Here is a 203,816-nt window from a genome sequence, read left to right on the forward strand (position 1 = left end):
TTCTGTTGGGAATAAGAACTGTCATTCCCTCTAAATACCGAACTGTCTTCATGGACTACTTGCATGAATCTCACAATGGCATGGTCAGAATGAAGTCTGAGGCTCGGGGTCATGTGTGGTGGCCAGGTATGGATGCTCTAATTGAACAGACGTGTCACCGTTACCGGGAATGTAACTTGTTTGAAAAAAAAACAAGTAAAACGCATCTAGCCAACTGGCCTAAAGAAAGTGAACCTTGGAGTCGAATACATTTAGATTTTGCTGGACCATTTTACGGACAAATGTTTCTTTTAGTGATTGACGCTTTCTCGAAATGGCCAGAAATAGTACATATATCCTCTATTACAACAGAAAAGACAGAAGAAGCGCTCAAGAATTTGTTGTGTAAATATGAAATACCTAGAACAATTGTCTAAGACAACGGAACTTCATTTACTTCGCAAGGTTTTAAAGATTTCTGTCTGCGTAATAATATCAAACATATTACGACTCCAGTAGCTCACCCAAGTTCAAATGGACAAGTGGAAAAAAGTTAGATACCTTCAAAAGAGCTATAACAAATTACAGTACAATAAAAAGCCTAGCTTGTTCACAGACAACTTGAGGACATTTTTATTTCGCTATCAAGCTACACCTCACACTGCAACTGGACAAACACCTGGATATTTGTTCTTAGGGCGTAATCTGCGAACTAAATTAGATTTTATCAAACCTTCACAAGACATAAACTCAAGAGATAAACCTTCTGAAGTGCTGCGATATAATAGAACCAGAGTATTTTCTATTGGGAGTAAAGTGTAAGTGTACATTAGTACTTTTGTTGAAGGGAAAGTAAAATGGAAAATAGGAACAATACTTAGACAGTTCGGTAGGGACACATGGATAATTGATTCTAATGGACACACTAAAAGACATACAAGTCAAATTCGGAAATGCTACCAAGACAATGAATCGGAAGAGGAAGACGACCCCTGCATTAAACGATTACCGCAGCTACTGTCTTCGTCGGATTTCCAAGTACGAAATCCAGAAGTACATGTTCGGAGTTCAGAAAACCATGGATCACCAGCTGCATTTCCTAGCCCTAGAACATTCCCTGCAGTAGCTTCACAACATCCAAATATCCCTCCTCAGCTCCGACCTAATTCGTTATATTGAAATAATACATTAATTCCAGTTAGAAGCAAATTAGAAAACTTTATTTAGACAGAAAGAGATTGATCTTTGAAACCATAAAAATTCGACTATCGTACTTTGGGCACTTTATAATTTTATCCATTCCTACGACTGTATATCTCACCAATACGCTATAAGAATAACTGTGGTGAGTTTACAATCAAATAATAGTAGTTAAAAACCTATAGTTTCAAAAATTCCTAAGGAGGACATATATGGGGCAGAACATTATATCTTAAATTAAAGTCAACATTCGTACCTTTGTCGGATCTGGATCTGATTATCGCAAAAACGTCATCTATAAGTTCTCAGACGAATTCGCCCCCCAAATCTCTCCATCGGAGATATTATGACTGCCCGGGCGGCCGGACGGACGGCGTTCTGGCTGTAGTGCTGTAGTGGTCTTTGCCTTTTTGGGAGAGGTCGGTGGGCTGGCGGCGGCTCAGTGGCTCAGTGGCTCAGTCTCAGTTGAGTCGCGGCGCGGGAGAGACGTCGAGAGCGTCGTGTGGAGTGTAGTGCCTAGTCTCCCTCGGGATAACCTGCTCATCTCCTTGAATACACTGTGAGTAACAATGTCTTCAGTAGCAGTACAAGAGTACATGTCCTTCAATCCTTAACTTGCATTACCTGTCTTGTCCACTTGTAGGTTACCAATTCAATCGAAAAATTGCTTTGGACGGTATTATATAGTTAATTTATTTTAACACATAGTTCGAATATGAATTGGCAATACATCACGCTTTTAAACATATTTCTCAGGATTTAAAAATGGCCTAAAAAAATGTTTTAAAATATTTTTGTAATGTACTAGTGTTATAGAGCTCTTTTAAACAAACAAGGTGGATATGCAATGTTATAAAATTTACTTGGCAAACCAGAAAATGTCGCCTTGAGAGGCGAGTAAACAAAACTTAGTGCCTTATAATAATAATTTAAAAAGTTTCTAGGCTAAAATATCATTTGTTTCAAAATTACAGTAGTTAAAATAACATTACGTGATGACAGATACTGCATCTCGGTACTTACGTATTAAACGGAGGCCACATTTTGTCAGCACGCTGCGGCGGTTATGTTAGGTTGGGTTATCGTAAATATTATGTGTGTAAGACTTTCCTCGCTTCGTTATGAATCGAACGATACCAGACGAGTTATACTTTCTATTATGATAACCCAACTTAACATAACCGCCGCAGCGCGCTGACAAAATGTGGCCTCCGTTTAATACGTAAGTACCTGCATCTCCTTTGAGGTACAAAGTAGGCTATATTCCATGCAAAATCGCAAAATAAAAAAATACAATTTCAAAGGGATTATAATGAACAAATCTACTCGTGTAAAGGTAAAGGGTTAAAATATTAACTAAATTCAGATTTTAAAATAGAGCCGATAGATTTGGTGACAGAACTACATGCTTTATAATGATAATACAGATAATACAGTCTGAACGAGAAACGAAAGAGCGAGACTCAATAAAGAAGTATAATCAAATAAATGGATACATTACATATATAACAGCAGCAGGTTTGCAGGAATACTAAATGTGTCTGAAGCAGTTATGCACGCAGTTATGACTTAAATAATTTAAGTAAGCTTAAATTAAGTAAGCTACAAAATCATCGTAGCCTAACTGTTTATTCTTGTGATCAACTCGACTATTATAAAACAGTATTTTAATTTTAAATGCCAGAAATTCTTTTACATTGGAATATTATGCCAAAGACTTTATAGGAAGCGGATTCACTTAGCTGCAATATGGGTCTGGGAAAGTGGTCTAACCATCATGTCTGTTGTTACTTCAGTACAACCTGACGTCAAAGTCTCTCAGTTTAAACTGTCATCAATCAGCTGTCTGACGGAAGTCTTTGCTATATTTTAGAAACCATTGATAATTTACGTTTTTCTAACAGGCTAGAAACATTTAATAATACCTTGTACCTTTTTTACAGAACACAATTAATTGGTCTTATCTTCTAATAAAAAAAACAAACTACTGTGTATGGGGTACGTACAAGGGATTTTGACAGTTTATTTTTTATTTTTATTGTTAGGTTAGTTTGTTATCATGACAAAAAAAAACTTTATCAGCCCAAACAAAAATAAAACAGCCATACTCATCCAGGAAACACATATTTTCCGGAATAGTAAAATATTACATCACTCAATGAGTTAATACTAACTTAAATGTTGACATGGTTACAGTAGATCTTTGTATGTAGCCGGTCGAATTCCTTGTATTTACTAGTTACGGCATTGCAGATATCCACTGAATAGAGAAACAATTTAAAAACAAAATAACGTTAATAATAATCGTCGTATACCTAAAAAATAGTATATAATCTTAATTATTTTGTTTTAATCAAATACATTTTCACGATATAGTTGACTTAATAAATGGTTTTGGATGGTTGCATTGAAACTTAGTTTGATGTCAAACACATTGATTCGTTACCACATAGTATAGAACCGGGCTTGAAATGGGTTGTCTATTAAACCAGGGTTTCTATCTCGTAATTAAGTTTTACGTTATCATTATGCAGTAATAACAGCAATCTCTGCGGCGTGTGCAGCATACGGTAGTCATGCTGGTGACGCCGCCGCGCCGCCGTTGCATTCCCTGCTACAACCCTACAGTCTACAGTTGTACAATCTACAATATAAAGCTCGTAGAATATACCCATACCTTATGCGTACATTGTGGTTGTATCATCTTCAGACAACTCGTTTGAAACGTTTGCAATCCAAGTTCTTCTTTGGCTGCGAATACGCGTTAATTAACTGACTCGTTGAACTATTTTAGTCCGGAGAGGATGAGATTTTCTGAAACATACATGAATGTAAAACATAGCGAATTATATTATAATGTTGCAGGGATTTATTAATATCAGCAGATGGATTATATTGATATCAATAGATATCTACAAAAGAGAAATATAGGACTAGTTGTGGGTTTGCCTCCATAAGGATAGCACTGGAGACTACCGTTTGTATCCAGCACTCTTGAGTCTGTATTCATCAGTCACTGTGATCTAGGCGGAGATGTTAAAAATTGTTTGAAAATTAATGTATTGGGAAAAGTAAAACAGATTTTGGACAACAAGAGTTAGATGCCTTTTACCTTAGTCTTCTTCGCAGTAGTCTTGGATAGTACTGAATCGTCGTCTTTTTTCCCTCTGTAGTGTTTAGTGTGTAAATAAGTATCTGTATATTGTGTTACAAGCCCATTTTGGGGAATGTCTTTATGGTGAGCAGCGATTTCATTGAATAATTAATTTATATTTTAATGAGGTTTATGTGTGACATACTCTCTGAATTTATTTCATAATTTTTACTACCTTAGCCAGTGTTACTGTTTTAATCTTCTGATTTTGTATCACGATATCACTTGGCAGTAGTCACGTTAAAATGCTTAAAAGATCAAGCTTACTTTCGGCTGAGTCCGGAATTATAATATTTGCTAACGGTTTTCAGCACTAATACAAAGCCTACACTGTGCTACCTAATTATAAATTCCAATGTATCAGCAATGTTCACTTACCGTCTGATCGTCACGTAAATCACACAGCGTGTACATGTAACGGTCTGTACTATAACTCACACCTACGTCACATAATGCAACCCAACCAGCTGTCCACTAGGCTCGCGGCGATAACTAGGCAATCACAGACATTACATACGTCCAGCCACGAATACTAGAAAAATAAAGGATTCGTGCAACCAGCCAATGATAATTACACATCGGTAGGTAGCCAAACAAGATCAGAAATATTGTTTTTATTTGTACTTACAAAATAGAAAATGGTACATGTAATAGATCAGTCACAGGATTGTTAATATCAATGTTGGTTTGGTCATCATTTCACATAACCTTTCTATAGTGTGTTTTGTAACTTTTACATTTGTAGACTTTTACTGGTAAATATTGACTACATTGGTTGATAATTGGAAAGTGATAAAAATGGCCTAAACATAATAAAATATATTGTAATAATCGCACCCAAATATTAGAGCAGATAAACTGCTTTATTACATTTTTATTTCCCGATTAATGTGTTTTAAAGCAGGACAAAAGCAGTGTCTGGATCTTGAGTTTGCCAAAGATGCAAGTGGTTCAAAGTACATAAAATAGAAAACGTGCAAATTTGTTTATCATCTGATAGCGAACTGTTAAACTTCCCATCGCACATTTGTCCATGCAGTTTCCTCTTTCAGAATGAAATATCTACAAAAGGCCGCGATCTTACTAGTTTATACCAGCGGTTTTGCTACGTATCATTCAATATCGTATGCTTCTGGGCCAGTAAGTACGACCGATGGCTATGGCGCTGCTAGAGATAGCACCATGACAGATGTATGTGTGTGGCCTCTGGAATTATCACCTCGCTGTACAAGCTTTCACTGACTTAACGTCAAGACCTGATATGTAACTGGTTACAGTTAGTCAACAGCTTACGTTTACGTGTCAAAGGTAAGGATAATACAGCACAATCCACACTATCAAACGACATTAGCATATACACCATATCGGTTTATTATGACGATAAAAAGATATCAATTGATTGTTTTATGTGCTCCAACAGTTAGTAAAATATAGGACGAACATATTAAAAGAGTTTATTTAATTTTCAACAATAGTTAGTCTCTCTATACAAATTTATTTAGCCTATTTCAAAAGCTGATGACTTAAGTAAACTCTGGAAAAAAAGCTATCCAGATTAACTTCTGGTACAGTAGTTGATACGGCTAAATCTTATGACATTATCAATAGTTTTGGGACAAAACTAATGTACAGTTTTAATAAACGGTACAATTTTGGAAATTATTATCCTGCTAGCACAAGAATGATAAGTTTAGAACATCTTGACTGCGCTTTAACGTTGGGCTTATGTTAGGTCGAGTGTAGATACTGTATAGAGTTGTAGGAAGATAAACGTAGATATTAACCTCTTACCCATTATTCCAACGTTGTGGTACGGGGGACTAATGCGAGTCCATTCCCATTCTTTGACCTACTGAAGACGTTTTAACGCATCACCCGATGACTCGCTGTCGTCTTTGGATGAAACTGAGTTCAATGTTGAGAAAGTCTAAGCTTCGTCATCTTCATCATCCACATCCAGTCAGACAACATCTAGGGATCGAGGCCGCGTCCAATCATAACATGCTGCATCAGCGTAGAGGACCATTGTAACGTGCAATTGTTGTGAGTCAAGTAGATATTTTACATGGTCTAGTCTGTGTATGTGTACCCCTCACGATGGTAATGTAGTATTAACTAGTTTTTAGAACGCATTTATATAATAATGCGTTACGTTTATTCAATTGTTTCAATTTTCCAGTGTGATTTCAATTCTGTTCGTAATGATTGAGTGGCACTGTTTCGCATCTTTTTTCTTCGGTTCGAGTAAAAATTCACAATTATCATTTTAATGACAAGTCATAAGAATAAAAAAAAATACTTTGATATCAAATTAAATAGTTTTGCAGCTAAGTAATATATCTTATATTACTTAATTTATGCCACAATTCCAAAGTTGTATTTTTATATAAAATGGAAATTTACTATATTTTAGGTAGCATGGACTACAATGAAGTTTCCCAGTAAACCGACTAAAATACACTTAAAAGACAAATGAATTATCATTTTAACTCATATACCTTAAGTTCTTACATATTTACTTGGATTATTTCAATCTTTAGTATCCTATTCACATCTCCTCTGTACTGAAGGCATTACACACGCCAATAATCTTATGTACTTTATATAGTATAATAATCAACAGCATTGTTGTGATTGAGATGGCCGTGATGTCAATGCGCACGCGCAGGTCACCGACCCTGTGACCAATCCGCCTCGCTCCACCTCCGGCTTGTCAAATACTGTACTGCTGCAAATCTATTGTAATTAGTACTATCGTACAACTCAAACCGAAGGCCAAGTCGAAAATAGTTATTTGTGTAACTCACTTTTGCTGCACACGAGAGAAATGTTAACGCAAGAGTGGAAGAGTCGTAGGCGAGTGTGGAAAGTTTCTCGAGTGCAGCAAAGGCAGTTTGCACACGCAATACACAATATATTTTTTCTACAGTTACTATAATGCATATAAATAATTATTCTTTTAAACACTGTACAACACGTGTTTAAGTTAGGTTAAATCCAAACATTAAACGAAATGGCAAACGGTGCATCAGCTCGTAGTCGCAATATCTTTAAGTGTTGTTGCCAACTTATTTTCAAGAGTAAAATTCACAAATCTTCATGTGAATTTGTATGTTGTATCACGATAAATAGGGAAATGAATTCCTAATCACGCATAACAACAGCGTATACTAAACAGCATCACCGATTTAACCAGTGTGACGAGTTCTGAATGCAACATTTAGCCCTGCCATTACTCCAAGGCCTACAAATGTAACGCTGTGCCTAGTGCCGACCTCCAGCCCCAGTCCATGACATCTATACGACAACTGCATCCACTCGCGACCTTCACGCTTTGTATTGGCGTCATCAATCAATTACTGCTCAGTGTTCAGGGCACGCCGGAGTTCCGGGGGCGAAGAGCACAACTCTTTCTGGAGGCTGTACTGTTGGTGGCAGTGGTAGACCTTGCACAGAATATTTTACTGGGATGGACAGTTTACACAAGATTTGGATACATTTTCCATTTTGTTTGGTTTAATGATTCACGAATAGATCCTCAATTTTCATTTCAAATCTTATTCATGAAAGGTAAATATATACTCAGACTCACTACATCATAGGATCGTGCGTTTCTGTTTATTAATGGACTCGCCCTGAGAAAATTGTCATACGATAGCTAAAGAGCAGTCCAACTCGTTTTGCCTTTTTAATTTATGCAAACTTTGTAGCCTTAGTTAATGGTATACTCAGTAAAAGTTTATTTTATTTTCAAGACCTATAATGTAGAGGAATTCCGTGAATTTGAGATGAGTGGGTGGAAAAGTAAGGCAAATATAAGGCTCCAGCCAGACTGACGGTATAAAGTCGCGACTGTTTCTGTAGTTTACGTCTGGGATAGAGCGACCTTGAACTTTGCATCGGTCGAGGACTCCGACACCACCTTCAGGAGAAACCCAACTGGCGACTGCTTTCTCGATGAAAGCTGCTGAAGACACAAAACTGAACTTCCTGCTACTCGACGTCGCGGATCACGGGACATATCGCCAATAACAAGCGTTGTGCGAAGCGAAAGCGGAAATGAGCAAGCCATGGTGAATCTGGCGGGTAAATCACTTTCTTCATAGAGTCGAGATGTGAAGACATCGGTGACACTTTCACCTGGGGATGAAGTGTGACGGTGATGTCAGAAACGGGAAGTAGAATGCAGAATGTCAAGCGATGCTAAGTCACCGTTCCTCTGTTGCAATCGGTTATATTACGGTTGTTTTATTAAACAATCTTAAAATATTCCGGTTCACATGAAACTAATCGTCTCTTGTTGTTACAAGTTTCTCGCATTCGATTAGTTTTTCATCGGATTCCCCTGTGTCAACACTTCTGTCTGAACAAATAATTAGGATTAGGGACAAACATATTAGGTGTTAAATGGTATCATACCAAACATTGTAGATAAATCAAGTGAAAATGCATCATCTACCACTCTGATAACATAAGGGACGCTTAATCTCAAGATGAAAACCATTATTTATAGCAGCGTATAACAGGTTTACTACCTGTACTGCAATAGTAAATGTACAATAAAACTAAATGTTTCTTTTCTTTTCAGATCTCCATAACAAATTCTACAATTTCGTATAATTAGTTGTCGTTTACGTACAGAACATATCTTACTCCAATAAAAATCGCTCCTTTTTAAATTGTTTTAAGCCTCAACAACACTACAAATTATATGCTTCCTCTCTAAACAATTGACTGAGAAACTTCGTTTTGTACAAATTTAATAACTTCTTTTTTCTCAAAAGTTTTTCTTTAACCTGTCATCCAAACACAAAACAGCTGTTGTGTAGATCGAGAGAGAGAATTACAACTGTGTAACAGCTATCGAGTCATCTCTCATGCCTAATGACACCTTTACACTTGTAAATGTTATCGACACACTTAGAGGCTTTGATTGCCTACTTTCAAACCCTTTAAACCGGTCGCCTAATCGTAAAACTCGTTTAAGACGGTTACGGTTGGATAGAGGTCGAACAAAAAGTCGAGCCTTCAGAAGTTGTGCGATCGAGCGATGTGTAATTGGGCATTTAATGCGATAACAGAGGGAACAGAAGGGACAGCCGTAGTCGCAATGGGTCTGTGTTGAATAACACTGATCATTACTGTCACAAACCGTCCTTTCGGGGCGAACAATTCGACCGTCTCTTTTACAGACTGTTTTCGTAACACTCGAGGCACACTGTGATATAACGCCCCTTTCAGAGTCCATAGAAGGTGATTGCTGTTGTAGGAAACGACGGCTGTTCGTTCAGTTCTGCACTGGTTAGTAGTGTTTGGTAGGAGGATCACGAGATAGACAAAGAATAACACAGGGATTATTTCCATGCTCGTGGATGATGATGCTGAGTATTGTCGAATGTGGTTACAGTTGTCGACCTACTGTAATAAGCAAACGGGCATTTAGAATGAAATGAGCATACAACCAAGCTCCATGCTTAGTGTAGTAATAGTAGTGTTTCAATTGAAGTCAGTTTTCGGTACAGTCGTAAATGAATACCCACAAAATTTCACTAGAAATGAGAGCTAATCAACACATTCCATATTTAACATTGTAGTGGACTCAAACAATATTTTGCTTAATCTTTGTCCGTTCGAACCGGGTTGAGCGAAGCTGAGCTGAGATCAATAGACAAGAAGCAGAGGCATTGTAAGTACGTGACGAGTATACACGACAGTGGCACGGAGACGTTGTTGATGCTGACCATGACACACGGAGACGTTGTCACAACGGTAAACTGTAAACTGTGACTGTGAGCGACAAACAACTCTTGACGGAACTGCCATTACACTTGTGGTCTTTGACGAATCCCCATTGTTCGAGGCTTCCCGGTTCACTCCAGGAAGATTGTATTATGCGTAATTGAAATTAATCACTTTTTAGCATTTTACTTTTACATTATTCACACACCACGCCATTGGGCATAGAGATGACAAGAGACTAATTTACTTCATCTCTGTTGTATAAATATCCCGATTAATGTCCCTGCATACATAACAGGGGCGAGCATAAAAGAACAATAGTAGGCTATGTTAAACACACGAATCTTGTATAATGAATCAGTGGAACAATGTAAATGCAAGAGTTCCGGACTTGGACTCGGAGACGCAGGATGTGGACGGCTCGCTCTCAATCCCAGCAATTGGCATCTGGGTGATTTAGAGGCCGTACTCTGATGACAGGCGATAAGAGTCCAGGTGTGACTGTGAAATGGACCGAAAACTGCTGCAGATTGCACTCATCCGGCCAACCACCTCCAACTGGTGTAGGACATTCGACAACCATTGTTGTGCAGAATTAAAGCACAGTATGTTAGAAAAAAGTCGTGTTCTCGTCTTAAAGTCAGTTAAACTATCTGCTGCTTTGTCCATGAGATTTGATAAAGACAAAATATAAAGAGCTATTTAACACACACTTTAAAATATGTCATATTGTGTAACAAATCTGTATTCCACTTGAATAATATTATGTCGTTAGATAGTATAATATTGAAGTTTATTATATTTAGCACCTTGGTTTACCTCACTTTCATCGAGTCGAGGTCCATAATGTCCGGAGCCGGGCGTGGTGCCAGAACAAACGGCAAGGAAGACTTTGTCTCGACGCAGACCGTAAATAGTAGTTGTGAAATCAAGACATTGTTATTGAAATTTCTCCAGTAACTCAAAGCGGGAGCTTGTTTCTGTAACTAATGACGTGACCGGGATGTTCAAAGGAGAAGGAGAAGAACAAAGCGTTGAGTCGATCCTTCATCGCCCAAACTCTAGTAGGCCACAAGGACTAAGTAGGACACGTATTTTTTACTAATTATTTTACTTTTTAAACCACAGACTTATGTGGTTTTCATTAGAGACAGATAATTTGTAATTTTATAATGCCGTAAAGTAATATGTGTAAACGGGTCAATAATTAAATCTTGTTAAAAAAATTTAAAAAAACTTTCTGCTTTAGAGACAGTTCTACAAAATAACTAATAAAACAATTATACATCAATATTTGTTTTACATGAAGAATTAAGTTATCTGCCTAATCTACCCCAAAAATCATAAAATTGGGTTGATATTTTATGGGTCTGTATAATCGACTCATAGTACATTCGAATTATGAATTTAATATTTGCTTAGCAGAAATTAAGTTTTGCTATAAATTAAACAGCTTGTATGAGCGCTACGCTTATGCTACAAATTAAAACTTTATACTCCCTGATCCTTAAACCCCTCGTGGTAATGACTTCTCTCAGTATATTAGTTTGAGACGAGAGACGAGATGTTAGCAGACTAGAGCGGAAGTGGATGTATCCAACATCATCTAGATTTGCGTTATGCTCTGGTTTACCGAATAAGTAGAACCTTTATGCTAAGCTAGTCACTATGGTATTCCAACTAAATATGATTATACAACTTCTTTCATTCTAGTCGACTTTGCATTTTATTTCCTTTAAAACATTTGTTACAGATTTTGTTGTGTGAACTCCAAACAGTCCAAGCCAAACACGTAGATAACTAGTCTCTTATTTCAAGTAATTTTCTTAGGTGAAGTGAAGCAAGGGAAGAACAGTTAATGTTTCTATAAGGTTTTAGCAAATATACTGTCATTGTAATAGTTTTGAAACCGAAGATGATAAAATTTGTGTTTGTTGTTTGATCATTTTAAACATGAACATGTATACAACATACAATAACATGACAATAACATGGCGGAAATGTACAAACTAGGAAATACAAGACTACAAGCAATTTATTATCATTATTCTATACGTGTAATGAGCTGCAATGTTACAATTAGTTGAATAACAGGTTGTACATACATAATTATAAGGCGGATAGCCGCATTTCAATAATTAGTAGGCAAAGTGCATCCTATCCACACCTAGATAGGTGGTAAAGCGACCTTGAATTGGACATTAATAGATGTTAAGTTGGACGTGATTCGCGTATAAATGCGACATCGATAACAATTTTAAAGATAATTTTTTTTTGTAATGTATATCTTATAAGGGACTCAATGTTTTATTTTCCCTAATCCGCTACTTCCCCGAACACAGGAACCATTGCGGGTCCGTCATATCTGCAACATCAGCATTCGTTTAGCTAAAACACCTTGATGTTACAACTTGTAGAAAAATCCCGTATTGGTCTCAATTGAAGTTCCAATAAAATGTTCTGCGTATTGATGAAAATATTATTTTTAAGGTCAATATTGATTATATGTGATGGTCCATAGCACGCGGCCTTTAACGTGTATGAACAAGCAACAATCGAGCCCAAAACATGATGAGGGCGGACAAAGTTGGCAAAGTTTCAGAGTGAATGCTGTGTTGTTTATAGGCGAAAGCTCCCCAAGGTGTTTAAGTCAGGGCTAAGTCTATTGTCTGCATAGAACAAGAAGTAACTTTATCTTTAAACAATATTGTATACATGTCCTTTTAATGTTTATTGCTAAGATTCATCACTTTCTAGCACCCACAAATTAGTTTTAAACATTTATCAGACTACTTACTTGAAAATACCACAATTTAAAAAGTTGGAAAGGCTTCAGCAGTATAAAATAAATAATGAAATCTTAGTTACTTCAATATTTCACACTGATAATCAAATTTTATCACGTCTAAAACAATATTACTGTATTGCATCACGGAAGACAGTTAGTTTTCTATACTGCTCAATGAAATAATCTTAAGTATACCTTCCGGCTTAGATTATAATCGGTTATAGTTTACTAATATTTCCCTTTTTCACATAACAGTTTTTCGATCAAACTTGAGGTTTATTTTAACAAATTACGTCATATTAAAGTTAGAAAAGTAAACTCAAGAAGTTAAAATGGAACTACTATTTACTCAACAAGCTATTTTCCAAGCACAGCAGCGTGGGCTTTCGTTGAGTCTTTGCCAGAAAAATTATCAACATTATTCTATTGTGAGTTCTAATAGTAGCTTATGACAATTTAATGATAGCTACTTTTCTAGTACTAATACAGCCTTTGATTGTCAGGTGCAGTGTGTAATGCATATTATTTTGATAAACTACAGCCTTTTAAACAGTAGTACACAAGTAGAACAGTGTTATACCATAGAATAAATACACTTCATCTATGGTTATACTATAAACAGGTAAACTATATGATTGGCTCACGCTTCTTGATCACTAGTTATAACAGTAATACAAAAGTAATAATTTATACGTAGTTCAAAGTTCATGTCGAAATAAAGTATAGCGCAACACTGTTAAATTGTCTCATATATTTATCTATTCTGTGTGAAACGGAAATGTACAAATAAGGATTTCATTTGTGCAGGAAGATCTGCCAAAAACTTGCAGGTTGTCGATCGAAGTCACTGCTCGGGGCTTAGTGGGTTGATACAACAATAGCACGTTTACTGCGTACAATACCAATGGAAACATGCGATCTGACGGAGGAAAAAGTAAGCTCCACTTGTAGCTTCTTAATCAACCTTCATATTATCCACGAACAATGTTATTTTTACATAGCACATTTATAAAAACAAAGTCGTAACTACACACATTTTGGTTACGCAATGTTAGCTATTTTTTTACACCCGCAGTTAATTCGCTACTGCGGCTATTGTATACACTGGAATGGAAAAAACCAAGACATCCAACAATAAGGCCTTTAACGAAGATGTATATGTCTTGCTTGTATCAGTCTAATCGTAAATATCGGTAGTTCATTACTTGACTTGACTTATCGGCCACGACTAGGCCGGCATCGATTAGCAAGTCTGATCTGGTTCTAATGAACATGTCGATCAATGTCTAATCTATTCACCTGTCAATCTTCTCAGCCTCCGTAAGTCACAGGTATTTACACACATTTGCAAACCCACGTAATACTGGTTTATTAGTAGATACGTCCGTTGAATCCTAACAATTTGTAAATGTACTACAGTATTTGTTCATAAGTAATGGTATATTGATGTACTATGTTAAACTCAATTGACAGACAGTATTTTATCTTGAATTATTCTCCCAAGTGGAGGTGTTTAGGGATAATCTAAGTAAAACTACGACGAAAAACGAATTTAAACTATAAAATAATCAAATGTATTTCTCATTAATGTTTTCATGACAAGGAACAATATTGGACACAAAACAGACAGCTGATAGTAAATAAACATTCACATCATCTGTAGTATGACTATTACAAATAACAAAAGGCAGGCATTTTCAACACTTTCCCTTATTTGCATAGTCACTCCGAGAGTACAAGATTTTCTTGCAGGACTTGAAGTCTTGGTTGAGGTATAGGGTTCGTTTCATTTCAGTCTGACTAGTCGCTGTGACTAATCCGTCATCAACATAGAGTGCAACAATGATTTTTCCAGCAGGGGTAGGACAAATGTAGACGCAGGGATCTTCACAGCTCTGTCGAAATCCTAAGCCTTTCATGAAGTCGTCAAACCGTTTATTCCAGCATCGAGGTGCCTGTTTCAGGCCGTATAAGCTGCGTTTGAGACAACAAACACGATTTGTCCCATCTGAATATCCTTCAGGCTGCTTCATAAAAATCTCTTCTTCAACGTCTCCGTACAAGAACGCAGTTGAGACGTCAAACTGCCGTAGAACCATCTTCTCAACAGCTGCGATGGACAATATTGATCGAACGACCTCCAGACGAGCAACCGGGCTGAAGGTTTCGGCATAATCAATACCAGGTCTTTGCGCACATCCTTTGATGACCAATCTCGCTCGATATTTGTCAACACTTCCATCAGGATTGCGCTTTATTCGGTAGACCCACTTGTTGTTGATAGTCTTCTTTCCCGGAGGGAGTTCGGTCAATTCCCATGCACCGTGTTTATGCATGGACGCCATTTCTTTGTCCATTGCTGTTTTCCATTCAGCACTATCTTCTGAACTGATGGCTTCAGTGTAAGACTTAGGTTCATCGTCAACAAGAAGAACTTCGGCAAAGTTTGACGAGATGTAATCGTTTAGCCACTCGGGTTGCCTTCTTTCCCGAGTCGAGTGCCGAGTTGCAGGATCGTTGGATAACTCTCCATCTTCACTATCACTGCTACTTGACGGGTCCTCAGTCGGTATAGGCGCATTATTACCCTTCACTGGAGAACTAGGCTCGTCAATAGTCTCTTCAACTTCTTGCCAATCTTCTTCGATGTCATTGGTTTCATCAATCTTGATAGGCCACTCAACATTCTTGTCACAGTCTCCGACGATTTCGTGAAAAACGACGTCACGAGAGACTACGATATCTCTTCTCTCTGGGACGTAGATTCGATATCGTTCATCGCCATCGTATCCAACCAGGTAACCAACCACAGCTTTCTTGTCCATTTTCCGCCTCTTCTGCACAGGAACATGGACGTAGCACGCTGGTAGCAGCTGACCACTCGCAGATGTTTGATTCTCGGCTTTTGACCAAACCAGAGCTCAAAGGGTGATTTGTTGGCAACTGCTGACTTTCCCACTCGGTTCAAAACGTAGCCAGCAGTGATGACAAGTTCCGCCCAGATCGCTGCAGGAAATGTTACATTTGGATTGGCGTACTTGAAGGTCCGGGCCATTTCGACGATTGTTCTGTTCTCTCTCTCCACAGCACCATTTTGTTCGGGTGTATACGGTGCTGTCAGACGTTGGTTAACACCATATTCTCTGAGAATTTGACGAACTTCAGTGTTGTCAAACTCACCACCGTTGTCGCTGATAAACTCTTTGACGTGATGACCAGTTGTGCGTGCTTTAGACAACACTTCACGCAACGCTTCCTTCACCGCAGATTTTTCCCTTGCGACAAAACAGTATCGGCACCTTGAAAAGTGGTCTTTTATGACGATCAACATTAATGAGAAATACATTTGATTATTTTATAGTTTAAATTCGTTTTTCGTCGTAGTTTTACTTAGATTATCCCTAAACACCTCCACTTGGGAGAATAATTCAAGAGGTTATGGGCCCAGCATCGTTTTAAGTACATAACAGTGTTGGGAAATCTAGTCTACTACGTACACGGTAAGAACAATTTATACTGGCGTATTTTTCTGTCTCAAAAGTATTATTTATTTGGTATATCTTTCGATCGAGTTCGTCCAGCTCTACAAATGGAGTACGTGAAAGGTATAAAACCATTGAAAGGAGCAGAAGATTGGCCGACGTGGAAAGATCGAGTGTTGGACGTTCTAGAGTTGTTCGACGCGGTTGATATCGTCGAGGGAAAGAGAGAAAAGCCTACCCTCTCTGAGCCTCCGACTAAAGCCGAAAAGGAAGAACTTGAGAAATTCAAAAAATCCACGACTCAGGCAAAAATAGTCATTTCTCAGTGCGTTAGTGATGATCTACATCAACGTATTTCCGGAAGATTATCAGCTAAGGAAGCGTGGGACATTTTGATCGAGCAGTTCGATAACAAGGCAGAAGATCAGTTGTTTCGTCAGTGTTTGGATTTCTTCAGTATGGAATGGGATGATACCGAGGATGCCCCGACCGTGCTTTCAAGATTGAAGAATCAAAACCGCGAATTTGCAGCTGGCCTCAAAACGCGTAACATCCAAACAGTCGAAGATTTTCTTGAGCTCCTGTTTGTGTCAAAAGTGTTACACATTTTGCCGAAGCGTTTTGAATCGTTCAAGTCTAGCTACTTACTTATGAAGGCAAACGAGAGCAAGAAACTTGAAGATGTTTCATCTGCATTGATCCTTCATGAGCGTAATGTTGCTCATACGTCAAAAGCTGGTGACATTCTTAGTGCCACAAACAGCGGTGGTCAGAAGAACAAGAAACCAAAAGGTGACACTTCGTGCAAATACTGTTCGGGGAAAGGTCATTGGATTCGCCAGTGTTCTAAATGGAAAGCTGACGGCAAGCCTGCGTATCCAGCTCGAGCTAACGGCATTAGCACTAGTTCAAAAACTAGTGACACTGATAAGAAGAGAACGAAGTGCTCGCAAGTTAACGTGACCGACAACCGAAGTGCGCTGATTTCCATCAGCAGTGACATGAATATCGTGAACACCAACGACCAGTGGTGGATCGACAATGGCGCTACGCGGCACATTACGTCAAATCTGAGTTGGTTCACGGAGTACAAACCTTTTCCTGCAAACTCGAACGCAACAGTAAAGGCGGCGGGAAAGGAAGTTATAAAAGCTCTTGGCAGTGGAGTCGTTGAAGTAGCGAACTATGAAAATGGAAAACTGGAAACGTTCACACTCAATGATGTCTGGTATGTTCCTGACGTTTCTCGGAACTTAGTTTCCATTCTCGCAGCTCATGATCGAAATCCTAATCGCAGGTTTGAATCGACTAATACCGAGTGTCGATTCACTATTAACGAACAAACTGTATTCAAAGGTACTCGAAACTGTGGTGGAACTTTGTATCGTGCCTCATTGCACACAGTTCAACCATCTGAGGTTTGCGCTAATGCAGCAGAAGACAATCGAATTCTGCAATTATATCATGAGCGCTGGGGTCACATGGATAAACGCTAAGTCCGATCGAAGCTCGAATCCGAAATGGGTATCAAAGTGCCAGCCAACTACGAGATCTGCGAACCGTGTCAGTTCGGAAAGGCACACCGTCTACCGTTTGGAACACGAGAACGCCCCTCAGCCCCCGGTGAGTTGTTATCCGGTGATGTTTGCGGCCCGTTTGACCCATCCTTCGGAGGTCGCCGATACTTGATCGTCATAAAAGACCACTTTTCAAGGTACCGATACTGTTTTGTCGCAAGGGAAAAATCTGCGGTGAAGGAAGCGTTGCGTGAAGTGTTGTCTAAAGCACGCACAACTGGTCATCACGTCAAAGAGTTTATCAGCGACAACGGTGGTGAGTTTGACAACACTGAAGTTCGTCAAATTCTCAGAGAATATGGTGTTAACCAACGTCTGACAGCACCGGCAGGCATTTTCAACATTTTAAAGTAAACAAAACAAGTAGCAGATTATTATCAGTGTTACCCACACTATGATAGTGCATTACAATTTTCATATACAGTATAGCAAAAAATACCATATCAAACTCATGCTAGCATTGTCGGTGGGTTTTAGATTAGTGGTTAGTGTCTTGGACTTGGAGTTGAATTCGACCCCTGGCATATTTAAGACGATACTAAGGTATGGACCACATTGCATTGAAATCTATTTCAACAAAAGGCTTTTCGTGAGAACATCAAAAACATAAAAGCTATTATGATACAGATTAGTTTTATAAAATAAAATAAAATACACCGTATCGAAATGCAATCTTGATTCATATTGACTGATGTAAACCTATCTTAGTCATGATTAATCAGCATCAAATCCATTAGATCGGGTCCACCATAGAGCAAAAATCTCTCATTTACATGTGACTCCACCTCTCTCCCGGGAAACGACACTTGACTGGGTGACGTCACATTACGTCATCAGCATCAGCTGGCAAGGGGCGGTGCCCACGCGGGTAAACAATGTAGCAGTGACGTCACACCGTACTACCACTTTCTATGGAAGAAATGCTTAAATTTTTAGAGGTTTTTTTAATTTTCCAACTACAAAACTTATCACTTTTCTTCATTTTTCAGCATAAATCTTTACTGTGTTCTTCAATATATTTTTCTTAAATACCTTTATAATCACCATCATAAACTTACCATTTACACAATACAACTCTGTTTTGCACATCCAACTACAGTATTTCAGAAGAGAAATACTCTTGATTTGATTCGCTTAAACACAAAATCCTTTGCAAAAATTGAATTTATTAAATAAATCCACAAAATAAGAGCTAATACTATTTTTATATAGCAGTAGTTCATAAATGTAGTGCTTAAACTATTTGCAGTTTTCCTGAAGAACTGTAATATGAAAAAATATCCCGGGCTAGAGTTTAGCGTCTCAAGATCAAGATGTGAAGGTAGGCATAAGAATACTATTCGCAGTCCCTTGTATCGAGGTACAAAAGTAATGTTGATTGAACTCTTTCTTGTGCAATTACAAGGGTGTAAATAAATAGAACGTTATCCCACGCTGTCAGAGGTTGTACAGCGTAGGACCGCTCCCATGACGTGGCAGGACCAAGGCTGTAACAGATGGATGATCCTTACCGTCACCGTCACTGTCTGAGGACCGAGGACAAACTCTGGCAAGGCGATCAGCGAGATCCTTGAGATCCTCCAAAACATCGATCTGGCAAAACAATGAATTAAAGTCTGACTGAAATTTTCACAAATCCAAAATTCAAGAGGAAAACACGAGGGTTGTAATCACAAACCTCAATCCTCCATTCAATCGAAAGGACGAGTTAATAAACAAAATATTCACTTTTATCTTTAACAGTACAAATGGTTTGGTAATCGGTGGTAAAATATATTGCGTTGAGTATATAATTTTAGCATTAAAATGTTATTAACGTTTACTCAATTCTAATATCTAAAGGTAATCGATTCATATTTTATCGTCCTACATTAGCCTACTGATTGGATTGTTTGAATCCAACAGTTATGTTCCAGCTGCTCGGAAGTGAGCTAACGTTCGTCATCACCTTCACACTTTCTAATTCTATTCTTCTGAAGCAGCTTTAGTCGCTAAAATCTTTGTCGTTTCGAAACAATTTTTCTGGAACGATCGCTTGACAGCTCTTTCGTCTTGCGTTTTCTGATTCGTCGTCAATAAACGTGCTGAGTACATCTGTAACGCACTTGAAACTATTTAGTTTTTTTAGACAAAATTATTGAACGTCGTTATAATACATGGACATCAAAAAACGCCAAGATAAATTTGTAAAATAACAACACTTGCTATTAACGACATTAGTACACTACCATCACAAGCTGATTACAGGTCTGAGGCAGCTTCAGAGATCTGTTGTCTTTCTTTGTCATACGTCGAGAGTACAATTTACGGCCTACAAAAATCAACAGAAGTTCTAAATCTTGAGTCAGTAATATTTATAGGGCTACATGAGTTTTTGTCTGGTTTGGATAACCAATTTTAAACGTGTAGCTACGGTATAAAGTATAATTTGCTAATATTGTGCCTTAAGCAAAAGCCAAGCCTAGCGCAAGTGAGAACTAGTATGTTCAAAGTTGTATGCGTTTTATTACTTACTTACTTACTGCCATGGCCACTTGTACCCAAGCTGGTACTTGCCCTCGCCAACACGTTGTCGCCAGTTCTCTCGGTCCTCCGAGAATGTGGTTTATTAGTATACAAAATTTGAGATAAAAGGTAATCTAATAATAGGGGTATACAACCCGAATGTCGGAATGTGTACAATCAAACTTAAATGTCTTTCACGAGAAGCATAAGTTTTCGATGATATCATCAGGCAATTAAACCCCTATTCCAAACCGCTGGCATACGAACACGTATTGTTGAATAGAATTACCACCTACTTGGCAAAGGTTCTGAAATCGGTTAATCCTGGTGCTTACAGTAGGTGTTTTAATAAGGTTGTTTACACTTTAAATCCTTGTGTTGAATCGAGGCTAGTTTAAAACCAGTAGTCTATAAATATTTAAATTCCCAAACGGGTATAACAGCGGTACCTTGAGGAACACCTGCCTCCTGATATGGGGGACTGAGCAGTGAGCGTGACAGCATGAGGCAACAACACTATAGCAATACCGGACAACAATGCTGTGCTAGGCCTAAAATGACATAGTGTCAGCCCATACTGAGGTAAGCTACGAGGGCTTAAATGGCTTAAAACAAAGCTTATTGAAAAGTAGGTTGGGTCCGCCCCCCGCTGCCCACGACGCCGACTCGCCATATGCTGCTAGGTTTCGTCACTTCGGGCCTCTTTCTCCTAAATATTCCGTCACGATCTCGTTCCGTTTTTGCTGGATTTTTTACTCTGCCAAATTAATCCGTTTTACATATCTTTATTGGATAATTTGCTTCAATTAGTAAAACATTCAGCAGCAGCCATGGGCTATTAATTCTAGGTGTATATTGATTGTTATTGTTTGCATTTAAACTGTTAAATTATATTAACAATAGCACATAATGATTCAGTTTATGTGTTCTTACACTAATTCATGGCTGTTAGTGAGTATCTTTATTTTTGACAGCATTTGTTGCCAATCGCGCAATAATGTTCATATAATTCCTTATAAAATGTTAGTATAATATTGTAATTCATGGTGATAAATACAATATTAGGAAATAAACAACGGATCTTAATATTTAATTCAATTTTATTGTTACGACCTTTTGCTCTCCAGAATATTGTCATATACTGTAAACCTATCACAAACTTGCCACCAATAAAGTTTGTCACACAAGGTCAAACAGTAGACCAAGGAAAGATAGTTATCCTAGAGCAGATCTTAAACCCGCTGATTGCTAAATATTTACATAAAGCAATCTACAAAGGTCATCTACTCCTGACATAGCCTTATTTAGCTACCAGAACCACTTTAGCAGAAATAAATGTGGTTTGAAACACTGCATTTAAATCATACCGAATCCCTTAAGTGGTGATTGACTTCTGGAGGGATTCCAAATTTCGCTACAAGATTCCTAATCAGGATCCTTGCCAGAGGCTTGGGTTCTTGGGCCTATGGAGATAATGAGGGAACTATGTCTGTGGAAAATCGATCTTTAAAATCAGATATCCAAAAGATCGAGCTTACTGCGCTGCTTGTTTTTCATACGTAATACAAATCGTTTTTCATAGGAAACAAATGACAATGTTGTGTATCCAATTGCAACCGTTCAGAGTGATGACGTCGTGATAAACATGTTTATTCCATTTTTTGGTTCAACGTTAAAGTTCAAGTCTAAAAAACTTCAGGCAGAAACAATATTTGTGATATTAGTTTGTTTTTATAAATTTTTACATCCAACCTTCACATGCTAGATATTAGGATGTAGCCCGGAACTGTTTGATTACTTCAGGCCAGACTTAGAGGGTCACGGCATTATCTTATCGATATTGTCGATATTATCTATTGGTGATTGGCGGGATTTTCAACCCGGTACCTCGGGCTCTGACGCCCCGAGCGCTATACCAACTGGCTCCCCGATTTATTTCCATAGGAGAAGAATGTTGTTTAAATGAAGTTTTAGCTGCAACGAATACTTTTCTTGGTGTGCTGATCAAGTCGCCAAAATCTACATTCTCGATGTTCTTGTTTGGTTGGAGACCTTGTTAGAGTCGAACCTAGCCCGCCAGTGGTGCCAACCTTCAGTTGTAACTGGTCGGCAGTGTTGAGTATTGCCAATTCCATGTTTGGTGTGAACCACTGCAATGACCGGTGACCGGTGCACCATTATGCAACCTCTGACCGAATATCGGCCTAGTAACTTGGGAGACGATTATAGGTAATCGTAATCAGGCAACCAGGTAGTCTTCTCGTCAAACAGTGAGTATGCTTTGCACAGTGGGGTGTCTAAAGAATGGCTTAGAGGTAGTTTTAAGCTAAAAATACTCCACGTTTACCATTTTAAGTTATTATAAGACAACAGGTTATAAAAATGTTGAATTAGATGTAGCTTATAAGAGGCTTTATACTTACATTATAATAGTGAATATAAATTAATTAATATTCGTATGATTCACAGTAGCTCTAGGACTAGCTACAAACAACAATTATTGTTCTATTTTCATGAATACTTTTTCGTCATACTGCAGCTTTGGTATTGTTGTATCAGGTGACATGTTAGGGCACATTATGTGAACGTTTTTTCGAGGACGAATTTCCATTGTATTTCGAAGGCTTATACCAGATATCTTGTTGTTCTATATTAAACACAGCAGCACAGTCACACCTTCTCAGCATTAAATTTACACATTTTCAGCATAACCTTTGCACCTCCTCAGCATCCCATATACACCATTTCTGCAATAGGCTTACACTTTCTCAGCATCATTTTTGTACCATCAGCATCACAATTGCCACCTCAGCAATTAGCTTACACTTTCTAAACATCATTTTTGTACCATCAGCATCACAATTGCACCACCTCAGCAATTAGCTTACACTTTCTCAGCATCATTTTTGTACCATCAACATCACATTTACACCACCTCAGCAATAAGCTTACATTTTCTCAGCATCATTTTTGTACCATCAGCATCACAATTGCACCACCTCAGCAATTAGCTTACATTTTCTCAGCATCATTTTTGTACCATCAGCATCACATTTGCACCACCTCAGCATTAAGTTTACACTTTTTCAGCATTAAGTTTGCATCTTTTCAGCAACAACCTATCAAAATATATATGATTAGATGAATACATTAATACCAATCATTTCAGTTGATCAATTAATGAGGTACACAACAATTAAGCTTATTAATTGAATATTCTCAGTATAACAACGAAAAAATATTTGATGCTTCGATTATTATTTCTATAAATATATGACACTAGGCTTGGAGGCTAAATCATATGCGGACATTGAGAGTTGGTGGTGATACTGAATGTATTTATAACTCTGAATGTGTTGACACATAATGTGTCATGAATATGTAATATGTTATCTGAATTATTGTCTACAGTATAAGATATAAGATCAATTTATTTCCTTTAGAACTTACAATCCAGTCCAGTACAATATAGTCCAGTACGCGTGTCTATGAACAAATGGTTTGATACATCGCATATTATAGTCCTTATGAGTACTAAAAGAAATCATGACTAACGTGTTATTTTAGGTTTGTTCTAAAATAATGCTTAGGAGAGACCTACAATTTTGTATTACCTCATCAACGTTTTATTAGCTGTTAGTTTGATTAGTAATATGACAATAATTTCAGCAGGTTATAAATAGGAAATATTAACAGATTTCAGCATGTAATAAAGCACTAAACAAGTTATATTTATAAATAATGATTTCCCAAATACAGTACTGTGCCTTGTTTAACAAGACTTCAGAGCTACTCTACCGTTAAAGTTTCCAACTTGTATTTAGTTTATAAAATTAGCAACAGTAGAGAGCATTAACTCTAGTTTACAAAGAAGATTAAATGAGCCCATTGAGATCAGTGGGTCAGTATAGTGTATGTTGCTACAATGTCATATACAATGTATTGGACATGGTTTTATCAACGTGTCGATTGTTTAAAATGTACTAATCTGTGTATTATTTCCACTGAGTTCAAAGCTAACAAGCATTGGTTTGTCTGCACTGTTATTGGATTAATACTGAACGATGCTGTTCAAAAGTGTTATCTAATAAATTAACTGACAATTACTTCACACGCAGCTTACATACTTTAACTGTCGTATCGATAACTTTTGATTTTCACTCTTAAGGTGTGAATTGATCGCGCATTTAAAACCTTAATAACCTTAACTAATGTATAAATACCAAAACTCCAAAAATAAATGCTCCGGATTAGTGATGATTTACTTTGTCTGGAGATAATTGACTTAGCGTGATGACTTCATTAGCTTTGAACTCATTGTTGGCGAATGTGAAAGAAAATTAAATACTGTGGAAAGCGGGTTGAGGTTGGGAAACTCAAGGGCAACATTGTTATCACACGTCCTTATCACTTCCAGCCATTGTTATCATCAGTCTTTGCCTCCTCCCGAGTAATTTTTAGATATTTGTCTACGAGGAGAAAGAATATTTCAATTTTGACTCACAATGTGTAACCGCACACTTCGTTTGATAACACGTGTTAGCTGTTTGGATATAATTGTTGTGCATTTTTTCACTGTTTATATTTTTTGCATTCAACATTTTCAAACTAGGTATTTCAAGCTCAATATTTCATGAACATATTTCTTGAAATGAATTATATTGTTGCTTTCTTTCCATTCAGTAGTTATGTCTACTGAAAACATAAATCAAACAATTTATTAGTTTAAGATGAACTAACAAACAACCTTATCTCAAGCTTCAATTTCGTTGCTCTACCGTATCTGTTACACGGTGCAAATAAAAACTTTCCAAAGATTTTGAGTCTACAAGTGACTTACTAGACATTAGACAATCTTATATAGCCTACTAAAAAAGTTTGCAAAACTTATGACAGCTAGCCTGACCATACTACTGCACCAAATTACACGCTGTTGGTACCAAATGAAAGATATTTTCCTGTAGATTTGCAGAATTCCTTTATAAACTAATATAGGCTCAAACTTAAGCACAAAAAATATTTTAAATTAAAAAAAATTCACATGGACCTTATGGATTGCCATGTTGGTGACGAAATAACAAAAAAATATAAACAGGAAATCAAAACAAATTGAAGACATTTTACAGCGTGGGGTGAAAATAGAGAAGTTTGCAAAATACATACTTTTGGTCGAGTTTTCTACCACGGGGCGAGCTCTCGTACACTAATAAAATTGTGTATGTATAGTTTGTATAAATTGTTTAATTTCGTATTATAATCTGTAAAATACACTATCATATAATTAAGAGTAATACAACTGCGGCGTTTAAATTTGCATATAATCGCAAGGGATCGCTAAAATAGTAAATTTAATGCAGCACCCTTGCATTCATACCCATTTGTAGTGAGGAAATGTCGTTTGTATTGTGTAAAGACTATGAAATTACAGTAAAGACCGTTCACAACGACATAAAGTGATTGTGGCTGGTTTGACCTTTCCGTTTGTCACGACGCGAGATGGCGGGGAATCTTCCCGCTATCGTCACAGATCCGTTAGCATAAGGTATACTGTACCGGGGAATGCGGGATCAGCCGTCAGTCTGTGGCATATGGTGGCTTACAGTGGTGATTTGCGAGTGTTGAACAGGGATTATACCTCCTACCTACATATAGAGTTGACTGTAGCGAAAAACTTACTATTAAATAAAATTCGGCGGATGGTACAGCTAATTATCAGGTTGGGTAATACGGGACTTCAGAAATGTAAGAAGAAGAGATATCAATGTGTTTGAGTTACAAGAGAAGTTTAGTTATGTCACTGGTACCAAAGGTGCCAGATTGTTAATTTAAATACATGTACACAATCTGTAACTTATTGCAAGTTAATTTCCATAATATAGACTTGTTTTAACTCTCAAGCCTAGTGTAGTACTTAAATATCAGATAAATTGATCCGTCACTAGGGAACGTAGGTGTTTTAGTAGGCATATATTTATATTGTTCATTTAATACCGAAGCTATTTTGGTTATAATTTAGACTAATGGATAGACCATGTTAAGTTGAATATGTCCAGCCATAGTTTACTTTGCAAATTGGGGCTTAAACTGTTAAAATCCTAACTGCAATTTATTTAACTACTTGACTGTGAAATTTGTTTTCATTGTTTAAGCTCTTTATAAAAAAAATTGTGTTTTCTAATGACTAACTTGATTTTTTTCTTTGGAAGCATAGATGACATCCAGAAGAACCCTCCGCAGAGTTTTCTCGCCGTAGGCGCGATGATCTTCATGCTCTGCCTACTTGTTGTAGCTTCTTTCCGACAGTCCTTCTTTTAGATTCAAGGTGTCTGTCTCTTCTTTTCCACACATGAACACTAACACTTCCTCAATAGCGTCCTCCCTCTGGGTTTCTTAGAGTTATTCACAACCATTGCAGCTTTATTGATGCTGTATCTCTCCAGAGTTGTTCGTTAGGGACACAGAGAGGCGTTATATTCTAATGCAAGTGCTAAATTGTTCTACGAATGCTATCTATCACGATGTGCAAGGCGTTGGTATGATACACACCGACAACCACACGGTGTTTTCGCAGTATCACAATCGCTAGTCTCAGTAGCTATCAGATATCTCTACCAGATAAGCATCAGGCTCCAATTACCATTGTGGCAGATGACTAACGCATCACAAGTGTTGTGGGCGATCCTAACTGCTACTGTCCTGACACTACTAGTAGATAGGCACCGCAGCCGCAGCCGATAATCATAGCTGCAGGAAGGTATAAACTAGCAGATAGACATTACAAGCCTAAGATCTAGATAAACAGATGTTTAATAATAGACTATGCATATTGATGACTTTCTGAGGCTTGTAACTGCTGATATGTGACACTATAAAAGTTTAAATGCCACCTGATCTTCCTCAGACGATCACTAACATAAATTGACTAATTAATTGCTTTTATTAACCAAACAAGTTTATAACTTTGCTACTATTGGGGTTACCTTGTAAACGTAAATGTATCTTAAGAGGTTTTTTGATCGAGGATCTAGTTTAAACATGTATTTTATGTTTACAAATTTATAAGCATATATTTATGTTTATAAGTCTAATTTGGCAAAGATGCATAGTAATCTTGAGCAAAACATTTATCAAACCTTTGAGTACATCATAATATAAATAATGATACCCAAATATTTTAATATAATTATTTCATAAATAAGACATCACAGAATTCAACCAGTTGTCACTTAAAGACTCATTTCTTGAATATTGTTTTGATAAAGAAAAAATATAAAATTAGACCAATTATTTTTATAAGGTAATCATGTAGAATATTAACATAAATTTGCATATAAAACTCCATAAACGTGATCCTATAGACACGTCTGTGCATAACTTAGTGGTTGAAAAAATGACTAATTAAATATCTCAAAATCTTTTAATGGAATCAATTCTCTCTTTAAAGAGTCTTAAATTGTCATTACTCAGAACGTGCATTTAACACTCTAAGTAGGTTCTAACACCAAGTCTATTAGAGAGCAGCGAAAGTGCCTACCTTGAGGCTACTTCGGCCATGTAGCCTACAATTTTAGCAGGAAATGGATGAAAGCACTTTGGAAGCACTCAAGAGATTATCTAAACTCGCTTGTTGGGACTCTCACTTTTAGATAAACCAAAAACCCTAACTTTTCATTGTTTGTTTTGAAGGAAACCCTCCTAGCCTGTTTAGCGTAAATGTAACACTTTAACTACTACTGTATATGATTTTATAAGCTATTATTATAAATACATGATGTCTAGAGATAGTTTAGGGTGTTTTTCATTTGCATGTAAATGGTGTAATAATTGGTTCCAAATGAAATTGCACTTTTCTAGTTCACATTTCCCTCCAAACCAAGGTGGAAGGACAAAGGCGAAGCTAGTGTAGCCTTGATATCACCAACAACGGTAACACAAGTAAAGTAAAGTAGGCTATATTTATGTCTATTAGCATGTTATCTGCACCTGGACTGCGCTGTAGCTGTATATTGTCTTTGTCACTGAGTATTGTTTATCTTCTAGTAATCCCACACTCTGAGTGACTTGGCGGCAACGTTTATCTTTTAAATCTGATCTACTTGTATCATTACTCGAACTCTTAACTGGTTATAGACAAAGGTAGCGAAATTGATTATAATCAACAGTTAGTATTTATTGGTATTTTTGTATCAGGTGACATGTTAGGGCACATTATGTGAACGTTTTTCTGACGATGAATTTCCATTGTATTTCGAAGGCTTATACCTGATCTCTTGTTGTTCTATACTAAACAGCACATTCACACCATCTCAGCATTAAATTTACATATTTCCAGCATTACCTTTGCACCTCCTCAGCATCCCGTTTACACCACCTCTGCAATAGGCTTATACTTTCTCCAACATCATGTTTGTACCATCTCAGCATCACATTTGCACCACCTCAGCAATAAGCTTACAATTTCTCAGCATAATGTTTGTACCCTTTTACACCACCTCTGCAATAGGCTTATACTTTCTCCAACATCATGTTTGTACCATCTCAGCATCACATTTGCACCACCTCAGTAATAAGCTAACACTTTCTCAGCATCACATTTACACCACCGTAGACATAAGCTTACACTCTCTACATCAAATTTGTACCATCTCAGCATCACGGTTGCACCACCTTCATATTAAGTTTACACTTTCTCAGCATCATGTTTGTACGATCTCAGCATCACATTTGCACCACCTCAGAAATAAGTTTACACTTTCTCAGCATCATGTTTGTACGATCTCAGCATCACATTTACACCACCTCAGCAATAAACTTACACTTTCTCAACATCATATTTGTAGGCTAACATTTCAGCATCACATTTTCACCACCTCAGCATTAAGTTTACACTTTTTCAGCATTAAGTTTGCATCTTTTCAGCATCACCCTATCAAAATTGTTTTTGTACTTTTCCAAAATAATTTCCCACATCTACAGCACTACCATTGCATCTCGACTGCCTTACTTTAGCAGTTCCCCCATCATCACGTTTGCATCTGTCTCCGCATACACGTTGTTCGTGTAGTCGCCGGTTTGTCATTATATTGCGACAACCACTCTCACATGACTGAATTACCCTGAAACATTAAGTTAAATGTCGACCTTTCCAAATGGAGACTGCAGACGTGCGCAGGCATTACGTGAAAGTGGCGTGAGGCTTTAAGCTTTTAAATATTGAGCGGCGTATGAGAGGGTATTGTTCGTAGCCTCGCACGCTGTTTAGGGGCAATTTGCATCTAGAGAGCCTAGCATCGGAGCTTCACGCGAACATTCGTAAATTGTATAACCTTTTTAACTTTGAGCTCTTAAATAGTGATAAAATCATAGTGTAAAAACTACTACACTACAAATTGCTTTCAATTAATTTGAACTTTTATATTTCACACAGGTTAATAAACGTTTGGAACTTGCTAGAAAGTATTTTTTTCACCATATTGATCATGGTGTGTAAAAACACGTAAAACACGTTTTATTTCAAGAAATGCTGTCCATGAGTGCTAATGCTGTGACTTTGTTTCAGGTGAGTCCATACTGCCTCTGATTTTCCGATACAAAGGGAAAGGTATTTTTTAGTTTACCTATTTACGTTAAAACATCTAATTTCTACAGTGACATACACTCTTGCCAGTGATTGTCAACAGTTTACATAGATAATCTGTTCAAGTCAGGAAATTCCGTAAGAGATGTCACTCACGACAGTGGCAAATATCTTCTTAACTATAGAGCGTGATCTCTTGGTCTTGCAGGGTAAAGAGGATGCAACTTACTTGGATGTAACCATGCAAATTATATCAGTCAAGACAAGTTTTAAACCTGAATTCTAAACCAGCTCACGGTTATATATTTTTATCAGTCGTTGTTGTAGAACATTGGTGAGATAAGTTAATAATAAATCTTGAATAGGTTCAAACAAGGGTAACTTCGATTATATGACTACGGAATAACATTCACATTAGGCCCTGCCACGGTCATCGAGAGTTTGTTTTTTCAGATAAGAGAGTTGATTTTTAAATTAGGAACTTTGGAAATGAGTTAGTGGATATTTTTACGATAGGTTGTCCAATAATTAAATGTATTAAAGGATAGCCTACACACTTGGTTACTAATGAAATGTATTTGAGCAACAATTTCCTTGGCTACATTGTAGTGTTATCCAAATTAAAAGTAGGATTATCGGAATATTGATGCTGGGATCCAATAGTAGTAAAATGATTGACCGGACTTTAAGAGGTGAGGTTATCGACACTCTCCCCACGCCAGCGTCCTACTGTCGTGCCTTCACGGAGCATAGAGTATGGTAGGAAGGGACAAGAGAAAAGCTGATAATTGGTCACGAACTCGCTTACTCTGTGTCGTGTAGACGCCTCTTCTGCTTCAGGTTGGGGGCGAGGTGATAGGAGCCTTCCTGGGCCCAGCAGTTGTAATTGACGGCTACGATGTCATTAAAAGCTAGCGATAGAGTTGCCGTGTATACTCATAACTGCCATAGATGTTAATATGAAGCTAAAACTGACTAATTATTTATTCAATACAATATTTTTGGTTTGGAGTTCCTTATGAAATAGGAACAATCGTTTTTGAAGTCTGTGAGAGACTTAAGTGCGGTGCCTATCTCACAAATCCATACACAGTTCGGTTTAAGGTTTTTTTCTTTAATACATGAACTGAATGCGGAAAGGATATGCAAACTTTAACTAATTGAAATTCACAGTTTCCAAATTAAGAAGTTCATATATTCACACCATTCAAACAGTCTCAAGCATATTTTACATCAAATGTAAATTTTACAGTCGCAGGACCAGACAGGCCTCCTACGCGACGTGTGATGGGTACAGCGACTGGACAGGGACACGGCGCCGTGTGTAATAAATGTAAACACATGTAGAACGCTAAACTGCCTCATGTAATGGGACGGTTGACTAATCAGGTTGGCTTGGGAGTATAACATATAACGTGGCTCTTTGTGCTCAATGTCTACAAGTAAAACACTATGATTCATGTTACAATTCTAAATATGAAGCACTGTCTCAACCAACTTGCTTTAAATATTTTTCTACGGTTTTTTTTCTTTATTAAAAAAAAAGAAGAACTATACACGAGAAATGAAGAGTCATAGTTGGACAATATGATATGCATAGAACACACAGGCTAGAAGGAAAAATAAGCTTGGGGTAACCAATGGTAGCGCCCTTCTGTGCTTTTATCGAAAGTCTCGACATCTGTTAAAGATGTAAAGTGTAAATGTGGAGACCAATAGGGTTCTGTGATATTGAGCTGTAAAACCTAACACTCTGCTAGTTTTTCTACCTTATATGCTTGCAGCATGCTTGTAGCACCATGGTATCACTTTCAATAATGAAGGTAGAGAAATAGTTGTTTGTGTAACTAGTGAGCAAAGTGGCACTTTGCTGCACACGAGAGCAACGTTTACGCACGGAATGATCTAAAGTGCAGCAAAGGCCTTTTGCACTCGTGTTACACATTATATTTTTCCTACAGTCACTATAAAGCATATAATTGTTTCTTCATAATATTGCCAAACGGCTTAATCATTTTCAAAATAAACTTATCACACACTCTTATAGAAATTTCTATATTTCGGCATTAGCCTTCTTCAGGAACAAACACAATAACAAATAGAAGTGTTTACCACTCTGAATCATATGGTTTTAGCAAAAATCCAAAATACATATAATTTATGAAGAAGTAAAAAAGAAAATGTTTTGATAGAAAGAAAGAAAAAATTTTTTATATATATATGTATATATATATATATATATAAAGCATATAAATCATTCGTCTTTCAAACACTATACAACACGTTTTTAGGTTCAGCTGGCAACACAAATATGTGCCCTAGAGAAAGTAGTCCCCGGTCCGTATCACTCCGCAATTTTTTCCTCGGCAAGCAATGTGCTCCGCGACTTGAGAAAATAGTTCCGTATATTTTTGTAATTTACAGTGGTTTCCGCGCCAAAAAATACTTTAAAGGTATTTTCTTGTTTATTAAGATCGTAGCAATGTTTTAAAAACGTTTAAAAGAAAAGTCTAGAAAGTTCAGAAATACCAAAAAGAGAACATGAACTATAAACACGAAATGACAGGTTAAATCGTAGTTATAATAGTAAATCAGCTGTTCATAGTATTATTATCTTTAAGTGTTGCCAACCTATTTCCAAGCGTACACGGATTACGTGCATAATAGAACCACGCTGTTTTGTGTTCTTTCGTTGGAATCCTGATGTGCGCCAAAGTATAAACCGTACGACAAAGTATAAACCGTACGACAAAGTATAAATATGCAGCAATTAGCAGCTTTCTGTACTATAAACAGTACAAGGAAGCCAACTTTGTCGGGTGACTGTAGGAAAAAGTAATCGTTCATCGTCACACTGTGTCCTTCACGACAAGTATAAGAGAGTTGCCATGTGGCATTGCATAATAAAGGATACGATTTTTCCTGAAGAAATATTAAAATTTTAGTTGAAGTGGTCGGTATGAATTGAGAAAATTCCGAAGTAGGTCGATTCCGAGACGACCTGATTAGATGAGGTGGTCCTGGATCGGATAGCTGGATCTCCGAGTCGCTTGACTCATCCATCGTGATGCATATTCTGAGTTCCTGGTCCTTGCCCGTGGACGTCACAAACCCACGTTAACACTCCACACGCCACAGCTTGGACTTGAGCCAGACGACATTCAACCTACAACACCGTGGCACTTCCGCGGCATGGGTTTGTCATAGGAAAATCTCTGACAATTTGTGATTCAGCCTGTTAATTTTGTGAAATGTAATACTTCATGAGAGACGAGCTGTGTAGTGAGTTTGCGATACTGCACATCGTGTTGTTTGTAAGTGAAGTTATTGCTTGTGGTTAGTTCTGTGAGTACTTGAACATTAACTTTTATATGGATCGCCACTCCTGCAGAGATTCTGTTTGAATTTCCTTTTCAATCTGTAATTATATCCAAAAGGTGTACGAGCTAGTATTGTTTTGTGAGTTTGCTACATGTTTTTGTACTAATGATTGTTTTCATTTTGATTTTTCCACGCGGAATCATTCGTTGTAGGTTGAGTAAGCAAATATGATGATTTAATGAATGAGGTGGGTAAGACACAGGGTATAACCTCGAGTTTTGTCTTGAGAAATTCTGTTTTACTGACACTAATTCTACATACACAGAGTGAGCTTTAGGCAGAAGTGAAAAATATCAACTTTTAGTATAATCTCCTGGATGAACCTTTGCGGCGCCGATCCTGTCAGTTGTCTAGCCTAGCCTGCGGCTGATAGCAGATCCGGTATCTCCCGTTGCTCAGCCGCAGCCGTCCAGCACGCGAGAGGAAGGAAGTTTACAGTTACCCGTTGTTGGCAAAACAGGAAACTAAATCGATTGAAGCGGAATGATGACCAGGTCGAGATGACGCCCTGTGCCTCCCGTTGAGGCTACATTGCTACATCGCCAGGACGAGACCGGCTCGAGGCTATACTGTCGCACAAGAATCTGGGACACTCTTACAGAAGCAGAACACATAACGTACTATTTTTGTAGACTAACAGGAGTAATTACGGTGAGATATATAATATTCAAGACTGTCTTTTCTGTTGCAATTTTGGAGCTGTTTTATTGTTCTAAATCATCATTATTTAAAACAATCTAAGATCGATATAATGAACCATTTACATGTCAGTAATGAAGTAAAAAAAAAACTAGGATGATAGGTAATGAAAATAGCCTTTATTAGTCTTTATAATGATACAAGTTGTTATTGTTTAATGTTCGAATAAAAATGCCATGAACGTTCAGACTTTCCCTTCAGTACCAAAACCTCTTTATCTCTTATTGGTGTCCAGACCACTATATCATCCATGGAAGGAAGACCATTAATCTCATTTATTAAAGGTCGTTACGTTTACCATAGAGAGACCTTTACTTTCACGGAGAAGATAAACCTATGGCTCTTGGCGACATCACCTTCGTCGATAGAGATTCAATACCAATTCTGGAGTATCCTATTATCAGCTAGTAAAAGTATGACAATTTGCCATTAATTATCATCGTTGTGAATTGTTTGTTCTACGTTACCTGGAAAATTTTCACTATTCAGCTGTAAGGAATGAAAACTTTAACTATCCGTAATTGGAATAGCAATTGATGTTTTTTATTGACGCTGCTCAAGATGACAACAAATTTGATTATTACACAAAACTAGTTGCTAGCCCGTCAATAATGACGGTAGTTCATCAGTCAAAATAAAGACATAAACTGTAAGCACAAATAATGTACAAAAATGTTATTTTCTGATTATTTAATTTGCATAAAGGAAATATTATAGTTACATTAAACACAACTTCCAGAGTTGAATAATCATTTAAAAAACTTGAATAAGACACTTAAAAAAAACTAATAATAATACGTTAATCCAAATCATTAGTTAACTAAATCATCCTAAATGAAAACCCACGTTACAAATAGTTTGATTAAAAATAACGTATGTACAATTACAGTACTTCTTTACTACTTCTACAGTATTTCTTTGAATACAATGTTTAAGGTCCTATTGGATTTTGGACGTATATCTACTTTAATGTCATTAAAAGATTTTGCACGTGATAGTGCCACATATAACTGCCCGTGGCTGAATACAGGTTGAGGCAGATACAGTCCAACACGGTCTAGTGTTTGACCCTGAGCCTTGTTAATGGTTATACGAAAGGCCAGACGTATAGGGAACTGTCGTCTTCGAAACAAACATGGAATTGATAAATCAGAAGGTGACAGGTCAATCCTCGGTAGCAAAACACTCTGTCCAGCATTTTTTCCAGTTATTATCTCCAAATGTAAAAAATGTTCAAACATATTTTTAATAATAAGTCTTGTACCGTTTAGTAAGCCAATTGAAGTATTTAAATTTCGAAGTAGGATAACAACTGCACCACGTTTAAGAGTTAATCTATGCGGGGGTAGGCCACTTAAATCCAAGCTGTCTAAAAACTCTGACGGGAATTGCATTATATCACTTGTGTCCTCGTTCACCAAACTATTGACACTTGTGTATTCCTTGCACTCTCCAGGAATCAAATTTAGTACTCGAGAATTTATTTCATTGCAGTGTTCATTTTTTGGTGCCAAAATTGCAATCTTTGATAAATCTGAAGAACATTCATCAATAGCTAACGACTTTCCGTAAATATCAGAGACAATGTCTGTTTCGGTAATGATATTTGTTGGTAGTTCAATGACGTCTGAAGATTCTCCTGGTATTGAATGTTCCCCATTTCCAACTTCTAATAGAAATTTTGCAAAATGTTGTTCTTCTTTTTTTGCCCTCAGATTTTTTGTGAGTTTGAAAATTTTGAAGGATGTCCAAACAGGGGAACATTTAATGCTGTGTTGTACTATAGTATGCCTGGATGCATGGGGAACTACAGGCAATACTTGCCTAAAATCTCCCCCAAGAACTATAACTTTTCCTCCGAAAGGAGTGTTGTTTCTCATTATGTCTTGGAGTAATCTATTTACTGCCATTAATGCATAGTTGCTGGCCATAGATGCTTCATCCCAAACAATCAGTCTCGCTTCTTTGATTGAATCAGCTTCTTTGCTATTCATATTTAGTGAAGATACAGATGTTTCGTTTAACTGTAAAGGTAGTTTGAAACAACTGTGTACTGTACGACCATGAGGTAGTAGCATTGCTGCTATTCCAGTCCATGCTACAGGAATCACAGAAAGTTTATTGCTTTCACAGTACTGGATTAAGCAATGGTATATAAACGTTTTACCCGTTCCACCAGGCCCTTCAATAAAAAATGCATTGCTTTTATAACTTGCATTTTCATTCACTGCTTTGGTTATTTCTTTTATTATACACAATTGGTCGTCACTTGCTTTTTTGATTATATCAGAATCTAAACTTCTTGAGACATAGTTCAAGTGGTCAGGATGGGCAAATCTTGTCTTTACAGCCGGCAAATTAAGTTGTGTTGGTGAAAGGCCATGCAGTTTCAAAGTGTTTGCAATATCTAATAAAGCAAACTGTTCTGCTTCATCCTCTTTGAATTTCATGAGGTAATCTTCACAAAGAGAACATTTGAAGTCATTCCACAAACTGAGAGGATTTTTTGGTGCTTGGAAAATGCATATGAATGCGAACAACTGTCTTAACTGTTTCGGCATTTGGAGAGAAGAAGCTTCGTTCAGACAACGTTGCCACTCACTATCATCCAACAGCAAACCACGTTGTATAGCCGCTTCTTTAAATGTAGGATATGTAACACCCATGTATGTTCTAACCTCTTCAAAACTTGAAACTCCAACAACATGATTTAATAACAGTCGAAGATGGTACCTTTCAGAATCCGAAGGTGAGACGTTATACATTCTTCCTATAACGTTAGCATTGTATTTACGTTTCACCCAACTGCTGTTATTCTTATTCCACACGTAGTATAGGGGGGTTTCTGGATAAGTATAAGGACTTCTAGTATTTTGTTCTAAATTCAATTTGAACCATGCGACTAACATAGTATCCTTTTGTTTTGACAAAGCATCAGAAGCATTTTCATGAGTGAAATAAACATTTTGCTGATCTGGTAAATGCACGGGCAATCTGATAATTGTATGTGATTGTTCGTGCATAGGATATGCAAATATCCTGTATGCAGCTTCGCTCGGACCAACATATCTTGTATTCAAAAATGTTGTAACTTCATCATGGTGAAGCAAATTATCCTCAGAACTTACTTCTACACTCGCACAGTCATGCCCTTTGTATACATATTTATGTATATACTTGATGCTGTGAACACTTGCACAAATCTCAACATTGATGTGTGCTTGAAAATACAATAAAAGAAACTGATTGTAGGGGACAACGAAACGATTATCGATTTCCAAGTTATTCCCTTTGACACACTTAATTACACATCTTCCATTATTTCTTCTCCTATATAAGGGATATCCATTTACATTTTCTTTCGTTTCTGCAACAAACTCTTTTGGGTAATTTTTCCTACAAATTCCATTTTCCATACACACAGAACTTTGATTCAAAACACCACACGGGCCATGTATCATATGCATCTTTACTAAATCATAAAGTGCCTTGTCACTGGGATCTGGAATTTCTGCTGATACCACTTTGTCAATGTCCTCCGTCTCCCTGAGTTTACAATTGTCAATCAGGCTTACCAGTAGGTGAATGTGTGGCAACCCTATTTTTTGAAACTCTACCGTGTAAAGAAAGGTTTTTATATCTCCGAATATTTTCTTCTTTGTTATTAGACATATTAGTTCCTTAACCTTCGCATGAAAGACACGAACGACAATGTCTGGTCTGTTATTTGGGGTTTCATAAGGTTGAATGCTGTTAGTAATTTCTGTCCATGATCCATTACATGTGAAAGTTATAAATATATCAGGTTTTCCAAATTTTCTAACCATGGCCATCGCATCCTGATAATTCTGAATCATATTTCTTGGGCTGCCTGTAAAAGTAGAAGGAAGAATCACAATACGTCCTGCTTTTAAGGCATCCCGGTCTGCCCTGACATTTAAAGCATCAGCTAATCCGGCGTATGTATCTACCCGAAGCTGTTTTTGGCTGTTACGAATAAACTTTAATCTGTCTCCTTCAATCCTGCAATAGTAATCAACCAACAGCTGTTGTGTCAGCTTCCCAGCATTTATGACGGGATTGAAGTTACCTGTCGGTGGATCTCCCCTGACTGACATTCTGTATGAAATATACCCTCGCATGGTACAATGTTCACGTATCTTGGTTTTTCTAAATCCTCCTGTTTGCATAGAGATGTGCCAACCAGTTTCACCTCGGGGCCATAATGAAACGTAGCACATGGGGTCACAATGCATACTGTCATAATCAATTTTCTTAAGGCCTCCTTCCTTTGGATATACCGTGATACAACGATGAGATGGTGGGGCTCCATCGACAGATTCAAATACGGCAGCTACCTCTGCAACGGTCGGCTCATTAAAGCGGCGTTGATCTCGATGTGGTTCATGATAAAACCTCATAGCCAAATCCTTGTACGGACGGTTTTCAATTAAGGCCTGCTGCTTTTCTTCTTCGATTTTTTCGTGCATGCTTTTATATAGGTTTATGTACGGATTACATTTATAGAGCTCAGTAGTTATGATTTTGAGCACATCTTCCCTGATATTTGAGTTTGAAGGGTGCTGTAATCTCACATTATTAGCTTCGTCAAAGTCTAATATATATAACTGTCCGAATGAACTTTCATTTTTGTGGTTTGCATAAAGAGGTGAAATTAAATGGTGAACAGTCCCAAGAATTTTAAAACAATATGGTCCGTTACCAGGAGGTAATGCAACGTTGGCCCCAAAAGATACAAAACAGGTAGCATTGTTGTACTGTCGAATGTTAGATCTAAAGTTTCTTGACATTTCATCGTTCCCAATAAATAGTTTCCTTAGTTCTACTGGCATATGCGATTCAAGTAGTTTAATTTTGCCACTACTACAACATAAAACAAAACGTCCCTGCTGATTTTTTTCACAATCAAAGTGCAAGGCAGAGCAATATTCACATACATTGCACATTTCACCAATGTTATAAGAACCAATATTAGGAACCCGATCTGAGACAGCGCAACGATAGCCAATTTTGAAATGATTGTTTGTAGGTTTTTTGTATTTATCTTTTCTTGATGTTCTTTTCTTCTTATTAGTAAATTTTGTCTTTTTATTTGGAACATACTGATTGACAACTAATGATGGTGAATTTTCTGGTTCAAAATTTAAAACGTCATAGTGTCCTCCGTCTACATTACCTGAAAAACGAAGGTGACGAATTATGGGACCTTCTCCAACGTTTAATGTGTTGTTATTACTCACCACATGGACTTTGAACGTATAATTAGGATACAACTTGCTCAAACAAAAAAGTTCATTGTAACCGGCATATTCGTGATCCCTTGAGATTAAATTAATATAGTCCTCTTTTGATTTAATTTGCACTCGGTAGCTTTCGTCACCAATAATGAAGTCTTTGTGGCTGTCCCAGTTTTTAGAAATGAAATCCACAACACGTTGTCTCAGTTCATTGTGTTTGCATTGAGAGTTGAACACACAGTAAGAAATTGCTCTAAACAAACAGTTCCCATCCCCATCAATTTGAATAACATCTTCGGACATTCTTAAAAACGCTATAATTATTACCACCAAAATTAAATTACTCATACTATACACACTCGTGCTTAAGCCTAATTTTAAAAAACTCTGTAACATAAAAAGAAAACATGTACTATGATAAATATTAATTCACATTCCACATAATACAATACCGTATAGTTGCTAAATAAATAAGTAAACAAAGAAAAGTAAAAACAATAACAGATAGTTAGTTTTTAAACAGATGTTTTGGTTCAAATTGTATTCATTTGAAAAATGTAAACATAAATTGTCAACAAAAAACTGTCTAGATGAATTAAACATGTAAACATGGTAATTGTCCTATTCTTTCTTTAACTTAAAAGTGTAACAGTAAAATAATTTGCATACTTTTCTTTGAAGACTCGGGCGCGGAGCCTCGATTTGTAATGTACAGCAATGGTTATAGAATCTTACTTGTTTCCAATAATCAATGGCTAAATGACAGAGTACAAAATTAACCTCGTGGTTCTATAGACAATTTTTATATTCAACCAGCTGTGGGTTACAACAAATTATATTCCACTAAAACAAACTTAAGATTTTAAAGATTGATTTAAAAAATAATTTTTAACGTCTAGTATTTTACTATGTATATTCAAATAATCTGCCAAGTAAATAAATATATCAATCATTATAGCATTACACATAGTATAAATAAATCAACCCTAAGTATGTCTTTACATTTTTATCCAAATGCTGAATTTGTGACACAAAAGCTGAATGTTTACAGCTGTTATGTTAAGCAAATTATTTTATGCCAAAAGCTAGTTTAGAATCTTAGCGTCGGCTGCTAGACTTTTTAAAAATTAAAACTTAATTTCTAAAAAACTGGGACCCTAAACTAAAATTATGGCTTCGACATTCCCTAGTTTTCATAATTATCTTTCTTTCAACAAAAAATCGTGAAAATCCGTCGAGTGGTTGATTCAGAATCGTGAACGAAAAAAACACACTTTCGTTTTAATATTATAGATAAACTAATCACACATTTTTTAAAAAAGGTGATAAACAAAAACCTTTGGCTGTTCATGCAAGGGAGCATTCTTAAAATGTTCAACAATGTTATTCATTAAAAGGAATAAGAAAATTAGAAAAAGACGCATCAGACTTAAAATTAAGACAGCTTGAGCAAGCTCATCAATTAATACTTACATACAGGGTTAGGCAAAAGTCTGGAAGCACCCCCCCCCCCCATAACTTTTTAACGCGTTGCAGTAGAAAAACCAAACTCGGCACATATTTACAACATAAGAAATTGCAAATTTTCATCAAAGTTACAACTTTGCCCCAACCCCCAAAATGGGGTATGTTGGGAGCAGCCCCAAATTTTCAAATGTAAACACCTATCATGTGACTCCTCATTTTAAAGGGTTTATCAAGAGAAATTGAATGGCGCAAACCAGAGGTCAATATCGCACCCTTAATCAAAATGGCAGCCATTTTAATTATTTAAGATGAACAAGCAAGATAAAGTCTGGACACCATCAGTTAACTTTAAAAATTAAATATTTTAATCCTGACCAAAAGGTGAATTTTCTTTTTTTTTATAAAGGTATGCTGAGTTAAGTTTTCCTTCTATAACCTGTTAAAAGCAAAAGTTTAACGTGATACGTTTTATAGAGGAGAAAGTTAGTGTAATTCGATTCCTAAACCATGATATCGACCCACGTGGTTTCAAAATTAGCGTTTTGTGGTTTCCACATCTGACCTGTAGGATTGGGAAGTTTCAAACACATCAGTCATTCTTCGGTTTCAATCAATGTTACCTTTCTTTGTACGTAAATAAATATTCCTTCCCGTCCAACGTTGACCTTTTCAAGTAGAAAACACCCAGCCTTATCGAGCAAAGACATGACGAGATAATAAGCCTACGATACTATGGCAAAGTGTTGCTGCGTTCCTGTGATACAGAGATCAAGGCCGCCTAGATAAGACAACAATGCCACAGCTGATTGCTGGCTCACGACATCAGCTGTTTATGTTAGGTCAACTTCCAACAGCTGATTGGGCTCGTCAGCTTATTGCTTAATTATGGTAACCTTTATAGGTGTTGTAATATGTTTATATCGTGGGGAACAGTTTCGGGTTAATGAGAAGAGACTAGTTGGTGTCAAGGGCGGGTTTAGTGCAAGGTTACTGGGGCTTCGTTACGCAAGGCGAATACACCGAATACACAATGCAGATAGTTCAGAGTGCTTTGGATTTGGTGGGATGGTATACATAAAATGCTTTAAATTAAAATCCATTAAGTATTTTAAAAAATTAAAACATGTATGAAAAATTGCAAAATACACTATGACAAATTTGGCTTGTTAGAGGTTAATTCATTTGTAAATTCATGCCAATTTCGACGAGTATTAATATTTATTGCAACGCGGCCTAGGTAAAAAGTTGTTACATTCAAGAGTATTGACCATAGAGGCACATGATTATTAAGACACGTGTGTAGCTTAAGGAAAAAAAATGTATCAATAATTAAATTTACAATACCCATGGATATTTGAATACAGTTAGGTAGGTCAACAAGTATATATTGGACACGTCTTTATAAGTTATGTAATTTGAAAGTAGGACTCACAATGATTCGCATCCAGTGTCCAAGTCTTAAATTAGATCCGTAGTCGGTTACCTTCAAAGTTCAGTAAGTAATGTTCAATCACGTGGCCTACCTCAGTGTTGCATACAGTAACATCTGTTGTGCCAGGAGACGGCCTTATGTTGCATCACTGTAGTAGTGTTGTGCCTGCAACCCACCAACACATGAGGCTTTTAATATTCTCTGTGTATAGAAGTCTTGAGGTACCACGATGCTGATGTTGTGACACGTACAGATAATCCACAATAATCGTTCCAGGATGTGACACTTTTACCGGTGTATCTTATTTAACATAATTAATTAACAAAATAGTTTGTTGGTATTTTCTAAAATTTTAAAAATGTTATCAATTGAATTATGTATTATAAATAAAATTATTATAAATAAAAATTATATATAAGTCAAGTTTATTATTATTATTATTGAATATGAATTGCAATTAAACTTACATGAAAATCACTATCAAACTCATAAAAGCATATTTGCACTTTTTAATTGGCACATTTAGGTTTTAATCGCTAAACCAGGGCCTCACAGGAATAGAGAACAGGTTCCAAAACTGCGGTACTGAACCGAGAATCCGGAAACTAGTTCAGCGTGAAACTAAAATTTCGCGAACGTTGGATCAGGTTAGAAAGTGACTTCGATAAACGCGAACTTAACTCAACTTCAGATGTGTCGGGGAAATTGAACATTTAATTACTTGATGCAATGTTACGAAGAATTACAAACCAATATATAGCCTACTCTTAATTACGTCACAAATAAATTAATTGCCTTGATGGATGACTTCATGATTGTTAGAGCTTCGAGATAGCGAATTTCCAAAAGAAAAAATATATTTTTTTATCGTGTAGTAAAATGGTATCGTGTTATTTCGATTTTAACGTAATTTGTAATACAAAATAGGATTTGTATCCTCATGAATACAATTAATATTCTCCATTACTGAATTGTAAGGTACTGTATTGACGTTTCTTTGGATGGTCTGTTGAAATAGTACAGCTGTGTCTGATTGCTTATGCGAGTAGGCCTAGCCTCATAATTATTCCAAATGCACATATTTACAAAATGAATAATTAAGTGTACCCAAAAATAACTAATCAAAAGATTATTCGGAGTAACTTGTTATTCAGTGGAATCAGTAGGCAATTGAAGGTATTTAGAAGGTAGTTCGTTTAGATTAATCTTAATTGACGATATGTATTATTTGCCCATGAATCCACATAAAAAAATTCGTTTGACTACGTAGGCTATTATCTAAAATTGTCAATCAACATATATCGATACTAAACACGTTTATGTTCGTGGAATGTTATACAGATATTGTCACCCACTTCGATCTGTCATCAGTCCATTCAATGATCGGCTTACTAAAATAAATCGGTTTGAAATTCCTTACCTATTTCCGCAATCTTTACTACAATTAACCATATTCATGTGCTTAAATATGACGGGTTCTCTAGCATTTGCCTAGTGTGCCCAGTGTGAATGTACAACTAACATTTATCTAACAAGCTGCGTAGCCTCGACCTCGGGTTCTAGTCCTGGACTGTTTAGGAAACTTGTTGATCGATCGAATCCTAGACAATGTTCGTTCATTAGTTGGTTCAGTGTGTTGTATATTTTTTAGATAATTCGTGGTCCGCCAGATACAATCTCTGTTAGGATAGCAAAAACATGTGACGTCGCTATTCAATACAATGTTGTCCTTGGAATAGTATATGTATGGTAAATGTGTAAAAATCAGGCAAACCAAAGTCTCAAACCCATCAGTCGATCAGTCATTCATGTTTGTGCTAGTGTATACATTACCTTAGTTTAGATATAACTATTGTTTTTTTTTTTTTAGTGTTACCTTAATCTTGACCACTAAAAGCAAATCGGTAATAAATTGAATACTTATAGGGGACGAAGAAAATGTTTTGAATAAATACGATACGGGGAGTATTTAAATCCACTTAAACCGTCTTAAAACGTGATAACAAATCTTGAAATTGTGTTAAGTTGTCTTCTAAACAATAATTTATAGAGAAATTATATTATTAATATTATTACTGCCACACATTTAATACACTTTTATCTAGAAAATAGCCATATATGCATAGCCTACATACTGAAATTCAATATAATAACCAACTAGCATCATGTGTTCTAGTAATAGGTCGTGGTTACTCTATGGCATGGTCAAAAGTTAAAACTGTTATCTTCAACTGTATACAATATATTTAATTAAAGTAAATTATGTAAAATGTCTAAGTACCGTATACATTTATGAAAACTGATTATGAAAATTTCCAATTTGTTAAAACACTCCCGAAAAAATCCGTATCTTAATTTTATTGGTTAAGCCATACAATGTTATAAAAAATATCTATTAAGGGTAATTTTTTTAAATAATCAAATTTAACAAAAATCATCAGACACAGTATACTTTGCCAGAGCTTTGAGGTCTATATAGGCTTATACTACACGATAAAGCCAATTGCAATCAGGATAAACTTTTTACACAAATCGATCGCCAACTCAAATCAATTCCTGGCCACAATCGCTTGCGTCGACAAATGACCTGATCTGACCGTGTTAATGACCTGAGAACTTGCGACATCTTGCGGCGCAATCAACAAACGCAACCAACAAAGCGATTGCGACAATGATGACTTACAGCTGCGGCTGATCAGCTGATCACAACACTGCCATCATGGTGTACTTTTTACTGATAACAAACCAAAGGCGAATAGTTATGATAAAAAGCACGATGATATTCCTTTCGCTATATTATGGTTTTTAGATTATTAGAAAGGAAATGTATACGGTACTACTTTTGTCAATAAGTTTCAAATCAAAATTTAAATGTAAACTTTCCAGTATCCTAGATTAAAGGAGTAGGCACAATCTATGCAAGGTTATGCAAATATTTTTAATGTGGCTAACTTCAGTCATAACAATGCAGCAAATGTATAATTTACTGGCGATGAATACACATATTATATAGTCACCACTGACAGGTGTATATGCTTTTAGTATTTAACCTTTAAGCACTATAGCCTTGTGCTGTTAATAGTCAATGCGTATACGCCTTGGTTAATAGTAGCATTATACTATTGCTGTAGAACATTGAATCAGTAATGTGATTGTTGTTATAAAGTTCACCTGATTCAAGGCAGTTAATTGATATATTTTTCCGGTTTCATATGTCAAATTGTTCACATTGAGGTACCTTTACACTAAATCGTAATGCATTTTACTTAGATTATGAAAGTCTTGTTTCATTTTTTAGTTTAACGTTTCCCGTTCACTGCTATCACCAAAATATACCTCGTCAAATTAAATCTTGCAAATACTGTCCCAATTAGTTAAATCAAAAATTAATTTTTGTTATTATATCCGGGTTGTGTATCTCAATTTTCCGTATGGGATTTATTATTTTGTATAAGCTAGTACTGGCAAGTGGCACAAAGTATATGGATTGGATTATTACACAAAATTAAATATCTAACCACTTCTACGACTCATAAAAAAATTGATTTCGTCAGGTAGAATATATAAAACATGAAATGTTTCCAGATTACAGTATTGATTTTGTTTTCAGATTTTATTTTAATTAAACATTTTCACATTTGAGTTTGCAATTTTAAGAAACTAAAATTGATAGCAATAATACTACATTGTGTCAATTTTCACTGCCATTCATGACTGCACTTTGTCGTTATATTAAATAGAAACAAACTAAAATGCATATAAAAATAAAGATTGTTAAAGTATTCAAAAAGCTTTCTAAACTGGTTAATGGTCTGTTTGTTTTGATCCACCGACCACTATGAAGGAGCCAGTTAAAATTGGTGCTTAGCTTTTACACTTAATATACTTAACTGGATTCCCTGCATTACTTCAGCTTTCTCTTCAGCAATAAACACGCTGGTTTTGGGATGACTATAAAATGGTTCAACAGTTCTACGAGCATTCTGGTTGGACGCAAGGCCACTTAAACCTACACATTTCAATCTCTCTTGGGTTTCTCATGCATTTCCTGTTCATATAAACACAAACTAATAAATCGACAACAACTATAAAACAGAATTTTCCCTTCTTTCTTGTCCGTTGAGTGCTGTGTATATTTATGTATTGTTAATGTGCAACTCTGTCTTATTAAATTGCTTATTGAATCAGCTTTCTACGAAGAGGTTTGTGCTTTTGATCGTCCAATAGTTAGTCTTTACTAGATACTCAGAAGGGTGGTCGTAAATTATTGGACACATTATAGTATTACATAAACAAATGACCAAGCAACTTAGAAACATGGGAATTGTTTGCAAATTTAAAAAGGTTTTATACAGTAACTACTAAACAATAATTATATAAATTTCAGTAATTATAAAAGTGGTTATAAAAAGTGTGCAAAAATTACTCAAACAGTGAGTGTAAGTTATGTTTTCCCTTAATGACTTGTGTTGTGACATAGTCAGCTTGGATGTCGTGGCATACTAGTAGTTAGCATGGCAACCCCAACAATGGACCTTTCTAAACCAGCTGTGTATGACATTTGGTGAATCAAATCTTCAACCGACTTAAGTAACTAATTAAGTAACTAAATTACTAAACTACTATGCAATAAAAAGCAAAATCTTTGGTTTCATGAAAGCAAATCTGTAATACCGGTAACTGTTCGATGAAGGGTTCGTTTAGAGTATGGCCGTAATTTTCCATGTAATAATTCTATAAAATGGTGGTACAGACATTTCGAATGACTGGGAAGTGACCAACATATAGTCTAAAAGGTCCTCACCTCAGAATAACATAACTTAAAATAACAGTTTAGGTGATTTTTACAGTCTTATTCTTATTATAACTACATTCATAATAGCTGATATTTCTTTAAATTCGTGTTTTTGCAGTTAATGTATAAAACTGTTTCAAATTTGCTATTTTATTAAATAATTCCTACGTTTCTATGTCGCTAAGTTATTTATTTATTTTATCTTAAAATGTGTACAATAATTTATGACCACCCTAATCCACCCTAATGTATATTGTGTACATTTCTATCGCATACGCTAATGCCTAAGGTATCGGGATACCATATTACCTCCATTTTATTACTATTCCATAGTAAAAACTTTCAAATTATAACGCAATATTCGACGGGCGTTGAAGGATTGAAAATGAACAATACATTTTGAATGTAAAAAGTGTGTTTTAAAATAATATCTACACACTTGATCGCGCATCTTCGTTTTGCACAATATATAACAAGAATAACACATCTATATAGGATAAGAAAAACACTTTTACAACAAAAATGCCAACTTTTATGTCGTCAAACGTAATTATTATTATTTGGTAATGCATGTAATACTAGTTTGCCCTTCAAAAAAGCAAATATCCCAGATAAACAAGTAATGTTATCAGCCCAAATCTAGTATATCAATGGTCAATTCTATAACTCATAGGATTTAAAAAACATATTATATTTACATTTACAGATGGTGTTTTGTATTTTAAGTATTCTTGTAATGCCGTCATCATCTTCCTAACATGTCTCGACAGCCTCCAAAACACACCACATTAATCAAAACCCGCCGACATCTCGACCATGTTGTCGGCGAATGAATGAAAAATGTTTTCAGCCAAAAAACAAAACCAAAAGAAGCTTTGACTTGGCGTCCGTCCAAGTAGGAATACCTCGTCTTCAAATATTAATGACTTGCCAGAGGATCGTGTTGTACCCCTTTGGAAGCCGCCAAGACGCCGATGAAGAATGGCGATATATCCTTCAGGAGATATTGTTTGCTATTCACTCATCCGTCATGACGGGCGATTTTGCTACACGTCTTAATTAATACGCAGCCTTTCTATGGAATCTGGTTTTGTTTATTCTTTTGTTACATTTGGGAGTAACGACGTTGGCCATTCGTAAACAGTTTTAGGTTGGACGATTTATAAGAGAAAGCTCTGTTATAAATGACATCGATTAATGGTCTAAACTAATACAAATGATCTTATACCTTCATGGGTGGCATGACATATTCCCTCTCAGGGTTTTAAAATTATGGCGAATAAAATTTTATGATATTATATTAGTTAAGATTGATGTGTGACAATCGTGCTGGAATCAGTAAGATGGATTCAAAGAAATTAGCCAATAAAGACTAGGCTATTATGAATATTTTATGTTATCATAGGTTTCACGGGTGCAAATTTGAAGCTGTATTTGATTGAGACATGAGTATAGAATGGGGTGAGAGGATAATTTATTATTGATCAAGGATAACTTGGGTTTTTCACTATCTGAGTTAAAGTATAATCCTGGATATGAAACCACCAGCGTTGGCCAATAGGACGTAGAGCCGACAGTAGTTAAGTTGCATATTCGGAAGCAAGCATGACTCTGAGGCGTGACAAGGAGAGCACGAGCATGAGCGTGAACGTGAGCATAGCAACACCACGAAACTGCAATTATGTAACACAGTCTTGTTAATTAATTGTGTCATAAATAACACAACCAGGCGTGCGTGTTGAAACTTGCGTGAGATCGACAGAGGAAGAAGAAACGTCGCTGAATGATGATATACTTCCGGAGAACTTCACAAAACCTGGACCATCGGGTTCACGATGCGAATAAATAGAAACCACTACATATACAGGGTGTCACAAAAAAGTGTGATGGGCTATACAGGACCTAATTCTACATGCAAAAATAAGTCAAAAATGAAGAATAATTTTTTTTGGATTTCGGCTTAGTTTAGCCGTAATCCGCCATTTTGTTTTTTGAGGAAAATATTTATTATTTCAAAATCCCTTTGAGATATTTTTACGAAACTTGGCAAAATTGTTTACACTATAGTAAGTAACATTTATAAAAAAAATTATTCATATGGTGTAAACAATTTTGCCAAGTTTCGTAAAAATATATCAAAGAGCTACAGTATTCTTCATAATATTCTGTATTAATCAGAAGTATCAAGTTTGTCGATCCTAGATGTCGAAACAACACTCAACCGGTGGTCATACAATCACCCATCCAATAACTTTCCAAATTTCAAAATGGCGGCCGTTTGAATTTTTAATGCCAAATTTCATGAAAACCGGTACCTAAATCAACATTTTGTAAGAGACAAAAGTTTTAGTATTTATTATGACAAATCCAACAAAACAAAAATGAATAAAATCGGTTTATAAATAAAGAAGCTGTGTTTATTTTAGTAATTTAGACTGAAATTATTAATATTAAAATGTATTTAATGTAATGTAATAATTTATGTAACGTATTAAGTAATTTCTGTCTAAATTACTAAAATAAACACAGCTTCTTTATTTATGAACCGATTTTATTCATTTTTGTTTTGTTGGATTTGTCATAATAAATACTAAAACTTTTGTCTCCTACAAAATGTTGATTTAGGTACCGGTTTTCATGAAATTTGGCATTATAAAATTCAAACGGCTGCCATTTTGAAATTTGGAAAGTTAAAATAATATTTTTTTTTTTGTAAATGTTACTTACTATAGTGTAAACAATTTTGCCAAGTTTCGTAAAAATATATCAAAGAGCTACAGTATTCTTCATAATATGCTGTATTAATCAGAAGTATCAAGTTTGTCGATCCTAGATGTCGAAACAACACTCAACCGGTGGTCATACAATCACCCATCCAACTTTATCTCCCTTAAGTCGTAACAGTTGTTTGTGAGGACAATATTGTTCGATTCCATCAATCAAAATAATGATTGTGCTACTTTTTTTGAAAAAAGTGACATGTCTAAAAGACCTGACCTAAGAGTCATTTGTCGATTTATCGTAATTTGAACAAAGAAAATTCAATGTTCATATTTCAGTCACCACGAACCACATGATCTCCATATATTTGCTGATTCATGTCTGATGTAAAGCTCTAGTCTTCAGACAAAAATCGGATTGATTTATCGGGAAGGCTCACTTCTGACATTACACGTTTAAGATTACTAATCTCAGGTCAAGGCCTCGCGGAAGAGGGCAGAGATGTTATCAGTATCTAATTGATAATCGGTTCGCACCAAGTAGGGTCTACATACGTCCTGTATGTCAAGGATACGTATGAACCACCATTGGTAATGACTGACTTCCTCAATTGAAAAAAATACTTACCAAGCAATTACACACGTTTGGTTGTACTTGGGCCCCTGCTTAAGTATTTCAAGGTCTTTACCGTTTTAATCATTCGTATAAGCAATGATGTTAAATACTGCTATAGACGCCAGTCCTTTGTGTTTAGGACACTGATGTCCTTTGTTATATATTATCATAGACAAAAAGAAATGTTTGTCTATGGTATTATGTACTAGTCTATATTAAAATCATATACTAGTTTACTACTAGTACAAATCCTATGTGAAATTGTTTTAAGTGTCACAATAAAAAAGAGGGAATCAAGAATTCATCTTTCTCCAAAATCAATTTGTTACCCAGATTTTTTTTATATTTTACATACACATTTTTATCTTTGGATTGTTCCAAACGATCTTTATGAAACTTGGTATGTATGTTAAAATACAAAAGATCTGTGTTAAAATATTAACTTGGGCTAATTAAACATTTTAAAACGGTGGACATTTAGATTTTCCTAATTTTAATTACTATAGAATAACAGATTTATGAAATATGCCTAAAACACTTTTATTTATTGTTATACATGTCCTATCAATCGACACCAGGTTCAAAAAGAACAAATAACAAAAAGCTGAAACATAATAGTTCTTAGTTGAAGGTAGAAAAGGCTAATCAACACCCATGTTTTTATTTATTTGGCCAAATACACACTTCACAATCACACAGACGAAACGCTTATATCTTATGATGTTTTTGCTTACATCTATTAATTTATTTTTATTTATTTATTAAAGTTACTTTACATCGTAGTTATTTAGTTATTTTACATCGTATATTAAAGTATTCCAAAACTTTGTACGTGTTACGCCCTGTACACAATTCTATAATGGTATACTATTGTACCAGTATCGTGGTATATTTACGAGTAATATAGTTTAAACAAGCACTTTGGATGCACACACGCAGAGAAACATAAAATTCAAAAAACGCTTAACATTTAAATCGGGCTGCTAAAGTATAAAATTAAGCAAACTAATCTACATCTTGTTGTGTTTTACGCGTCTTATTTACTTATCTTTATGCAACAGTAAAATTAAATTGTACAAGTATTTAAATCTTCGAACAAGATTTCGTGGCTTCTCTGGTGATGATTTACAAACAAAGGCGCAAAGTCATGAACGAAGCAATTAACCTTTATTAGTTGAAAACTTCATGACATGAGATTAAATTTTCCTTATGCAAATTTATAACCCATATTTTCTACCGGAAACGTTTTTAAGTTTGATTTAGAAAAACTCCAATTTTGCTCAGAAGTTACACAAGTTGTTACGAAAGAACACACACGCGACAAGTGAAAGTAAAATGGCGTGTTTTTGTCTTTAAAAAACTGAATGCTTATTTGATAAGTTGATCATATACGTTTTTTTTTACCTTTTAAAGAGTCAATCTCTTTCCATGATTGTTTTTACATTTCAAAACAAACGTGAACAGTCAGTCATTGATATGTCACGTGGAATTTGTACGTAATGATCTGTATGTGGACATATGAGCGAATTTAATATAATATATATTTTATATTTTACGAATTTCAAGCGTTGGACATAACTGGTTTAGCTGAATATGCACCAAGTGCATGTTTGGATTTGTCTTCACAATGATTTCATCCTCAATACAACACCTCAAAGGTTAACCGAATATTATATGTCGAGTTGCATGATTAGTAGTGTAAAGAGCCCTTTGTTCCTTTCTGAATTGGGGACAAGTAGTTTGTTGACTTGTTACATCCCTGTGTTTATTGATCTTCTCGTGGACATTCTCAGTTCAGCCATCATATAACAGATTGTCAGCCTTGACAGGTCAAGCAGCTGGCTGGAGGGTTCTTCTGTTAATTTTACAGTTGGCAGTGAGTTAATCAACATTGTATACATACAAGCTTACAAGCAGCAATTATGTGTGCAATGGCTGATATTACAGTGGTAGACAGTAGACACCACGCCGAGACGATATGATTTAATCGTCAACAATCCACGGCCATTCAAATCTCAGTCAAGGCCTGCTTACAACACCCCCTCATCTACCACCAGCTGACCGCTACTCACTACTCCACCCATACTGACTGACTGGTCAAGTATCTGGGTATTCTTACAACACCCCCTCATCTACCACCAGCTGACCGCTACTCACTACTCCACCCATACTGACTGACTGGTCAAGTATCTGGGTATTCTTACAACACCCCCTCATCTACCACCAGCTGACCGCTACTCACTACTCCACCCATACTGACTGACTGGTCAAGTATCTGGGTATTCTTACAACACCCCCTCATCTACCACCAGCTGACCGCTACTCACTACTCCACCCATACTGACTGACTGGTCAAGTATCTGGGTATTCTTACAACACCCCCTCATCTACCACCAGCTGACCGCTACTCGCTACTCCACCCATACTGACTGACTGGTCAAGTATCTGGGTATTCTTACAACACCCCCTTATCTACCACCAGCTGACCGCTACTCGCTACTCCACCCATACTGACTGCCTGGTCAAGTATCTGGGTATTCTTACAACACCCCCATATATACTGCCAGATGCCCGCTTCTCGCTACTCCACCCATACTGACTGACTGGTCAAGTATCTGGGTATTCTTACAACACCCCCTCATCTACCACCAGCTGACCGCTACTCGCTACTCCACCCATACTGACTGCCTGGTCAAGTATCTGGGTATTCTTACAACACCCCCACATATACTGCCAGATGCCCGCTTCTCGCTACTACACCCATACTGACTGACTGGTCAAGTATCTGGGTATTCTTACAACACCCCCACATATACCACCAGCTGCCCGCTACTCACTACTCCACCAATGCTGACTATTCCAGTATCTTGGTATATTTACAACAATATGCAATTTGATTTTTTCCTCACGTGGAACAGTACTTAGAACACAAAATAATTTGTACATAATTCAGCGTAAACTGTGAAAATACAGTAACTGAATAATCTCAAGAACCACAAAATACTATGTGTTTGACTCCCACTAATAGTGATCAAGAGCTTACAACAAGACTACAAATCTACTTTATATCTTAACCAAACTTGTAACATTAATGAAACATGATATTTTAACATTAGATAAACGTAAAACAAGAATGTAAATGTATATATTTTTACCTCGTCCACAATTGCATAATGTTTGGTTAAATATCGTTATTCCTATTCCTTACTTGAAAATATTTAAAATGGCGTCCTTCACATTCGGTCATTGGAATGTAAATAGCAACACATTTATATAATATATACATTTTATCAATTATTTAACATGGGGACGCCAGTATGTGCGTATTTTAACCCAAATATGAGTGAAGGATGAGTGTAGGATGAGTGGCGCGATCTTGTAGTCTTGTAGTGACTAAGGCCGATATGTTCCTTAGACACGGCTGTTAATACACAGACCCTTACAGCCAATGGCAACTAAGGGACCTTCAGTTTATAGTAGAATCCGAACCACATTTTTCCTTGTAATTAACGAATTGGTCTAATTATCAGGATAGTACTGCGGATAGACGTAGTACTTTCTAGTGCGGACGTTAATCCACACCAGGGAGCATCGCATCCACAGTGCATGTCTATAAATTTCCACAATTCGTGACCTCCTAGTAGCTGGATCACAGGACGACGCCACTGTCCCAGTTAGAGTATTAGAATATTCTTATAAGGCAGTTTGTGTTTACATAATTGGTACATGAAATGACAGTTGAGTAAAAACTTAGTAGTTTAGTCAAGCAATGTCAACACTAATGGCAGTAATAGCCTTGTCCTCTGTTGTTAAACGCTGCCGCATTCTGTGTATTGAATTATTTAGTACGAAGAAAAACTATACATTGTAATGGTACTGTAATTACTCTTTCATATACAAGATTCAAATGTGAATCAGGTCTAAACTTTGATTAATTACTTGAATAATTAGAATATCAACTTCACGCCTTTTATATAATAAAGTCATTTAGTAGGGGGTTTACACAGATTTTATAACTGCGATATAAGTTAAGATCTTTGTTTTCCGCGCGTTATATTACTACACAGCTCTTAAATACTATACGTTTGAACAATAAAACCTACGGATACATAATGCATAACGTAAACTGGCAGAATCCAGGTTTTGAAGCGTCAACCTACACTGGGAATCGGGGACACAGGTTTCACCGTGATCACTGAATTTGAATTATGGAAAAACACGACATTAAATCAGGATAGCAGTGCCAGTATGGAAGTAGTGGGTTCTCTTCAAGGGAGGGCAATGAATTTCAAATCAAGAACATGACAAAAACCTCGACTAACCACCAAAGCGGCAACTACGCAAGTTGTTGCATCATTCCAACTTAAACCGCATTGTTGCACAATAAATATAAAACATGGACTCACTATCAAGATTTTGTTGTACTTGTCAACACCGGCACTTGTTTTGCTGTGCTTCTGTTTTGTATCATGTGGCGAAGATGATTAACTAAATGAGCATTGGTATTTTTTTCTTCGAAATAACCTCAATCGGCTTAGACTTAGTTAATAACAAGTTAATAGTCCTAAAAACTTAAAAAAGGTTTCGAATTATAAACAAGTATTTCAGATTTGATATGAATAATATAGCTGTCACTTTCTTTAACTGTTTTTTCTCTATTTCAAGTTTTACGATTGAACATGCACTGTTCTTCTCGAGTTCCCAATGTAAATGAATTTCAACCTGAACCATGCAGAACCTCGTAAAACTAAATCTCATACAGGGTGTCACGGAACTCTCTACCAATATTTTAGGGCATTATTCCTGAGTTAGAAAACATATCTAAATATCACATTTAAATTGTCTGGAATCCCTTAGTTACTCACACAGCCGACATTTTGATTTTCCCTTTTTTTTCTTTCTAAAAAGTGGTTAAAGATACGAAATTGAAACTTTGCAAAAACATTTGCAAACATTTCAAACGATAAACAGTTGCGCAATATGTTTACAACTTAGTTTTATGATGCTTCAAAAATTCCGGAGTACTTTGAGCCTGGAGGCGTTAGTAGACTTAACTTAAGAATATATTTTAATTTTTTCTTAATTATTTTATATGTTGTACACACAAGTATATATTGTTAACGTATATATTTTTAAGTTATATATTTTAACGTAACTCAACACAAAACTAAAAAAATATATGAAAATCTTTCAAATTAAAAAAAAATAGCTGCCATTTAAAACTCTTGAAAAATCAAAGTTGTTTGAGTTATTTTAAGAAAAAAAATGTTATCGGCATATATTTATCTACTGTATTACTCTACCAAAAAACATAAATTTTATTTATTTTCAAATTCTAACTTCAGTTCAATATGTATTTCACCAGTTTCATATAATTAAATAATCCTTTATATTTTGGTCTAAGAAACAGTGAAATGCCGGTTTTTAAAAGATATTACTTATTCAAATCTCACGAGATTCAAGCAAACGCAAGGTAAAAATCCAAAATCAATAAAAAATATAAATTATTTTTATAAGGTTTGTCTATGATTAAAAATGGATAGCTTCAGTATTGTTTATGTTTTTTCTTATGTTTGGACTCAAAATAATCAGTAAATTATAGGCTTTAATTTGAGCTATTGGTCGTTTGAATCAGTTAGGTTCAAGATACTGTATTACTCAATCAAAAATCATAAATTTGATTATTTCGGATATGATATTTATTTCTACGCTGCAGAGCAGCATGGTTCCTTTAGTATACAGTTTAAATGTCGACAAATTTTTACAATGATTAAATTGATAGTGTAAAATTTTTCATACTTAAGAACCTAAGGGCATTTAATACTATTTTAAACATCCATTCAAAATATAACCATACTTTTTTTAATCATGTTTTACTGTATGTAATAATCTATTGCTAACAAAGATCATGACCGATTAAAATTAATGACTAATTGTCACCAATTTATAACGTTGAATGACATAACACACCTAATTTCTACAAAAACATTTTTGTCTTGAAACCCTTTGCGCTTGTAAGACTAAAGACCATCATTATATTTTGGAGCCAAACAATTTGCTGAAACCCTAGGTTGTGAAAGACGTCTTTACCGTGTTTATCCTCCACGACAGCACGTATCAAACTACTGTATGCACTACTGTATGTACTGTGTTACTGTATGAAGGTAACAATTAACAATGAGTCGTGTAGACTACCGCCACCACGCGGGTGTCAGTGTCATTGTAGTAGACAATAGACATTTTGCACTCCCTTTCCTCGCTGCAGGCCCTCATATCATATCGCGGCCTTACTCGAGCAAGTAGACCTATAAATTACTTGTCTCTGTCTATAGTTAACAAAATCCTTCTCCGTGTAATTGTAGGTTTGTATTTCGGTTCGGCAAATATATGTCTTAATGTCTAATTAATTGTACCGATACCATCTCGTTCAGCCTTCCTTCTTTGTTCGTAGGAAGTAAAGGTCGTATTAAGCATTTGTTTTGTTGTAATAAATTGTGTGTTATTCAGACGTGGGAGTATTTATATAGTTAGACAGGTTATGATTTGGTTGTGGTCACGAATAACATTGTTTTTATTTTCAGGTGAGTGATTCCTATGTGTTTGACGCTGAGGCTATAGGGTAAGGATAACTTTTGTTGAGTAGCTAGGATAAAAACTGTCTCTAGGGGAAAATATCCTCACAATTTAAGTTTATGTTGGTTATACAGGCCTAAAATTGACTGTTACAATATTTCCTAAACCAATTAAATCATTCGCTAATAGTTCACAAAATGTAGGTGGTTTGAGGGAAATTCCCTTCTCTACTTTTTGTTTAGTTGCAGCTGATTGACGTTTTACCATACCTCAGCAGCTGTGGAGCTTTTTGTATTAACAACCCTTATACTGTACTCTCATTTTAAGGGCCTATGCCCTATGCCCTAGGTTTAATTTTTTATGCGGGTCATTAAGCCTAACTGTATTTTAACTTCCAATTACACTAATAATAAAAATTAAAAAAAATATGTAAAAACAAATTCTTTGAATTTTTTAAATTTTTGTTTAAGCCAACATATTATACGATTGCGAAACGACCGGTAAGGGTTAATGGTAGGATCAAGTGAAGGGGATAGATTTCTTCCTCTAAAACCACCTAGATAGATGTTGTGCATGTGAACGGAGTATAAAATTCTTGTTTCCCACTTAGTAAATTAACAAATGTCTGATAATGCATTGTTGGTCACTGCAAAGATAACCATGATAGATTGTACAACCGTTATGTCGAAGGCACAATACTGTTTTAAACCATCAGATGTGAGTGAGTCTCTTCTGTACTATTAACTCTTTGCAGAAAGTGAATACATAAATATGTAAATTGCAATTACAAGTAGTTATGAACAACAAAACTACTTTAAATTCTGTAAAAAGGTCGTCGAGACCTGGTGGGGCCAATGTTTCAGCCAATGTTGTACTCCAGACATTCATCATACAAGCGTGCTCTAATGAACTGTCTGATGCAGTTACGTCACGATAGCCAATTTACGCTGATGTCGATGTTGATGGGAGGCTCGTGGCCAACATTGCGAGAGTCAATGTAAACAAACAAAGGCGAGTTAATGACGGTCCGACAGTAACTCACTGTTTCGTCATTACTGCAGAGTCAGATAAATAGTAGGGGGGTTCCGGCAGCTCGTCAAAGCAGGGAGGTTTCATAATTGACGCTAGCCGGTATCTGAACATAGCCAACAATAGCGTCAGTCCCGTTCTTATGTCCCCAAGTGCTATAGATATATTAAGTACTGACGTATACATTATCTACAATTTTAGGAGGAAGCCTAACATAAAATGACACATAAATGCCTCTTACGTCAAAATCTGAAAAACGAAGGGTTCGTACATCGAACATTGCGTTACACCACTGACTTTTAAATAATGAAGTATGTACATCGTCTGTAAGGACTGTCACCATAAAAAGAACATGGTTTAATGAGCCAGCCATAGAGTACGCTAACGCTAGTGTATGAAATTAAATTTTATACCTTATTTATTGTCACTGGGATGGTAGATGTGACATTAAAGATGCTATAACTAAAAGTTGCCCGTTAATATTCGACGAAAAGCAGTAATTAAGCGTGCAATCTGTCGGTGGCTTCATTTAAACTACGTTCATTTTGACTCAATAACTAGTGATAATTTTGACATGAAGGCAAAATGTTCAATTCGGTCAGAGTGAAAGGTTATATCATGCGTTTAGTGCAGCTTACTCTAGGCAGGTTACAAGGCTACTGTACAATTGCAGGACACCCATTACCGTATCCAATGTCACTCAACTAACTGTCGCCACTACAGGAACTGTTGTCCCGCAACCTTGAACATAATCTCCCTTAACGACATAATGGATGTGAGTGGCTTATGAAAAATGTCACTACAAACCCGGCTCGAGCAGCGGGCCAACGCAGGGAACTGATAGTAGACAATATCGCGGCCTGATATGCGGTTATATAATTCTTGGTATGTAATACTGTTAAAACCGGAACAAAGTTAACTTACATAAAATAAATTAAAACTACACAAAATGTTTAATATTCATCAGAATAAAGAGTAGCCAATTTATTGATTGTAATTACAATTTTTTTTCCATTTATTCGAATTTATTCTTTACTCTTTATTCTGTGATAGTCCATATTGTTCATTTTTTAGCTGAAATGTTTAAGTGTTATCACAGGCAATGGATATCCGTACAAATTAGGACACGTTGACGTTCAAAACACGATTTTCAAACAATAACATTTTAGAAATTTCACATTTAAAAAATGTATTTTCACTAGTAAAATAAGGAAAAATATAAGTACATGCAAATTAAAATAATCTAATCCTACTGACTAGGATGACTCAAGGGAGTGTGCGAGGTTGAGGTGGTTGTGTGTGTTTTTGAGCCATTAACACTCGAAAATAAATATGCCGAAATATGATTTAAACTGTGCTCAGCCAATACTGAAAAATCGCAAAATATTTTAAAAACAAATGGTTGTTTTTACTTCCAGATATACTTAATTTCTGAGTGAAGAGGAAAGACTGTAATTACTTACAAGTCATACAGGTATCATCGCAATGTCATAATGACATACCCTTCTATAATACTTATATAGTTATATAGTTAGGACCAGGTCAGTTACTGTTGCACCAACAGCAACAGACTCCCGTTGCGGCATTCAGCGAGTTGTTATGGAACACTCCTCACCACGCCAAGGGAAAACTGTGGTATGGTATGTGGAACTTCGCAACCTGGTTCTCAGGGATCTTCTATAGCTATTTTAATAAAACGTTAAAAAATGTTGCAATCGAAAAAAATTATTATTAATATTGTTTCGAGTTCTGTGTAAAAGGGAAAGAACAAATTTAAAAAAAAAACGCCGTTACTGTAAAATTTAAAATATTGATTTTTCCCAGATAATTGGACGGTTTTAATATTACAATTAACTAGTGGTCGTATTCAACCGGCGTTGAAGCGCCAATTAATTAAAAAACGGGAGGTTATTGACGAAATGGGTGATATGCCTTGAGTAAGGTTTTTGGAAGGCAAAGATTGAACAAGAAAGGTCTTTTTTTGGCGAGTGGCACATTTTACGTATAAGTATGTGGCTTTTGTAGGTCACTCGCTAACTGAATCAGAAACAATCAAGACAGCAACGTGTTTATTTATTTACTTCCAACTGATAAATGTGTTATGTGTTGGTGGTAAAATCAACCTTCACCTAGTGTGTAGCACTAGCATTCACTATCCTCTCGCTAACTGGATTGTATACAGTCATTGCGGCACTGTGTTGATGGGAGACTAAACATTAACGACAAGACCATTCAACGGTGGCTTGCCAACTAACCAAGAGACGGACAGCATTGTGTTGATGGTAGCCTGCTAACCATTCAACGATGGCTTGCCAACTAACCAAGAGACCCACAGCATTGTGTTGATGATAGCCTGCTAACCATTCAACGATGACTTGCCAACTAACCAAGAGACGAACAGCATTGTGTTGATGGTAGCCTGCTAACCATTCAACGGTGACTTGCCAACTAACCAAGAGACGAACAGCATTGTGTTGATGGTAGCCTGCTAACCATTCAACGATGACTTGCCAACTAACCAAGAGACGAACAGCATTGTGTTGATGGTAGCCTGCTAACCATTCAACGGTGGCTTGCCAACTGGCCAAGAGACGGACAGCATTGTGTTGATGGTAGCCTGCTAACCATTCAACGGAGGGCTGCCAACTGACCAAGAGACGGACAGCATTGTGTTGATGGTAGCCTGCTAACCATTCAACGGTGGCCTGCCAACTAACCAAGAGACAGACAGCATTGTGTTGATGGTACCCTGCTAACCATTCAATGGTGGCCTGCCAACTAACCGAGAGATGGACAGCATTGTGATGATGGTAGCCTCCTAACCATTCAACAGTGGCCTGCCAACTAACCAAGAGACGGACAGCATTGTGTTGATGGTAGCCTGCTAACCATTCAACGGTGGCTTGCCAACTGGCCAAGAGACGGACAGTATTGTTTGATGGTAGCCTCCTAACCATTCCACGGTGGCCTGCCAACTAACCAAGAGACGGACAGCATTGTGTTGATGGTAGCCTCCTAACCATTCAATGGTGGCCTGCCAACTAACCAAGAGACGGACAGCATTGTGCTGATGGTAGCCTGCTAACCATTCAACGGTGGCTTGCCAACTGGCCAAGAGACTGAGAGCATTGTGTTGATGGTAGCCTGCTAACCATTCAACGGTGGCCTGCCAACTAACCAAGAGACGGACAGCATTGTGCGGGCGGCTCCTGAACATTCCGCGTTTAAATGTAGCAGTCACCGGTGAGTCATGAAGGTCGTTGTCTAGCGGACACTCTCTTCTCTATACAGTAGACTTTTTGCTTCTGTACAAAGTAACTAATAAGAGATTTCAATGTAATGATTTTCAAACAGTATAACATGTTTCCAACCATTTATTGCTTAGTGTTGTGGAATAATTTATTTGCTTAGAAATATCAACACTCGACTATTTCTGTTAGTTTAATGTAAAAAAGGATTTAAGTATTTTTCTTAAGTTTTTTCTGTAAGATATGAAAATAACATTTTACTTGACTGTTTGACCGTTCAGTAGCTCTGGTCCGCCTCCTCTCTGCCCGGTCGTTCAAGTCCCTAATACCTAATGCCCTGTGCCTGTACAAGTACCAAGTTACGGAGTGCTCTATCCACAACGTAAGAGGTCGGCGAGAATGTATCTTAGCTAATATGATTTCACGTTCCTATATTACCCCCAGTTATGTTGTCAGTGATTGTGTGTGATATCGCCAGCTCGCGTGGTGTGTTATGTAGTTAGGGTGTTGGTGTTGACTCACAGTCGTTCACGCATGACGAGTACACACCTGCTCAGCTGCAGCTAGTAATTATGTTCCTACTTTACTGGTTTGCGTTAGTGAGACTATTGCAGCCCCCACACTCTAGTGAGCTATTGTACACACTCTAATACATAGACATATTTGAATAGACAAGGATGGCAGTGGTTTTTGTATTCCACTTTTAAATTTAGTTTTATAATTTACTTTGAATGTTAAAGGTCAACCTTTTTGACGATATGATTTCAGCAACATTCGGTTATTAACTCGCATTGTTTAACCCTATATATTATACAACTTTGCATTAGAAAAAGTTGCAACATTAAAGATTTTGCAGTTTTAGATGGGTACTGATCACAAAGAAGAACTGAGAGCAGGGCACTGATCATAAAGACGAACTGAGAGCAGGGTACTGATCACAAAGAAGAACTGAGAGCAGGGCACTGATCATAAAGACGAACTGAGAGCAGGGCACTGATCACAAAGAGGAACTGAGAGCAGGGTACTGATCACAAAGAAGAACTGAGAGCAGGGCACTGATCACAAAGAGGAACTGAGAGCAGGACACTGATCACAAAGAGGAACTGAGAGCAGGGTACTGATCACAAAGAAGAACTGAGAGCAGGGCACTGATCATAAAGATGAACTGAGAGCAGGGCACTGATCACAAAGAGGAACTGAGAGCAGGGTACTGATCACAAAGAAGAACTGAGAGCAGGGCACTGATCACAAAGAGGAACTGAGAGCAGGACACTGATCACAAAGAGGAACTGAGAGCAGGGTACTGATGATAAAGAAGAACTGAGAGCAGGGCACTGATAGTAGTATGTTTTCTGTGGCACTGATCACAAAGAGGAACTGAGAGCAGGGCACTGATCACAAACAAGAACTGAGAGCAGGGTACTGCTTGATAAAAATGCCTTTATTTATCAAGCGTTTCTGAGTACAACTCCTTTTCAGAGCAACTTTCGTCAATACCAATAATTAAACTGAGAAACAAATAAGTAGAACAATGACAAAACAGGTACTGGAATCAACTGCTGTCCTGTTAGGATAGTATATCCTAATACGCATAGTATTGTTGCGGGCTTAGCAGGTTCTTTACAAATAAAACTTGGCGATTTTATAATAACTATTTATTTACACTAATTATTCTATATTTACAGATATTACAATTTCCTAACACCTAACTAATCCTATCTAAACCTAGCTAAAGCCTACTCTAATTTACAATGATTCTACTTACAGCTAACCTTTACAGGATTTATCACCACTTCTGTTACAGCACTGTCACTACACTGTCACTAGTGTCACTACACTGTCTCTACACCGTCACTACACTGTCACTGCCACTAGCACTAGCACTGGTCACTAACACCGACACGCGCTTGCTGCGACGATTCTCGGAAGGCTCAACACAACTCAACTGCCGTGTGCCGGAAGACGGTCCCTTATATAAGTTTGCCGTGGAACATTCTGGAGACCCCTGGTAGCCTAGACAAAGGTGTTTACGCCGTAGAAGTGTAGAAGGTTCTAGGGCCCCTATTGAGGTAGTCCGTTGACATGGGCCTTTTGTCTATCAGTGGTGCGCTAGGAAAAACCCGTGTAAACAAACAACCCTTTTGAGACGGCGCCTGGCTATTGTTGCGCGGGGCTCCTGACTTGTAACACTACCCCCTCCTTAAGACTGTTCTGTCCCAGAACAGATTTCCCCTGAAGCTTGCGATCTTCTGGTCCATTGGAGGTTCCCCATGGGTTGTATACGCAGACCACAATTTCGATGCCAGTGTCCTTAAAAAGTTCCTGCACCATATTTCTCACAATCCTCCATTCCAGTCCGTCATAACCACATCCCAGCCTGGGAATAGCAAGCTTTTTGATTCCAATCCGAAGAAGCTTGTCTCGCAGGTCTTGTAGGCTTTTCTTCAACGATTCGTAGGAGGGCTTCTTACTTGACGTTTCCTTCGTAACGAGGTAGAACAAATGCTGGCCGTTGCGCTTCAGGTGAAGAGTCGTGCCAATGGTGGGGCTCTGCCGCTCAAGATCTTCGGTCCCTCCAAACTTTTTCCTGAAGACTGTGGCTATACCTCGCGACGCTCTCAGGTCTTCTGCTACGCAGTGTGCCAAGGCATATTCCACTGGCAAGGTGAAGAGGTCCTTGTATAACGGCCTCGGTTCTTCATTTCCACGTTTCTCAGGCACGGCGTCTTTTGGCTCGGTCGACAGGTTACGAACTTGTTGTTCCTCTCTTTGGCCATGATCTCCTTTGTAGCGTGCAAGCCTGTTGAAATGGACTATCTTTGGTTTGCCGTTTGGTTGCCTCTTAATCCGGTAGATGACGTCATTTAAACGGGCAATAACTTCATAAGGCCCTTCCCACGAGTTCTGGAGTTTTGGCGAATATCCACGACGCCTTTGGGGATTGTGTAGCCACACGAGGTCTCCAGGTGTGAACCCTCCTTTCTCGGCCTTCACGTCGTACCTCTCCTTCATCCTGTCACTTGCTCCAGATATGTTGCGACGGACTTTCTCGTGTATCTCGTCCATCCTCTTCCGCAGATTGGATACGTAGTCCTCGCCAACCACACATTCATCTGGCTTCAAACCATACTGCAGGTCGCATGGAAGACGGAGCTCTCGGCCTAACACTACGTTGGCTGGAGTCTGGCCGGTGGTTTCGTTGACCGAACTCCTATACGCAAGTAGGAACAGGTGCAGGTATTGGTCCCAGTCCCGCTGATGATCGGAGACAACTTTTGACAGGTATCTTCCCATCGTCCTGTTCATGCGTTCTACCATGCCATCTGACTGTGGATGAAGAGGTGTTGTTCGAGTTTTCCGGATACCAAGAACTTCACACATTCTGGAGAATACCGCTGACTCAAAATTTCTTCCTTGGTCAGAATGAAGTTCGAGCGGGACGCCAAATCTGCTCACCATTTCCTTGATTAATATATCTGCAACTGTTACCGCTTCCTGGTTAGGCAATGCATAGGCCTCTACCCATTTGCTGAAGTAATCCATTGCAACCAAAATAAATCTATTTCCAGAATCAGACATGGGGAACGGTCCTGCTACGTCAATGGCGATGCGCTCAAACGGGGCACCTACGTTGTATTTCCTCATTGGGGCTTTTCGTTTGTTGACAGGGCCATTTGATGCTGCGCAGGTCGCACACCTTCTGCACCAGTCTATGACGTCGTCTTTCTGATTAGCCCAGTAGAAGCGCTCCCTTACTTTCACCAGTGTACGATGTACCCCTAGATGGCCTCCAGAGATTCCATCGTGCACTTCCCTTAGCACTTCAGGAACCCTCTTCCTTGGAATTATTAGTTGGAGTTTTCGGTGCTCCCCTTCCTCCGATTCGACGACTCGCTTCAAAACTCCTTCTTCCATTAAAATCGAGTTCCACTGTGCCCAGTAGGTCTTGACGTTCTTAGACAATGGAGCAATATCCTGCCACGACGGTCTTCCTTTGTTGTCCATCTTCCACTGCATGACGTGTCTTAGGTCTGGGTCTTCCTTCTGGTCCTCAGACAGTTTCTTACTGTCCCATTCGTCGTCAACGGCGGTCACGCGATGAACTGATGCACTTTTGTCTTCCTTGCGTGTGCAGTGCACGCAGTTGTCCCCACACGGTCTTCTAGATAGTGCATCTGCATTCCTGTGGCTCGGTCCCGCACGATGGATTGATTCGAAGTCATATTCTTGTAACCTTTCTAACCATCTTGCAACCTGTCCTTCTGGAGACTTAAATCTTAGCAACCACATGAGTGCGGCATGGTCCGTTCTCAAGAGAAACCTCCTTCCATACAGGTACTTATGAAAGTGTTCTATAGACTTAACCACTGCGAGAAGCTCCCTCCTGGTGACACAGTAATTACGCTCAGGCGCTGACAGGACCTTACTGAAGTATCCGATCACATGTTCTTCTCCATCTTGAAGCTGAGAAAGGACTCCTCCAATGGCTGTATTGCTGGCGTCCGTGTCTAGTATGAACTTTCCGTCTGATCGTGGGTAGCTCAAAATGGGTGCGCTGCATAGTTTAGTCTTCAGTTCTTCGAAAGCTTTCTCGCAGTCGTTATCCCAAACAAAGGTCCTCTTGTCTTCGGTCAACTTGGTTAGTGGTTTTGCAATATTAGCAAATCCCTTAACAAATTTCCTGTAGTAAGCGCACAGCCCAAGAAAGCTTCTAACCTGGTGTTTATCCTGAGGTATTGGCCACTCGGTGATAGCTCTGATCTTCTCCGGATCCACAGACACTCCTTTGTCTGATACGACATGGCCGAGGTAATTGACCTGTTTGCGGAACAAGTTGCACTTCTTTGGGTTTAACTTCAGATTAGCCATCCGCAGTCGCATGAAGACATTCTCTAGGTTCTTCAGGTGGTCTTCGAAGGATTTGCCTACGACGATAATGTCATCCAAGTAAACCAGGCATGTCTCCCATGACAATCCCCTGAGGACGTTCTCCATAAGCCTTTCAAAAGTAGCAGGGGCATTACAAAGTCCAAAAGGCAGCACAGTGAATTGCCAAAGTCCTGTCCCAATAGAGAACGCTGTCTTCTCCTTATCCTCAGGAGCGAGCCCGACCTGCCAGTAGCCACTTCTGAGGTCTAAAGTTGAGAATATTCTACATCCTCCCAGAGTGTCGAGTGTGTCATCAATCCTAGGGAGAGGGTAGCTGTCTTTCTTGGTGACATTGTTGAGAAGGCGGTAGTCTACGCAAAATCTCGTTGAGCCATCCTTCTTTTTCACCAGTACTACAGGTGACACCCAAGGGCTGCTAGAAGGCTCGATGACACCATCCGCTTCCATCTCCTTTATGATCCTCTCGGCTTCGTCACGTTTTGCCAGTGGGAGTCGTCTAGGGGCCTGACGTATAGGTTTTGCATCTCCGGTGTCTATCTTGTGCTGTACTATATTTGTTCTTCCTCTAGGGCCGCTTCCGTACTCGAAGACATCTTGCCATCTGGTAATAAAGTCCCTTATTTTCGCACTTTGTTGATGCGTTAGATCCTGACAGGTGCTCTCCACGAAACTTTCCAGCTCCTTCGGCAATTCATTTGGGGATGGCGGACATGATTTTAGTTGACGTACCACTGAGTTAACAGCCACGCACGTTCCGATCTTTACTCCTCTTTTTATCGCCACAGGGAAACCATTCAAGTTCATCAGTCGCACCGGATTTTCGTGTCCCAAGTTAAATAAGGATCTGGCGACAAAGACACCACGACCAAGCTGGGATTCACTGTCACTTGCTGGCTCCAGCAGAACGCTTTGCCCATTAGTCCAATCTCCTTCGACAGCAGCTTTAACGATGACCTGGCTGCGCGCTGGTAGTGTTGTGTCTTCCAGTAGAAGTACGCGTGCAGCGATATCCTTCCCACGCCGAAGTATGACATCTTCGTCTCCGAGAGTCACTAGTCCTCTTGACATGTCCAACTTCAGTCCGTACTTCACCATTATGTCAGTTCCTAAAATCACGTCCTCGTCTATGTCGGCAACTAGTGCGCAATGTTTAAATACGCAGCCGCCGATGTGGAAGGTAGCAACTGTCTGCCCATAGACCTGAGCCAGCTGACCTGTAGCTGTACGTAGAGACCATGATGTTGGTGAAATATCTTCAGTCGACACAGTGTTGGGATTCAGGATGGTCATAGTCGCCCCGGTGTCCAGAAGACAGCTTTGGAGACGCCCGTTCACCTTTCCATCTATGTAGAAACTGCTTGACTGACTTCCAAGTGAAGCAACTTTAACACTTTTCCTCGGGGCTTTCAAATCGCGGGCTGACGGTTGCCCCTTTCCATCAACCCTCCTTAGTTTTCCTGTTCCGGTTCTGATGTGGTTGAAGGACACTTACTCCTGGGATGTCCCATCTGTCCACAGCTCCAACAGCGTATCTGCCGGCGACGAGTTTTTAGTGCCTCCAGCACTCTTTTTACTAGCTCCTCGATGTCCAGTGGAGTTGTAGGTTCTGCGTCTGCCACGCGGACTCGAGCCTGGCCCCTCACCGACTGTCGCACAGCCTCGAACTCCAGTGCCTGTGTCAGTGCGTCACTCAGGGTCTTTGGTCTGGCGAGTTTCACTGCCTGTTGAGTCTCACGTTCACGTAGACCGTCTAGGAATTTATCCACTGCCAAACTCTCGTAGACATCATCCGTGACCGATGGATAGTCGTTTCTCACCAGGCGAGCAATGTCGGCTTCGAACTCCTGGAGTGACTCGCTGGGCTTCTGGATCCGATTCCGCAGCTGTGATCGGTAGAGCTGGTCCATATGTCGATGTCCAAAGCGCATGTCCAATTTTCTTACTAATTCTTCGAAATTCTTCCGCTCCGCCATTGGCATAGCATGCAGAACTGCTAACGCATCACAACCGGCAAGACACAGCGTCGAAGCCTTTGTTTCCTCGGTCCACCCATGGACCATAGCCGCTGTCTCGAAGAGAAGCATGTAGTCCTCCCAGGGGGTTTTGCCATCGAAGTGAGGAACGATGTTCTGAGGGGCAACGGCAGCAATGGTGGGCGCTGGCTTGGAGATCGTATCTAGGGCGTTATCCTGCTGAAGTTCGCCAGTGATAGCCGATGACGCAGGTGTGAAACTCCCCGATGCAGCCAATTCCTGCCTAAGCTTAACTAACTTATCTTCTAGATTTTTTTCTATACAATTAAATTTCTCATCCATTTCATTCATCCTACTTTCTAAATCATCAACTTTGCTAGAATACTCATCTAACTTGTTCAGCATTTTTGATTCTACATTTGACATTTTTGTCTCAATATTAGTTTCAAGGTTTTCTAACGCTTTACTAGTTTCTGATATTTTTGACTCAATGCTAGCTTCTAAGTTTTTGTTATTTTCTGACATTTTTGACTCTAATGATTTGCTGTTTTCTAACATTTTCGACTCAATATTTGCTTCTAGGTTTGACATTTTTGACTCTAATGTTTTGCTATTTTCTGACATTGACTCTAATGTTTTGCTATTTTCTGACATTTTTGACTCTAAGTTTCTAAGCATTTTATTGAAATCAGATGTTTCAAATAAAACGTTATCTGGGTCTTCACCTGCATCAATTAAAGCTTGCTTAAGGCGTGCCTGAAGGGCTGATTTAGTTCCACTAGTATCTAGATCTCGTTCTTCTAATTCTCTCCTAAGATCAGCTACTTTTAACTCATCAAGTTTGACACCTTTAAAAGCCATTTTTATGCCAAACAATTAAAATAATTTTACAATAAATGATTTTTTTTCTTTGTAAACAAATTTACGACACAAATTACTACTATGTAACGAAGACCCTGAATCTTACTAAAATATCTAATACAACTAAAATTAAACTCAATATTTTACAATTAAAATCGCCAAAATAATGCCGCTTTCTGACACCAATTGTTGCGGGCTTAGCAGGTTCTTTACAAATAAAACTTGGCGATTTTATAATAACTATTTATTTACACTAATTATTCTATATTTACAGATATTACAATTTCCTAACACCTAACTAATCCTATCTAAACCTAGCTAAAGCCTACTCTAATTTACAATGATTCTACTTACAGCTAACCTTTACAGGATTTATCACCACTTCTGTTACAGCACTGTCACTACACTGTCACTAGTGTCACTACACTGTCTCTACACCGTCACTACACTGTCACTGCCACTAGCACTAGCACTGGTCACTAACACCGACACGCGCTTGCTGCGACGATTCTCGGAAGGCTCAACACAACTCAACTGCCGTGTGCCGGAAGACGGTCCCTTATATAAGTTTGCCGTGGAACATTCTGGAGACCCCTGGTAGCCTAGACAAAGGTGTTTACGCCGTAGAAGTGTAGAAGGTTCTAGGGCCCCTATTGAGGTAGTCCGTTGACATGGGCCTTTTGTCTATCAGTGGTGCGCTAGGAAAAACCCGTGTAAACAAACAACCCTTTTGAGACGGCGCCTGGCTATTGTTGCGCGGGGCTCCTGACTTGTAACACTACCCCCTCCTTAAGACTGTTCTGTCCCAGAACAGATTTCCCCTGAAGCTTGCGATCTTCTGGTCCATTGGAGGTTCCCCATGGGTTGTATACGCAGACCACAATTTCGATGCCAGTGTCCTTAAAAAGTTCCTGCACCATATTTCTCACAATCCTCCATTCCAGTCCGTCATAACCACATCCCAGCCTGGGAATAGCAAGCTTTTTGATTCCAATCCGAAGAAGCTTGTCTCGCAGGTCTTGTAGGCTTTTCTTCAACGATTCGTAGGAGGGCTTCTTACTTGACGTTTCCTTCGTAACGAGGTAGAACAAATGCTGGCCGTTGCGCTTCAGGTGAAGAGTCGTGCCAATGGTGGGGCTCTGCCGCTCAAGATCTTCGGTCCCTCCAAACTTTTTCCTGAAGACTGTGGCTATACCTCGCGACGCTCTCAGGTCTTCTGCTACGCAGTGTGCCAAGGCATATTCCACTGGCAAGGTGAAGAGGTCCTTGTATAACGGCCTCGGTTCTTCATTTCCACGTTTCTCAGGCACGGCGTCTTTTGGCTCGGTCGACAGGTTACGAACTTGTTGTTCCTCTCTTTGGCCATGATCTCCTTTGTAGCGTGCAAGCCTGTTGAAATGGACTATCTTTGGTTTGCCGTTTGGTTGCCTCTTAATCCGGTAGATGACGTCATTTAAACGGGCAATAACTTCATAAGGCCCTTCCCACGAGTTCTGGAGTTTTGGCGAATATCCACGACGCCTTTGGGGATTGTGTAGCCACACGAGGTCTCCAGGTGTGAACCCTCCTTTCTCGGCCTTCACGTCGTACCTCTCCTTCATCCTGTCACTTGCTCCAGATATGTTGCGACGGACTTTCTCGTGTATCTCGTCCATCCTCTTCCGCAGATTGGATACGTAGTCCTCGCCAACCACACATTCATCTGGCTTCAAACCATACTGCAGGTCGCATGGAAGACGGAGCTCTCGGCCTAACACTACGTTGGCTGGAGTCTGGCCGGTGGTTTCGTTGACCGAACTCCTATACGCAAGTAGGAACAGGTGCAGGTATTGGTCCCAGTCCCGCTGATGATCGGAGACAACTTTTGACAGGTATCTTCCCATCGTCCTGTTCATGCGTTCTACCATGCCATCTGACTGTGGATGAAGAGGTGTTGTTCGAGTTTTCCGGATACCAAGAACTTCACACATTCTGGAGAATACCGCTGACTCAAAATTTCTTCCTTGGTCAGAATGAAGTTCGAGCGGGACGCCAAATCTGCTCACCATTTCCTTGATTAATATATCTGCAACTGTTACCGCTTCCTGGTTAGGCAATGCATAGGCCTCTACCCATTTGCTGAAGTAATCCATTGCAACCAAAATAAATCTATTTCCAGAATCAGACATGGGGAACGGTCCTGCTACGTCAATGGCGATGCGCTCAAACGGGGCACCTACGTTGTATTTCCTCATTGGGGCTTTTCGTTTGTTGACAGGGCCATTTGATGCTGCGCAGGTCGCACACCTTCTGCACCAGTCTATGACGTCGTCTTTCTGATTAGCCCAGTAGAAGCGCTCCCTTACTTTCACCAGTGTACGATGTACCCCTAGATGGCCTCCAGAGATTCCATCGTGCACTTCCCTTAGCACTTCAGGAACCCTCTTCCTTGGAATTATTAGTTGGAGTTTTCGGTGCTCCCCTTCCTCCGATTCGACGACTCGCTTCAAAACTCCTTCTTCCATTAAAATCGAGTTCCACTGTGCCCAGTAGGTCTTGACGTTCTTAGACAATGGAGCAATATCCTGCCACGACGGTCTTCCTTTGTTGTCCATCTTCCACTGCATGACGTGTCTTAGGTCTGGGTCTTCCTTCTGGTCCTCAGACAGTTTCTTACTGTCCCATTCGTCGTCAACGGCGGTCACGCGATGAACTGATGCACTTTTGTCTTCCTTGCGTGTGCAGTGCACGCAGTTGTCCCCACACGGTCTTCTAGATAGTGCATCTGCATTCCTGTGGCTCGGTCCCGCACGATGGATTGATTCGAAGTCATATTCTTGTAACCTTTCTAACCATCTTGCAGCCTGTCCTTCTGGAGACTTAAATCTTAGCAACCACATGAGTGCGGCATGGTCCGTTCTCAAGAGAAACCTCCTTCCATACAGGTACTTATGAAAGTGTTCTATAGACTTAACCACTGCGAGAAGCTCCCTCCTGGTGACACAGTAATTACGCTCAGGCGCTGACAGGACCTTACTGAAGTATCCGATCACATGTTCTTCTCCATCTTGAAGCTGAGAAAGGACTCCTCCAATGGCTGTATTGCTGGCGTCCGTGTCTAGTATGAACTTTCCGTCTGATCGTGGGTAGCTCAAAATGGGTGCGCTGCATAGTTTAGTCTTCAGTTCTTCGAAAGCTTTCTCGCAGTCGTTATCCCAAACAAAGGTCCTCTTGTCTTCGGTCAACTTGGTTAGTGGTTTTGCAATATTAGCAAATCCCTTAACAAATTTCCTGTAGTAAGCGCACAGCCCAAGAAAGCTTCTAACCTGGTGTTTATCCTGAGGTATTGGCCACTCGGTGATAGCTCTGATCTTCTCCGGATCCACAGACACTCCTTTGTCTGATACGACATGGCCGAGGTAATTGACCTGTTTGCGGAACAAGTTGCACTTCTTTGGGTTTAACTTCAGATTAGCCATCCGCAGTCGCATGAAGACATTCTCTAGGTTCTTCAGGTGGTCTTCGAAGGATTTGCCTACGACGATAATGTCATCCAAGTAAACCAGGCATGTCTCCCATGACAATCCCCTGAGGACGTTCTCCATAAGCCTTTCAAAAGTAGCAGGGGCATTACAAAGTCCAAAAGGCAGCACAGTGAATTGCCAAAGTCCTGTCCCAATAGAGAACGCTGTCTTCTCCTTATCCTCAGGAGCGAGCCCGACCTGCCAGTAGCCACTTCTGAGGTCTAAAGTTGAGAATATTCTACATCCTCCCAGAGTGTCGAGTGTGTCATCAATCCTAGGGAGAGGGTAGCTGTCTTTCTTGGTGACATTGTTGAGAAGGCGGTAGTCTACGCAAAATCTCGTTGAGCCATCCTTCTTTTTCACCAGTACTACAGGTGACACCCAAGGGCTGCTAGAAGGCTCGATGACACCATCCGCTTCCATCTCCTTTATGATCCTCTCGGCTTCGTCACGTTTTGCCAGTGGGAGTCGTCTAGGGGCCTGACGTATAGGTTTTGCATCTCCGGTGTCTATCTTGTGCTGTACTATATTTGTTCTTCCTCTAGGGCCGCTTCCGTACTCGAAGACATCTTGCCATCTGGTAATAAAGTCCCTTATTTTCGCACTTTGTTGATGCGTTAGATCCTGACAGGTGCTCTCCACGAAACTTTCCAGCTCCTTCGGCAATTCATTTGGGGATGGCGGACATGATTTTAGTTGACGTACCACTGAGTTAACAGCCACGCACGTTCCGATCTTTACTCCTCTTTTTATCGCCACAGGGAAACCATTCAAGTTCATCAGTCGCACCGGATTTTCGTGTCCCAAGTTAAATAAGGATCTGGCGACAAAGACACCACGACCAAGCTGGGATTCACTGTCACTTGCTGGCTCCAGCAGAACGCTTTGCCCATTAGTCCAATCTCCTTCGACAGCAGCTTTAACGATGACCTGGCTGCGCGCTGGTAGTGTTGTGTCTTCCAGTAGAAGTACGCGTGCAGCGATATCCTTCCCACGCCGAAGTATGACATCTTCGTCTCCGAGAGTCACTAGTCCTCTTGACATGTCCAACTTCAGTCCGTACTTCACCATTATGTCAGTTCCTAAAATCACGTCCTCGTCTATGTCGGCAACTAGTGCGCAATGTTTAAATACGCAGCCGCCGATGTGGAAGGTAGCAACTGTCTGCCCATAGACCTGAGCCAGCTGACCTGTAGCTGTACGTAGAGACCATGATGTTGGTGAAATATCTTCAGTCGACACAGTGTTGGGATTCAGGATGGTCATAGTCGCCCCGGTGTCCAGAAGACAGCTTTGGAGACGCCCGTTCACCTTTCCATCTATGTAGAAACTGCTTGACTGACTTCCAAGTGAAGCAACTTTAACACTTTTCCTCGGGGCTTTCAAATCGCGGGCTGACGGTTGCCCCTTTCCATCAACCCTCCTTAGTTTTCCTGTTCCGGTTCTGATGTGGTTGAAGGACACTTACTCCTGGGATGTCCCATCTGTCCACAGCTCCAACAGCGTATCTGCCGGCGACGAGTTTTTAGTGCCTCCAGCACTCTTTTTACTAGCTCCTCGATGTCCAGTGGAGTTGTAGGTTCTGCGTCTGCCACGCGGACTCGAGCCTGGCCCCTCACCGACTGTCGCACAGCCTCGAACTCCAGTGCCTGTGTCAGTGCGTCACTCAGGGTCTTTGGTCTGGCGAGTTTCACTGCCTGTTGAGTCTCAGGTTCACGTAGACCGTCTAGGAATTTATCCACTGCCAAACTCTCGTAGACATCATCCGTGACCGATGGATAGGCGTTTCTCACCAGGCGAGCAATGTCGGCTTCGAACTCCTGGAGTGACTCGCTGGGCTTCTGGATCCGATTCCGCAGCTGTGATCGGTAGAGCTGGTCCATATGTCGATGTCCAAAGCGCATGTCCAATTTTCTTACTAATTCTTCGAAATTCTTCCGCTCCGCCATTGGCATAGCATGCAGAACTGCTAACGCATCACAACCGGCAAGACACAGCGTCGAAGCCTTTGTTTCCTCGGTCCACCCATGGACCATAGCCGCTGTCTCGAAGAGAAGCATGTAGTCCTCCCAGGGGGTTTTGCCATCGAAGTGAGGAACGATGTTCTGAGGGGCAACGGCAGCAATGGTGGGCGCTGGCTTGGAGATCGTATCTAGGGCGTTATCCTGCTGAAGTTCGCCAGTGATAGCCGATGACGCAGGTGTGAAACTCCCCGATGCAGCCAATTCCTGCCTAAGCTTAACTAACTTATCTTCTAGATTTTTTTCTATACAATTAAATTTCTCATCCATTTCATTCATCCTACTTTCTAAATCATCAACTTTGCTAGAATACTCATCTAACTTGTTCAGCATTTTTGATTCTACATTTGACATTTTTGTCTCAATATTAGTTTCAAGGTTTTCTAACGCTTTACTAGTTTCTGATATTTTTGACTCAATGCTAGCTTCTAAGTTTTTGTTATTTTCTGACATTTTTGACTCTAATGATTTGCTGTTTTCTAACATTTTCGACTCAATATTTGCTTCTAGGTTTGACATTTTTGACTCTAATGTTTTGCTATTTTCTGACATTGACTCTAATGTTTTGCTATTTTCTGACATTTTTGACTCTAAGTTTCTAAGCATTTTATTGAAATCAGATGTTTCAAATAAAACGTTATCTGGGTCTTCACCTGCATCAATTAAAGCTTGCTTAAGGCGTGCCTGAAGGGCTGATTTAGTTCCACTAGTATCTAGATCTCGTTCTTCTAATTCTCTCCTAAGATCAGCTACTTTTAACTCATCAAGTTTGACACCTTTAAAAGCCATTTTTATGCCAAACAATTAAAATAATTTTACAATAAATGATTTTTTTTCTTTGTAAACAAATTTACGACACAAATTACTACTATGTAACGAAGACCCTGAATCTTACTAAAATATCTAATACAACTAAAATTAAACTCAATATTTTACAATTAAAATCGCCAAAATAATGCCGCTTTCTGACACCAATTGTTGCGGGCTTAGCAGGTTCTTTACAAATAAAACTTGGCGATTTTATAATAACTATTTATTTACACTAATTATTCTATATTTACAGATATTACAATTTCCTAACACCTAACTAATCCTATCTAAACCTAGCTAAAGCCTACTCTAATTTACAATGATTCTACTTACAGCTAACCTTTACAGGATTTATCACCACTTCTGTTACAGCACTGTCACTACACTGTCACTAGTGTCACTACACTGTCACTAGTGTCACTACACTGTCTCTACACCGTCACTACACTGTCACTGCCACTAGCACTAGCACTGGTCACTAACACCGACACGCGCTTGCTGCGACGATTCTCGGAAGGCTCAACACAACTCAACTGCCGTGTGCCGGAAGACGGTCCCTTATATAAGTTTGCCGTGGAACATTCTGGAGACCCCTGGTAGCCTAGACAAAGGTGTTTACGCCGTAGAAGTGTAGAAGGTTCTAGGGCCCCTATTGAGGTAGTCCGTTGACATGGGCCTTTTGTCTATCAGTGGTGCGCTAGGAAAAACCCGTGTAAACAAACAACCCTTTTGAGACGGCGCCTGGCTATTGTTGCGCGGGGCTCCTGACTTGTAACAGTATGAACAATGAACATTTAACATAAAATAAAATATGTGATTGTAGGACTGAGAAATCTCTAAGCTAAATTGTACTGTCCAAAGTCTTGATAAAAGTACTACATTTTACGTACATTACGTAAAATTACGTAGGAATCGTGATCTGGAGAACTTCTAAGGGTAAATGATTAGTGAAATTCTAAGTCTATAAAATGAAAGAGTCTGAACATTTACAATTTTCCACATTGGTGAATTTAGACCAACTTGTCTAAAAGGAAATTAAATATTTACATACTGGTTTGTACTCGTATTAACCGGACCCGTCCCACGGCGGATTTTTTACTGCCTGATCGAATGTTCTTTCCAGATTGCTGCAATAAAATAAAACTAGATCACATTTACAGCCGGGTTTACACCTGGCTTAGAAAACCGGTGGCGATAAAAGTAAGAGAAACGACTGTGAAGTGACTATTATACTAATTAGCTTATCTTAGTGATTTTCTTTTTCTTTAGTATGCATAACACTGTAGTGATGTATGATTACAGGTTTTGGTGAACATTTCTGATTCTGTTTAGCTCCAAAGTTCTTTTTTGTAGCGTTATACGCGACGGCCCAATACAATGTTCTGTGAATTTATTATGTATTCAGTGGTCCAATGATGTTTTAATCACGCTATGATTGATTTGATATTGAAGTGAACAATTGTTATGTACTGAGACGTTAATTAATTCGTTGTTTATTTTTTTACTGTTTTTGGCTTGTTTTTAAAGTTAAGTTTAAATGTTTTGTTTGTGAATGCGGATGGATTTAAATTTCGTTAAATTTACCATTTGATTCGTTAAATTTACCATTTGATGATTGGGGTGTATGTCTATGGGAATAACATCAAATTGTTAAAGACGTGAGGGGTAATCGTTATTAACTTTTCTTTCAATGCACCTTCAACCGTAAATACGATTTTTTTATTAAATAAAAATATATACCAAACGTACGATTTCACTTTATAATTAAGATATAAGTAAATACGTTTAAGTATGGCAAGTAATTTGAAATGGCGATAACTGTGTCTAATCGTATCTGCATCTAAACGACAAGCCGGTGACAGAGTGGTATTGTTAAAGTCTTGTTCTAAGTGGATCCACATTTATCAAGTGTAACCTTACACCACATTTTACAAGCGATGTATCAAATGTTCTTCCCTCTGATGCCAAACGACGACAATTTGGCTCTGACCGCCTGATGAAGATACCGGCACCTCCGGCCGAAAGGTCACCCATCATAAATCACAACATCAGTCACCTCAACTTGACAATAAACTTTTACCTTGAACCTCCGCAGCCTAAAGGTCTGGTCTGAAAGAAGGAATTCCGCTCCTCTAAATTACGCCAAGGACGAGTAACAAGCAAGTGGCCAGTTTCATAACATCTTTCCATATTTGGCGACTATTAATATTTCAGAGGCTAATTTGTGCTGCAAAAATAGCATCGTGTCTGTAAATATTAATGAACCAGGTGTGTAAGTGCCTTCCTATCGAAGCTGAAAGTGTTTTGCTTCTTGGCGGTAGATTTCCTTAGCAAGGTTTCATGTTTTGAAAATTATTTTGTTCATGCAATTCCAATAAAGACCATAAGCTTAGATCGATAGGTGTTTAAGAATATTTTATTTTCGTTGAGTTATTAAAAATTTTCTCTAAAAGCTGATAGTTCATGCCTTGTTTAATGATTCAGAATACCTCTGTTATTTATCATTGTATTGGCTCGTTCCCGTGTCTGAAGTTCATTAACATAAGATTTTTACCACGAAAAGTATGGGGTATCTTTCTTTTTTGAACTTATTCAATCTTAACGTCTTACTTTCACTTTGATTTCTTTACTGAAAAAGTAATCAATCCTGTCTTACAACGTAGCTTGAACTGTTGGTAAACAGTAAAGAGTTGAATCAATATCAACCATACAACTATACTTGAGTGTACAACGTCAGTCAGTACTCCGCCCCGCCCACAGCATCGCCTGCTCAGCAGCACTGTGACACTAACGAGGACCCAGCGGGACACCCATTGTTGCTGCAGTTGTTACATTTCGGAGCCTTGTCCATTGTTAACCTACTTTTCCCACCATAAAGGTTTATTGGCGATGGTAATCTCTCGGCTACCGAACGTTGCCGCCCACCCCAGTAGCACCTCTGGTCGTTCGTGTCCAACAACCGTTAGGAACCGGCCGTTGCCTAATATCATGTTAGTTTTAAATGACCTCTGGAAGTATCAGTGGCAAACCACTGAACCAGATGTGCAAATGCCTGTGCAAAACCTCAAAGGCGAGTCACTCTTAAAAAGTAAAGCTCCCTAAACTACAACACAAATTTGCTGTCAGATTACTTATAGAAGTGAAATTATAAGGCTACATTATGCATAACCACTTACCTATCATTTATCAATCTCAATAACCTCTGTCTATTGACACTCAAGTGCTCGTCAGTGAGGTTAGCAAATACAATGTACTGTACTGTATCATCCGCATGTGCTTTAAAATCAGACTAGCTTAGTTACGTCACATGCTCACACACTACACTCTACACAGCAAAACCAGAGTAGCACTTGGATATGTATGTTAAAAGTATACTCTCTTATAGTACCAATACTCCTCATATTTTATCACTGGAATACTAAACCTAAAACAACTAACATATGATGAATATAGTTTACATATTCCTTCGAAAAGTCTGTACGATTGCAATATAGTTACAACCCTTTATTTAGTAAAGTCAACTTGTTTCCCCGGGTCTGGGATAACGATCAGGCTGTTACGTCAAACAAACACAAGCGACGCGAAGTAAACAAAGTACCAAGAGTGACACAGTAATAAATATTTGTTTAGAAACAGCTACCTCATGACCTCCGTGGGCCACTTAGGTATTATAACATAGAGCATTGCGTCGCTGGATGTAATTTAGGTCTCAGCAACGCTCTGGTTCCACGCCCCCGCACGACAAACGCGAGCACACACACACGCACACACACGCGCAGGTCTCCTTGGACAGTCTTGACGTGCACTTTGACCCCGACAGGCGTGGCTCGCGGCGGACCTTGGAAGCGGGTCTCCTGATTGCATTAGGAAGCCGACCGAGGACGTAGAGACGCAGGTCGTCAGCTGGAAGTGGAATCCGTTGATTTCTATCGTACTTTCACGTTACGATAAAAACACAGCCAAAGGAACTTGTCTGTAAAAAAAAAAAAACATAGCGAGTAATATCGGACAACTTTACTCACTGTCATTATATCTGTTGGTTACGAGGAGTTCAGTTGTAGAAGATGGGACTTGGCAGGGCTCAAGCTGTCAGTAATCAAACCTCTGACATGTCAAATAATTAACTATGAACTACCACATTATGCTATGACTATTGGTTGAGATGGCTGCTATCTGGATTCTGCATTCCTCAAATCTCTTGTTCAGTCGATATTGGTAACGTTTATAGCTCGTTTGGTCATTTAAAACTTCACAGTTACTAGCATACTCTTAAATAAGATTAGAACTCCTTTCAAAGTGTCTCTTTTTGGAAGAATTTAATTTAACGTGAACTGTGTCAAGATAAACCTTGAGATGTGAATGGTTATTTGACAAAGTAAATAAATAGTTCTACAAGCAAGTACTAGTTTTGTAATTACACTTACACTTTCCTCTAAAGGTCAAAGACTCCGCGTGGTTTACCGGTCCCCTTACAAGGTAGAAGATATGTAGGCGAGCGTCTTGCACTCTAAATAACAATTCCGCCATAAAATTTATCTTCGCGAGACATTATTCGCTCAATAGTGCCTTCTCCGAAGCATTTTATAGCCCTCCAACTCGTAGCCGTAAATTCTGGCGAGGCATAGCGCAAGGAAGTGTATTGGCGCCGTTACTATTTCTTGACATGTGGTTTTGTTAGACCAAATATAAAATCGATGCCAGTTGTAGTATTAAAATTACCTTTATATTATTACACCTAATCACAGGTTTGGCTTTTCTAAAATTTTTGATAGCCCAAAACATGGAAACTAAAGTTAGAGATAAAAATTCCATTCAACCAATACTAATTTAACTCAGCTACCAGTATCCATGCGTTTTAGATACCCTAGCCACTTACTTTCTTTCTATCTAGGGAGCACGATTGAGATCTGATAAATTAGGCCTACTTAACATTTACTTAAACTTGTTATGGTTCATATTTTAACTTCTTATACATATATTGATGTTTTTACTTCCTTGCGTTCCAATTTATTGTAGTTTGTGACACGTTTCATCACGACAGTGGCATCATCAGGAATACGCTTAAGCATCGCCATGAACAATGTCTTGACGAAACGCGTCGCAAACTACAGTAAATTGGAACGCCAGGAGGTAAATCCATCAATATTCATTACTATTTGAAGTTCCAGGAGTTGGAAATGAATTCTTATTTCTAGATTTGAATTTTCCAAAGCTAAAAATTAACTTGACTTTCTGTTGTGAGTTTAAATAAAACTATGCGTATGAAATTAATGCTAAGAAAGGTAGTTAGTAGGTAGGTAGTTAGATTAGGTGCATTTTAACCTTAGTTCACAATACATTTTGAGTAAAAATAGTTATTACATTAAACCTAAGCCATCCCTATCTAAATTTAAGATTTTAAAAATATGTATGCGAAGAAAACAGTAGGTATTTCACCAACTACACTGCTATACGATGGCTAGGACGTATTTGCCTCTAGTCATAAGACAAAGGTTCACACGTATTCAGCAGCTTGGTAATATCATCTCTCTTCACGTAGACTTATTTCATTCATTTAATATAACTGAAATATTTAAACTTAATCGTATTGAACATCACAAGAGTTAACGATTTGTTTTAAGTTAATGCCAATTACTTGTCTATTTTTAACATTTTTAGAATAGATTGAATACTGCAAACACATTCAGAACTACACTGTAAGGTGTGTGTGAGGTTAAATTACTTCTGTGGTGATACTATTAATAAGACGTTGCTTGTGTATTAATACAGATATCTTTATTGTTTACAACTAATTACACATCTTTCTAAAAATAAACACAAGTAAATGCCAAGTAGTAGGAAGAGGAAACATTTGGGGACATAACACCTGACTAAAGTCAAGGTTTATGAAGTGAGCGAATACGATTATTTAAAGTCGGTAGTAAAATTTATAGATGTGCCTCTGTGGCCAAAAAGGCGAGATGACGGATACAATAAGAGGCGTGAAACCAAGGACGAGAGTAAAACTCCTCTGACAAGAGACAAAAACCGCAAACGGTAAAACGTCAAAACTGTCAAACTGACTAATCTTTCGCTCCGACAGAATAATTAAACAGTTGTTATACAATGTTAACTTTGTATAAGCAGATTTTTGAATTTTTGTGTGTGTTATTGTGTAGGAATAACGTTAAATAATTTAACTTTTAAACCTAAAAGCTTCTTACATACCAATCAATAAAATACAGAAAGGTTACGACTATTTACTTTTATCTAGGTAGATTGCATTTACAATTAATGTCATTGCTTCTGTTTTGAGCTAGAAACTCGTTGTATAAACAACACCAAAGCTTAGTTTGGTTTTAAGGTGGCATACAATATTAATATGTATTTACGATACCTATATTTAGGCTACCCTTTTATGTTTTAATCCTTGACAATAAAATGGTTTAGATTATGCATTGCATAGTCAGGAGCAGACCAATTTATTTTAAAAATCCATTCTGTTTTCAGGTAAGTACCCTGAGAATGCTTTTTAATGCATTGTGGACAGAAACGTAAGTATCAATGTTTTTTATGGTAATTTTGAAATGCTATACAGCAGCCACTATTTGAACATATCTTGGGGCAGCTGACTCATTTTGAAACAAACAATCCGTTTCCAAGGTCTCCCCATAATGGGAATGGGCACGTTAGGTTTAACTGAAACTTATTGCAGTCGTGAACTGTGATTTTATGTATGAAAACCATTTAAAAGAAAATCCCGGTGGTGTTAGAATTTCATTAAAACCACTTCCAAATTAGGAACATCATTTACATAAAATGTACCGAGATCAGCCAGAGGAGCGTGACGACGACTTTGAGGCGTGACAGCGAGTTTGGCCCTCGAGCGCGGAAGGTTGTCACTCAAGGTCCTTGGTAATTCAGAAGTCCTATTTCGCAAAGCATTTTAAGTGGCGTGGTAATAAAAGCTCACTAATTATGTCAAAATATTCTTTACTTGATAGAAAAACATAACATAACCTTGTAAAATATTTTAGGGAAAGTCCAATCGATGTTCGATAGTTTCAAGTTTCATTGGCGTGTTTCTAGAGGTTTTTCGTAAATCTGACAGTTAATGCCAATTACACCAAATCACAGTTTTGGCTTTTCTAAAATGTTTGATAGCCCAAAACATGGAAACTAAAATTAGAGATAAAAATTCCATTCAACCAATACTAATTTAACTCAGCTACCAGTATCCATGCGTTTTCATCATTCTTAGATGCCCTAGCCACTTACTTTCTAGCCAGCATGATTGAGAGCGAATAAATTTGGCCTACTAAACATTTACTTAAACTTATTATGGTTCATATTTTAACTTCTAATACCTTTAAATTCCAATAAATAAACAACAACAATAAATAAAATGGTGATTTGTTTATGTTCTTTTTTTGGCCTAAAAAGATTAATAATTAGCTTTTATGATTTTAAGATAAGCGTTCTATATCTTATTGTCATAGAAGTTACTCTTAACGTGCGTAAAGAACTCTCTAGAAATTAAATGTTTATAATACAATCCATCGGTTTATAAAAGAAAGTGTTCCAATTAATTTTTTATTAGTTATACAGGGTGTTGAAAATGTCTGGAACCAACATTATATCTGGTGAGTGGTAAAGAAAAACAAATGATATTTTGTGTACGGATATACTATAGTTTTACCTATCTTTTAGTGCCTTATGAAAATTTTTACCACTTATAGGGAACGTCCTGTGGAGGATGCAGTAAAAAGTTTTAATGGAAGCCTATGGTAAATGATACATCATTTTAAAGGCCATTTTTTTCTGAGTAAGGAGCCACAAGTTTCATCTCAAAAGGACCACCCTAGCAAAAATGGCGACTGTTTGAAATTTAAAAAACCGCTTATAGGGAACGGAATTTTTAAATTTCAAACAGTCGCCATTTTCGCTAGGGTGGTCCTTTTGAGATGAAACTTGTGGCTCCTTACTCAGAAAAAATGACCTTTAAAATGATGTATCATTTACCATAGGCTTCAATAAAAAACTTTTTACTGCATCCTCCATAGAACGTTCCCTATAAGTGGTTATTTAAATTTCAAACAGTCGTCATTTTTGCTAGGGTGGTCCTTTTGAGATGAAACTTGTGGCTCCTTACTCAGAAAAAAAATGGCCTTTAAAATGATGTATCATTTACCATAGGCTTCGATTTAAACTTATTACTGCATCCTCCACAGGACGTCCCCTATAAGTGGTAAAAATTTTCATAAGGTACCAAAAGATAGGTAAAACCATAGTATATCCGTACACAAAATATCATTTGTTTTTCTTTAACCACTCACCAGATATAATGTTGGTTCCAGACATTTTCAACACCCTGTATTTTCCCCAAGTTTAAAAAAACAGAAATATTCAAGCTATAAGTAATATTAAAAGTTGAATTGATAAAAACTAAACACACACTTGAAACATGTCTAATAGCTTATCTAATATCTTTTAAACGCCAGGAACTAAAGCTATGCAACATACAGCTTTAATCCTCTTAATGAATATTATCAGATTATATCTTTCGCAACCTTGAAACCCAGTTTCCAACACCTCGGTGGTCCAACAGTCCAACACATATCCAGGACTATCTGGGATCTTAACGTGGCCGGCGCCGCAGCCGCCGCGAGGACCTTGGGCAGAAAGTTCTGTCGGAAGAAAGTACCTTAGTAATTGCCAAGACACGAGTAGCTGTTCGACCTTAACCCTGCGAGCTCATAACTGCTACAGCAAACCTTGTACTGTAGGTATAACTGGACTGGGATGTACCTATCTGAAATGTGACTAAAGGAACGTTGAGTTTGTTCTTGCAAGCTATCTTTCAACATTGCTGAGAGAAATAGGCTTTCATCAAACTTAATGATAACCGTTTGATGGCTTGAATTCAGGATTACTGTATTCATTGAGCGGAGCGAAGTGAAGCGAGCGAAGCTCTTATACTACACTCCTGATTTGGTTTTACAAATACTCCTTCTGAACGGCTGAAGCGATTTGCACGAAATTTGCACGAGTCATAATAACCAACCATGGGAAGGTATAACTCTGAATTGGTACAAATCGGACCACAGGGCTTTTCCCTACGTGAATTTAAACTTTTAGAAATTTAACATGGGTCTTATGGGTTAATTGGTTGTCATGACATTATTTGCGATATGACAATAAAAAGGTAAACTAGAGTCGCAACACATGTTAGTCAAAGAATCATCTAAAATAGCACATTACAAATACCGTACAGAGAAAAGGGAAGAACAATTGGATTAATATCATTGAGCATAATTTACTACAAAATGAATTATCCAATAATAATTAGATAGGCGTACTGCAAATGGACATTCCGTTTATCTGAACCAAATATACCACTGACATCGGATACTGCAAGTGTATATATCATTTACGAGAAACAGATGTAGCATTGACTTTAGAAAAGTATTGGATTAATATGCTAGCCTCGCTCAATATATTGCAAACAAACAACTGCATTGTACACCGTTAATCAGTTAGATTTCAATATAAAAAATACAGGGATTCCTTCAGGTACACTTTGACGTCAAACGTTAAACGTTAAAAGAAAAACAATCTTTTCCCCCATCATGAATACGCCTATAGAATTATTATTTATGTAAGTAGAGAATGGGGACGTGCGACCCAGAGCGAATGGCTGCGAATCTTACCACGAGATGCATAGACTATACTAAATAAGTAAACTGAGTCAAAGTTCAAGTGAGACTTAATAGACAGGCTGGTGTGTGTTTACAATTACCATCATTACTGTAAACAAAGCTATTAGATTTTATGCCAGTAAGGGCTCCAAGGACATACCCTGCATCAATTGTACCTCAATATTTGTTTAAATATAACGTTTGTTCTCCCTGTTATTATGATCAAGTAGATAAAATATTATATTATAGTGTTAATAGGGCGTGACGTCATACTATCCGTATCAAATATGTACAACAGCCTTATATCATACGGATGGTTTTGGAACAGTTTTTCATTGCGAATGCATTTCATTGCATACAGAAAACTATTACATTGAACTAACCAACGCTCGAAAAAAGATTACTCGTTAAATGACATGTCCCAAGATATTGATTAACATATTAAGTAATACCATATTAAGTCCAACATATTAAGTAATATGTCCAAACTACAAAAGTGCAATACAAAACCAGATATTAAGTTAAAGAAAAGTGTGAGGTGACCTTATTCATAAATGATCAAGTGGTGAATGAGCTCAATGTAGATGATCACAGACCAATGAGTTACATCATCACTGTTACACGGTGTACAGATGCTGGGCTACCTGTAGAGCAAACTCGGCTCATTTGGACCTGACTAAGTTGAGAAGAAAGTGACAAGACAAGCATCTAGCAATTCGAAGCAATTTCTTCCAGTGAGATTACAAGGAAGAGAAATCGACTATTGTGATCCGGTTGCGTCTGTGAAACGCACCGAGCAGAAGTAACTCATCTGTAACGACTTCCTCTGATTATAAAGCTCGACTGGAAAAGTAAACTTTGTGATTGATCCAAGACAACATAACTAATATAATAAAATTGATGAAGCAGTGGCCATTTTAGAAATGTGCAAAAGAAGATTGACTAAATACAATAGGTAAAGGATGGGCATTTCTGGAATTAAAGAGTAATTTGAATTAAAGCCTTTAATTCAACCATGCACGAGGTTCGATCACACATTAAAAGGAGTTAAAAGGAATTATTTTGTGAAGTATTTCCAAAGACTTTGATATGGCAAATAAATTTCAATAATTAGGTAATTATTAGTTTAAATAAAATTAATTTTGTTCTGCATATTGATCAGACTAGTGAGATCTTTGATCGTTTTATATAAATTCATACTACTGCAGAATACTGTAGTGTGAAATCTGTGGTCTGTATGTTACCGAGTACCTATTCTATTTTATAACCACTTCTATGATATTTGTTCTAAAACAAGATGTCTGTGAACATTGTTTGTAACAGTGAAAACGTGTGTTTTCTATTTGTGTACACAAACATAAAACGACGAATCGAACTTAGAAAATATCATTTAAGAGTTTAAATCTTACCCAAGATACCCATCGTAGCAAAGGTACATAGCCTAGATTAACATAATAATCAACTTATGTTGAGAAAAACAACTAAAAATATATTCGAAAATTTAATCCATCACTCAACAGCAAACAAGAGAACATAAATCAAGATCCCGGCCATAAACACGTGGATTGTATACGCCAGCCAACAACTTACCAAAGGTGTCGACCAACATGCCAAATACGTCCTGTCCTTGGCTAGCCACAATGTATCACTAGGGATTAAATTGAAAAGAATAATAAACAAATCACTCGCCATCAATCACGGATGGATAATATGCATGGTGATGGTGACTGGCTGGTGTCTACCGACAAACGAGAAAATTGCATAGGAAGCTATTTACCTGCGGTTGGTTTCCTTCAGCCCGATATGGGCAGTAGCTAGCCGCAACTTCGTAGTCATTGATTAAGTTGTTACTTCTGACAGTCAAGGATGTGTACGACAGTGTATAGAACGCGTCAGTATGGTTGTTGTTAATAGTTATCCGATCCCGCGTATGGAAGGCTAAGGTGTTATTATGCCTTTCTAAGCCATTGGTGTTATTAATGGATTACGGCAGTTGATTAATTCATGTAACAAAAGAATGTTTAAATCTGTGTATAACTCTTACTAGTTACCTTTGAGGAATTGTAAACTAACAGTTAAGTTGTACAATATAGTAAATTTTTAAATAAATTCTATCTTATAACATATTTAAACATTTGTGGGTTTGTGAATGTTAAGAGTTGAGATGTATGTATTCAAAGGCAATATAAAGTCAGCTCTAAGATTAGGATTTCGGTAGTGTAATAATATTTTACGTAACAATTAAAAGATGTACAAACTAACCGTTTCAATATCAACAGATTTAATGACACTTAAATTTATGATTTAATGAATATGTTGGAGCGTTGAGTTGAGTCAACGTTTACAATAACCAATCAATTAAACCCCCCCAAAAAAATATGTTAGCAACAATTGATGAAAATGATATGCATTTTTACAGGTAATACACAAATAAATACGATAGTTCGACCGCTTAGAAAGCGACCTCCTCCAGCATTGGTTTAGCATTAGCGCGCAAGTCGTTTTCTAAGCGGCCGAACTATAGAAGTTTTACTTTATTTTGTTAAAACTTAATACAGTAGCATTAGAGTGAACTGTTGTACCTCAATTACTTGACAAACTATTTGCATATCTGTTAAATTTGCTCTTTGTATAGAATGTGACCCAAGTGCTGATGTGAGACCCTACTTGCAGATGGATTATGGCTGTTAGTATTTGTGTGTGTTGAACTATTGGTTTATGCTGATTTAAAAATATCAATAAGTCAACATAGTCTTGTCCTCCAACTACTCTCGTACATTGGTATTTATTCATATAACAGTATTTGCGGAACATTAGAATGTGAAACATATTTTCTCCGATACGTTAAACATAACGTTTAGAAAGTAATCCAAAATCGTTTAACCTGAACTCGAATTGACTAAAAAATATAATGAAACATTCAGAGACTCATTTATAGAGCGAGTAAAATGTGCATACAGTATAATATGCAGTATGTCGAATTTGAAGAATCTTTTTTTTATATTACTAAGCATAGTAACAGCAATTTGTGTATTGGTATTATAAAGAAATATTGCCATTGTGTAATTTAAACCCATGGTAACACATATTAGGACAAAACGTGTCTTAATATCCTGTATAAAATTAATTTTAGATTTACAAAATGTTTATGCAGGTTAACTTAAGGACCAATTTTTCTTATAATGTTTTCTCCAACACGTTCAAAAATTTAATTTTTTTCAAACATAGGTTAATACGTAGTTACTAATACGTTTTCTGTAAAACCACTCGTTGATATCTCTTTTGGGCATTTTGGATTATACTTGATAATGCATCAGGAATTACATGAAAATAAGTTGGTAATGTATTGAAATTAAAACGGATTATCGCATGCAAATAGACAATCAACTTAAAAATTAAATTGACATTGACCACATTTAGTCTCGACTGAAGGACCCAGCCTATACGGTTGCCAATCACTGAAGATCATTGAAGACAACATAAGTAGTTTATACACAATGTTCTGCAAAGTCAAGTTCCAAACTTACATGTAATAATAACTTTCGGGTGCATTGCATTAGTTGTAGTTCTGATGGATGCTGAGGATTTAATGAGCTTCACAAAGCAATATTTTATATCTGGGATGACTCTTGGTTCACTACTATGGATGTCGATACGGCAACAGAACTACCTCGTTGTTCCCCTCAATGTCCAATGTGGCGCAGATTGCGGGTACCGTAGACCGTAGACCTGTATCACGTGGTCAGTTGAGGGCATCGGCGCGGACCATTGGCCTTACTGTCTTGTGTTCTACTCCGCTGCCGCTACGAGCGCTGGCCGCTGCCGCTGGTGTCGCGTTACTGGCTACTCTGGGGGCAAAACAGGTGTACAACAATCAAGTACGATGTTTGGTCACAGTGAGAAGTTATAGATTATGTTATGTTAAAGGAGATTCTATTTGTTTAAAAAACATTGGATTGTATCTCACAGTTTGATTATTTTATACTTCATGAAAACCATTTACCGAATAAAATTAGAAGAGGTTAATTGAAGAAGTTGTGAAAGGAAGTATTCAATAGATAAAATTCAGACAACAAGACACAAGACAACGCCTTGGTATACAAAAACACAAAAATATAATTCAGCACAATTGTCATTCTGCCAGAACTATAAAATCAGTTATAACAAGCACTTTTAGAAAGTATTTTTGTAACATTGTAATGTTTACTTTGCTGGTCCACCAAAATAATATTATTATTGTATATCTCAATTCGTACAAGTATTAGTTGTATTATAGTATTAAAGTGCTGCATTTGTCTCTTATTAACGTTAGACCAAAAGGCCTTAAACTGCTGATTGTCTTTTAACCTGCTTACAAACTTGTTCTACATAACAGCTTTACTGTAATCGCAATGTTAACTACAATTACTCGTGGAAATGGCTATAACGGCTGCCATAACACCAAGATAGAGTTATAAGCGACCAGACAGCACACGTAACTCTAGACTGACCAGTTCTCCACATCACTGAGATGACATCTGCTCGCTGGTCGCTGGTTGCTGAATGTAACTTTCTCGCCAGTGTCAGTTCAGTTGTCTGGTTGCATGCCCTTGTATCGCTATTTCCATGTCTGTTTTCTACACTCTACACTTAACAGTCCAGTTCGGTTCACGAACCAGTTCTGCAGCTTGTTGTGATAAGCGACATTGTCTATGACGTTGCAAATCCCATGTTAATCCAGATCAGACCACGTCTGTTTATTTACTCTTGGCCTGATTTGACATGTGCTGTTTATGTTATATATATGCGGGTTCAAAACGTATGGACACAGAGCGAGATAAATTATACTCCTAATTTATAGACTGTATTTTTTAAATTTCAAAAATATTTTGAGGAAGAAAATCTCTTTAAAACCCACATATTAACCGCAGGAACAATATATATATATATAATATATCATTAGACAGTAAACCAATACAAATTATAAAGAAAATGAAAATATATACGATTGTAACTGAGTGGATGCGTAGGCGTCGTTATAGTGTTCACCTGAAAAACGAAGGGTCGCTGGTCCGAATATGAGAAATGTCTGTAGTTTTTTAAAATCTAAAACTAGGTTCAGCTATTAATGAACAACGCACGTTTTATTACTCGTCTGGGCTGATGAAGTGGCTGATAGAGTTGGTAACAAAGCGATACAAATCTTCTCACTCTACTCCAGATATTCTTGCATTCACGTTCAGCCCCTTGAAAGGCGTTGGGGACTCAACAGTAGCGGTAACGATAATGATGTTTGGATATGCAGTTCATAGATTTTTGTACGAATTTGCACAGTTAAATAAGTAAAATCCCCTTTCTTCACAATAAATTGGAAATATCTAGTAAAATTAACACCAAGAACGATTATAACATAGAGAACATAGAAAACGCGGAGTTTTACCTCTATAAAGTCTTGTAGAGTTGTAATACCAGATGTTTTTGGCGGAACACAGATTTAGCGAAACAAAGACAAAGAGTAATTTTAAAGTCAATTAAGTAATTAAATCCGACTTAATGAGACGTGATCAAAGAAACGGAGTGCCGACCTCGACGCGCCTTATATGGCACAGGAACACACGAGGACGAGACGAGGTGGGGATTGTATAAAACACGGAATGTCTCATCTTTCAAATCTGATTGGTGGTCAAATTTCCAAATTAAAATGACCATAAAAACCGATTAACTAAGGGCACAAAGTTGTTTATTGCTCGTCATTTTGCATTATGTGACAGGTAAACCGCGTTCATAGTTTGAGTTCTATAACCACAACGCTTCGCGAAACTCCGTACATAGAGTGGGGTGGAGAATAATAACATACAAGAAGTATCAGTGCATGTAACCTTTGACTATTTGATAATTGAAAAAATCAGTATCCAATAGTATATGATGTAACTTACTCCCAAATAAACATTACATCGTCCTTGAATAGTTTTGTTAAAGACTATTTTCCCAACCCCCTCCCCTATGGGACAATCAATAACAAGACATAAGCAATGTGAGCATCGATTTTCACACAGAGTAAATAGTTTGTATGGTGCTAATGGAATTGTGAGAAATTGTATCGTTGTCTTATATAAATAAATGAATAGCTGCTGTCGTCAGTATGGACTGACTGTTAAGGCACATTCAAATAGACAATCATCGTAAATTTGACTAGATTTGTATTGTTGTGTTCTAAAATATGAAGCGGACAAACAACAGGCTTTCTAACGATACAAGAACATCTCAAGTTACCAATTACGAAACACAAACTACTGTAGAAACTCATCCGCCTTGTAGTTAAGAGCAATTTGGTTCGCATGGGACACACAAATGGGCCCTCAGGGGTTATTGGAGAAAGAAAGTCCTTTAGAAAGCACAAGATGTCAATGGTGGCGAAAGCAATGTAGATCCTAGCCCAGCACGCCATCTTACGAATGTATGTTACCTACAATGTATATATATGTTCAGGCATTCTACACATTGCCTAAATGAACCAGTCAAAGTCTGAAATAAAGCTCATTACATACTTTGCCTATTCATTATATTGAATTTACATTGGCTGTACACGTTATACACTGTTGTAGAAATCTTTTATATTTTTGTATCATTATTTAGCATTCTAATCTTTATTTTTATCTTTTAGATTCTAATCCAATCTAGAATAAAGTAACCTAACCTAACCATAAAAATGTGTCATTAATGTATATGACTTTTTTAGACTCTCGATCCCTCTTTGGTACTAGCCAATCTTATCTAAAATAGACTAACCTTAACTAACATAACCTAACCATACAGAAAATATTTCAAAATTGTCAACTAATTAGTTTGTTAATACAGTAACCATCTTTACTTTATACTTTGCCTGACACACCAGTGGGTATTCTATTCTATAAAATGGCAAGGCATTAAACATATAGACCTAGACAAAGTGTATGAAATTCATTCATTCGTTTTCATACTTTGCCTGAAGGTTTCAGGCAATTCTTTGAATGTCTGCATCGGGTTAAATAATTTGCCAGTAACAAAACGGACTGTTCGTAAATAACGAATGTTTTAAAAAAACAATCAGTATCTACACAAATTACACTATTACTTTATTAATACAGCTAAATTACACAAAACTGTATGTTGATTTCAATTGAGAAAAGTTATGCATTTCAAATGACCTCCACCGATATTTATTCAAGCGTCCAATCTTTTTTTATTGTCAAACTCACGACGATTCATAGACATTGGTATTGCAGAGATTTCATCGACATTGCTGCTCTTTGAATCATGGTTTGAGATTTTCTTGGCAGTCTCACAGCCAGAAGTCACATGCAGTTCGCGGTCGTGGCCAAGTGACATCGCTGTGTCGGGAAATAACGTTAACGTTGCCTGGGAAGAGTATGCGACATTCATCTCATGTCTGTCGTGTGCGCATCAGCTTCAATCCTCTCTGTTGCAGTTGGGGGACTAAATAGTCCTTAATCATTGATCTGTAACGTTCTGAAGATCAATCGTGGTCATTGTTTCCCATTCTGGTTTTCAAAAAAGTAAGGTCCTATCATTCTAAAACCTACTACACCACACCAGACAGACCCTTTTTCAATGTGTAAAGGTTTTTAGAAGACTCCTTCACACGACAAATCTGTGTTTTACACTATATTAGACGCCCAATAAGGTTATCAAATTTAATTACCTGCAAGAGTCTTTGGCTAATCATCATATCGGGGGTCACCTTGATTGAGCTCCTGTGCAACGACTTATTTATACGGGTTGGTAACAGATAATGCTTTTAAAAGGTATCCATTAATCTTTTAAAGAAATAACACTCTCAACCCTCGATTTTTTTTAGAACTGCACTCTGAAAAACGTATACTGATATGGATCGTTTTCATATACAGTTTTAAATCGCATCAACTCGTGAACCCCGATTTTTTAATGACGCAGATAATAACTAATTATTACATAGATGAACAATTCTTTACACTTTACACCTAACATTGATTGTGCGCAGCAACAATGGCATTGTGTATAACAATCAAACTCTCATTGTGGTTTTATGACGGTCGTCAATTGAAAACCAGATGTGCAACAAAGACTGTAATGAACTGGAAAATACGTGGGAAGGGCTTATGTTATGTTACAATGGAAGTGAGTAAATGAAGTAATCGTAAAAAGTACTCAGTATCGAAAATGTATTTACAATGGGGGAACAGTTCTAAAACTCGAATTAATTTCATTTATGTTTTTCCCGCGCTCTTGACATTTTAAAAATGATAAGCAAACTTAAAATGTGTTTTAAAAATTGCATTTACTTTCATAAGACGCATAGCGTGTTAACACAAATAAGGAAGGAAATCCTTGAAAATCAATATGTTCCTAAATGATTAGATTATGTTTTGCCTGCGTCGAGTGTGTAATGCAGAGGTGTAGATATCAAGCCAACAAGTGCTGGTAACTCAATCACCATAAGACTGATAAAGTTGCCACGCCTATTATCAGTAACTTTATCACTTACAAGTGGCGACGTAACACCATTAATCAGCTACGCCTACCTCACTGTTAGTCAATATCTACCTGATTTTCCAACTGCTGCTATCATAACTTATATTTGATACGTGCTCTGCACAGAAACCAGCAAATGACAGTAGACATCTAGAGATGTTAACATTTTTTAAATTTTAAACGTATACATTTTTTGCCTAAATTTTAATTATCTTTGCTCGAAACGGATTCTATGAAAAATATTAATTCACATGTGTGTAATACAGACACAAAAAGAGATGCAAATAAAATTGAATGATCATATTCATAACTATAGAATACTCGGTATGTATGGTACGCACATTTACAGGTCAATGTTAACAAGATACGCACATTTACAGGGCAATGTCAACAAGATACGCACATTTACAGGTCAATGTTAACAAGATACGCACATTTACAGGGCAATGTCAACAAGATTCACACATTTACAGGGCAAAGGAAGGTTGGTGGTAGTAGACGTAGTTTCACCGATAGTTGATTGTTAGTAGAATACAAAAAAAACTTGTTTTTATTTGGAGATATAGCCTCTGGATCGTTATTGAACATAATTAAATCTAAGGCTTACCTTACGAATTAATTAAGAAGTTAACGAAGAAGTTTAGCTAACCTATGAGACAAAGGACTGACGATAACGTTTCGACGTAGAAACCTAGGTCTCCACTATATAAAAAATTGGATCGTAAGGTAAGCCTTAGATTTAATTATTACAAAAAAACTGTTCTATTCTTTAAATGATGAAAAGTTTGTAGGAGTTCGCTTACAAAGTCAATGTAAACGTGAATTGTAGATGGGTGTTTTTTTACTTTGTTTACATGAGTATTTTTACTATTTTGTGATCCTATTGATTGCGGATTAGGTTTAAAGATTTATCAAAGCCCACAATTTGCACTTAAGTCTACCCAGCATGACCCAGCACGTGATAGATATAATCTTAGCAAGTCATTTTTAAGCCCAATTTATTTGTATCTATTTGCCTAATGTTGTGACTCAATCTATAGTGTTAATTGACAGAATAATATATAGATAATAGTATTGAAAGTTCATACTCTTTTGATTATCTCCAATATTTACACGTCAAGACCTTTGCTGGAGATATTCCTACATCGACTATCACTGTAGATAATCTCCCGCGATCCTAACTTGGTAAACTCCGTTATCTCGTTAACATTAACTAACCTGGCAGGATCATACATAAAGGAGGAGTTGGGTGGCATTACTTGTACATGCATAATGCATCATGCAACATGCAATATCCATGTGACAATGAAAGTAACTCTCGTGTGGCAAGAGTTGAGCATCTGCCCTTGCATAGCACATATAGCTCTTACTCATACACATGATAAATGCTATACGACTTGAGCTGTTATTAACGTTTCCAGGTAGTGTTTTCTTACGCAATATTCCAACCATCAATATGAGTTGGGATATTTTATAAGTGAATTCTAGTATCAAACCTCCTAGAGAGACTTCCCTAGGGTAATAAAACTACTTATCAGTTAATGTGGTTTGAGCATCACAGTTTGTGGTACTGTATTGAGATTGTATTTTGTGTAGGGCGTATAGCAATTAATTGTTGTAATTAATTATTCTTGTAAGCTTTCCATAGAGAAAGCAGTGTAAGGGTAATCCGACACAACGAGCCAGTAAATTTGTGTTTTGAGAATAGTTTCCTGTTTTATAGGTTCAGTTGAACTATTATGGCTTAATTAGAAACTGTTTTTAATGTCATAGTATGATCACAAAGGAATCTGTTACTTTAACATTCCACTATAACTAGGTTATGTGAAAATTTGATTAGTTCTACTTCACTTTTCTTTCCTCACAAAAGGGTAGCATTGAAAATAATTGTTTTCATTTCATTAGGTCATGCATTATATTTTTACGTAACTCTTCCTGTACGTCTAACATTTGTTCCGCAAACAAACAGCGCCTTGTTCATTGTTATTTGCACCTTGCAGCAAGGATACGGAACCGATACACTTTGTCAATTCCAATCACATTCTATGAAAGACCATTTCCTCATTCTAGAGCCGCGCCACAAAGAATGCCGGATCGCGACTTCATTGAGTCCTGTGGCTGAACCTCTTCCTCACAAGGACCTCAGGGTCGCAGGACAATCATCCAGATTGAAACCGGAGAAAAGAAAAGAAACAATAGAAGTAATTATCGAGTCCTTGCTTGTGGCCATGGCCAAAGTCAAAGCGCACCCCCCTATATGGGGCATAATGGGTCTGTCAAGGCCACTGAGTACATCGGTCTGTTGGCTGTGGTCTGCGACGTCCGGCAACTGATGACGATGGCTAATGGTTCCGCAATTACGATCTCATTATCAATTAAACCCACGAAATGATACTACGAATACGGCTAGTGATGCGGTCGCTCAAGGTGATCTGGGAGGGATTTGGATACGAATATCAATCGGGCAATGTTAATATGTCGAGTTTGTAAAGTTGAATTGCCGGTAGCTCATACCTAAATGATACATACGGATATGGTCTGTGAAATAAATCTGCCATCAATCATTGTAAGAGTTTAGTAAGATCGTTGTAAGAATTGGCCAAATCTCAATTCGATTACGTGTTCATAGAACTTAAAAGCCTAGGGCCTATTTATTGTTTAGCTATAGAGCTTTTTCTAGGTATCAGAAATAAAAAATCTCTGTTTGCCAAACTCCGAAGTATTTTGATACAATTTATAAGCATTTTTACAGTTCTTTGATTAACTTTTTCACCACGCCGATTCTTTAATTCTAAAGATACTCAGATTTTACTAAAGTGATGGTAACTAAGGTTTCAATTTACCTTCTTACTGTTGGTTTGTATATTTAACCAAATCCCCACCATAACTGTCCAGTCTGATGACAATTTTCAGCAGTCAACCCGACTCGACATCTACTATGCAGTCTGCACGGGCAAGACATCATACGTACTCTGCGACAATACATACTCGCGCATGCACAATCACACATGCATATGTATGAGGCGCGGTCATAGAGTAATGTATGCGGCATCTCTGAGGACTCACAATCTAGCGGCACTTTGTATGTACGCGGGAGTAGGCATTTCGGAGAAAACCCTTTAACCAAACACGAAAGTGAAACCGTCGTTGCTTTCTAGTGGTAGTGTTTATCATTTCATTACAACCACCCCACACAATGCTAATATGTGTTAACAATTTTTCGCCCAAAAACCGACTAGATCCTAGGCGGCGCTAGTCTCGAAACCGACTAAGCGCGGTTGCCATGTCGTGCAACAGTCGGTCGACCGGCCAACTCAGCCGGCTGGGAGAGATTCCCTCGCCTCGCACCCGTCACAGGCTATACGCTACAGTATACAGTGCACGAACACTTCACTCTGCGTCCTAGAGCTTAAATGAAATGAGTTTTCTCTGCATAGCTAAATAATTTATAAAAATTTAGCCATTGTGTGATAATCATGAGATTATTAAGGGAATTATTTTACGCTTACAATAATTAATTTAACATTGTAGCCTATATGCTTTAGAAAATATGCAGAATAATTACTTTATATAACAAGTTATAGGAAATGTTTTAAATTTATGAACTGGAATGTCCTGTGGAAATCAAAATTAGCATCTACTCAAATTATGTAAATTTACCGTTAAATTTACAGTATAGTTAAAGCTATATACCAAATTACATTAAGGGTGGTAATTTGTGTTATAGCTGACATTACTAGTGCACATGCCAAATAGAATTTGGTAAAAATACTGAAAAACAAACATTGCTAACTTCCTAAAAATGTATTAGGATTTTCTTGGTAGAAACGAGTGTTTATCGCCACAGTCTTGCCGACAAGCTCCAACTCTACCCTTAGACAAAAAATGTTTATTGGCACGACCACCGCCGCGCTGCTGTACACTTTCTTCGTCAGTTTAATTCAGTTAACGTCGACATGGAGAGAACGACTACGACAGTTTGTAGTTACAGAAAGTGCAAGAATTCGTATAAGAAGAAAAAGGACTTGCGAATGTTCAGATTTCCTAAACACCTCTCTCAAGAGTGGGTAAGAAGTTGCGGTAAGTAAATTATTTTAGCCAAATAAATAATTAAGCAAATCATAGTTTGGATATAGTTTACGAACTCAAAGCATAATTATTGGGTATCAATTTTCTTTGTCCTACATGTTCTTTTCTTTTTGATACCTTCTGTATTTGGTTTTATGTTTTAATTAAATAGTTTGCAAGGCTATTTCGTAATATCAATAGTTTTGTATTTAAAATACTTCTATTGATATTATCCGTAAACATGTTTGAGTGAATGTAATAAGGGATTTATCTACTTTCAATTAAGATAGTATAGTTTGTATATAGGTAATTAATGTTATTTTCATCACTGCGAAAACACTCACCGCAATAAGTGACTTTCAAGACTAGTAATGAAAACCACTATTGTTATATATCCAACAGCTTAACCTAATATTACATGTTGGGTGTTATAATATTGTATGTTTAGTTTAATATATGCATTTTGCTTTCAAACGTAAACTGCTCTGTGTTTGTCATCCATCCCTACCCTCCAAGTAGGGTCATAACACTCCTAACCTGGTGATAGAGCTATTGCAGTTGTTAATTATCTTTGGTATGAATGAAGACGCATGAAGGGACACCCTTATGTAGGTGGGCATGAATGATGAAAGCGAAAGCATAATAGTATAGTGGTGAGGCTAGTGACTCAAGGTCAGGTGAAATGACAGTACAATTAATCTATTTTATTTAGCAAAGTACAGTAGTCGCAGCCAGCCTGGGCGCGCGGCCACGCTATGGCGGGGGGTGTAGAGGGGTGTTTATTGCTCATTTCCAAAAAACATCTGGCCCACACGGCTCTCTGGGGTTGTTCAGCGCCTCAGCGCTGTCTCATGGCTTTGGCGTTAAGGGACGGTTTAGTACACAAGGGTCAGCGCGCCCAGACTAACTGCGACAACTGTATATCAGTCCCTGGACACCCGGTCAGTCACCCCCTTCACGCACACTTACCCTTATGAGCTGAGAGGTGCGAGAACGAGACCGCCGTTGGAAAATGTCCAATAGTAGTTCTTCATCGGTTCTTTTATATACCAACTATAATCAAACTATAATTTTCAAATTTGTAATTTTTATCCATACGGTTCATAAATCTAAATTGTACTTAAAATTACATAAAAAAAACTAGACCAAACCACGCACGATTTCTTTAAGCAAGTTTTCAATAAACATTTGTGTACCTTTGGTTGTTAGCATTATTTTTTAAATTATTTTATTGCAACTCTTGTCTATAAATATTAAATATTAACAAATTTATCTTTTTACAATACCTATGGTACATTCTATCACTTTTCTATTGTTCCCACGTGAATATTTGTTGTATTTATTGTTTTTTATATCAATGTTGACTCTACTTTAAAAGCGTGACTGTTGTTGTCTATATAAAAATATATGTTGTTGTTCTGATGAAACAATCGAATGTTGGCGAACGGATGAATGGTTTGGCAACACATAAAGGAGAGACTTGCATACATTTATTTATAGGTGAAAAAGGTAAACAAGTTCACAATAACAGGAGAAAGTGTATAAACTAAAATAGTTTTATTCTAAAAAAATCGCCAACAAATTTAGATTGCTTATTACAGTGTAACAATAAATATAATCAGTAAATAAACAATAATACAATAATAACTTTCATATTTAATTTACACTCTGGATGTTAGCGCGTCTTGGTGGTCATATATATTGTACAAATATTGTATTTATTTTCAGGAAATATAAATCTTATCGGACTGTCACCTTCTAGATTGTATAAAAACAAAAAAATATGTGAGGAACATTTTCGAAAAGAAGACATTTTGCCTAGTGGTAGATTAGTGAGAAACGCAATTCCATTGCAGTACTCTGCTTCAGAATGCTCAACGCCATCATGTGCAAGCACAAGAGAAAACACTGGTGACAGTGTCCAAGAACCAAATGAATCAGTCAATCGATTAGTACACAGAGGGAGAATGCAGACGTATGAGAATCGGAGGGCAATCGAGCCACGTGCTTCACCTGATGTTAGCACATCGGGTCGCCGGAATGGTCGCCCCCGGAAACATCACCCCCCAGGCTAAACGTGACGTCACGAAACCAGACAACCAGCTGGTATAAAATCTATGTCCGCGACCGGAATCATACCCCCCCAAGGGCTTGACAAGTAATTTATCAAAGTCTAGTTGATACGAACTAATTTTGTTATTAATTTTAATTCAAACAAGTAGAAACGGAAAGGTCCCCCCCGGCAAGACATCCCCTATGTACACCCCGGAATCGTCCCCCCCTGAAACGCTACCCCTAGTAGGGCTGGGCTGCTCGGCAGCCTACCTGCTGCCCGTCCTCCCCAGTCCATTGTTCTGAGGCCGAGGGTCGGCCGCTCGTTTATTATTATTGTCGCTTGGACAACAGCTTTTCCACAGAAGAAAATTGCAGACCCTGTAGTGGAATATCAATCAGTAGATTTAGATGTGTATGAACTTCTAAGACAACTATATTTAGTTGTCTTAGAAGTCGGACTTAGTTGAACTTCTAAGACAAAACTATATTTAGTTGTCTTAGAAGTTCATACATTTTTACATTTTTAAAGTCAATCTTTGCTCGTATTGTTATACGAGCAAAGATTGACTTTAAAAATGATTCTTTTAGACTTAATTCATAAAAAAAACTACCAACGATACGGTAATGCGTAAAGTATACATTTTTTCTGTTGCATTAAAAAGTAGTTATACTTATCAACATCAGTAAACTTACCTTACACCCTATGGTAATTGTTAAGCAACACATTTGTTAAAAATAGAATAATTGCTAAATGTACAGTATTAAAAATGAATCGCATTGCTTTAGGTTTGGCCCCGATTTAATTAATAATTTGAAAATTAGAAACATATTACTAAATAAGAATAAACATAATAATATCTTTTAGGGGTTTAATCCCTTAAATTTAACGAAATAATTAATTGTTAGTAATTACAAATATGTAAATGATACTATTCTAAAGGTTATGCCAAAAAGTACCTTAATTCAGAAACAGCCTAGGCTAGATTCATATCACTGGAATAGAGAAATATAATCAAAGTATAATAAAAATATCAGAATAACTTTAAATCGAGAAGATTGCTTGCAATCAGTGTTGAAATACCAATAAATTAGTTTTGTTATAAGATGTATATGTTTAGAAAACCTTTTTACTACTGAAGTTTGCAAAATTATGTTTCATAATTACTAAGGGGAATATATACGTGAGTTCAAATTTTTAATATGTAATCAAAATTTGAAGTGTTGAGCTTTAAACTTGTATTACATTGCTTAAACGATAGTAACATTCGTATATACTCCAATTAATGTATCACAAAGTGCCAATTATAATTAAAAATACCCCCTCCGGCCACCACAGCAAACCTGCAAACTAAGCGAATAACCATTTGCCTGATTGGATTTATGCTAAAATGTCTCTGTAAATATCACATTTATTCCCTATTTAAATAACATTAGTTCAATATATATCAATATCAATTGATATGGGGACGCCACCTAGGTGCGTATTTTAACCCAAATATGAGTGTACAATGGTGTGATATGATCTGTGTAGCTTTTTTACTGACTGTATCAGCTGTTTCATTAGCCAGGATCATTTATTTTAAGCCCAATGATCAGGAACAGCTGGGTCCAGTTTTGAACCATCAAGGTTTAACGAGTACTTAGGTTTGCTGCAACAGGGAGGGTAAAAAGGTGTTTTTTTTTTGTAAAATGGTAGTAGTTTAGGATGAAATGAATGCATTTTCCAAATTTGATTAAAATATGTATATAAACAAGCAAACAGTTTACTTATTCTAAGTATAACATGGAAATTTTAAATTTACAGATTTTTGGAATTTTCTAGGCGCATAATTAACGCTTCAATATACTAAATTATTTGTTTTTTTAAGCTCTACAAAATGGTGTATAGAGAAATTGCTAAATTTTAAATTTTTAGTGTCAAAAATGGGGAAAACCAATTTTTACCCCATAAAACCCCCCATAAACCCCCGTTCCCTTGGTTCGATCATGCTGGTTCGCGAACTCGTTCGAATCAACGTAGGTTTACACGCTTGTACCAAATTAAATCAAATTTATGAATTTGAACGGATGGTGTTTTTGGCATCTAGGGACCTCAAAACGAAAAAGTAAATCGGTCCCGGGTCCAGGTCTTACCATGAGTACTACGTTAATAGCTTATTCCCTATATGGGAAATTCGCCAAAACAAATTTAGGATTTTGTAACAAAGTTTGGAAGACAGGTACTTCAATTGAGAAATAAATACGCACAATGGGTACTAAATCGTCTATTAGGCCTATACATTTTAATTATGGAAAGAAAATACAAAAATATAACTGAATAAAAATTCAATATTCTACAAAGTGTCAAGGAATTTATACAGTACAAACTTCATTTACAATATAATTTAAAACAATAAAATATATAAAAATCTAAATCAAGAGCACAAAAAGAAGAAAAAAGCATAAAGAAAAAATAGGGAAGCTTTTTTTGTATTACGCCCTTTAAATTTGTGTGTTTCGTTTCGTATTCTTATTTTAATTTCTTTTTATAAATCCACAATTTGCTACTGTAGTACCTTTACCTATTTGGTAGTGTTTGGACGCCTTCTTATATGGGAAAAGGTTGAAAAATATTTTGACAATATTTCAAATTATCAAATCAAATACGGTACTTTGTCATTTTAACTACGTAAAAGATAATGTAACTAAATAATTAAATATATTTTCTTAAATTGTTTTTGGTAACAAATAAATCATTAAAAACCTGGTAAACATTAAAGACCAAGAGCACAACAAATAAACAAAGTAAAAAGAAAAATAATGTGTTTCCTAAATGAAAAATGGCTTTAATGAAAAAATAACGTTCTACTAAGTTGTAGAATATGCCTACGGTTATCTGTAAATATCAACCTATGCTCTTATTTGAGATTTCCTTCTGAATCCTTGCGGGATGTCCCCATTATATGACAGAAAACTTACAGTCTTTAATACGTTGTTTCTAGGTATGGTGTTTATGTACCAAATCTTATTGATTTATCTATTGCCGTTTTGAAAATATTAAGCCCATGCGGGACTTTATAAATACACCCTGTATATGTGACCGTGAGCGCGGTACTCGGGCAACAACGCTGCGAGTTTGATGAGATTTGTTACAAACGTGTACGCCTAAGTTTATTAGAACGAGTTCGTGAACCAGCATAATCGGACTATGGGAACGGGTGTGTCTGAATTGCGAACACCTCCAAAATGCTGGAGACTGAACATAAGTCGCCAAGATTGCGCACAAATATTCGAAATCGGGGAAAATGAATGAGTCACTGTTTCTTGTAATTTATGGAAGATTTAATACAATTGTTTTAAATGTAATGTTTTAAGACTTGACTTGGCATGTACAAAAACGCAAAGAGTGGAAAAGTAAACGGATAAGCAAGAATTCATATGGGTGGGTTTCATCGATTTCCACTAGAGTGTGCAATTAATTGTGATATATTATATTTTTAAACGTGACAGAGTTTTTTTTTCATTTCAGGATTCTGAATCAACCACTTTCGCTATTTTCGTGATTTTTGTGTTGAAATAAATATAATTTTCAAAGGAAGGGAATGTCAATGCCATTATTTCATTTTTTTAAGTTAAATTTTTTTAGTCTAGCAGCCGACGCTAATAATTTAAAGTCATTTCAGTGCTGTTTTAACTAACAGCTGGTTTCAAACTGTCATTGACGTTTTTATGTTACAATTGATCGTCGGTGTTTGCCCGTTTACTGTTTCAATTTTAAATGATGTTTTCTCCTACCGTAATGGATCCTCGTATTTAGGAAATCTGTAGATTTGAACTATACGTCTCTAATACTTCTACCCTTGGGTAAAATAAAGATTTGTCTGAAATCAAATCTGTGTAAGTAGGCCTATAAGTTTATGCCATGAAAGTTATGTCATTTTTGTAGAATGTGTGTAGTCTATATCGATATACCAAAATTTTGAGGGTTATAAAAATGTGAAACGTTGTAGCAGGTCTCTAGAAAACACCGGGGAAAATCCCCTGCCATATTTTGAGCTGATTTTATTGTTAGTGCAACTTCAGAGTATACTTTTTACAAATTACATTAACATTTTCAAAATCTGTTTAAAACTCTATGAGGCGTTCTGTTCACAAATTAACCCCTTCCAAATTAATTAAGTACATAGGCTAGATAACAGTGATAATTATGAATTATGTTAATGTACGAATTATGGTAAAAAGTTGAAACTGACTTTAGTAAATAACTAACTAAACTTTTCCTTAACTATGTTAAACAAACGTATTTGACTCAGGTATTCTTGGGAGGGATAACTGAAGTGGGGAAGTCTCAGCTATTTTACATAAAATTACTTCCCGCTATAAATACAGTTGTACTCTACGAATTAAAAGTCTGCAGATTACAGACGAATTCCATAAATCAATACTCTGAGAATAGTGGATACCATACTTAGGATTATGTTCTCTTGCAAACTTTTAAGTTATACGTATTAATATTAGATTTAAATGTGTAACTTTCAAAACAATGGGTGACCGTTCATGGAATAACTGTACTACTTCAATGTCAATTTAGTTATTTAAAATCAGCAGTGTGAAATCATGAAATAAAGTGAATGTGACACTGTTGCTTGCTTCTCTGTCAACGCAAACGTAAACAGTGTGAACTTTTCCCTGTTTATTGGCGAAGAAACTAACCAATATTTACTTTCTAAATTCTTTTTACGGGAAAGAGTCCTTCACCAATATCAAATCAGGAATATTCTCAATGCATTTATTTTACCATAAAATCCAGACAATTATTTAAATGTATATCATATACAGCATTTATTGCTCAATGTTTACAATATAAGAATTAGGAAATGTGAAAATATGTTTGTCAAGTGTGTTTTGTTGAGGGTTCACTATTATGTTGAGTGGTTGAAGCATGCTCATATTAATACGAGTTGATTCCTTACTTAATTTGTACTATTACTATAAACATTTTATTTCATTTCCACGTGTTTCAAATACATTTTATACGTTGACGGAAAAAACTATATGTAATTTATACATCATTTAATGTATAAAATTAAGGGGAAATGTCTATAGAGAAAGCACAATATCAAAGTGTTAATTTGTATTTATCTTAATATCCACAACATTTGCGTAATAATACCAAATCCTTCCCATTCTTTCGAGTTCAGTCGAGCGGTGGTAATATGGGACAGTCTCTACCCTTGTGAACAATAGCTGGCTCGAGTCACGAGCCCAAGCCCTACAGCAGGTATACCGGGGGTGATCATGGCAGGGGGGGACCTTTCCGGGGTGTGCATTTTGAAAACGATCGGGGTTAGCGTATAAGGTTAACATCAATTGTAATTAGAAAATCTGGTAATTGTATATGATAAGTGAATATAATTATCTAATTAATACGCAAACTCAAAAATAACTCGTCATATCGACGAGTTATTTTTGTGGGCATGCTGCAACTGAAATTGAGTGTCCGCGGCCGGAAACATCACCCCCCGGTCTCTGACGTCATTATGACGTAGGGGGGTGATGTTTCCGGGGGCGACCTTTCCGCGTCCCCAGCACATCTTCTTCCAAATTTACAGTGCAGCAATCTCCAACCGTAAGAAACTGGATTGATCAGGCGTCGCCAACTAATCGGCCGGATCGCACCAGATTGGTACGTCTAAAGAGAAGTCTATTTTCAAATTTGACTCCGACTCGAAAATTTGAAAGTAAATATAAACAATGTAGACGTAAGTTAGCTTCAAAAACATCAGAACTATCTAGACTTAAAAAAAGATTTATTGATTCAAGAAAAAGAACATGGCTATTGAAAACTAATATGTTCAAAACTAGAGATGCTGCTGTGCTGTGTAATATGCAACTACACAAAAACAGGCAATCGTGGAGCAAAGAAGAAAGAAAACTAAGCACAGCTCTTTATTTAAAGTCCCCGTCCACTTATAAATTCTTAAGACAAAGAATAGTCCTTCCAGGACAATCCACAATTCAACGTTGGCTTGGTAGCAACGAACTATTTCGGCCGGGATTCAACTCGACTGTTCTTGGCCAAATACAGATAAAGGCTTCCACTATGACTAGTATGGAACGAGACGTAGTTTTAATGTTCGATGAGATGTACATCAAAAAGGGCTTAGAGTATTCCCGAAAATATGACTTCATTGAAGGTTTTCAAGACACAGGGCGTTTAAATCGTGGGCCAGAAATCGCAAAACAGGCAGCTGTTTTTATGGTGCGAGGACTGTACTATCACTGGAAATTGCCCGTTGCGTACTTCGTCACCGAACGAGGGCTGGCAGCTGGAGAGATAAAGGACCTGATTTTACAATCAGTTGACTATTTACAGAAAGCAGATTTAAATGTTAAGGCCGTTGTATGTGACCAATGTTCTTCAAACGTATCCGCCTATCAAAAATTACATATAACAGAAAACAAGCCGTTTTTCCTCAACAGTAAAGGTGAAAAGATTTTTGCACTCTATGACTCTCCTCATTTATTAAAATCACTCCGGAACAACCTCATCACTCATGACTTCATTTTAGATGGCAAGCAGATATCATTTTCAGACATCAGAGAACTATACAAGATCGAGACATCAAGCGGAACTACTAGAGCTGCTCACCAACTATCCGCTGCTCACATTTGGCCAAACAGTTTTCAAAAACTATCAGTTTCCCTGTCAGCACAAGTTTTCAGCCACACGACAAGCGCCGCTCTGAAAACTGCTGTTGCCACCGGAGAAATAAGATCATCAACAGCTTCGAACACTGCAGACTTTATTTCAGATATAAACAATTTGTTTGATGCATTGAACAGCAAAAAACGCAAAACTCCAAATCCCGCTACATGTGCTTTGAACAAAAATGACCCATATATAAGAGACGTCTTAGAAGGAGGGATGAAAATCTTCAAGAGCCTAAAGAAGATTAAATCAACTCATCCTGAACCTCCTTGCTTTCGAGGATTTAGATTAACAATACAAGCTATTTTGCAACTTTTTGAGTACGAGGATTGTCAGTTCCTCCTGACATCAAGACTAAATCAGGATCCTCTGGAGAACTTGTTTTCAAGTATCAGGCAGAGGGGGGATTCAATAAAAACCCCACCGTTAGAGTTTTCAGAGGGTCAATAAGAATATCGACACTCAAACAACTGATGGAACCACCAAAAAGCACATCTTACGACCCCGATCTTGACGAGCTACTTGAAATTGGCAATGCAGTTGTAAATGAAGGTAAGACCATTTTTAGAAATATTATTATAATTAGAAACCATAAATAGACCCTATATTAAACGTTGTAAAAATGTAGAAAATTGTTTGTAATTTTAAATCTCTGAGGATTAAGTTACTACCTTAAAACATTTAGACCATTTAACTGCTTTTCGATTATGGGTTTTAAATAAAAAATTAAAATTTAAAAACGTGCGTACTGAATTCACACTAATAATATAATAACATGAGAATTACTTAAAAGGCTCATCTAGCTTCGGGAACTTAACTTTTTTGTATTTCATGTCAATCACTTCCAGTTCTATGTTTGTTATTTAAGATGAATTGCAATGTGTTTGGTCCACTTATTGTAACCTTTAAAGCAGAAGAGCAGAGAAAATTAAATTAGTTGTGGTGAGCTTTGAACCAAGACCTTGCAAAGCCATGTTGAAACTACACCTTAAATACCACTTTGCTTTCCCACGTTGCGTTATAAGCACGTAAAAAATAGCAACTTATAAGCTACTTATAGGCAATAGAGAATTTTGTTCAGAATCTTCCATTAAACAATCATAAAACTATTTGTGGACAGTTCTGGAACAACCTGTATTTAAAGTTGATACATAGTAATACAGGTTTTAAAGTTGAAAGCCTAGTGAGTACCAAGGATAATCACACACTATTTTAACGACTGTTTAACGATTATGAAGTAGTATTAACGACTGATTTTAAGCATAAATTTAAAAATGTGTCTATTTCAGGTGAAGCAGTTCAAGGAAACCCCTCCATTATGTCCGAGGAAAGCAACATCGATGCAAGTTCGGCAGATTCATTTGATTCAAGAGATGAGGGTCCAGCATTGATTGAAAACAACATAGTTACTTTGGAAAAGTGCTCTCAAGTATATTTCACCGGTTATCTCGCTCACTGTTACTACAAAAAGTTCAAGTGCAACGATTGTCTTAAGAAAATGTGCGACGTAGATTCGGAATTAAAAAATAAAAGAGAACTGTTTCTGAACCGTTCATTTTCTAATGTGAAAATTGACATTTCCAGCGGCCTCTTTTCACCTTCCGAAAGTCTACAATACGTTGTAGACCCATGTTTGAAACTCTACAAAAAAAGGTTCCATAAAATAGGTCACAAACTCCATCTTGTCAAGAGGCTCGTTCGGTTGTCAAAATCGATGGTTTCATTAGATTCTCTCACTTGTTCAAACTGCATCGGGCGAGAAGATTTCATCCTCTACCATATGTTTCGTGTCCTTATCCACAAACAGTGCAAGTGGATATCTACAGAATTTAAGACAAGTGCTTTGAGCAAGGTAAAGGTGTTATCTAATGTATAGTGTATTTGTGACTGTAATGTATATAATTGTATGCCTCGTAACAACAAAATCAGTTTAATGTTAGCAGTTTCTTCATAGTGTATGTTTTTTTTTTAATATAACATGTCAAGTTTTATTATTAAAAATAAAAAATCATGTAATATTATGAAAGTAGGTACACCATTTTAATTGAATTCAATATTTTAAATGTTTCACATTGTTTACTTTGTTGCTAATTTGTAAATAGGCCCACTATTGTTTTACAATTATTGCGTGTTTAATTTTCAGTTATTTTACTTGTTATTATGTTTTAAAGTATTTTTACTTTATTAATTTAACAATTATTTTCTTTGTTGTCTATAATATCCTGTCAATAAGTCATACAAATTAAGCTGTTTCAATGCGTGTACAGATTCTACGCAATTTTTATGTAAATATATGTTAGAATTCATAGTTCATTTAAATGACTCATTGTTAAGACTGTAACAAATATTTTTCATTGTTTATTGTTTACTTCATATTTTATTTGTACATAAATTGTTATTAATGGTTTGGTTTTCAATTATTTTGTTTGTTATTTGTTTGTACATTTTCTTGTACTTTGACGTGATTTTTTCTTAAATATTCATCTTTTGTTGTTGCTCATATATATACTGTAAAGAAGTCTGTCTAAACTGTTCCATTAATGGTACGGTTAAAGTAAAATTGAAATTAAATTGAAAACTTTGTATTTTGTTTGTTGTTTATACCCAAATGTTTTGATATCGCAAACAAAATTACAAATATTCATGATTTAGCTCTGGTTTTAATGCTCAAATTCTAAAATGGGTTAAATTCTTATCAATATTTATATTTCATATAGATTTTTCACTAACCGAATGATACAGTTTGATTTATAGTGGGGACAGCTGTATTAATAATTAATTGAAATTACACTGGAACTTGAATAATGAAATCCAAAATTAGTTGTTAAATACTTGAGTTTTCTTTATATTGCTTTTACAATCAACATAAACTCCCCTGGTACTTAAAGTAACAAAGTCATATTTCTCATATGCAGGTTGAAATATAAATTAAACAATGAACTTAATCGATTTCATATTAATATTCGGAGTGAGTAGTTGAGATGCTATGGACATAAGTCGTATCAGGTGTAGTGTCAACTGTAGAGAGGGCCGCTGTGGCCGCTACGTACGATGCGCCGCCACAATCATTCTGTCTCTCTCACTCCGTGGGAATCTGGGAGTTTCCGCCGTCCCTGCGCTGCACGAATTGGCAACGCTGCGGGCCTGAAGCGCCGAAACAGCGACTGCACTTGCTCAAATACGGCGTACGCGACTTCCCTATCTCGTGGGGTATCTGTGTCTATACTCCTTTTATCTATGTTACAACGCTCCTCCTGATGCATGTGGTTACAATTCACAATAAGAGATAGTTCTCAGTCTGCATCTTAAATTAAACCAAATCTTGGTTTAAGTGCATTATGAAACAGACCAAAAACAAAGATACAAAACGTCACACTAACTACGCCTATCCGTTCCTTGTGATTTCGTGACAAATATAATGCATTGCAGCATTGTATTGAATTGGAAGTATAGTGGTGTAATTCTACTGTTTAGAGTAATAATAATCTAAACTGTTTCTTATACTGTGCCACCCTTTCGTTACCTACAATACTAGTAATATAACTTGTTCTCATATGACCTGAAATGAAAAGAGTGTTGGTAATCATTAGCGTTAGCGTATACTAATCTGAAACGTACATTAAAACAAGATTTATGTTTGGATTGTTTACTGCAAATGAAGAGTTTAATCAACTATTGAAACCACCAGTAAAGTAGTAAGCACCAAACAAGCTGAAAAATGAGTATTAAATTACATGTTAAAGTTGAATATTAAATATCTTATTAGAAATCATTATTGTGAACCTACACAATTTCCAATTGACTAGATAAAAAACAATTACAAGTAGAGCATCGCCATAACATAACTACGGACTAGTTGTGGGCAACGGTCTTGTGGTTTGGTGTGTCCTGGAGATCTAGGCCATGCTGGATGCTACCTCTGAGGTCAACCTAGGATCTACAACGGCTAGGTTTACTAGAGACATATGTGATGTATGCAGTTTGATGATACAGTGGCATTCCTTCATGTCCTGGAGATCTAGGCCATGCTGGATGTCTGAAGTCAACCTAGGATCTACAACGGCTAGGTTTACTAGAGACATATTGTGGTGTATGCAGTTTGATGATACAGTGGCATTCCTTCATGTCCTGGAGATCTAGGCCATGCTGGATGCTACCTCTGAAGTCAACCTATATAGCATCTACAACAACAAGGTTTACTAGAGACATATGTGATGGTGTATGCAGTTTGATGATACAGTGACATTCCTTCATGTCCTGGAGATCTAGGCCATGCTGGATGCTACCTCTGAAGTCAACCTATATAGCATCTACAACGGCTAGGTTTACTAGAGACATATTGTGGTGTATGCAGTTTGATGATACAGTGGCATTCCTTCATGTCCTGGAGATCTAGGCCATGCTGGATGCTACCTCTGAAGTCAACCTATATAGCATCTACAACAACAAGGTTTACTAGAGACATATGTGATGGTGTATGCAGTTTGATGATACAGTGACATTCCTTCATGTCCTGGAGATCTAGGCCATGCTGGATGCTACCTCTGAATTCAACCTATATAGCATCTACAACAACAAGGTTTACTAGAGACATATGTGATGGTGTATGCAGTTTGATGATACAGTGACATTCCTTCATGTCCTGAAGATCTAGACCATGCTGGATGCTACCTCTGAATTCAACCTATATAGCATCTACAACAACAAGGTTTACTAGAGACATATTGTGGTGTATGCAGTTTGATGATACAGTGACATTCCTTCATGTCCTGAAGATCTAGACCATGCTGGATGCTACCTCTGAATTCAACCTATATAGCATCTACAACAACAAGGTTTACTAGAGACATATGTGATGGTGTATGCAGTTTGATGATACAGTGACATTCCTGCAAGTCCTGGAGATCTAGGCCATGCTGGATGCTACCTCTGAAGTCAACCTAGGATCTACAACGTAGGTTTACTAGATACATATTGTGGTGTATGCTGTTTGATGGTACAGTGACATTCTTGCATACCAAGTATAATGGTACCAAAACTTTGAATGTAGTAGGCTAACTTTATTTTCAATAAAAAGTGACGTTCGTTGAACTAAGTCGACTGCCGGATACATGGTGTGGCGGAGCCTGGCGTGAAGAGCAAATCACCGTTCGATTATTCAGAGTATGAAATGAAAAATGAAAGGCAAGAGGGAAAGGAAGAGTGACGCAATTGAGTGATGCTTTCTCTGTCTCTGCTGTAGCTCTACAGGCTGAGATCCTGGCAGATCTGACGGTCTAAAGGATTCAAATATATCATAATGCATTCATTGTGATGTTAAAACTGAAAATAACCTCAAAATAATGGAAGAACACAGTCAGTAGGCTTTCTAGTTCTGATGAAGAGTTGACTACAAAAGTTTATTGCATATAACTTGTACATCTAACACTTACTTAACATCTAACAATGTATTACTTAGAATTTCGAACATTTAGATGTAGAAATTAACATGTTAATACATATGAATTTCTATGAAGTTTATGCAATATCTAAAGTAGAAAAATTATCAAACAAACCCCTAATCGCATCCTGGACCTTAGTTTCTAGAGAAATACTAATTTACATGGAAAGGCAACGAAAAATGTAATTTTATAACGTCGCTGTACAGACAGGTTGAATAGGATTGTAAACAAGACTTTCTTTCGGGATTTAGTTTAATGTTGCTGTGGACAAATTTGGGTTCAAGATATTGAGGCTATTGTGTAGACATACTAAGGATCATCGCCATACATTTTTTTAGATTTATATTAAATGCTGGATGGGCTAGAAATTGCATTGCATTTTGTTCCCCATGGATAATAATATTGTTTAGTTAAAGACATAGATATGTGTTTAAAAACTTTGGACATGCTTAAATTTGTCAAACCTCGTTAATGTTTATAAGGTTGGGGTTCGACGTAGCTCTCGTTCCCGCCATATACCTTAAAGCATCGGTAAAGCTCGTTCTGTAGGTCGAATATCGGTCAGCAGAACACCGGACGTCTTGCGTGTAGGTCGGTCTTCCATTCACTTATAAACCCAACATTACCCGGTATAACTAGATTACCAGCCAGTATCGGGTGTAATCACAGTCTCAGCTGATTTATTATGCATACATAACATAACACACAGTGTCGGCCGAGGAGCTGGCTGGCACTCAGATGGCACCAAGGGCCAAAACCAATGATTAGATGTTGAAGGACCTGTAGAAAAACAAGGTTAAGTGGACTATTACCAGGTAAATTTTGAGTATTATCAGTAATATGTTCACTAATACAGGGTGGGGCAATGAGAACGCCACAATTTGTTTTAGCTGTCACATGTTAATTGTTGCAACAACGAATGATCAGCTGTGCTTAAAACATCAATTAAACAATGCCATTTTAGTAAATATTATGCCCGAGGCTATTAACACTGAGATTTTGATGTGCAAACCTATTTTTAAAATAGTGGTTCTTGTGCAAAAACCCAGAGATTGTTTGGACCACATTCCATCCTTGGTCAACATGGCACTGTTCCAGATCGGAAAACAATGGTGAACTGGGTAAAATTATTTAGGATAAACGCTTAAACCTTAAAAATAATCGGTGGGTGCAGCAAAACTCTTTGTACAACAGCAAATGTTGAAAGAGTGTGAGTCGCAGTAACTCAAAGTCCAAAGAGATTTGCCAGGAAGCTGTTGTTGTTGAAAGCTTTACGTTGGCTCCTTTTTTGGAGGGGGGGGGGGGGGGTTTCTAATAAGCTACTTGAAGTTCGAGGTTTTTCAAAGTCACCCCACAGATTTGCTTGAACCGAAGCTAAGAATTGTCCAAAAACTAAAGTGATTCCTGAAGAAATGCTGGAGGAGTATTTGATGGAGTTTTCAAGTGCCTAATGTCAAGTAGGACAAGGACGTCACTTGCAGGATTTCGTTCTCAAAGAAATGGAAAAATGACTTTGTTCAGTTAAAATGGCAAAAGATAAGCTGTGTTTTGGTGTGCTATTTATATCCATAGGGTGAATATTATTGAGTTTGTACTGCTTACAAATTGGGGCACTTTCATTTCCCCACCCTTTATTTACTTACCTAACAATTTTGAGGATTTAAATCAACCAACTTCATAAATATATTATCGTACAATAGATAGCCTGTCAGTTCATGACTTTTGTTATAAAACGTACAAATAGAATCAATTAAGTTTCGACGAGTTTTCGACTTGTAAGTGTAAAATAAGTAGAAATAGGCTACGTTTATTACCTTATCATGTTATTATGTTTAGTAATTAATTGTACATCGACCAAGTAAATATGTTTTACAATTCAACGATTTCGCTGATTAGAGTAGTGTTGCAGCTCCCATCTAGTGTATGTAGCAGCCCAATCTGTACATCTAGGTACATGTTACATTTATTACCGTATATTAACTGGTTTCGCACGAATCCTGAGGAGGAGGCGTATTGTGTGGGAAGTGTGAGAAATGGACTGAGTGGAATCTCACTCCAGATACAGACACAATCTGTGTGTACTTAGAGAACATGTTGTTGATGATAATATGTGATACAAACTTACACCTCACTAAGTAAGTTACCAAATAGTGACAGGTACGACGCGCGTGTCAGCAAAAAACTAAGTCTTACGAGCGCAAAATTATGAACTTGGAAATATAGCAGAACGAAAGTACTGTACTGAAAAAGGGTCTAAATATCAACATGTCAAAAGAATGGAGAGATAAGAGGGCGTATTTCTATAATTTATAGACATTTGGTTTCTATAGACAAATCGTAATAGTTAAAAGATATTTATTACAAACAGTTAAGGTAGCCAATCGCATAAACATTTGGTTAATGAATTCATTGGTTTGGTATACCGCATTGTTTACCACAAGACGTTTATTCATGTAGTAGAAAAGCCCTTACTTATCCATTAATATAAGCATGAGGAATAAGGTAATTTACATGAATACTAGACTAGTTATATAATGTCTCACAGATTATGATTTTATATGTTTGCTCACGCGATGATATTTCAATAAGATAAATTGCTTAGGATAAAACACGAATGGACCTATTTCTACTTAACATGTGCTGATTAAAATATATGTCTAGATAATTCCTCAACCCGTCTCCGACTTCAAAACTCATAACAACGTCATCTAAATCTTACTTTAATGTTTTACCCTTCATAGTCTAAAACCCGGACAAAATTTCAGTCAAACTGTTCTTTAGCTCGTATCCCCACAATCATAAAGTACAACCGCGCCCAACACTGCGCTTCTGCCAAATGCAAAATCATATTTACACTATAATGCCGAACCCGGCGCTACATCCGGTGCGAGGCGTATGACCTATTCAACATCGGTAGCGGGACATTAAACCAACAATAAATCAATATAGACTAATCGATTGTCGAACATCGATTAATCGATGATGCAATAGACGTGGTCTCGCCTCCGCTGTTTCGCAAGTCCGGAGACAGCTGGCGTGGGCCCGAGTCGCATCAGAGCCCACGGGCCCCAGCCAGGGCCCTGAGGATGCAATCAGGGCCTCTCCCAGGGCTGCGGGCCCTACAGTACAATAAGGCCCCTCCCTTAAATAAATTGTTGAATTGTTAATCGGTTGCTCGTAGCGGCTTTGAAAGTATCGATATCATTAAAATACCCCCCGAAGCCACGTGATCAAGGTTATAAGGAGCACAACGTGAATGTGCTTTCAAAATAAAGCTATTATTTTGAGATTTTACTATTTATTTAAGTAATTTTAAATATTGTAATCCACCTCAAATAAAAAGTGAATTTTCCTTATCATATTCAACAACATGGTAAACAAAACCAACATAAAAGCTAAAGAATTTCATTGTCAAAATAGCGTGCGTACACATCGGAAAACATATTCAGTTCTCAAAATAGTTTACAACAAAAATGTATAAAAATAATAACTAATTCCTATTTACGATTTTCAAGACTTGTGTTAAAATGACATTATCCATAATTAAGTCCCTGGTACATTGTACATTGTAGTTAATTTTAACCGCATATTTAAAGATCAAATAACGTTAATGCTCTCATCATAGAACCAACATTAAATACTTTTAATATTGTATGATTTTTACACAACATAACGGCACAAGAGTTGAATTTAAGAGTTTTTATTTAAAACTTAAACTTTACTAGTATGGTGTTGAATATATCTCTTGAATAAGACAAACATACAGTATAATATCGATTCATCAACGTGCAAGGCTAGATTAAGTCAAAGTTATAATTTTGCTAACAACTAATTAAATTTACTTCTTACAAATTTGGCCTTGAGGTTTTAAAGCAAGGCTACCAAAGTAACCTTTGTTTATGGCCAGTTTATGGGCCATATTGCAACTTTACACTTGACCATTAAATCTATTACGAACTTGATGTGGTAATTGTGACCTTCATTGGTTTAGTAATCTATCCAGCAGAATACTTACTTTGGAAATCAACCATCTGTTTGAGTCATAAAACAATCAAAACAACAGTTAGGATTTCCGTAATCTTCTATTGGCATAATACTTGGTTACACGTTCTACAACACTGTTAATATACTATATCATTATAATACACAAAACGATTTTCAAAGAATGTAGGGCTATGTCCTATATTTTAAAGGTTACAAATTTGTAAATAGTCATGAATACGATGTATACACCACTTGAAGATTGGGTACCAATATTCGTTAGTATAAAGGATCTCAGAGATGGCACCACAAATTTAGGAACCAATGTATTTGTATAATGTTAGAGGGGAGTTTTTTATTACAAAATACGGTACTAGGCTCAGTAGGTCGCCCATGTGAACACTGAACACTGAACAGCGCTGTATTGCTTTATGTGCAGTCAGTCAGCGGACCGTTACAGTGTTGCGTTACTCAGTGTTACACTCCGTGACGCGAGCGTTACGTTAGCAAATGAGAACACACACGGATCCTCTGTCTTAATGCTCACAATGTTATACATGTGCAGTGTTTTCTTGCGGTTTTTCCTCAAAGCTTATCTATACGTCTAGAGTAAGTTTTAAACATCTGTGACATGACCCAGTTCTCAGCTCTATGGACTAATGTATGGACTGAATCAAGTTGAAGGACACTAGGATCAGTTTTAGGAATTCCCCATAGCTTTTTATGAGGTAGACTCCAGTTGGTTCAGGCTTTAGGCTAAGCAAAATGTCCTGTGGTGCATGTGGTTCAATAAAACAAGCGGTTGTAACTAATTTCCACATGAGAATAAAATAGTTATTTGTGTAACTAGTGGTGAAAGTGGCACTTTGCTGCACACGAGAGCAATGTTAACGCACGAGCCGCAGGCGAGTGCGGAATGATCTCGAGTGCAGCAAAGGCCTTTTTCACTCGTGTTACACATTATATTTTTCCTACAGTCACTATAAAGCATATAAATAATTTGTCTTTCAAACACTATACAACACGTTTTTAGGTTCAGCTGGCAAAACAAATGGTGCCCTAGAGAAAGTAGTACCCGCGGTCCGTATCACTCCGCTATTTTTCCTCGGCAAGAAATGTGCTCCGCGTTTTGAGAATATAGTTCCGTATGTTTTTGTAATTTGAAGTGGTTTCAGCGCCTAAAAAAATGCTTTAAAGGTATTTTCTTGTTTATTAAGATCGTAGGAATGTTTTAAAAACGTTTAAAAGAAAAGTCCAGAAAGTTCAGAAATACCGAAACTATAAACACGAAATGACAGGTTAAATCGCATTTATAATAGTCAATCAGCTGCTCATAGTATTATTATCTTTAAGTGTTGCCAACCTATTTCCAAGCGTACGCGGATTACGTGTATAATAGAACCACGTTGTTTTGTGTTGTTTCGTTGGAATCCTGATGTGCGGCAAAGTATAAACCGTACGGCAAAGTATAAACCGTACGGCAAAGTATAAACCGTACGGCAAAGTATAAATATGCAGCAATTAGCAGCTTTCTGTACTATAAACAGTACAAGGAAGCCAACTTTGTCGGGTGACTGTAGGAAAAAATAATTGCTTGCAGACCTGAGAATGATCGGTTATTTACGAAACATTTCAAAACAATGTTATAATTGTTGTAAATATCATGCTAATTGTCATCAAGTACAGGATGTTACTGGTACGGTACAAGGGGACAGTTCCCCGGCTGGAGCACTCCTGGTGGCTAATCATGTTTATAGCCTTGTCGACCCATGACTCTGGTCGTTGATGGGTCGGTCCAGATGGTTGTTCATCTTCCATTGTAACCACTACTTCCTTGTTCTCATCAATAACTTTGAGAGGAACTTACCTCTCCAGGATTTATATCTTCTGGTAAAAGCCTGCAGTTCCTGCCCCCATCTGTTCGAAAAATGAATGTTAAAGCTAATTTAATTTTGCCTCGATTGTTTTATCCCATTGACTATGCAGGTACCATGCATGCTCCATGCTGGTTGAGCAGGTACCATAAGGGTGCCGTATGTATTTTTAAATGTTTTTTTTTTATTATGTTAGAACAGGTTTGGTTGATTCGTTAGTGGTGATGGATGTAGAGCCATTTAATTAGACCTTGCCAATATAAAATATCACAGTTTTATGTTTAATTTATCTTCCAACAGTTTGTCTTCTTGGAATGGAATATTTTTCCATAAACCAACATTACGAGTTACATTGAAATAACGTTTAATATAGGTACTCCTTTCGATTTTCTTCGCTGTGATTAATCTCAGAATAAAAACATTATTATTATTTTCGCCTTTGTTATCGAAAAGCCTATGTATTTCCTAATTGTTTAGACTAGTGTCTGTGTGTTTTATTTATTATTTTTTTTAAAGATGTCATCTTTATTCATTATAAATTGCTATCGCCAGTTGCAAGACATTTTCTGTCAATTTTTTATACCTAATTATTGCATCAGTTAGCACCTTGTTTAACGAAATATGAAAAGATTAACAGGGTCCCGCTAAAATATTGTTAAACGTTGGATCAAAATTTCCCTAATATGTATTTCCTTGATTCTGAGGTTTAATTTATCATTTTATTTGAAACACAAAATAAATATTTGTGTACAAGAGCGGTTAGTATTTTAGTAGTTTATTGTAGTCCGTATACGATTTGAAAGAAGATAAGTAATACGTAATGTGGCATTAAGTTCAGGTAGGTTAGGTCCATTAGTGATGCAGTTTATACCTCCATTAAATACTTGCATGGAGCAGGTACCATAGACTAACCGACGGAGTATAGTTACTTGCATGGAGCAGGTACCATAGACTAACCAACGGAGTATGGTTACTTGCATGGAGCAGGTACCATAGACTAACCGACGGAGTATAGTTACTTGCATGGAGCAGGTACCATAGACTAACCAACGGAGTATGGTTACTTGCATGGAGCAGGTACCATAGACTAACCAACGGAGTATGGTTACTTGCATGGAGCAGGTACCAGACTAACCAACGGAGTATGGTTACTTGCATGGAGCAGGTACCATAGACTAACCAACGGAGTATGGTTACTTGCATGGAGCAGGTACCATAGACTAACCAACGGAGTTTGGTTACTTGCATGGAGCAGGTACCATAGACTAACCAACGGAGTATGGTTACTTACATGGAGCAGGTACCATAGACTAACCAACGGAGTATGGTTACTTGCATGGAGCAGGTACCAGACTAACCAACGGAGTATGGTTACTTGCATGGAGCAGGTACCAGACTAACCAACGGAGTATGAACACTTGCATGGAGCAGGTACCAGACTAACCAACGGAGTATGGTTACTTGCATGGAGCAGGTACCATAGACTAACCAACGGAGTATGAACACTTGCATGGAGCAGGTACCAGACTAACCAACGGAGTATGGTTACTTGCATGGAGCAGGTACCAGACTAACCAACGGAGTATGGTTACTTGCATGGAGCAGGTACCAGACTAACCAACGGAGTATGGTTACTTGCATGGAGCAGGTACCATAGACTAACCAACGGAGTATGGTTACTTGCATGGAGCAGGTACCATAGACTAACCAACGGAGTATGGTTACTTGCATGGAGCAGGTACCAGACTAACCAACGGAGTATGAACACTTGCATGGAGCAGGTACCAGACTAACCAACGGAATATGGTTACTTGCATGGAGCAGGTACCAGACTAACCAACGGAGTATGGTTACTTGCATGGAGCAGGTACCATAGACTAACCAACGGAGTATGGTTACTTGCATGGAGCAGGTACCATAGACTAACCAACGGAGTATGGTTACTTGCATGGAGCAGGTACCAGACTAACCAACGGAGTATGGTTATGGTTAGTCTATGGTACCTGCTCCATGCAAGTATTTACTGGAGATAAACTGCATCACTAATGAGTGGAAAAATCTATCATTAACAATACAGTTTGTGTACCAAGTTTTTTTTTATATTTGTGTATACTTAAGTAGACATCTCATCCATATAGATATATAAGCTGATGCCATTTTTTATTAAACAGAACATTTTTGAACAAGCCAGTCACATAGTGCGCTAGTGTCTATAAGGCTATTTTACACGTTATTTTTTGTTACTGAGATAGTGTATGTGAAAAGCGAGATACTATAGCTTACAATAAGTCGATCTATTGGTTTCACTTGATTAAAAATATGGCAAGAATTGGTTGGACAGAAATCAGTAATTTACATTAACACAGTCTGTCGGTGGATCTATTAACTATGTCTATTTTGATTTTAAAATTAATGACAACTTTTACATGGGGATGGAATGTCTTGTTTTAGCCATATTCAAAGGTTTATACATAACAAGGCCATCATGAAACCTGCAAATAATATGTCAGTATCACGATATTAGCATGGCTTATATCAAGAAGGTTATATTCAGGTCACAGCTTGGCCTCATAAGCCTACATTACACTCGCCAAGGCTTCACGGGAGATCAGGTACAAAACAGGTGTTGACCGATAACGGATGGCTCTAGGAAGCCAGCGTGGGCCCATCTCGATCCCATAAGCCCCATAAATTCCCCATAAATCGTGACTGCTGCCCACGATCTTCTGCTTGTTCGTTTCTAGCTGATTTAAACAGCTGGTCGCTCCAGCAGGCAATCAACAATGAGTCTATAAACAGCTGATCGTGACGTACAATGATCCGAGGAGGAAACTAATTTAAAGCACTTCAAATTAATTGAAAGTGTGTTAAAACTGAGTATGATTACATTGATTAAATCAATAAATAGTTAAATGTTTTTTTTTTTTTTTAATATGGATAAATTTGAATTGTAGTGGCTTACTGACATTTGCACGTCTTGTGCATTGAATGAAAAAATGTTTGTTGCCTTTATTCTGTGCTAGTAATGTGTAAACCAAAGAAATATTGATACATATGTTAGTACGTGGATTGAAAATTAAGTTAATATCGTCATGAGACATGCCAGAGTGTGAACCGACAGACATATTGTTGCACACATATTGTTGTATTACAGGTCGATGATACAGTGTAGTCCGAGATGGAGGTGGTAGAGCGGGCCGGAGGACCTTTCTCTAGACGCAACGTACAGGAGTGGTCCAGACTAGACCAGATCACTGGACTGTTGGAACATGCCAGAGTGAAGACTGACATACATGTTGTGTTGTATTGCAGGTCGATGATACAGTGTAGTCCGAGATGGAGGTGGTAGAGCGGGCCGGAGGACCTTTCTCTAGACGCAACGTACAGGAGTGGTCCAGACTAGACCAGATCACTGGACTGTTGGAACATGCCAGAGTGGAGACTGATCATTGGACTGCCAGCACGAGTAACTCTTCCCACCACTTTGGCAAGGTAAGCTTTACAATACATTTGTATATGTTTAAATGAATGAATAATCTTCATCTTTATCAACGGGTTTCTGAAACGATGAACCACTTGGGAATCCGTACGAATCATGAATGCTTGAATACATATAAACAAACGGTCCATAACAACTACGGTCCTTTAGGATAGTTTAATAAAACCACATAAGAAAAAAATCTCCCCGCCGCAGCAAACCTGCCGACTAAGCGAATTCCCATTTCTCTGGATGATTTTCAATTAAATCTATTGAAGTAACATTAGGTTTAAATATAAAAAAGATACGTAAGATTTGAAAATAAAAGTGTACCTAACGTACGAAGGTCTATTTGAGCACAACAGATTCTCCATGTGTTTGCAACACGAGTGTATGTCCCGTAAACAGGACCTAGGACGCGGGACGCAAATGTTCTTTCCCATGATTGTCAACCCACAGTTCGGACCTTCCTCCCATTGTCTTCAAATAACGCTTTACGACCAACATGACAGTAAAACATTTGAAATGTCAAGGTTTTGTAAAGCCACTTAACGAGTTAACCGTGAAGTAATGTTCACCAAAATGTTAGGTCCGTCTTTGTGCAAACGTAAAATCTTTTGATTATGTCCATGATCCATTTAACATTTTAGGTAGTTATTGTAATATGAAAATATCAGCGTACCATAAGATTGATGACAATGGCAAAGCGCCTTCAATATGTAAGCGGATTTAAAATAGCTTTAAGTCCCAACTGTTTATTCTGTTTTTCTTTTCATTCACGTAGGCTACAGTATTTCAAAACCTCTGAGAAAGCTATAAAACTAACTGCACCTCTCAGATTCCTGAACTTCACAACGGCTTCCAAACAAAACAAGGCAGATGTCCTCATTCTCAGGCGATATTAATAGTTGCATAGTAAACTAGATGGTTATATCCTCGACTGGCAGTTAACCCAAACTTAATTACCAACACGGTAGTTTGTTACTTCGAAGGCCAATTAGTGGAGGGACGTCCCAGAACAGGGTGATTGGCGACTGGCATGATGTTGTCCTGATAACATTACAAACCGAGGACGGCAACAAGAAGAATGTGTGGGCGCGCAGATGTTATGATTTGGTCCGGGAAAGTGGGCTAAGTACATCTTGATGTGGTCTTCCGGATCCGGACGTGATCGTAGCGAGCACGATCGCCTCTGTGATCACGACCGAAGTAAGGTATTGTGGGGCAACAACGGTCTCGGCACTCGGCCTTTCTGTGTCCTGTAACCTGCAACATGGACTTCAAACGGGAACACGATTCCTGTACTCGTACTGTAACTGTAACATTGTATTTTAGGTTGATGATGACAAGTGCCCTAATCACAAAAAATTCAAAGTAATGCAAACCTGCATATATGACCTGTTTACCTCATCCATTAAAAGGCTCAATGGGATCGTACGACTCGTAGGACTGTTTTAAACTCAACCAGATTATTTAAAGAAAACCTCAGATGGGTTTAGAAGAAGAATGAAAGAGGGTGTTGGTGTGCTGTTTAGCCTTAGCCCTGATTGGTGGTTTTTGGTCTGTACGTTGCAGGTTTTTGGTCACGGAAAGAATGTAGGTAATTGTGACAAAGTTTATCGTTGCAAACGTAATACTTTTCAGGTCTTAGGGGCTTTCTTCCAGAGTGTGAACCAATGTCTGAATTAGTAGATTCTAAATAGGTGATACCAAATCTTTAGGGGGCGTATTCATTTTCCTATCGTAAAAGAGCTTTTCAAAATGCATTTAGCTTAACCAAATTAATTATATTTACGATGATATAAGGTAATCGCCAGAACTAACTGATCAAACTTCTCTGATTGATAAGCACCACAAATGAATCGTCACATAAATTGGGTTAAGGCCAATTATCGCGGGCCGTACTGTACTGGGGCAACCCTGGAAGTTCAGATGGCCACATCTCGGTTACCTCACTTACCTCACACCGCCACCTCGTTATCTCGTCCGGTAGCACAACTTGGCATCAGAGGAGACAATAGTTGAAAGTACGAGTATAATTTATGATACAAGACAAGTATTGTGTTCTTGATTTCATTTAACTCGGCACGCACTTCTTGCTTATAAAGCCATAACGGAGGCTATTTAATTCATGTGCCTGGACGTTGTACATAAGAGTATGCAAAATTTACCAGTATTTTAATATGTTTGTCCAGTGTTTATTAAATGTTAACATAGCAAGCTGTTAACTTTGACTCTAAGGACTGCGGAGTGAGGCACAAATTAAAGCTAGGTTGCAGATGTGTGTGACCGTAGCAAGCAGGTACCAATCAACCCCTCTGGGCTCTTATAGGTGGTCCCATCAACATAATAGCGAAGACCGAGGTGCGAACAAGAGTTTGTTGCGACTCAAAGTCTGCAATTTGCACACATTCGCGTGGAGTTAAGCCCTTGCTTTCACTCCGATAACATCAACATTTCTCCAGGTCACCTTGTAAAGGTCCACTTAGAGCAAAACCGCTACACTATTAGCATAATGTGGTGTTAACTGGCATGGCATAGCCGTTTGGACGAAGAATCATTATTTTAAGATTTATCGGAATACAACATTTCCTACGATGAGTCAATAAAATATACTTTAGCAGCGCAATATTAAAGGTGTGTTTTTAAATTTGTAATGTCCAAAGTACATACAATGTTTAATAGATGTATTAGCGAATTTATAAAGGGAAGTAGCTATTACCGTAGGTGGCATAGTAAGACCTAGGCCCGGGACCTATTTACTTTTCATTTTGATGACCCAAGAGGCCATAAAACACCATTCGATCAAATTTTTATATATGTAAATATATATTCGTTCACGTCCGTGAATGCGATAACTTGAGTATTTTTTGTCCGATTTTGATGAAGTTTGGTTTAAAGGTGTAAGGTGGGATAAACTTAAATTAGTTCGCGAACCAGCATGATCCTACCATGGGAACGGGGTTTTACGGGGTTTTAGGGGGGGTTTATAAGGTTAAAAATGGTTTTTCTCATTTTTGACCCTCAAAACACAAAATTTCCCAATTTCTCTCATGATCTTTTTAAAGAGCTTAAAAATACCCCCGCCGCAGCAAACCTGCAGACTAAGCGAATTTCTATTTGCCTGGTTGGATTTACATAAAAATTTCTCCTTAAATATATCACATTTATTCCCTATTTAAATAGCATTAGTTTAACAAGTACTTAGGTTTGCTGCAACAGGGAAGGTAAAGAAGTGTTTTTTTTTTGTAAAATGTTAATAGTTTAGTATGAAATAAATGCATTTTCCAAATTCGATCAAAATATGTTCATAAACAAGTAAACTACAACAGTTTACTTATTCTCTCCATAAGCATAACATGGGAATTTTGATCGTTTAGTTGGCAGGTTTGCTGCGGCAGGGTGTTGTATTTCAAACATGATTATCACGGGGTAACATTATAAGAACTTATTATACTAGTAACTTTGAAGCTTAATTAATAACTTAGAATACATCGTACTCTAAGCAATTTATTTCATGAAATAATATTTGAGCTTTATATATATAGATTAATACGTCCCAATAAAAATATTCTATCAAATGTTGCGTCCGTTTTATAATATAACTGCTTAGTTCAAACCACGACGATATTTATTGGAGATACTTGGTATTTGGGAAACTGTATATTACAGTAAATACATAACACTACGAGTTACAACTGCGTCCTTTTGCACTCCAATTAATGATAAATACTGATAGCGGGTTAAAAGCCAGTTGTAGACTACCTATGACAGAACCTTGTGCTACTGTACCTCCACCAGTCTCCAGTCATTGCTGACCTGCAGTCCTACTTGAACACACAAGTCGTGCACGATCTGATGTCTGATACAATGGCCAATTTACTCGTTCCAGCTCCGGCCCGGTGACCAGTACGGAACGGTTTCTTGTCGTATCGTTTGTTTCAAAGAACATGTAACCGGTTGCAGTGTTCCAGGTACTGGGTTGAGTTCACTTTGTCACAGTGTCGCCCCAGATAATGATTCCTACCAGTTACTTCCAATGATTTGTTTCACCTGAAAATCGGTGGCAGAATCATCTGTAACACTCATTGTCGTTTTGATTTGGTTATTAGAGATTTGCTACGGATGTTTCTGACACTCACTAACGGTATTTCCAATGCAACTATAATAGTTTATTATAATAGTATCTTAACATCTCAACTCAATCAGCAATGCAATTATAAACAGTTGGAGACAATGTTGGTATTTATTTATAACATTTCCTTTATAAATCATTATAAATCATAAATCATCAATTTGCTGTCCATTACGCAAATCTCTGATCTTCAAACTTCAATCATATTCATAAGACGCTGTTGAAAAACCATCCTCAATATCTGAAAAAGAAATTGCTACAAAGAGCTGAGGTTTGTGAGCGCAGTACTCGCCAGGAAGGCCAGCTGCAGTTACTACGGGTCAGAACCGAGATGGGGAGAAAAGTCTTTTCCTACTTTGGACCCCTTGTTTACAATGCTTTGCCAGCAGGAGTAAAACATAAAAGTCACAAAGTATTCAAAAAGAATGTTAAAGATTATTTCTGTAGTTTTATTTTCTAAGGAACTTGTAATATTACTTTGCTTTTATTAGTTGTAGTTGACAAAAGTTTTCATGTAAAACAGATCTTTGATCTGATAGTACGCTGGCTAAAGACGTTATTTATTTATTTTCTTATTTTTTTCATACAACGGCTGCTTTTAAGTGACACTACAAAGCCAACTCCTCGTTATGGGAGCTAACATAGGAGAAATCCTGTGATCTCAGATTTGTGTTACTTAACATGTTTAATTTGCTTTCTTCACTACAAGATATTTAAGAAGTTTCCAGAAAATTGCTGATACATTATGCTAAACTGCTCTATGTAAGAGTTTCCTTCTATTTATAGCGATTGCGGCTGAACGCCCATCTGATCGTTCACGTTCAGGACCAGCTTTATGCAACCAACTTTCACCGTACACTCGCTAGAATTCTTTATAGACCTTAATTGCAAAGTCTGTATATTTAAACCTTTATTTAATAGAATAAATCAAACTTAAAGCTGGGTTTTCCTAGACGCGGAGTCGGCCAGCGGAGAGCGGACAACGGAGAGCGGACTCAGCTTGTCTTAGGTAATTTAATGTTACTGTTTTCCTAGCAGCGGAGCGGAATGCCATGTTAATTTCAATTCCGCTCTCCGTTGTCCGCTCTCCGCTGGCCGACTCCGCGTCTAGGAAAACCCAGCTTTAGACTAAAGTAGCTGTGGATGTAAATTAGTTTTGTAAAAAATGTCTACATTTTGAAAGTGTTAATTAAATTTGTTCCTTTGTTGGATTTCATGAGATTATGATTTCATGTGAATAGGAAGAAGACCTCACCCACGTCTCATCACAACATAAGCTTGTAGTTGGTTTCTTTATTTTTGTTTGTTTGTCAATTCAACAAATAAATGTGTTATGTTTTATCCACTTTACCTTCATCTTAGAGGCAACGGCAGTGTCAGTTATGTGAGGTTATATCATCACCACATAGGATATACTGATACAATATATGCTAATTAAATCCAATTCATTAAAATAAGGATTTTAACTCAATTGTACTCTTACACGATGTTGTCATTACTATGAAAATTTAAAAAATCCGAACTCAGTGTGTGATTACCAAATAGTGAAGGGTATTAAAGTTAATCCACTCAAGTGCAAGTACAATCTTATAGCTATTACTGCAGAAGGTCAGTTGGCATTGCAATTTGCAAGGGAAGTAAGGGTATAAACCTCTGTTCCTCCAAACCGAATTACTCAATATACTATAGCAACAGTTGTAAAGGGGATTCTCAAGCGATTATGCTGATACCTGACAGTCGGGTACTGGTGTACTCGACTCGTGCTGCGTGCTCTAGACCTCAATATCATACGCGAGATGTACAGTCAGTTCACCAGCAAGTAGACCTTTGATAAGAACCGGTTTTTGCAACTCGGTAGCCGACTGTCCCGCTCGTTAACGTGGGGGAAACGACCGATGACTATCGTTTAATTGATGACACCAGGCCTCATTTTTCACCGTCGATCAATTTCGGAGATAATGTAAGGTTATCGGCACTTTCGCTCATTAGCTTTCTGATTTATTTAGTTCTTCATCTCAAGTGACTTCATTCGATGGCTTAGGCTTGAAGGCCAGCTGCCTCAGATGATAAACTTATGATCATAACTGACCTAGTCTAGATCTTTGTTTAATATAGTCGGGGAGGGGGGGGGGCAAACTGTATTCCGTGGGATTTTTTGTGAAGGGAAGGTGGGACTATGTTGAATCTCTTTATTATATGTCACATAATGGTGTAGTACCGGGTGTTTACCTTCAAATTGCGAATTTTGGGTTTTATGACGTCGTAAATTCAAGATCGCCGCCATGTGTGACATCTATTCATTAAATTAATAATATATCTTTTAAGAGTAAAATATTCGAATTTTAGCTTACACCATTGAATTCAGCTCGAAAAAACAAACAATTTGGTAATTTCAATCATTGCTCTATGTCCATCGGTTACCGAGATATTGGAAGCGGTAAACACAGTACATTGTCCCCATGTTATCCTTATGGGGAAAATGACATTTTATATCTAGCTTATTTCGCAACATATCTCAATACAAATTTTTATGTGGCTTCATCTAGTAGTGATCTACTTGATTATGTCCAAAAATCCCCCATTTTAACATTTCCGTGGCAGCTAACCTGCATACTAATTTCTCAGCTTTTTGTTATGGATAAAATGTTTGTATGCTTGTTTATGAACATACGTTGAGTAATGTTGATGTGTGACACCATTTTAATTATTTATTGAAGCATTTCATATTCGCAGGGATTAAAGTTATAAACAAATCTTACAATAACAGTAATTGTTGTTATTTTATTTTTTGTATAAGCCGTTATTATTATTATGTCATTTATTTAAGTACATAAGAAATTTCTCATGACATAATTTAATAAAATATGTCAAATGATGCATCACTGAACCCAAAACTATACACAATAATACGGCTATCTTCTAAACCGGTTGATAGTCGAAGGATAGAGCCAAATTGAATCTACGATTTCTCAATCTTCCCGTTTAATATATTAGAGCATTAACAGATTCTCGGGCGAACATCAGAAAGCGATCCAGCCAAACCCAAACACGACTGAGTCGCGATAACAGAACACTTAACAACCGACGGAGGAGGGTTTGAACTCGACACGCGTGAAAAGACATGCGAACCAGTTCTCCGACTCGGTTACTGAGGGCATATTTAACACGCAGTTGGTAATGTTTACGATTATGCCGAACTATTGGAGAGTGGCTGGAGCGGCCCCCGGCTCTGCCCACTACCCTGACTGTGGGTCGTCAGTTCCTAGAACATAGCCTCGGACTGTTGTTACGTTTGCTAATTTCTTGATGATTTGTTCTTCCTCGATCCCAGAGGCGGCAGTTGAATGGACTTGTAGATCTTGATTGATAGCTTCGGGTTGTAGTGACAGATTGAGTATTGTATACGAATCTGTGTTGTTTATTTGGCTATATCGTCCTCGCCGGTTTAATTCTGAGAAAAGTCAGTAACTTTTGTGTTTGACAATGTCCGTTTTATTATTGTGAAGTTTCATTCATGGTTGTTTGAAACTGGATCGAGCTATCTTTAACTGACCGTTGTCATTACAAAGCTGTAATCTCGTCAATCCAACACTGACCCTTCACTCGCTTTCGCCATGTCGGCACCGTACGGATCTAATTTCATCGTCAAAGCTAATCTACTTGTCGAATAAACACCCCTCATATGAACAATATACGCAACATTTTCATAAAAAAACCATAATGTCTCTTATTTCTGGCAAGACTATGTTGTCCAACATAGTCTTGCTCTGGCTATAGAGTTAACTCTTATTTCTGGAAAGACTATGTCCAACATAGTCTTGCTCTGGCTATAGAGTTAACTCTTATTTATGCCATGTCTAACACAGTCTTGCTCTGGCTATAGAGTTAACTCTTATTTCTGGCAAGCCGAGTTTTCTGGCTTGAAAATTTGGTAAACGTATTAAACAAAAACATAACATACCAACTAAAGGGAACACTGCTACATCACCACTCGCAGTTCCTCCAAAGGTAAGTGACCTTTGCATCTATAATTCTGTTAATTGCACGTGTTAATGGCCGCAGCTGAAGTTACAATGGCTAATTAACAGGTCATATACATCGCCAAGTATGCGGAATACGAGCTCTCCGGAATGATAATTACTTCAAGGTTTTCATTTATGTTACATTATTAAATTAATCTGGTAATAAACTAAAAATTTGCTATACTATAATTGGCCTGAAATATACAAATTATAGTTTTCAAAAACCTGTGTATGTTGTTTTACATCCTTTTTAGCGAATTTCCCATATAGGGAATAAGCTATTACCGTAGTACTCACGGTAAGACCTGGACCCGAGACCGATTTTTTTTTCGTTTTGAGATCCCTAGAGGTCAAAAACACCATCCGTTCAAATTCATATATATATATGAAAGACACCATGGTAATACACCATGGTGTCTAAAATAAATCTAATACACCATGGTAATTTACAAATGATTTATATATATATATATATATATATATATATATGTGTGTGTCCGTTAGCGCGATAACTCGAGCAAAAATAATCCGATTTTGATTAAATTTGGTACAAACGTGTAAACCTACGTTTATTCGAACGAGTTCGCGAACCAGCATGATCGGACCATGGGAACGGGGGTTTATGGGGGCTTTTATGGGGTAAAAATGGGTTTTTCCCATTTTTGACCCAAAAAACATAAAATTTTGCAATTTCTTTCGAAACTATTTTGTAGAGCTTAAAAAAACAAATAATTTAGTATATTGAAGCGTTATAATGCGCCGAATGGTTACGGAGAAAATTCCAAAAAATTGTAAATTTAAAATTCCCATGTGATTCTTATGGAGAATAAGTAAACTGTTGTAGTTTGCTTGTTTTTAAACATATTTTGCCCAAATTTGGAAAATGTTTTTATTTCTTACTAACTATTAACATTTTACATAAAAAACACTTTTACCCTCCCTGTTGCAGCAAACCTAAGTATGTTTTAAACTGATTCTATTTAAATAGGGAATAAATGTGATATTTTTAAGGAGACATTTTAGTGTAAATACATTCAGGGAAATGGAAATTCGCTTAGTCTGCAGGTTTGCTGCGGCGGGGGTATTTATACTGTTAAGTCAAGTAAGGAAACAATGTCACTTTCATCACAATTATTGTAATACTTCTTTCAAGCTTCATTTCATTAGAATCGTAGGTAGGTACAGTAATTAGACGTTGCCAGTCATAATTCATATCGAAAGACAGAATGATTGATTACAACTGTTAAAATTGGTTTTGAAATTTGTGTAAACGTTTGATAACCTAAGCATTGTATCAACTAACTCCGCTTACATTGTTTCCAAATGAAAATCCTCAGACCTCATTGTCATTTCTTACAGTTAACTTCTCCATCCATTGGTTGATGGCAAAAAAGAGTATTTACCACCCCTGGAAATGCACTAAAATTGTGTGGAGCCACTCAGAAATGAAATGGTAAAAATAATAAAAGTTTGATTTAAACGATCTTCGTACAACAACGAATCCATTACAAACAGCTGATGCTTCAGACCATGTAGACCATGTACAAACTACTAATACCATTGACTATGACTATTGGATTGACTATTGGAAGTCAAAGCTAATACCACTCAATGCTTTACGTGATTTATCTTACAAAATATTTTAGGCGTTTCTGTGATAGATTTGAAGAAGTACAATCATAGATTAAGCATACTCAATCTATGGTACTATATTGACTCCAAGCAGTGGTCCTGCTTTAGAAGTAGGTTATTTAGTTTTGAAACTACTGTTCATATTTAATACGATACGTAGTAAATACACTTGTAATTAATTCATTTTGCCATTCATAACAGTAAACTATAGGCCCAGACAGACTTTAACTACTTCTAACCGTAAATATGCGATATCCTCCAATTAAATCAAACCCATCACTAACTACGAAATGGACCCTTATATTTCACTTAACTGGCCCCACTAGATTTTCTCCGGCGTTTTAATAGTCTGAATCTAGATTTGAATAATTTTGTCGCCAATGAGACTTATAATGGACCTTGCTTCGACTCAGAAGCGTGAGAAGGTATAATTTCGGGCCTATTTTACATAAGTGCCACCTTTCGTTGCTATCAAATATAGAGAAGTGAAGATAAGTTGTGGCTCCATTCAATAATGAATGATAACTGAAGAGTCCGGTTTTGAATGTTTCATTCGGTCAAGCGAGCTTTAGCAATCTACAGTGTAAGTTTGACGCTGGGGAGCAGTGCGCGAATACCACTCCCATGTTATTCTTATGGGAAAACATGTGATTAGATAGGTACATTTATTTTTAAAACCGTTAGAGATATTGACTTAAATTTTTTTTATATTCATTCCTTAGATTGTTTTCTATGATTTCGTGCTATATAAACAAGAAATTATGTATAGTTTTTAAAATATAAAATTAAATAAAAATTACTAATTTTTAATTGTGTTTTTTTTTTATGATAAACAATTTATTTTTAAAGTAAAATTAATGGTAACATTCTAAAAATGCATGAAACTATTCACCATGGTAACAGAAAGTATTGTGTAAAATTTGGGCTTGATGAGTTAAGTAGTTTTCTTTAGAATGGTACCTAAACTTATAAAAACTAACTTTCGGATATTCACATTTGAACCCTTGAAGGGCAGGCTCAGTAGAATCCTGAAGGGCCCTCTTTCAAAAATCCGGGAAAATTATTTTTATTTACAATATTAGACTATGGGTACTCAAATTTTTCAGTTTTTTATCCTAAATGCAAATATGCAGTTTGATTGAAGATAAGACTATTACAAGCTTAGTAAATCAGGAAAACCCGGGAAAATGGGTAGTTTCCTTAATTTATCTTAATGGAGGATTAAAGATTCCTTCTTATGTAAGAAAATATCCAAAGTATAAAGTGTTATATATTTTCTTAAACAGCACAAAATACACAATATTTTGTCACCTTTTAATAAAAGTTAATTTTTTGAGCATTTTCACGCACTGCTCCCCCCTCTTAATACATATTTTTTCCAAATATTTCTCAACAGTTCAAAAAAGCTAATTCTTATTTTTGGAAGTACTGTTGAGGTGTTATTTGCAGTAGTTTCGTTGCAACTGCAGTTAGTTTAATAGTCTACGAAAATGAATATAATTATAATTTTAATAATGATTGGTGGTTACAATACTTAAATAAAGTATTAGCCGAGTACCCGTCCTTTGCACGGGTTTGAAGTTGCAAACAAAAACTAGCAAAATTATTCAAATTCTTTAAACCTAATAATTTTTCTACAGTTTTTAAAAATATCTATCAATAAAATAATTTGTATAATGTTAATGTGTATTTAATACTATTACATCAGGCCTAGATAGAGGGAGTATTACGAATTTCTGATACACTTGCCACTATCACGATTTTTATAGCTGATAAGATCAATTTCAGTGCAATGAATAGATTTATCATTGGTTCACAATCGAGTGCTGTTATTTCCACGTACTAAGCGTGATTCGATTAAGACTTTAAACAGTCATGTGTTTTGTAATGGAAAAGAACAAAATCTATATAACCACTATGAATAGAATCAAACGTCTTGCCTAGAAGATAAACACTATTAACATAATTTTCAATTTCAAATCAGCGCCGTTCATGGCCAAACACACAAGCCACCTACATTGCTGCATGCCAAGTTGCCGCTCGTAGTGCGAAGGCGTTGCGCCTACTACTGTATACACATACACTATACTGTACATACATACACTACACTGTACAGGACTTCACAATCAACACCAGCGACTGGGCCGCAAATTACCCAATAGATAGGTTTAGGGATAGGTTTATTGCGATGGGGATCAATCACCATGTCTGTCATTAATTTGATTAATACTAATTGCTCTAGGATGTATATGTTGATAACAATTTTCATTGATTGTTTAGTTTAAAATATATAAACTAGCGAACCCGCGCGGCTCAGACGCCGCAAAATAACATCATGGAATAAATTAACACCATATAACATATGGATTTACGAAAGAATTTCATCGTGTTATATATCGACTCTAAGTTGAAAATAAAATAAAGCAATGAAGCCTTAGAAGGAAAGCAGTCCAACAATTTTCTAGCTGTATTTGTCTTATATTTTGTAAATTAATAGGTTATTAAGTTTTTCAAAAAGTTTTTATTAGCTCGCTTTCTTGTCCGGTACAAATTTTGCAATCAATGTTAAACTAACTTTCCGATGAGCTAGAGACTAGAACTTAAAAAATAGCTCACAAATGGATGACAATGCAATATTATATAATTTAATTTTAATATTTCCCTTGGGCTACGCCCTATGGGTTTCCAAATTTTCCATGTTTACAGTGGAAGAATGTAAATATATCAAATGAAATCAGCTGTAAAAACTTAAATTTGACAGTCCGAGAAGCAGAGGTTAAGAGGTACAGGTTCTGCTCCCAAGAGATTCTAAATATTAAACAAGCGTTTCAAAGTAAAGATAAAAAATCTGATTATAGATATTAAGGTTTTGGTTATGTATTAACAGGCCATGTAACATAGATTTAATATATTTACACGTTAAAGATTAAAAAGTAGAAAGTAATTATAAAGAAAAATACTTTTAAAAAATTCCCCGTTTTAAAATGCACTAAAAAGGAGAAAATAATTTATAAATATGTGGAGAGAATAAATACTTGTAAAATTTAAAACGAAAAACGCGGGGCTCATGCAATAGTTAAGAATAGTTAAATAGGTGAAGATAATCGTAAATTAACATGCGCCCCACGTTTTTCGTTTTAAATCCTCCAAGTATTTATTCGCTCCATATATTTATAAATTATTTTCTACTTTTTAGAGCTTTTAAAAACTTGGCATTTTTTTAAAAGATTTTAAGACAATAAGAAATTTTATTGACCGTTAAGTAATTACAAAATACAATAGGTCTTGTCAATTTTAAAATACATTAGTTAGCTACATAAAATAAGAAATTATATGGTGAGTCAGGTACGGCATGGTATTGGCTTATGGACTATTAAACATGAATCATAAATAATTTAAGGACAAAATAATTAATTAACATTTCAGAACAAAATAACAAAACAAGCCTAAACTATCACAATTTCTCGCTCAAAGTATTCCTCTACCGAGTACATGGGATTTTCCTGTAGCCATTTATAAAATTTAGATAGAAACATTTTATCAGACTTAAATTGACTAGGCAAGTTGGTAATTTATTGTATAATATCACAGCCAAATAATCATGGTATTTTTGTGCCTTAGCTAACCTACATCTAATAATATCTATTTTGTCCCTAAATCTAGTATTGTAATCATGAACATCACATCTAAATCTAAAATTATCAATATTTTTTCTTAAATTTCTAATGACTTCAAAAATATACAGATTTATCACAGTTAAAATACCAGTTTGTAAAAGCAACGGTCTGCACTGTTCTGACTTTGATTCATTTGCCAATATTCTAATAATTCTTTTTTGCTTAGTTAAAACTCTATTAATGCCTATACCGTTCCCCAAATGATAAGACCATATCTCAAAATACTCTTAAAATAAGCAAAGTATGCCATCCTAAGGTATGTAACAGACACAAATCTCTTTAAATTACACAACAAACAAATTACTCTAGACAATTTTTTACACACAAAATATATATGGTCTTTCCACTTTAATTTACTATCTATAATTTCTCCAAGCAGCTTAACACTATCAGAAGAATCAAAATTACACATTTAATTGTTTAAGGACACCAACATTCTTTTTGTTTTATCCTCATTAATATAGAGACCATTTACTGTGAACCAGTGAACAACCTTCTGAAAGTTAATCTGAGCATCATGAATTAGAGCATCTGAGTTACTATGACATGAAACCAAGGAAGTGTCATCAGCATAAACACAGGAAAAACAATTTACATATTGGCTAACATCATTCATTAAAATTAAATACCCCCGCCGCTTCAAACCTGCAGACTAAGCGAATTTCCATTTGACTGATTGGATTTACACTGAAATGTCTACTTAAAAATATAACATTTATTCCCGATTTAAATAGAATTAGTTTAACAAGTACTTAGGTTTGCTGCATCAGGGAGGGTAAAACAGTTTTTTTTTTGTAAAATGTTAATAGTTAGTAAGAAATAAAAACGTTTTCCAAATTTGATCAAAATATGTTCATAAACAAGCAAACTACAACAGTTTACTTATTCTCCATAAGAATAACATGAGAATTTTAAATTTACAATTTGTTGGAATTTTCTCCGTAACCATTAGGCGCATAATAACGCTTCAATATACTAAATTATTTGTTTTTTTAAGCTCTACAAAATGGTTTGGAAATAAATTGCTAAATTTTATGTTTTTTGGGTCAAAAATGGGAAAACCCTATTTTTATCCCATAAAACCCCCCGTAAACACCCGTTCCCATGGTCCGATCATGCTGGATCTCGAACTCGTTCGAATAAACGTAGGTTTACACGTTTGTCCCAAATTTCATCAAAATCGGATCATTTTTGCTCGAGTTATCGTGCTGACGGACACACACACACATATATATATATATGAATTTTAACGGATGGTGTTTTTGGCCTCTAGGGACCTCAAAACGAAAAAAAAATCGGTCCCGCGTCCAGGTCTTACCATGAGTACTACGGTAATAGCTTATTCCCTATATGGGAAATTCGCTAAAATTAAACTGGTCCGAGAATTGAACCCTGTGGGACTCCGTGATTAATATCTACAACCATTGAGCGTGTTCTGTTTTTAAGATAGGTTTCAAAAAACTTTAGCTCTAAGTCTTTGATGCCATAGAATTCTAACTTTTTTTAGCAAAACTGGGTGTGAGACACAATCAAACGCCTTACTCAAATCGCACAATTTAAAACACATTTAATAAAACGTTTTAATAAAACCAATATGTAGCATATTTGAAGAACTTAAATACCCCCGCCGCAGCAAACCTGCCGACTAAGCGAATTTCCATTTGCTTGGATTGGTTTTTAATTAATCTATTAAACTAACATTTATGTTTAACGAGTACCTAGTTTTGCTGCTACAGGTAAACTAATATAGTGTGTTTTTTATTAAAATATTAATAGCTTATTATAAAATAAATAGATCGGCCAAGTTTAATCAAAATATATCCATAAACAAGCCAACTACTACAATTTACAATATTCTCCTTAAGAATAAATAACATGGGCATTTTAAATGGACGTTTTTAAATTTTCTCCGTAACCAATAACCGTACAAAACACTTTGAAGTGTTTTAAGAAAATGTTCCTGGTTTACTACCACTTGCAAAAGTTCAGATAAGATCAATACATTTTTGTAATCCCAAGTATTTTTTATTACATACCTACTACTTCATAACTAGCGTCCTAAAAGCTTATTTTGGCCTATTGACTTGATTACGTGGTTTATCGGTTTGTTTGTCACAAAAAAATCGTTTTTTTTAACCACACTTGACAAGCCCAGACTCCCAGCTTCAGCTATTAAGGAATTTACGTTTTGTCACAAATATTTGGAATATCTTATGCTATCCAAGCTCGGTCTCCAATCTACCCCTTAACACAGCTGTTAACCGGTCACGTGAGGTGTTAACAGCTGTTCTGTCACGTCACACAACAATGGGTTACACAAGGTTTTATCCTGCACCTCCCCTCCCCTCCTCACCTGACATTACACACCCACCCGTCTCCCGTCTCCCCCGCTATCGCTGGCTGAAGCTCAGTCTTCAGTCCCCAGGACCAGAGTCAGTGTGTGAGTGGACGTGGCGACACCGTGTTGTGATGGAATTTTCTTAGTGATCTGTAAGTTGAGTAAGTTTTATAGTTGTAACTATGGCACCCAATATTGATTAATCTTTAATTCCTTTCAAAAAAATATTACCATACAAAAAATTCTGATCATTCAATTTTCCTTTAAAAAAAACCCCACACACAAACCTGCTACAATAACTAATCTGTATTTAACCCTCCTTCATAGATAAATAACCAATGATAAATACAATTACTGTGGTTGTTTGAGCATGGCTACCGTCCTATTGGGTTGATTGGCCTATTGACGCGAATAGGTACCTACTTAAAATAAAAGATAAATCATTTAACTAAATAACTCAAGGTTCCGTTCACATTGAAGTAGTCCTTTGCTTTAAGATAGGTAATTTGTATTGATAATAATTGATACAAGTATTGCAAAAACCGCTTTTCACTTAAAAAAAAGTATTATAGACATTTTTCTCGTAATATGACACATTTTTAATAGGTCGAGAACGCTATAACATTATAAAGTCTGCATCTGGGTAATATCATTGACTATTGGCTAAACGTAAACAGCACTCAAGAAAGACTCCGTTAGAGGCTTAAGGGTGTGAGTGGCAGGCATAACAATACAGAGGGTAAGAACATCAGCTAGCATGGAGCATGATGACTAAAAAAGGCTAATTAATTATGTCTAATCATGAACAAATAACATTTCATACTGTACCGTAGTCGTTTTTCTAAACCACGTTTAGCTAATCAATAAAAATTTACAGTACCTGCAGACTGCCTTGTAAGTTTTGTTAATCCAGTAGGACTACGCGCGTTTCGACAAATATATTGCCATCTTCAGATCCTAAACTTGAAACTTAAATCTTGATTCTTTGACACAAAATATGGTCACGTCAGAGTTTAAATCGAACACATAACACAAACGAACATTTAACACATGTACATTTTCATTTTTAGCGAATTTCCCTATAGGGAAGTAGCTATTACCGTAGGTCTCATGGTAAGACCTAAGCCCGGGACCGATTTACTTTTTCATTTTGATGTCCCCAGAGGCCAAAAACACCATTCGTTCAAATTTTTATATATCTATATATAGAGATATATATATATATGTGTCCATCCGCACGATAACTTGAGTAATTTTTGTCCGATTTTGATAAAATTTGGTTTGAAGGTGTAAGGCGGGATAAACTTGAATGAGTTCGCGAACCAGCATGATCGGACTATGGGAACGGTTGTTTATGGGGGGTTTTATGGGGTAAAAATAGGTTTTTCCCATTTTTGACCCTAAAAACACAAAATTTCACAATTTCTTTTTAAACCATTTTGTAGAGCTTAAAAAAACAAATAATTTAGTATATTGAAGCGTTATTATGCGCCTAATTGTTACGGAGAAAATTCAAAAAAATTGTAATTTTAAAATTCCCATGTTATTCTTATGGAGAATAAGTCAACTGTTGTTGTTTGCTTGTTTATGAATATATTTTGATCAAATTTGGAAAATACATTAATTTCTTACTAAACCACAGTATCTTTTAATATTTTACATAAAAAAAAACTTTTTACCCTCCCTGTTGCAGCAAACCTAAGTACTCATTAAACTAATTCTGTTTAAATTGGGAATAAATGTGATATTTTTAAGGAGACATTTTAGTTTAAATCCAATCAGGCAAATGGAAATTCGCTAAGTCTGCAGGTTTGCTGCGGCGGGGGTATTTTCATTCGATTGATCTTCATTCTAAATTAGCAGAAAGACCAACATCGATGATTTCCTGTATCTCTTTCTTTTTTTTGATGTGTTCTGAATCTCTTTGGAGGACATTTTGTAATTGCTGCAATTAGCTCAGAAACATATTGTAATATTATTCCTGCCAACGAGTGTGTCATTGTTTGTGTTATGAACGCACCTATAGTCAAGACGTAGGCTGCACAAGACATACCTTCATACCTATAGATAGGTATGTCGTCATTTGCCCTTGCATTGTCACTGATACAGAAAAGTCATTACATGACATCCACCTGCTCTTGTTTTACATCCAGTAGATCAGACTATTTATCAAAGAATGATACAATTGTTGTTCACATACCATGTCATGTTCTACGGAATTTTCTATTGCTTGTAGTACTTACAGTATGCAACTGGATAATTAAAATTATGTATAGCAAAGTGGTTCGCCTAGCAGCCAGCATGCACACAGATGTTTTTGGGCACATTGATTTCGTGACAGTGTTGTGTTGCACTTTGAATCCTCGTGCTCGTACAGAATGGCATCTATCCTGTTCATGTACACTCTTGTTGTTATTGTCCATTGCGTTCATACGTTAATGTTATTCTCGTACGTTGTGTCCGTGTACACTGACGTTTCACTGTATAATGTATTCGCACTGATTTTGCTACAGCCGTCTTTCTGTACAATAATGCTCAAACCATTGTGTTAATTTCTTTATATGCGTTCAGTTTTTTAATGTTGTTTTGGAATTGTTCATGTACAGTTATGTTGATACTGAACATTTTTGTTTGTTTTGAATGGGGTTGTCAACATTTATTGTGTTTATGTTTTTGTTGTGACAAGTTTTGTTGTCTTGTGTTAGTGAAAACTGAAAACATAACATTTTTTTACTTTATTATTTTATGTTGTTACTTTCATATTCATCATATGTTTAAAACCCCATTTTTGCAGTACAAAAACTCAAGTTATTCCTTTTTTCGTGTACAAGTGCAAGTTTCATATTACATCTATTCAAGTCCAGACTCACTATTTAGCACAAATAGTGTTGTTTTCATTACTTCACATCTTAAAACAGCTGTTGTGCTGTGTTGTATTAGTGTCACTGATCAGCTGTTTTTGCCAAGTGAGAGTGTTGTGTTGAGCTGGAGCCAGTGTCAGGTCCTTCATACCAATCATACCATGGAGCAACTTTGTGACATAACTATTCTTTCTACGATATTTGACCCCACCAATCTGGTTGTGTGGTGGATCGTATATATTTGAGTTTTATCTAGTCCTTTTACTTCACTAACAAATTTATATTTAGGGTGTATACAAACTCCCTGGGAATATTTTGTGTATCTATTTGTCAAGACAATAAAAAAGAACACGCTTAAGCAGAAATCTAAATAAGTGCCTGGATTTCTGTCCGTCTGTATTGGTATGTGTTTTAACCAATATCTACATAACTTTTAAGCTCCTCAAATGATTGCCTTTCAACTTGGTATATGTATGGTGACAAATAGGACCCATCTGCTCACAAAGTGCCAGATTTATAATATATGGTGTATGTGGTATTCATGGTGTTTTTCTATCTTAAATACTTAATACTTTTCATTGAAATGGCGACCATACAAAGTAGGTATTTTAAGCCACGTATGAATGGTGATTACTGATGAGTGTAGGATGAGTGGGGTGATCTTGTAGTCTTGTTAGTGATCTCAAAGATAAGAAATGACTAGGCCTATACAAACAAGCATTTAGGATACTTCTTTTTAGAAAACCCTCACCAGTAACTTATCTAACAATGTTTAGATTGTTCGATTCGGTTCATAAACAACTAAGATATTATAATTTCCATGAATCGTCTAGAGCTACTAGCCTATCTCACCTTTACAACAATCTGAACAAATTAACACATGATACAATCCATAAACAATGCCCAAAAAATTTGGATATTTTAGTTGTTTCTGGACGGATTTTACCAATCTGATTACCGTTGGATTAGTTGTTATATTCCCCAAGAAAGGTATATTCTTTTATCTTTTAGTTGAAATTCACTCGTTTTTTTATATTATTTAATTGCTGAAATAATAACAACTCTGTAATGTAAAAATATGCAATAACTTCAGTTAAAGTGGTACTTGGACAATATTTTTCTCCTCTAGTCATTGAAACTCTTTGTTCATTCTGCATGCATGCCACAGGCATCATAGGCTAAATAGTATGTTTTCTGTGTTCATGCTAAAAAAAAACAGCAGATGAAAAATGTAGAATAAACAAATTAATATAAGTTTCAAAATAGCACTCTTCCTCTAGTAAAAAAAAACCTTTTTGTTATAAAATCCACAAACAATCAGACATTGCTCATCAAAGCATGTAACCCAAGGTATTACGTCTAAAGACATTTAGTGAAGTGAATAAAAATAGTAAATTCTTATTAGTATTTTCTAACTAGTTTTAGCTAATTCTCAAAACGAGGTGAATAAGAATTTGCTAAGACTAGTTAGAATATACTTGGATCATTTTGGCAATTCCTAGTATATTCTAACAGGTTAGAACAAACTAGGCCTAGAAAATACTAAGATGACGCAAACTTTCAAGTGTAAGATGAGGAAAACAAAAGAAACTATAAACAAAAATGAAACAGAAGAAACCAAAGATCTCTCACTTCCGGAACTTCAACGTTTGGTACTGCTACAGCAGATCAAACTGATCAAAATTCAAATTAAAAAGGAAACGTTACAACAGTTGGAACTTGGAACTACTTAAACGCCCTAAGAACTCTAGTGGAAGTGACATGATTGTGGGCGACAACATTGATGGCACTGACGGCTTCTTTGGAAATAAATACATTGTTTTATAAACATTGTTAAAGTCAAAGTCTCCCAACTTCTATTTCCTACCCCATATCTAGGATTTGTAATAAATAAAAAAATATAAAACAAAAAACATAAAAAACTTAAATTTTTGTTCATAGAAGCAAGCACTGTATGGGGGACTTTACAAGTGCACATGCTTCTACTCCAGTAAATGTACTGGTAAATGTACTGCTTGCACTTATCTACATCTAACTCACGCCTGACAGAGTACGTTTTTCTGTTCCGTACATGCATAAACATAGCCAGGATGACTGATAACCCTTTTTTGGCCTCCGTCACCAGAATGCTAGCCTGCCTACCCCTAGCTTAAAAATCTTTAAGAATATACTAGCCCTGGCTAGTAAAAACTAACGTTTATTCACCTACAAAGGTTAGAATATTCTAGTCATTTGATGATCTTAGAATTTACTAGGGGTAGTATATTCTGACTACTTTTATTCACCTAAAACTTAGAATATACTTGAAATCAGCTTAGTTTAAGCAAATACTAGTTTTTATTCACACCACCCATTGAGATTTTGCTCCTCCATTGGGGTTTGGCATATAAACCGCCAGATATAATTAATTTACTTTGTTTATTGTTAGTTATGATTGAGTTCACATATCTTTCTGCTTTTGTATTTTTTATTATCTAAAAGTCCATAAGTCCAGAGCTAAAACTTTGAATTTTTTTCAGCAACATTCAAAATTCCCTGCAGGTCTACCAATACATTTGTTAGCTCCAGGCTCCAACATTCTCTATTCCAAAATTACTACCAAATTCATCCCTTAGTTTTTAAAATATATTTCTTTAAAAAATCCACAAACCATCAGACATTGCTCATCAAAGCTTGGTCTAAGATGTAAAATATTAGAGAAAAGGCTCTTTTGGGGGTGGTAATTAGTGTACTCTAAAAGTAGTATTCACTCAAACCAGGTCTAATTTTATCAAAACCATCAAAAAGATGAACCTTTTGTGAAAAATTCCAATGCTTTTCTTTAGGAAGAATCATGTAAAAAATACAGGGTTTATTTCCTTAACGGCGGATACGGGGGTTGCCAGGGACCTCGGTCTAGGACGGAGCCTCACTTGGGGCCTCTAATTTTTATTCTAGATAAATTTATTTAACCAATAATGTGGTTCTCCGCTATATCAGGACACGATGGAATCTGCGCAACAGCAAAAGATCTTCACTATTTTGCCGTTAACGTAGAAATCGTTATGCACTATTCATCCATGATCGTGGAAGATGTCCAGGATTTTTTTGTAACCGCAAACTTGTATCATGTCGAAGATCATGTTCCCGCAAACTCGGAAGATCTTTATGATTTTGTTATAATCGAAGGAGACGAAGATGATGTCTCCCCACTCACGCAAGATATTCACTATTCCTCTGCGGCCACATGAGACGTTCATGATTTTGTCACGATCGGAGGGGGCGAAGATGACGTTTCCGCACTTGTGCAAGATGTTAACTATTTCTCTATTTCTGCTAGGAGACGAAGATGACGTCTCCGGGATTGCGCAAGATATTAACTATTTCTCCAGGGCCAAATCCGCCGCGATCTAGGGAGACGAAGATGACGTCTCCGGGCTCGTGTAATATGTTGACTATTTCTCCGCAGCCAAATCTGCTGCAATCGGAGGAGACGAAGATTATGTCACCGCACTCGCGTATGATGTTACCTCTTTCTCTGCTACCACAGAGCAATTTCAATTCCGCCGCAGCGCAAGATTTTAACTATTTTTACTCTCAGCCACATGAGTCGTTCATGATACAGCCGTGATCTTAGGAGACTAAATGAGGACTTCGCACTTGAGAATATATTCATGTTTTTCCACAATTTCGGAAAAAAGATTACGTTGTTTCCGTGACCACCGGAGCCGATGATGATGTCCACAAGACCACGGATGATGTACAAGATGTTGCCACGATCACAGAAAATGATGACAAGACAAGTTTCAATGACCGCGGGAGATGACGTCTACATTAACGCAGGAAATATTCAAGATTTGGCCGCGATGACAGGAAACGATGACGATGTTTTCATGACCAATGGAGGCGATGAAAAAACTTTCGAAAGAGTATTGAATGAGAGGTCTCGAATGATCCAATACGTACGTTTTCCTCAAATTGAGGCCTGCTTATAAACAGAATATTACGTTTGGGTTCCTTTGAATAATTTTAATATGGTAAAAATCATTTTGTGACATTAATTGTTTGAATTGTAAAAAATAAAGTGTTTATACACTTTGATGTGTAGTTTATGGCGTAGATGGGTTGAAAATGAATGGTTAATGAATTAAATGTTAAATGTAATGGTATGATCAGAAAGATCCACTACGTTTTCCTCAAATTGAGGCCTATTTAAACAGAATATTACGTTTGGATTCCCTTTCGTAGCTATGCGACAATATATATTGTGGTGCGTCTTTTTCCCAATACGTGCTAACGGAACGATATATCATTGTGCACGTTTCATTCGAAAAGTGTGAAGCGACGATATATCGTGCAGACTTTCGATCATGTGTGTTTATAGGCCCATATCGGTTGACTCTCAGCTGGCACGCATCCCTTGTTACACCTGGAGGTGATAGCTATCATGGCTGGATGCTATTCCTATATTTCAAACCTCTAGTTTGGTCTTAGGATAGGTTAAAATTTTAAATAATGATATTTCTCATAAATAATGTTCTCATGTGTAATGTGTTTTAGGTGGTGGACTCTCGATCTCGCAACCTCGCAGACGGAGGCCAGGAGCAGAGACAACAGACCAAGCAGCTGGAGGTGTTCCAGACGACAGTGCCTGGCGGCTCTCTACAGGTCATCCGCTCCAGCACCTCTAGCTCCTGGCAGAGCCACAAGGTAAAAACAACGTCAGCTACAGTACTGCTAACACACTATGCTGACTTATGGTGAGCAGATATCAACACAGGAAAATTCTGGGCAAATTAGAGAGAGAAGCAAAGGAGGATAGGGCTGTGCGAACTATTCGCTTGTGTTTTAAGAATTAATGATTACTTTGTTGTTATTCAATTACATATTTTTAGAGGAAGCCATACAGTGAATTATGTAATATGGTTTTGACCAATATTTACATTCCATGATTTTTCAACAACTTAACTGTTAAGCAGGGTTCACACTATGCTATTAGGTGAGACGATTGTCAGAAGACAACTGACTGGCATGATATCATTCGACACTTTGTGTAAACATTACAGGCCAATTGCCTTGTCAACTGCCCACACCATTTGCTCTGAAATTCAGTTTTATCCTGGATTAGACTGAAGACAACAAGCAGGACAACTATGGCCTCTTGACAATCCTCTATCATGACAATTGGCAAAGATAACTGTCTCACCAACTCGCATTGTGAAAACCCGGCTGTAGCGCTGAAATCTAAGAAAGGTGTCAAAACTGTAATCTAGATTTTTTTAAGATTGTTCTATTTTGATTGTGTGATTCAAGAGTATTTTCATCGCCTTTTGTGTCTATTAATTTTTCCTTTTTTTTAATTTCAAGTTTTGAAATATAAAAGTACATTGTCTGGATAGCCCATGTGGTTATAAAGCCCGCCCTCAAATCTGAAGGTTGATGGTTAAATTTCAAGCGAGATGGTTTCTAGACCCAGATTCCATTCATTGGGCCGTGAATTAATGATGCTATCTAACAAAACGGTCATTAGATAGTAACAAGACCAGGACCTTTCCCTTTCAAAATGTAAAATATGTCACTTGCATCATAGAAATCACACAAAATAATGATTTAAAATGGTTAAAAACAAGGTTTGGTATTGTTGCCATTTAGGTTTTTTTAGTATGCAAATTAAATAAATGGTATCAGCAAACTGACACACTTTATCCCATAAGCTTGTAAACAACCTTTATAGTAAGCAGTGGGAGTAACTTTGATATTCTATAGGGATAAACCATAAAAGTTGCAATAGCTTTTGAACCATAATTGTTACATCAATGCGGGGTTGCACTATTTTTGTTTAGAATTATAAGGACCATAACACATAAATTTTAACCAAACCCAGCTTTTTTTCTAAAATCCAATATGTTGTTATTTTATGGAAAATAACATAAGTTACAAGAACTTTTGAACCGTACTTTTTACGGAAAGGGATCTGTACCATTATGTTCAAAATTTTAAGGACCATAACATACTAATTTGAATCAAAACCGTCCTTTTTTCTAAAATCCAATTTTTTGTTTTTAAGGGGGTTTTATGGGAAGATAACATAAGTTACAATAACTTTGTTGGGGGTTGTTGGTTTTCAGGATAGTGGTTTTAAGCTGTAAAACTGGCAAGAACCTCTTCTCATGTAGGGATATTAATTGCCATTAAATGCTATTAACTATTGGACTAACAAAATATTTTAAATAATTACTGGTATTATACATTTAAATTAATTTTGGTTTAATATTGGTATTATCCTTTGTTATGGTTCTCTTACACATAGTTTTAATTTGTTTGTAGACTTTATCAAGTGGAAGTGGGTGGCCAAACAGTGAAAGACTTGTCCTTCCCAACTTGGATAGCCAGGACTTTGATCAACTCAAGGTAAAATAAACATACAATTGTTTGGCATTAAATTGATGTTGTAAGTAATGGGGTATTATGTGAAAGAAAAATTAATTCATTTGAATGACAATTACGGTTTTAGAACTTGAGAGCCTTGCAGCGATGTTTATTAACTACTAGCCACACTGTATATACTTGTGCTGTTTTCAACTAATATAACATCTGAACATCCAATTTAGAAGAAGGTAGTCAGACCCCTCAGTATCATAAAACACCTATGTGATGTTAAAAAGATAATCTCATATATTAGTTAAAATGTTATCAAGGTAACCTTTAAAAATTCAAAAATATTTCTAAAAACCTTGATCCGAAAATAAAAATTTTTTTTAAACATTCCATATCTCTCAAAATTATCTTCCCATTTAAAGAAAGTTATTTAACATTTGTCAAGTAATTGGTTCAGAATCATTAGGGAAAACCCCCTCGATGTGTCAATATAGGTAGGATAATTATTCAACCAACACATTAGTCATAAGTGAGTTTACTGCCTCTAAAATCCATCTTTTCATATTATCAAATGTGTTCCATTCACAATCTTTATATCTTATCATCAGCTAATAAAATATAAAATGTCTAATCATTAATAAATTTACTTTTAATATACGAGGGCTATCCAGGAAAGTGCTGCAGCAAGTCTGTGTTTATGGTGGTTTTCTGGAACCCACCTGGAACAAAACCTGTGGTATCCAAGTTTACTAACCACAATTTCATCAACTAAACCCAAAACTAATCGAAAAACAACGATTTTTACAAAATTTTTAATTGATTTTCACTACATCATATCGTTGTTGTGAATATTGGTTTTGCCATTTTTTTCAATCATTGCATCACTGCCTCACTTGACTTTCACTAATTATTCCTCGGCCATACGCATCACAAATCTGGCAGTAAATTTCAATCGGTTTGCAATTTTTTGCTAACAAAAACCTTATTACACCACACATTTCACAACTGGTGGAATTTTAACTGCAGCACATATTTCAAAACTCCACTGCTTAGAAAGTGCTTAGATATTATGCTCCAGCTACCATGCTGGTTAGGTACTGAGTGTAGACGCATTCTGATGTCAAAATCCAGCCCAATAGGTCTGTTACCCTCTAGATTGCCCTCGTACATTAGGAATTAAGAACACATTACTATAACCAGTCATATTGTTACAGTTGACATTGAATCCTCTCGATCTAAGCTCGCAAAAGTCTAAAGCGAGTGTTGGTCGAAGTGGCTCAATCAGCAGTCGTCGTCCACCCTCCAGGCCGCGCAGCATAGCTGGCACCAAGACAGAGGAGGGCCCTGACAGCAGACATACAAGTGAACTAGCTGCGATCTGTCACAGAGTCCATGAGCAAGCCAAAAAGGAATCAGAAAATTCAGGCCCTGTTACGAATGGTTTCAGCAAAAACAAAGAACTCACGAACGATAGTACGAGTACAGCGAATCTCGATTTGAAAACGTTTAGAAGCACTGCAGTCAATGAAGCAACAAGATCTAGTTCAGATTCTACAGGATCAAACAATCATATTAGTCTAATACGCAAGAAGAGTTGCTCAAGTGAAGACTTACATACTGTGATTGAGGATCGCAATGAAACTGACTCCAATAGTTCTGAATGGAAAAGGTCATCAAAAGTGAGAAGATCATTACAGTTTCCTCCAAAACAGAGTCCCACACTCAAAGAAACTATTGTCATTCCAGTAACTAAGAGTGTCGCAGAAATTAAACGTGAGATAGAAGCCAGAAAGCAATTAGTAACAAATTCTTTTAGAACTAATCAATGGAATAATTTGGCCGAGATTGAAGGAGTTCTTGGAGTTATTAATAATGGGACTCATGAAGAAAATCCCTCCAAAGATGACTCAGATCACAGAGAGGATGGCACAATAAGTCCTACAAAAACTAAAAAACGTCAAACTTTCATTACGGTTGAATCTTTAAAAGAGGTTCGAGGAAGGTTACGCAAATTAAGTTCTCCTACAGATGAAATTCCAAAACAAGATGATATAGATGATGGAATCGATACAGAGGCAAAGCCAACAAGTCCAACACCAAGAACTCCTGATGAATCTTCTGAAATTCCAGTAAATTCTGTAAAATCTTATGTGTATGGAATGGAGGTAATGCTTAGAAAAACAAAAAATCCAGTAACAGGAACAGGCAGCCTAGAATCAAGAAGCTCTTCAAAATCATCAACTAATGGTAGTAATCGCTCTGAAGAGTGGTACAATCGGAGAAAATCTTATGGATTTGAGCAAGTGAGTAGCCAACAGAGCAACTATACTTCATTTGAAAAAAGTAAAATTGAGTCTTCAACAGACAGTGGCATATGCAGATCATCTGATACTTTTCCGTCCTGGCAAAAATTGTCTGAAAAACCTTCTAACTTGAACAGTCCTATTAAAACTACTCATAGTATAATAATAAAACCTTACAGCGTTCTGGGTGATAGTAGTGTAAATGATATCGAAGGAGGTACTGTTGTACAAAAAGGACGAAAGACTGTTGTCAACCTCACAAATAATACAGTCAACACCTCATGGGCATGGAATTCTGATATAGATAAGTTACAAGAAAGCCCTAAAGAGAATTCAAAACAGTTATTCTCCAGAGGAAAAGTAGCTGATACTGTAAGGAATTTTCATGAAAAGTCAAATACAGACAACCAAAGACTGTCTGAGCCCATAACAATTTCAATTCCAATCCAGCAAACTTCAAAAACTAGTCATACTGATCCCTCAAACTTACTTTTAAAGCAATCAAAAACTTTGTGTGTAAATGACAACATTGAAACATCCACTCCAAGTCCCCAAAATGGTATAACACCATATTCAGAACTACTTTTTGGGAAGGAAATTGAAGAATCACAAGGAACAGAAGTAAAATCTTTGTTCGATAACATTCCATGGAGAGGTGGTAGAACCAAAACTCTATCAAACTTCTTTGACTCAGAATTCAAAAGACATTCAATTGCAGTTGATCAAGCCAAATATTTAGCAACTAAAAAATCGTATGGGTCTTATAATTTCAATGCAAATGGAGAATCTCAAAAGAAGCAACCAGATATTGGAACTGCAGTCATCCCATCCTCTAGTGATAGAGACCAACAAAGGGACAGTACTGACAGTGACCTTGAATCTAGTGCTCATGAAAAAAAACAGAAGAGGGTGGAATTTTGTAAAACTGAAGTCCACTTTGCAGCTGAGCCGGGACGATTTAATATAGTAGAAACAGATGGAAAACCACCTCCAACTAATTTGTTCAGAAGAAGGAGGAAAACAACATCAGATGTTCCAGTTCGTAGTGGTCTACCTGAAATCAGATTTGGAGATACCCAATACGAGAAGAATTTACTGTCAACAAACGAAAGAGTTATCGACAACAATATTTCGAGTGAACTACAGACTTACCAGGGGAAACCATCTATGCAAAGTAGTGAGGAGGAAGGAAAAGTAAGTTTGGATCATCATAACTCAAGCGTGGTTCAAAATCACGCACTTGTTCCCTTAACTACTCATGAAGATTATAATGTGCATTCAACAGAAGATCAGCTTAATCAAGAAGATGACATGCCCAAACCAAGAAGTATTCTCAAAAACAACATTCCAAAACCAAAACCCTACTTATTGGGGGAGTCCCCAGACACATATCCTAGTGAAGATAGTGGTTCATGGGGAGTTAAGTTAAAGTCTTTAAAGCCAGATGATGAAAGCATAAAGTGGCAGGATTCAGATTTGCCTAAGGAAACTGAGTTTCAGAGGCTACTAAAATCATTAAAACCAGCTGCCAGTAAACCTCCAGACTTATATGAAATCCCTCCCCAATCAAAACAATTCTCAACAGCTGCTGACAATGGGTTGGAAGTCAGAATAACATCATCCCAACTGTTACCAGATCATAGAAGAGCTTCTTGGTCAGTCGCAGATCGGGTGAAGTATTCAGATGAAGCTCGAGGATACTCTACAAAAGTGAACTTTGGTCCACAAGAGACAACAGTGGTGGACTCTGACAAGTCAAGTGCTCGCTTCAGTTCTTCTGAAGGTCTCAAGAGTAGCTGGCTCATCAACGGGCAGAATTCTTCCTTTGGTAAGTTAATACCAGTCTTTTTCACATATGATTTGCAATTAATTGTATTTGTTACCAATGGTGTTTTATGTTATTGAAAGCAATAGTCTAATGTCTAGTTTCAAAGTTTCATTTTAACTAGTGTCAACCTGAATTGATTTATGGTCGGAAACATTTTTATAAATGTTCTTTGTAGGGATGCTAATCAATTGGTCAATATTTTATCTTCTACCAATAAAATTATATACAGAAAAAGTTTAGGTGCAGTAAGTAAATAAATATTTTTGTTACATTGTGTCACTATTGTATGGTATTGAATAATTTAAAATGTTGAGTGAAATGCACTTTCACATTAAAACCCTTCCCCACCACCATCGCTTTTGTTAATTTATGCAGTCATCTCAAAAATTGCTATTAGATCTAATTATTTAATCTACATATTCAGAGTGGTGGGGAAATATTTCTATCTCTCTTACCACCCTTCCTACCCGTTATCCTAATTGATGGAATCTATGCTGCCAAATTACAAATCATTCTTTGATGTGTCACTTAATTAGATCATTTGTTTGACCTTAGTTAACCTTGGCTTGGTTCACATAAACCTGGTGTGATAGCCACAAATTATGGGTATGTTGGCTGGTCCTCTTGCAACCTCCCAGGGAATTGAAAAAGGGATATGTAAGCAATGAATCACATTGTGGGTAAACACCAGGCAACTTTATGCAAATTGTAGGAAAGCATTTTTAAATACAGTAGAACCTCGATTAACTGTCACCCTTTTAACCGTCATTCTCTGGTACCTGTCACCCCTACAGTACTTCGATTATTTTTAAATTTGATTTTATTTCACTGTCTGAATATTGAACTACAACAATTGAAGTACAACATACAAAATAACAGTTCTGTATTACTATTATATGTAAGTAATTTGATTATAAATATGATTTTTTTTTACTTGTAGGCTTACAGGGCTTAATATCTTCCAAAACCTTTTAAAACACCTTACTGAATTTTTATCAACCGTCACACTCCTGGCCCCGAGGGTGTTGGTTAAATAGAGGTACTGTATTATTTATTTTTTTACATACATATAATATTTCTTTACATATTAATATAGTTAAAAACAATCAAAAAGGCGGCATGCAAGGGTTTTATTTCCCTTTTTTATTACAATTTGGTACCCTCAAGAGTTGGCTCTGCTTCTCAAGTTATGTCTAGATTTGCAGGCCGAAAAACATCCTGAGATACAATTTGTATATTTAAAATAATAATATTCTTTTATATTTATGTACAACTGTTGCTGTTTTGATATTACCATGTTGTTTTATATGGATGTTGCATGGCCTGAGCAGATGGTGTGGGCTTAGAGCATGGTTTGAATTTAGTTTCTTGCTTTATGACTCTGTGCATCTTTTATCAGACTATAAATACTTTCCTGAAAGTTAACCATTAGTAATTTTGAAGGTGTATTTATAATTTAGGTAAAACTGCTTTGATACCATACCACATTTCATTATATTTCCTCATTGGAAACGTCTTCTTTCCTACTTCTTTTTATCCATGGTGAATTTAACATCTGATTGGTTGAGTGTTGATAGTTTTATGAGAAATTATTCTCAAAATATTTTGGGCTAGTGAACATACTGCAGAAATTATGAAGGGCAAGGTGATAGTGAGCTATAAAACAAAAAGACAAGTTTGCTGTTTAAAATTATCCACGCAATTTGGTGAAATTCCTCCAATAACATTTTAAATTGTCTTAAAGTGCATAAGTTAAATGAATAAGTTAAATAAGTTAAAGTTCACTACTTAAATGAATGTTTGAAATTCCATTACCAATAAATGTTAAAAATGTTTGAATTCAGGAACTGTCTTCATAAATGTAAGGTACCTATTGTATTTTACATTATTATAGACTACTTAAGTAATATCATGTTATATAGGTACTTTTGAAATTGTGACTGGGCATAAATAAAAAATGTGATAGGATTATACGACAAAAAAAAACAACCAATTGCCAAGAAATTGCCAAGTTAAATTGCATGCGCATGGCAGTTCACGAACACGGTTCAATTCATGAACAATTCATCACGGTTAGTCTTGTCTTTGTCTAACTAGGACTACCAAGAAGTCAAGAAGAAAATAAGTGAAGCATTGATTGTTTTGTTTATTTGCTAGCCAAGCTCAAGTCAATCTTGCATTGGATTTTCACGCCACTAGCATTTTACCGTACTCTGATTTTTTTTCGTTATTTGTAACTTGTGTCAGTGTATTTATATTTTAATGTTAACAATACATTTTATTTGTTATTCGTGTCTCTGTTAATAGTTTTTTTTTTTTTTTTTTTTTTTTTTTTTTTTTATCTTATACGATACAATCCTCAACTCAACAAATATAGCTATAATTTACTCTATTATTTGTACAACATTTGGCTTAAGCTCGATTCCAAACTGTTGGCCCATCGTTGGCTTTTCGTAGGTACTGTTGGGAGTTCGCGTTGGGTTGGCTTGCCATACCATTTATATTGGTATTGGGCCAACGTTATTTGTATATGGTTGGCCCAACAAAGAAAATAATCGTTGGGCCTTTGTTAGATTTAAGAATAAAACATTGTAAAACACATTTTAACAATAATGTATTAATTATTTAATAAGAAATTTAAAAAATAAATGCTATAGCAGGAGAATAAAAGATTATTTTCAAGAAAATTGGGTCTGTAATAAATGTAGTCAGATGATGTTGTGATAGTTGCGAATACAGTGGTAGAACATCTGCTTAAAATATAATAATGCAAATGATTTTTACTTTCATCCCCTATACCATAGTATATGGAGAAAGTATTGTTTTCGTCGACATTTTCGAGTTTGAGTTTTAAGTGGATATATTCGTTTTGGGCCCCCCTGGACCCAAAAAAGTGGTTTTCGAAGTGATGTCTGCGTGTGTGTGTGTGTGTGTGTGTGTGATTTCGATGAAATTTGGTATGTAGGTTCTAATCCATGGTATCTCCAGGCGTTTTTTTTTCATTTTTTTTAAATTTTGGTTTTAATGGGGATTTTCCCATAAAAACCCATAAAAAACTGGAAAAATCAGATTTTCTCAATATGGCCCAAAACGATTTTGATAAAAATTTAGTATGTTGTAGCCCTTTAAATTCTGAACAAAATGGTACAAATCCCATTTCTGTAAAAATTACGGTTCAAAAGTTATGGTAAATTATGTGTTTTTTCCGGTAAAAACCCCACAAAATAACAGAAAAATAGGATTTTCCCAAAAACGGCCCGAACGATTTTGATGAAAATTTTGTATGTAATAGTCCTTTAAATTCTGAACAAAATGGTACAAATCCCATTTCTGTAAAAATTATGGTTCAAAAGTTATTGTAAATTATGTTATTTTCCCATATAAACCCTATAAAATAACGGAAAAATCAGATTTTCGCAAAAATAGCCCGAACCATTTTGATAACAATTTAGTATGTAGGCTTTTAAATTCTGAACAAAATTGTACTAATCCCATTTCCGTATATTTACTCTCACCGCTTACACATGATAAAGGTTGTTGACGAACTTATGGGAGAAAGTATGTGTCAGAATGCTGATACCGTTTATTTTATATTAAAATCTATATATTAATATGAAACTGTTTTTCTTTGTCATAGCTAAATTGAGAGAACATCTGGGCGTAGAAACTCGGTAGAGGTGTCTAAAGAAAGGTCTTGGTCTGTAGATGAGCCATCAAAAGAGAAACATGGTAAATTCTCTTGGGGCTCTGCCCCAGTGGCCTTTGAATTCCCATCCCATGTTGTTCTTATGGAGGAAAAACTGGGTTTTTGTCCCAGCTAATTTGAGAGAACGGCTGGGCGTAGAAACTTGGTAGGGGTCTCTAAAGAAAGGTCTTGGTCTATAGATGAGCCATCAAAAGAGGAACGAGGTAAATTCCCTTGGGGCTCTGCCCCAGAAGCCTTTAAAGTTGCCTCTTCAAATTTGTTTACCATATGCATAATTCTACACTACTTTTTAATGAAACGGCTGTTAATTTTTAAATTGTGATTTATTGAATTTTTCAAAATGAAGTACAGTATTTGCAATGGGTTTTTCTGATTTTAAAATCGATTTTATTCTGCATCGTGTCATGTTTTGCAATATAATGTTCTATTACCAAATCAGTGGAAAATCCTAATATCACAGTAACTCTTAAAATTATGTCTTAAGGAGTTAACTTATATCTATTGTATCGCTTGGTTTCTGCCTTTTTTTACCACTTCTTGGAGATTGTACGTAGGTGATATTCTTTGGCGTATTGCATCTGTAGACGAAACTTGGGTTGGTAAAATTATTACAATGGAAAAAAGCGAGAAATCCTGGACAATTTGATATAGGCTAAAAATAAAACTGAATTAACAATATGCTACATTTCTTGAGCAATCATTGAAATAACCGATTTGCAAACAATGGAAACATAGAAAAAGTCATAGAACACAACCAAGTAGAGGAAAAAAAATATTTTTTTCATTTATAATCGTTATTATAGACAACCTAATGCGGCTATGAGAGGGAAAAATTTGTAGAAACACTAAAAAACAAGATCAGCTTTTTGAGAAAAGATAAGATATTTACAAAAGATTTTGATTATATCTAACTGTTGTGTAGATCGTGAATATTTCCATAATCTTCGTGAGTCACCTGTAATGCTTCGCAATTGCTCGAATTCGAGCAACAGGTACACTAGTTCTTTAACTTATTTGAGCAAATTGTTAATAGTTGAACAATTTAGGGGAAAAGATCAATTAACCATATAATATAATTGTTATAGCATTACTAATGGTAATTAATTGAACTATATTCAAATGCCGGTATCCTCTCCAACTCCCAGAAATCAATTCAACAACTTGATGCCTATAACCAAAAATATGCACGGGTGAGTAATACGACTATCCGCAGTACTATCCTGATAATTAGACCAATTCGTATATACCAAGGCAAAAAAGTTGTTCGGATTCCACTTTAAACTGTAGGTCCCTCAGTTGCCATTAGCTGTATGGGCTATTAATAACAGCTGTATCTAAGGATTATGTCAGCCTTAGTCATAAACAAGACTACAAGATTGCACCACTCATCCCACACTCATCTCCATTCATACTTGGCTTAAAATACCTACAATTGTATGGTCGCCATTTCAAAGAAAAGTATAAAAGTATAAAATTAGAATCATAAGGCCTATTTAAAATATTTTAAGTACCGGTATTGCGACTTTTGGCCCCTCTTTGACCACTTGAAAACATCGAAACATCATCACTCACAGATAGCTCAGGGGTTTTTTTCAGAGGATGTTTTGTGTAAGAGGTACAAAAATTGAAGATATCAGGTTCAAGACCCATCTATGGGGAAGATAATTTTTTTCTATTTTTTTTTTTCAAAACTTGCTTGAGGTATTTAATCTAAATACTCAAGTGATAAATATGCTTTTCATACTAAATCCTTATTATTTTGTGTTTTTATATAGGATCCTCATGGGATGGTTGGTCCTATATTAGGAAACTATTGGTTTGGCCAACCTTTGGTCGGTCGGACATTTTTTATCGTTGACCAACCGTGGTACGTGGTATATTGGCCAATTGGCCGAACATAGGCTGATGGATAGTTGGCTCAACAAAATGTACAGATGTTGGCCCTTGGTTGGCAATTGGTGTTGTGACCCAACGGAGGCAAGTTTGCCAATACATATCGTTGGTCAACCGTGGGAGACAGTTGTAGGGCCAACCAATCCCCAAAAATTGTTGTTGATATGGTTTTCAAATATAAAATACTGGTGCTGTCCCATCCTAAAAGTATTTGCCATTTAAAGGTCGATTCACACATATCAGTCCAGTCACAATTCCGTTACAGGCCATAGTCACAGTTTAGTCTCAGTTGCATCCGAAATTCCTCAGTCAACTTTCCGTCAGTTGGTTTCAGTCAGTCTTTCGTCTCTAATATTTACAGTCAGTAATGTTACAGTCAAAAATTTTAAATTAAAATCCTACATTCTATCAAATTTTCATCGTCCATCTTGTTGATTGTTATAAATAGAACTCAAAATATAAACACAATCATTTAAATAACAAAAACAGTATTTTCTAACCTCAAACACGTCCGTCAGGCATCCAAACAATCCAAACATATTGGTGGAAAGAAATCTGAAATTGACTGACGGACGCCGACAGAGCGACTGACGGACCTGTGCCGGATGAGTGTAGATAACACAATAGAAAATCCATTAAAGAATATTTTAGTTGACTGTGACGTGACTGATGTGTCTCAACGGGCTTATCCCAACTCTGCGCAGTGGTCAGAAATCTGTCAAAACCGACCGTCCAACTCCGCGCAGTGGTCACTTCGGATCCCTCGCAGCACATGTCCAACTACAACAATAATTATAAAATATTGATAATAATTACACTAATTTTAATTTCAATAATTTTTTAAAATGCGAAGCAATATTAACCTTAGTAAAACATTTTACAATAGTAAATATTTTAAAAATCACAGTACCGGTAAGTAATATCTTATTAATTTCCGAGAAAAACTAAATCACATTATTGGCAAACCTCAAAAACAAACTTATACTTAAAATTTCATTACAAAAAGAATTTTAAAATGTTTCCTTTGTTAAATGTCATTAGGAGAGATTATTAAGTTTTGTTATTCATTAAAAAGTCCATTGCAGCCACTTTTAGATGCAGAGCAAACTTTTTTTACAAAAAAAGAGGTTACAGCAAATTTGCGGTATATTGCTGCATAAAAAGGTAAAATCCTTGATCGCAGCACACAAGTGTAACGTAAAGCTCATGAAATCGTTAATAAAATGTATGTTAATAATTGTGAGCTGTGAATTTCAGAAACTTTCATACGTATCTACTCTTTGCACGGACTTTTTGAACTTCTTACATAGTGGTTTTTAAGTTTCACCTCCAGTTGTGAATCTATAATTTTACTTGTATAATAAGCTTAAATATTTCTTTTACGTCTTATTAAATGGCGAATTTGACGTCGATGAAGAGGATTTTCATTGAAGCCAGACCCAGACAAACGTTTTAGCGAATTTCCCATATAAGGAATAAGTTATTACTGTAGGTATTATGATAAGACCTGAACCCACTGATTTAATTTTTCGTTTTTATGTCCCAAAGGCCGAAAACGCCATCCGTTCAAATTCATATACATGTTTAATATATATATAGGCCTATGTCCGTTAGCACGATAATTCGAACAAAAATAAATTTGGTATGAACGTTAAACCTACATTTATTCAAACAAGTTCACGAACCAGCACGATCGGACCATGAAAACCGGGATTTATGGTGAAAAAATCGAGTTTTCCCAACTTTAACCCTAAAAGCATAAATTTTTGCAATTTCTTTTGAGAGCAATTTGTAGAGCTTAAAGACAAATAATTTAGTATATCGAAGTGTTATTATGCGCCATAATAGTTACAGAAAAAATGCCAACAAGTTTTAATTTTATAATTCCCATGTTATTCTTATGGAGAATAAATTGTTGTAATTTCCTGTAAGAGGAGTGTATTTTGATTAAATTTGGAAACGCATTTATTTTACACTTAACTATTGACATTTCACAAAAAACACTTACTACCCTGCCTCTTGCAGCAAACCTATGTGTACTCATTAAACTAATGCTATTTAAATAGGGAATAAATAGTATATTTTGAAAGAGATATTTTACTGGTAATACAATCAGACAATTACAAGTTCGCTTAGTCTGCAGTTTTGCTGCGGCGGGGGTATTATTGTAATAACAGCAGCAAACTTTTTGGAAACTTCAACTCACGTCCATGCAAATGTGTTGTAGCCTTTGTTCTGGTAAAAACTTTACCAAAACTACGGTAGTGGCCAAATATTAGGAGTGGCCACCGCGTGGAGTTAAACTTGACACTAAAAGTGACCACCGCGCGGAGTTGGGCTGAACCCTTCGGGGGCCACAAAACTTTTCCTCGGATTAAATTTGACCACTGCGCGGAGTTGGGCAATCCCCGTCTCAACTGTGGCGTGCTGTAACTGATATGTTTGAATCGACCTTATTACTGTCATAAACGATTAAAGTTAATAGTGTATTACACAGTTTCTAAAACTTTTTAATTAAATTACCTATTACTTTTTGCCTTGTGCTCTTGAAGTTCAATTAATACACTGATATGTATTTCGCCGCAGGGTGAGGCATCTTCAGAGTTACACTAAAACTATAAAGCTACATTATACTATTTAGAATGTGTGTTAGTAACTGTTGTACTTTCACATCACTTATCACTGATATTTGAATGTAGCTTTATAGTTTTTAGTGTAACCATTGGCCATTTGATACTGAAGGTGTAACTCTAAAGATGCCACTGTGGCAAAATACATATCAGTGTATTAATTTATTGAACTTCAAGAACATAATTATATAAGTTTTTTTTCATAAAGGTTCAATACACCAAAGGTTCAATACACCAAAGGTTCAATACACCAGATACCGGTATGAAATGTACTAGATCATTAAATAGTTAGGAATCTAGTTTAAGTAAAACACCATATTGTATCTATTCATTTTTGTACTTAATTCTATCAATAGTCTAAATTCTATCCTCTGTTTATGTTATCACACTATCTTGGATTCTGTTTCTTCTGTGGTTTTCTTCTCTTCTCTTTTCTGCCGTTGATTGCTATTATACACACTAAGAGATGGGCTAAGCTTGTACGTTTGGCAGATCAATGCATGAAGACTGTTGCATGAAAGGAATTACATGTTTCAAATCTCCGCAGACTGACTCAATGTTGTCTTACAGATGCCAAACCTGCAGATCAAGAGTCACACAAGGCCATAAAAAAGTTAATACACTCTCAGAGCTTTAGCACTTCAACATGTCAGAAGCTACAAGACGTTTACGAGGGAAACGGTTTGAAGTCAACGTCACTTGTTTTGGAAATCCAAAATCCCAGTTTGAACTATACAAGTGAAAAGAAAATATCGGTGAAAGATATTTCAACAAACTTGACCCGAGACAACTGTGAAAGAAACTTTCACAAGGTTTATGAACATGCAAACAAAAATTCTGTCAGTGACAAGGTTTACCATTACTCTCGAGGGGTTATGGCAATAGATAAAGAAAAAAAGAAAACCTATCATGAAAATACAAAAACAGTCCCACCAATTAGAAAAACTTCTTCAACTCAGACCTATTTTGTAAACAGGAGTACTATCAAGAAAGACATTCGTCAAGAGTCTAGCTCCAAAACTGTCAATCTTCACAGTAAGTCAAAACCTCCTAACGATTTCATTGAAGCAAACAATGTCCTTCCCGGAGTATTAAATGCTCTTGATGATCTGAGTCGATGTATAGACGAAGTAATCATTGAATATCCACAAAAAGTGTGTAAAAAAGATAGTGACTCAACTGCACATGTTTTCAAAGTCAAAGAAGATCACAAGACAAGCAACAGTTCACAGAACATTATGAGCATTAGAAATGGAAAATCTGGATTGAAAAACCAGTTGGATCTACTTCGAGAAATTGTTGATTCCGGGGAGTTAAGTGAGGACAGTTTGAAGGCAGATGAGGAGGTGAGGGCTTACATGAGCACTGACAACGATGAAGACATTCACAACAGTGAGTGGTCTGGCAGCTGGAGTAGGCGGAGGACTCTCAAACAAAACTTTAGGGATGCAGCCAAAATAGGTACACTATAGCCACTAGCCAGTCATATAATAAGTAGTGTTATTTCATATTTTAATATGTAAAAGAAGATGTGCTAATGCTATCATTATCACTCTGGTGCATTTCAAAAATCATCCAACAATACTAGTGGAATTAATTGTTGTGTATTAGCTCATAGATTTTCCTTGACATATGAAATTAGTTAAACCAGACATATAAAATTGTTGCTCTAGGGATGATCAGAGATAAACGTACACTTTTCCCCTGATGTCAAGGAAATAATTAGGAATAGATCAGTTTTGTTTATAGTTTTGGCCACAAATTGGACAATCTCATACCGGTATTTTATATTTTAATAGCTCATTTTTTATTATTGAAATCTTTTTATTTTTATTTAAAGATCTTTCAAGAAAAATATTTTCTCTTATCATATATTATATATTATTTAATCATATTTCTTCATAAATTATTATACTCAACAAAAGTCTATCTCTTACAATAAGATGTAGGCCTAGGGTTAAAAGTTTTTAGTAAGCGGTTCATACCTAAAGTTAAGAACAACTATATTTTTATATCCTCCACTTTCCACCCCAATATAATTTGCAAGCATCTTATTTTTTAGAATGAAGATTAAATTAAGATTAGTTATTAATATATTAATAAATTAATCTTGTAGTTCTTTACCACAAGTTTGTATACAATGTTTAATAATTGGCCATCACCACTATTATTTATATTTAGTTTTAATTTAATAATAATGCATTGTGTAGTGTGGAAGACCAATAACAGTTTTGTTTACATTTAATTGTTGTATGATTACTTATTTAGTTATTCAGTAGTTATAAGAATTTATAAAAAAATATCATGTGAGTTGCAACAAACTTACAGTTAACAATTTAATAATTTAAATTTAGAGCTCCTTATAACCCGCTTCCGGGTGCGTTTGTTTATTTTGTCGGGTCGGGGAGTTACACGTCTCTGATAGCCTAGCCGAGCTGGGTTAACTCCGGGGGTCAATTTTGGTTGAGTTTCCCGCTTTTGTATCCTAAAATCGTTTTCCTGGCTCAGGAGAGAATGTTTTGCCTCTTTGCTTTATTCGTGCCTCATCATCGCCAGGAAACGAGTGAAGAAAAGAGGGAGGGCGTGATTTTGTTTCGAAATTATGGAATAGCTCCTTACTAAACTCCGTTTATAACTTCCTCGGCGGAGTGTTAGTTATTCATTTATTTTATTACCGAACATCCATTCTCCACGGATTGAGCAGAAAGAGTTTAAGTGTGTCTTTACTACCTAAAATGTTACAGTTCGTTTGGGGCGAGTGGATTAGTTCAAAGCCCCGTGAGAGAGTAGGAATATGGAAAGGTGCAAACGAACACACAGAGTAGGGTGGACAAGGATCGCTAACAGAAAGAGTATGATACGAGAAACACACACACAGGTTGAGCACACAAAGACTTATTTCCGGGTTTACTGGAAATAAATTAAGTCTAACCTAACTAATAACTAACTTATTTCCGGTGTGCCCGAATTAATAGAGAAAGAAGAAAGAAAAGTTTGTGGCAAGCAGCAAACATTCCGAGTAATAAAGTGACAGAGTAGAAGACTTATAGCTATGAACATAAGTGCTAGCTAATCTTATTTCCGGTGTGCCTGATAATTAAAACTAACTTAACTAACTTATTTTTGGTTTGCCCGAATTAATATAGAAAGAAGAAAAGATACTTAGCAAACTACAGCTAGCCAAAGCAGTTAGCTGCACACACTCACAACACATACAACACAAAGATCACTCAAATAGTAACAGTCCAGGAACTATGGAAATTGTGAGGAATGTAAATAGAAGTTGGGACTTAATTGTCTAATGCCACTTCCAACTAAATTCCCAATTACAATACGTTTCCCTAAAGCCTTAGTTATGCGTTATTCTAAGATTTGAAGCAGTTTCATTGGTTAATGTGTTAGTAGCAGAATCAAATCGTAAGTTAGAATATTCAACACGTTCGCTGCTGACAACTCCGATAGGAGTCATGCCGTACTGGCACAGCGTGTGTACGACTCAGGTCGGAGTCACGGTGCAGTGTTAAACAAGTTGGTCTAATGTGACCACCACATTTATCAGGGATCAACTAAACTATGTCAGCATGTTGTGCTGCATGGTCCTATACCCTATACTTTAATTTGGTGTAGGTTGGGTTTAGGTTGGTAGTAAAATTTCCTGTAAAACACCGTCTGGCAACGCTTTTTGTCCCGTTCTCATGGATTTTCTCTTTTCGAGCCACATTACAAAGACACTGGCTACGGATCCAGACAGTGCTGCTATCTGTGAGTTTTTCAGTGAACTACGTCCACTCTCAGGGTAACACAGCACCATCACCACCGCCGTTTTGCCGCTGTCAAGACTGAAATATTTTAATGCTATTGCGTTCGCTGAATCACTGGCGCGCCGAGGCTGTGTCGCATTTCCGACCGTACTGCCAAAGGGATTCCCGCAGCGAACGTGTTAACTACATTGTTCCACACATCAATAATTAGTAGCAGGCTACATAGAACATTAACAATTAATAGCAGCTAAGCAACTACATAGAACATAACTACTGTGCACTGGTTTTAGTATAAAAGACAATGTAAAGCGACAATCGTTAGTACAATCTGAAATACAAACAAATGAAAGAGTTTTAGTTAGTAAAGAAGCAAACAAAGTATTAAAATCACTCTAATGAATCAACTATTTACTCTTACTCCCAATAATCAAAGATCTCACAGCTAAATTGCTGCTCTACAGTAATTAAGATAAACATTGACTAAAAACTAAACACCATACATTTTATTTAGGTAATACTATATCTCACGGACCTAGGCGATAAACAAAACACACGAATATGAAAAGCCACCTTGCACGGAACCGATTTAACAAGACTAGACTCAAACAAAGAAATCAAACAAAACAAATAAAACAGAATGACTTATAACGGATCTCGTTTCTTCAAACTCGTCCAGAAAATGTGTATCGAACAAAATTCAGATTGTCAATAAATCAAAGCAGATATTATATATCTACAAAGCTATTCGAACAAAACTTATCACTCTCTATTTTATAGTAGAACGATAAGCTATATAAGAATAATCTTAAGTTCCAAATAAATCTCTCTCTGTTATTCAATTAAAATTAATACCGAACTTCCTGCGGACGATCGACTTAAGCAGCGTTATTGATTAACAGTGAATACATGGTAGGCGTAATAAAAGCAGTAGCGAGTGAGGTCGAGTTATCCCAGGCGTCCTGGGTACAACGGCGGTGAATGTCAGCCACTTACTTGGTGTGAGCGAGAGCATAGAGCTGTGCGTCCTTCTTCTGCCCAATTGCTCCGGCGACTCCTGACAGTCGACTCGGTGACTGCCACGTGAACTCAGCGCTGTGACTAGGGGTCTCTGGGCAGGCGCGGGCGATTGATTCGCGGTCTGGTGGGGCGGCGGTGAACCACAAGATCAGCTGTTTCTGAACTTGTGTCATCTGCTAATATGTTATGTTTACATTTTGGAACTTAACTTTGGCGAATCGGCGAGGCGATTCTGCTAGTAAGGGTTTAATTATAACTATATTAAACAATTTTATGAACCCTTACAATGTTTTGTTCTTATCATGAGTGTTTTACAGTAAGTGTGTTTAACTGTTAAAGTAATGTTGAGGACCTTTAGTATTAATATTAAATGTAGCAACAAGCAGTTATACATGTAATATAAGTAATGAAAGTTGCAATTTAATAATCACTACACATATTTAATTTATATTAAGAATATTGGAATTTTAGTTGTATAACTTAATCTTTTGACTTAAATTAATAATTTAGTGATGTGAAGTAAATTCTCTCAGTCAGGGTTGTTTTATCTTTTTTTGGGCTTACTATACAAACAGTGGCGATGATAGCGGACCCGCAGGTCCCGTGGTGCAGGGATAGCCACAAATTGGGGGGCCTGCAAGCCTTGACCGGGATTTTTCAGAAATTTTATCGTGACCCTGACCCACAACAGGCCCTCCTATCATAAAAATATTTATGAGTATTAACAAACCTTTTTTATGGTGAATATTTTTATTAAAAACCGTAAGAGCGTTAGACAAGTAAAATACAACATCTAAACTGACACTTGATAGATCAATAGAAATTCTCTACTAACCTAAGTCAAAAAATTGTCTGCAGTCATGCGGGTTGCATCAACAGTCCTTGCGGCCTGCGTAAGGACGCTAGAATGGGTGGAATACGAAATTCTATTAAATGATGTCAACATCAGTAGTTAAAATAAATAAAACTTAGTATTTTGTGAGTCAGTATTGGAATGTTTGCAGAAAGGTCTTTCTTACCCTAGCATCTACCCACTCCCCGTCAACACTGCCATGCCAAGCCCAAATGTAAGCTTTGGGTGGAAATACCCGTAGTAATGTTTTTAAAGATTACAGTATTGTGAGAGTAGGCCTACTTATCACAACAACTTTATAAAAAAAATTAAATCTGAATGATATTCAAGTTTTATGTGTTGTTTCTTAATGGAAATATCAATCTCGTTTACTAATAAACACTACTGTAACACTATTTACAGCATTTTTTTATTATGTTTTTCAGACTTGGGACCAAGAATATCCCCCAGTTTGGGATCTAGACCCAACCACAGACAAGGGACTGAAGATGCTTTTATCTCATCATCAGAGACGCCCCAAGTGACGTCCATCTCCCTCCGCCAGCCTAATGTATCAACCACCACAGTGCGACCCGCAGCCATCTACAAGGCATCCGAAGTCAAACATCCCGTCGCTTCCTTCATCTCACGAAGTATACTGAACACAGAACCTACAGGGATCTGCAGTAAAGTTGAGCTATCCTCAAGCGGTGAAAGAACTTGGAGCTTTACTAAAGTGTCAACCAACTCGGTAAAAAGCCACAGTGAAAGTGATTATTTAGACTCAAATAGATCAAACTCAGGTGAAAAAGAAGTGAGCAGTTTATTTGCCAGGGACTTGACTAACTCGCCAAGTAGGCTCAGTAGATACTCACAGTCTCCATCAAAAGAAAGCCTGTTCATGGAGAGAAGTGCCGAGAGAAACGTACTTTACAATGAAAACAATCGGCAGATGTCATCTTCTCCTACGAGTGGAATGTCTGTGAAAAACACTTCCTTATCGAACATGAAAGTGGATTATAATAACAAGAAGAGTGATAAAGCAAACATTACATTAAGAAATGTTTTATCTGCAAGCCATAAAAGCAATGGTCAAAATAGTTCTTCAATCTTAGCAAAACCTAAGGTAGAGGATAAGAATGAAAATAAAAAGAACGATTTGAAGAAGGTTAACGGAGATATTAAAGCTAGAGAGAGAAAACTGTCAACAAGTAGTAGTGGTAGGGATGGGTGGCTAAATACCCCTAAAGAAGCACCTGTAAGAAGAAAACTTGAACCTTCATTTAGGAAACCAGAGATAAAGAAAGAAAACAAACCATTTGAAAAACCAATGAAGCTAAGCAGTTCAAAAGGCAACTTAAAACGTACAGAATCACCCATCTACCAAAACAGAGAAATATATGCTGAAAGAAGGGACTCTAATGATAATACTGAAACTGAATCAGCTATACTGGAAGAACTAACAAAAGCTGCTGATCAAATACTTCTAGCCGTTAACGGTTACACAGATGATGATTCATTCAGAGCAAGTAGTGATGATGAGTACAGAAAAAAGCGAGAAAAAGTAGCATCTCAGCCTCTTTGTACCATCTCGGAACTTCCAACTAAAAAGACTAACAGGCATAATGTAGGTGTAATAAAATCTACCAGGAGTACGGATCTGAGGAGGGAATATAGGTCTTCATCAAAAACTAGGATAGGGAAGACATCGTCTAATTCATCGATGGAAAGTGGTGATGTAAAACCTTTGTTATCTACTGAAGATAGAAATAAACGGAGAGCTGCTAGGTTACTTCAACGTGCGAGCAGTAGAGAACTGTTGTTCACAACAGCTAGTTCATCTGAAGATATAGGCTCTGGTAGCGACACAGGATCCCTGAGAGCCAAGCGAGTTTATAGACGCCCTCGGCTACAGAATGGGAGACATGGATCAAAGCAGGATTTGACAGTCTCAACAGCGGAATCTAAACCTAAAGAAAGGTAAATTATTGCTTAGAAAATATTTTATAAAATAATTATATGGGCCAGTTCGAAAGTTGTAAAGTTTTGCAATATATTTATCTATTTCATTAGTATATTTGACTACTAGTCCCAAAAATGATACATTTCAAAAGAAAATAGTGGTTAACAAGCAAGGCGAAGCCGAGCGGGGAAAATAATTGTTGAGCCCCAAAATGAAACTTTTTGACAAGCAGTGAACGATACTTTTCATCACAATGCAAATAATCACACCAAATTTCTTGGTTTTAATTAACACGTTTACTGCGGTATGTCTCCGATTGGAGAAATCAGCTAGCCAGCCCGGGTGCGCATGATTCCAATCGGAGACATTTGTCATGGACATTGTAATGCGCTTATATTTTGTTTAGCTATTGAGAAGGAAATGCATATTGCGCCTTGGCGTGCACATTAGGGAAGTGGGTTTTAAATTTCTTGTTGGTCAAGATAACTGCCAATGTTCATACTTTCTATAGGGCTTAATTTCGCGTTTGTTGAGGTTGTTCATGTTAGACGTCGTTGTAGCATGTTAGAAATTTAATTATATGGAATAGAATATGATACTGAATGTACTGTAGCATTATGTGGAAGGAACCTATAACCTCAAAACTTTGCTTGATCCCTTTTTTGCAGTATGTTTTGATGGAGTATTCGGGTACTTTGCCCCTGCTTTTTTCCTCTATTTCGCAATACTGAGGGCCGGCTAGCAGTTTTGTTTAGTGCTACTATCTATTGGGTTTTTGTAAAATTGCATGAATACAGACGGGGACGCAGTACATGCTCCCCTATTGCCCCTCCTATTAATATATACCACAATGCCACAAACCGCACTTCAAAAGGTTGACCCTGCACAAAATGACAGTTGTTCAAAGATTCATTTAATTTACATTGCTATTATACGCTTTATCCTCAGGGGGCACAGCCCTAGGAATCGGAAGAAAATTGTTAACGTAAGCATAGGTCGATATGCACATCAAATTAAAGGTCTTCACTAGTAGATTACGATGCCGTAAATTCAAGCTCAAAAGAATGCCTGAGTAAAAAATGGCAGTCGTTCAAAGATTCAAAATGGCGGATTCAAGAAATCTTTGAACATCTGCCATTTTGCGCAGGATCAACCTTTTGAAGTGCGGTTTGCGGCATTGTATTCTACTAAAGAAGACCTTTAATTTGATGTGCATATTGACCTATGCTTCCATTTAAGATTTTCTTCCGACTCCTTGTGGGCCGTCCCCCTGAAGAGTTATTGGATCACTGAATATGTGTTAAAATATAGTTTTATGCCCTGTAACTTTGTACCAAGTATTGTAGCTCTATCTGCATTATTTCTTTTAATATTTAACTGTCCAGGGACTTTTTTACCACCCTGTATATATGGTATATGCCTCTCCTATTGGATGAAACTAAATTCAAACATTTTGGCGCACTCATTTACGCAGCGCATTAGCTGCCCGCGCTCCCGGCAGCGGACGGCCATCAGGGAACGTGTTAATACAACATCACTTCATTATCTATTGATTCTCTTTCAAGTTTTGGTATTATAATCAGTGCCGGAAGTAGGGTACTTGCGGCCCTAGGCCAAATTACTTGAACGGCCCTCCCCCTGTGGTGAAAATTCCTTGCGATCGCGGAAGTATGAGTGAATATCTCCTATGCATTAAGGGGACATCATTGTCGACACCCGTGACCGTGGATGAAATCGTGGACATCTCTCCTAAGCCAAGTCAAAGCCATCGTAGGTATCCGTGACCGCGGCAAAATCGTAAACATCCCCCACGGGCTGCAAAAAAGGGACATCATCCTCGACACTCGCGACCGCGGCGAAATCGTGATCATATCCCGTGAGCTGTGACCTTGAGGACATCATTACCGTCACCCGCTACCGCAGTAAAATCGTGAACATCTCCCGCGGGCCGTAATCACGGGGACATCATCATCGACACTCGTGACAGCGCCTAATTCTTGAACATCTCCCGCGGGCCGCAATCACGGGGACATCATCACCGGCACCCGCGACCGCGGCAAAATCGTGAACATCTCCCTTGGTCCGCGGAGACATCGTTATGGTCACCTGTGATTGCGGCAAACTGGTGGTTTAAAATAAGTTTTTTTATTTATCTTAAAAAATGTTTTTCTCAATGCTCTGCGTCCGCTTTTTGCTTAGTGGTAAAATCCAGCACTGAATTCACTTTTCAATCCAAACTCAAGCTTTACACACTTTTGGTTTTGACACTTTTTGCCCGTGTGATAAACAATATTTTTTGTCATATTGCACTAAGGAAACTAATTTACAATAAAATAAAAATACTTTTCATTAAGTGATTCAATATTATTTTAGTCTAATCTTGTTAGTGTACATTATACCATCGATATGTCCAATTATGGACAAGAAGGCAAAAATAAAGCTTCAAACTGATTAAAACAATCAATTCTTTTGATACATGCAATTGACTACAATTGGAATTTATACCTGAGTTAACAGCTGACTTTTACTCCATAGGAAGGAAAAGAACTGGGAAAATTTGATTGGGAAAAAAAGAAGAAAAGAAAAATGTAAGATAAAATTTTCTGGGAAAGGCAAAGTATTATTAATGTATTAGTAATGTTAGGAAAGACATAATAGGAAATCATAGGGAAGATATCATAGATTTTTTGATAGAGTCTGCCAGTATATTATACATTTTTTTTATAAGCTTAAGCACACAATTATTATTTGTAACTATAAACTTGAGCTCTCTTGTAAGGAATGGGTTATTCAACAAGTTTTACACCCAAGTGGGTAGGTGTAACTCCTGAATATTAAATTTGGGACACATTCAGAGTTGACATGTGGCTCTGATCTAAGTTTATAGTGTACAACGTTTTTTAAGAGTCCTTGGAGCCTAGGACGTTCTAACTCATTAAACAATTAAAAAACTACAAAGCAAATTTCAAATCTCACAGTATACTAGATATTTAAATTATACTAGCTGTGTACCCGTTCTACGCACGGGGATCTTATAGTGATCAGTTGAAACCTTCTTATACAAAGAACAGCAGTTGGTTTGCATATTTTCAGATATGCTGGCCAAACTATTTATTATACATAACTTCATTTTATGTCGTTTGTTGTTGTTCTGGATCACATACTTGGGCATAACGAATAGAAATTCTATCGAATAACACTATTCATTAGTTTTTTTGGCTAACTTCTATTTTATTCGTTTGTTTTTAAATTAACTAACTAATAACTTCTATCAGTTACTTTTTACGGGACTAACTAATAACTTCTAACTAGTTAGAATTTTCAACTAACTTTCCCAATTATGTGGAAGCATCTCAAATACTGGTTATTTATTTCACGTGATCAGTGAGGGTTGCGTGCGGCCGTGAGAGGTCAGTGCCCTTGTAGACAAAAAACGCGGGGGGTGGGGAAAGAGAAAGTCAAAGTCCAGTTGCTTTGGAATGCAGTGGGCCTGTGGAAGGGTAGTAGTGACGGCCATTATCAACACCCCAAGCACTGATGGGTGGGAAGGGGAAATGTTTGTTTGGTGATTGATATATCATCTCAAGTGTCAAAACATTGTCTTTAGTTGATGTTCATTATCTGACAAGTTTTATGTCATTTGTTTATGTTGTAGTAACGTAAAATGTGACAATGTTTCATTAAAACACAGGTACCAGGGGACCGATCTTGCTCGAGGTGTTTGATTTGTTCAAGAGGTAAAAAATAGAGCTTATAAGCCTACAAATATTTTCAGTCTTACTACGATTAATTAAGTACCTAGGTAGTAAAGTCAATTCGTTTTTGTTAGACATCCAATTATCCTCAATTTAGTCTACAAAACTTTTTAATTTGGACGATCAATCTATAAAATGTCCACAATAAGCTTCAATCAATATAAAACTCATGATACATAACATCTGTTATCTGACAACCGTTATTGCATTAAGTCACTGGGATCGTGGAACGTTGCAACTATAATTACGGGATAGTGTAATAAAGCATCAATTCGTGCGGTGCATCGTCGAAAAATACAAATCTCCTTGGCCTTTCCTTTAGATTTTTAGTTCAATGTCAGTGTATATTGTTTTGCAGTAAAACACTTAATGTTTTTGAACAGTCGTAATTATCCCTTTGGTTGGTAAGACATCATACAATCCAAATGTATTATACAAGCAATTTACAATAGCATTGAAATTGGAGGAAATCGTAGGAGCCATTTTTTAAATCATATCTTGCGCAATCTTTACTCATAACCAAGATGTGACATTAAAAAATACTTTAAAACAACTGCCCAACGAACAACTAATTTCTAGGCTACTAAAACTAACTTTATTTTCTATCAGTTAGTTTTTCAACTAACTAATAACTTCTGTCAGTTACTTTTTAAACTAACTAACTTATAACTTCTATCAGTTAATTTTTGCGGGACTAACTTATAACTTCTAACTAGTTAGAATTTTTGACTAACTTTCCCAACTATGCTGGATCGGTATGACAATCAATAAAAGGCTAAATTACCTGTGTCCGCTGGTCGATCCTAATGTATCCTATTACAGGAGATGCATTTCGGCAAAATTAAATCGCCATCATCAGTCCTAAAGGTCTTGAGCTTCCCCATTAGGCGCGTCTTGGAGTTTTTGAAACACATACACGAACTGTACACTTATACACATGACGAATAAAACATAAATACACGGTTAGGCCCACTTTTATTTTTACTATAGACAAGTAGACGCGCGTCGGTCGTGTGCCGAGTCTCGACTGAAAACGCTCATTTAAAAAATGTAAGTTTCCCACCAATATACAACACTGATTCAAGGTCAGGATTTTATACACAAAGAATCTATATTTTCATTTACTGTTACCCTACATATTATTGCACTTGCGATTAATTAAATCCGTTATGTAAGGAAAAACGTTTTTAATCTTAATTGGTTTGGATTTGCTTTCAAAACGTGATCGGAAATGGTTGCGGTATTTGTAAACAACATTCAATGTAAACATATCAGTGACAGCTAGAAGAAATAATCTTGATTTGAACAGCTGTTCGTTATTTCATAGAAGAATAGGTGCTAAACATTGGGAGAAAACTTTACAAAAAATCGCACAAAATTGGGTTTTTAAACGTCCGTTATTTTATTTACAAAGTGGTGATGCCATATTTTAATGGCTAAAGACAATTTCGCCAATCCAGTGAATACATTAAAATGATTCGGAACTTGATAGGTACTCTCGTTTTTCAGGAGTAGGCCGCGTAAAATGGCTCTTGGGTCGTAACAGACATGAAGACAGACAGAAATTTAGATGAGACTTGTTTCGGTTTCTCTAATGTATAAAACGTAAAAATAACCTAAAAGTTTATGATTCTGAGCAATGTACAGACAAAACTCTAATTTTATTTATATAGACAATCACTTGGCATTTGAAAATACTATTTTGAGGTGGAAATAACTCTTCAGCGGCTGTTTGAAAATAACAAAATTAACATTGCTCTTATGGCGGGAAAATGCAAGAGGGCCGTTGGCTTTCTTAGGACTCCCTCCTTGGAAATACATTTAAAACAACACTTCTAATGTTACAGTATACTAGATATTTACATTATAATCACCTTGGTGTTTAAAAACTATTTTTGGATGATAATTAACTCTTCAGCACCTTTGAAATCATCCAAGATGGCCGCTAGCCTCCAAGGACTCTTAGGGTAAATAATTACCCTTCAAGAGCAATGCCAGGTGGTCTAAGGCTTGGCCCCCTAGATCAACCACATTACCTAGATGAAACAGCTCTAACTCAGATTAGAGTAGATAAACATTTTTGTATAGACAACTGTTTCTACAAACTTGTGAAGCTGTTTTAATAGTAAGGTTTTCAAAATTTAATTTAAAGGGATGAAACATGATGCAACTTTGTCATGGATAAACTACAAATGGTTGGCAACTGGAACCATATGCTTATGGTAATAATAATTATACCTTGAAAGTAAATAAAGGCTGTTAAATGGAGTTCAATGTTTCAGGAACCAACGCTCCTCAGAGTCAAGACCAAGTGAAGCTCACAAAACTCAGAAAGTGAAAGTGCAGTCAGAAAACCGATGTTCTAGACACTCCAAAGCTGTAACAGGTTAGAAGGTTTATTTGTCTCTATGTCAGGATATGCTTTTACAATACCCTAAAAAATATTGTAATGTTGTGAAAAAAATCTAATTAAACACATACAAGAAATATGAGTCTTAAAAAGTAATATGGGATTATAAATACTGAACAAGTTGACTTAACTCACAGTCATGCATGATTTTGTGTTAATATTATTGAAATCAAAAGAAAAGGAACTAGGTACTAAGTATTAAGGACAAACTACACTGTTCACATAATATTACGATGCAGGTTTTAGTTCTTGCTGTAGACGAGTCATCAATGACAGACAGTCATTTCTCATACAGTAACCTGCTCACTGATATTCAACCTCATGCCATTAGGTTGATTAAACTGACTGCATATTACATTATTTTTAGTTTGTTTAAAAGTTTTCATTTTATTGTTTGATTTTTTCAAAGCGGAGTACAGATTTCTGAATAAGTTAAAATAAATACTTAATCCTGGAACTACAAAATATAGAGCTCATTTATTTTCTTGTGCATGAATTCATGTCAAGATGAAGTATTGTACAGTAGTTCATATTGAAATGAACTCTAAACATCAGGTCTTTGCTTTGATAGGTGTGTAGTGTTGTTTTTAAGCTTTAGGTGGATTGTTTTCTAAATCATATAAACAAGTTTTTATAATGATAGGAAATGTAGTTGTTGACCCAGACTACACAGAGGACCTTATCCTTCTCGTAAAAAATAAAATCTAAAAATGGACTCCTAGTTTATTATTGTTTTTCTGACCAGGTCCAACATCTAGTGAGAGGCGAGACAGAGAGCGCAGAACACAGACTACAGTGTCTCAAGTTTCCCGTTCTCAGTACGTAGCCAATAGTGCACTCATGCGTACACACGCACGCTCACGCACGCGCACACGCCACTTGCACCGACCCCAATGCCCATGTTTCTGACCCTACTTTTCTAAACAGTCCTGGTACAAAACAGAGTTAAAATTTGTATCATCTTCATTCTGTAAATTCATCCCCATTTATTGATAAAATTTTCTCTTCTTCTTATTACTGTACATGAATAACTTGATTCATAGCTGATGATACTAATTAAAATATTGTGACATTTTATCTTTTTTTCCAAATTAATTATTGTGCAAAATATATTAGACCTGAAAACCATTGACCGAAATAAACGTTATGAATTGATTAACCAGTGGGTTTGCTGATGTCTCTATTAATGTTTTTAAGCTTTAGGGCATTAAATTGGTCAACAGGACCAAAAACCATTAAAAAAATTTAATCAGGTTCAAGTTTTTCAAAAGTTTAAATCATGCCTAATAATTAAACACAGAATTAGGACATCACAGTTAATTATTACTTATAAATCTTAAACTACCATAATATTATTACAAAAAAGAATAGTCACTGCAAAAGCTTTAATATTTTGCTTTTTAAAATAAAATTGACCCTAAAAATACAAAATTTAGTAGGTAACAAGATAATAGTAATTTAACTCAGGTTTGTTATCATTGATAATGGTTTTATGTTATAACAACCTAACGCACATAGATATGAACTTAGAATCCATGCCCTATTGATGGTGCTTGGTACTCACAGATAATATTTTAAATATTAGAAAAATTAAGTTGCTATAACAACTTTTTAGTCATGTGAAATACTCATATTCTAAATTTTTATCATCAGATTGTGGTAATATTAAATACCGTAAATAACTGAACTTTCCGTTAGTTCTAATCCTGAATAGACGCTATCATATCACTTATTCAGTGTCTGCTATTTAGTGTAGCTAGAATTGATTATGTATCACATTTAACCTCGCATGTATTAGGGCTATTGTTATTCCTCTCTACAACTAAATAAACATCCACAATTTGCTGTTAAAACTAATAATGGTATGGGACTATGGGGCTATTTTATATTTAGTTTTATTCAGTTTAGAGTAATAATGATATTCAATTAACTTCAAAGTTATTGGAGTTAAAAGGCCAGCACCACGGTTACAAATGAGAATGGGCCCAAGGGCGCAAGAGTTTTTTGTTCTGTTGGGGGCGCAAAAAAGCAACAGACAATATTCGGAAAATATCTTAAATGGCGCGACAGTAGAATCCTCCTCACTTCGGTTCCCACTCAAAACTCATCACTGCTTGCATATCATGTAGTTACTTGTTCCGCCTTATCTTTATTTGTAGGCTATCAATTTTTATGTCATTTTTTCATTACCCACCAATGTCAGTTCCTTTGGTCAAATTGGGTTAGGAACATGTTATCAATTGTTAGCAAATAAAGTTACTGCTGTGTTTTTGCTTATGATTTTATTTACGTTCAAAGAGTTTTATTTTACATTGTACTGTAATATCACACCCCTTTTTTTTTAAATAGAGTAAACAAAAAACCAAGTGGCAGTGAGTTTACTAAGAGGGTGGCAAACAACTTTTCAACAGTGAAAAGGCTAGAGTTTTAAGTAAAGGGCCAGTTTTGGAGCTTGGGACTAACGCTATTCTTGGACTAAAATCCAGTTCAAACCAGTTTTTAATCTAGGACCAAAAAATTGAGTTTCAGAGCTCGAGGGTTACGCCAGTCAACGACTAAGTCTATTCCGAGAGTTAACTAGTCCCAGACTTACTTTCATGGGTTTCAGAGTCACGGGTTACTTAAGCCTTGAATTAAGTTTTATTCTATCGGGTTTTGGAGCCAAATATTTAATCCGCAACTGGGTAACAAAAACTAACATGAGGAATAAATATGAGCAATTTTTTGTTCTGGTGGAGGGCAGGACTAAGGTGCAGATTAACTTAATTTTTGGTATAAGTACTCAATTTGTGAAGTTGTATCTATATAAACGTCAAATTCTTAATCAGCATAAAATTACTTACAATTTCATACCTCTTGATATTTTTTTGTAAAATTTATTTTTCTCCTAAGTAAGCAAAATCATCTTTCAAAGACTATAATAGGCCAAACGGTCCCTAAAATTAATAGAAGAAGGTAACTAAATGTAGATTTTAAATAATATAACGATGAAAGAAAGAAAAACTTAACTGTATGAAAAAGTAATGCTGTAGATAAAATCTATATATCTATATACATATTTAATACGCTAGGTACATAGTTTTATATGTATTTAATACACTAGGTACATGGTTTTTTTTTTATAGCTCCACTAATTTGAGAGAACGGGTGGGCATAGAAACTTGGTAGAGGTGTCTAAAGAAAGGTCTTGGTCTGTAGATGAGCCATCAAAAGATAAACGAGGGCCAAATGAGAGACATTTTGAGATGGAGAAATCCGGCTGGAATGCTTTAGGTTTATCAATAACGAAGATAAACATGGTCTGGAGTTACACTCCGATAATCTTTGAGTTGACTCTTTTAAGCTCATTGTACATATGACTGTTATTCGTTTTGAAATAAACTCCTGTAATACTCGAATTCAAGCAAAATGTACACTAGTAGACAATTATTGGAATTTGCATTAAAATTACTTTTCCTTTATTCGGGAAGTTTTTGTTTTTTCTTATCAAACTTAACAGCAATAAATAAACTTTCAGGTTTTTTGTCTAAATTATGGTTCACTTTACTGGATTTTTATTTCGGCATATGTTTTTGATCACGATATCTTCTTTTAGTTAATCATCTTCAATGAAACTCAAGGAATCCTAACTGATAACAGATTAGAACCAGACTAGACGGTAGGCCAGACGTCTGTCCGCAGCCCCTACCACCACTCAAAAACTAAAATTCCTACCTCACTCCTAGAATAAGTAGTCCAGAAGTTGACGAATAAGATTAGTCGCCGAATACGCTAGTCCGCGGACTCAGGAGTTAGTTCGCAAGATCCGAAACCCGATTTTTCATTTGATGACTAACTTTATTCACTGATTAAGTAACTCCAGGATTACATATTCCTGAGCTCCGAAACCCGCCCTAAATGTCTGCAAATACATCTTAAGTAAAAACATTTTTTTTTTAATTCAATCTTTTTACAACTAAACCCATTTTACTTTTAATAACGTACCCTTGGAAATATAAATGTGAATGTAAGTAAAAGTTAAATTTGTTAAATTGATAGATTAAGTTTTTAGTTTACTATGTGTGTAATTTTATTACATTATAACCAGCCTTATCTTGTTACATTACAGATGGGCGTGCCCGTAAAATGCCTATTTTCATTTTATGATTCAAATCAAAGTCAGTAGGGTGGGGGGACGCAACTACCTCTTGGGCCACAGCTCATCTCATACTAACCGCGGGCCTGTATCCATGTTTAAAACTCCATGTTTAAAACTTAAAAACTTCAGTACAGAAGACCCTCTCTAATCCTGCACTGCGCCACTCTGGCACTCTAGTAATCTGGTGTCTTTTGACGGGTGAGGTCTTCCGTGACCGCTTCATAAATCTGATTATTTCCCGCGGCCGTGTAGACATCATCAGCCACTAACGCGGTCATGGAAACGTCATCGTCGTCTTGCGCAATTGTGGCAAAATCATAAACATCTCCCACGGTCATGTAGACATTTTCATCCACTCCCATGGTCACGGAAACATCATCGTCGTCATGCATGATTGTGGCAAAATCATGAAAATCTCCTGTGGCCGTTTTGACATTATCATTGTCTTCCAAGATCGACGCAAAATCTGATCATCTCCTGCGGCCATGTAAACATCATCTCCGTCATGCATGTTCGCCGTGAAATCATGATTATCTCCCGCAGAAGTGTAGACATTATCATTCTCTCTTACTATTACGGATACGTCATTGTCGTCATGCTCGATCGCGTCAATAGCGGTTTCCGATCACGCAATCTTTGGAGACGTGTTTTAAGTGAATTTTAAGTGTTTTTATTGATAACATTCCAGTAATCCGGCAGTATCACGGTCCTATATCTGCCGGATTACTGAGAGTCTACTGTAATTATAAAAATTTTCTCAAAGTGATAAGCTGTAAACAAAAAATCTGCTGCTCTACTAGTTTTAAGCGAATTTCCCGTAGGTGACACGGTAAGACCTGGAGCCGGGACCAATAAACTTTTTCAACTTGATGTCCCTAGATGTGAAAACACTATTCCTTCAAATGTTTATATATCTATATATATACGTCCGTGATTGTAATAACTTGAGTAATCTTTGTCCGATTTTGATGAAATTTGGAGGTATAAGGCGGGATAAACTTGAATGAGTTTGCAAACAAGCATGATCGCACCATGGGAACAGGGTTTTATGGGGTAAAATTGGGTTTTCTCATTTTTAAACCCTCAAAACTATCCAGACCATTTAAAGAGCTTAAAAAAGCATTTAATTTAGTATACTTTGGTACCTATATCTAATTATTTGCTTTTTTAAAGTGTTTTTGTACGGTTATTAGTTATTGTACAAAAAATTCAAAAACTGCAAATTTTAAAATGCCCATGTTATTCTTATGGAGAATATTGTAAAATGTTGTAGTTTGCTTATCATGGAAATATTTTGATAAAACTTGGCAAATTTATTTATTTTATACTAAGCTACTAATATTTTACCAAAACACACACTTTTTAGCCTCCCTGTAGCTGATTCCTCAAGAAAGTACTGAATCCTTAAGACAGTTTCAGTATGTTGCATGAGATTTTATTTGCATGATAAAGTAAAGATAAAAAAGAATGGTGTAAAAGTGCTTCATTACTAACATAGGCTTGAGTGCTAACTTCATCATTAGTTTTACATTCTTTTCTAATTAAAGCTAATGTTATAGAATTAATCTTATACATTTAATTGCGAGTTCTGCAAATTTAAGTTGTGATTGTTGTTTGTGAAATTGTTTGTTTTTTTGTTGTAGAAAGAAAAGACCAGAGACTAGTCCTATGGAGGTGAAGTGTGGCTAGGTCGAGTTATTCTCGACATGACTGAACAGATCTCAACTTGACTGCAAACATTCAACACAATACTCAGTTTCCAGTCTTATTTTAGTTTTTCAACTTGGTTTCCTTTATTGACATACTAACTTTACTAGATTGGTTTTACTTGATCAGTACATAGCAATGACTTCCATGTTTAAACTCCTGCTAGCAGAAAAATGTCTAAGATTAGCGACATATTGTTAAGATTTTTTTAAACTTGCATGTTATGTCTCAATTGAAATATACCACCATAGAAAATACTAATATACAATAATGGGTATTTATAGATCAAAATAACAATTGCTTAAATATTGTTAGAGTAGTTCATATCATATGAACCGTACTGATGTTAGCTAAATGAAGCAATACTATTCATTATTCTTACTTTATTTTCACTACTACTACTACTTTGGGCTGTAGCATCTAATTTTTATTTTCTGTACCGTACTTCTGCTCATTCATGTAATGGAACTCAATAACCTGCTTGTTTATAATTTATTTTAAGAATTATTAAGATATACAAGTTCCTATATGTTTGTTCAAAGATTATGTAGTATATGTAAATTAACAAGTAACAATGCTCAAAATATTTTTGGCTTATTAATTTTACATGAATTTTGGTAAAATATTTTTATGATTAATATAAAAATATATAACGCAAACAATATGCTATGATAAGAAGCTTCAACATTTGTTTACACAGGAAAACTAATAACATTTATTTTCAAAATGTTGTACCATGACATGTAAATTATTTAATTTGAAATCCATTTTTAAGATACTAATGTTATATTTATACATTTGTTGATTTGATACCAGTGCATAATGTAATTTAAGATTTTTGTTACTGATATTTATGTGTATAATGTTGTTTAGATATTATTTTTTGTATAATAATTTACTAATAAAGCTATATTTCTAATTTTTACAAATTGTTTCATTAATATACAAATAATTTCCCATGCATTTGATACAAAAATACTATTTTGTGCCCAGCATTCTTAATGCACTTTTTTTTATCAAAAATGGCTTAAAATATTTTTTGTCTACGACCAGTCCATGATAGTTTTTTAACTAATTGAAAGAGAGGTTTATAATTAAGTGGCAACATAAAGTGGGGTGTCTTGCTATAGACATCCCAAGAACAAAACAACCTGCGCAGAAACAAAAAGATCACGTGGTTCACACCGGTAGGTGTTGCATACCATTCAAACCTGCGCGGCTCGAAATGGACCAGAGTTCTTTTGTTTCAGGTTTGTCTATAGCCTAGTGGTTAGTGTCTAGGAATCCGGTGCGGGAGGATAGGGCTCAATTCTCGGCACATCTACAAAGCTTTTATAGGTGCAGACCGCTTTCCCTAAAAGCGTTTAGTCTAACTTGGCTTCAATGAAAATGCCACTTGCGTTGAAAAAAAGGGATTATTACATTATAACTTTTGCCTAGAAGTTTAAATACCCCCACTGAACATATGAAGGAGAAGACTATAATAGATTTTGGTATGAAGATATCGCATATATAGTTTAAAGAACAAGAAACTCAAGTAAGTCGGTTTGTGACTCGAGATTTGCCAGAAGGATGCACATATAGATTGTTATAATTAAGTCTCAAAGAAGAATCAACATTTTAATAATTAATAAAAAAAAGGAGTACCCTAATGGATTTATTATTGACCACACCATAAAATTCAAATTCAGTCAAGGACAACCATTGGAAATCGATGCAGAAAAAAATATATATGAGCTGACGATTCCATATTTTGAAACGATTTTATAATATTAAAGTAATTGGTTTATTTATTGGATCAAGAAAGACCATTACAAGTGTTTTATACACATTTTGGTAAAGATTTAAATTGGACAGAAACACTCTAAAGAAAATTACCATTGTGACATTGAAAACTTCAGTATCAATCCTAAGAAATCATTTATACCAAGATATTTATATCAATATCATAATATTTATATCAAGATCAAAATTATTGTGTCGTTGTAATTAGTTAATTTTTTCGGTTAAGCCTAAATTTGTGTTTGTTACTGTATCCTTTGTGTTTAGCAGCTTGCTTGTGATTGAGCAAAAATCCCATTTTTACTAGGTATGGAGTTTTCAAAACCCCCTATAAAACACCTGTCCCATATAGTCTGATTATGATGGTTTGGGAACTTGTAAAAAAAAAACATAGGTTTACATTTTTTCTACCCAAATTCATCAAAATATCAGACGATTTTTTCACTTGAGTTATTGTGCTAACCGACATACATACATACAAACATGAATTTTGGCACGGATGGTGTTTTTGGCCTCTAGGGCATAAAAACAAAAAAGTTAATCAGTACTGGGTCTAGGTCTTACCATGAGACCTACTGTAACAATTTATTCCCTATATGAGAATTTCACTAAAATCAAAAAAATAAATGTACTAAGCTTGTTCTTTTCATAAACAATACAGTTAATTTCCCTAACATCAATACATTTTTGTGCCCAATTTTTTATAATAATATGTTGTACATACCAAAATTTAATTTTATATACCAAATACAAACAATAGCCTAAGACTGTACGTGTACAGTATCAGTCTTATAGCTGTATAATCCTTCAATATTTTATGTGTACAATTTTTTTTGTGTCATTGGCAACCTTATTTTTTAAGGCAGATGTATTTATTTTTATAAATAAATTCTTTTCTCTAAGCCTCTACAGATTTCATCAGCTGTGCATTATTATTATAGATAGTTTTGCATTCCTATTAATAACAAAGTTTAGTTTGAACAAACATTTATTTTCAAATTCTTCAGTAGTGTACCTAATAAATTAAATAAAATCTTATAGTTTTCAAAATGTCCGATAGTGCAGAAATTTGTCCTCAAACTGTTGAGAGTGCTGAATTAATTCTAAAAAATATCTCAATTTTGGGTGAACTTTCTCACTTATTAAAAAAGACAAGGAATGGTGAAAATTCAATCAATTCGCTTAACAATTTAGTATACCAGGCTGGTAAAGACATTTCATCTATTCACAAGAGTGTAAACACTGTGATTGCTATAGCAGAAAAGCTAGTACATCTGTCTTTGCAAATGGTTCCTACAAACAATCCAAATTATAAATCACTCAAAAGGGAAGCAGATAGTCTACTTAATGTGTTGTGTGACATTAAAGACAAAGAGGAAGAAAGGCATGAAATGATGTGGAAAGGACAGGAGAAATGTAAAGGAAATTTTAAATGTAATGATGATAAGTACCCAGAAAGATGTTCAAGGGAATCTCTCTTGGATATCAGCAATGTTGTAAATTTACCAACAGTTCCTGAAGATGCTTTTGCTAGTTTTCAAAGACCAAATAGAACATTAAGTTCATGCTCATTGAAAAACTTAAGAAAAGTACAACTTTGCCTACAAAAAGCTACTTGCTCTGACATGGAAGAAGAGTTTGATCACACAGATTCAAACATTAGCTCTCCTAAGGTAAATAATACCACATTCAACTGAGTAAATATTGTAAAACTAGCCAATCAATATGGACCCTCTTCACTGTGGCTTAATCTGCCTATATTTTTTATATCTTTATTTTTTAGACTATGGCTGAAGCACTTCATGCACTTCTATTAACCTAGTAAGAAGACATTATAAAATGTTGTAAGGAAAATATAAATATTGTTAGTCATCTTGATTTGATACAATTTACTTAATACTTAGGAGCAGACCACAGGCTCTGTGAAGCCTCTCCCAATGCCTGAAAATTATGAGTACCGGTATTGCAAATTTTACTTTGATGATGATGTGTTTACTAACTGGTATGTTTAAAACTCTTTTATAAATTTATTGGCAACCTGTGCCACCTAACACCAGCAGGCAGAGCCTTAAGTGATGTGGGTCCGGTGAAACATTTCTAGAGCAGGACTCCTTCATCAATCAAATAATATGCCAACCTAAGAAAAGTGTCAATGTAAAAATAATTATAGTATTCATAGCCCCCCCCCCCCCCCCAATCACCATGTTGTTGCTCATAGGATGATTTTTTTCATTTTTTATTAAATATCAATTAAATTAAAAATTATATTTATTTATATTTGTGAGACTTTTATATAATTTATATAAAAGTCTCACTATATTATATGTTTGTTTGCTTGTTTGTTTGACATTAGCCTCAGATAGGCTTAAACTATAATAAGCCTAGTAGTAGTTCCCATCATGAACAGTACAAATTGAAAACACATATCATAATTAAAGTATTAACTCAGCCAGTAAAATCTTTATAGCTCTAGTCTCTTACCTAGAATATCAAATAAAAAAAATAAATACAGAGTTAAAATATCATAAACCACAAAATAGAACGCACTCTAAAAATCTGTTTGCACTGTTATTTAACTTTATTTTAAATTTATTTTAAGATTTACAACTAACTTTCAAAACTATTATCACCATTTTAGCAGCAATGTTGGGAACATCTCATACGTGATCTTAGCAACACCCCATGATGAATTTCCACAATCCCAGATGTATTTCCTACAATCGTGGTCACATCCATGAGGATTCCCCATGATCACGGCAAAGTCGGCAATGATTACTTGGGAAAGCAAAGAGGTAACACCCAAGATCATCAGTCGTACTCAGTCGTATATCATCTGCAATAATTTTCTGTGATCGTGGCAACATCTGTCATCATCTCTCATGATCACGGCATTGTGGTAATGTTCTGCGATTCAATTTGTTACTTAACAGGATGTCGCAAAAAGAGGACAAATGGCGACTATTGGTGGATTTTATTGGCGAATAGTCATAATCTGAAATTTTCTGGTCCTATGCACAATTCACATCAAATTCACATTTTTTTACAATCAAACATTTCTTTTCTAAACATTTTTTGTTTGTTTAGTAGGTAGGGAGCCTCCTAAAGCGCAGGAACCTGTGCAGCTACACCTTTTGCCTGTACCTAAGGCTGGCTCTGCCATTAAGAAAAGGCTTCAATGTGTCACCACGGTTGAATCCTCATTACTAATCAGCCATAGTTTGTGTTTCAGAAAGATTTGGCGCATGTGCATGCCATCACACAAACATCAGGTAACTCAAACCTGATGTCAACGAGCAGAGATGCTTGTACAGCGACTGAATAAGCTTGGAAGATTAAAAAATAATGAATAAAGATAAAATAGTACAATTTTATTTATACAATACCTATCTAAATACTAGTGAAAATATTGATGATTTATTTTAAATTATTAGAAACAATTTAAAACAGTAAATGTACGTATCCTAAATATGCATTTTGAATAACATTTGTATAGGTTTCTGAGCTAAAAGAGTCAACCTTTTTTATGTATTTTATCTCAATGTTATTATTGAACACTTTAAAAAGACATTCACATGACTAAGACTTGCAAAATCTGTATGTGGTTTTGTGAGATGTAAAACATTTAGATTTTATTCAACCAATGTCTCATTGAAGTGAACAATAACATCATATTCCATTCCAAAAAACTTATTTAGTTTAATATTTAAGATATTAAAAAGTTTACATTACGAATTTTTTGAATGATAGGGATAACACTGAGAACTTAAATATACATAGCCACTTGAAGTGTTTACAAATTTCCTCTCTGTGCCTGCTCTGCTTCAATTGCTTCAAAAAGAGCTTTGAAGTTTCCTGCTCCAAATCCCTGAAACAAATTATCTCTGCTTTCATCCTTCGTATACTAATGAGCAGATTTTTTATTATTTCCTGAATTCTATAATTACAAAGGCGTTATTTATGTATAACTTCATAACATCTAAAGTTATTGTTGTTTGAGTTTTCATTGCAACTCACTTCAATGGGTGTGTTTATGTTTATCTGTGGCATAAAGAGCAAGAAACAACACCACACGTCATCATCTTTGTAATCCATACAGTCTAATGACTCCATCATTTAATTGGTCATGGTTTTACTGTCCAATTAATTTACTCATCATGATACTGTGATTGCTATAGATATTGAGCTATATTTTTTATTCACTACTTTTGTCTATTGCAGTCATGATCATACAGCTTGCTTTGATCACTAAAAATGTTTTATGTGTTCAGACAATTAGGGTCCTTATTTGTTGCATATAGTTTCAAAAGTCCTATATGGATATCTCAAAATCATTTTAAAGTAACATATAACTCACAGTAATCACATCATGTTTTACTTTAACAAGTGGAAAGGTTTAGTCAGTTTACTTACATTGTGATTGTGACGCTGGATTACTTCTAAAAACAATGTTGGTCTGTCTTGCATGTTCTTTGTGAACAGCTGTAACAGGTAGCCGTTCTCGTCATAGTCAATGAGAATTTTCAATTCCTGTTCAAATAATAAAGATGTTTATTTAAAAAAGTTGTTAATAAAGTATGACTCAACATTGGAAGTGTGATTATTATTATTATTCATTATTTGACGTATTTCCCATTCTACTATATAACAATATTTCTCTGGGCAAACTTTCTGCAATATTTTATATTTATACTCTAATTTATAGATGTTTCATAAACAAATTCATAAAACTTGTATTCTTTATTAAAAAAGCATGATTTTTTTTATATGCCCTAAGTGCATTATCACACAGTCAAAAAACCTTAAGAAGGCATTTTGCAGATGTGGTGAAAATGCTGAAGCCTACTATCCTCAAAGTAACGGTACGTCAAGAGTCCAAGCCGATTCAGATTCAGATTTTCAACGGGAGGAATGGCACTTTAATTTAAATGGAAGTGGCTGTCAGTAGCTGACACTCAGCTACTGACAGCTGAGTCACAGCTGTGCTGAGTGGCTGTCAGTAGCTCACTTGCAGACCTGCTTACCGGAAATGAATTCTTTATTCTGGTTTCAGATTCCGATTCAGATATTGCTCGTACGCAGACTATTCAATTAAATAATGTTGGTTTCTATAGTAGTATATTTAATATTTCATCCTTACCTGAGGATCACCACTAAACGCTCTCCAGGAAAAATTTGTTGTTTATATAGGTTACACCAGTTACAATACGATGAATTTTAATTATCAGTTTCGGACTCCATTCAACGATTTAGAAAGAACCGTGCTCAATCATTTCTATGGGAAAAGATATATGTAATATAACATGAAAACCATTTTTCACTGGCTGTAACTTCACAACAGTTTCAGATTTCTGATATATTTAAAAAAAAGATATGCATGCTATCATTTTACTTGTTAATTCCTCATCCGACAACTCCATAACTATGACTGACTTACTTCTTATTTGCTAAGCTAACCGAGTCAGTACCACAGGCGTATTTTTCCTGCTTCCACTGTATTATTATACAGTATAGTATTATTCCACTGTGGCCACCAACAACATATTTGACTCAGGTTAACCATGTGTTGAAATTCTGAGTCTGAGGGTGCACTCTGGACCTACCATAAACATTGGGTCTTCCTTATACTTGACCACCCTCCTGGCATTAATCGAATTAGTGCTGTGGCTGTGTGCACAGAATGTTACTGTCAGGGGTGTGAGGAAGGCAAGTCTCAGGTAGTTGGCGATTCAGCGTCAATATTGAAAATGTTATTAAGTTATTTTCAATATTTTCTGCCATAATAGACCCTTAATTTCCTCTATCACCCCGCACCAGGCACAAGTGCCTTCTTAGGATTGTTTGACTGTACGGTATTTATGCCCACATATTCCTTTTACTACATGTTATTTTCTTCGTGCTCAAATTGTTTTAAACCTCAAATCGTGTCAAAATGAGACCACCTTAGAAATAATAATAAAAATGTGTCATCAAAGTGGAAGCTATTTCAAATGCTGTAGCATATTGTGCAAAAATAACTAGAAATAACCTAAAAGTCCATATCATCAGTGTGTTAAATAAACTGGTTAATTTTCTGTGCCATTTTTCAGCTACAGGTGGAATGTCAATATTTTTAAGACAACATTTATAAGTTGTTAGTGTTTTTACACGACAACTGTTGACAAATGTTGAAACTTGTGTCGGTTTCTTTGGTGGTATGTGCCAAATATCTGTTAATTTCACACACAATTTTGTTATGTTATTTACTCTTTTAAAAAAGATTCTATGATATTACTGCACCTGCAATTTGTCAATATCTTCAATGATGTTTACTTTGTCTGCCTTCAACCTTTCTCTAAGCATGTCATAATAAGTGTCTGGCACTTGAAGAAATTCCTGTCCTCGGAACTTGAGATTTGTAATCTAAAATTTAAAGATATAATGTAAAGATACAATACTGGAACCAAGAGTCATTCCATACCTAGGTTATTTATCACAGTGAAATACATTATGAAGCTAAAGCACAGTAAGTATATAATATTTTAGGAAAACATTTGAATTTAGCGAATTTCCTTTGTATGGAGCTATTATTGTTAGGGAGCTACTGATGTAGGTCGTATGGGGACTGATTTACTTTGGATTTCCCCAGAGGCCGAAAACATTATACTGCTTGAAATCATACTAAAATTTACTTAATCTGCAGGCTTGGTGAGGTTGGATTTAACAAAGTCCTGTGATAAACATAATTTTATTTTTATACAACTGGCTGCTCAACTGCCTCATCATGCAATTAGGGAGCTGTGTGAGCTGTATGCTAAGTACATACAGTCTTTTTTACAGCTACATAACTAATACACCTGCTGGACATAACTTTCAATAGGTTGGATTGATTTTTGGGTCTAGTTGTGTTAGACAGTAGAGCAGTATTAGTTGAATGTATGTTACACTAATGAACTGTTTCATTTAAAAAAAAAAAACATGTTCAAATGTTAAGTATTTAAAGATATCTAAAAATCTGTTCAGTTGAAAATACAAATTTATGACAATAACATATAATAATGCTAAAGATATATTGGGATGACATTTTTGGAGTTTAACATGGTCGCCATTTCAATGTATTAAAGTATTATGATTACTACTCAAATATACTGTAATTATATTTACATAAAAATAATATTGAAAAATAAAATATAGTCAGGTAATTATAGTAAATGTGAAGGCTCAATAAAAGTATTGAGACTTTTTGCAAAAAATCATCGTTAATATTTGAGCATTATATAATCAACCCAAATCTGTAATCGATTTTTTTTTACCACCTGCCTTGGTATTGTGTTGAAAACCTTACTTATGTGCATACTTTGACAACATTGTCAGAAAAAAATAATAACATGTGTGTGGGCACTGAAAAATACAAATGTCTGAAAAACCTAAATATTTGTGGGTGATTTGTACATTTTGTTAGTTTTTATTCTTTAAACCTTGTGCTCCAGAGGTATTTTGAAAAAAAAAACTTAATTTATGACTACAAATATCTTTGATGATACAATTACTCATAGCATACCGGTAATTGTTTTAATTGGATTTAATGGCGTTGAACAAGTTAACCATTGACAAACTTTCTTTGGTAGGAAAGAGGGTGTTTATGAGAGTTGATTTCAATGTACCTTTGAAAGATGGTAAAGTGACCAATAATCAACGCATAGTGGCTGCTTTGGAGAGCATTCGATATGCACAAAACAAAGGTGCAAAATCAATAGTACTGGCTTCTCACTTGGGCAGGCCAAATGGTATGACAAATCTCAAATACTCCTTGTTTCCTGTGGCTGAAGAGCTAAAGAAATTAATGAATTCAGAAGTTGGATTTCTTAAGGACTGTGTCGGTCAGGAAGTTGAAAAGGCTTGTGCTAATCCAAAAAGTGGATCATTAATTCTTCTTGAAAATTTACGTTTTCACGTTGAAGAAGAAGGGAAAGGAATTGATTCTGATGGTAAAAAAGTTAAAGCCATGCCAGAAGATGTAAAACTCTTTAGACAATCATTGAGAAAACTAGGTGATGTTTATGTAAACGATGCATTTGGAACAGTGCACAGAGCTCACAGTTCTATACTTGGGGAAGGGTACACAGAACGAGCTGCAGGATTTCTGTTAAAAAAGGAACTCACTTATTTTGGGAAAGTTTTAGAGACACCTGAGAAACCTTTTCTGGCAATCCTCGGAGGAGCAAAAGTATCAGATAAAATTTTGCTTGTAGAGAACCTTTTGATGAAAGTCCAAGAAATGATAATTGCTGGTGGAATGGCATTTACTTTCCTCAAAGTACTCAACAACATGGAAATAGGTGCTTCACTATTTGATCCAAAAGGTGCTGAGATTGTGAATAATATAATGGGTAAAGCGAAGGAAAGAAATATTCAAATTCATCTTCCAAGTGATTTTGTAACTGGTGATAAAATGTCAGACAACGCAAATATTGGGACTGCCACCATCAAGAGTGGTATAGACAAAAATATGATAGGCTTAGATATCGGACCAAAGTCTTCTGAGGACTTCAAGAAAGTTATATTAAGGGCTAGAACAGTAGTTTGGAATGGTCCACCAGGTGCTTTTGAGATCGATAACTTTTCAAGAGGTAGCAAGGCAATGATGGATGCTGTGGTTGGTGTAACGCAGACTGGAGCAACAACAATCATCGGAGGAGGAGACACAGCTACTTGTGCGGCCATGTTCAACACAGAAGACAGAGTCAGTCATGTGTCTACTGGGGGTGGAGCCAGCTTGGAACTGCTGGAGGGTAAAACCCTGCCTGGCATTGCAGCCCTCAGTGATGCTTGATTGCAGTTGATGGATTGGCAACAAGTAAATTGGATAGTTGAAGGAAATATAAATTATCTAATCTTAACATTGCTTTGCACTATTTCAGTAATTTCCTCATAGGCCTAATGTTTAACATATGTAATAATAAGTTAAGATAATCTACAATAGATTGTTCATTGATAATGTTTTTTCCTCATCGCGTTACATATTTCTTATGCAGTAAGTGATTCTCAGTCACCGATAACAATACTACAAATTCAGGATATAGTTGCACCCAACACCAAAACCAGAAATATATGATATGGGGTAGCCAATAATGATGCAATGGGAGGTACAGACACTTACCGCCGAGATGATGTCATCGGTGTTGAGAGCTATATGTTGCACTCCAGCACCTCCATAATAGTCGACATACTCTGCAATCTGACTCTTTTTCTTTCCCTCTGCTGGCTCGTTTATTGGTATCTATATAGATAAATTAGTATCTCTCTGTTATTAATTGAGTAAAGTAAAATTATAAGACCGATCAGATTACATATATTTCATTGCTTATATTTAGGACAAGGATTTTTCTTAAAAAATGGACATAAACTATTGAAATATGTAGAAATGTGATGAAATACATAAACAAAAAAAAACATTCATAGGCTATTTACATGAATTCATGAAAAAAATCCTGCATTAAAAGATGCATCAAAGATTTAATTCGGGTTAGGGCCGGCTAGAGGGTGGGGCTAGAGTCCCGGGGCCCAGGGTTCCGAAGGGGGCCCGGCACAGTCAAATGTAACATTTTGACTGTACATTTAATCTGACAAAGTTTAAACAAATTTAGGATAGTTGTTCAGTTCACTAAGTAATTTTTGACTTGAATTGTGTAATTAAAGTTTTGACTTGCTACCTAGTTTTTTTTACTTGAATAAAGTTGCAACTGTGAGCACGTGAATTAATCAAATAACTATCAAGCATTTAAGAAATGTATTGTTATTTGTGTAACAAAATGGCACGGAGGCGGCTGTACTTATAGTCAGGAACATAGGGGCCCCTGACATCTCTCGCTGGCCCTGATTTGGGTGGCCAGTTTAGTCTGCAAATTTGTAAAAATCAGTATAGTTTATTCAGGATGGATGTTTTTTCAACCGGTACTCTGATATTTTTTCATATTTACAAAACTATTAGGCATTACAATAGAAATGTTTCATTTTCATCACAAATTTAAAATAATTCTCAAGTTAAAACATCTATTTGGATATTTTTGAATAAATTTTAAGTAAATCGTCACAAATTAACGTTTGATGAAAGTATATTTACATGAATAATGTATAGGCCTAGTTGAAATTTGAAATTGAAACCAATAATGAGTTTTCCTAATGTATGCATATTGTTCAGAAAGTAAGGAACGTTTCCGTCTGACACCAAAAGGTTTGCGCTGGTCACACACTTTCTAATACACACGTGTTTGCCAACTCGATGTCCAGCCATCACACTGGAATTGTCATTGTGCTGACCGTTGTCACAAAATTAACGTTTGAAAAGTATGCTGCAATTTAATTGTGTTCTGCCAGTTGTGAGGTGCAGTCTTTAATATGGTTTTTGTTGGCATTACATAAAAATAAAACAAAACCTATTAAAATTTATCCTCAAGGGTGTTGAGTGTAGAAAAACAGTGTAGTTAACAAAAGTTCGGTCCTAAAATTCATTCAGATTAAAAATGGCCAAACAGAACGTTGCTGTCCAAAGTTTTGTTTTTGTATGACAGTTCCCGACCTCTCGTTTCAAATCCCAATCATTTAAATGTATAATGTATTAGAAATTACTTAAGGTACCATGTATTCTAAGAAATCTACTTAATTTTTAATTATATTCATGACTAAGAAACACCATCATTTAGACATCAAAAGGTTGTGAAATGAAATGTTTTAAGAACTCTGACCTTTACAGTCTCATCCCAGTTGGTCATAACAATAGACCTGAGTGCAGAGTAGTCAGTGTGGAGCTGGGAGTCATCTACAGACCAGAACCTATGGAACTCAAGGTTATTTTCATACCTGTCAGCAAACAACAACAGTATGTTAACTTTTACGGTTTGACTCTGAGGGATAAATTTTTCCTCTATATCCTTGTATATTGTACGTTTACACCACTGGCCTTATGATTTATAGCGTGGCATCGTAGTAAAAGAAGGCACAGTATACTAATGAATTGTAGTGTTTCCAATGGGAGTAAAACTTTCAACATATAGTAAATCCAAATCAGTGGTGTAGTGGTGCGGGAACGTATGGCAACGGCGTTTCCACTCTGCTTTTTCCAAAGAACCTATAATTGGTAAGCGACCTGTATTTTTTCTGTGAAAATGGCAAGCGTTCCCACACAAAAGAATTTACGACTACACCACTGATCCAAATCTGCTAAAATCATATGAAGCAGCTAAGGTTTGCTGATGTACTACCAACTGAGTTACAAATCAATGCACCATTTGAGGTTACATTGTATTTTAGTGTAGAATGGAGTGAGGTGTGTTGAGTAGCTTTGTTACTATGACTAAAATCATCAGTTTCTTTTCCCAGGACCATTAAAAGCTCAATGTTTAAGGACAATGTGGTCCGGTTTTAAACTATTAAAAAAAAGCTAATAAGTAAAGTTCTCATGATCAAACTGGCAACGTTTTGATTCCTAGGTGCAAGGCAAAGACTATATACACATATAACCATCCGGTGGGTAGCTAACATAAACAAATACAGTAGAATTAAATATAGAACGACAGCAGTGCTGTGGTTAGCATAACTTCTGGCGTCCACCGCTGAGAGTGCAATGTGTGTTAGGCTATAGGAAAACCAACATAAGCCTGCCATTTTAGGCATATATTATTATTAAGTGTTTTGTTGTTTTTGACTCTCTTCCAGATTAATGTTGTGTGTGCAATTTTATGTAAAATAAAACCCATGTTAGTTCAGTGTGCATGTATTATTTTATAAAAGTTACCGTACCGTACCACAAAGAGTAATAATGATCTTAATGAAGATCATAAACAGTGTGTAGTTAAGGTGTATGCGCTACGTAACTACATGGCGCTCCCAGCTGTTGACGCAAGATCTTATGCTAACCGCAGCACTTCTCGGTCTATATTTAATTCTATTTTTCTATGGTACCTACTGTAGGCGAGAGTTAAGAAGTCCTCTGAGCGCTGGCCTATTCTAAAAATGCAGGCGCTTGCTACTCGACGGCTGCGCGGGTTACTCAAGTTCCACGCGGCAGTCAGGGCTCACATCCACTGAGTTAAAACCAATAGAGCACCTGCAAATACCGCACGGCAACATACAAACATTGCTGCATATCACTCTGGCTCAGAGGACTTCTTAACTCCTACGGTAATTGTACAGTACCATTCAGCCACAGATTCCATGGAGTGGTCGGGTTGATTTCCAACGACGTGGTCTATGAAATTCAGTTTACCAGGTGGCCTGAAATCAAACAAAAGGGGTGTTTTAGAGGGAGTGTCCATTTATCTAGGCCACCATTAATAATATATGCATTAACTATTAAATTTATAGAAATTGATCAATTGTCATATGTAATGTACATATCCTGCCACAGCAACAGACATTTAATTTATCTATAGATCAATCCAACCACCAGAACAAATCACTAATGTTTGACTGGCCATATAAGGTAGGCTACTAAAAGATTTAATTCAAGTATTTTTTATATTTATTATACAGTTGAATCGTAAAAAATTAGTACTTACAGTTTATTTAAAAGGTGGTCTTGTACTGAGGATCTGAAACCTGGTAGGAAAATGCCAGAATACTGAGAACGGTCTACCAACGTGTGGGTCGTGTCGCCAAACTGTGGTCAATTTTAAACAAGCATAAAACATTAGTAAATCAATTACCAAAATATTTTCATGGTGTTGTAATAACAAGTTAAGAGTTTAAAAAACAATTCATGTAATACCATTTTTCATGTAGCACATTTGAGGTGTCTAATAATAACAAGGAATTTTTAAAATTTGTATCAATATGTTATTTTACTTACTGTTTGAATCTGTGCCAATCGTACGGTGCCATTTTCATCAGATTCTTCCGAAATATCCTTTATTAATTTGGCTCCTCTCGCTTTAGCTACCTATGAAGAACAAATCAAAATCACATCAATTTAACTTAAAACTGTAGGCTACCCTATTCATCATGAGCTTGAAAAAATACATTCTGATATCTGCTACAACCTAAAAAAATTCAACTAGTAACTAATAATGGCGTTTAGTTTCCTGACTTCTTTGAGTAGTTAAGTGTTAAATTTGGCTGTAAGCCTGCTGTCTAGGGTTTCTTCTGCAAGGAGACAACACCCTTGATTGAGATCTCTTTTGTTTGATGGTTCTTGTCCACAACTCATAAAGAACATGAACATATTTATATGTTTTACTCCAACATATTTTAAATGTTGGACTATTGTCAAGGCACTGATGTGCACCCACATAGATCAAAGCTAAATTCTAGTGACAAACCAGAGAATGGTTCATTCAAAGAAGACCTGGTGACACAGAATGTCTTGAGAGTGTGATTGTTGTCTCTCTAGAGGTATTCTGTGGTTTAACTAAATGCTTTCTCTCTGCCTTGTTTGAACCATGAGGCACGTAATAAAAAATAGTGCATTTATTATTTTAACGAAATTCAACACACTCTTTTCCTTAAATCGTTCCTCAGCATTTCCTTTTCTAAATTGTATCTCAACCTCAACCTCTTGTTGAATTCATAGAAACACAATCAATAGTCCTTTAATTTCAAGAGCCATAAAAATATAAATTGAAAACCCCAGTTACGGTACCTCAACAATAGTATCAAGATCCTCGACTTGGAAAGCGACATCTTTGACTCCATCTCCATGAGTGACTAGGTGAGGTCCCATCTCAGGATCATCAGGCTCATAGGCTGACATGAGGACGAACACAATCTGTCACCAAATAACTGCTTACACTTTCTAGTTCAAGGAGACAATTATTGTTCTAGAAACATTTCTCATCACATGAGAACTGATTGAGTGACTATCAAGACTTCTGTATGTGGTTTTACAAAAAAAGCACATAGTATATTTAAAAATAACACAAAAAATTAGGACTCAAGTGAACTCACTAAAAGTTATACTTGTAAAACGTAAGTACAGCAAATCAAACAATTTTCTTTCTGTGTACAGACATTCTTAATTTTTAGTTTGCTTGCTGCAAGTTGCTAATCAAGTTTTGTGATAGTAATTATTTTTTAGACTTTCTTTTATAATTGTTATCAACTACATAGCTAAACTATTTGGTAAATCTGAAAAATATCGTACACTGGTCTTTCGATAATGTGGCACGGATATCGATAATAATTTTATGTGGTCTTTTTAGTCTTGAGTTTTGTTTTTAGTTTTAGTACTGTACTTTGTGACAATTTCACCTGATAAGCTTTGCTGAATTTTGTAATGTAACGTAATGTGAAAATAAAGGATTGACTATTGACACCTATTGTAATGTGACTGTGACTATATTAAATCTGGTCAGGTACAGGTACAGGACAGGTAATCCGTGTCAGATTACTGAAAATATCTATGGCCATAATACCACCTGAAAACTATCAGGTGGTACCTCTCAATGCTGCTAGATGATGTGTCATAAGAGTGAAAACAGCCTTAACTGTGATGTTATCGAGTTAAATTTATGTTACCGTACTGTTTTGGTAATAAAAAGGTTAATAAACCTAATTAAAAATTAGACCAGCAATAATTATCTCTTTGTAGGTATATTATTCATTGTACACAATGACAATATCCCTTTTTATTGTTTGGATGGACAAAATATAGTCTTTTTCATTTAAAATTTAAAAAATCCATAATATATTTTTGGTTTAAGTCGCGAAAAAATTAAATAATCCCAAGATGATGAAGAATTATCGGGCATTCTAGACCATCGGTTGCCGGACTAGCGGAAGTTTACTGTAATTAGAAACAAGTTTACAAATCAACCGAATGTACACAACAATAATCATCAAACACGACGGAAGACCTTGTTCATCTTTACCTTGTTTTGCTTCACTGCATGAGCTGCAAATCTTCTGCAGCCTGTCTCCAGACCTTTGTACGCCAAGGGTTCAAACCCCAGACGAGTGCAGTAGTAACTAGCAGCCTAGGCATGGTAATGGTGATATATAAACATTATATAATCTGTGTCCTTAAAAATTATCTGAGTTTTATTCTCTGCTAATGGAAAAATTTACTTTTTGCACAGAAATTGTTAAAATGATATGGAAACATCTAAATGTTTTTTGCAATGTGTGTAATTTTACAAACCAAATGAATATTGAGGTCGTTTATATGAAGCAGCAGCTATCATAATTTGGTTGATGTCAATTTGATTTTTTTTAAGAATTTGGTAAATACACTGTTTATTTACTTATATTCACTTATATTCACTTTATTCACTTATATATAACATTAAATGTTTTAACTTACGGTACATGTCAAAGTACCCTTCATCAGTTAATTTTACGTACAGATTTAATAGTTAATTTAGCATTAACCATTGATAAAGTTAAAACAGTGATTTGACTGTTGATAGAAGTATCCAAAAGTCAATAAGTATAGAATATTATCCCATTATAATATAATACTAGGGAACCTGGCGCACGTAATCGTGCGCAATCTTGATATAGGAGAAGAAGGATTTGTATTGATCTTTTTTATTTGGCGTTTTCTAGTTTATTGGTTCTAATGTTAAAGTTGGGGATGTTAAAACGTCTAATTATGAGTTCACAGTTTGTTGTTTTTGTTTGTTTTTTTGTTTTTTATTAGTTTTTTGTTGCTGTGAAAGTCAGTAAAAGATTCTCTGTTGATTAATCGATTATCGATGATAACCTAAATGATAAACCAAAGCCTCTCGCTCCCACCACCACCTCTGGCTTAAGTCTTGGACTTATTTGCCAGGCCAATTCACCATGAAAAATTGTCTTTTTTAGGCTTCGGCCACTTTCAATCCTTGTCCAGACACACTATGTGTCCAAAACCCTAACAGCATAACTCCCTCCCCCTACCACCCTGAACAATAGGGGTCATTGGGATTCGCTCTAACCTTTCCTCTCCCCTTCATTTTAAAATGTTTGTCATGATGAGAAATCTTGCGCAAAACTATCCATTCTTTCATAAATTGCCCTTTAAGGTCGTAATTCCTTTCTAAAGGTAACTTTCCATATACCTAATGTTAAAAATACCTCAACTGTACTTATTTGTTTGTTATTCTTTCAATTTATTACCTAATTATTAAAATCAGGTGTGATTATTTGTTTGTATTACTGTATTCTGTTTTGTTTATTTTAGCTTAACTTAACCAATAAATAGTTTTAATGTAATCTTTGGTTTTATTAATACTTTTGAAGTCAAACGTGGTGAAGCAAGGCCACACTAAACATACTTATATTTATTATTAGTGTAAATTTGAAAGTATTCATCTGTTCTAATGTAAACAAACATTTTCTCCCTAAGAATAACATATGGGAACTTTGAAGGCCACAGGAGCAGAGCCCTGATGGAATTTCAAAAATTGTTTGTTTGATGGCAAATCGATATACCACGCCACGACCTATCCAATGGCACCTTAAACATGGTCATTGGATGCATGGCAGCTTAAAAAAAAATATCACAAAATTCATGTTGGCCTATTAAATATATACCGAGATAACATATAAAATACAAGACTTACTTGTACACAGTTGTACATATAACCTTACATAATTTTGTCCCACCTCATTAGGTACCTTACCTAATGTTAACACACTTGTTGGAGTGTGATTGACTTTTAAGAATGGATTGTAAATCAATTGTTGTTAAAATATATCAACAACAATTTTGTGGTAGTAAGTATAATCAAGGCAACACTCTGTTGCCTTGGTATAATGCTGACCTGCTTTGCATTTCCAACCCAAAATGTTAGGTGGTCAAAGTTGAGGAACTTTCCTCCTTGGGGCTGTAACAAAATCAAAAAATTAACTTGACATCTACAACTATTTCTGGTTAAATAAGAATTTGAAATTATAAAAAAATATCTCTGCCGCAGCAAACCTGCAGACTAAGCAAATTCCCATTTTCCTTTACTTGATTTTTACTTTTCCTTTAAAATATCATTAAATATGTCAGAATCATTTAATTTTCTATCCAAACAACATAAGGGAAATTGTACACAAATTTTACATTTTAAATAGGGTTCAAAACTTGTTTTGGTGGCAAAACAAATAATGCAATACCTTTTACTTTAAGGTGCAGGATCCATGCTGCACAGTAATCAGGATTCAAATGCCGTGGTGTGTATTATGTATTATAGGAAGGGGTTTTTATGTGTGATATTCTATGGGCCCTAGGTCACCAGTTTTGAGCGTGGGTGTGTGAATTTATTTTATACGTCCTAAAAATTAACGTCTACACTCAATTATTTTTAAAATCTGAAGTTTAATTTTCAAACTGGTAGGTACGCTTCATTGAGTTATTTTACTAAAACTATTAATAGAATAGAATAGATATAAATAAGAAAAGAATAAGTCTCCATAAAAAGTCTCTAGATTATTAAACTCCAATCTGTGTAAGTTGATTAGTTAAATTTGAAATAGGCCTACATATAAAAAAAATAAAGTGCTGTATTTAATTCACACTCAATGAATAGTATTCTACTAGAACCTTCAATGTTAGTTAAAATATGAATTTACTTTGCTTTTACTTCAAATCAATAATTATTAATAGCCTACACATAGGCAATAGGGGTTTTCATACATTATTTGAGTGAAAATTTAAAAACGTACGTTTTCAGAAAAATCACTTTTAAAATTTTTTGTTCCGTTTTTTAAAACTTTTTTTATTTTTTTTATTTCATTGACATTTGAAGTTTCATAAAATGTCCATGGTAATGCAATATCTTTGGTGATTTTTTATAAATAGAGCATCTTTGATGGAAAAACACGAAATTTTGTCACGACCATCACGGACATAAAACTGAATATTAAAAATAGTTAATATTATTTTTATAACTATGTTTTGCTATAAATTAATTTACTTTTATGGCCATTATACAATAAACAGCTCACTAAGCTTTTGGTATATTTGGTATTTCTAAAAAAAAATAAAAAAAATAAAAAAATTGAAAAAAATATAATAACATCTTTTAAGTTTGTATAACTCCGAAAAAAACTTACCTGAGACCCAAAAAATCGTTATGTTTTTATAGAGGTGTGCTTCTTTTGTGTATAAAACATTGATATATGATGATATTTTAATTTTTTAAATTTTTATGATAGAAATCATCAACGTGATGGTCAGGGACAAGCGGTTCGGTCGTGAATTGTCTGGAATAATATAAATATTTCTAAACAATCCTTCAATTATACTGTTAGTTATAATAAAAATATGTGTTTCCATTGAATTAAACTGTTCAATTTACAATGATATTTAAGTTATTGTCACAACCAAACACAGTATAATCCATAAGGCTGGATTGGTAGTGAAAAAATCCGCGATGGTCGTGAAACTTTGGTCGTGACATTACGTGTTATTTGGCTCTGTTCTGGCGGTAGCCCTGCACCTCATGTTTGAGGATACAAAGTGGACTTCTAGGTTAATGTAGCAATTGAAATATCATATCAACAAAAATTAAAACCACATCTACTTCATCAAATGACTACTTACGGTCATGGACACACCAAAATTACAAAAAACACAAACTTACCTCTATTAATCTTGTAACTACTTCTTTCAACACAAAACGACCGGCACAACAAACTTGACGTACACCCCTAACTAGTCTCTAAAACGAACTGACGCAATCGACGCCGGGCTTGCCACTGTCGTGCTCCAAAGTTGCAAATTTTTCCCAAATGGTCGTGACGCCAAATCGAGGGACAGACTTATTTTGTCATGGTAGTCAGGTTGCAATGACAATAAAATTATAATATGCTCCTTTTTTGTAAGTTTAATAACTATTGATGACATAAAAATATGGCTTTATATATTTCGGCATGAATAATTAGTCTAAAAAACAGCGTGAAAGTTGGAAAATGTACCCTAGGGACACGTCATGGTCATGAATTTCGAGACTTTAATAATACGAAAAATGTACCTAGAACCTATTTAAAACCAAATAAATGTGTGTAACATGTTGCCCCCGTCCCAAAAATATTAAAACACATAATAATAAACTACAAATCCAGTATCTACGAAGTAAAAGGCCAGGGACATGAAAACGTACGTTTTTAAATTTTCACTCATTTACAATATATTTAAGGTATAAAATAAAATAAATAAGTAAAATAATGCTCTTACCTTCGGGCCTTTGTCTGTGTATGTTGTCTGAAAAAAAGAATAATATACACTTTTGACTTATTTTCTAAATAAACAACTATTTATTTGCTGGCAAATAGGAAATCTCAAAGAATGTCAACTAAAGTACACTTCTGAGAAATAAACAAATCATCTGTAGACTATTGATAGAACAATATAATCCATCCCCATGTCAAAGTTGTTGCCAGATTTGAAGTCAGAAAGTGAGCGACAGACAGATTGCGCTGATATAAATGATTGATTTCTGTACAATATTCAAACTTAATCAAAGTCAAAATGATGAGACAACTTTTTGAAAGCCAAATCATTTTTAATGCCACATCAAATATCTCAGTAAAACATAATAGTCAATGGTATCAGTTAACCAGAGATAAAAAGTTCTCCCTTAGTAGATTTCTCATCCTTATTGATCAGCTGTAGACAATTTTATTGTTAGTTCCCTCCGGTTAATAGGTCGTGTTTTGTTTAATAGTTTTTCTTGTTACATATTTCAGTAATTTAAAACCTCATTAAGCCAAATCGATCTAATCTTAATCAATAACTCGATAAATAAAACAACAGGTAATTAGACACGGAATATTCCATAATTTTCTTCAAATAATAAATAATATATTTTGTAATGCATTATTAATTATTATAAAAAAGCATAAATATGAAAAAATAAGATTTAGATTTAGCTCTCATAAATCAATATAATTATTGTGAATATACATGTGTGTTAAGAATGTTTAGTAACTGTTCCTAGCAACCTAATTTTTATTGTTTTTTATAAATTTATTTACGTGAATCCATATGAAGAATTTCTTTTTCTACCTACCATTTCCACCTCTGGACTCTTTGACAGCTTCTTTCACACTAACTTCTCTCTCTTAAGTCCTGGAATTGGAATACATAATCAGCTGATGTCCCCAAGGCCACTTAACCAGATCAGCTGGTAAGGATTAAATAAACAGTAAACAGTAAACATCAACAAGTTACCAGCTCTACCACATTCCTCCTTGTTAGTCTGACTTTTTAGAACAACTGTGGTTCTTCAGGGTTTCAAGAAGGATTACACACAATATGTCTGTGTTCTACATATATTATCTAACATATATTTGTACAACTGAGTGACATGCTCATGCTAACAATTTTAAACACTTATAACTATAATTTAAGAATCTTGATTTTACAAATATTTAAATAATTGTGTGTGGAAATAAATTAGTTCTTCAAAGGTTTTACAGTATTTACTTTTAAATACTATAACTCTATACCCTACTGTAACTATATTGTTTTGTAAAATAAAAATAAGTCTTTATATATTGTAATAACAATAATGGTGCAGTGATAAAAAGGAATTTACCTACCACAGTTTTTAACTAGCCTTTTTAATTATATAAAAAAATATATTCATTTTACCACATTGTTTACTTACTTTACAGCATTAGTGTGGTAAAGTAACGGGACCGCAATGGAATTCAATGATTGAAAGAAGAGGAGTAAAATTTCAAGGCTTCAAACACCATTTTATCAGGTGATAATGACCAATTCGATTGTTGATCTGTCAACTTCCTCCAAAAACTAACACATACACTACAATTCTAACCTAGGATGAACTATTGACTATACACAGATTAGACTTCCTATCCAGTACAAATTTGAAGCCAAAAACCCGTGGTGCAATCTACTGAGTAATGACAATATTCTCTGTAGAGTGATAGATCAATCAGCTGTTTGGCATGGATTTTAATTTAATTTTTAAAATAAACCCAATAGGCCTACACTAGTACCCTGTGGTGAGATGGCCATGAACTTAATCTATTTTCTTGGCTTCAAATTTTTATATTGGATGGGAATTGGGAAGTCTACTCTGAGTCATTGGATGAACTAAACGATTTACTAACCATAACCAACAATTGTGGGAAGATTTATTACAGAAATTCGGCATTTAATATTACTAAATAGTTATTTTTGCAACTAGTGAGCAAAGTGAGCAATTGCCCCACTCGAGAGAAATCCTTACTCACGAGCCGTAGGTGAGTGAGGTATGGTTTCTCGAGTGAGGCCATTGCACTTTGCACTCGAGTTGCACATTATATTTCTCCTACAGTTACCATAAAACAAAAAATATATTGTCTACTTGTACCAATAAATACCCCCGCCGCAGCAAACCTGACGCCTAAGCGAATTTCCATTTGGCTGAATTGATTTTCAATTGATCTATTTAAATAACATTAGGTTTAACGAGTACCTAGGTTTGCTGCTACAAGGAAACTAATAAAGTGTGTGTTTTAAGTAAAATAATTATTGCTTAGTATAAAATGAATATATTTGCCAAGTTTGATCAAAAGATATCCATAAACAAGCAAACTACAACATTTTACAATATTCTCCATAAGAATAACATGGGAATTTTAAATTTACCATTTTTTTAGTTTTCTCCGTAACCAATAACCGTACAAAAACACTTTGATATACTGAATTGTTTGTTTTTTTAAGCTCTTTAAGAAGGTTTGGAGAAAAATTGGGAAACTTTGTGTTTTGAGGGTCAAAAGTGAGAAAAACCAATTTTTACCCCATAAAACCCCCCGTAAAGCCCTGTTCCCATGGTCCGATCATGCTGGATCGCGAACTCATTCAAGTTTATCCCGCCTTACACCTTCAAACCAAATTTCATCAAAATCGGATAAAAATTACTCAAGTTATCGTGTTCACGGACACATATATATATATACATATATAAAAATTTGAACGAGTGGTGTTTTTGGCCTCTGGGGACATCAAAATGAAAAAGTAAATCGGTCCCGGGCCTAAGTCTTACCATGAGACCTACGGTAATAGCTACTTCCCTATAGGGAAATTCGCTAAAAGTAGACAAAAAACAGCGTCTCATAAAAAGGACTCACAATAAACGACCTTGTATACCTGTGCTTCGCAACAGGGGGAGTACGCAAAAGCTAATATTGCTGTTCTTTAGATTTGCTGTATGAAATAGTTATACTTCACTATTTATTTACTTTAGAAAAAAATACTTATTTGACCACTTAGTGTAGTAAAATTCTATTCTTTAAAATCAGACAAGATGTCAACATCTTGGCAACCCTGATGGTGTTGATGCGTGTTTAAAGTTACTTTACTCTATGGTTTAATTTGAAAAGATAGGTAAACTTATTTTAAAGTGTAGATCTACTTACTTTCAAAACCGTACTTACATACTTGAAGTCAATAGATCCATAAGAATATGAAAACGAAAACCATACCACAGCAATAAAAACAATTACTTCATATGGTTGAGGTTGATAGGTAGATAAACAAGTTATTTTACCCTAGTTCTTCAATTTTTGTAAAGCCTCTTTAACTGTAGCTTATTATATAAATTACAAAGAGAACTATATGAGCAAAATTCTACAAAATTTTCACTAACTTTTTTTAATTAAACATACCACTTGACACCCTTACTATACAACTCACACATTGGCAGATCGGCTCCTCACCGTATGCTACCAGTGGACGCTGCAGCGGTGTGCACCGTAACTACACGTGCGCTCCTACCGGTGGATGCCAGAAAATATGCTAACTGCAGCACTGCTGTCGGTCTACATTTAATTCTTTTTGTAAATGATTTACAATCAAATCAAGGCCCTATCGGTCTGCGTGGCAGAGCTACTAGAAAATTTGTTCATACTAATAATCTTTTGGAAAATCTACACACTCTGCGCTTTATTTTGATGTGCCATATGCCTGTGTTTTAATTATGTTAATGACCTTAAACTATGACCACAAATTTTAATGTATCACTTTAATCCTGTAATATATAGTATAATAGATGTGTCAAAGAGGAATTTGTTACTGCATGCTTTAATTGTTTTTATTCTCATATCCTCCACAAAACTACTTATTGTTCTCCTTTTTAATTTAGTATATTAAAGTGCTTAATAATGGAGGACACAATAAAGTTTTGTAAAAGAAAGCAGAGCCTAGCATAAAATAAATTCTTTGTCTGTAAACTGGTCTCAAAGCTCCTTTAGAGAGCTCCTGAGAGAAATTTACATTGGAATGTGTTTACTGAAGAGGACCAGTTCAAGTGCCAAGTTTTATTTGCTATAGCAACAAACAAGATTTTTTAAATGTTTTCTTGTTTGGAACTGTACAATTGTAACTGATTTTCAAAATCTAAAACAAGGTTTAAAAACCAGGAAAGAATTGTTGGCCTTGCATTGATTTGTAAAAACAAAATTTTTACAACATTTTTGGGGTAGCTCCTCAACAATTAAAGCTTTTCTTCGAGTCCATTTTGTAAAAAAAATGTCTTAACACCTATTCCAAGGGTTGCAGCGAATTTTCCTGTAGGTATGTCACTATTTTAATACTAGGGTATTTCTTTATTTTTTATGGTAACTTTAAAATAAAAGCCAGAGTTTTTTTAGCCCATGTGCTGCAATATGACTAAGAAATATGTTTTACCTTTGCCCATTCAGCTCAAAAGTTGTAACTGTTGTTTTGGTAACTTTGGCATTACAATACCATTGTTGTAGGGTACAGCTCGTGACATCTAAGCTGGCACTTGGCCGATCGCTACTAGTACCTATTTCAAAAACATTATGTCGCATCATGCGGGTTGCATCAACTGTCCTCGTGACCCATATGAAGGCGCTCAAGTACATAATGCAAGGGAAGTCAACCCTGTGAGGCAGCGGAAATGTTTGCAGTCCGGTCTTTTCCCTACCTCCACTCTCCTCCCTTCTACACTGCCCGCGCTAGGCCAAGTGCCAGCTTAGATGTCACAAGCTGTACATGCATTTCTCAGCTGTTGCAGCGACGTCAAAATAAAAATATCAGTCGGGGTATTGCTCGGATCGCAGCAATGTCTACCAGAACCATGTGTGCAGCAGGTCTGTTAGTTTTTGTAGTGTTTATTAT

At 36.3% G+C, this 203,816-nt stretch overlaps 4 protein-coding genes across 9 annotated transcripts; 3 read left to right on the forward strand and 1 right to left on the reverse strand.

Annotated features, from left to right (window-relative positions):
* Positions 1-1,624: 1,624 nt before the first annotated feature.
* Positions 1,625-178,884, forward strand: LOC128988211 (uncharacterized). 4 transcript variants are annotated; one of them, XM_054409481.1, is made up of 11 exons: positions 1,668-1,738; positions 56,951-56,988; positions 120,709-121,046; positions 144,237-144,386; positions 146,004-146,087; positions 147,269-150,185; positions 158,985-159,875; positions 164,471-166,004; positions 172,025-172,128; positions 172,898-172,970; positions 177,934-178,883. In XM_054409481.1, the coding sequence occupies exons 3-11, from the start codon at positions 120,891-120,893 to the stop codon at positions 177,977-177,979; spliced, it is 5,955 nt and encodes a 1,984-aa protein (XP_054265456.1). In that variant the 5' UTR covers positions 1,668-1,738; positions 56,951-56,988; positions 120,709-120,890; the 3' UTR covers positions 177,980-178,883. The 4 variants fall into 4 exon arrangements, with proteins under 4 accessions (XP_054265455.1, XP_054265457.1, XP_054265458.1 ...); XM_054409480.1 differs by lacking the exon at positions 56,951-56,988 and having other exon boundaries at positions 1,625-1,738; XM_054409482.1 differs by lacking the exons at positions 56,951-56,988; positions 172,898-172,970 and having other exon boundaries at positions 1,625-1,738; positions 177,934-178,884.
* A 1,864-nt stretch (positions 178,885-180,748) lies between these two features.
* On the forward strand, positions 180,749-183,145 carry LOC128985698 (uncharacterized). Of its 2 annotated transcripts, none has more exons than XM_054405485.1 (2): positions 180,749-181,452; positions 182,997-183,145. In XM_054405485.1, exons 1-2 carry the CDS (start codon positions 180,829-180,831, stop codon positions 183,099-183,101), a joined length of 729 nt encoding a protein of 242 aa, XP_054261460.1. In that variant the 5' UTR covers positions 180,749-180,828; the 3' UTR covers positions 183,102-183,145. The 2 variants fall into 2 exon arrangements, with proteins under 2 accessions (XP_054261460.1, XP_054261461.1); XM_054405486.1 differs by having other exon boundaries at positions 183,009-183,145.
* LOC128985697 (4-hydroxyphenylpyruvate dioxygenase) lies at positions 183,144-199,834 on the reverse strand. 2 transcript variants are annotated; one of them, XM_054405483.1, is made up of 13 exons: positions 199,732-199,821; positions 198,897-198,923; positions 196,495-196,557; positions 194,620-194,724; positions 193,392-193,517; positions 192,603-192,692; positions 192,313-192,413; positions 191,951-192,028; positions 190,501-190,615; positions 188,916-189,035; positions 186,056-186,178; positions 184,190-184,306; positions 183,158-183,644 (listed from the first exon to the last, which is right to left on the reverse strand). In XM_054405483.1, exons 1-13 carry the CDS (start codon positions 199,732-199,734, stop codon positions 183,570-183,572), a joined length of 1,143 nt encoding a protein of 380 aa, XP_054261458.1. In that variant the 5' UTR covers positions 199,735-199,821; the 3' UTR covers positions 183,158-183,569. The 2 variants fall into 2 exon arrangements, with proteins under 2 accessions (XP_054261459.1, XP_054261458.1); XM_054405484.1 differs by lacking the exon at positions 186,056-186,178 and having other exon boundaries at positions 183,144-183,644; positions 199,732-199,834.
* Positions 187,163-188,655, forward strand: LOC128985696 (phosphoglycerate kinase-like). The gene has a single exon (XM_054405482.1). The coding sequence runs from the start codon at positions 187,341-187,343 to the stop codon at positions 188,586-188,588; it is 1,248 nt and encodes a 415-aa protein (XP_054261457.1). The 5' UTR covers positions 187,163-187,340; the 3' UTR covers positions 188,589-188,655.
* Positions 199,835-203,816: the final 3,982 nt, after the last annotated feature.

The sequence above is a fragment of the Macrosteles quadrilineatus genome, unplaced genomic scaffold (assembly GCF_028750875.1).
Source record: "Macrosteles quadrilineatus isolate MER2022 unplaced genomic scaffold, UCM_ALF_1.0 Scaffold_2__2_contigs__length_208266976, whole genome shotgun sequence".
NCBI lineage: Eukaryota > Metazoa > Arthropoda > Insecta > Hemiptera > Cicadellidae > Macrosteles > Macrosteles quadrilineatus.

Coding starts and splice junctions, on each gene's coding strand:
- LOC128985697 (XM_054405483.1), bottom strand. Junction 192,414..192,602: donor GATTGGCACAGATTCAAACA/GTAAGTAAAATA, acceptor AATTGACCACAG/TTTGGCGACACGACCCACAC. Junction 184,307..186,055: donor AAGATATTGACAAATTGCAG/GTGCAGTAATAT, acceptor TTATTTGAACAG/GAATTGAAAATTCTCATTGA.
- LOC128985698 (XM_054405485.1), top strand. CDS start 180,829: ATGTCCGATAGTGCAGAAATTTGTCCTCAAACTGTTGAGAGTGCTGAA. Junction 181,453..182,996: donor CAAACATTAGCTCTCCTAAG/GTAAATAATACC, acceptor AATCAGCCATAG/TTTGTGTTTCAGAAAGATTT.
- LOC128985696 (XM_054405482.1), top strand. CDS start 187,341: ATGGCGTTGAACAAGTTAACCATTGACAAACTTTCTTTGGTAGGAAAG.
- LOC128988211 (XM_054409480.1), top strand. CDS start 120,891: ATGGAGGTGGTAGAGCGGGCCGGAGGACCTTTCTCTAGACGCAACGTA. Junction 144,387..146,003: donor GCTCCTGGCAGAGCCACAAG/GTAAAAACAACG, acceptor ATTTGTTTGTAG/ACTTTATCAAGTGGAAGTGG. Junction 146,088..147,268: donor AGGACTTTGATCAACTCAAG/GTAAAATAAACA, acceptor ATATTGTTACAG/TTGACATTGAATCCTCTCGA.